At 42.1% G+C, this 203,506-nt stretch overlaps 9 protein-coding genes and 1 long non-coding RNA gene across 13 annotated transcripts; 5 read left to right on the forward strand and 5 right to left on the reverse strand.

The window, feature by feature from the left end:
- The first annotated feature begins 5,506 nt into the window (after window positions 1–5,506).
- ghrhr2 (growth hormone releasing hormone receptor 2) lies at window positions 5,507–10,973 on the forward strand. 2 transcript variants are annotated; one of them, XM_030401463.1, is made up of 14 exons: window positions 5,507–5,714; window positions 6,105–6,219; window positions 6,300–6,407; window positions 6,866–6,975; window positions 7,083–7,180; window positions 7,329–7,461; window positions 8,382–8,535; window positions 8,610–8,670; window positions 8,747–8,813; window positions 8,925–9,016; window positions 9,097–9,226; window positions 9,635–9,676; window positions 9,758–9,851; window positions 10,043–10,973. In XM_030401463.1, exons 1-13 carry the CDS (start codon window positions 5,658–5,660, stop codon window positions 9,848–9,850), a joined length of 1,260 nt encoding a protein of 419 aa, XP_030257323.1. In that variant the 5' UTR covers window positions 5,507–5,657; the 3' UTR covers window position 9,851; window positions 10,043–10,973. The 2 variants fall into 2 exon arrangements, with proteins under 2 accessions (XP_030257323.1, XP_030257322.1); XM_030401462.1 differs by having other exon boundaries at window positions 9,758–10,973.
- LOC115571827 (uncharacterized) lies at window positions 6,756–8,479 on the reverse strand. The gene is made up of 2 exons (XR_003981987.1): window positions 8,356–8,479; window positions 6,756–7,207 (listed from the first exon to the last, which is right to left on the reverse strand). It is a non-coding gene; the product is annotated as an uncharacterized LOC115571827 (long non-coding RNA).
- A 208-nt stretch (window positions 10,974–11,181) lies between the features above and the next one.
- Window positions 11,182–17,590, forward strand: LOC115571617 (S-adenosylmethionine synthase-like). The gene is made up of 9 exons (XM_030401096.1): window positions 11,182–11,449; window positions 12,746–12,823; window positions 13,092–13,214; window positions 13,600–13,712; window positions 13,987–14,130; window positions 14,898–15,113; window positions 15,284–15,466; window positions 16,081–16,214; window positions 16,315–17,590. Exons 1-9 carry the CDS (start codon window positions 11,371–11,373, stop codon window positions 16,415–16,417), a joined length of 1,173 nt encoding a protein of 390 aa, XP_030256956.1. The 5' UTR covers window positions 11,182–11,370; the 3' UTR covers window positions 16,418–17,590.
- Window positions 17,591–17,673: 83 nt separating this feature from the next.
- LOC115571618 (transmembrane protein 150A-like) lies at window positions 17,674–38,379 on the reverse strand. Its single transcript, XM_030401097.1, has 8 exons — window positions 38,052–38,379; window positions 35,492–35,565; window positions 31,959–32,006; window positions 29,481–29,567; window positions 27,676–27,743; window positions 24,401–24,528; window positions 19,890–20,067; window positions 17,674–18,631 (listed from the first exon to the last, which is right to left on the reverse strand). Exons 2-8 carry the CDS (start codon window positions 35,554–35,556, stop codon window positions 18,387–18,389), a joined length of 819 nt encoding a protein of 272 aa, XP_030256957.1. The 5' UTR covers window positions 35,557–35,565; window positions 38,052–38,379; the 3' UTR covers window positions 17,674–18,386.
- Window positions 38,380–41,870: 3,491 nt separating this feature from the next.
- On the reverse strand, window positions 41,871–57,060 carry LOC115571200 (elongation of very long chain fatty acids protein 6-like). Its single transcript, XM_030400386.1, has 4 exons — window positions 56,735–57,060; window positions 51,711–51,842; window positions 48,105–48,256; window positions 41,871–46,903 (listed from the first exon to the last, which is right to left on the reverse strand). Exons 1-4 carry the CDS (start codon window positions 56,818–56,820, stop codon window positions 46,473–46,475), a joined length of 801 nt encoding a protein of 266 aa, XP_030256246.1. The 5' UTR covers window positions 56,821–57,060; the 3' UTR covers window positions 41,871–46,472.
- Window positions 57,061–63,873: 6,813 nt separating this feature from the next.
- LOC115570944 (PH and SEC7 domain-containing protein 1-like) lies at window positions 63,874–143,946 on the forward strand. 3 transcript variants are annotated; one of them, XM_030399786.1, is made up of 17 exons: window positions 63,874–64,184; window positions 87,470–89,898; window positions 91,063–91,180; window positions 91,666–92,224; window positions 92,648–93,115; window positions 100,975–101,169; window positions 101,646–101,726; window positions 102,381–102,493; window positions 103,409–103,467; window positions 105,152–105,241; window positions 123,013–123,056; window positions 133,837–134,030; window positions 135,180–135,250; window positions 135,666–135,823; window positions 137,691–137,835; window positions 138,513–138,656; window positions 138,774–143,946. In XM_030399786.1, the coding sequence occupies exons 2-17, from the start codon at window positions 87,766–87,768 to the stop codon at window positions 139,047–139,049; spliced, it is 4,848 nt and encodes a 1,615-aa protein (XP_030255646.1). In that variant the 5' UTR covers window positions 63,874–64,184; window positions 87,470–87,765; the 3' UTR covers window positions 139,050–143,946. The 3 variants fall into 3 exon arrangements, with proteins under 3 accessions (XP_030255646.1, XP_030255645.1, XP_030255647.1); XM_030399785.1 differs by lacking the exon at window positions 63,874–64,184 and adding an exon at window positions 77,163–77,503; XM_030399787.1 differs by lacking the exons at window positions 63,874–64,184; window positions 87,470–89,898; window positions 91,063–91,180; window positions 91,666–92,224; window positions 92,648–93,115 and adding an exon at window positions 97,191–98,126.
- Window positions 143,947–145,405: 1,459 nt separating this feature from the next.
- On the forward strand, window positions 145,406–160,118 carry LOC115571385 (inhibitor of nuclear factor kappa-B kinase subunit alpha-like). The gene is made up of 22 exons (XM_030400774.1): window positions 145,406–145,542; window positions 146,033–146,151; window positions 146,419–146,513; window positions 147,093–147,210; window positions 148,304–148,373; window positions 148,478–148,566; window positions 148,656–148,745; window positions 148,894–149,018; window positions 150,630–150,737; window positions 150,858–150,993; window positions 151,592–151,786; window positions 152,260–152,362; window positions 152,531–152,654; window positions 153,099–153,250; window positions 153,393–153,454; window positions 153,555–153,664; window positions 154,152–154,201; window positions 154,310–154,415; window positions 154,532–154,679; window positions 155,623–155,759; window positions 157,162–157,261; window positions 158,000–160,118. The coding sequence occupies exons 2-22, from the start codon at window positions 146,047–146,049 to the stop codon at window positions 158,063–158,065; spliced, it is 2,289 nt and encodes a 762-aa protein (XP_030256634.1). The 5' UTR covers window positions 145,406–145,542; window positions 146,033–146,046; the 3' UTR covers window positions 158,066–160,118.
- A 4,307-nt stretch (window positions 160,119–164,425) lies between these two features.
- LOC115570758 (disintegrin and metalloproteinase domain-containing protein 8-like) lies at window positions 164,426–177,496 on the reverse strand. The gene is made up of 23 exons (XM_030399463.1): window positions 176,775–177,496; window positions 176,241–176,347; window positions 175,236–175,309; window positions 175,060–175,135; window positions 174,548–174,624; window positions 174,072–174,282; window positions 173,806–173,871; window positions 173,662–173,724; window positions 173,359–173,528; window positions 173,189–173,270; window positions 172,953–173,092; window positions 172,165–172,354; window positions 171,721–171,810; window positions 171,049–171,247; window positions 170,365–170,467; window positions 170,012–170,177; window positions 169,845–169,925; window positions 169,652–169,736; window positions 168,400–168,520; window positions 168,140–168,299; window positions 167,839–167,886; window positions 166,952–167,002; window positions 164,426–166,425 (listed from the first exon to the last, which is right to left on the reverse strand). The coding sequence occupies exons 1-23, from the start codon at window positions 176,809–176,811 to the stop codon at window positions 166,297–166,299; spliced, it is 2,526 nt and encodes an 841-aa protein (XP_030255323.1). The 5' UTR covers window positions 176,812–177,496; the 3' UTR covers window positions 164,426–166,296.
- Window positions 177,497–178,003: 507 nt separating this feature from the next.
- On the reverse strand, window positions 178,004–187,475 carry tubgcp2 (tubulin gamma complex component 2). The gene is made up of 18 exons (XM_030399462.1): window positions 187,332–187,475; window positions 186,788–186,948; window positions 186,125–186,253; window positions 185,743–185,919; window positions 185,027–185,186; window positions 184,677–184,884; window positions 184,383–184,582; window positions 183,026–183,215; window positions 182,792–182,937; window positions 182,525–182,705; window positions 182,123–182,303; window positions 180,697–180,869; window positions 180,227–180,355; window positions 180,023–180,143; window positions 179,479–179,622; window positions 179,232–179,348; window positions 178,904–179,067; window positions 178,004–178,449 (listed from the first exon to the last, which is right to left on the reverse strand). The coding sequence occupies exons 2-18, from the start codon at window positions 186,935–186,937 to the stop codon at window positions 178,374–178,376; spliced, it is 2,646 nt and encodes an 881-aa protein (XP_030255322.1). The 5' UTR covers window positions 186,938–186,948; window positions 187,332–187,475; the 3' UTR covers window positions 178,004–178,373.
- Window positions 187,476–188,550: 1,075 nt separating this feature from the next.
- kctd2 (potassium channel tetramerization domain containing 2) lies at window positions 188,551–202,262 on the forward strand. The gene is made up of 6 exons (XM_030399465.1): window positions 188,551–189,240; window positions 192,521–192,629; window positions 192,724–192,815; window positions 192,984–193,079; window positions 194,341–194,466; window positions 195,915–202,262. The coding sequence occupies exons 1-6, from the start codon at window positions 188,884–188,886 to the stop codon at window positions 195,942–195,944; spliced, it is 810 nt and encodes a 269-aa protein (XP_030255325.1). The 5' UTR covers window positions 188,551–188,883; the 3' UTR covers window positions 195,945–202,262.
- Window positions 202,263–203,506: the final 1,244 nt, after the last annotated feature.

Consider the following 203,506-nt stretch of genomic DNA (forward strand, 5'->3'; position numbering starts at 1 on the left):
AAACAATGACAATAAAAATCTATTCTATATAAATATATAATTTACTTTTACTAATAATTGTGTGCTACTTGCAGTTAAGTGTTGTCATTTTCATTTCTACTTTATAACTGTACTCCACTACATTTGGTAAATATTATGTAATACTTTTAACTCGACTACGTTTTTGATAACTTGAGTTACTTTGCTGCATCAGAGCAAGATTGGCAAAGTTTCTCAATTAATTTTACATCACCAGCAGTCAGATAAGAAAATATAGATACTAATTGTATCTGCACATATATAAGAATGTGTAATTTAGTTTGTAATAACAGATTACTTTAATACTTGTACTCAAATAAAAAAATAAGTGGACAATAGAGTATTTTTTTTCTGGGTGTTTCAGCAGTTTGGGCGATTTAATTTATTTAATTTATATTTAAAACACGTACAAGGACATTCTGTAGACCGAGTCCAGTTGTTTTAACACTCAATATATTTAAATTACATTCATTTGTGTTCAGCCACCAATATTTTACTCCTGGGCAACCAAAATAGTGAAAGATTTTTGACAACGGTGTCTGAAAGTCTTTGTGTCAACATCACAGTTCCTCACATGTTATAAATCTCTGCAGTCAAGACATCAAATGAGTTAATGTTCACCTGGGCTCAGTTTTTGCAAATATGCATTTTTTTTTTTCAAACAGCTTGCAAAATTAAATACAATTAGAATATTGGTCCATTTGCCATCGTGTGTGTTTGCGTCCTCGTGTGTGAAACAAAACAGATTTTGAGATCAGATGGCTGCAAATGTGTGTGTTTGGTGTTATTTATAGATTTCAGCAGCACATGTGAAGAAATATTCCTAAAATAGTCTGCGGCGAGAAACAGGACGCGGGCTTTCAGAGCGACAGAGGATTAATACGTACAGTGAGCACTGAAACAGGTCAGTCACACAATAAACTCAAAACACAGCGAACAAGAAGTGAGTGAGACGGTCTGATGGAGAACATATGGAGTAATGGGCCAAACCATTACAGACACAAGGGGTGGACAAAGATATAAATGAAGTACTATGGATTGCTTCTAATAAAATATCATCTGTGAAAGGAAACATTATTATTCTAAACTAAATGTGAAAAAAAATGTAACCCATAAAACACACAGACATGCTCTCTGTGAACCCCCCGCTGTGGCAGGTGTTTGGTACAGTCCGGGACTCAGGTGTTGGCATTTCACTGCAGATTGCATCAGTCAGCTTTTACATGGTGGAGGACGGATGTTCCCAATACCTGCAGCACAGTAACCCAGGAAAAAATAAATACATAAATGCAACTTAAAAATACAGGGAAACCGAGGCAATAACAAGACAACCAAAGATTTGAAATGAGCCAAAGTAGAAGTGAAAATGAGGGCCCTGAATGCTGATTGGCCAGCAACACATATGAGGGAACCAATGAGCAGCATTCTCACCCTCATGCTGATGGGAAGACAGGTGAAGTTTCTACTTAAACAGCTGAAATAGCTGGAGACTTGTTTCAAAATGTAAAAATAAAATACAAAAAAACCCCAAAATGGCTCCTTAAAGCTCATATGTGCACCCATTTCAGACCAGTTGCATGCTAAGTTTTTTAGCTTAGAAAAGGGTGTAAATAACGTCTTTTTAACCAGACGAGTCGTTTGGAGAGATTCAAATGCAGAAATTTTACATGATATATCTTTAAGTAGCCTTTAAATACAGTCAGTGTCTGAATATTTCTGAATAAGATGTTACAAACTGACACAACTTTGATTAAACACACAATATTTTAGTTCAAACTCTGATGGAGATCACAAATATTCTGAAGACACCAAATATTTGTGGGTGAGTTTTGGGGAAATGTGTTTATCCGGTCTATTCTAAAGCTTCAACAAAGAGCAAAATTCGATTTAAAAACCTTCAACAAAGAGCAAAATAAACATCTTTATTATATTCTAAATGTGCAGTGATTGTGTGTGCGAGGCGTCCAGGCTGAACAGAAGCTACAGTAACAGATCGGTGTGCTCGGAGCACAAAGGTCAAGTCTTGGCACATTAACCGGTGGAGGCCTGGGGGACTAAACAGTGCACCCTTGTGTCGCCGTCTTTCTCCGGCCTGCCCGCGGCCTCTCACCATCACACACACTGACTGCCAACTTTTACACCAAGTCGACAAACCATTCAGCTCCAGTGGAATTACTGACGGGCGGATCTGTTTGGGAAAGTTGAGGCTGTGACGTGTTGGCAAGACGGGACTCTTTGTGCCTCCTTGTTTCTCTCTTTTTCTTTTCTTTTTTCCGCCCTCCCTCTCCGTCCGTTTTGGAAAGCTGCCCGGTACAACAGCTGCCACTCGCTGTGAGGCTGAAGATGATTGGATTTATCCTGTGGCGGGAGTTCACTGTAGGCCAGGTGCTGCCGTGGGATCCTTCTCAAGATGGAAATCTCCTTTTACACACCCTTTAAGCCCTCATGAGGTCAGCAGACTGTTCACCTGGAGCCAGAGACACTTCACTGACCGCAGGACGTTTCAGCGTTTCCACAAACACTGACAGGAAGTGGAGTTTAAAATAAGATGAGGGTTTGATTATATGAAAGGAACAGTTTGACTTTCAGAGCAGTAGATGGGAAGATCCAAATCACTCGTCTGTGCAACAACTATGAAGCTAAAACCAGCAGCTAGTTAGCTTAGCACAAAGACTGGAAACAGATGGAAACAGCTAGCCAGGTTACATGTGACAAAATCTACCTGACAGCACCTCTGAAGCACACCGATCAACAAAAACATGTTTAACCAATGCTTTAACTAAACAAATCAATGTATTTACATATTGAATATAAAGCTTGAACTAGCAGCTGGTTAGCTTAGCATAAAGACAGGAAACAGATAGCTAGCGGCTAGCCTAGCTACATGTAAAAATCTACCTACCAGCACTTTTGAAGCTCATTAATTAACAAAATTGTGTTTAAACAATGACGTGACAAAGCAAAATGAACATGTTTACATCCTGAATATGAAGCGTGAACCAGCAGCTTGTTAGCTTAGCACAAAGAATGGAAAAAGATGGAGCAGCTAGCATGGCTCTGTCCAAAGCTGATTAGCAGCTGGTTAGCGCAGCCTAGCTCTTCTAAAAAGTAATTTAGAGTATTTTCAAAATATCAATCTGATACTTTATTGTACATATATCATTTTCTGTGTTCCACAGTATTTACAAATTAATGCCAGTCTATAAATGATGATGTTTTGTTGCATTAATGTGCACTCTGACCCTCAAACACACACACAAAAAACTTTAAATGAGCATTTTGATCCCGTAATATTTGTTGAAAAAGGAAAAGAACATACTCAGTTATTATATTTTGTGATATATAATATGCAAATCTATTTATACATGTGTACTTCTGTCTGTTTTTAAGATGTCGTACTACAGATTCATTGTATTTAATCCACATTTCTCACTACAGAATAAAGATTTTGACCTGATGATGATCGAACAGGAATCGGTCTTCTAAGCAATAACTGTTTCTCCAACAGTCCTACACTCACATGTGATGTGCTCCATCTAACAAATTAATATCAAACAGATTCCAACTGCGTTAGCCAAAAAAGTTAATAAAGGAAATGAAATTATACATGTTTTCAGACTTTTATGTCGACACCACACAGTATTATGAGTTTATTTCTAACTCCCCTGATGATCACTAGACGGACGCACGTCTTATTTCTGATTCATGTGTGAGTGGATTCATTAAGAAATGAAAGGAGTCCCGCTGAGACTGCGTACGAGCACAGAAACCCTCATTAATGAGGTTCGCTTTCAATTCTCTGAGCTCTCACAGCTCTCATCCTTCTTTCCTCCCCAATAACTTTGATACTCTCAACATTTCAACGTCTATAAACTTCAGTGATCTTCCGTATGAGGACGATGTCTTTTCTCCAGCCTCTGTCTTAAAGCTTAAAGGAACATACCAGAGTTTATAAGCTGCAGATGGACTTTCATTCTGTGACGCGCCGCTCTCTGCAGCAGCTTCACATTGAGTCTCGGTTGTGACTCAAGTATTTGTGAGCTGGCTGTGAGTGAAGATGCAGATCAGTGTTGACTGTACAAAGAACTTCACATCACAGTAATGAGTTCTCCGGATGCCAGTTTTAGTCTTCAGGCTTTCTGGAAAAAAAAAAACTCTTAAAAACAGAAGCGACCATCTGCCTCCCTCACTCTGTGAGAAGAAAACAGAAAGTTGTGTAACACGGGTTTATCCAAGTCAGACGGACAAGTTGTGGTAATTCCTCTGGATTACTGTCAAATAACTCACAGTCACCATCACTTACAGGAGGCTCTCACTGCAGTTTGTGGAGGATAAACTGGTGTTTATATTCACAAGAACCAGGGACAAAACTGACATCATCAGACTGAGAAAATAAGACTTCAATCTAAAGATCAAACTTGTACAAATCATTCCGAAAACTGACTTTTGTGTGTGTATAAAACACATCGTCTAGAGCCACACTGTTGTTCCTTCATCTCCACAAACACACACACACACACACTATAGTTTATTTTGACACACACACACACACACACACACACACACACACACACACACACACACACACACACACACACACACACATACACCGTCCTGCAGCCACAAATACTCACGGGAGCACCGAACGTGGATCAGTCCGCCACTAAAAGTAGTTCCCTCAAAGAATTTTTAATGTAAAGTAATCTGAAAACTAAAGCTGTCAGACAAAAGCAGTTGAGTAAAAATGCTTCATTTGCCTCTAAAGTGTAAAGATGGAAAGAATGTAAATATTCACATCATGTAGAAGTACCTCCAGTTTGTACACATGTGCAGTACTCGCTGGGTTTCAGTAAGTCTGACATGAAACACCAGAGGGAGACATTTCAGCCTCCTCGTCCTCAGACAGTCAACCTGCTGCAGGAAGTCATCTTTAAAACAACTATTTATAACCACATTTACTCAAGAACTGTATTTGATTAAGATTCTCAGGTATTTGTGTGAGTATTTCCATGTTCTGCTAACAGTTTGAGAGTTTCTGTTTATGAGATCGGCTTCATACAAAGATATGATGTTCACAATGTGAGAGAAACATGTAACTTTGAGGGTTCAAATGTTTTAACAGATTATATTTGCTTTGTTCATCATGACCTCACGGTGAAGCATCAGTTTAACACCACACATCCTTTGTGTTACTGCAGTTTTCTCCTCGTTTGATTCCGATGTTTCGTATCTGAATATTTCATGGTGACTCCTGCTGTTGAAGGATTGTTCGGTTGTACAAAACACGTTTACCACGAGATGAAATAAAACAGATCCACATGCAGCACATGTTGGACGTTCAGCCGGCCCAACAAGCATGTCAACAGTGTGCAGCATGAATTATACAGCGGATAAAAAGGATAAAAATGTCTGTTTTACCTCCTGCTGCTCAGGTGAGGTCATGCTTTTATGTTTTGTTCTCTCGTCTTCATCTCGTTCACATCCAGCTTCATGGAGGAGGAGGAGGAGGAGGCAGCTCACGACCCTGAAGAGGAAACTAACCAAACCTTTAGTAACAGATTTTTCTTAAATGTTCAGCAAAACTTCTGTTGAACGCAGAGCGACGCTTCACACGTTTCCTCTTTTTAAAGATTGAAACGATGAACTCAAGTCTGACCGCTGCAGCCATTTACATCCTGATCATCACCAGATACCTGGTAAGTTCATGAATGTCTACAGGGGAAGTTTATATTTTCATTTAAAGCGCTTAAAGTTCTCTCTGAGTTACAGTCTGAGGCTACAGCACAAATTTAACACATAACTTAACAAAAAGCAAAATAAATATGTGAAATCAAGATTTTTGATAACGTGTAGCCGCATGGCTTTACAGATTTTTATGTTTTTTCCTCAATCAGAAACAAATCTGTGGACGTTTTTCTTCAACATACGAATCACAGTCTTTAATGTAGTCAGTTGTCATTAATCCTCCACAAATGTATTCATGAATTCTTGCAGTTGTCTCTGTGTTTTAGTTTGTAAGTTTAGGAAAACTAAGGATTAAAACTATGATGTGACACGAATGAAATGAAGCTGCGTTTGTCTGTCAGGTGACGTCGACTCATCCAGAGTGTTCGATTGTTCTTCATCTGCGAGAGAAAGAAACTGAGTGCAAACTGAAGATCAGCGCTGCAGCGTCACGATCCAGCAGCAACACAACGACAGGTAGACTGCAACGTCAGATCAAATTATATATATATCTATAGGTACATCTTCGAATGAACTGATGAAGGGTTTATTCTCAGGTTGTGTGATGGAGTGGGACGGAGTGAGCTGCTGGCCGGCTGCCTCTGAAGGACAGATCGTCTCCGTCCTCTGTCCTCTGCTGCTGCTGAAGCCTCAAACTCCTCCAGGTAAATATCATCACATGTCAGACTCAGAGAAAAGAGAGAGAGATTAAAAGTATTTGAATATTAAGATCAACCTTAAAGGTGCATGTATTTTGTTTTGGGGGAAGAAATATTAATCAGAAGAGGAAAACACAGTAAACAAACTCTCTTTGTTTTCATGACTGAATAAACAAACTGATCTTAAAGGACGACACGATTTCCTACTGTTGTGCTTTGTTTATATGTGGCGGACCCTGCCACCCTTCTAGCTTCAAACAGTGGATCTTATTTTCCTCTGAGAGCAGCTTGTTTATTCACTCATAAAATAATGTTCAGCACACCAACTTTATAAGATAATGATGGACGCGTCTGTTTCTGCTGTTATTACAAGTTTAATGTCACAATTAAATACGTATATATGACTCAGGTCTCGGCTGCAGTTTGATCTCTTTCCTTCAGTGTTTTTGAATCATTGTCTCCAGCTCTCATCACACGGAGCTGCACAGTGCGAGGGTGGAGTAAACCCAGCGTGCCCTATTACGAAGCCTGTTACTCTGAAGCTTCTGATGGAGACGAGGAGATGAGGACGGAGGTACAGTGAGCTTTACTGCGAGGTTCAACCCACTTCGGCTAAGATTCCTACCGAGGATGTGGCTTCTTGATGCCTCGGACTGATAAATATTTCATGTTTTGCTCCAGAAAAATCACTTTGATACTCTGAAGCTGATCTACAGCGTCGGATACGGAGTCTCTCTGGCTGCTCTGCTCATCGCTGGTCTGGTTTTCTGCTGCTTCAGGTCGGATCACGTCGACATCGGGAAACTCTTCAGTAGAGAAAGAAAATGATGATATTTTATGATGAAATGTTTCTGTCAAACTGATGGATAAAAGACTGAACCTGTGAGATGTTTTCATCCATCTCCGTTTTCTCAATATTCCTCTCAGGAAGCTGCTCTGCACACGCAACTACATCCACCTCCACCTGTTCGCGACCTTAATCCTCAGGAGTCTGTGTGTGTTCATCAAAGATTCAGTGCTGTTTGCAGACCGAAGCACGGACCACTGCACCGTGTCCACGGTGAGGCTGCAGCACAGCGTGGACGCGACTGCTATACATTTATTAATAAATCAGGGCTGCAGCTAATGAACATTTTCTTTTGTTTTTAGATAAATCACCTAATTGTTTATTCTTTAAAATGTTTAATCTTCCCAGAGACTAGGTTGATGTCTACAAAAGTCTTGTTTTGTCTCGGAAAAGTCCCAAAAAGTTGTTTAGTTAAAGAGCGGGCCAGCTGCCACTCAGCAGCACGTCATCAGCGTAACCGCTAACTGATGCTAACTGATGCTGCTGAATCATCAACTGATGTTTCGTCACATTCTGTTGATATTTTTTGTTAATTAAAGTATTTTCAAACTACAATTCATATATATATTGCACCTTCATCAGTAGAAGTTTTAAATGTTCTTATTTTGTAAACTAGAATCTGAGAAATTGTAACTTTTTTCTCTATTTTTTCTTGATGAATGACTGAAAAGTTTGATCAATTATCAAAAGTTCCTCTTTGATAATTGACCATTCTTTTGTTCACTGTCATGCAAGAAGTCAACAATTAACAGTTTGTATCACCAAACACTAAATCACCACAGGAACCAGCAAATGTTGGCATTTTTTCTTGATTTGATCTTTTAAATGATCATCGTAATAGCTGTTGATTATTTTTCTGTTGATAGACCAACAATGAGGACTAATTCTTCCAGCTTTTAACAATATAAATCATCGTGTGTAATCATACAAGGCATTGACAAACGGACCCTCCAAAACATGATTTCGAACTTAGATTTTTGAAGCACGGTTACACGGTTAAATATGAATTTATTTAGGAACATAAGCACCAAATCTTCAGTATCCTGCTGTAAAAATGCAGATTTGTTTCTTCCATTAGAATGATCATTGTGTTGGACAAACACTCACTTTGTGTCGTTTGTTTCTGATCTCAGCTCGGGTGTAAGGCCGCGGTGTCGTTCTTCCACTGGTGCGTTCTGCTGAACTTCTCCTGGCTGCTGGTGGAGGCTCTGTACCTGCAGACGCTGCTGCTCTTCACCTTCACTCACGTCGGGAAGCTCCTCTGGATCTACGCCGCCGTCGGCTGGGGTGCGTCCTGTGTTTACACGTGTTCAGGTGTCATCACCTGTACTGGTCTTCATCTTACCTCTCTGATGTTGCAGGAGCTCCGTCGGTGATTGTTGTGATCTGGATCCTGCTGAAAAAACAGTTTGATGATGAGGGGTGAGTCTTCTGTCACTATATCAATCAATACTTAGATATTTCCATGTAGTGATAATACTTCTGCGTGTGTGTGCAGGTGTTGGGACGACCTGGAGAGCCGTCTGTGGTGGATAATCAAGACTCCCATCCTGCTCTCTATCTTTGTGAGCACACTTCATCTCTTCACCTGGATCGCCAAAACTAAACAGTGTGATCATCGTAAACATTCAGGAAACACCAGTTTTAGTGTCATCTGTGTGTGATTTGACCCGCAGACAAACTTTGCCATCTTCCTGAACATCAGCCGGATCATCGTCCAGAAGACAAAGTCCACACACGTGATGCAAACCGAGCCACAGCCGTACAGGTGAGCTCCGACTCACCTGTTTCTTTATCCATCTCTTCCTGTCAGTCTGTGACCTTCCTGTCCTCTGCCGCCCTCTGCAGGACGCTCGTCCGCTCCACTCTGCTGCTCGTCCCTCTGTTCGGTCTGCACTACGTGGTGTTCGCTCTGTTTCCAGAACACGTCGGCGTGAAGCCTCGACTCTACCTCGAGTTAGTTTTAGGATCCTTCCAGGTAACAGAAACTGTCACACCAGCCACCAGAAAGAGTCATGAGTCGGTCAGTTAGTGTCCTAATAAGTGTTGCTGGAACTTTAAGATCAACAAAAGATGATTTCTCTTATCGGTTAATCTGCTGAAATTCAAGAAAATAATGAAAATTGCTTGTTATAATTCAAGGAGATGTCTTCTAATACCTTAAAATCTCCTGTCAATGGTCTAAAATCCAAAGTTATTCAGTTTATAGCACAGAAAAAACAGTAAATCCTCACATTTGAGAGGCTGGAACTATGAAACAATCATCATAACAAGTGCAGATTCATTTTCCAACATTCGACTAGTTAATCAAATGCTGATTCACTGAAGCTCTGAGAGATATGATGTAACTACAGTCGCCTAACTTTGATTTGTCGTGTTGCTGCAGGGTTTTATCGTTGCTCTGCTGTACTGCTTTCTAAACGGAGAGGTGAGCTACGTTTGTAAACTAGTTCAGTCTCAGGTTTGTCATCATTAACAGCATTAAAAATATATATTATTTGTCTCCGAGGTGCAAAAAGAAATCCAGAGGACGGTGAGAAAATGGTGGCCTGAGGTGAAAACTAACGTCGTCAACCTTCCAACGCAAGAATTCATCCCCTGAGGTCAAAATAAGAGAAACTCCCTCAGATTTCTTCTAAATACCTGCAGGAAACAGTTCATTTATTGAGTCATTTTAGCTTATTGTCTTCTTTACTTACAGTGTTATTTGCTGAAATGTGTTACATTTGAAGTATGTGTCCAAACGTCCAATTATTTCTGCTGAATGTGTGTTTTTGTTTGACTATTCACGCAGGTTTGTCCAGTGAATAATGTCACATTACTAAAGACAGAAGAAGTACAAACAGTGTTTGTGCACCAGGCTGACATCTAGTGGTTGAAATGTCACATTCAAACATAAAATATCATCAAACGTTTTAATAAACTTTACAGAATGAAAAGAAAAAGATTTAATTTCCACAGTTCCTTTTTATTATTTTAGCATATTTGGACCAAAGATGGACTTTTATCATCCACTAGCAGATAATAAACATGTGATAAATTGTTTATAACATATCATAATGTAGTTTTGAGCATGTTTTTTTATTGGCTTTCTCATATTTGTTTTCCATTTCAACTTTCTTTTCCTAAATGTTTGCACCTTGTAAATAAAGTTTTACTCACTTTGACTTATTTATACTCAAGCACAGAGTTATGGATGCTGCACAGGAACTAGTTAAAGTTGTTTTTGAGTCCGATAAACACTTTAAAATACCTTTTTTTATCAACTTACAGCAACATTGTAGTGTGTAACAAGTCACAAGTCATGAATGTGAAACAAGGGGTTAAAATAAAGACTGTTTTTCAGTTTCTTACTTGGACCGTGATTAAAAAAACAATGTGTATCTAATTTTCTGTTTCATTTAACTCACATAACTGACACAGCTGATGCTGTTCGTCACTTCCAGCTGTTTCCAGATGCAGGTGTCTATAAATATACTTTAATTCAAACTAATTAAGAGAGCAGCTCTGACAGCAGACCTGAGCGCTCGTGTTCCCGGCGTCACTTCATATCTGAGCTGTGAAAACCGTCCAGTTGGCAGCAGCAGCTCTCTCTGTGTATACAGCCACAGACGGCCCCGTCACGGACCTCAGGGGCCCCCAGGTACAAAGAAACAAAGAGCAGGCATGAATGAGGCGCTTCAAAGAACCTCAGCGCTCTGCTGCATGATTCAAGACGAGCGGTGTGACCATCAGTGGGCCGCGAGTTTGAAGAGTCCACGTTCTGACAAACTGCGAGCTCTCAGCAGAGGAGCAGTAAAAACAAAGTGTCCCTAAGAAGAATAAAAAAAAAAAAAGGAATCCCACTCTCCCCTCTCTCCTCTCTGAATGGTCTGACCCACTGGTTCACATGGCACCCTCCCCCATGTGTGTGTGTGTGTGTGAGTGAGTGTGTGTGTGCAGGAGTGTATGTTGTCTTTGCCTTATATAGCACAGAGTTACCCGGCTGCACTGCCCGGGCACCGTGAGATCAGACCGCAGACACACACTCTGTCCATCCTTCTTACGCTGCAAACTGACAACAAACACAAGGACAAAATCACTCCTGACGTCTCCATCAGCTCACGGCTCTGAGAGGACAAAATGAACGGGACCTACGAGCACGCTCCGCAGGACGGGTCCTTCATGTTTACCTCTGAGTCCGTGGGAGAGGGACACCCCGGTGAGTAGAGGACTCACTTTCACGTGTTGGACATTTTTATGTTTCACTGATCATTGATGACTTTGAGGAATGTGCAGAATCCTGAGCGCTGCACGGAGGCAGCGTACCAGAAAAAGCAGTTTGAGGAGCCGCACAGCTCAGATTTTATGGTGTTATTTTGTATTTGCGGATGCAACTGTGAAATATTCAGAGCAAATCCTGAACTTTACAGACTTATATCGACACATTTTTCAACATTATACCGAAGAGAAAACTTTCACTGCAGCTGCATGTGATGCTTAGATTTCAGTGCAGGTTGAACTCTGCAGCTTTAAATCAGTCCAACTTAAAAACACAACTTTCTCCCAAAGCTTTTAAAAGTTTGAGTTAACTGAACTGTGTGAAAAATCCTGATTAATATGTGGATTTAATATATTTTCACTCGTCAACTAAAATGTGAATTATGTTTATCAGATGTGATCGGCCTCGTTTCTCACGAGGACGATAGAACTTCATACGCAACTGCTTCATTTTCGTTTCTTCACACGTCGAAAGAGAATCGACAAGCGTGGAAACAAAATGTTACACGTGCAATCTGCGTCTTCACGTGTGAATATTTAAGCATTTTCACATATGAATGACTATTGTGTTACAGATTTTTTTCACACGTGGAAACAAAACATGGCAACAAGAACATCACTGTCTCCTGCAGGCAAGAGGAAATATTTAGGTTGCAGTTGCAGATACGTCCCAAAACACCTGTGCAGTTCATAACAAACGGCAGCAACGGATCTTTAATGCATCTCTGCTGTAAATCCTTCAATCAGCGGCCAGTCTGTTGACAGGAAGCCAAAGATCTGAGAGCTGGACTGATGTGATCCTGACACCTAAATTAGCAGCGCTCAGTCACCACTCAGTCTTAAAACGTTCATTATGTGGATATAATCTGTCAGTAATGCTGAAACCACAAGTCTCACTGGACTCTGTTGCACTGTGCTCCAGAGGACAGTTCAAACACTGCCTTTGTGAAACATGGTGGACTGTCAGTGAAAGATATAAAACGTTAACGTGCTTCAGCGCAGCAGCTGATGAATGAGCGTGTCGCTCAGTTACAGTGTACCGTGTCATCAGCCGATGCCAGATCTATTCATAGGGCTGCAGCTCCGGACAGGAATGACGTGTACAGTAGTGGAGAAGAAGAAACCTGATCTGATATTTCAGGCTCTGCCCAGATGAGGAATGTGACCATCAACAGGAGGTCACATAAGGAAACACACACTGATCCACAGAGTGATGTGCGTGAATCTCGTTTTCCAGATAAAATCTGCGACCAGATCAGCGACGCTGTGCTGGACGCTCACCTGAGGCAGGATCCTGACGCTAAAGTGGCCTGTGGTGAGTGAGAACGTCATCCTGTCAGCCTGCGGAAAGAAAAGTTTAACAAAGCGACATGACAGCTTTATTGTTTCTTTACATTTCTGGAGCTGACATCTCACATTCCCAACAGAACATCCTAATTTCCCTTTTACTCCAAACAATGAATGAATAAAAGAAAAAAAGGAGGAAGATCAACTCGATGCCTTTAAATTAGATTGTTTCAGGAGTCTGTTAGTCAGGAATAAACGTGGTGAGCAGCTAGTCTGATTCTTGTGTGTTGAAACAGAGACGGTGTGTAAGACGGGCATGGTGCTGCTCTGTGGTGAGATCACGTCCCGAGCCAACGTGGACTACCAGAGGGTGGTGAGAGAAACCATCAGAGACATCGGCTACGACAGCTCGGACAAAGGTGAGAGGAACCCGACTCAATCACCAGAATAAATGTTAGCCAAGTACGTTTCTGCAAAAGCACCAGTCTGTTTCTGTGATTGTTAAAGTTTTCTCTCTTGTCGCAACGCTGTGCTTATGCTCTGGTTAGGTTAAGTCACAAAAAAACATTTGGTTAGGGTTCAGAAAACATCATGGTTTGTTTCTAAATACCTGTTTTGGTCGCCACGATCAAGGATGGAGTCTGACATCGGGTGAAAAATAGCCAAAATGTCCCAGAACATCCCGTGGCGTCAGTCGAGCTACCTTCACCTTCATCTCCTGCATAAACATGAACCAAACAATATGAATTAATGAGTTTAATCCTCATTACTGTCTCCTCCTCATCTCTTCCTGTGAGTGTTCAGGTTTTGATTATAAGACCTGTAACGTGCTGGTGGCCCTCGAGCAGCAGTCGCCTGATATCGCTCAGGGAGTTCACGTCGATCGTGTGGAGGATGACATCGGAGCCGGAGATCAGGTCAGCTGGAAAAAACAACAAATACTGTCCTTCAAATTCAGATTTGAAGAACTTTATGTTGTTAATCACAGAAATGCTCAAAAAGACTGAAAACCATCAAAGCAAGAGTCCAACTCTTTTCCTGAATACAGTTAAAAAAGACTTTCAACTAAAAGTCCTGCAACAATTTATACTTAACATGCTAAATAAAATAAAATGCATCAGTAAAGTACTTCAAACTATTGATGACATCATAGTGTATTAGTTTCTAATCCTGCTGGTTGTGTCCTGACAGGGTCTGATGTTTGGATACGCCACAGATGAGACTGAAGAGTTCATGCCGCTCACCGTCGTTCTCGCCCACAAACTCAACGCCAAGATGGCCGAACTGAGACGCAACAGGTCGGTCCCCTGGCTCCGACCGGACTCCAAGACGCAGGTGGGACTTTAACGTCAGACATGAAAATCACTTCTTACTTTTCAGTTCATAATTATCACACTGTCCCACCTTGGTTGAAACATGTTGCTGTCATCAAACTCAGAATAAACAAATAATTATCAAAAAAACATTTAATTTATTGTCTTTGTACGGTTTCCAAGTCAGTAAATGTGAAAAAATGATTAGTAAATTATAACATTCTGCTTTATTTATGTTTTACATGGCGTCCAAACTTTTTGGGAGCCATAAATATAAGATTTCTGTCAGACAACTCAAGTTTTAAATGTTTATTAGAGCAACAAAACATTGATAGATTTGACGTCTAGACTCCGAGTGGGGCGTGTCGAGTGTCCGTCAGTGAGGCTCAAGTTGCCTTCCTGACTTAGCTCGCTGGCGTCGCTCCATTAGTTTATAGAAATAAAAATGGATGAAAACACCTATAAATTCATAGATAAAGTGGTTTGCAGTGAGTTGATTAAAGTCAGTATTTCTTGATGTATTTACGGTTACTCACATGTAGGTGTGACGCTGATAGTGACCTCTGAAATGTGCTTACCAGCAGAGCACACAGCTGGTATATAACATCTGAGCTGGGAGACGCCTTTCCAGGAACCCACATAACAGTTTAAGCATATCGGTCCTTTGAGCTCACTCAACACATCAAGACTCGGGTTCACTCATCTGCAAAAGACCAAATGAAAAAAGTGTAATACTGCTGAAAATCTCTCACATATTTACAGTAAATACACTGAACTTCTCTCCTTCAGGTGACGGTTCATTACACCCAGGAGAACGGAGCTGTGATCCCAAAGCGGGTTCACTCCGTGGTGATCTCGGTGCAGCACGACGAGTACGTGAGCCTGGAGGAGCAGAAGACGGTCCTGCAGGAGGTCATCAAGGCCGTGGTCCCCTCGAGGTACCTGGACGAGAACACCATCTACCACCTGCAGCCCAGCGGACGCTTCGTCATCGGTGGACCACAGGTAAACGTCTCAAAGTGTCGGGGTAGACGTGAGCGTCCTTTAACGAAAGGATGAAGACGTCAAATATTCAGAAACACTTGATTCTTAATGTTCTTTCTTATGTGTTTTACGAGGACTGTCTACAAGTTTGCTGATTTAATTATTTGAATGTTTGTGTGATTCTCCGTCAGGGCGACGCCGGAGTGACGGGCAGGAAGATCATCGTCGACACATACGGAGGCTGGGGGGCTCACGGGGGCGGAGCTTTCTCCGGGAAGGACTACACCAAGGTGGACCGCTCGGCTGCCTACGCTGCCCGCTGGGTGGCGAAGTCTCTGGTGAAGGCCAAACTGTGCAGGAGGGTTCTGGTGCAGGTCAGATCAACGTTACAGATGAATCATTACAAAATAAAGAAATCATCAACAAACAAATCTAAAATGTCTAAGTGTCAGAGATACGCAAAATGGTAAACAATAATAAAAAAGAAAACACAAGCTTAAATACACAGGGGGGTGGTTAGCTAACGAGACACAGGTGTAGACAGAGAAAGGGCGGGACAACAGACAAAGACAGGAAGTGGAGGATATAACTTCAAAATAAAATAAAAATCAACAAACCAAAAAAATCTGTGCTGTGATGTTCAGTGTGCATCTTCCTCCTCCTTTTTTATATTAACTTTAATAACTCCCACTTTATATTAATTTACATTCATTATGTGAGGTCACTCAGAGGCTAAGTTGCATTGTGGGTAATGTAGGCGCCAGGTTTTGTGAAAGAAGAAGAATAAAAGGCATAAATCAGGTGATATCTCTGGTTCTCCTGTATTAATTTTTACCTTTTTTTTTAAACTGTCCACAACCTGGTACCTACATTTCCCACAATGCAACTCAGTGGCGTCACTGGAGGCAATGCAGCTTTATAACACCCTTTAACAGAATCTAAAATAAAGATCCTTAAGATGAAACCCTCTCTTCTGTATTTATATTAGGTGGCGTATGCGATCGGAGTTGCCCAGCCTCTGTCCGTCTCCCTGTTCACCTACGGCTCCTCTCAGAGGAGCGAGAAGGAGCTGCTGCAGATCGTCAAGAGAAACTTCGACCTGAGGCCCGGCGTCATCGTCAGGTCAGCGTTACGCTCATCATACTGCAGCTGCTGTCTTGTTGTAAGTAATACGATCACTGTGGGGCGTGTTGATGTATTCTCATGGTTGATTGTGCTGCAGAGACCTGGACCTGAAGAGACCGATCTACCAGAAGACGGCCTGCTACGGACACTTTGGCAGGAAGGATTTCCCCTGGGAGGTCCCGAAAAACCTCAACTTCTAGAGTGTGTGTGTGTGTGTGTGTGTGTGTGTGTGTGTGTGCGTGTGCGTGTGTGTGTGTGTGTGTGTGTGCTGTATAGATAGCTTCCCCTCGTGCTTCTGTAACCCAGTAAGCGACAGGCAGCTGGAGGGTGTGTTGATGGGTGCGGGTGGTGCAGATGGACGGTGTAAAGACATTTCATCTGTAATTTATGACTCAGAGCTTCTCGATACAACATCTTCTCTGGAACATGAGCTATTTTGGTATTTTGGTCTCGTAGATACAGTGTACGGTCATGTGACCTTTATATGTTTCATACTTAAACTGGCTGAGAATATTTTAATACCATTTTAATATCTTGAGAGACATTTTTGTTATGATTTTGTCAGTATTTTTATATGATTAATACCCTAGAGAGAGTGAGTGAGTGACGTTTAGGTTTAACTTTAGATGATGATGATGATCTTTTTTATTCTGCCTTGATGTTTTACCTTAAATCTACCAATTTGATGTTGTTTTTTTCACCAAGGTGTGTACAAGTTAAAACTTGTTTTATATTATTTGGTATTGAAACATTAATTTCATTTAACACCTGCAGAGACAAAATGACTCCAAAACAAAGATCACAAAAGACATACAGCAAATATCCCAAAGAAGTTTGAAGCGTTCAAAATTAGATTTTTTTTTTTTTTTTTTTTTTTTTGCTTTATGCAAACATTAACTTTAACATTAACATACTGTCAGTATTTTTATATAACAGATAGCAGCTGCTGGCAATGTCCCAAAGAAGTATCTTAGTATGTCAATAACTCGTGAATCCTAAATGCTTTCCTAACTTTTATATTTATAATATTTAGTTGTCTTCTTCTACTTGAAGCCTCTCTGATCTTATAATCATTACATCCAGCTTAAAGTTTGACTAGATTTTAGAGTGTCAGTAGGAAATCAATGCACAAACCTGGATCATAAACCTGCATTATCATGTTTTCATAAGGTTGTTGTTTGAAATGAAACTGCTGATCCGTAATATTTGACCTGGAACAGAGTGAATTTTAACAACACATGCAAACATCTGCAGAGCAAAGATGAGATTTATCTTGTCTTTATCATCTGTAAGTGATCACATCTTATTCTGTGTCATTAGTCCTGGAACAATCTGTAAATATGATTTTTGAACAATAAAACATTTTGACTAAAGTGATGGATTATTTTTCTTCGAAGCTGCATTCGACATTCAATCATCTCTCGAAATTAAAAAACACAAATTTGGCAAATCCTCCTTATTGTTTTGTTTTCTGCGTACTTTATTTTCTTATAAAGGTTTTTCTTAATATGATCAAATACAGCATGACAACATCCATCCTTACTGAATAACTTGGTCCCGTTAAAACTGTCTGAGAATGACAGAAAGTCTTTGGCAGAGAGCTGAATGATACAAAAGAAATATACAACAGAGCTTATCTGAGCGATATGAAACATCTACTGTTATAACTCCAATCACAAGAGAAACTTCGCAGTAAAAATGGTCCGACAGACATTTAAAGAAACACATTATTCTTGGCACGGAGCAACTTTCATCTACTGTCGGAATGTTTTTGGACACCTTCACCTGCACGGGAGGTGAAGAGCGCGAGCTGGTTATGCAACAAAACTTCCTGAGTAGAAAACAATAACGAGCTCGGTGTCCGAGCTCTCAGCCCAGCGAGGAGCGACTTCTGAGGATCTGATAAAACGACGGGAGTTCAGAGAGCGATTGTTTCATTGGGAGGATTCAAACAAACAGAGGCCTGCGTGCGTGAGTGTGCACATGTGTGACTCTCTGCTGCCTTTGTGTTCAGGAAAAAAAAGGCACTTCCAGCTACGTTACTGTGCAAACGTCTGTCAGTCTTTGGTCGCGGCTGCGTGCAACGGTGCGCGTGAGGATCTGCAGCGTCCGGGCGATACACAACAACATCAGTGTCTCCATGTGTCGCCCTTTGACCTCCAGCGGTGCTCACGCCCGGTTCAGCATCGAGAAGCTCTCCGGCTGGCGGTGGCTGGAGCCGACCTCCGTCTTGTGTTCGGAGAAGCTCGACACGCCTCCTCCTCTGGACAGGACCATCAGGGTGTCCCCCGACATGCCCCCGAACTCGAAGGCGAACGTCCCGTAGAAGATCATGATGAGCATGCAGTAGACCCACTCAAAGATGGCGGAGGCGTGCTGCAGGGCGAAGCTCTCCTGGCAGAAGAAAACTCCACCTGGTGATCAGAGTTAAGGAGAACAATGGCGGCACAGCGGGAGAGAGGAGGCGAGGCACGAAACACCAAGTCTCTCCCGAATCCAAAACATCTGTACGAGGGTGTAGAAACCATTACTTTACTTTTGATGTTGTCGGCGGTGGAATGTGACCAAGTTTTGATTTTTTGTTTTGTTTTAAGATTTGTGAACAGGAGCTCCGGTCTATTGTTTCGACAATCGATAACTTCACACCTTTGTATTTCAAAAAGAAGTTATAGGCTGCAGTTTATGCAGACCTGCGGGTACGAATGTTGAGCTGTGGCGAACAAAGATGGATGTTTTTCTTCATTTACCAATATCAGACTGATATATGTGTGTCCCTGCACAAATACATTAAGAGTTTATACATCATGATGTTTTTGTAAACAGTTTAAACGGTTGAGTAGTCGTTGATGTTGAATAAATTAGAGATAACAATAATCAGATGATTCCATATGAATCCATAACAGACGTAGTTATTTGCTGCAGTCCTGTACAAAAGTCCAAAAGTCTAAAAGTCCGGAGGGTGGAGGTTTGTTTTAAGTCCTGCTCGTCTCTCACAGAGGGATGTTAAACTGTATTTTCTCCAGCGGGGGGCGATGTAGCTCAGTTTACACTGATAACATCTCAACATGCTGGAAGGTCGACGGAGCATCACAGAGTTTGGACGGCCAACAAAGTCACAGCCGAGATCACACAAGCAAACAGAAACACACCGGTGCTCCTCCAAACCTTTTATAATACCAGATGTTAGATCACCTTAAAGTTCAGGGAGTTACTCTGTCTGTACCTACAGTTGGAAGCTGAATTTTTAGAAATGTCTTCTTCATAAAGTCATAAATTTGATGGATCTTACAGCCTAAAACTCACAAAACAAGAGAGACAAGTACCTAAAATATTTGGGGAGACTGTTTTCAGGGTTTGAACAGTTTTCAGGGAACATAAACCAAAACTTTTCAGACTATCGAGGCCTTTAAGATGAAATATAAAGTTTACATAATTACATTTTGCCCGCCGCAGTAAATGTATATTGTCATATTGTTCATTTCACCAGCTATTTATATTTAATTTGATTGTATGTTTGGATCAGATTTCTATTTTCTTTTCAGGTATATATTCAAATTTAAGCACACACCTAAGATGGAAAACATAACAGTAAAAATTAAGCTTTTTCTAAACATTCACGACTCTGAACGATTATAAAAGGACGACACCAGCAGCCTCACGTTGGTAGGATACTGAGCACCAGGGCGATCAGAGCCAGCAGCGTCATCCCCACTCGGACGTGACCGATCCGGTACTCGTCCTGGGTTTTGGCCAGTCTGTAGGTCAGAGCCGACTGCAGACACACAAACAGCATGCTGGAGGGGAACGCCACGCCGGCGCCAACGTAGTGCAGCACTTTAGCAAAATCCACCTGGGACAAAAAAAAAAAAAAACACAAGAAACACTTAAAATGTTGCTGTTAGTCGCCTGAGGCACCTTGTTTTATCCACAGCCTTTCACATGTCGGTCTGTTTTTCCTTTTTTAGTCCAGACTGAAATATCTCAACAACTACTGGACTGATCGCCATCGGTCGCAGCTCATTTGTGCTGACGTTCATGGTCCCCAGAGGCTTGTGCAACCAACATGCCAGAGTTTGATGGTTCCTGATCTTTGGAGACTCCCAACGCAGACTTTCCCACCGGCCTCAGCTGTCTTTTCGTCTGCTGCTAATGCTAACATGCTAAAGTGAGGCGAACATGGTGGAGATTATTCCTGCTAAACACCATCACGTTAGCATTAAGTTAAAAACGCTGCTTTGCCTCTAAAGGCTCTTTGAATCAGATCAGTGAGTCACAAATTCTGATTATTTATTCATCTTTATCATCTTTAACCGAGGTTTCTCACACGAGCTGTCTCTGGTCCAGGTGAGCTGACCTCTTTCTCAAAATACAAAAACACAGTGAGGTAACAGTGGCACTGCGGACGATTGTTGTTACAATATCATCCGACACAGACGTTCGCAGGACAGGACGATCTGCTCCGGCACAGCACGAGATGAGGAGCGAGGAAGAGGAGGGAACAAAAACTGTAATGACACCAATTTACAGCAAAATCATCTCTATTTTCACCTCCGACACGAAAGAGACGACGTGATGTCGGGTTGATAAAAGGTACTGTGACATCTCTACGACCCTCTCTCTATATAGAACAGTCACCAAATCCGTAATAAAGATAATAATTAGCTCCAGAAAGACAATTAATCCCTCAAACTACTTGTGTGGTCAAATAGTCAATATAACCACTGAAGAGACCAAAACATACTTGATGTGAAACAGTGCGTCTACTTGGCGAACTCATTCATGATTTCCTAAAACTCTGAGTCAACATCAACACTTCATCACCGACGTGTAAACAGCGGCGCTCGTGTCTGCGTGGATATTTATCGTTCGGCAGATGTGGCGTCACGTTCGTTCGCGGCTGCCATGTTTACTCTGAGGTTCATTACGTTAGGCTGAGCGCAAACAGGGAGGTAGGCCCTGCAGCCAATCAGAAAGAAGAGCAGGACCACCCTTAAACACTGGTGGGTGAGTTTGAAGATGGACCGCCGAGGATGAACTGTTCAGTGTGTGCACCGTGATGTAGTTAGAGGGGCCCGAACATGTGGAAACAGAGCTGGAGGAATCTGAGACAGCTGCTTCACACACACTCCGACACTGACCTCCGACAGCAACACACACGGGCCCGAGTGTTAGCACTTACATCCAAAACAGGTCTGATGGATGTAACGTTACACAGACACGTGTGTCCAGCGGTGGAAGACGTTTTCAACGGGTTTGGTTCGTTCTTTTCGCCCTCTTGGAGCGAGGAAGCTGTTTCCAGTGAGAAAAACTCTAAAAAGACACTGAACACTATCTGCTCATCACTCAGCCGAGCCGCCAGAATAAGTTAAAACATATCGTCTCATCTGTTAGTGTCATATTATGTTCAGGGATGCTTGTGGCGGCTGGAAACAACGCTTCACTTCCTGTCTGAACCCGACAAAACACGGTCATTTCAGCGACCGTTTGGACATTTTGCGACCATCTTTCAAGAAAAGCAAAGTTAAAATCGTCAGTACTTCCCAGTATTCCCAAATAACGATGCACTCATTGTCTTTGCACCGCTGCACATGTCGAAACACATGTCAGGTAAAGACGCTGAGTTACGTTCCTGTTAAAAACGCTCAGTTAACTCGTGTTCAGCACCTGAGGCCATGAAAACTCTCAGCAGCGGACTGGATGTGTGCAGGTGTCGGCCTGTATGAGCAGCCTGTGCCTCTGCGTACATGTGCGAACACGTCCCGCAGCTCTTCTTCTCTGCTGTAAATCTGTTTCTAACAGTTATTTCAAACCAGTGCGGCTACGGTTCAGCACAAAAGGTGACCCGATCACGGCAAGCTTCTTTTCAGAAGAACCCCTCCTTAAACTGAGCCGTGTTCTGACAGCGGGAACACGCAGACACGTAGACACGCGACACGCGGCCAAATCATCTTGTTCTTGGGATCGGACTACCGCGGAGAGGCCGTCAGACAGAACAAACACAGGATCAAACGAGATTTGCTTGGACGCTCTACAAAGTGCTGTGAGGCTGCAGGGGAGAACACATCAGAGACGCAGCCCGGCGTTATTCAACCAGCAGACCTGTGATCAGATCAGATTCTGCCTTCAAGACGAGCTGGTGACAAAATCCAGCTGGTTTCTCTAATTTAAGCCACAAAGATCAATAAACTGGTGATTTTGACATTTAAAGGGCAACTCCACCAATTCTTTGTGTGACTGCAGGTCTTTTGAGGAAGCTGCATGTCATCTGACAGTGATATCACTCACTGAGTTGCATTGTGGGTAATGTAGTCATCATGTTATGAACATGAAGAAGAAAGCATGGAATAAAGAACGTGTGATCTCTCTGGTTCTGCTCTGTCGATTCAGTCCATTGTTTTAAAAGTGACGATAGCGAGTCCAGAGCTTAAAACCTGCTGCCTACATTACCCACAATGCAACTGAGCCTGGCAGTAAATTACTTAGTGCGTTCATGTATCTGTGTGATCGTTGGTTAAAGAGAAGCAGGATGGTCGGATCGCTTCACCGTCTCCTCCACACTGTTTGTGTGTCAGTTGCCATGACACTGACCAGTAAACCATGTAAAGTCTCATCTAGCACAATAACTGGATTGATATTTTCCAAAGTTAAAATTGTTCTGATCAGAAGAACCCTGCTGGCTCGGCTTCACCTGCAGGATCAAACATCCACCTCGGTCTCAAACAAAAGCTCTTGTGATCCGCGACACAATGCAGCAGCGAGATAACAATCTGTCTCTGTGGGTGAACACTGTTTGGAAATTATGTAAGAAATTATGTAACTTTTTTCTATGTAATCAGTCATTTGATTGTTTTTACATAATTGATCCTTGATTTATTTATTTAAGGTTTCTTATTGTGTCCTTTAAACAGGACGTTGGATGTGAAGTAAGGTTGTTAAGTAACTCGTCCTTTGGGACGTTTTAGTTTCATAATTTCCATTTTCTCGTTCTCTCTCACTTTGATTTCATCATCCCAGAACGACTGTACTGACACCAAACTGATTACAAAGAAAAGACACTTTTCTATTGAAAATAAATCATCAGGGGCCAGATATAGCTCCGGGGCTGAACGACCTGAGAGTCTCTCTGTGTACAGTCTTCTACTCTGCCACCTTCTAGTGTTCATTATGTACGAACACTAGACGACACATAAGTGAGACCAGAAACCAGCACAGTGCTCCTCTTTTAGAGCAAAGCTTGCAAATGCAGTCGCCAGCAAAAAATGTTAACACACCACAGATACTTCCAAGGTCGGCATTTGCACCAAATGTGGCACATCAGGAGGTGGAGGGGAAGACGATGGCGCTATACCAGCCCAACAAAGCTGCCAAACGCCATTCGAGTCACATTGGATATTTTTAAGCGCGTCTGCGGAAATTCCCAACTTTAAATTTCTATTTTTCAGGGCGAATCGGCCTTCTCCATCTGAGATCGTCACGACCAAATCAGGTATTTTAAGCCAAACAATGATGTTTTCCTCACCCTAAGCAAGTGTTCTTAAACCTAAGCAGAACATATAAAGTTCAACCATAAGCGGAAAGTTGCAGCATAAAGAAAAATTTTTCAAAGTTCAAAGTTTTTGCAGAAGTGTAATGAACAAATTTAGACCTGACAGTAGGTGTAAAGTTAAGAGTTTTTACAATTCATCCTGAGGGAAACAAGAAGTCGTCCATAATTGAGAGATTTCACTAAAACCATGTCAACCTCAATCAGTTCACTGCAATCCGTCCTGTTGTTGTTGAGATATTTCAGTCCAGACCAAAGAGGTGGATCACAGAGTGATAGATGTCGCTGCTGAGGCTAAAACAAAAGTAACCTGCACTAATAGCCTTCTTCTATTACTAATTATTGGTGAACTTGGAGACGTAAAATGGCCGACGTAGTTCAAACTTTGTCATATCGTCAATATCCATCAAGACACAAACAATAAATCCAGTAAAGAAGTGACTTAAAGAATAAAGACTGCTGCTGTTCTCACTCCTGATTGATTAATCAGAGTAAAGGTCAACATGATGACACATCTGTGCTGTCTTTGTTGTTCTTGTGCCGCGTGTGTCAGCTGACGATCCACCTCTAAACCAAATACTATCAGGACAAAGTCCTGAAGCTCTCCAGCGATCAATGGCTCCGATCAGAGAGTGATTACCTGGAAGTTTCCCACCATGATGAGCCCGGCGGCGCAGATCCAGGCGGTGGAGAGTCCGGCCGTGTTGAGGACGCAGTTCTGGTGCTTCTCTATGACGTGAGCGTAGCGCAGCAGGCCGATCAGCATCACTGGAGGAGAGAGGACGACATGTTTCATCACACTGTGTCCACACCACAAACCGTATCTCCTGTTCGAAGTTCAACTCTTTTCCTACTTTCTGCTCTTGTTACAGATCTTTCTTTTCTAGACAGAATAAAAACAACTCCATGGTGACTCTCTGCATCCAGAAACAAACACAACAGAGTCTGAAGTTTCTTTCAGAGGCACACAACTCAGTTCTGCTTGTGGTGGAACTGGCACAAACCAGCCCTGACCCACATTAATATAAACAAAATAGATATATATATTTACAGTGACTGCCAAATACTGGGGTTGTAAAGCTTCTTCAGGCGGTAATGAAACTGAAATATGCTTTTACAACCTCTCAAGACCCCAATTAAATAAAACTAAAGGTGTATAGAGAGGCTTTTGGTTTCACCGGGTTCAGTTAAGATAAACAAAGCTAAACAAACGTCGGGATAATTGAAAGGCAAACGAGTCAAGCTGCAGTTTCCACTCAAGTCTGTCCTGTTAAGAAAATATGCAGTGAGGACTTCTAAGGATGCACCACCCTAGAATATAACGCTGCCAACCAAAATGCAGCAAATGCATCACGTCCACAGGAGAGACCTTTACTCTCCTTTTAGCGTTCAGCGACAACGCTGCAGATGTGAGCGTCTGTTTATTAATCCGCTCTCATCAAAGCAGCCTCACACTGCTCTCGTCCTCTCCTCCATCTGATTCTCACGCCGTTCAACATCTGGCGCTCATCACGCCGCAAAAACGACACGGAGCGACTGTTTTCGCGCCCGTGTTGTCGGTCCAGCCGCGAAACACAGTGGTCAGTTTGTTTGATGATCGGGCGGACGCTGAGATAAGACTCCTTGTTTCTTTGGGAGGGGTTCTGGTTGTGTGTAAGTGTTTCGCAGACTTTGTGATCTCAGCTCACACCACACCTAAGAGTGAAACAAACCGCCTCGCAAACACAAGCCGGGTATTGTTTATGTGAGCGGGATAAAATAACGGGAAAAGCTTTTGATGTTGGGGAGATTTCTTACTTTCAGATTAGAGCTGAAACTATCGCACACCTCATTAGTCGATCGACACACGACTGTTGTGAACGTTAATCGAAAGTTTACAACAGTTTCAAACGAAGACGATGAGTCTGCAGCCATGAAGTGGTTGTATGCTTGAGCTGAATGCTAATGCTAGCACGGTAGCATGCTCACAGTCGCTGTGTTTGCACGGACCCTTAATATTCTGATGCCTCAGCTAAACACTTCACGTTTACGGCATTTAGCAACGCTTTTGTCCAAAGCATTTTATAGTAAATGATACACACATTCATACACTGATGGCGTTGGCTGCACGACCAGCATATGTTGTGTTTTGGTGCTGGTCTTTCTGGTTTTTCCAGCAGGGATGCAAAGTGCCGACCAGCCCATCAGGAGAGGTTTGGGTTTCAGTATCTTACCCGAGGACACTTCCACATGCAGAACAGGGGAACTGAACCAGCGACCTTCCAATAACGAGGCACTGGTTCTACCTCTGAGCCACAGCCGCCCACAGATTGAGAGGGGTGGTGTAAACATTTTACAAAAAAAAAGTGTTTTTTGACACTATTTTCTGACTTTTTAGGCCAAATTCTCCTGAAAATAACTGTTAGCTGAAGCCCTGCTGTCATCTGAACCCCACATGACCTCCTCCGTTACTATCTGACCTGACTCTTGGCCCTTCAGAGTAACCAGCAGGTCTCAGAGGAGTTGACGACATCCCCGCCTGTCGACACGCTGTTCTCGCTGCTGTACGCCGTTCAAAAATGTGCACATTTTGACAGATTGCAGCACAGCGTGGCCAAACGACACAAGCCTGCCAAATCACCTCCCAACAGTAACTAATGAGGCTCGCTGACAGAAGTACAAAGTGTTTTTATACAAAAAGGAGATTATGCAACATTCCTTAGAGTTATGACTAAATGCTGAATCTTGCTTCGTGGTTATGTGAAGTCGTGAAGGGTGGCAGGACGCTCGTTGGGTTTGAGATATACAGCAGACGCAGAATAAACCCTGAGCTGCCACGGGTTTACGGGCTCGTTAAAACGTCCCTTGAATTCCAATGTTTTCCTCGGAAAGTCGTAAGAAGCAGGTGTGTCCTGGTGAGAGGTCAAACAAATTCACTCGGCGTTTGAAGAGAGGACAAAAAAAACAAAAACAGCGCAGCCTCCGTCAGGTCAGGACTCTCGCGTCAAGGTTTAACCATTCACCGCAGCGTGATGCGCAGAGTTGAGTGTGACGGAGACGCCGACATTAAACCGCTCTCTGACCTCACGAATTACCAACAGAGGCAGAGACAAGGACTGAACATTAACTCGGGGAGAGAAGCTGGAGCTCCACGCACATCACTGTTCTCTGCTCTCTGATGTAAACTGCCAGTCTGCTTCTTCAGACGTAGCTGTTGGATGGTTCTAACATCTGATTCAGATCATTTCCTCCCTCTCTTTGACGGCTGTCTCTTGACGTGGGTGTGGATGTCCTGAAGTATAAATTATAAATCACTCTTGATTGGACAACACGTCTTGAACAGGTTCTTTTCGAGCATTTCACGACTGTTAGCTGATGTTTGGCTGCAAAATCTGGGGAGAAAATCAGGGCAGAGTTCATCAGGATGACTCAGTCAACTGTCCAAGAGAGTCAGCCGCTCTCTACTTTGGAAATAAACATTCTGCAGTGAAAGTTAAAACATCCAAGTTGACCAACGCCTACTACGGTAAACACCTGGAGAGAAACTCCTCGGCTTCCTGTCAAACTTTTATAACGCAAACAGAGAAAGTAAATACATATTGACAACTATGCACACAGGGCAGGAGTCAAACACCCAAAATAAATGGTTTACACAAGGTTTTTTTTAGGGAGTCGTTGCCCTCTCGGTCAGAAGGTGAATGCTCCTGAGGTTTAAAAATGCACCATTCATGGCATCCCGTACATTTTCCCCTCAGAGGCGGGACCTGGCAGTGGATTCTGGGTAACAGGGACTTGGCTGGAGCCGCTTACAGCTGAGAAAACAAGCCTGACAGTCGTGAGTGCACAGAGCCTCGTTCAACCCGGGGCTGCATGTTGGCTGAATGTGTGCGCAGGTAGGCACGTTCTCCGTCTGAATGCTGCTGTGTTGACACTCACCCATGAAGGAGCCGGTGCTGCAGATCAGGCTGAAAAAGCAGCTTTCAGGCGGGAGAGTTCCACATTTACTGCAGAGAAAACAGAGAGGAGAGGGGAGGAGAGGAGGGGGTCGTTAGTGTCGGCCGGCGTCCAGGCTCAGTGGGCCAAAGTGCAAGTTCAGTCAGGTTCAGATCACATCCGCGACCTCCACGGAGGATCCAGAAATGGCAGCGCGGCCTTACATGTGTTCTTACTCTGTCGTATAAAAAGCACAGCAACATTTTTTCCCTGGAAAGCAGAGAAACAACCGTCTATAAATGGAAAGTCGTGCTGGGAGGCCGGGGACAGACTGACAGCGAGATGTTTTTCTGTCAGTCAGAAGAATCGCGAGAGATTCAAACTCAAGACGGGAAATTAAGTCGGCGCCACGGCAACATAAACCTCTTGATCACCAATTGTTGTTTACATTTCTCGACTCAGTGTGGCGACATTTCAAAGGGCGCCGAAGGATCCACTGCACACAACAAAAGCTCTTCTTCCTGTCGAGGCGAGGAGGTCGACCTCCCCCCTACGACTCAGAGCCTCAGCCGGGCAAGTGTGGACTCATCCGACAACAAACTCTGCAGAGCAGCTGCTCACCGACTGTCAGAGAGAACAACCAGAGAAGAAACACAACACATTCATCTGACTTATCGTGATCGTACAAACTGTTTGGCATTTGAGTGGTAATGATCAAAAAAAGTGGGTTATGTAGCAAGTAACATCACCAGAGTCAAATTCAAGCACTTTTAAGTACTTTCAAGGTACGTAAATCAAACATTTCCAGGAGACTCTGGAGGTTTTCATCATCACATCTGAATTGTTACTCTGAATGCATAATGTTCCACACAGGAGGTTGGATAATGTCCCTAAACCTGCAAATGTTGCAGCAGATGTTCTCGAACACACTCAGTTTCAACTCATCCAACCATTGAACTCGCAACCGCGATATCACCAGACTCCCTTTGAAAAATGTGCGTTTTTAAGAGTTGTTGCTGAGCAAGCAGACATTTTTTAAACTTCGCCACACAGCTTTGATAAAATCTAAATCACTTGTGCCTTCTTGCAAATTCGGCATTGAATTCAAATGTTAAATTGTTTCTTTCGTTGTTTGTGACAGCATACTGCACCAACGCTGCCTGTTTAAACACACAATAATATCCCAATCGTTCACAAATATTCCTCACAGGGGGTTGAATGAGATCTTTTTTGTACTGTATTCTGATGAACAAGGGATTTTTATGTAAAAAAAATGACCAGGGTGTTTTTCCAGACATATTAAATCACCGCTAGATTATTGTAAATTGGTGCATGCACAATATTCAACAGTCTAATATTTCACATTTTGTCCCTCAGTCTCTTGACCCAGGACAAAGTTTTTCACTGACCACAGGCTGCGCTGCCAAGTGAAACACAATGTCCACCGGCATGCTTTTGTGTTTTTCTCTTTGCTGTTTTGATTCAGTATTTCAACAAAGAGAATCTTAAAAAAGAGGCTGAAATGAAACCAGACCGAGCAGAGCAAATAAAAAACGACCGGGAGGAAACCGCAGACCGCAGCATTCGATCTCCGCGCCGTTCGTACATTATGTGATCTGTCGAGTTTCAGAGGGTTTGTAGGAACCGACACCGATGGCAGCGACTCATAGTCAACACTGTGCCATTGTTTAGTTTACTGAAGATCACGTTCAGGCAGCAGAACCGCCGCGATCGTTACATAACAGGTAAACACGCAGCAGCGGTTTGCAAAATGATTAAAACCACTGTGCAGAGGTGAGATCACTGACCTGATGAGCGGGATGTTGTCCAGCGTGCAGCACAGGACGGGACCCCTCTGCAGGGGAAGAGGCTCCTCACAGGACTCGTTATAAAGCCTGGAAACACACACATGAACATGAACACACTGAAGGATAATACAGGTTAAAAGTTGAAAAATCGAGCTGGAATCACTAAAATTAGCTCAAAGTCTCAGGCTGAACTTTCACATCAGCTGTGCATAATAAATCTAAAGTAAACATTCATTCTCTGTGAATGTTTGACACATTTGGAGCATCGTGTGCGGAGATTTACGCACACAGCGGTGGAAAATTAACCCACGATAATTTTGAGTTAAATCGCTGTTTAACAATAAAGTTAGACGTTTCACTGCGCGTGCTAATGTGAAGACCAAACTGTGATAAAGGTTTTCCATTTTAACCCGGATGAAACATCACAGTCCACACAAAGGAGGACATTTCTACATTACAGCGATCAAACCTGAGGATTACAGCAGAGTTTTTAATTATTGTGAAAATGGAAATGGGTTTAAATCAAATGAGCTGATCTTTAAAAAGCGATCGCAAGACACTTTTTTTCTGCTTTCACGAATCATAATGAAGTAAAAGATGTAAATGCACCTGATCTTTTTAATCAAGATCCTTCATTTATTCCCTGAGACGTGGATGAAAATGTTGAAAGACACTTGAAAGAGTGTATTGAAAAACCTCACAATGTTACAGAAAGTGAGGATTCATTCCTGGATCAGTCCCTTTATCAGGATCTGCACCAAATGTTAACGGTGTCTAATCTGGGCTGAGACTCGTCCTCCATCAGCGTCTGGAAATCTGTTGTGTAGTTTTTTTTTGTAGTCGTGCTGACAAGCCGGAAACTGGTGCAAACGTTTTAACTTGACCTTGAATTTCCTCCTTGATTGAAGGAAAAAATACGCTAAAAATGTTGATACTAGTGGCCTTTAATTGTGTTTTTTTCTAGAAATGTGTGACAGAAATGTATCAGATGACGTCTAGACTTAATGAACAACAATGTGTATTTTACATTTTTACATTTAATCTACACTGATCAGCATTTAAACATAAAGCTTGTTTCTGCCACTTCTCACGAGTCGAAGTCAAAGATCAAATAAACTTTTTCTGGTTTATTTCTCTCAAACTTTGTCCACGAATCTCTTAAAATCTTAAAACACTGATTGCATGATTATTGTACTCGGGGTGTTTTCCATTTTTCCAAAACTTGATGGACGATCACCGGCCAAAAACTGGCACTTTTGTATTGTTACGACACAAAATGGTACGAGAATCCCAAATTAAAATAATCTACTAACCTCCTGCACAACCTTTCAGTCTGTCAGCTCAGATCATAAAGAATAATATATCAGATCGTAGAGCCCTGATTTAAACGAACGGGTGAACAAAGATTTAATTTTGTGTTGCAGCCGTTTGTTCGGTGCACTTTGGCGTATTTATGTTTCCTGTACCAGCCGGGAAGGTAACAGCAACACTCAGGTGGTTTAAATCATGTTTCACATTCCACGCGAGTCAGTCGATATCAGACAGAAATCCAGCTGCAGCTCTGACACGACTTTAAATCCCGTCGTCTTCCACTTAAACCGATCTGTTTGCACCAAAATCCTCCTCTCACACACACACACACACACACACATACACACACACACACACACACTCTTTCTTAACACATTCCCGTCTTGTGTCAACATTTACAGCACTTTATTTTCTTTACGTCCCCTCCCTATCTCCATCCCTCCGCTCCTCCTCCGTCTAAAGCCTCGTTATGTTTGAATTAAGGCCGACAGACCTGTCAGGAGGTGCGGGGCTGAGAAAATAAGCTCAAAGCGAGCTCGCTGTGAATGAGCTTTTCCTCAAATCATACTACACAAACACAGCAGCTGAGAAAGTGTTTTCGCTCAGGCGGTTCTCACAGCTCTCCCCCCCCTGCGGGCATCTGCGAGTTATTCACAATCGGTGACTGAGTCTTTGGGAGTTTTGTGCACATTAACAGGAGCGCAGAGAGTAACTCCACACTGCTTTGGAAAAAAAGCTGGTTTCTTCTCTCTGTTTTGGCCGTCGGTCCACGCTAAGCTGCTGTTTCTCAGAACCAGAAATTGAGCTTTTCCGCAGCCTAAATCAATATAAAACGCCGGCTTCCTGTTCGAGTGCAGACAGCAGAAACAGGAACATTTCGGACATTGGAAAATGAGTTTGCTGTGTTAAAAACCAGGGATGCAGGATAAAACTGGCACGTCATCGGTACCAATCCATAAATGCTTTAAAATCAAGTATTGACACCCTGAAATGAACATTTCTGCTGACGTGATGGGCTGAGATGACGAAGCTTTTGCCTTTTGGGTCATCATGATGAGAGCAGATACAATAATATGTTAAAATAGAGACATGATGTTCTGTGCGGTTACGTGGTTGGTTGATAGATGTGTGTGTGTGTGAGTGTGTGTGTGTGTGTGTGTGCTGTACCAGTTGTGCACGGGGCAGACGTGCTGGTTGTACAGGGCCATCGCATATCTGTGAGATTAGAGAAGAAGAGAAGAATCTGTGGTGAGAGAACTGAACAAGACATGAAACACACAGGACACTCTGATACCATCAGGACGTAAATCTACGTTACACTCATTCAACGCGGCTGCTGGACGGAGAATAAACGAGCTTCGCAATGACAGACGCTCTGTTTGACTTAAAGAAATCAAGCACTTGAAAGCGCCGCCACGCGTCACAACATATTTGGTGTCGCATGAATTAAAAACAGTGTTTCTATCGCAGACCGACGCCGTTCGTCTTCGTCATACCGGCTCTGACGCTTTTAAATCTGTCAACTACACAATAACAGCCTCAACACACACACTCACACACTCACACACACACACACGGCTGGCTACAAGCCTGAGATCATTCATTACACTCAAACACACCATGAATTTAGATGTTAGCACTCTGGGAGCAGCAGACGTTCACGTTGTCGGCGTCTGCAACACTTTGGTCGAGACTGAAATATCTCTTCTGTTGAATGAAGTGGTTCATGATTCCCAGAGGAACAATCCCTTTGACTTTGATGATGAACTTATCTGGTGAAATATCTGAACAAAGACTTAAAAGGATTCCAAATCATTTTGATGATGGGAGAAGTTTGCCATCCTAACACGAGGTTAAAAAAAAGGGTCTCATTTAAAGTTTCCTCGAGTAGCTGTGTTGCCTAAACCAAACTAACAGTGACTGAGAACTGAATGTGCTTGTGTATCTAAAAGGAAAATAGGTCAATTCAGTCTGAAAATATGAGGTCAACATTGAGTTTTAGATTCAGCCTGCTGTCCTGGGTTAAAGTCCTGTGTTCGAACCAGTCATTCACCATCTACCTGCTTTCTGTGTGAAATCTGTCGCTTTTCATGTCACCTTATTTTCTGTCAGACGGCGATGACGGCTAAATTCTACCCTAACATGACTGACTTTACCTCCGTCCATCATCGAGGACGGGTCATTACGTTACTGAATCTCACCCTGGTGCCAGACTGACTCCTAACTCATCAACATCGTCTGACTTCTGATGAAGAAATGCCTCCAGAAAATGAAAGAACGCACTTCAGAGCAGCAGGTGAACCACTGATTGTTTCTGTCGACGCGTTGTTCGCCCCCCTTTGATTGTGTTTAGGAAAAGCTCCGACAGATAACTGCAGTCTCATCAGTGACATTTGCTCAGACCTGCCCTCGCTTGATCGCGATATCATCAGCGCTGTCAACCATTTGGAGCAAAATCGGTGGTTAACCTGCTCTCTGAAGTGTGTTTTTTTAATTTTCCGGAGGCATTTCTTCCTCAGAAATCAGACGATAAAGACAGTGCGTTGGGTTTTAGTGTGTTTCTTCATAGGCTTCAACACTGCACCACAGTCCGGCACCAAAGAGAGATTCAGCGACGTAACGACCCTCAGGATGAATAAAACCTTTGATAATCCTGACTTTACAGCTTCGTTTCAATTTGTCCAGTGCTTCAGTTTAAACGCATGACTTTGTTTTTGGATGCTAACAAATTAGCATGCTAGCACCAAAACCAGCACCAAAACACAACATATGCTGGTCTTGCTGGTCACCAGCAAGACCAGCATATGTTGTGTTTTGGTGCAGGTTTTGGTTCTGGTCTATGCAGTTTTTTTTCCAGTAGAGTAAACATTAAACCTGCTTAATATCAGCATGTTAGCGTCGTCATCGTGAGCATGTTAGCATCCGTGCTGCAGCACAAAAGGCACTGCAGACAAAAAAAGGCACGTCAACAAACTCTAATCTGAGACTTGAACACTTCAAGAGAAAGACTTGACGAGGACACAAAGACGCACTGTGCCGCAGATAAGATACGCAGGAATCAACATGAGAGGCCGCTGACGAATCTTACTGTGCAAAAACTGAAATTAGACACGTGACGGTCGTGTGAGTGTTCTGTGATCTCTGAGCAGATAACACCTCGAGTGTTTTTGAGGGTATCAAAGCATTTTAAGTTTCTATTATTATCTCCATTCTTTCCTGTGAAAACTCTACAAACATCAGTGCATGCTCCAGTTCCGTCTCTGGGTCACGTTCGACAGAGCGCTCAAAGGCACGAGCAGACAGGTGTCGACGTGTCGGAAGAAAACAACAGGTCTGCTGAAACGAGGGGGGGGGGGGATTACAGACTCGTCTCTGACAGGCACAGCTTTGGAGACCCGGTGTGAAACATTCTTTGCGACCACTTTGAGAAAGGTGTGAAAGGGCTTCTCACAAAAGGAGGCTGTGGCAATCCGAGTCACACCGAGGAGAGAAAGGAAGAAGAAGAAGAGACACTCAAGTGAAGAAGAAGTGAAGGTGAGGCGAGCAGGCGTCTCACTGTATTCAGACCACATCCAAGCACATGACAGCAAGTTTTGTGGTTTGTCGTTGTTGCTGTTGGAGATTCCCCGAAAACTGATGACATGAAATCTAATAGTGAGCCTGCAGGGGAAAGTTTCAGTCCACTATCTGATTCCTGATACAGAGCAACACAAAGATTCATTTGTTTATATGATTTAATCATGGCTGTGCTGACCTTTATACTTCCCTTGAGTGCAAACATAGTGGAGTTACATGAGAGTACAGTTTTATTTATCGAACGGTCTGCAAAAACATGGTTACATCCGATGCAGCAGAAGCCAAAAACATCCAAGCTTTTAGTCAGAAGACTCAGAGGTGGATCCCACACATCCTCTGCTCCAGTAGAACGACTGATTCATCCACTTCATTCAAGTAAAAGTTATAAAAGTTTCTAACTGAAGCTCATGTCATATAAATATAATTCAAAGACTATCAAACTTAAAGGTAGAATCAGCAGGATTTGTCCCAGGTGTTCCCCGAACGCACCACAACAACAGCTGATTGTTGAGTCTCATTCCCAGGACGTCAGACAGACACATGTTGGGTCGGTAAAGCGACAGAGCGAGAAAATAAGAAAACCCGGAGAGAGCCAGGCTAGCAGTTTGCCTCCGTTTACAGTCTTTATGCTAAGCTAAGCTAACTGGCTGCTTGCTCTAGCTACCAATTCAGCATGCAGGCAATACATAGGTATCTACAGTTCCCCAAAAATAATCTAATAATTACTTTAAGGATGTTTTCAAACACATCTTTTTACTTTCAGTGCTTGTTTCACTTCAGACTGTGACGATGAAGCCGACAGCTCTGATTCCTCTTTTCCGTCATGAATGCAGCTGTGTCAGGGGACGAGCTGAGAGGAATGTCAAGGATGACACTTTTCCCGACAACAATCGCGGAGCAAACAGCCAGCCGCCGCTCTCTCTTCCCAAATTAGGAAACTGTTTTACATTCATGAACTTTGCACAGTGAGAGGAGGTCGGCGTGATCGCCGCGGGGATAATAGACACCCTGTGTAACCAGACCGACGTACAGACGAGTGGACTCCTGAGTTACGACACGTCAAACCACCTAGTTTCTCCACAGCAAACGTTCAAGCAAATGTTTATTCACTGCGAGGTACTTACACGACCCATATTCCAGTGATGGTGAAGACCGGCAGGCTGACGGGGAGGATCATCCACAGCGACATGACGACCACCTGCAGAGGAAAACCCACAGAGACGTGAGGGACTCCGGTCAGGCCGCCAAAACAAGACGATTATCTTCCTGTAGGACTTTTCCACCACATCAGCTCTGAATATAACAGTTTGGAGGGGAAACACTGCAGCGAGACACACTGCTGGCCGTAATCATTCAGTAGAAACACTCAATTCTACACTATATTGTATCTTATAATCAATAGAGTCGTGTCATCGTCATGATCAAAGTAAGTAAAGGTGTCATTAGAGGGTCTCGGGCCTCAGGATGAGATAATGAAGGAGTGCTGACAGGCCTGATGATCATTTTCATCATCAAGTGATCCTCCTGATTATCCAGTCAGCTGTGTGAAACTGAAAAGTGTTTAATTAGTTTGAGTTTTGTTAATAAAAGCGAAGAAAAACTAACAAAAACATTTGACTGTACGCCCAAGTTGAGGTCCTTAAAAAGTTTGCTCTGTCCCAAAGTAAAGATATAAATCTGAGAAAATCATCCAGTCCTAAAAAATGATGAGCTGAAATGACTGTTTAGTATTTCAGTGACACTTGTTTCAGATCAAACTGACCATTATTTTCATCAGACGTTAACAAACTGATTATTTCTAAAGACAGAAAAGTCGCTGCCAACTTCTTGAAACACTCTCTACATTCTTTCTCCTCTCCTCCAGTTTAACTTCACTATTCTTTACTCTGATTTCACCTGCAGAAGCTGCTCCTTTTTACCTGCCCTACCATTAAATGCAAGTATTTCACATTTACTAACACTACTCCTCAAAAAACACAGTAAAGGGACTCAAATGTTGTCTCCTGCAATTTACGCTGTAAATTTAAATCAGTCACTAATCAGAACAGAAGAAAGAGGAAAGAATACGGACATTTTCCTGAGCATCCTGTGTGTTTATTCAGTATTAAAATGTCTATTTCTGTTGATAAAATGTATTTAAAATAAAACCTGATTAAAACAACAAGACACTGAGCCATCAGAATGAGTTTGAAGCTGTTATTTTGAGGTAAAAAGTTGCATAATGTTGATTTTAAACTAACCACAACAACAAATGCAACATAAAACCTGATGAAAACTGGTCAGATTAACTTTAAAGTCACTGTTTTATTCTCTCCTACAGTTTAACTTCACTATCCTTAACTTTAACTTTATCCACAGTATCTGCTCCGTTCTACCTGTCCTCCTTTAAATGGAAGTATTTCACATTTATAAACACAGTAAAGTGACTCAAATGGTCAAAAAACTCAAAACAGACACACATGGAAAGAATAAGGACTATTTCTGAGCATCCTGTGTTTTAATGTGTGTTTTTATATTAATCAAACATAGTTTGAATTACAAATACAAATGCAACAAAAGACTAAAGTGACTTTTCCTCTCCTCCAGTTTAACTTTCTTTACTCTTAATCCACCTACAGAAGCTGCTCCTTTTAATCTGCCCTCCTTTAAATGGAAGTATTTCACATTTACTAACACTACCCCAGTAAAAACACAGTAGAGTGACTCAAATGTTGTCTCCTTGAACTTAGTCTGTACTTTTAAACAAATCAACTTATCAGAACCGAAGAAAGAGGAAAGAATAAGGACATTTTCCTGAGCATCCTGTATTTTAATGTTATTAAAACGTACTTTAAATTGCGATTAACAAATGCAACATAAAACCTGGTTGAAGATAAAGACGCTCAGCCATCAAAATGAGTTTGAAGCTGTTATTTTGAGGTAAAAAGTGACATATTGTTGATTTTAAACTAACCACAACAACAAAAGCAACATAAAAACTGATGAAAATTGGTCGGATTAACTTTAAAGTCACTGTTTTATTCTCTCCTACAGTTTAACGCAACTTTACCTACGGAATCTTTGTACCTGTCCTCCCTTTAAATCCAAGTGTTTCACATTTATAAACACAGTAAAGTGACTCAAATGGTCAAAAAACTCAGAACAGACTAACATGGAAAGAATAAGGACATTTTCCTGAGCATCCTGTGTTTTTTAAATGTATTTCCATGTTACTCAAACTTATTTGAATTACAAAAACAAATGCAACACATGACTAAAGTGACTTTTTCTCTCCTCCAGTTTAACTTCACTATCCTTTATTCTAACTTTGCCTACAGAATCTTTGTACCTGTCCTCCCTTTAAATACAAGTGTTTCACATTTATAAACAAAGTAAAGTGACTCAAATGGTCTAAAAACTAAAAACAGAAGAACATGGAAAGAATAAGGACACTTTCCTGAGCATCCTGGGTTTTTTTTATATATATTTTTCCATGTTACTCAAACTTATTTGAATTACAAAAACAAATGCAACACATGACTAAAGTGACTTTTTCTCTCCTCCAGTTTAACTTTCTTTCCTTAACTTCACCAACAGAAGTTTCTCCTTTTTACCTGTCCTCCCTTTAAATGAAAGTGTCTCACATTAACATTAACACTTCTTCATGAAAGACCAAAGTAAACAGCCTGAGCAGTCTTCTCTCACCTCTTGTTTTGCAGGGGAACAGCCTCAGACTCAGCTCTTCATCTCAGCTCCTCCAGGCTCGATGGAAGGAGCTGCTCTGTCTGAGCTGCTGTTTCTGCTCTCATCGTTCACAAACGTGTCAGATGTGGTGCAGGTTTTTATCTCCTCGGGATCAGGATCAGCAGAGAGACACCATGTCTGTTTTCAGTTCATCACACAGTCAGTCAGGGTGTCCTGAGTGTGTCTGCAGCCCGGTGTGTAGTGATGTGATGTGGAGGCAGCAGCTGGACTCAGTGTCCTCTAACTCCTCCCAGACTTCACGCTCATGTTGTTCCTGCTTTAAAAACACACTTTTAACTGTTTGAGTCGCTCAAAGTTCATTTTCTTGTTGAAACATGTCATTTTTAATGTCTACGTGCTCACGTGGTGTTATAAACTTTCAGCTGAGTTGTACAAACTTCTCTTGGCTCTGGATTGAGATTAAAAAACCTCCGCAGGTGATTTTTTTTGTTGTTGTTGTTTTCCTGTTTTTCTCCATAAAGGAACAGTTCGGTCTCCGTCTATTTCCTGGAAACACGTTTCACAACCGTCTGGCAAAGCTATCACACATCACGTAGTCTGGACCCAAGGAAAGGATGACTCAGAGATTAAATATCGTGTTTTTCTTCTTTATTCTCAAAACTGATCACAAGTTTTTTTTCCAAGAAAGCGGGTGTGGTGCGTTCAAGTGCTCTCTGGAAGCGGTCGTGTCCCAGTCGGCAGCGGCGGATCGGGGCCCGTGTAATGTCTGACCGCAGGGCATGAAAACTACGTGGAGCTGGATTAAAACATTTATCTGACTGATTTTAAACAGTTTGAGCTTCTCCAGTGTTAACATTAGCATATTAAAGTGGAGGAAATTAATTTAATTTTAAAAGAAAAGTTCACCCGAAAATGAAAATTCAGTTGATCAAATGTCAGGTGAAGAAAAAAAAAAGACATAACATATCTCCATACCATACAGCTCATCCAGTACAATACAAGTTACCAGGAAGCCAGAGATTCTAAAACTGATTTGAAATGAGATTATATATGTGCTAAAACTTGGGCTAGCATGCTAACGCTTTTAGCTGAGCAGCTACAGTGAAGATTTTAGCTTAAGAAAGAAAATAATTTGGGCTCTCCAAGGACTTGCTCTATGTCAGATTGGCTGTATGAAGCCAGTTTAGACTTTAATTCTTTTTTTCTTTTTTTTACGGTTTAAAACAACTTCCCAGCTTCTTCAGCTTGTGCCCCCATTTGCTAACGTGCTACCACTCTTAGCTTAGCAGCTGCAGTGAAGATTTCTTAATTTCCCTAAAATTTTCCCTAAGATTTCCCTTAAGAATGTGTGTAAATACATTTTCTAGCCTAATTTGGGATTCAAAGACTCATATTACACCAGACGATCTTTGTGGAGCCATTTTAAGTGTTTTTTTTTGTTTGTTTTTTTTTGGTTGTCTACAAAACATTTCCGGGGCTTCACAGCAAAACAGAGCTGCAGCGTTCTCCGTAAAACAACTTAAGTAGTTAGGGACTTGATTTAAAATGTAAAAACAACCCGAAGAAAGTATAAAATGGATTCATGCAGCTTGTCTGATGTATTTCAAGTCCCTCAAAGATCCCAAATTAATTTGAAAGACCTTATTTACAGCTTTGACGAGGTAAAACTCATGTGAACATGTGATTTGTAAACAACCAGTGTGTTAAAGTTATTAATTATAAGTGTCAAGTCATTATAGAGGACTACAAAGTTGTTTGTTCGACTGAAGTATTAGTACTTGAGAAAATGTTGGGTTAAATTCATCCAACTGAACATTTTAACAGACAGATTTAAAATATTAACACCAAAGCTTGAAAATATATTTCAACAGAGCAAAAAAAAAATAAGTGCAGAGGTTTGAAAACATGGTGCAAACATACACGAGCAGGAAAAGATTGTTACAGGTTTATTACAGTGTCCAAAAAATAAATAAATAAATTGATAAACAAGAGAAATTTAAGCTGTTATTGCTCAACAATTGGTACACGGTCCCTTCAGAGCTCCTTCTCCCGACAGTACCTGAAGGCATCTTCACGTGCCTCCTCTCGTGCCTCAGTGTACAGATGTTGCCACAGCTGCTTTAGATTAGCATGTTTAAATCTGAAATAAACCTTTGTTCAACAGACAGCTCACAGAGTTGAACTCAACCTCAGCTGTAATAAACACAGTGAGAACAAACACTGAAACTACCTGCAGCCACGAGAGGGCGCTGAAGACTCTGACATCACAGCACCTTCCGTCTGACGTCATGATGAGCCAATCAGAGAGAAGACACGGTGTTAGTGGGACTCTGTTCTTTCAACATAATAAACTGGATTTAGAAAACATATTTTATAAAATCTCTATATGTTTTTTGCATGTGATAACCTGTAAAGTAACTAGAAATGTAGTGGAGTAGAAGTATTTAATATGTAAATACTCAAGCAAAATACAAGCTGCTCAAATTGTACTTAAAGTACTCGAGTAAATGTACTCTGTCACATTCCATCATCAAACATAACAGTTACAGGGGACATTTTTCGGAATATTTCCCTCTTATTACAAATAGTTAAAGCACATTTCCCTGATTAAACTTACATACTTTTACTTTGTTAACATTTCTCAATGCAGGAATTTAACTTTTAATAATATTTCCACTGTATAGTAGTACTTTTATTCTGAAAATACTTGAGCAAAGTTCAGTACTTGAGTAAATGTACTGGTATTTTTTCAAGCTCCGTATGTGTTTATATGCAGAAATCTGTAAAGTAACTAATAACTAAAGCTAGAAAGTGGCAAGAAAAAGTACAGTATAAGTACTTCAGATACAGTACTTAAATATAAAATACCTAAAGCACCTAAATATAGTAACATTCCATAACTTTTGTTTTTTTACCATTATACTTTAAACTTCGTGAGGTTTTGTTGCAGTAAAACTAAAGTCTGAAGTATAAACTCTTGTCTCAGAGCAGAGCTGCAGTTATGACCTTTAATCCTGTTGTAGTTTAGCGTAGTTTTGCACTGCATGAGTTCAAATCCTCCTCTCAGAGCGCGTCTGTCCTCGGTGTCCTCTGGTGTCACCACCCACAGCTGTGATATTAATGTGCTGAGCAGGCAGAGCTTTGTCCTCCATCAACCCACCGTCTCCTCCCAGAGGCCCGTCTCTCAGCCCGGACGTTTGCAGGAAGAGGAGCTGCTTGTTTTAACACGGCGGGAGGCTCCGAGGACTCCAACTGTGTCGACAAAGACACATTCCTGCACTTTCCCTGCACTCTGGGATTTAACTGGCTGTGGAAAATGGAGGACAGTGTTATCACAGAGATGGATTATCTCTCTGTGCCGTGTCCTTGATCAATCTGTCCTCAGCGGATAAGATCGTTTGGAGGGGGACAGTCTGTTTGTTACAGACTCAGGGTCCAGATAAAAAGACCCTGAAGTTATATACAAAAGCACAATAAAATACGTTTAGTGTCGTACAACGAGAAACACAAACTACACCTTCAGGTTTTGTTGAGTTTAGTTGGAAATCTGACAAATATTTTCACATTTCATAGAAATTCTGTCCATATTTTTGGATTCACGAGTTCCTAACCAATGTGACTGATGAGTATTACAAGAAGCACAGGCAGGATATAATAAATATGTATAATAATAAATCTCAACTGTTATTTCAAGAGCTGATGAATTGAAGCAGTCACACTCATTTTTAAGCTCTCTAAAGACACAAAAACAACGTACTGGATGGTCGTTATCATCCTTCTGTTCTCTGTAACGTAACACAGAAACAATAACCGGAGACATTTTAAAACCAGAATGGATTTATTAAACAACATTTCAACATCAAAAGCCCTTTAACTGTTTTTTGTTACTCTTCGTTTGCAGTCGACGGTTGGATCCACAGGTGTAGGAGGGAAATCAGCGTGTTTTCTGATGTTTTTTTTTTACAGGAGGAGACATGATGAGACACACATGATGCTCACATCGATCCAAGAAAGAAAAAAAAAAACAAACGTTTGGCACACAAAGTTCAAGTTTAAACGGTGTCACAACAAGTCCAGGAATCATTTGTGAGTCTTCTCTTGGTTCCTTCTCAGAATGAGCCGACGGTTCGAGCTGTTTTTACAGTGAAAGTAAAGGTTTAGTAACGAAACACGAGGGAACTTCAGGCTGCGTTGGCAACAAGATAAAACAGGGACGACTCCAGACGTAATGCCCTATTTCGGTCACACATCGTCCACATGCAAACCTCAGCATTGGTGTTATTTACTTGTTAACCAGCTGCATCTTCAGAGGTGTTTTTTTTTGTATTTGTACATTAACAGTCTAAGGAAACATTAGATTTAAACGTCAGCGGACACAGGACGTTTGTGGAATCATGAAAACACATCTGAAGACCCCGAACTCCGCTGAACAACAAGTAAAATACATCGTTTTAAAGATTTGCACAGAGAACGCCACGTAACCGAATCACACAGTCGTGTATAAAAACGCTGAAGCCACAAATGTTCAAACTGGAAAACTGAAAGTGAGTTTGTAATGTAAACCTCAGCTCCCTCACAACAAAAATACAGTTATAGTGGGTTTTTTTTAAAGCCGCTGCTAGGACACAGATTTAACCATAATGTGCGCTGGTTTTATCTAAAAGAAAGAAGAAAAAAGAAAAAACAATGGGACGGTCTGAAATCACATCAGGTGTAAATCACAAATGAAGCCTCCTTTCAACATGAAGTATCAACGGCTCTAAGAGTTGACGGTGATCCTCCATCTCTTCTCATTTTAAAAAGAGGCAAAAATGGCGTCATGGATGAAGAAACACACAAACGTGATGGATGGAGAGAGCGGAAACAGTGAAGCGCAGCTGACTGCACATCCTAACAAAAATAAGTCTCCCAGAAACACCTCAGATCTGCTAGAGAATGTTATATATTAAGAAAATAAATAGATTCTTATTATTTACAGTGGACACATCGGCTCGTTTCCTCCCTTCCTAGCAGCTCGAGTGCGGCCGATACAGATAATCAGCGACAGCAGCCCGTCGTTCTCTGTGTCAGGATCAGAATCAGCACTTCTGAATGTTTTGTTTTTTTACAGCCCATACGTTCGACCGTCGAGTACAATTTAAATCAAAGTATAGGTCCGTAATCACTCGCTGCCCTCCATGGATCTACAGTCTGCTGGATGTAGCCACACACAGGGAAACTTTTACAACACCGACAGGACAAAGAAGTGAAGGGTTAGTATTACGCACATTCAAATGTTTTTAAAAAAAGGGGAAACAAAACAGACATACGGCGATGTGTACGCAACACAACAGACACATTATCCACAGATTAACTACTTGTAAAAGAAGACACATAAACTAATGAGTTCTGACGCAGGGATCAGATTCTACATTGAGTTCTGCCGACATTATCAAAGTCCCCACTTTCAAAAAGCACAGGAACTTCTGCGGTGCTGAATATTTCTGATTGATCGACCACTCGCAGCATTTTATTTCAGCCACCATTTTTCATAAATCTGCAGCCGCAGACGCTTTTGTTTTGTTCATTGTGCTTCAACATGGAGCTACAGACAAGAAATGGTCCAACGACGAAGCACAACAAGGATGAAAAACAGCTTTATCGTACATCAGTGGACTAATGTGCCACGTCTTCACTGGTTTTAGATCGAGGTGGAGATGAAGACATATGAAAGGAGTCCCTGGGACTCTGGTTGGAGTTGCAGCCATTAGCTAATGGTTTCCAAACTGGAGGACAGGAACCGCGATGGTCCCAGGATGAGTATTTTAATACAAGAGGATTAAAAGGATTAGAGATCTTTGTTTTTTCTGACTTAAATCTAAATTAGTTTTTTCCCCAAATGACTTTTAATACTTTGAAGCCTTTAAAAATGACCGAAGTCAACAATCTGCTTCCTGTTTACGGCAACACGCAACAATTAGCATCAGATATGTGTCTCCAGGTGTGCTGGTGTGGACGGAGATAATCTCGGATTATAACGCTTATCTGGACGGAGTAATTCAGAAAATTCAGATCATATTTCATTCGCGCTTTTTTTGTTCTTTTCTGTTTGTTCTTATTTAATCTTTGATGCTTTTGTTGCATGTTTGTGACACCTCTGTTGTGTACCACTGTTTCTATTATGGTTTGTTATGTTTGTTGCTTTACGTGTCAAGTTGATTCATTTTCATTCTAATCTTCATGTTGGGCTGATAATTCTTATTTTCTTTTTGTTGTTGTTTTGTTGTAAGAAAAGCGACCAATCGGTGGAAGCGAATGGGATTTCAAATAAAGGTGCTTTGAGCTCGGAGGTGAACAAATTTGATTTTTAAATTTGCTAATTTAAGGTTTGATCAAGAGGGCGTCATCACCGACTTTGTGTTCACTTGCTATTTAACGTTATTCTCGTTTACATTGACGTCATCATTTCATCTGCCTTTCTATGATCTTTAACATACGTTTCAATTTAAGTGCTATAAACTAAATGACTGACTACCTATCTGTTGTTTGATAATGATTATGTGATTACTGACTGACTGATAATTAGTCCTGCGTCAGGAGGTTGGAGAACCTCGCTGACACGACACAATCAGTGAAACTTTGCCTCTTTTCTTTAACAGGAACAAAAGTGATTCAGGTTGTTTCTGTAACTCTACAGAAACATGACAAAAAACAGTGAAGTGCTCAACTCTCCTCAATCCTGACGCGACGCTGCAGATGAAGAAGGCAAAATGTGCACAGTGTGTAAACTTTTGTACAGAAGAACAGACAGGAGGACTCCGGCTACACATGTTACCCAACAGGTAAGCTGAAGAACGTGTTTGTCACTCAGATCTTATCGTCTCACAGCGTCTGTGTGGTGAGAGCACACATGAGGGAGAGGCCGTGTGAAAGCGCTCTACAGCGTACGAGTTATGTCTGTTAAAAAAAAAGCCATCTGTAGTTTCTGAGCTGTTCTGAGGGAGGGAGAGACGTGATGAAGCCTCAGAGCTAAATACAGTCATTTAAATGCAGTGCGTGTTTAATATTTGTGCGCGTGTTGTAAGTGCTAAAACCGAACATGAGAAAACACCCTGCTTTCATTCAGTGCGTGGTTTTCCTTCCCTTTTTATAATCCTGTACGCATCTGTAGGTCACAGTTATGGCTCGGGCTGAAACACACATTATTCTGAAGATATAGTTCAACATTTTGGGTCAAACACTCATCTGCTTTCTTTTTCTGAGAGTGAAATGAGAAGATGGGGTTGTCAGAGACATCACATTCTAGGTGCTATATCATAGGCAGCTGAACTTGTTTCAGTGGCTGATAACAGGAACAATCTGCACTTGAGATGCAGGCAGCGCAGGATCATTCCTAAGAGTTTCACCGTGAAAGAACACGGAGACACACGGGTCCTTCAGAGGGCTCAAAACCAGCTACTCAGTGAAAGAGAGCAACAGATTAAATGTACTCACTACCAGCAGTGCTAGTTATGATGCTGAGCTAAACACATGCAGCTCAATATTTAAATGTCATCTCTTTTACTAAAAAACATGATTGTGATTGCAAGTAAATAATCTTAAAACACTTCGCGGGTTTTGTTTATCTGTGTGTCAGAATTCTGACGGCTGGTTCCAGATAACAAGTTCTGAGAGCCAATAGTATAACGCTGTTGGTATCACACTGCATCTGGGTTTCGTCTCCATCAAGAGTCATGGTAGTTGCCAGTTTGTAAAAAACGAAAGGCTGAGTTGTACAGCGTACTGTACAGCGATGATTCAAACAACAGCAGCGTTGTGAGGTGAATGCAGTTATGGGTGGGGGGGTGAAATGCCACATTTATGGCTGAATGTTATCAATAACATTTTTAAAATCAATTCTCTCATCTCACTCTCAGTATGAAAACTGTTTTGTTGAACCATTTCTTTAACATTTTTAAATTCATAAGTACTTTTTTCTAGTTCAGAGCTGGAACATATAAATCAAGAAGTCACTTCTTCATGGTAACATACGAACACAAGCATTTGTTAACCACCTCTGATATAAGATTTGGCCCTCATATGGCTGTTTTTCAGGTACTGGTCGAGAGTCTAAATACCAAGGCAATCGTTTAAACAAAGTGAGTACTGTTAGTTAAACACAAACACGGTCTTCATCCATCCCCTTTTCCCTTTTATCCACTCTCCAGCTAATGATGGGGTCATATCAGACTGTGCTCAGTCCGGACCTCCTCATTCCTAACGCTCTAATCCCACAGACGAATCATTGTTTTGAGCTACAGATGCTATAAAAAGTCAAGTGAAAATGTAATAAAAAAAGAGTGGGACCAGTCATCAGGTAACTAGCTGTGACTCACACATTCATGGCCCCTTCACTGTTGGACGTATTCTACTTATGGCACATTCAACACAGCGCAGGGCAGACTACTCTGCCTTGGATCCTTTGCCACCAGAGGAGCCTCTGAGGTAGGTGTTGTAGAAGAACACGGCAAACAGGACCAGGTAGCTGAGGTACATGAGAGAGCCCCATGTGACGTTGTTTACTTTGGACGGACAGTGCACCTCGTGCATCCAGTGGTACACCAGGCCCAGGACGGCCAGGCCCATCGCCATCTGCATGATCTGGGTGGCCGTGATGATCATGGCGAAGGGACGAGGCACCCGCATGCCGGCCGCCCGCGCCGCGTAGTACGTGTACATGAGCGAGTGGACCACGTAGTTCATGGTCATGAACCAGCCGCCGCCCGCCACCTGGTCCTTGTAGGAGTACCAGGAGTAGAGCAGCACGGTGATGTGGTGGTACCAGTGCAGGAAGATGAGGCGCTGCTTCCGGAGGATGATGAACACCGTGTCACCTGAGAGAGACGGGGACAGGAAGTCATTCACAACGAGCTCAGAGCAACATCATCACTTTAGTTACAGCAGCTGAAATGTGTGTACATGTATTTTTACCTCATACCTTTTCATTTACCTCTGATTAAAGTACAGTAAAGTAATAAGTATGAAAGGACCTGAATGTTTTCTCCTCCGTCAGACTTTGCTTTGCTGATATTGCAGTTTTTTTCTGTACGTTCCCAGACTTCAGCAATCACTTAGTTCAGTGAGTACAGAGTCATTACTGATAGAAACGTTTGACAAACTCGTGGAAGCAAGATTAAAGTCGTCGTTGATAAGACTTATTTACACAGAACGTTGTGCTTCACTATATGCACATGTCAGTATCTGGAGATCAATAAAAGCTTATTTTATGGTATCATATCTACAGTACGACAGTATATATATACTGTAATAATCTAATGGCCTGACCAACAGGAGGATGAAGATATTCTTTCAGTCTGCAGATGAGGAAACTCTCTATCACTATCAATCATGCACTAATGGAGTTTTCTTGCCACCTCAGCATCAGCCTCCATTTCCTCCAGAGCGATCGGGTCTGTGTGTCCGGCAGAGAGCATAAAGAGACTCGATTAGCGCTCCGACAGCGGCAGAGGAAGCTCTTAAGGTAATTGTCTGCTGCTAAATTTACTGGAAAGTTTAAGTGCTTCAAGGTACATAATTCAAAAGTCACTCAAGGTTAAAGTCGATGTCTGTCGTTGCATGTGAACGCACAGTAAATCGTTCAGGTTGAGGAATTCAAGTGACATACCTCAACTGTTTCACAAGGAGGGGATTTCTTTTTAAACCGTTCACAATGAGCAGTGATTTGGTTGTTTACAGACCAAGAAGCTTCTGAACATTAAGGGCGAGTTTTGTTGAAACTTGGGGGTTTATTTCAGATCTCTTGTTGACATATAACCACTTCCTCAACAGCCATTAATCCCCTCCATTTCGACATGTAATTAGGACTTATTTGATATTTACGCAACATAATCTAAAGTCTATTAAAACAAGAGTCAAATGGAAGTTAAATAGCAACTTTTCAAACACATTTAGCCCAGTTTTAACAGAGACACCTTCATGTCTTTCGACATATAAAATGACACCTTCGTTGGTAACATATCAGTAGCTAAAGATGAACTGTGGACATGGGGGAGTAAACAGTATGAGAAGACTTACCCAGCTCGGGGGCCTTGCTAAGAACGAAGGCGTAGGCCCAGAACTTGGTGACGGGGGCGCTGTAGAAACTGGTGTCACACACCGACTGTCTGAAGCCGCTGGTTGTGAGGACGTGCATCATGTAGAGGCCAGTCCTCAGCGCTCCGATGATACTGCAGAGTGAACACACCACATGCAAACACGTTAACACACTGTTTAACTCAAACTCTGACGTGTTCAGTGGAAACCAAACAATTACTATTACTATGCAGCTTCTTCTGTAACATCTAAGCATCCCTCATGATGAACTAAATAGATCGTTCAGCTGTAGTTCCTTGTTGTAAAGACACAATTAACAGTATAAAGTCTTTCCACAAAGGACTCAAATGTTTGTCACACACTCACTATGAGGTGTGCTAGAAAAAGGCAAACTGAATAATAAGAATAAGGGAAAAATCTTATGAATAATTCATGATAGAATAATATATACCTTTTTCACAAGTGCAAATACGTAACGTGCACGTGAAGGAGTGGCTGCAGACAATGGACAGACAGGGCGAGGACGTTCAGAGTTCATCAAGAATAAAGACGCTTTTATCTGAGACTGCGTGGTCTTTATCTGTTTGCGCTTAGAGCAATTTCACGTTCGAGCTCCCAGCTTACATTCTGAGTTTCATAATGATGCAACACTGGAACTGGTTTCAGTCTGATGCTGTCAAATCTAAAAGAATTTAATCAAATTTAACAATCCACATCAAAATCAAACAGAGAGAACAGCACAGATATCCAGTCCCTCCAGTCCTACACTATACTATCCAAAATACAAAGTATGATCTTCCTATTCAGCAGCCATTACCGGGTCACCTTGTGGTGTTTTTTACAGAAAATACAGCCCAACTGCAGCGGCCAGCTTCATCATTCTGAAGGCAATCCAAAAACTCCCTTGGAAGAATGGAATAGTTTTTAGCCCTGATGTGTAACTGTGTAATCATTCAGACAGTGCAGAGAGTGTTAAAAAAAAAAAAACAATTTCAAGGGTCAAGATACTTAACTTTGGCCTGCAAACACCATTTTTACAACCCGTGTCATTGTTTCTCATAAACACATCACTGAACCAGAGAGTACAATCCACTTGTCCATTGTTTCTGCTACAGCCATAAACACTCCACATTACTCATCTCTGTAATGTCAATAAAAGCCTCTAAGAGCACTGCAATCATACTGTAGTGCAATCATACATTGATCCAGAGCAGGAAGCAATTCTTCTGCCCGACATTATCAACAAATAGACTGTTATCAACAATAACTGTACACCGCTGCTACTCTGATTTTCAAGCACAACCTGCACAACCAATCTAAAATATAAAACACTAATTCACAAGAGAAACTCCTTCACTGATCTGCAGAAAACAAGCTACACAAGTATGAATGAATTGACAAATAAAACTACTTCCTTCATTTCTATTGTCCTGACGTGTCTCTCAATGGTGCATCAAAGAAATATTCTAATGTTGACATCTCTGCAGGCAGACACGTGACCTGGTTCTTCTTTTTCTCATTATGCCTGTTTTGTTAAGGGTGTACTACGAGTGAGGGATCACTACAAGTTGAAAAGAAAACACAGTACAGTGTGTCTACTGTAAAACTGGAGCAGCTTACCACAATACGTTACTGCAGCACCTCAACAGAAAACATCTATTCTTGGCATCCAGTCCAAGAAGGTGATTTAACATTACCTACGCAACAACATTTAACGTAAATCAATGTGATTGCAGGTTGAGATTAATGACTAGTGAAGACTTTAAACCAATGAGGTAGCTACTTGGCTAGGTATTATGTGTCCATACGTTACTTAAGCTTCGCTCAAGAAAATAATAACCCACAGAAAAATAAAGCATGCAATATATCTTACCGGATAACTCAATTAATGGCGGGAATATCCGTATATTACATGCTTACTAAAATAATCAATAGCTGCAGCCACGCCTTGCTTCACACATAATACTTGTTGGTTTTGTTCTAAGCATGGGATTTACTGACAATAAGAGAAAATACACAACTACCACCGGCCATCTGAGAGCCTTGGAAACCCCGAAGTCATGTCGTCATGTCCTGTGTGCAGGCAGCGGTGGGGCAGGTTGTGCCCACTGCGGTGGGATTAAGGTTAGAGGGAGGGCTCAACACACCACACATCCACCGGAGATGGAGCTCTGTGCAGCCGCCCCGCCTGCTTCCACCTGCCAAGTGGGTCACCATGTCTACAAACTCTGCTGGCAGTGGCTACGGAGTCGGCTCCATGTTTGTTTGTTTTCAAGTGGAGGCAACAAACATTTAGTTGCGATGTTGCATTTAGTTGTAAAGTTTAGCATCAGATACATTACGTAACTCTCAAGGGTTTCACTATAATCCAGATCCTCTCATCTAATGGAATGTAAATAAAAGCAACACGGTAATCTTTACAACATTAACAATGACAGAACTCTGTAAATCAGCCCAGGAAGAAGCCGGTGCAGCAGAAGTTCGTGTTAACACAGTTCTCTGCAACACTCACGCAACATTGCTGCAACACACAGGATGACAATCTCATCTTCTGAGGTGTGAAATATCTTTCTGCGAATTGTTTGGCTTTTCCTTTGAGTCCACAGCTCGCACCTTTACAGCCAGTGAGGAATGTGTTGGCGACAGTCGTGTCATGTAACTGGTTTCGACCTTTTCAAGGCGTAACGCATTCACAGAGCACATTCCCAACCTGAACTCATCCGGCCTCGGATGAAATGATCTAATCTTCCTGATTAACCAGACAGCTTGAGATCTCACAGTCAAATTACTCATCTTTTTGAACAGTAATTCAAAAGTGAAAAACAACCAATAAAAGGACAGGGGGACGAGATTAGACAGGCAGCAAGCCATCCTGAGTTTATTCCATCTACATGCACAAACCTGTAAGACGTTCATGCCATAAATCATTTATCCCATTAAAAATCCACACGATGAATAATTATTCTTGTAACAGTTTAGTTTTCCTGAAAATGGAGTTAGATGACTGTTACATCCTGTCTTCTTCTATTAAACCTTTAAACCTGTTACAAACGGCAGATTAGAGCTGTAAACAACTTCATTTTTGTTCAATTCATTGTTCAGTCTACGGTGACAAATTGCTTGTTTTGTTCAGAAATGGAAGAAGTACTCAGACAGCACTACAGTACTGCATTATAAAGCAGTTCTGTCACATGTTACCTTTAACAGAAGAGTGAAAACCGAGTCGTGCCAATTTGCATTTCCTTTCCAAGTTTTACTGAGCCAATTGGAGCCAAGCCAATTCAGCATTTCCTGATTTTACTGCACAATAACAAAAGCTTGTACAGAACTAAGTAATGGAGGTATATTGTGGAGAAGTTATAGGCAGTTAAACGTGTTTGCTGTAAATGTATGGAGCTTTTTTAGAAGCTTTATTTCGATAGTGCTGTTGGGAGGATGAGTATTTATAGCAGCTCCTCCGACCCCTACACAGGCCATAAGTACGTCATCAGATAAAAAGACACACCTTCAGGCGGGTAGCCCTGTTGTAATGGAAATGCAAATCACAGCCGTGCCAAACGGATGGGGGAGAAACACCAGGTGACTCACCTGAAGATAGCCAGGCTGAGTGACCACAGCACTAAAGGCCGACGCAGGTTCAGCTTCGGCCTCTCTCTCATGAAGTGCTGACCGCCGAACACGAGCGCAGCATACAGGCCACAGAACATGAACGACTTGCTCCTGTGGACGACAAAACACAACGTTATAACGCACTGAATGGAGCCGGAACATTAGCTGGGTTATTTAGCCTAGCCTCATTCACAAAGGGTAAACAAAATTATGGATAAACGTGTCAGCGTGATAGAAAACAAACAGAGTTGAATCAACACATCCTTAAAAAAAACATCAGATCTAGGAAACGTAATTGAGTCAGTTTTGATGCTCTCCACAGGATACAAAAGAGGAAGAAGGTGACGTCCTCTGACAAACAGTCCTGTTAAACTCTACATCACCCCAGTCAAACCCTGACACACTCAGTGATGATCCAGATGTAACACTGTTACATAAGGACATTACTCAAACAGGATGAACGGACCAGACAGCTGAAATTCAAAGCAAATATGACGACATCTGACTGTCTGCCGCTGAGGTCATGTCTCAGGTAAATGCAGGACAAATGTATCATGTTTATGAAATTACAAATGAAAAGTGTCAGCTTTATAATCCTTCACTCCTGACGGCAGCCTGATACTTATCCTCATTTATAATCACAGCGGAGGATTAACAGAGATTAGTGGCTGACACACTGACCAGTCACACTGCCAGGTCTGGGTGATGAGGCAATTTGAACTGGGCAGTGCTCCGCCTGGCTCATCAGCAGCCAACGATACCAGTTTAATTAGAGCCGGTAGCAGAAAATGATGAGAGAACAGAAAAGGTCAGCTCCTGAGCTCAGACACAAAGAGCAGAGCGGAATATTACAGATGATTTGTCCACGGTGCTGAAATAAACCCGGCCTGATATTCTAAAATCATTCCGTAAATAAAGGCCGTCTGTGTGAGTTACATATGTGATGATGTGCGTGCGACTGAGGTGGTCTGGGAATACACCAGATGACTAATCCAGATTGGCACAATACATATCAGGATGAGTAGATGCTGCTGCTGCTGCTTGACCCAGTTAATGCGTCTGATAGCTGCTCCCAGTCCAACCAGGCTGGAGGCAGAAAAACCTGCATGAAGCCTTCAGGACTACTGACAAGGAACTGATAGAGTCAAATATATAAAAGGATGCTGCTATGGCTGTAACATATACCGTTTCTATTCTGTACTTATTTGTTGGACATAGTTTTTAATTTATTGATAATTTAGTCTATGGAATGTATAAATACAATTTCACAGGTTAAGACAGAGCTGCATGATACTGGAAATAAAATGGACATTGGCATATCTGCAAAATTCTGCAATATGAAAAACTATAAGAATTTTATTCCAGATAAATTGGATAGCTTTATTTGGAAAATAAATTTAAAATCAGAAAGATTGGGCTGATTTTATCCGGCAACTACAGCAGGCCCTGCTCTGTTTGGTAATGTGATCTACAATGATTGTGATTGGTGCTGATAAAGAAAAGGATTGTGGTTACAATATCAATAAACCAGTTAAACAGGAGAGAGGGATTAAGTATGTTCAATCCATTGCAAGAGACACAAGAGAACAAAAGAAACATAGATTTAATTATCGTTCTCCCTAATGTCAATACAAATAAATCAAGAAGAAATGATGGACGAAAGGATTAATCGTGAAAAAACATCAGATTAATTGACAATGACAATAATCTTTAGTTGCAGCCGTTTACTGCAAAAGGACGTTTTTAAACTTCATATTTTGTCTGACCTTTAGGCAATAAACACAAAAATATTCAGTTTTTAGCCGAAAATCCTCCCATGAGAGAAATAGGAGCCAAGATTTGTGCTTGATGAATGACTTAATGATTCATAAATTATCAGAATTAATGTTATCTAATTATCTCTCCATGGCCTAATCCGGCTTTCCACACAGTGTTTACAAAAGGCGGAGAGCAGCATTTTTCACTGCCTCTGCCAGTGTTTTTTGCAGGTGTTTACACGTATGACATTCTGAGCTGTTTACGTAGCTCTCAATAAACAGTTTAAAGAACACGTGCCCTCAGAGATATATAACATGTGTGTGTGTGTGTGTAACACAGATAGAGAAAGATGAAGAGCTACAGTGGTGGAGGCTAAAGGTGAGCAACTCATTAATACTGCCTGAGAACAGGAGCTGATTGGATAAAGAACATCTCCCTCTCTGCAAACTGCTGCGCCAATGTCCTCTTTAGTTACATTACTGATCTGTGTGTGTGTGTGTGTGTGTGTGTGTGTGTGTGTGTGTGTGTGTGTGTGTGTGTGTCCTGCAGAATGATTAACATTAATGTGGATGGTAGTGAGAAGGAGAGGTAATACTGAGGGCTCGGTAACCAACCACAGTACTTTATTGGTGCAGACGAGGGCTGCAATTTACGATTATTTTCACCGTCCATGAACCTGTCAATTATTTTCTGGATTAATTGATCAATTGTTTCATCTATAAAATGTCCAAAAATTGTGAAAAATGTTGATCCTCCTGACGTGTCTTGTTTTTCACCACTTCCCAAAGATTTTCAGGTTACAGTCACAGGGGAGGAAAGAAAGCAGAAAAGTGGCTCGTCACATTTAAGAAGCTGGAATCAGTACTTGAAACGGAATTAATCACACAACATGATTATCAATATAGTTGGTTACAGTTGGATTCATGACCTTGTTTAAATTTGCAATCAGACAGCTCCTGATTTAAAAGGGAAAAGAGGCAATTTTTGACCCCAAAGTTGTCGTCCAGCTGTTTGAGTTCACTATTAACATTTGAGGTCTTTTTGTTTACCGGTACTTGAATAAAATCAGGGTTATATAAAGTTGTAATGATCGCTCAATTAATCAATACACTGATCAACAGTATACATATATATACTTTTTTTACAGATTGATAATTTAAGCCATGTGCCAGAAGAAAAAGCGATACAGTCATCACTTACAACTTTCAAATATAAAGATTTGCTGCTTTCCTAAAGCTGCTAAAGCGTCAATGTTTGGACTGAAGGCAACATTTTTGGCCTGTGATGTGCTTTTTTATAGATTAAATGACATTTTGTTTTTGACAGTTAAGTCATATTGTGTCTGAAACATGAACCTGATGAGATAAATTGAAATTCGAAAACCAACAATCATAGTATTTCATGCAAAACGGCCGGATGACCCCGTCACCTGGATGCCACATTCCCTTGGTTACATAACACAAGTCAGAGATAGAGGATTAGTGTGTGTGTGAGTGACAGGTGATACGGTTCAGGTGATCAGAAGAAGTTTCAGCAAACAACCTGAGGTGTGGCTGTGATGTGTTGACAGAGTTGAAAAGTGCAATATGTCCGTTATAATTTACATGAGCCTTAGATACAGCAAACATGGAATGTTGTTTCGAAACCTGCAGTCGAAAACCAATTCATCATCAGTTTTCTGTCAAATGTGACAAAGAAAAGCATCAAACCGTCACATCTGAGAAGCCAAATCCATCGATTATTATATTTACTGATTTGTTTTCTGTTTTTTTTCTATATTGGCACCAAGATCTAGTTATTTTATCTGTTTTCTGGGGTATAATTAGCACTTGCTATAACTTAAGGGCATTTTACTGGAGCCACAACAATTAATCGATTAATTATCAACTATAGATTTAATAATCAACTATTTGGATGATCGATTATGTTTGATGTTGGTTTGAGAATTTTCTTGAGTGAAAATAAGTCAAATTTCTATAGCTTCTGGTTTCTTTCCTCCTGTATGACGTTTAACGATGGGGAAAAAAAACCAAGAAATTTTCAGGATGTCATCTCGGGCTTTGGAAAACAGCGATCAACATTTTTCTGACAGCTGATCAATTCATATTGAAGATAACCAACTGATTAACAGACGATGCAAATAAGAACGAACTACAGCACGGGGAGTTTGTTTCAAGGGGTGTCTTTGCCAATTCATATTCTAGAAAAACCTGTTTGTAATTGATCAAATTCATCTATGGTACTGGCACCTGTAACAGAACACAGTACACAATAATCGGCCTCAGAGCGTTAGCGTGTGCCGGGAAAACAACAACAGGCATAGTGAAGGGTGTTAACAGCAGATTACTACAGCCCGCAGGAAGTCTATGTGGCCTGAAGTGATCCCCGAAGGAATAATCTGCCGTCTGGAGGAACAATTTTGTGCCTTTACAGCAAAGTTAGAGGAGGATCCAGCAGGAGGAGCGCTGAAGCAGATCCAAACCTCAGAGCTCCTGCTATTAATCACTCCCCCCTCTTTAAGGTGTCTACATCCCTCCATGCTGTGTGGGGGCCCTGGTTGGGATGTCTTTTGGCTGGACGCTGCCCTGACAGCTCCCTCTCTTCTCTAACTGCTGTATTTAGTTTCACTCCTCTCTGCACAGGCCCACAAAAAAATGTGGTCTTACTAGGTTTCTCAGTGAAGGGTCACTCCCTCTTTACCAGCCGTTTAATTGGACAATGAAGAATGCGATTGTACAGGCAGTCAATCCAACGTGTGGCCTTTTGTTTTGGGTGCACGCACAATAGAACAATGCAATATGTGTCCATGCATTCAGGTGAGGTGTGATTTAAAGTTAACTAGGTGTTGATTGATTAATAATTTGATTTAGATGGAGCCCGGCCTATGGGAGCACTGATGAAGTCACACCGTGCATCCTCAAGGACGTTTGAATTAAAGCGGGTAAATCTAAACAGTTTCTTCAGCTAACTTCAGCTAATTATTCAGAGCTTTCAGCCTGACATGAGACACATTAAGACGACAGTTACGTGAGAAAACCACATTAATGGAGGGAGAAGTGACCGGTTTGATAGTGTAACGCCGGGTCCGCATGGCGAGCAGCAGCAGCGGACATGAGCTTCCACAGAGCCGACCACCCACCACAGTGTCCGCCGAGAGGAGGAGGACCACGCCGACATTTTTTTTTTTTTTTTTTAATCTCACTAACTAGCATTTCCCGTTAGCTGATATCCTCCCATGCACATACCAGTTCTCCTGCATCCATTCTAGAGCTCGTCTTTCGTCGAAACGCCGCTCGAAATCGTACTCCGCAAGCGGGGCACTGTCGTTCATCTTCACCCGGGGAACCTGGAAGTATCTTGGGGAGGGTTATGTGTGGTGTTCGGAGGGATGTGACCGCGCCGAGCCGGGCTACACGAACAGTCTGACAGCCGCTCGTTGATCCGGATGATATTAGCTGGAGTATGACCGGTTAAAGTCCGGGGTGACGGGAGGATGCGGTACCACCAGATGCACTTCCCCTCTGTCTGTCACTCACTTTCATCGAGGCTTTATAGTTAGCTGCAGTAACGGCTGGCCCGAACACTGCTGTTCCGGTGTGGACTTTCAAAATAAAACGTGTAGGAGCGATGACGCAACAAAATGTCTTGGCCTCAGTTTCTACTGCTTCAATTTGAGCCTGTGAAATTATGTTAAGAAAAACTTAAGTTCTTCCAAAGATTTATATATCACCTGATACCGTGATACCCTGATTAACAAGATCAAAAATAAAAATGTTGACAGTTAATGCATGTTTCTTATAAGTTAATAGACTAATTTTGTGTTGGTTGATTAATCAGCCTATTGGTAGAAACTTGGTTTAAAGCTACAGGGTTATTTTTTTTATGTCAAACACATCAGTTTGGACTCATTTGTCTTCATCTATATAATATACTCATTTATTGTTTCCTAGAGGGAAAATTCAAGTTGTTGCAGCTTTAGGACAGAAATAAGTACAGAACAAATAGAGGGATTTATATATAAAAAAAAAATAATCACCAGAAGTATGAAATAAAAGTATGGAAAATAGATCAATTCAAAAGCTATTAAACTCAGAATTACAAGGCAAACAGTGCAAATACACACAATACCCACATCATCATTGATCACTGTTCTTATTATGCAGCAGTATGGCCTCAAGTGTGATTAATAGCAGCAAAGTTGGCAAGGTTAATATTGTACTATCTACTAATACAGCATACACAACAATACTATGTTGAAAATATGATTAAGGAGATTGTACTTGGTGTTTTTTCTCTATTACTATAGAAATATGATGTAGTATGTAGTTTACAACATAATATATAATATTATACAGCAATATAGCATCAATTTAAAATATTATATAGCCTAGTATAGAGCAGTATAATGCGTAATAAAAAAAAATTAAAATATAGGATCAAATATAGCAAAATTGAGTAGATATTCTCAAGTTTATCATATTTAATTAAATAAAGTCCTATTTGCTGTTCCATAAAATATGTATTTGGTGATTAATGACATTTTATAGATTAAAGTGAGTAATAGATTACTTGTAACTTGTAATAATTAAATCATTCAGAAAACGATCATTATTTGCTGTCCTAACCTTTACTATGAAGGTAAAAGTAGGTGTTTCCGGTTCCTTGCGCTGTCACCTTGCGTTGACGCAGTCGGTGCACGTTCTCTTCTCTCTTCCTCGAGCACGCGGAGGCGGACGGGGCGGAGCTTAGCGGTGACGTATGATGATGCGGTGGGAGCGTTAACACTGAGAGTGCTGACCCTGCAGAAAACCAGCGAGTCCGTCTGGGTCCAGTCTGGCCACCACGGGGGCGCGGGGTGCTGGTTTCTGGGCTTGAGTTCAGTGAGGCGATCAGTCGAGTTCTGTAGATTCTGAGGTACTTGTACTTTACTCGAGTATTTCCAATTCACGCAACTTTTCCCTCCACTGCACTACATTTTGGAGGCAAATATTGTAGATTTAACTCCAATAACTACATTTATTTTGACAGGTGGTGTTGTAGCAAAACTTCATCCCACCATGAGGTTTTATTCATATTAATATTTGGCATTAGTACAGGAAACAGTACAATTTGTTGCTGCATTGATATTATGTCCCAGCCCTGCACATATTACAAATTATAATGCAGGAATATATATTATTCTGCTATCAGCTACTCTACTTTTACTTTTAGTGATACTATTGTACTTTTACCTGAGTGGAGTTTTGAATGCAGGGCCTTTACTTACATCTGAGTAGTCCTGCAGTTTGTCATTGCTATTATTTAATTAAGTGAAATATCTGAGTTCTTCTTCCACCACAGTTCATCAATTAGCCAGTCAAGATAAACATAATTGGCAACTATTTTGAAAATAGATTGGTTGAGATTCACTGGCTGCACTTTCTTGGCGACTTGCATATCCTCAGAGACTTTAATTAATGCTTGTACTGTTTCTGCACCACTTCACTTCTCACCTCTATTAATAGTTTAGATTTGTATCCTCTTTCATAGTTGTCCTGCATACTTCAGATGCGTACTGCACCTAGTTTTGTATCCTCTTTTCTATCTGAGCGTGTGTGTGAGACCAAGGAGAAACTAAATTGTACTGTACTGTACAAACATAATAAAACTCTGTCTTATCATTTGTTCTTGGTTCTGAATGTAAATAATTGCTGATTTTCTTAGACTCCAATAATAATTAACTGAAAATCTTTGGGTTTTGGACTCTTGATTGCACAAAACAAGAAATCTGAACACGTCACCGTGGACTCTGGAAGACTGTGAAGGACACTTTTTCAACTTTTTTCAGTTATTTTATAAAGAAGATACTTTCTTTATTCAGTTTTTAACCTTCAGATAAATCTTTTCTACCAATATACTTGATGAATTCAATTAATTCCTTATAACTAAAATCAACACCTTCACCTCCACATAATCTGCCCTCGTGTGCAGTCCTGTTATCTGTAGTCACTCGCTGAATGGGCTCATTGATAAACTCTGGAATATGTGCCTAAAGGGGAAAAGTCACTCACAATATATCTGAACTGTGAGGTGTGCATACACAAGACTGCTGATTGCACAGCTGTACTCGTTCGTTACCTCACCTGATGTGACGCGGCAGCGCTCGACGCGCAATGGAGGCTGGATCAAAGGTAAAGGCAAGCAGTCAGGTCCCAAGTTCACTGTGTTGCAACAAACCCAATCACCGGAATAAATGGTGGTGATGTTCATTTCTAGATTTCTTTATGTCTAGTTTTTAATTTTGTGTTTTCACAATGCTGTGCTTTTAGTCCGGTCCATGTTCAGCACAAAAACTACGTGGTTAGGGTTGGAAAAAAATCATGTTTTGGCTTAAAATATCTTTTTTAGTTCGGTCACAACATGTAAAATTTTGTTTTGTTAAGAACATTCAGTGGTTTCATGCTTACAAGGATCGTGTTTTGGCTTAATAAACAAGTTCTCTCACTACAAACATGGAATATAGAGAATTGTCCCAACACTGCATTAACATTCAGTGGTTAAAAGCATACACAAGTGGAAACCCATTGTAAAACAATGGTTTCTTCCTTAAAATACCTAGTTCCATCAACACAAACATTAAAAATGTCCCAAAATGTTATTAATATTCAGTGGTTTCATGCTTACAATTGTTGAAACACAGTGTTAAACAATGGACTTTTTCTTGACTAAAATCATGTTTTGGCTTAATACACCAAGTTCAGTCACAACAAACATAGACAATGGAAAAATGTCCCAACATAGCATTAAAATGTCTTCACGCTAACAAATGTGGGTACACAGTCTCAAACAGCGGTCTCTGGCTTAAAATACCTAGTTCCATCAACACAAACATTAAAAATGCCCCAACATTTTGCTAACATTCAGTGGTTTCACGCTGACAAATGTGGAAACAGTGTTACACAGTGGTCTCTTTCTAAACAAAGATAGTGTTTTGGCTTAAAATACCAAGTTCTGTCAGCAGAAACATGGACAATGGAAAAATGCCACAACATTGCATTAAGATTCAATGGTTTCATGCTAACAAATGTGGATACACAGTCTCAAACAGCGGTCTCTGGCTTAAAACACCTAATTCTTTCAATACAACTATTTAAAAATGTCCCCAAACTTTAATAACATTCAGTGGTTTCACGCTAACAAATGTGGAAACACAGCGTGGAACAGTGGTCACTCGCTTGGCAGCCATCAGAACAACTCTATCACCTCAGCTCATATACACATGATCTGATCACAATATGACGTCCCTGATTGATAATGGATGCTTTCCAACGCTGCTGATTGAGTTAAAGGGTTAAAAAAGCAAAGAATGAACTACGGGTCCATCTGCTGGATAAATCATGAAGGATTGTCTGAGCTTGTTAATGTCTCCAGTTTAAAGAGCTGATCATGAAAAAGAGCAGGAAGTAATTCTGTTTCACAAACAAGTCATTTGTTTCTAACTAGCTGCAGCAGCTTTCAGATTAAGTAACACACTTAAAGAGAAAAACACTTAATTACACTTCAGTGTTGAAGCGAGGCAGTCGGAGTGGGATAGACGGGTTATTGTGAGTCTGCAGAAGGGGACAGCAGTGAAAACAGCTCAGACACAGACCCCCTTTCAGCAGTCCGGACTCACTGAACTGCTGCTGCACTTTGATCCACTTCCACCAGCCTGCAGGGGGCAGCAGAGAGCCGGCTGCTGCTGCTGCCTCTGGTCCACAGAGGCACCACAGGGAGTCAACACACCTGAGAGTTTTATTATTTACAGAGGAGGGAAATGCTTCTTTGTGGTATTTATGAGTTTGATCAGTGGAAAAAAGATGAGTATCAATGTTATGTTGTGCTAATGTTATGTGGTAGAAGTCAGTACAATGAGAAGAATCAGCTGTATTAGAATCTGACTGACTACAGTTTTGAGTTGCTCTTAAAAAGAAGTTAAGGTCTCACTTAAAACAAGACAACAAAGCTGAATACTGAGATGTAAACATTAACATTTTAATGTAGATTATGTACAGTTGGTAAAATATACATATATTATATATGTTAAAGGCTACAGAGGACAACAACATACAATATCTACATTTCAATTATTTTTGTAATACAGTAGTTATAAATAGTAATAGTGGAAGGGTATGTAGTCCAAACGGTGCCAGAATAAATATTGAGTGGGTTATCTAAAATGTATATATAACTAGGTATATAGGTATTTAAACTATAAAATATATTATTTGTTTATATGTGTATATCATCTTTAGGTGAATCTCTCTTTACACAAAATCATATGCTACATAATTTAAATATCCTTGCCTGTAAATAATGAATCATAATCATTTAAGTGAAGATTTTGTTCAGATCTCTTTACATCATTACGCTGCTGATTATAAAATGTCCATAAATCTTAATGGATTGGCTCTAAACTGCTTTATGACAACTTTATACTTCTCAAAATATACTAAAAGAAAATAATCTGATTTGTCTGTGTGTTGGCTGTAGGGAATGACGGATTACTGCTAATCCAACACTTTTAGATCTGTTTATCAGAGTTTATATTTAAGGCTCTTCTGATATTACCACACTTTAATGTTAAGTCTAATCTAAAACAGCTCATGACCGGACCTGACCTTTAAAAGTGTTTTATTCTGTTCAACAGCAACAATAAAAAAGGAGCTTCTAGTTGCATTATTCACTCGAGGTTCTTTATATAAATGCATGAATTTTTATGTACACGCTTATAATGAAGCCTGACAAAATACCAAATGGTCAAACCTGAAATAACTGGTATTTTTTTGGCCACTTGAGGGCAACAACTTATGAACACTGACATCACATTATGAATCTAAATCCAGTATTCACGCTCTTTTAGCTCTGTTTTGGTCTCCACCAACTCCTGAGGGGAATATTTGTCTTTTGAGCTGTTAAATGCTGCACTATTGTTGGGTAACTGTTTGCAAGTATGCAGAAATCTTTACAAATCAACTGAAAGTAACTAGTAGCTGCAGTAGTAGAGTAAAAAGTACTTTATTTTACTTTGAAAGGTGGCATAAAAATAAAAGACTCAAGTCTACAAGTACCTCATATTTGTACCTCGTCACAGTCCATCCCCTGCCTGTCACTGCCGCCTCCATTTAGAGTTGAACACGGTCCAAAGGGATTATAGCAGGAATTATAACACACATAACTGCTGTAATCTAAATGCATTTCAGACCAGTGTACAGTAAATTGGTACTAATGCCGCTGGCAAGAAATGAGGGTGACAGTTTAGACAAGCATGAACATCAGCTCCAGTCACAGCTACTGTGGTCTAAAAGGAAACAAATTGCAGATGAAAAATACCCACTGCAGTAAATTTCTCATCAGTTCTGCCTTATAACAGCAGATAATTACAGGAACAATGCAGCCGAGAGAAAAGGTTTTAAAGGAGACGTATTATGTTCCATCTGAGGTTGATCATTTTAGTGTGGGTCGCTACAAGAACAGGATTACACGCTTTAATGTTCAAAACACACATCAGCTCCTGTCTCTTTAAGGCTCCACCCCTTGATAAACAGTCTCCTCTGATTGGTCAGCTCACACACGCCTGAGCCAGCACTGCAAAAACAACAGAGCAGCTGTGCTAAATTAATTCTAATGAGCGGAACAAGCCATGTGTGACATGGTGACGCAGTGTGATGTCACCAAGTCACAGGAATTAAAGGTGGGACTACTGATGATGCGTTTCAGGAGCGGGGTTTTCTGTGGGAGAGAGGAGCTTCTGCTGGTGCTGACTTGTACCTTTTTAACTCTCGAGATTTTTACATGCACAAACATATATAACACACAGAAGGAAAGGAAACAAAAACAAAGTGTCTCAGGAAAACCTTAATTTTATGCCCTTTAAGGCTGATAAAACATAACAATATAACAGCATAATCAATCAATAATGCCAGTAATCACAAAATAGACATACTGTAGGTATTTTAAGACAAACCCTGACATTATCATAACATTAATTCCAACAATTGGGTGAAAAATAACATCTCCTCAAAACAATTTTGGGATCTCTGTTGCTTCCGGGGACTTGGATCACACCAAGAAATGGTATGCAGCCATTTCACGTTTTATTTTGCTTCTTTCTTTACGTTTCAAAACAAGTCCCCATCTTCTTCAGTTGTGTAGTAGGATGACGCTGTGACACTGTGAAGCTCCAGAATTATTTCATGGACCAACGAAACCTCACTCGACTTTCCATTAACATGAGTGCATAAAGACTTGAATTATCATTTTTGGGTGAAGTTATCCTTTAAACTTAGACCCGCAAGCTGCAAAAAGTGATGCTCGTCGTGAGGAGGCAGACACTGGGCATGCCCAGCCCGGTGGGGAGGGAGGAGGGAGGGAGGGGAGGCAGAGCGAGGAGAGAGAGGCAGAGAGTTGAGATGTCTGTGAGCTGCTGAGGAGGAACGACGAGGAGCTGCTGTCCATTTTACAGCATCACGTCCGATTCCAGCTGACGTGAAGCAGACCGTCCACACGACACACACACACACACACACACACACGCACACACACACACACACACTGGAGGGCTGGAGGACGCGGGTAGATGTGGACCGCAGTGTCTCATTTGCAGCATCTCATCGTCTCTCCGGCTCCGAGGAGACAAACGCTGCAGCTGCTGCTCAGACAACATCACGCTGAGTGGTGAGTACACTGATCTCAGATCTGTTCCGCAGTCGTGTGAAGGAGTGAAGGAATGACTGGTGCGGTGTTTTTCTTTCTGCCGCTGCCTCACATGCACGCACACACACACACACACACACACACACACATATGCAGCAAAGTGCATAACTTGAGCTGCTGCTGCTGCTGCTGCTGCTGCATCACGCACACACTGATGCAGGCGGCCGGTCCGGACCTGTAGGATGCAGAAGAGAAAGGTCATACACACCTGCACACACACACACACACACACACACATACACACACCGCTGTCACTGACGCATCCGTGCGTGCCGTTTTCACGCAGCCTGCACAAGCCTGACAGTTTAAGTTTCGCCCTTGGCAGGAAAAAAGTTGGCAGCGGAGTGTTTTATCAGTAAGGTGAGCGTGTACGTGAGGAGGGTTCAGATCAGCTTGTTGCACCTGAAGCCCGGAGAGGCTCAGGTGAATGCAGACCGCCGTGTGTGCGATCACATCCGCCAGCTAATGAAGGATTCGGCTGGTTCTGAGTCTGTATTTAATGATAAACACGAGCGTGTGAACATGTCTGCTTGATTACTTTGCCAAAAAAAATTTTATTTCTCGCTGTAATTTTTTTTATTTATGTCATCGTTTATCAAGGTTTCAGTTTAATGCAAGCAAACTTATGGAGCCATTCACAGATTCTTCTAGATTTCGCATAAATTAAAGGTGCAGTGTGCAGTTTTGGTAAAGAGATTTTAATCAGATGACTTTTTTCATGCCTAGTCAAGCTAAAGAATCAAACTATCTTTGATTTCATGGCTAAATAAACTGAATAAACAAACTGACCTTAAAGGACAACGTAGTTTCATCCTGTTTTGCTTTGTTTATATGTGGCGGACCCTGCCACAGTTTTAGCTACAGTGTTGTGGGGACCTTATTTTCCTCTGAGAACGGCTTGTTCATTCAGTTCTGGAAAAAAAATGGTATTATTACTTAATTAATATTGTAGATATTTAAATTCTGGGTTTGAATTTCTTCTCCAAAACTACACAGTGCTCCTTTAAACCTAAAGCTGAAACGCACAGAAGAGGATAACAAAGAAGCAATTTCAGAATTGTGAGTCTAAAGTCAGAATTCTGAGATTAATTGTGCATGAATTAAACCTAATCTGAATTGTACGGTTGTACAAACTACAAAAAACAGTTTGTTTTTTTCACAATTCTGTGATGACAAAAAACATGCGCTGGATGCAGATCGCTTCCCGCAGCTGACATTAGCGTGTTCACCTGGTCTTACGTTTAGATCGAAGCCCAGGTGATAAAAACCTGTCTACTGCAGAATCTACTGACCCGGGTGTAAATGCTAAGTCTACACATTCCCATTGCACACAAAAGCCCGATCTTAGCAGATTTAAGTGGGATTTTCGACCAGTGGAAAAGAAGTATTAAGCCGTCACCGCTCTGATGAAATCTAATAACGTGAGTGAATATTTGTCAGGGTCCGATCGTCCGTATGCGTCCCCCTGCTGATAAATGACAATGCAGGTAGAGTCTCTGCAGCCCGGCGAGGACAGAGCTGCAGGACCGGCTGCAGACCCGGTCTGACATCCCTGATATTACCCCGACAGCAGATCCATTCCCAGCCGCCGAGGGCAGCTGGAAGCATTTTGTCTTCATTTGTTGCAGTTTATGAATCCCCCATCTGGGGCTCAGTCTAGACTCTGTCTCTGGGTCTCAGTGACTGGACGGTGGGGGCTGGAAAAAAAAAAGAGACACCATTCTTCTCACCTTTTTCCTGGAGAGACGTAAAACACACACAGAAACACACACGGAAACACACATCTACTTCATCACGTGTGAAGGGCTGTTTGTCAGAGCGCCTCTCAGAGGACTTCACTGCTCCAGAAGTCGACTGACCTCTTGTGTTTGTGTTTGTTGCCCTGCAGAACTTCACGTTACTTTCTTTATTGCTGTGTAACAATCAGGTTCATTAGCAGTTTCGTGGGTAGTTGATTGCAAATTGCTAAATGTGTTTAGAAGAGAAGATTGAGAAACCTCAGGGACAAGGTCTTTTCAAGGATAGCCAACACCACTGCACCAGTGGGTTTATTCATCTGTCAGTACTTCCCAGGTTTCTCATCAAATACAGAAGTTTGTTCGCCGGCCTTAAGCTTCAAACGACGATGCAGTTTTGTACATGAATGGATTCACGATGAAGTCAGCAAAGATACGTAATATGCAAAACAAAAATAGCTGGTTAGGTTCAGGGAAAGATCATACTTTGGGTTTAAATAACTATATTCAGTCTTGTAAAGTAATTTGCGTAAGTTGCATCATTTATGTGCGCAAACTTACGTTGCATAAATCGAAAAAAAATAGTAGTATCCTTGACTCTTGGTCACAAGCAGGCTCCGTTTCTGCGGTCATAATTACTAGGACCATTAGAGGTCAGTGCCAACAACAAACCTGGTTGTGTAAAAGGGTTCAAACTACCAATGTTTGTCAAATGTTTGTAGAAATTATGACTTCAGGAGCCAAGGAAGTCAGGTGACATGGTATAAAAAGCAAGAGGTCAAACACGGGGAACCATCGCCCAGGAAGTCACTGATTGTTTCCTGTCTGAAACCAAAAATCGACGTTGACCTATTTCAACTGAAATACAGACAACGTAATGTACAATGTGGCGTACAGCGTAACATACAACATAATGTACAATGTAACGACAGCATAATGTACAACGTCACGTACAATGTGATGTACAGCGCAATGTACAATGTGATGTACAGCACAACGTACAACGTCACGTACAATGTAACAACAGCGTAATGTACAATGTGGCGTACAGCGTAACATACAGCACAACGTACAACGTAACGTACAATGTAACGACAGTGTAACGTACAGCGTGATGTACAACATAATGTAAAAAATAACGTTAAACATAACATAAAGCCTAACGTACAACGTAACGTACAACGTAACAACAGCGTAATTCACAATGTGGCGTACAGCGTAACATACAGCACAACATACAACGTAACGTACAATGTAACAACAGCGTAATGTACAATGTGGCGTATAGCGTAACATACAACATAATGTACAATGTAACGACAGCATAACGTACAACGTCACGTACAATGTAACAACAGCGTAATGTACAATGTGGCGTACAGCGTAACATACAGCACAACGTACAACGTAACGTACAATGTAACGACAGTGTAACGTACAGCGTGATGTACAACATAATGTAAAAAATAACGTTAAACATAACATAAAGCCTAACGTACAATGTAACGTACAACGTGACGTCCTTTGCATGGGATTTGATAAAGATAACCGCGGCAGAGCTACTTACCAGATTTATTAATTTACCTGTCTTGCTGCCTTCAGGTTCCTGCAGTGATTCAATCCGCAATTAATACAATAGAGTTAATTATGTCACAGAGATTATGTTTTTTTTATCCGTTTGTTGGTTTGTTTGTCAGCAGGATTATAAAAAAAGAGAGAGACATTTCCACCACACTTGGATTGGACCCTGTTAAGTGTTTGGTGCAGATCCAGATAAAGGAACATATCCAGGATCTCACTTGTTTTTCATACATTTTGTGAATTTCCAACAAAATACCAACGACTCACTTTCACTTCAGATCTTTTAACTGAACATCAATTAGCAGAATATTGGTCATATTTGCTGAAACGATAAGAGACGTGGGCAGTGATGTTCATATAGAGAGAATATAACAGCGTGTGTGTTCATGGCAGTAAAGGAACATGTCAGCCGGTGCAACAGTGTGAATCACTGATGTGTTTTTAACAGCTTTTGGATGAAAAAGCAGGCTGATCCCTCAGTTAGAGGATGAAAGGTTGTATTGTAGGAGCAGGACACACACAGATGCCTCGATGGCCGGCCTGTGCAAGAGCTGTGATAACAAAGTGGTTAGCGCAAACAGTGTTTGGGTTCCCATCGGTTCTTATTGGAAGATTGAGATGCTCGGGCCCGTTGCTGTTCTCACGTTATTAATGGCACTGAGAAAACAGCATTAGTGACCAGAGCGGTCTTGAATTACGGCTTTTTTTCCTCCTTCCCACGTCCGTTTTTATTCCTTCCTACACTCTCTCACTCTGGGCTCTCTCTCACCAGCTCGTGTTCGCAGCCTCTCTCAGTTTTCTGTTGCCCTTTTTTCTGTTTCAAGCAACTTGTGTATTTTTGCATCTTTGAAGTCTGTAATGAGGGAGCTACACGGTCATAATATTCAGTCGCTGAAAGCCAAGAATACGTTTTCGGAGGTGTGGTAGTGGGAGTATTTAGGAGGTGAGAGCGCTGGCAATGAAAGGGCCTTTTAGCATTTGGATAGGAGGGAGCGCGTGTGATGATGGCGAGCATTAGCATTTTACAATCCTGCTGTGTTTCCCTATAATGAGCGGTCGTCTGCTGCCCGCCGCTCCAATCTGTGAGGCTTTTTCTGTATGTTGGCTGCGGTGCAGATGGAGCGCTTTGCAGTGTGGCCTGGATCCTGTGTGATTAATGAAACGCAAATCTGTCGTAGAGGCGCTCTCTCCTCGTTACATGCTGAAAAACGCTGTCTCGTTGTGTCACGCAGCTCACTCAGAAAACTGTGCAATATGAGTACGGGGCTACAGGCTTTCATTCTTGGCTGTTTGGTAACATCTCAGTGCCAGTAATTGATTTTTCTTTCTCGACGCTTGATAGCCCACAATGCCCTGCAAAGTGTCCAGCAGCAAGTGATATCACAGTTTATCTGATTCCAAAGGGTTTAATAGAGGAGTAGAGTTACGTAAATCACTTTGTAAGGCAACTCCTCAATATTTCGGCTGCTGTGATTTCTTTAAAGAGAAAATTCCAGTGTTTTTTGTCTGAAGGTGCATCCACGTGTCATCCAGGAGAGACTGTCTGATAATGTGCGCCGTTTAGGGCGCCAACAAACATTTATTTTCAGTGTTGAAAAGTTGTTTTATCCGTAAAATATCTGAAAATGTTGAGAGGTGTAGATCAGTGTTTCCAAAAAGCCCCAGATCACGTACTCAAGTGTGTTTTTTTGTAAAGATATTCAGTTTGATGTCGTAAAGGAAGAAGGAAACTAGAAAATATTCACATCAGAGTTGGCGATTAATTCAACAGTTGACAACTTATCAATGAATTGATTCATCTTTACATCTCTTGATCTTAAAAAACTATTCCGATTATGGTTCATGCTAACTTTGCACTCACCACCTCTTAGGTAATGACAAACAATAATAAACACGTATTACCTTTCATTTAGTTCTATATTTTACCAAACATAAGGAAGATATTACTACAGGACTAAAAGCCCATTACAGCCATGCCAGCTGAGGCTGAGCATGTTCACCTTGTTCAGCGTGTTAGCATGCTAATGTTTGCTAAATGTCAGCAAAGTGGCCGACAGATTTTATGTCAATTAATTAAAAAAAAATTGAGAATTTTCAATCCTATGTCCTAAAATCATGGATCTATTAAGTGAAATCCGGATACAACATTCGTTCCTATAAAAGTTGCACATTGGTGCATGAAACAGAGCGGCGAACTTCTGCTTTAGTCCTCCGCTAACTTGAGTGGGAATAAAATTATATAATGACGCAACTCATCCAGACTTTCCAAGTGTTATTGGATATTCTGATGTTTAAACAAGTCGGGTTGCGTCGCATAAAACAATTAAATTAATAATTTTGCAGCTGGTCCTTTCACAGTGTAGGCTAAAGGGAAAAACAGTCTCTTTGGGCCGCTGTGCATCACGTGCTTTCAAAGCTTTGGTTACTTTTTAAGGATCCGAGAAGCAGGAGCAAGCAAATGTTGGATTTTTTTTGTCTTGAAAACTGACTTAAACAAAAAAAACTGTTGCTGATCGATTTTCTGCCGCTCAACTTTCAACTTTTACTGAATCAAAATGTCGAATCCTGTATACATTCTTGACCTTTTGTAAGTGGAGAATGACAGTTGGGAGTGAAGGACAGATCGAGAGAAAGCAGGGATCCAATCATGATCCTCCACTTGTCACACTGAGGAGTTTATTTTTAAAACCTCTTCGATCAATGAGGGCCGTTGTTTGTCTTCGCAGGACTCTCAAGTTCACCCACAAGGGCCGCCTTTGGCCGGTAGAGGCGATCAACATGGTCGTTTAATTCGATTGTCCTTAATGTCATTTGTCTGAAATAGAGCAGCGGTCGAGATGTTGTTTTCCTCCCGGTGGCTGAGAGCCTCCCCGCTTTTAAAAACTCATCCACATCTGCCTCAGGAGTGCTGACGCTGCTGCACACGCTAAAAGCTGGCTCGACCCGCGCTGCTTGGTGCAGACTGCAGAGATGTGCTGCTGCTGATGGCTGCCTGTCATTTTCACCTGTTTCACCTCTCTCACACACACACACACACACACACTCAAAGGAAAGATGTATTATGGGCTGCTGCCAAACTGTTGACTTAAAGGCTTTGTTGAGACAGGCCGATTCCGAAAGCGTCGACGAATCCCCTGTCTGAGGTACGTCATTGTCAAACACCTCAGAACTCCTCAAGGTTTTAATATTTAAGTAAACATAAGCTGCTTTAGCCGTAAGTTTGCCTGATCTGGGTTCTGTCTTCTTAGAGGACCCGACTCAGCTCACATTGTTGCTCAGCGTCAGGCTTCATCCTGAGGATGCTGTAAGTCGAGTGCCAGACTGCTGACGCTCACAGCCGTGGCTTTATTTAGATAAATGAGCTGCTGCTTCGAGGGACGAGTAGAGGTCAAAGGATAAAAACGGCCAACTGTTATCTATCTGTGCTATCTACCGATGCTGGATTTTTGGGGCCGATGCCACTACCAGTATCGGGGAGCAAAAGAAATGTCTACGTCGATAAATCAGTTCATACACGCAGAATACATACTCGATTGTGGTCACTTGTGACAAAGATACGTACGTAACGGAGGCTGGATACTTTGAACAATAAACCTTATTGTACAAAGATCAACAGTAAACTTCTCTTGAAATTTAAGAAATGATAAATTAGGTTCTATAAAAACACAAAGAAAGTTATCATATCTGTTCATATCAGACAATGTATACGCAAGGCTCTACTTTCTCTCTATTTATTGGGAAATGACTTATTAGACGTCGGCTTTAAAGCTATAATCTTGATTCGCCATCAATTAACCACTCAGAGTTCATTCTCACTCTTTAGTCCAAAATGTCTGTTACAATATGAAAGCTGAAGATAATATCATTAATAGACGCGTAGCTGCATTAACAACGGCCAAACATTAAAAACATATGTATGTCAATGCGTTAAGGCTCAGGCGGTTTCTTGAAAATGTCTGACACTCACTTAAAATGCTGAATTTGAGAATCAGCCATGTTTAAATGGAGTCTCAGAAAGCCTTTTGGATGATAAGCAATAGTCATTAGTTATTTTTTTTAATAATAACCCAGGTCTAAGCTTCATCGCTGGTTGTACGTCTACTATCACAAAAAAAACCAAATGTCGCTGAGTTGATGTCCCAGACTTTCAAAACATCATATAAACGTAGAAATTGCTTGTAGTACATACGCAGAAGTAAAAAAACAAACAGTGTCCAAACACTGCCTCATAAAATATTTGGTTCTGAGAAGAATAAAGCCCTGGTAGGGTGAAATTTGGGGTCAAACAAACACAAGACTGTCACTGTGGAGATGGCGTTCGTGTCCAACGTGTCCGAAACTTTGACAAGTTTTGATGTACGTTTGTATGTTTGCAGAGGTGACGTGTTTAACTTCAGTCATCTTAAGTCTTTCCATTTGTTTCCTAAAACTAACCAACTAGTTTTGCCGCTACACAAAGATCTGGTCCCAAAATAAATTAAAACTGGTCTATGAAAGTGTAAATTTGACTAGCAGTCCTCTGTGGCTCCATGTCTATCCAGAGTTAATCACATCTGAAGGATTTGATCGAAGTTGCACTTGTTATTAGTGTAAATACGTCACATTGAGGAAGCTAAAGATGCTCTAACTTGAAGCAGCGTTTCCTTGTGTTGTGTAAGTTTAAACGCCCTAACCTTGCACTCCATACTTGAAGCCTGTGTCATGACAAGCGGTGTCATTCCCAAAAACCTATCAACTCAGTCAAACTTTGATTTGAGGGTCTGTTGCACTTACGAGGTGAGTCTCTTGAGTCTCCGAAGGCCGTTTTGGATGATCGAACGAGGAGAAAGTTATGGCTGTGAAGGCCAAAGTTTATCAGTGGTTGTAAATCTGAGAGGAAATCCTGTGTCTCACGGCCAGACACCCTGACATTAGACGTCGCTGAGATAAACAAGCGAAGCGACTTATCAGAGACAGAGCGCGCTCTCATTAAGTCGCAGGAGAGCTAAAGTGATTAACCATTTAAGGTTTATATTTTTAAAAGGTTAAAGGACTTCACCGGGAATGTATGACAGTAACATGGTATCCACAACATGCATCTCTTCAGACAGAGTTTTATGGAGCCAGAACGGTGACTTTAAAATTTGGCATCCAAAAAAAAGAATTGGCATTGAAAACAAAGCCAGTACTGAAAAAAGAAACATTGTCATTGAAACATTTGTATTGAAAACAGTTGTATTGGCATTGAAACAAGTATTGGCACTGAAAAAAGAAAGTAATTCAAATAATTCAAGTCCGAAAATCTTATCATTTTATTTTATTGGGATTTTTTTGTATTTTTCAATGACAATCTTCAGATTTTTTCTTCATGTCACTTTTTTTTCAGTGACAGATGTTTTTTACAATGTCAGTTTTTTTTCAGTGTCACTGATTTCAGTTTCAACTTTCTGTCACTGTTTTGGCATCGAGAGGGAGGGGTCTGAGGGGAGGGGCAAGTAGAGCGTGGTTTGCATATCATTTAAGAAGGTAATGGCAGCAGCCTGCGGGAAGGCGGGGCTGGACGGTCCAGCCATAATACACCATTTTAGGGCCCGTGTGCCAGACGTCTCTGGGCAGCACAGAGTCCAACTACCTCGCAGCCTTTTCTTCAAGCTCTCTCCTGATGTGCCCAAGTCTCTGTGTATCTGGTTCTGTCCTGGAGCTCCCGAGCTTCGGTCTCTATATGCGTATGGAGTGTGGTAGTAGTACCGGGGCGCCGAGCACGGAGCATTAGCCACAGTTAGCATAACAGTAGAGCAGCCCTTTGCTCCGAGCCGGGGCTGCAGCGCCGACAGCAGCCCTCCGTCTGCTCCCCGAGCTCTGTGCCACCGCACCGCTGCACACGCATACAGAGACCGGACAATAAAGGAGAGTGCTTGGAGAAAAGTCAGTCAGTTATGAAAATATGTGTCTGTAACTTGATTACAGCCGTCTGTTGTACTTTACTATGAACCACAGTAGCACAATCACAGCTGACTTTACCCGCATACTGACTTGAGTTTATTCGCTTCGACTCAAAAGAGTCATTGTAGGAATAGTGATATTATTCACATGAACTGAGTTTATAGGAGAGCTCTGGTCTGCAGTCTCCGGTAGCAGTGCGGTGTTACAGAGCTCGGGGAGCAGACGGAGCGCTGCAGTCGGCGCTGCAGCCCCGGCTCGGAGCTACACAGCTGGGGCTAATGCTCGTTAGCTCCGTGCTACTACCACACTCCATACGCATATAGAACCTCCCGAGCTCCGGTCTCTGGTAGCGGTGCGGTGGCACAGAGCTCGGAGATCAGACCAGAGCGCTGCTGTCGGCGCTGCAGCCCCAGTTCGGAGCAACAGGCTGTTCTACTGTTGTGCTAACTGTGGCTAATGCTCCGTGCTCGGCGCCCCGGTACTACTACTACACTCCATATGCATGTAGAGACCGAAGCTCGGCAGCTCCGGGACAGAACCAGCTACACAGAGACTTGGACACATCAGGAGAGAGCTTGAAGAAAAGTCCGCGAGGTAGTTGGACTCTGTGTTGCCCAGAGACAGCCGGCGGTATTATGGCTGGACCGTCCAGCCCCGCCTTCCCGCAGGCTGCTGCCATTACCTTCTCAAATGATATGCAAACCACGCTCTACTTGCCCCTCCCCTCAGGCCCCTCCCTCTCGACGCCAAAACAGTGACAGAAAGTTGAAACTGAAAATCAGTGACACTGAAAAAAAACTGACATTGTAAAAAAAATCTGTCACTGAAAAAAAAGCGACATGAAGAAAAAATCTGAAGATTGTCATTGAAAAATACAAAAAAAATCCCAATAAAATAAAATGATAAGATTTTCGGATTTGAATTATTTGAATTACTTTCTTTTTTCAGTGCCAATACTTGTTTCAATGCCAATACAACTGTTTTCAATACAAATGTTTCAATGACAATGTTTCCTTTTTCAGTACTGGTTTTGTTTTCAATGCCAATTTTTTTTTTGGATGCCAAATTTTAAAGTCACTGTTCTGACTCCATAGGGTTTTATCTTTTTCTTGAAATGGTGTCAAAAAACTGCAACACAGGGAAATATAATTGTTTTCCTCTCAGTCGATTCTCGCTTTGCAACTTTTTTGGAGCTCATCTTTCGCGATTTACGGCGATAACACAGGTGCAGTTCTATTACTGCGGCTTTAACCATAACTTTTGCTTGAAATTGGTCATAAACACAACATTGTGTGTGGAAACCTTCAATAAATCAGCGAGCGAGCAACGTTTTATCCTCTTTAAACAACCCCTGTAGCAGTTTTAGCACCTGAGTGTGGATGTTGAGTCAACGCGTTCTTTCATATGAAGATAAAACGGAGCGACGAAGTGTTTTGTTCACTCGAGGCCTCCGTGCTTCTCTTTAATATTTCAGTGGAGTGAGAGCGAGCATTCCCTGCTCCTTCCCTCTGATGTTTTCTATAAGAGGTTCTTGATAAGTCACAGCGGACACGTCACTCATCTCTCTCCGTCTCCCTTAATGAAACTTTTTAATGTATCATCCGTCATATAGCATCTCCTCCAGCCGCATTAAGGGAGAGCTATTATGTTAAGCTTTATGCTCTATTGAATCATTTAAAAACCTGCACAAAACACACAAAGAACAAACAGTGACTTCATGTGCTGAATATAGATGTTACACATCATGGCCAAAAATATGTGGATGCCCGGAAACACCTACCACCATAAAAAGCTTTGAGTGTAAAGTTGATTGTTAGAAATGTTATGTTCCTTATGGGATTTTGGCATTGAAAAAACAATTGATGAGAAATGACACTGAAACAATTTCCACAGTGTGAACAGTTAAGTCTACTCAGAGTGGTGAAGTCTGTCATCCTAAAACCAAGAAATCTGTTCGCACTGTTGCACATCCAGTTCCCTCATTTCAAAGTCCGTGAGTTTCTTTAATTGTTTGCTGGTTAAATACATAAAATAAGGTCTATAGTTACCTCATGCTGAATATATTTGCACGTTACACATCAGTAAATGTCACGCAATTTAACAATAAAGTGCATATGTGTCTTAAAGGGATAGATCATGTTTTTTGAAGTGGGGTCATAAAAAATACATATCTATAGTCGATCTGTTCCCTACCGTAATCACCGATCAGCGCAGCCTCAGTTTGGAGAAGTAGAGAGCCGCTCCAGCCCAGACGCTCAGCTTTGTACTGCAGTGAACGGGGTCCAGCAAAAAAGCTAAATTAACCACCGAAAACAAGGCTAACCTAAAAAAAATTTAAAAATTAAAAATTCACACCGCTTTACATTGCCGTCAGACCGCGCTTTCTTTTGGCACTACATAACGGCAGAACCTCCGTATCCCTATGCACTAGCGTAATTTGGCAACAGCTGATCTGCGAGCGGCGGAATACAGCGCGAGGCCCAGTTGCTGGACGAGAGGTTTACTTTCGATAAAAACTAAACTTAACTCTCCGTATCCTTCCACATTAGCGCTTATGCGTAGGGATACGGGGGTTCTGCGGTTGAGAAAATGTAGTGCCAAACGAAAGCGCGGTCTGACGGCGATGTAAAGCGGTGTGAATTTTACCTATACAACTTACACTTGAACTGATGTAAACATTTTTAGGTAGGGAACAGATCGACTATAGATATGTACTTTATATGACCCCACTTCAAAAAACCCGAACTATCCCTTTAAAAACAGCGGTTGCTAACAAGTGGCTAAATGAGACTGCAGAGGTTGTCGGGGAAATTAAACGTAATCACAGTGAACACGGAGACTCGTCGACTCACTGTCCTTCAAAGGCCGACTTTAGTTACAAACTATTCTAACTTTAACTTTACAACTTGTACATTGATCCAATTAAAGAAAACCTGTATAATAATCGTGAAGTTAGATGCTTAGTAGTGGTGCTCTTTAAGTCGTGTGGCCGCGATGTCGTCTGTTTATTGTCTAACATTAGCTTTTTATTGTTAGAGATTTAATTTACGCTTTCAAAATCACAAAAGTGGACTTCATCTGTGCAGATTATCCCACTGAACGAAACGTGTAAGTATCAAAAATGTGTGTTTGCCACAGAGATTATTTGCAGTGATAATCCAAAACCTAGTCAAAATAATCTTACAGGCTTTTTGTTGATGGAACCAGGATGATGCTAACTACAGGGTTAACCTACAGAAATACATCATCAGTACGCCACTCTATAATGATAATAATAATAGTAATTATAAATATAATATACCATATACCATGTTTCTGTTATGGTATTGTGAAAATGCAGCCATACAGCCACGATAATGCTGTTCCAGATGTGGTATTGCGTGTGAAATTGGTAATTTCACATTATATGTCTGAAAAAAAAACAATCGGTACAAATCAGATGAATCCCCAAAACACATTTTTACATCTAACTATATCACATGAAATGGTGCTTCATGGTATTTTAAGTACATCTCTACTGTAGTGACTAGCATGACTTCTTCATTTCCTAATCTTGTCATTCAGCTCTGAAGTGTTTTGGAGGAGGGGTTCACACTTGCTCGAGACGCTGCCGCCCTGCAGATCAGACCACATGTCCGCTTTTCATCCACTCACATCTGCCACTTTTTATTTTGAACCGCGTCCCACATGGAAGGGAGCTCCAATCTTGTATGCATGCCCGGTCGCCTTTAAACAGTCGATGCCTCCCGTCTTGCACGTTTCCCTCCTCGCTGCACCTCCCTCACCAGTGTAACTACTCCACACTGACTCAGCATGCATGTGAAAGGCAGAGGGAAGGGAAGGGGGCAGGGCTAAGAGAAGCTGCTGCCGGGGAGGGAGGCTGGTCGGACAGGTCTTCAGTGCTCTGCTGGAGAAGGAGAGGGAAGGAAGGAGGGAAGATGGGAAGGAAGGAAAGAAGCACTAGCAGAGAGGATGAGACGAGAAAAGCCATGTGGGAGGTGTAAATCCTGTTCGGATGAAGCGGCTGTGAGAGGAGGAGAGGTGAGTGTGAGTGTGAGATGAGAGGAGGAGATGAAAGATCCTGTGTGTGTGTGTGTTGGTGTGTGTTTGTGTGTGTGTCTGTAGTACAAGTGTATCTGCTGGTGTCTCTGGTTTGTGCTGACAGCTCGGGGTCGATCCAGATAAACAACCTCGCAGCTCTGCACGGCGAACCAGAGGATCCAGATGTGGGTGACACGTCGTAACTCTCATGCACCGATGAAGAAAGTGGGGCTCTTTGGTATATTGTGTGTGTTTGTGTGGGTGGGTGAGATTGTGAGTGTGAAGGCATGAATGAGAGAACATGTGCGAGGCTGAGTGAGATGAAGGACCACATATTTCAGTATAATCTAGTTTTGTGTGCGTGTCAGTACATGCACATGCCGTCACTTTTGATCAACAGTGAGCTGCTGTTTATTTGGGCTGGGTGATAATGATGATCGTAATTGGTTTTCAGCTACTTACCGCGTTAGCTTTCTACAAATGTGATTCTGTGCAAACTGTGATACAAAATTGGTTTACTGAGTTTGTTCTTGACTGACATGTGGCATCTGTATTTGACAATCCGAAAATGAGACCAAAAAAATCATCCCTCGCTCTTCAGAATGGATTTAAGATTTTGCTGATATAATGTAGCTTAGTGCAGCACACTGGCTCGCCTCTCCTTTCTGTGCCTCTACCAGCAACGTTATCTGCTTTCTTCGTCAGCGAAACATTTCATAAAGTCAGCCCAAAAAAATGCAACTCGTGTTTAGAATTCTTTCACCTGTCAAACTGTAACAGCAGGATAGCCGCATGTGGAGGAAGCCTGTTGTTAATTATGTAGCTGATCAAAACAAACATTCAACAAACTAGGTGCACTTATAGCCAGATTAACTTTGGTGGCTGTTAACATACCTCCCTGGGTGGACCGCCCAAAAAAAATATATGTGTGGGAAACACTGCGACTGAATAGGTTGATTGCCATCGACTCCAAAAACAACAAGAAAACTATGACGTGTGACCAGGTACAGGCGAACCGGACAGGGTCTTTGTTCACCGTTTGGTTGGGTTTAGGAAAGGCTCATGGTGTGAGATAAATTACGTTAACTATGTCAGTATCGTGAAAGAAACAGTACATACGTAGACTTGCTTAAAATAGCTCACGGATGACTTTTGGTTTTACGTAACTGTGCTTGTTTGTCTTAACGACCAGCCCCATTCTCCACCTTTTGTGAAATGTGTCTCATACAACGTCATTTGACTTCCTCCTTTGCTCCCATCACATTTCTACGGCCACTAGAGGTCGCTTCCTAACAATAAACGTAAACATGCGTCGTACAAAGCTGCTCGCACAGACAGGATATACAGCTGACTTTATATCGAGGACAGGATGGCCTTACTACAACTGTAAACATTGTTTTTACCATTTTACCATGTTGCTGCCTTACGTAACACTGGACGTCAATGCTGTTATGTAACAAACAGCATCACAACCGCCCTGCCATGTTTCAGTTGAATCTCGATGTCTTCTCGTGCGTAACCCATTATTAAGCTGTAGAGGTGAGGAGATAAAGTATGCACAGGTGGACAGACAGGATGACCTGCAACACAACACATCATTGATAACATGTTGAAAAAAACACCAACGTGCTAATCACCCTGCATGTTTAAGATTAAGAAGGTTTAAATATTCCCACACAAGTTTCAGATGTAACTACAGAGAACGAGGCTTCACATGTTCGTTGTTTATTGTAAACATTAACGCAGCCATCCCTCCTGAAGTGCAGCGAGTGGAGGAGTTTTACAGGCTGCAAGGTCATGGCCAACACGGTGCCGATTGAATGCCTCCTCCTCCTTCTCTCCTCCATTAAGCCTCTCTGCATCCTCCTTCTCACACACATACACACTTTTTTATTCCTGTGCATGAGTCAGAGGATTCGTCTCTTTTGTCTGAATGAGTGTTTGAAGCCAGCAGGGAAAGCTGGAGAGCGAGGCAGCCCTCGTGTCAAATGCAAACAAAGTCGTGTTTCTGAGTCAGCATCGACTCTTTAATTCCAGCTCTTCCTCTCTGGTTAATTCAGTGCGGTGGAAGTTCATTGAGGCTGAGCGGGGATATTTTGGGTGTGACAGTGAGCCCTCGGCTGTTTCTTGGAAATTAGTGCGTGCAGGAGGCTGTTCCAAGCAGTGATGTAATATTATATGTGGAGAAATCAATAGCTGCTCTGATTAGCGCGGTGATTTAGGGTTGGTCTCCCATTGACTTCACTCTGAATCTCCTCAGGCTTTAATGCCTTACTACACAACCTGCACAACCTGTCTTGTTGCTGAAATCATAGCTGCTAGTGCAGCAACAAGCCAACTGAGAGCTAATATTAGCATGAGCTCCACCCCCCACCCCCACTGCCGTTGTATCAAGGGAGCTAATTTTAGTGCTGCACAGGCTGCCTGGGGTTTAATTACCTGTCTGATTTGACTCATAAATGCCCAGCAAAACACCCCGACGGAGTTTATCTATACGTGCGCATGTGTGTGTCCTCCTGTTAGCAGTGTGGCCCAGGAGGATGAGTCATCAACCTTGTAGCTGCTGTGGCTTTATGTGTTGTTGTGGAGAGGTGCAGCTCAAGTTGAACATTTTGTCCTTCGGTTAAAGCTCTAATATCGGTTATTTAAACGGCAGCAGTTTGGCCAAAAAGTTACAAATTCTGTCTGAAATAAAGTAAGTGAAACGTAGCTTCTCTCAGAGGCCACACAGAATGTATATGAAATGTTCAAACTGCAGCTCCTGTTCACACTGGCTGCAAAAAGATCCCCACCTAAAGAGATATCAATAAGGATTTTAAGATAAAGGAAAGAAAATCGACAGTGTTTTCAAACTCGTTACCTGCTCACCCTCATGCTGATGGAAAGCCAGTTGAAGTTTCATAGTCCGCAAAACATTTCAGGAGCTTCACAGCAAAACAGTGTTGCAGAGCTCTCATGTGCCTGTCCGCTCTCTCCAGCCCAGAGACGCAGCTGTGAGTCGAACGTGTCGGTGTGTTTAAAGGGGAAAGTGCAGCTGGCAATCTGCTCGCCACCTCTAGCAACGCAGACACATGAGCGCACGTGTATAAATGCTCACTAAAATAAATAATAAAAGCCACCTTATTGCTTTAGCTTAACATCTACAAACTCTAGGGCCACTGAGCCATGAGCTAATTAGCTAATAGTAGCTAGCTACAGCCAAAGATAGCTAGCAAAGAGCCACTGTCTGTAACTCTGGTGATATGCTGCCCTTTCTATTTTTGGAGCTACCTTTAAATTCTTGCCATATTCTGCAAAAATTCCATCTTTATTGATGTACCTGCGTCTAATTAAAATAATTTTAACGACTTTACACATTCTGAGATAATTAGATTAATAACAAAATGTGATGTGAAGTGCTCAAATATTGACTTCATGTCATATACAGTGTGCAGTATGCTTTCAGAGTCCGGAGAAGGTTCCTGGTAGCTTACTGTAAAAGATTAGCAGCCTCATGTGATGGAAGTGTTATACTGTAAATCAAGCAGAGGATGGCAGGTGGTGAGTGGTAATGGTCTGTTTCTATTGTTACTCCTGGCACGGCAGCGACGGTCCACCAGAACTGCTGCCAAGCTGGACGGTGGTCAGAAAACTGGGCACTCAGTAACACTGCAGCACAATTAGTATCGATCAGTGTGGATTATAGGATGGATCCAGAGAGAAGGCAGAGTTTAGGTTTAATGTAAACATCTTCAGATCCATTCGCTCATATTTCTCCTCAAGATCTTAACAATCTAGCAAATGAAAACCAACGACTTCTGTGCTTTTGTGTCTTGCCTCGACTGACTTGGAAGGTTAAATGTAAATAAAAACACGACAGTAAAGCAAAGTTGGCAGAATATTTTACTTGGCCTTGAGCAGTCACTGCAGGTGTTTCTTTTCAGGCTGCATTCACCCCAAATAACCTTCAGCAATAAGGTAGAACAGCCTGTGTGTCGCCTGAGAGGCAAAACCCAGGGCATAGTAACAGAACCACACCTACTGCAGCGGTAATGACTGAAGGTGACTCAGGTGAGTTTATCAACATGTTTATCAACTCTGCAGAGGTGGAATGTCACCAAGTACATTAGCTCAAGTACAGGTGCTTGTACTTTAAGGGAGTATTACTGCAGTGCATTCTGGGTTTTGTAGGTTTTCTACATTTTGAGCAAAAGAGAATAAACAGACGTTTTCCTGTTTTCTCAGGTCATGTAGGCAACAATTCCACATACATGTTGCTGATAATACGTGCATACTTTTGCTTAAATGTATTTCATGGAACTGGCACAATCCATATAAAATTTAAAGGTCCTTGTAGCTGCTTAACGTAAGATTTAAAATGTAAATGCTGTTCCTGAACGCACCACAAAGACAGTTAATTGTTGAGTCTCATTCCCAGGATGTCAAATAGCCACATTTTGGGTCAGTGAAGCGTCCCGAGCGGCAACAAAGAGATAAACTAAGAAAATCCAGGCAGGGTCTCTGCTGATATGAGACATTCCAGTCTCCCACCCCGTCTCTCTCCGTCTTCTTATGTCTTTTACGTGGTATCGTCTCGCTGTGTTTGCAGTGTGTGATGCACACTGATAGGTTGAAATCAGTCTTTTGATGTCGAGGAATAAATGTAATCCATATTTCCCCTCAAAATTTAATTAACGAGCCTGTTTTGAAAATGTAAGGAAGAGAAAGTAAAGATATTTGTGTTCAAATGTAGGGAGAAAAAAGTCAGAAGTAAAGTACAGATACCTGAAAAAGTACAGTTATGAAGTATTTGTACACTCTTGACTACATCACTCATCAGATTGAAATATTCAACATGTCTTCTTCGTACATTTATGCACATTTTCGAAAAAGATCTGGCATCTTAGGGAACTTCGGCGTCATCACTAGAATTTAAACTAGGCTTTAAATCTGACCTTTTGTGATTTTAGTGGAACTGACCCTTTACGCCGCCTCTCTGCTGCAGGAGAAGAGGTGTTACGTTACATCTGCAGTCGTGTGTTTCTAACATGGACCTTCCTGTAACTCTACACTGCCTCTGCTGCCTGCTCAGCTCTCTCCCTCACACACATGACTCTCCCATCCTGCTTCTCTTCACCGTCTGTCTCTCTCTTTCTCTCTCTGCTGCTTCTCTTCCCTCACCCGTCTTTATCTCGCCCGCTCCCATCAACATCTGTCTCACATGATGAATCAGTGGATCAAAGGGAGCACCGACGCAGCTCAGGCTCATCAGCTCTCTCCAGAATCGATACAGAGTTCCTCTCTCGGTGGTGACAAAGATGCCAAATCATATCTAAGAATAATATCCCGTGGATCGCTCCCTCCATCAGCTCCGTCACGTTTACGAGCGCGTCCACGTGAGGACATTTTCTTATTGATTTCTTTCCAAACTTAAACTCCAAAGCAACAGAAACGGGTTAAAGTTCCTCTTTTCCGTCCTATTTCGGTCTGCAAACAACAAAACTGTGCATCACAGCCAACATTTCCCCCAGAATACAGAACAGACACTGTGGTTCCACTTCTACAGTCTCCTGCACTGTTTGAATACAGACTAACGCAGGATTGATCTTTTTTATCTACATATTTGTAGTTTTTTGTAGTCAGACAATGAATTAAGTAAGACAAAGTGATTTGACTGCAGTTTATAGATGTGACGGATGCACGTGCAGCTACATCGAGGCGTAGAACTTATCCAATTTTATGATTGCAGAACGTTTGTGACCTAGAAAAGGACGGACCACACCGGAAAATTATCAAAATAAATATGAGAAAGAATAAGGAGTTAGAGTCGTTACAAGTGGCAATATTAATGTGCATCAACATGCGTCTCCACGTGCATCTTGAGTGACCAATTATATTCAGATCTCACATCCCCCGCTCTATAAATATAAATGAGTAACATATGCCGAATTTACAAAAAGGCCCAAATACGTAAGAATTAATCTTAGACTGTGTTTCACAAAATGTATAAAGTTTCTCCTAACTGAATAACTCTCAAAACTGAGAGATTTTTAATGGAGTCTGGTGACAAAGACATAGCCTTTGTTAGTCATTAGTTAATATATTCGTAAAATGTGACATGTTCATCATCTATGCTAATTGTCTAAATTAGTAATTGCTAAATTTTGGCACTTAACACCCACCTCAAACATCGAGTTGAGTAAGAAGTGCAATATTAACCTCTGTGCAGCCATGTTGGGCAACCACTGTTGTTTTTGCATTTAATGCCAAATTTACCAGCTTTACCAGAGCAACTCTGAATATGGTCTCAGCAATCAGATCTCCTGTATCTACAGCCGTCTACTTGTGATTAAATCATCCAAGATGGAAGTTAGCTCCAGGTGTAAACAGGGCCAAAGAATCTAAACTTTAAACTGGAGCCAGATTAATGTAGAAATCCTCCTTCTTATTAGTGACAAAGATGACAAATTAAATCTCCTCAGCAGCTCAGTGGCTTCATCCTTTAATCACCTCTGTCACATTCAGGACGCAGCTGAGGAGCCTGGTCGTCTTCCTCACACCTTCAGGAAACAATGGGACTCCGTGGAGCCTCCAACAACTGGACAAAGGCCTGTTTTGTGAATGGTGTAACTGTGGGAACGGCGGCTCAGAGGTGTGAAAGTGAGGGAAAGACAGAGGGTGACAAACGGAGAGGCAGGAAGAGTGTTTTGGCTGATTAAAGACAGAGCAAGAGAAACTTTTTTTATTTTCAGGTTGAAGATCTTTTTTGCCCACAGTTGAAGAGAACAAAGTCTTGTTGCTGCGGCTGCACGTGGAGAGAGGCCTGGTGGGATAATTAAGAGCCAAGAGGAGAATTTGTAACGCTGACAAGGTGGCGAGCCGCTGAGATTGAGATTGGTCCGTCTGAAGCGAGGGCAGAAACATCAGCCGGGGGTCAAGGAGGGAAATCTGGCCTGCGTGCCAAGTCGCTCACAAGTTCTCTTTGTTCTGTCAACTTCAATATCCAACAGACACGTTCTCTCCCACTGCTACCATAAGGCAACTCCAATCTGTCGCTGCTGGCAGCCGCTCTGAGTTCACCGTCCCCGATTGAGTGACTTTTTATTCCACAACAGAGATCTGTTGTCTGCGGCGTTGTTGGCGGGGGAAAGTCGTTCTGCATGAGCGCTAAACAGAAGGGCGACAATTGGAAAGAATTCAGCTGGGCCGAGTTGAGTAACCGCCGTGGGAATCAGCTCGACAAAGAGAGAAAGCGGCTCGAGCGGTAAAAGTTTGGTTTTCGGCGGATGACGCGGTTTGACAGATGTGAGTTGGAACGAGGCGCACAGGAAGTCCTCGTTATCGCGCTGCATCAATGTGACAACTATTGCTAAAATAAAAGCAGATCAGATCAGGCTAATCTGATTCTCCGCGCTTCGTTTAAGCTTCTCTCACAATCACAAACTCAATGCCTCAAATAGATTCATTTGTGACTGAATCCTGAGCGGACAATTGTCTCATGCAGGGTTTGGATAAAGCTCCGTCACCGGGCCTTATCGATGGTGAGTCAGAGAGCAGCGGAGGACGGGAGGGATAATTTCCTGCTTCCTCTGCCGGCAGGATGAGCTCATGTTCTCTCTGACACCCAGAAACAGCCCCTCACCTCACTGCAGAACCACGGAGAGACAGCAAGGGACGACACCTGCAAGAGACTCAAAAACTGCCTGTTTAAAAAATAGAGAAAAAGCTCACGACTCACAGCGTTCATGAGCTTTGAGTCAAAATTAAAATGGATAAGCTTTCTAATAGGGGAGTAATGATACAGCGATCCAGATCAATATATATCGATTCAACGATCAACAAAGTGAAAACATTGTTTCATATTGCTGCCATCGTAAAGATACGCCTTTATTTTGAAATTCCCATAGCAGGTCTGCCTCACTGTTCTCTCTGCCTTTTTTAAAAAATAGATTTTTTCTCTTTCTATCTTTTTATTCCTTTTCCTGTTCTTAATCTCCTAAGTTTCTATTTCCTTCAATGTTTTTCTGACTTTCTTTTATCACTCTTATATGTTTATTTATTTTCTTTTATTCTTTTTTACTGTTATTAATCTGTTTATCTGTTTTTAATTCATCTGACATGATGTTGTCTTCTTATCATCCTTTATTGATTTTATTCTTTCGTGTATCTCTTTTACTTGTAGTGACTTTTTGCGTTTTACATTTGGCTTCCTTGTTTCAACTTTGTTTTCTTTGTTTGGTTTGACTGTTAAAGCACTCTGTAAACTTTAACTTTAAGTTTATTATTTTTAGTAGTAGTACTTCTGGCTCCAAAAAATCAAAGATGGTGTTGGATGTAATACTGAATTCAAGGCTTAAAACAGTCGTCTACTAGCCAGTAGGTGATATAAAGGTGGGTTTATAACACCAAAACTTCAATGTCTTTTGAAGACACATTTTCAGTTTATGATCATGTCAGGTTCCATGATGAACATCTTCTCGAGGCCTTTATGAAACCACTCAGCGGGTCAGTGAATAAAAGACGAAGCATCTGCAGACGTTCAGAACAGGGTTTAAATTTGAGATCATTCAGTTAAAATGAACAAAACAAAGCAGATTGTTGGTGTCTGAGCTGAACATGGAGTCAAAACATCATTAACTGAATGTCTGGATCTGACAAATTGATCAAGTCAAGCACACCGCCAACGCCGAGGTAAAGTATTAAGCGACTCCACCTTGTCGGTGTGCTTTCAACATTTACAGTTAAACCCATTTAAAACACCTGAGGGTTGAAAAGTCTGACGCTGTAGATGAAGTCTTGTGATTCTGTCAATAATCTGGACAAACCTGTTGTGTGTTCAACTGACGTGAACTGAACGATAATTAAGTTCAACATATTTTGCGGTAACAGCGGCCTAAAGAACGCAGAACAAAGTTTTGGCGCGTACTTTAGCATGATGTTAATTAAAAGTAATAAGGTTTAACGTGCTGTAATCGTCTGAAATGAGGCTGTTTACCTTCTGTCTCCCTCGAGGCACTCAAACCACTGCTGCTTGGCTAGCTGCGGCGTTTTGTTCTGGCAGAGACGCTGTTGTTACTCAGCTCAAAGATATGAGATTTAATTACTATTATTTATTTTCTTATGAATCAATTAACGCGTCACACAGCCTCCGTTTGTCTTATTTATGGGACATTAAGAAACAGGCTGGCAGCAGAGCGATATGTTCTCAGGTCCGCAGTTTGAGAACAGGCTGTAGACGTTAATGGAATCGGACCGGTGATGTGATTTATTTTAAATTCCGACAAATCACCGGTCAGTCTCACGTACGCCTTGTCACGGTGAAGCAAAGACGATGAACCCAAATGCTGAATATCTCCTCCTGTCTTATCAAACATTGTCTTTTGTCCCTCTTCTCTCCTTGTGTTCATGAATCAGCGCCTCCTTGTGCATTAAGGACTAAATATTTTGCCGCACACTACGTATTAGCGTGCTGGAAACTGTATTTGAGACAATAAAGACATTCTGTTCTATTCTAATTAGGTTACTTACAGTATGTATCTCAAGAACGTACGTATGATTCGTATGTACGAACACGACATAACTTAATCAAGTAATTAAGTTTGAAAGATCTCACGGTTGACAAGGTTGCAATGCATTTGTTCGACCCAACCATCCAACCCGACCTCCTCACAGTCCTGACTTTGTCGCTCTTTATACTGCTTCACTTGATTTCCTCCTCCTTCGCCATAATACATAACTATGGCCACTAGAGGACACAGCAGAGAGGGTTTTTTTTCCTTATTTTGTCAGGTCTTGGTCTTCTCCTACGCTCCTGTCGATCCTCAGATGTGCCAAAGCTGCACTATGTGACAAGAACAGTAATCTGATACAACATAACAGCAGTCGTCTGCTTGCATCACAGATACTGGAATGTCCTGTGCGTGTCTTGTGTCATTTGAGGATCCGACGGTAACACCTCCTCCTCCTCTTCCTCTCTGTCATTCACAGGTATGAAGAGTAGCGAGCGGTTGGAGGCGTCCCACGGGCATGTTTGTCCTCTGGCCGTGCAGCCCGTGTGTCTCTGCTCTGCACACAGACGCTCTGGGAGGCAGAAGAAAGACCGTCTAAAAATAAACTGACACCCACCACCAGCAGAAAAACAAAAAACCAAACCAACAAATAAAAGACGAGGACAAAGACGAGGGTGTTTTCGGTCTCTTTTCACCCTGTCTGTCTGTCTCTCTCTCTCTCTCCCCCTGTTCCATTTCTGTTTCTGTGTCCTCATTTTGGCCTGAGAGGAGGTCATGTCCCAGTCTGGAAAAGTCCTTCATTTGTATGTGGAAGTGAGGTCTGCCCCAGATCAGAAGGGAGGGAAAGAGGCATTCGGAGACGAAGGGATTGCTCAGGGGCATTCGGTTCAGGACAGTCCTGCGGAGCTCCTGTCTCAGCTAGCGAACCAGACCGCCACAAAGCCCTCTGCGGCTCACCGTCTGGTCCAGGACTGCACACACAGCCAGTCTCCTTCGAGAAACACAGTCAGCTTTCAGCTCCAGCAAGCCAGCAGCTCCCCATCAGTGTCTAAACGTTGGAGTTCACCCTGTAATGAAGCCAGCCACAGTCCGCCAATGAGCTCCTCTCGAAAGGTCGTTCTCCCTTACACACCTCCCAGCTGTCGAAGGTTTAAGGAGGAGCTCAGCGATGGTAAACGGTCTGTGGTCACCTTCAGTTACGTTGAGAAGTCCAATGTGAAGACTTTAGACAGTCCGCGCATCTCAGAGAGAGGGTCCAGAGAGGACAGATCGACCCCGTCACACATTCGTAAAAGACTCAGCGACCCGGTTTGGTTTGGAAGTCCCGATTCATCGTGCAGCTCCAGTCCAAAGCTGACTTTCCGATCTCCAGGAAGTCACCAGCAGACGTTCTCCCCCGGCCTTCGCCAAACACCCTTAGACCCCATCGGCAGGGCAGCTACCCAGCGGGCTGTAGAGGAGTTCGGCTCGCCTTTACTGAGGATTAAACTCGCCCACGCACTTGAGCACACCTCATCGGCACGCTACAGCCAACAGCCGCGCTGTCAGTCCTGGGCTGGGTCTCCCGTTCAGCGTCAGAACTTCTGCGTAAACCCCAAAGACCACTTCGCAGAGAGGAGCCAGGCTGTTTGTGGGCTGCCTCGGAGCCCAGCGTCAGACCAGCTATCCTCCCAGTCCAGACAGTCCCAGAGTCCTCTTCACTGGTCAGGAGAGGACAGAGCGATGGCAGGCAGTCCAGCCGTAAAAAGACACGTTTACAGGAGCTGCAACAGGAGCACTTCACCACAGGGAGCAATCCTACAACTTGGCAATAACATAATCGAGGGCTTGAACCAGTTAAGTGACAGTAAATCCTCCTCTCCGGCTCATAGCCCTGAGGTCGCCCGCAGGCTCGCAGAGGAGGCCACTAAAGTTTCTACTATTTTAACAGAGGCGAGAAGGTCCTCATTGCACAATGCTTTAGGTGAGTCCGAAGGGATCTCAAACTCCGGAGAATTTCACGATTCAACCAATGCACAACAGTCTAAGCAAACGCTCAAGATGAACATCCCTTTAAACGACCAACACACGCCAGCAACCGACAACACAGACTGTCACCAGCCCGAGAACTCTCTCCTGCAGTCGCACTCGCTTGAGACAAACTCTCATAATAATTGCGAATCGCACCAGGAAGATTGCGTTCAGCATCACAGCTCCATTTCATCAGCGGCTCAGAGTTCCCCCGCCATCCCTTCACGTGTCCTCCGTCCATCTCATCCTCCCACTGAGCTCAGCTCCCCCATGAGGGACCCCAGGCTATTCCAAGCAGAGCTCCGAGCACCGGATACCCCGACTCTGCATCGCCGGCAGCTCCCGCGGTACACCAGAGACTCGTGGCCCCCGGGCCCGGACAAGAGAGGAGACCTGAGCTGTTTTGAGAGAGGGGACTGCACAGAGCTTGCTCGCAGGCTCTTTATCAATCAGAGCGTTGAAGAGGCGCCAGTCAGCTGGACGTCCAGGCAGCAGTGGGGGAGTCAGGTGGAGAGCAGCCAGAGTCCAGAGCCGAAAACTTCCGATGGTCAGTCTGGTCAGCGTCGCAGGCCGCTCAGTCCCACAGCGCAGCAGAAACGGGCCGAGCAGCGGAGGAGAGAGATCCTGCTGCTGGGCCCAGTGGCTCTGGACTCTGCAGAGGAGGACGAGGGTTGTGATGACGAGGAGGAACAAGGCGATGAGATGGAGCAGCAGCCACACCTGCAGAGGGTGGAGGAGCCTCAAGAGGCGGAGCAGAATGGAGCGATGGGAGGGTCGTCCTCGCGGAGCTCCAGTGGGGTGACGGGCAGCTTGGGGGACAGAGACTGTGTGTCCCCGGAGTCCAGTCAGTCCAGCCACCAGAGCAACGAGACCGGGGCCGCCACCTCAGGAATACAGGTGAGCACTCGACTACAGATGACACTTAATACTTTAACACATTTTGATACTTATAACTGCACAGTTTGATGCAGAATTTGATGAAAAAAATCTCATGTCTTTGTGTTAAAGGGACAGTGTGTAACGATTTAAGTAATTTATTAACTCAAATCAAAGTCTTCGTTCATAAGTCGTAAGTCCTCATTGGTGTACAATTACCTCTGCCAACAATCTGACTTATCCTCCTGAGCGAAGAATTACCTATCTGAATAAACATAGCACGGGCAAGCTCTATGGAAGCCGCCATGTCTTTCCGGTTTTAAAAAAACTACGGACTGCCGAGAGGGACACAAAGCACCACGTGGTACTACGTAGTAAGGCTAAACGCGTTTTCGCTCAGAGCCAGCTTGACTGCGGAACTGAAGGGGAGCTCAGCGAAAGCGCTCGTCAATAACAATAACAATAACTAACTACATCTTTACCTCATTACTTGAATCAGTAGAAATACTTGACGCTGTTGGGAAAGAGTCCATATTTTGGAAAATGAGTTTCTTGTCCGTCAGGGCCACCGTAGCATCCGGAATGTCTCCAACGTCTTCAGAACGGGAGGGGTGAGCAAAGGAGTGTTGCAATGTAGAACCTCACAGCTAGATGGCGCTAAATACTTGATATATTACACACTGTCCCTTTAAGTATGGAGCTCAAAGCAGTTAGCCTAGCCTAGCATAAAGACTGGATATCGTTGGATACAGTTAGCTTAGCGCTCTCCAAACATCTAAAATCTATCCGGTAACACCGATATTCCCTATTTTTGGTTATAGACTGAGCCAAGTTAGCTGTTTTTTTTCACTGCCGCCAGTCTTTATGCTAAGCTAACTAACTGCCTCCTCACTCTAAATGTGGTGTCAATATTGATGAGAAGAATGAAGAATGAAAAAAGGAGGTGATGAAGGACCGAACTTACATTTTAGGGACAAATTGCGTAACGTATTTTTGGAGCTCTGTCTTTATGCTAATCAAAGCTTTCGTCCTCGTGGCTCTAGCTACATGTTTCGCACACGAACATGAGAGTGATGTCTATGTCATCTTTAACTGAACAATCTGTCTTACCCAAAATGTCCGCCTGTTCCTTTAATGCTGCACTGCAGATCTCCTCCAGCTTTTTTGTCTCTGTGTCTCTCTCAGACGGACAGTGGCTGTGCTGCGCCCGTGCCCTCGCTCCATTGTCAGAGGATCGCTCGCGCCAAGTGGGAGTTTTTGTTCGGGACCCCCGCTGAGGAGGCTGCTAGCAGGGGGGAGAAAAGTGAGAGCACGTCCCCCCTCAATTTCATCTAGTTACTGCACATATCTCATACCTCAGTGTCACAGAGCATCATAGTACACACAGTCAGAGGAGAGGAGTCAGAACATCACGCAGCTCATCTCCGATATATCATGTTTCATTCCCCAAAAGGCCTCCACTTCTCTTCCCTTCATCAGGGTGGTTTCTGAGATTGCTTCCACTTTATATCTATAGTCTATCAATTACTCATGAGTCATTTTAAAGGGGCGCTGTCTAGTTTTCATTTACAATATTAATGAGGTTATAATACAAACTCTTTTCCGTAAGTGAATAAACAGGCTGTTCTCAGAGATAAATAAGGTCCCAAGAACTCTGTTTGCAGCTAGAAAGGTGGCAGGGTCCGCCACATATAAACAAAGTATGTCAATGTAGATCAAAGGGCATCTTTAAACCATAACATTTTAAACACTACGTAAAGTTTGACCCATCCGTGTCTTCACCTGCAGACTCTCTGGAAGCCTCCACAGCGCCTCCCAGTGGAAACTCCAGCGAGTCTCCCACGCCAACTCCCCCGTCATCCCTCCCTCTGCTCTCTGCCAATCACGAGGTGCAGCAAGTCGAGGTCGAACTGGTGACCCCGCCCCCAACCATCATCGGGACTTCACCCAAAACCGGCATCATTCGCCGCACGCTGAAGTACTCAGAAACCGACCTGGACGCCGTCCCGCTACGCTGCTACCGCGAGACGGACATCGACGAGGTGCTGCTGGCGGAGCTGGACGACGGCGACTCCGCGTTTGGGAGCAACCGCAGCGTTCAGGGCACCTCGGGGACAGGAAGCAGCCCGATGGGGTGTCTGGCTTATGGGAGGACAGATGGGGAGGTGGTGGAGGACAGAGGAGGGGGGAGGGAGGATGGGGAAGAGGAAGACGAGGAGGAGGAGGAAGAGGAGGATGAAGAAGAAGAGATGGTGAGCTGGGCCAGTGTGAGGATGCAGGGAGACAACAGGAAGCAGCAGTATGCCGCTCAGGAGGAGCCGGAGGTGTTCGGTCACCTTCTGAAGAGGTGAGCATCAACACATCGCGGTCACACACACACACACACACACACACAGTGGTGAGCAGGATTTTCCCCTGACCCATATTTTGATCTGAATTTGGATCTCACTCCTAACCTAGTTTTCAAGTAGATCATAAACAGGTTCGGAGCCATTTTTCCATGAATTAGTCACAAACTGTACGGTACACACGTCCCTGGAATAGACAGACGTAATAAGAACACATAACAGTTGCTGTTTCACATTTAAAGGGAGAGTCCACCCCAAAATCAAAAACTCAGTGTTTCTCAGACTTTTTCAGACCAAGGATCACTTAACCAAATAAATAAAAAAGAAAACTCCTTACATCTTTCTGCTACACAGAAAAATATGCCTTCTTGCATTTTATTTATTGGTGTTGTTGTGTTTCTCAATCCTCCATCTCTGTCCAGACCGATGGAAACGTTCTTTGACAACCACCACCCCGCCTTAAAATCGCCCATCCTGGTCTCCGGTCCTCGCCTCGGAGCGGAGGACACCTTCAGCCGCCACTTTGAGAGCATCATGGAGTCTCACCGAGCCAAAGGGACGTCGTACAACAGCCTGGACAGCGAGGAGCTGCTCACCTCCAGCACCCAAGAAGTCCTGACCTTTGACCTGCCCACACTGACCCCTGCCATCCACGCTCCGGTTTGTCAGAGTGCCCGGCAGATCGTCCAGCTCAGCTTCGCCCCGCTGGCACACGACGAGCGGCCCAGTCTCTCGGATTCGATCTTCACCGTCACCGGGGACTCGGACGCCACCCGAGCGCCGTCCAGCGAGAGGCTGAGCAGCGGATCAGACGATACGCCGCCCAGAGGACGAAACTGTGACCAGCTGGGGAGCAGCTGGTACAGCAACATCACCTTCTCTTTACCCAGGTGAGTTAGCAGCACGACAGGAGCCATGATGAATGTTACTGTGACACATTATTTGTGTGTCACCTTGCTGTGCTGTGATTGGCTCCTGCTTCTTGCATCTAAGTGAGCATGGAAGCATCTAATTTAACCCAGAGCTCTTCTCTAGGGTTCTGTTCAACCAAACTAAAAACTGAAACTGAAAATTCAGTCAGTAAATGTGGCCAAAAATATTTAGACACGATGTTATGATACATTACGATACGATGTGTTATGATACGATACGATGCGTTACGATACGATGCATTACGATACGATGCATTGCGATACAATGCGTTACGATACGATGCGATACGATACGATGCGTTACGATACGATGCGCTACGATACGATGCGATACGATACGGTGTGTTATAATATGATGCGTTACGATACAATGCGTTACGATACGATGCGTTACGATACGATGCGTTACGATACGGTGTGTTATGATATGATGCGTTACGATACAATGCGTTACGATACGATGCGTTACTATACGGTGTGTTACGATACGATGCGTAACGATACAATGCGTAACGATACGATGCATTACGATACGGAGTACTTTATTAATCCCTCAGGGGGGAAACTGAGTGTCACCACTTGTTGTTGTTAATTGTTTAGTGTATTTATGGTCTGAAGCTGTTTCTGTGGTTTGGGCTGAAATGTTTTGTCTTCTGTAATTAAAGTGGCCTTATTTCCTTAATATATGATCGTGCTACGGCGATAATCTACGAAGCTTCAGTGTAAACATGTTCTGTTCAGTCGGACACGAAGCGAGCGGCTGACAGCTGATGACAGACGACCTCAGCATTGGTGACTCACCGAGAATCTGTGATGTGAATCTGGGCCGTGTTTGTTGTTGTTTATCGCTCTCTAATTTCTTCTGTTAATTTTTCATGCCATTGCTCAAGGCGTAATCTTTTTGGCTTGTCGAGCGTCCCTCTTGTGAACGTTATTTCTCAGGAGCGCCTTGAGGGAACATCTTTAAATCTGTCCTGTTAGAGTTGGTTAGTTACAACACTTACTGTATCTGTTTCAAGTTAGAAGCCTTCATTTCTGAGCAACGGCGAAACATTTGTAAGATTTTGTTGTGGGAAACTATTCGACTTGAGAGGTTCGGATTCCCCTCGTGACTTGTAGCTACTGCCATCTTCTCTCATTCTTGCAGTCGGCTGAAATCTTATTTATTTGTTATTTATTTTTTTGTGTTTAAGTCGGTGATGCGGCACCAAACAACAGACGTGACAGACAGAACGATACTATGTGAGAAAAAAAGAAAAAAGCACTTTTTTTTTTTATTTAATTATTTTGATCTTAAACTTTAGAAGTGGAAGTTGAATAATTATTGTGAGAGATAAAAACATGTCACAGTCGCTGCTTCACTCTCATTCATGGACTCTTGTTCTGCTCCACTCTGGAGCAACTGAGTCATGTGCGACACCTAGTGGTAAAATTGGATGTAACTGGTCTGGTATCAGTTTGGAAATTGTTTTGAAAATGTTTACACCAACCTTTACTTTTTAGTGCCACAAGCCAAGTGTCATCAAGTCGAGAACTGATCAGCTTCTGGTGGGTCAAAGGTGAAAGTCTAAGGTCAACGCGACGTCACAAAATAAGTTTTTGTTTTTGGTCACAAAGTCAAAAGATTGAAACCAGATTTCTCGCTGAATTGGTGGCAGAATTCCTCCGTGTCCACCTTCGAATTGTGGCCACTGTCGAGATATTCTACGCTTCCTGGTTGGACGTGTGTGAAACATCCATCCATATTTGAAGCATTGTTGTCGACCATAAGCTCGTTGGTTTTGCTGATAGTGAGCATATCATCATAAACACGTCTCTTTACACATTCTGTCTTATTCATAAAATGTTCAGCACGCAGCTACGTGTTGGTTTGAGCTCACAGAACGATACAAAATGAACGTTATCTCATGTCGACCTCTTAACCTTGAGTAAACTGCTGAAAGAGCATCATGAACAGTCACAAATGACAGAGTTTTCTTTGCCAAATCAGTATTCATGCAGTTTTTATCGCCTCCTCTCTGAGGTCAGAGCCTCGTTAATGGACTGTTGTCAGTCTCCAGGCGGCCGACTGTCTCCGTCGGTGTCGTTCTCCTTGTGCAGAGCGCTGCTGCAGTGCTATTCTGGAGTTAGACTGAAGGTCGCTCGATGGCTGCCTGTGGCCCCACCACTGTGTGTGTGTGTGTGTGTGTGTGTGTTTAATATGTACATCCATCTGTGCAGATTCCCAAATCTGTAGGTGTTTGAGTGTGTGCATGCATGTGTATCTGTCGGTTATATTAGATGGTTGTTTACTGGAAGTGCATCCTCCGTGTGTGTGTGTGTGTGTCTGTGTGTGTGTGTGTGTGTGTGTGTCTGTGTGTGTGTGTGTGTGTGTGTGTGTGTGTGTGTGTGTGTGTGAGTCTGTGGCAGATGGCTGCTGCAGCAGTGAGGGACTCACCTTGACTTGTCAGAGAACCACAGACCTCATGTTAACTCTCCACAGTCTCTCACCTGCAGTACACCAGACTTTACTCCACATCCAGAACAAAGCTTTGTCTCTGGTTTCTGCACACATTCCTTCATTTACAGCAGAACAGACGCTTCCTTCAACCGTCTGACATCCTCGTCCTTGTGACAGGATGTGATGGATTCAAACTGTGGCAGAAATCTGTGTCACCAGCGTCCCGGGTGTGTTGGAAATGCCTGCCGTGGTGTTTGTGTGTGTTTGTGTGTGTGTGTGTGTCTGAGAGGTAGTCTGGCTGTGTGAATGTCACCCTAACTAACTGTGACAGCACTGCAGAGGTAGAGCTGATAGAGATGCAGCAGGTCACTGTGTTGTTTTGACCACCAGGTGGCAGGAGAGGACAACAATCAAGCTGCGGAGCTCTTTGTCATAAGAACAGACTCATGCAGGTACAGAGGTGTGTTTGTGTCTCAGGGTTCAGCTGGTCGTCTCTCCGACAGACTTCAAGGTTTTATCAGTTTCTTACAGTAATAATGACGATGACTTTATTTATGTAGCGCCACAGCAGACAGTGTGCCACATAAAACAAGTTAAATCTTCAACCTCCTGTGGACAAAATGAGTAACACAAAAGCAAACACATTAAAAAATGATATTAAAGTTATACAATTATAAAAAAAAAAAAATATTTGCACCAGAAATTTTTTTTTAATTTGTTTTCACAGTGGAAAAAAATATAATCTCCAAAAACTGTTTCCACATGTTTCCACGGACAAACAGAAAGTCTTATTTGCTTTTTATATAATTATTCTTTATTTTATATAGATTTTTATTAATCTCTATTTAACTGTTAATGGTCGTTATTATATTCTATTTTATTTTATAAACATTTTAGATGCATCTTTGCGTGTAATATTTGATTTTATCTTTATTTTTATTGGTTGTTTTTATCTTTTATTCTCAATTTAAACTTTTTTTCTTAGTATCCAATGTTTTTTTTATTCATTTTAAAGCACTTTGCGTTGTTATGTGGTTAAAGGTGCTGGATGAATAATGTTTCATTGAAGTTTTATTGATAAACAGAATAAAAAAATGGAGATCGGACTTCGAAACTGTATCGCAAGATGGTTTTTGCCTCACAGGGCTTCCGTAGTTTTTCCGTAGACTTCAGTTTTGACCGCTGCATGTTAGCAATCAAAAAAACAACTGTGAAAAACAGCTCAGCGGCTTCGTGTCGCGAACACAAGCTCACATGTTTCTCTCTTAACTTCCTCTTCATACGAGAAATCAAATCACACTGGCCCGGCTCAGGTGAATGTTTGCTCAGCGCCGATCTTATCTCGGTTTTATAACTCCGGCTTGCCCCGGAGCGGTGGAATCCAGGAGGGGAGCTGATGAGAAAAATATTTCTGAGGGCCTCGTCCATACTTTGATAAAAGTTGGAATTCCACCCGCCCCTCCTGCTTCCCCTCACATCAACTCTTTCAGATGGTCTGCAGAGTGAGACAGTGGCTCATTGTGCCGAGCTGCCCGGTGGAGCGAGTGGGGAGGGGGGATACCGCCGAAGCAGAGGCTGACACCAGGAATTCTCTCAGGACCTCTCGGCATTGTGCTGCCACTTGATGAGACAATGCCAACAGGTGGCGGCCTAATCTTTTTTGATTATGAACACTCCTGCAGGCCCCGATGAAGCGTTTGCTGTAAACACGCTCCACAAAGGCTTCAGAACGCTGACAAAAGGCCACGTTTTTCTTTCAGGAAACACCCAGCAGATATCGCTGCGAGCTCAAACCCGACACCTCGTATCTTTGTTTTCTCTGTAGGTGTGCTAACAGCTCACACAAGAAACAAGGTAGACTATTTGTCCAACACCCAGAGGATGGATCTGCTGAGTGTGTGTAATTGGAGAAGCGAAGGAGACGAGGAGGGGGAAGAGAGAGAGAGAGAGAGGAATGAATGAAGGGTGAAGGGAAGGAGGATTTTTTTAAGCAACAGACAAGCCAAAGTTTCATGCCATGTTTCGAATCCAAGGTCAGCAGGGGACGGTGAGAGTTTACACAGTGGAACAGGGTGGGAGAGCGAGGGAGGAGTGAAGAGAGGGAGCAGAAACAACAGCAAACAGACTCAGAAGGGGAAACAGACAGAGCAGGACAAACAGCTCTTTTACTTTGGCGGGGGGGGGGGAAGGAATCTCACTGCGAAGATCAAATGACAGCAAACACAGAGGGAGAGTGAGAAAGTGGAGGACGGAGTAAAGGGGGACACGCGAAGGAGGCTCAGTCGGACTCAGAACCAGAGCTGAGGAATGTCAGAGTCTGCCGGCGGGTCGGGAGCGGCTACAGGTGTTCATCTGCGTGATGCGTTCAGGGTACGAGGCCAGGAGGAGAGGAGGGGGCGGGCGGGGGAGCAGCGCGAGGCGAGGTGGCGTTCAGGGGACGGCGGTGAGGACGCAGTCCGTCTTCTGCTGTCACGGCTCATCTGCAGCCGGAGAGGAGAGGTATTTGTCTATCAGGCGGTCCTGTCACAGGTACGTCCCCGCCCAGGAACCTGTCTCACCTGTCTACCGCTTGATTTCAGTTTCCCGTTTGGCCAGAGGCAAAACTGAAAGAGTCTGTTATGTTGTTTGGAAGCATGATCACCGGAGCAGATGTCATTTGGGAAAAACTATGTCGCCCTCCTGAAACCCAAAGTTCTCTGTTTTTATACAGTTTGATGATATCATGAAGTAGCGTGGCATCATGGGAGTTGTTGTCTTTATTATCAGACAACCACTATTGCCGACTGTGACTCAGGCAGAAATGTTCAAAGACAAAGTAAAGTTTTAGTCGCAGTCTGTTCAGTTGTGTTCGCTGACTTCCTTCCTCGCTCTCTGAAGTATCATCTGATGTTTTCCAGGAACTTGTAGCGACGGGCGACCAGATGAAAGACACTGTTACCTCGAGTTTACTTGTGGATTCCTCTGGCTTGAACACTGTTGTATAACAGAGCTCAGAGGAGTCGCTTTTAAGACGTTTTAATGAAGAAAAGTTACATATTATATCTGAAAAGTGTACTTGTTTACTTTGGCAGTGTAAGTTTGCTTGTTAGTTGCTTTTATACAGACGTTCATGGTCCCCAGAGGAGCCTCTTGACTTTGGTGATCCCCTCAGGTAACATCCAGCGCCTCCATGAGGTTGGAGTTTGTGTTTTTTTTCTAAACCAATTGCATTTACTCCCATGGAAACTGAAACCAACACTGATAGCTCCCAGAGGACGGATGAGTTTCCCTCTAGTGTCACCAGCAGGTCAAAGTTTACATTTATCGAGTCAAGATATCAACATGTACTTTGTTTCAGACATTCAAGGATGTCATTATGATACATGTTGGAGGGGACGACCCTGCTCAATATCAAAATATCCTAATATTCATGGTTCCAGATTATAAATGATAAATTGTGACACTCAATAGTGTAGCAGTGCTAAGAGGTTCACTTTTGTGTACAGTTGAATTAGAGTGATAAAAATAACACAGTTGCTTTGTCTCAATTCAGGGTCTGCATCCTTCAAAGGACCCGGCCTTTGCGGTCTTTGAAGGCGAGTCCTTCGGAGAGACCTTGTTAACCGCGTCAGCCGTTGTTAAATGGGACGGTCTAGCCTTCGGAGCATTTCCTGGTTGCGTCAGCAGATGTTTTACCCTCACGTCATGATGTCTGCTGCTCAGGGCCACGAAAGTGACGATCTAAGCCACGCAATGTCGCCATTTTCTCTCTTTCTTTCTTCTTTTGCGGTCATGCAAAGAATCTTGGGATATGTGAAGCCAAGAAGGATAGTAGTGGTGCATCCTCCAAAAGAGGGAAAAGAAGGAGCATTTGTGGGCTACATCTGGAGGAGCCTTGGAATTGGGACAACCTTCGCGTGGCGTTGTGACATAATTGGCCTTCAAATGCTCCTCCGAAGGATGCAGACCCTGAATTGAGACACAAAAAATGTACACTGCAGTAGTTAAAAACATACTAGATTGCGGTTAAAAAAAAAGCTTTTGCAACACAACTGAACAACGTTCAGCGGACACAATCTGATAGCAGGTGATACAGGTGCAGTGTGGGTGGAGCTACTTCAAGTCAAAGGTGCATAGATACAGAATCAGGTGACATAATAACAATTCTGTAAGTCTTCGCTGTATTTTGTGTGCATGCTAACAGGCTAAGGCTAAACTAAGATGTTGAACATTGTAGAAAATGGCATATTAGCATGCTGATGTTAGCATTCAGCCCTGACACCCCTGCTGTGTCTCAGCTCAGCCTCTCTGTTGTTCCTCCGTGTTCTCTAAATGTACTTTGTGAAACTCGTAGCTTTCTTAACCAGTCAGCTTGTGTTATTAATGACTGTTTGCTCTGGTGTGATCTCGTTGACAGTGTGAGGATGTGTCAGTGTGGGAAGCGAAGGCCCGGGACTGTGGGTTTTGTTGGCTTGTTCCTCACGCTGAGAGATCCAAATGAGAGCTCGGCTTGTTCAGGAAGTGTTTCTGGCCTTTATTGAATACAACTGGGGAGCTGCTGGACCGTCGTCATTGTTGTCCTCCGGGCCGGCCGGCGTGACTGGAATTGTCACACAGCTCTGTCGGCGGCCGCGACAAATGTCAGCGTCAGAAACTGAACTCGGAGACCTCGCTTCTCTCGTAGCAAAGCCAGAAAAGAGGATCCGTCTCCGCTCGGTGTGACATAACATGCTTAAATTATTATCGCAGAATGGCTGAGATGTAATAAGTTTTGCACTTCTGATCTGGCGAGCGCTTTGAAGGGGCTTAATTAGGAGGTGATAACAAGAAAGTGAGAAAGCTGGCAAAAGAGGAGACGTTCGAGTGCAGTTATTAAAGCGAGTGACGACGCCAAATGTGTTCGACTTTGAGCTTTATTTACTATTGTGTGTCTTTGACTCCCCTCATCCTTCTCACCAGCCCTCATGCATGTTTTATTATGTTTTATTTAACAGAAATCAATCTTTTTTTTTAAGCAAATATCTCTTGATCAGACTTTTTTCATCTTTCATCTTTTTTTTTTTTAGTATTCTGGTATTAAAACATCACACAGAGCTGGAAACTGATTTAAGATCAACGCGGCAGAGATCAGATATTAGTATTATTAAATTATTAATATCCTGGAGTTATTAGTTTTATTATTATAGCACCATCATTCTTTGTTCCTCCTTTTATCCCTTTTTCTTTCGCTCCTTTTCAATTATTTACCAACCTCTGCAATTTCCATTTTCCCCTCCTGGTTCTCTTCATTTCCCATCTGCTCCTTCCTCTCCACTCTGGTCACCTGTGTGTGTGTCTGGTTTTTAATCACTCACTGATTGATTAACCTCTGACCCACCTCCCCCCCCCCCTCTCCCAGCAGGGACAAGGCCCGTCTGGCGACCGACTCGGAGCTGGACCAGGACCTCAGTGACAGGCTGGGTCTGGGCAGCAGCGACACCCTCACCAACGGAAGCCACCGCGCCGACGTGGCAGCCGCCAAACGTCTGGCCAAGCGTCTTTTCAACTTGGACGGCTTCAGGAAGTCGGATGTGGCGCGACACCTCAGCAAGAAGTGAGCCAGTAGAGAGTTTTCATGGCAACTGAAAAGGTTTCTTTAGCCGATATAATAATACATTTAGTTAGACTTCCTGCGTGTCTGTCAAAAGATTACAGGGATGCTACAGTTTTAAAGAGCAGCTTTTTCTTTAAATCTCAGAATAAACAAAACAGCATAAACAGCAACCCATATTTTAACTTTAACTCGAGGCAGCCCCGGTTAAGATTCTGCCTACAAAGTGCTGTTTTAGCAGATCTCCAGCTCGATCAGCCCGTCAGTCTGTCAGCTGCTCGCTCGTGCTGATGAGAAAGAATTTAGGATTAAAGGGTTTCCTCACCCTGTGAATCTCAGCCCGGACTGAGCTGAGAAAGCTAGTTTGTGAACATTTGATTGACGTTTTGTGCTTTTGTTTTAATTTTTTTTGCCTCCTGTCGTCCGCACATCGCTGTTTCCCCTCTCTTATGTGTTATTTTACATGTGTGTGTCTGCAGTAATGACTTCAGCCGCATGGTCGCAGAGGAGTATCTGAGTTTCTTCAACTTCACGGGCCTCGGTATCGACCAGGCACTGCGGTGAGAACACAGCGTGTAACATGTTGGGCATCATGAGAACTATTATTCACAGTGTTTTTCTTAAGTGTAGTGAAGACGAGGCAGTGAAATATCCTTGCCAGCTTGTTTATCACATGAAGTAACGCTAAATATTTATGTTATGTTCATGTATTTTTATTAAAGAATGAATGTTGACATCGTAGAAACGCGACTGTGGTCTAAATGTGTGTTTTCTGCCCATCACATGGTTCTTTAATCCTTCCCTCTGTGGGACGCTGGCTTTGATTTGGCCTGAATTAGATAAATAAAAAAGCTGCTCATGTTTTAATTTAATCTTTTATTAATATGTGTTGGAGACTCTGCACTGTTAAACACTGCTCTCTAGAGGGCAGCTGCGGCCTTGCATTTGGAGGTAAATGACAGTTTGTACAGTATAAATACATACATGCTTTTATTTTGTTAATTCAGATATAAGTCATACTGAGGAAATATCATTAATGCATTCAGCTCAACTTTATATTTATAGAGTTAAACACATTAAAGTGGGGTTTAAGCAGCAATATGTTGAGAAACACAAACAAAAATGTGTTTTAGGATCAGATTTTCAAAGTAAAAGCCTCCTATGTGGCAGCAGTGCCTCTCTGACTGTCCCCTTGTCTGTGTTTGTGTCTGCAGGACTTTCCTCAGGCAGTTTGCTCTGATGGGAGAGACTCAGGAGAGGGAGCGGGTGCTGTCACACTTCTCTAAGCGTTACTTGGACTGCAACCCAAGAGTCATACCATCGGAGGGTGAGCCGGCTGCTGCAGAGGAGTTGTTTCAAGACACATAGAAAATATATATCTTATATCTGCTCCTGAATATTTGATGCATTCAGCCGTCCTTAAAGCGGCCGTAATCAATATTTTATACCAAATTGAATAAAGAAAAAACAATGTGTGAGAGCCACAGCTGTAGAGAATTATCACCTGAATCTGCAGCTCCGCTCGACTTTATCGAGCTGTATAAAAGATTGATAGAAAGTCACTGTTCCAGTTCTTTTTGTCACACTCCCTCGAGCAAAACAGATCCACAAGACGTCAATTCAAGCGACGATGTAGAGCCACAAGTAGAATTTCTGTGAGGTCATTTTCAGATGTCTTAAAAATGTGTCCTCTCTGAAATAGTTCATTTTGAACCGAAAGAAATCCTTCAGAAGTTTGTAACTGAACATGAAAAGATGTCTTAAATTACACGGTTCAGACTTTTATTTTGGACGTCATTTGGACATCAATACTGAACGTCTTAAAAGATTTCACAAAACACTTCCATCCCGGCTCTCCAGTGGGCGTCTCAAGGCCGTCAGAGGTGTCGAATTGACGTCTTGATGTTTCTGCTCGTCTTCCAGGGTAATTTGCAATCACAATAATCACCTGTGTTCAGAGAAAAACACACTGTTTTCTACCTGCTCAACACCAAACTGATGATAGCTGCGGTTAGCCGCTACATAGCTGGTGGACATGGTGGAACATTTAGAAGCTAAAATGCGCAGATATATTTCCAGTAGAGAGTAAATATTTGTGTCGATTCATCAGGTGGCCTGAAAAACAAATCCAAATGCATAATATTGTTTTTGTATAAGTATCTGTAAATTGACAGCAGTAGCAGTTTTATCTCTGAGCGAGGTCGTCTCGCGGTCGTGCTAACCTGCTGTTTCCGTCCTCCAGATGCAGTTCACACTCTCACCTGCGCCCTTATGCTGCTGAACACTGATCTGCACGGTCAGGTGAGTGATGAGCAGTGTGTGAACGTGTGTTTCTGGATGTGAGGTGAAGAAAGTCGACTGTGTCGTGAGTGTGCAGGTACAGCAGGCGCTGCAGACAGGCGTGCTCCGTCAGGCGAAGGATAAACAAATAGAAAAAGTTTGAACAGCTGCATTCTCCCCTTAACGGCCTTTTCTGATTAACTCTGGAGTTTTGGGACTATAAGACTGTGATCTGTGTCTGCAGGTCGGCCTGCTGAGCTCCTTTCACTGTCATTAATCTGATTCTTTTATAGTCAGAGCCTCACTTCGCAGATCTGGGCCATTGGCGGCTCTCCTCCGCGATAGTTCAGCTCTGCGGATGAATGATTAATTAAAGTGGCTACAGAGGTGACTGGTGGAGGATCAGCTGCTTTAGGGAGGACGAATCAGAAGTTCTTACAAAAGTTAACAGATATACTGTAAGTTTGATCTTTGTGGTCGCCGTCACTGCCGTCCTCAGCACGGTGGTCTGACTGATTCAGGCTGTGAGCTTTTTACATGCTTTAGTTCAGGTTGCTTGTTTTGCCGACCAACAGCAGAGCTACAACGATTAATCGGTTAGTTGTCGACTATTAAATTAATCGCCAACCAGTGTTTTGATATTCAGCTACTCACAGGACATTTTTAAGAGATAAAAGTCTAAATTCTCTGATTCCAGCTTCTTAAATGTGAATATTTTCTGGTTTCTGTCCTCCTCAATGACAAGAAAATATCTGAAAATATTTGAGTTGTGGACAAAACGAGACATCTGAGGACGTCATCTTGAGTTTTGGGCACGCTAACATTTCATTTTGTAGAACAAACAGCTAATCGGTAATAGATGGATTCATTGATAGTGGAAATAATCGTCAGTTGCAGCCCAAACCAACAGTGTGAAGTTTATTTGAAATGAGAAAAAGCAGCATGATTCGCAGAGTTTCTGCATTAAACTGGACAGGATATTATTTGAATATTTTTGAAGATATACCAATAAAACAGATTAAATTCAGAAGTCATATCACAGCAGACTTTCCTTGAAAACATGTTTTTAAATCCAACAAATGAAACCAGACGTCTCAAATGTTAAATTATGCTTAAAAGCAATCAGCCGTAAAAATATTGAGCCCAAATCAATTTAGATTCAAATCAGAAATCAAGTAGAATAAAGAAAACGTAAGAATCTGATGAGGTATTCAGTGTCAGCTGTCGCTTGTCTGCAGAGTCGGGTCAGTACCAAAAGAGTGCTGAGGCTGATTACCTTCCCCTAATCATCATCATCATGATTAACACTGTGACTATTATTGTTCCAGCTGTTCCGTCAAGCTAATACTAAAGATATCATCGGCGAATTATGGACGGATCGTTTTGTGTGAATCATCATCATCTTTGTTTTTAATGTGACCGAACATTTAATTTGATCACACTGTTCGATGACTGGAGCGCGTGTCAACGATCGTGGTTAACTGCTCTTTTAGATCATTAAAATTTAATCCAGGAAGTAAAAGAAGCTCCACTCTGTTTCTGTATCCGCCCGTCACTGACGGCAGAACTTCTATCAGGGAAAGGTGCTACAAATCCACAGAGCTAATTGAAATCGACGACATTAAGGAGGCAGCGAGTGTGAAATAAAGAGTCTGAGGAATGTGTGGCGCGAAATAAAAATAAATCATGTTTGTCCTCTTTTCAGAACATCGGCAAGAGGATGTCGTGCACTCAGTTCATTGGCAACTTGGAAGGACTGAACAACGGCCAAGATTTTCACAAGGATCTGCTTAAAGTAAGCTACTTTCAAGTCAAAAATAGCACACACACACACACGCTGTCATGCACAGACACACATCCCGAATGAGAGCGAGCAGACTGTGTGTGCCAGCATTGTATTGTCCCACAGATCTGTGCGACTGAGCCTGGCTGTCTGCTCGCCGCTCACTGCCAGCTGGCGTTCACCTCCTCTCCAGAGGCCTCCAATCACAGGCCTGCCCGGGCCCGCCACTTCCTGGTACGGTCCATCCTCGTCGCGGCCAGGAAGACTAATTGTTATGTGATCTGGAGACAAGGAGAACGAGACGCAGCCGCCCTCCGGGTATCTGTGCGTGCCTTCGACAGCATTAGATTAGGCTATTAGCGTAACCCAGTTGAGTTTGGTCACGATAGATGGCGAACCATCAGACAGGGGTCAGACGGAGGCCCGGGGCCGCGTGATGTGGCGAAATAACCCAATCAGAGAGGGCTGCCTGTCCATTGGTGCACCTAATGATGATGTCGCTGATTAGTTTTGTCTGCTGAGTGGTCCGTCAACATGCCACAGGCCTCCAGAGTGCCAGTCAACAAGTTGTAATGGGGTATTTATAATGCATGAGGGAGAGAGGCCGCGTCCGTCTGCCGAGATGACGGGAATGAATTCAGAAATGAAAAGCGGCGTGTTGTTCGGGGCAGATTGCGTCCACGCCGCGAGGCGGGCAGGACAAGAAACAGAGACGTGCATTAGCTGTTTTATTGAAGCTCGTACAGATCCAGGAACAGTGGTTTTAATCACGCCTTCTACCTTCCACCAGCTCCCGCTCTTTTATTCTCTTTCTCTCTCAATGAGACTCTTTTCCTCTCCCAGCCTGCAGCGACACTCTCTTTTCTTCCTCCTCTCTCGTTCCCTTGTTCTGCGATTCTCTAAATGTTCTGCCTGCCCACTCTCACTCTCGCTCGCTCCTTATCTTGGCTCTGTTAAGCTCCGCTGCAGTTTAATCTCTGTCTCTAGTCTGTGTCTCACCGCCACCTTTATCTGCACTCTTTCACCTCCGCCCAGCTCTGCTCGCTTTTATTTTTGCCTTCCCACTCCTGACCTCAGATCAGCTCTTTGCTAAAGCTCTCTGTCCTCTCCTTTACTTTCTCTTCTTTCTCTTCTGGATTGAGTTACACCAGCTCTCCATGAATCCATTTTATTGTTTCTCACAGGTGGTTTGCGAAATCGGGATGCACTATTAAAACTTTAAATCCACAAATCTGTCGCAAAACACGCCCTTATACGTACATTTAAAGGTGCTATGTGTAAGAAAAGCAGTTTTCTGATGGCGGCGGACCCGTCAGCCCGTCAAATATATCAACTTTTCTTACAAATTGCACCTTTAATGAGTTATTTATTTGCTGTGTTCATTTTCTCTGTCCTTCCTGCTCATGAAAAAGTCCCTTTTTCCAGAGTAAAATCATTATAAAAGTCTTGAGATTCCGTTGAATCGACACTTACATGTGTCTTAACGCTGTGATTTAAAGGCGAGTAAAAATAAGTAATAAGTAGTAACAACCTTTACTTTCTACAGCGTGAATCTTCTCTGAGTCAACAGCACATTTTCCTCATTCTTTCTTGTTTTCTTCCCTCTCCTCTTTCTCAGTTACTGTATCGCTCCATCATTTCCTGCTACAAAATGACCGCCATTCCTCCCTCCCCTCCTTCCTCGCATCCCTCATTTCCTCCGCTCATTTTCTTGCTTTCCCATTTCCCCTTTTGTATCTGGCATCTCGTGTTTGTGTGCGCTGTAAATACGTTAGGAACGAGCCGGAGAAATCCCTCATTTTCTCCCTGCCGCACAACAAACACACATGTACTGCATATCTCACACATTGTCTCAGATCAGCACTTTGTTTTCTCCGTCACCACAGCGGCGTCACGGCGACCATTGTGCCTCCATCGCATCTTTCCTTCGTTTCTCTGCCGTCCTTCTCTCCTTCTGTCCCTTCTTCCCGTTCTCTTATCTTCGGATTTAAAGTGGTTTATTTTGAACCAAGTACAGCAAATAACTGTCGGAGGTTTGCATGATTGCACAGCGGCAAGTGGTGTATGATTGTGTTTGTCTTTGTGCTAGCGGCCGCTTTGATCCACAATGAAATATCTCAACATTGACAGGATGGACCGCCTTGTAATGCTGTAGAGATGTTCATCTTCCCCAGAGGATGAACCCTAATGACTTTGATGGTCCCCTGACTTTCCCTCGGGGGCCACAAACAGTTTGATATTTGTGCTTTTCGAGAGAAATATCTCCACGACCACTCGTTGGATTTTACCTTGGGAGGCAGCTGTGATCTCACAACCAATCGGCGTCCTTTGAGGATCGACTGGGCAGCTACAGGCGTGATTTAGATGTGACGACCAGCAAGGGAAGCAAATGTTCACCTGAACAACAACTAATGGCATTCCCTGCAAACTCAGCTTGCGTTTATTTTAGCTTGCTTACATGCAAAAGTGAAATGGTGAACATAGTGATTATACCAGCTAAACATCAGCATGTTAGTATTATTTTTGAGGGCATGTTAGCATGCTAACACTTAGCATTTAGCTCAAAGCGCAAATGTTCTTAAGTACTGCTAGGACAGCTGGAGAGTCTTGTTTGAGGACTGTTGATCCTCAAACGTTTCATTCTGTGAAGTTTGATTAAAAAAAGGACCCAAACCTGAGACAAAGAGGCAGGCAGGTGAAAAATTAAAAGGTAACAAAGCAAAACAGTCAGTAACAGGGAAGAAGAGAGTCCAAGAAAAAGTAATGAGTAATACAAAAAACCAAGAACAAACCTGAGAGCCACAGGGAAGACAGAAGAGACGACAGGAGCAAACACAGCAACGTAGACAAACCAACAAAGAACAGGAGCTGATTAACTAACGAGACACAGGTGTTCACAGATTACAGCTGGGAAAAAGACAAAGACAGGAAGTGGAAAATAATGACACATGAGGATATAACCTACAAAATAAAACAGGAAATGAAGAAGCTGAAACCCAAAACCAAAATTGCGTGTCACCTTCGATTAGATGTCACGACACAAGTGAATGTAAACAGCTGTGTTTTCCAGTTATTACACAGAACAGACATTAAATGAAGTCTGCATTCATTCAGAGTTGGATTAGATCAGAGCTCTGCGTTTATGTTGGCCTCATCCATCATAACTCGCAGTGCGATGTGATTATTACAGACGGCGCCGTGTGTCGAAGCTTCACTCTGAGGGACAGAAACACTGTGGTGGATCTGAACCGCTGAGGCCCGTAGCTAAAACAGAAATCAGCTGCCTGGTGGACTGGAAAATAATGAGAGGGGCTCTGCATCCCCATGACACCCGCTGATCGTCCTCTCTCTCCGGGGAACACTCCCCTCCCTCTTATATCATCAATTAGCTTCCTCTCTTCCTGTATTTCTTCTTCTCTTGGTCTTGTTTTCAAGCTTTTTTGCTTCATTTATTTTGCCTCAGTAACTCCTCAGTCATTTGTCACGTATTCATCCTTCTTTTCTCTTTTCTCTCAGTGGTTCCCTCTCATCTCTCGTCCTCGTTCTCACCAGTTCAGCTTATTTTGATCAAACCTAGCGATATGTTTCCCATTAACGCCACAATGGAGCAGCGGAATTGAGCAATCAACTGAAGCGAGTGTGTGAAGCTTCGGCCTCTCAGTCCTCCCTGACACACTTACCAGCAGAGACTTCTGTTTGTGCGTCGATATTATTTATTCCATCTCACCTTTATAATAGCAGGGAGGGTAAATAAGGCGATTATGTGGGATGAAGGAGTTTGTGTCTTGTTCAGTTTGTCTTTCTTTGATTTCCTGTTTTATTTTGAAGTTTTGCCCTCATATGCTGCTTTTTTAATTTCCTGTTTTTGTGTGATTTCCTGCCCTTTTTTATGTGTTCACCTGTGTGTTATTAGTCAATCAACCCTTGTGTTTATATAGTCTGTGTGCTCCTTGATGTCTTTGTCAGTTCCTCCTGTTTTGTCCCATGTCTTCCCGTGGTGTGTTTCTGGTTTTTGTTTCTGGCTTTATTCTTCACATTTTTCGTGATTTCTTCTTCGCTCTTCTTGGTTTTGTGTTGCTCCTTTGTATTTGTTGAATTTGCACCTTTTGGTTTTTTGGATGCTATCATCTGTTGGGATTTCAGCTCATTATTAAAAGCTAGTTTAGTGTTGTTTTGCTTTCGGGTCCTCGTCGTTTGACAGTTTGACTAGATATAAAATCAGGGGATGAACGTTACATGGCTCACTTTATGGTCGTTTGGTTTCCATCCAGTTTTATCTTAAATCTGAAGAAAAATGAGAGCATTTACAGTGACATTGGTCTGTAGGTGTGTAGGTGGTGCAGAGATTACATACATCTCAATCGGTACTCATTCATAATGAGGTTATAAATGATCTTAATGTACTCCAGAGCATATTTTCCACCTCCAGTCGCCCACAGCAGACATGTGACAGACTGACAGGCGTCATTAACTCAAAACAGCAGAACATTTCATTCTCCATCAGGTCCCTGTGATATACAGAGTGGATAGTCGTGTCTTTGGGATGATCGGAGGCCGAGGATGATTTATGAAAACATTGTATGAATGAAATGAATTTATGAGATTTCAGGAACATGTTGATATTTGTAGACAGGGTGAAGAAAGTCTGCTCAAACTTATTTGGAAGACAAACAAAGACAAGCTATAAAATCTTTAACGTTTACAGACAAAGTTTGACTGACTGTCTGAAGTTGGTGTGTGACTTCTCATGTTTCTTTCCCCGTTAGACTTTCCTGTAGTTCTTCCTAGATCTGAGCAATTACTTCAAGTGAGGGAAATGTTATTATTAACAATATTATGGACATAATAAGCCTCAAATGGAATTAGCCTTTCACTGAACTCTGCATTAGCTTTGTCTTATCAAGATATTGAAGCTTGACATTTGGGGAAATGCGCTTATTGGCTTTGTGGCAGAAAAAAGACTTGGAACAGAGTGAAACAGCTTCTGTCTGAAGGCAGCAGCATCCTCCTAGAGCCCTTTAACTCTTTAACTCTGGAGCTAAACTGATTAGTTAACACGAGCAGTCACGGTCGAAGGTTTGCATGCTGTATACGTATAAAGAATGTATATTACGTTGGTCCTGAGGTCCAGTTATATCTACAGCTGCTTTGTCACAAAAAACATTCATGAACTCTGATAAAAAAGTGACTTTTTGTCAAATAAAACTGGATTAAAACATTTTGGTTGTCTTAAACTAAAACCAGGCTGAAACTCTGAGGGATAAAAATGACTTAAATGTGACTAAAACTAACAAACGCGTTCGTCTAAAGACTGAGACTAAATGTCAAAAAGTAAAGTACGGCAGAATAAAAATGGTTCAGCTGCAAACGTGTGAAGTGGAACCAAAGTGTGAAGCAGAGACGTACTATAATTTGTACACTTGTGTAATTAATCCGCTTGTGTATTTATTGACTTGTTTTGCTCGTCCGGTTTAAAGACTTTGTGGATCCTGTCAGCTGGTTCTGCTGCACTGCAGTGTTTGGACCGAACGGGCCTGTAACAGCACTGTTTGTGCAATTAACACAGAAAGAGATGATTAAAAACTCGTGGTCCCAGTGCAACAGTAACCTTTTCATCCTTCATCAACACTTCATGTTCCTTTCGCCTGTTTTACCAACTCGCATGTTTAAAGAGAAAAAACACCCCACATAGCTGCTGACTGTGTTTCCACCACAGCTCCCTGCAGAATGCGACGCTCTGGCGGCGGCCCAAGCCGGTGCTTTGGAGGAAACTTTCTTCCTTTATCGAGAGGCTCAGAGATGCATAGGTTTGCACTCATTCACACTCCCTCTCTCTCTCTCTCTCTCCTCGGCGCTGCTCGGGGCTTAAAGCTTGAAGTGGGAGCTAATGATGCTCTGAAGTAGGTTACCAGCCCGCATTAGAGCAGGAAATTCTGCTGAAATGAAAATGTTGTGTAGCTCAATCAGACGCCCGAGCCGCGCTCTCCAAACTGTAATTGGGTGCGCTGATGTTATCGATTGCGTTAGCGGCATCGACGCCGAGGGGGGGGAAGAAAAAAAAAACAGACGGATGACTTATTTGTTTTTGTAAATGAGGGAGAAGAAATCATTCTGGAGCGCGTCGCCGCAGTCGAGTTATGCGTGTCTGAAATCTGCACAGGAGCTGCGGTGCCAGAGCTCGACGGCCTCGCCAGCTCGGGCAAAGACAAGGAGGTCAAATCTGAGGAGGGGAGAAACCAGAAGACAGATGGTCCTTTTTTTAAACACATCATTACTGACTACATATTCAGAGAGGAAACCGTTAAAAAGGCAAAACACGTGACTCTTTTCTTTTGGTGTAAAGGGTCTAAAACTCACTTTGCTGTAGGGCCACAGGACAGTTTGTCCTTTCCAAGGCGGCGTGCTTCGACTCTCCTCTTCCTCGTTCTTCTATTTGTATTTAAACCCTGATATAATAATAAGAGTAATTATATCTTCTTTATCTGTGCCATAGAGCACATCAATGACCACGGGGTCGCATGTCTCTGTGAAGCGCTGTAGCAACTTAGTCGTCTGAAAGGAAATTAATTGCCAATCATTTTGATTGTCAATGAATCGTTTCAGTCATTTATTGAGCAAGAAATGTCAAACATTTGCTCGTTCCGGCTTCTAAAATGTGAGATTTTGCCGCTGTTCTTTGTCACGTTTGACAGTCAATGAAGAGTCTTTAGGTTTTTAGACTGTCGGTTGGACAAAAGGAGAAATTTGAAAACGTCCCTTCGCATTTTTCACAGTTTTTTGACACGTTCTACACCAAACCATTAATATATTCTTAATCAGCAGATTCATCGATAATGAAAATAATCGCTAGCAGCCGTGTTACCATGAACACACACACACACACACACACACACACACACACCGTTCTACAGCCTCAAATACTCACCAGAGCTTCAAATGTGGATTCATCCTCTTCTGAAAATAGTCCCAAACAAATGCACCAAATCACTCCTCTGTGAGTTTGTTACAAGCTGAAGTGAGCAGATTTTTATAGTCGTATTCAAAACTGAATTTATATCTTCATGATGTGTTTTCACAGTTAAACTTAATGTTTAAAAATATCGAGAGATTAATTTTCATTTTATTGGCTACATGATTGTTTCATGGAATTTATGACAATAATAAATAGATCCAGCATCGCTCTTAAATGTGAAATATAAAACACATTTTTATGTCTTGATTTAAAAAAGAAATTATAGAGTTACCCTTGTTTCAAAAAAAATAATTCGAAACATGACGGGAGCTTTATAAGATTATCTTGCTGACTCGAAATGCCCCCTTGTAGTTTGAGACTGATGTATTTTAACATTTCCGCTGCATCAAGATCAGCTGTAAGTAAAAACAGTTTAGCTGTCTTCAGTAAACGAACATCTGAGGATGCTGCAGTGAAGCAGGAGCAGTAGAAAGAGCATACATTAACTCCTGTAATATCTCAGTCTTACAGGTGTTCTTTAATTTATAAAATGTTTAATAATAAGACACATAAAGGTCATTTTTCTGTAACAGTATTCCTCTTTTGAAACACATCCTTAACTGCTGCTGTCCAAAGCAGCTGAAACACTGACCGAATTACAAATCTCACACATTTTTGTACTCTGGAAATCAGAACAGAAATCGCGGCGCTGTTGAAGGTGAGGGGTCACGGGGAGCCGTAGTGAAGAAAGAAAGACGGCGTGTGAAGAGGAGACAGCTGCTGTGGTCAGCAGAGATGTGAGGCTGTGGATTCGCTCCCCCTCTCCCCGAGCTGTCTGGACTCTCCGACAGGGACGGACGGAGAGATTTAGACAGGATGTGAAATATTGAGTGGGATGAGGAGCGGAAGGGGGAGAGGTAACAAAAAACAACAGATTTATTTTGATTGCCGTTTGCTTTTATGGTGAGCAGGTGTTCCCCTTATGGCTGCCAGCCTCATTTTGACTAATCGGAGGTTGAGTGATTTGCTCAGAGGCACGTCGATGTTTTTTTTTTCTTCTTTGGGATTCGAACCACAAGCTGCTGCCGCTGTTGCCGCCCACGTAAGACAACTGTCAGAGGACTCTTGCTGTAGCAGGTCGTCGTCCTCATGCAGGTTGTTCGGGCGGCGCAGTCAGAGGTTAGCTCCGCTCCCTCGACTCGCCGATGTTCCTTTTTCTTTTCCCTCCTGATGGAGTCACAGATGTCGGAGAGGAGGAGAGGAGGAGAGGAGGAGAGGAGAGGAGGGGGAGGGCACCACTCACATGTCAGCTCACCCACATGTCCACCCTGATGGTGCATGTCAAAGGACCGACAGCTGAGCCACGAGGGGTTTCCTGTTCTTTTTACTCACAGTCACAGCACCCGTAAAACTTTTATTACACATTTTTTAATGTAGCAAGAGCGTAACACACAGAACAACAGCAGCAGGAGGTACAACTGAACACAAACTTACAAACACGTACTGTTTATTAACACGAACGTTCAGGAATATTAAGTATTAAAGATAAAATATGGGAGAATTTTGCTTTGAAATGTCTAAAAACAACTAGACTTTAAGTTGTTTATTTACATTATCCCAGATATTTCCAAAAGACTAATAGAAATCAGTAATTTTGTTAAATAAAACAGACCGTCGCTCGGTAGCAATCTTTGGTAGCAAATGAGGCTAAAGGTTAAAAAAAACTTTAAAACATGAACTGGCCCGTGCCTTTGTCACTTCACATTTGATTGTGTGTTTACCACCAGCGAAGCAAGTTACTTTACTGCTTTTACTTTAGTGTACGTTACATTAAGCTAGCGAGCCACGGCATGCCCCGAGGATGTGTTTGAATTCAGGTCAACCTCTGACTGAACTCAGCACTCAGCAGAGACTCTGGTTCTCTCTCTCCTCTCTGTAACCTTACGTTCATGAAGTAAAGCACATTTCCCCCTTCAGGCGGATAAACAGGAGTGAAGATAAATCCACTTTTTACACACTTTAACGCCCTCCCCCCGCGACGCTTGGCTCTCGTCTTTTTTTTTCATTTTGAGAGACCAGTAGCTGTAGACGTTAGCCTAATTACATACTGTGCGTTTAAAAACACACACAAATTAAAAAGGACTAGAAAAAAGGTAGAGCGTGACTAAGGTCAGATTGAGGAGGACGAATCTCAAAGCCACAGTCGGTTAGTTCTCTCAATCAGAAGAAGACACGGCACAGAAATAGAGTGAGATCACGGGAGTCGTCGTCTTTATTGTCGATCAGCCGATCGAAATCTATCTGGCGTGACTCGGGCAGAAATGTTCACAGATGAAGTCGTGTTTTTATCCACGTTCTGTTTTGTTCAGTCACGTTTGCAGACTTCCTGCCTTCCTTCACTCGCTGCGACTAAACTCAGCACAACTCTGCTTTGATAGAATTACAGATTTCAAACTTTAGACATTTAAATGGAGTTCAACATGTTATATCTTCAAGATCTCTTAAAACGGCGGACACAATCATTTGCAACTCCTCTCAGACTGACCACTAAATCCTTCAGTTCATTTTTATTACAGATCCCATAAAAGTCTGATCGATGCCCGTCGTCTGTGACTGACACGGTCATTAAATCTGCAGTCACAGCCAGTAGCTCCAGATTTTTAGTTTTCACTTCAACCCTGTTGCTCCCCCGCCGGTCAATAATTCTATTTGACCAGTACGTCTCTCGGGGGAAACAACTCGTTCATCCGTCTTGCGAGCAAAGATTTCCGTGAGACGCTCAATTTTTCTCTGTCGCCTCCTTTTTCATTCCTGCTTCATTATGGTGCAGTTTTCTGTTTTTTCAGTCGTGACATCTGGCTCTGGGTCAGTTTTGTGGCACCTGAAGTGGGTTTTTCTTCGTGGACTCACTGCACATTTGTATATATCGTATTCGCCCGTGAGAACAGAACAGTGTGGGGTTCAACATTCATGTAATCACTTAGAGATGCCTTTAATCTGTGTGCTGTGATGAGGTAGTTTGCGACGCTACATTGAGGCTTTTTAGGACACATTAAATCACAAACACACTCATCATCGGAGGCATTTGAGCGCGCTAAAAGGAAAATGCAAATATGGTAAAGATAATTATGCTTATTTGCAGATGATGATGAGAAGATTTATATTTTTAAATAGAGCTCATGTCTGTGCATTAAAGTGGCTGTAATCAATACTTTTACATTGACAATAGATCACTTAAATGCCAGATTCTGACAGATGTTTCTGTCTGTTCTGCGTCGATTTTGGTGATTTTGACGTCATCAGGAAGGAGGTTTTAGTGACCGACGTCCAGGAACAAGAACGCAACGGACATGAGTTCCAATTTTGGCCCAAAAAAAGAAATAAAAAACATTAATATCTCACTCCTCAGATACTTCCATCATCAACAGTGTCTTCTGTATGCAGTCTGATGAGGTTTATAACCCGTCTGGTGTGTTTGTGACATTCAAACCATGCTAAGCTAGGCTAACCACACCCTCTGTCCAGCTAGCGCTTGACACACAAACACAACATGAAACTGACGTTCATTTTCTCATCTCACTCTCGCAAAAGAAAGCTAGCATGCCCCCCCCCCCCCCCCCCCCCCCAAAAAAAATGTTGAACTAGTCCTTTAATTCAGTAGCGGCGCTGCTGAACACACACTCGGTCTCACACACCTTTACACACCGCCGCTTCTTCACGTGTTTCTTCCTCCTCTCACCTCACCAGTCGCTCCCAAAAGACCGCCGCTGAATACTAATCGCCGTTGCAAGTATATTTATAAAAGAAAAGTGTGTGCATGTTCTTGTTGTGTGTGTAACCTCGCCTGTGTGTGTGTGTGTGTGTGTGTGTGTGTGTGTATGGAAGAGCCAGTTGGGAGACTGTGATTTGCTGGTGATGACTGAGAGAAGGAGGGAGGGTGAGAGGAGGGAGGGAAGGAGGGAGGGAGGGAGGGAGGTACGCATTGACGAAGCGAAGGCAGAGGGAGGCAGAGAGAGAGGCAGAGCACCGTCCCTGTCGGCGTCTTTTTCACTCTGCGATCCAGCCAGCTCTCATCTCCTCCTCCTCTCCTCCTCCTCCTCCGCATCAGCAGCAGGAGAAGAGGGACACCGCAAAAGCGCCGGTTTTGAGGAAAAGATCGCAACAGATTGAGGAGCCACAGACGGGAAAAAATAAATAATGCGAGGAAAGGTATGAAAGCCGTTGGCGGCAGGAGGAGAGCGGCGTTTTTCACCCCTCAAACACCCACACCCGCCGAGTGTGCGACGGGGAGAGACTGAAGAGAGAAAATACTGACTGAGGGAAGAAGTGGATCACAGATGGGGCTGAGCGGTGACAGCGGACCGCCACGCATGGACAGAGAGCAGAAGAAGAAGAAGAAGTAGAGAGTAAACGAGACAATCGGCGCTGTGACTGTACAAACTGATGGTATCCATTTTACCGAGGGAGCAACAGGAACACCGAGTCGTCTTCGCGCCACGTCTTCTCAACACTCGTCCCATTTTTTTTCTCTTTTCTTCTCTTTGATTTTTTTTATTGTGTTTTGTATCCGTGGGCTTGTGACGAAATCGAGGGCGCTCTTTGGAATCCCTCGCTCTGAAAGTCCGAGGGCGGACGTCCTTCCACCCACCCCTCCGTATCTCCCCCCCTTTTTTTGTGTGTGTGTGTTTGTGTTCTCATACGCATTAAGACCTCACTGCGTGTGTGTGTGTGTGTGTGTGTGTGTGTCTTCTTCTTTCTTTTTTTTGTACCTCCCAGTTTCCGCATTTTGCACCCATCTGCTTCATGCTGGCTGTCCGTTCACACCTCTGCCAGTGTTTCATACCATCTGTGAGAGTGTCAGCTTGGGTCTGAGTGTGTGTTCATGTTGAAGGATTCATCTCTGTAGTCACTGGCTTTCACTAAAAGGTGGCAGCTGGAAAGGTGTCACCTTTTGGTAACTTGGCAGAGGCGCGCATCCTGTCGAGACCACGTAGAGACGGTGTTTACTCACTTCTACGCAGTCACCTGGAGAAATTAAAGCTTTTGACCGCCCCGAGCTGCAGTTTATCTCTCGTTTAAACTTCAGCCCGAGGACTCACGTTGGGGGGAAAGCGCTGGATTTATTGCGCCGAGCCGCAGAAGAAAGTCTCACCTCCTCACAGCGGCAGAGGGGTCGTTCTTGTATGTATAATACATGGCTGTCTTATCAATAATTCATCATCAGGTGGGCATGCTGGTGCTGCCTGGTGGGCGTTGATCAAGACATTCAGAGGCGAGGCTGTCGGGTTTTGATGCCTGCTGATTGCCCGTCCTGCCTCGACAGCAGCCCGATGCTGTGTCGCCTCTCTCTGCGGTCTCTTCCTCTAAAAGCCGAACCCACTTCCAGCCGGCTGTCGGCACGTCAGCCTCTCCGGACGAACCTTCGTCTCACACTCTTCGGATCAACTACTTTGCAGCTCGATCTCTGCAGGACTTAAAGACTGAATCGTTTCGGGCAGGTTTCGATCGCCCTGAACTGTGTGATCGTCCTCCGACCATGATCGGTGTTAACAGCCTGCACTCGGCAGGACGCCTACGCTCACGCTCCCTCTGCACCGTGCGCTACGGAAGGGACTTCCGGATGATGGACCCGTTCCGCTATCCCAGAACCCCTCGCTCGCGTTCGCTCAAGCCCCTGGTGTTTCCAGACCTGCTGGGGAAGGCTCAGGACGGACAGAATCACCCGCAGGCCAGGAAGAGGAGGAAGGTAGTGAAAACTAGTTCCTGTTACTTTGACACGTCAGTGAGACTCGTTATGTGTCAGTTGATCTTCAGAAACTTCAGACATGAGTCATTCTTTTTTACAACTTTATTTCACATTGTGTAACAAGCGACATCTAACCCCACGTAACATTAGTAAGAGCTCATTGTCATTCAAGGCCAGTTGGGCCAAATCTGTCAGATGGTCTGAGGGGGTTTGACCGTGGATGATCGGTTTGACTTATAATCTTCCACACGCAGCAAACTGTAGCTGCAGGATAAGTCAGGCAATCATATTACGATTATCTTGACAGATACTAGAATTTAGTGAGAATCATGATTAGTGGGAAGAGTTTTAATTACATGTTTCTTTTAATCTGATTACACAGGTTCAATGTAAAGAGTCCCATTTAATGCAAATTTCTCTATTATGTTTGGTCTCGTTAAGTACATTTGACTTTTACCTGTAATACCTGAAGAATAACGCACTTTAAAAACACATCATCTTGGAGAAGTTGCCCTTAAAGGAACAGTTCACCCAGAATGAGGACACAGTCATCATCTCCTCACCTCCGTGCTGATGGAAAGTCATGATCCACAAAACATTTCTGAAGCTTCACGGCAAAACAGAGTGGCAGCGCACTCCTAAACAACTGAAGTAGATGGAGACTTGTTTCAAAACGCTGAAAAATGGCCGCATACTGCTCGTCCGGTCTAATCCAAGGATCCAAATTTGGGATCTGTGGGCTTCAAAGCCTACAGATCCTAAATTTGAAGGCCTTTTTGGGTTGTTTTTTTTATGTTTCGCTGTGAAATTCCAGAAACATTTTGTAGACTACGAATCCTCACCTGACTTTCCATCAACACAGAGGTGAGGAGATGACGACAGAACACACAACACATGAGGTTTACGTAAAAGGTCCAGTTTGTAAGACTCCAGTCCCAACTTGTCGAAAAAGATGACGACCGACCCGACCTACATCCCCAAAGTGTCAGCTGGGACTGAGACTCAAAATTTCAGTATTGTCTCACAAAGTCGGTATTTCTGATGTCTTCAAGAACCGTCATCAACAAGTGTTTGAGGCAGATCATTATTCAAAGTGTATAAAAAGAAGATTTACAGACCAGGGCGTCTACATCCACACATTTAGAGGGTGATTTAGATCATATTTTGAGTAACTGTGCTGCCCTACAGCAACCCAATATCATTATACAGTCTTAAACTACTATTGTATCATGATTTAAACACTCGTCCGAGCTTCACGTTCAGCCCGTGACGGAGCTGATTGGCCGACTGCCAGGCCTGATTGGCCGAACACCACCGCTCAGAGCAGCACACTGTGTAAAGCCACCACTCAAAGCTAATGGCTCTCATTTGCCGGCACTTGGTGACGCTGATGAAGCAAGTAGGTGAAGGTGACGAACATCCATCCTCGTCTCAATGAGCCTCCAGACTGAATGAGTCCGACTGATTTACGCTCCTCCTCCGTCCACCTTATTTACCTCCTCTGTGGTCGTCAATCTGACGCTGAGTCTGTGTGTGTCTAAGATTTTCTGTAAGGGAGGAGAAATGAAATATTCTTCAGGAGTGAGATTAACTCCACGCACACAAATCCGATCAAAGTTTATTCATAAAGCACGTTTAAGAACAGAGTGCAGTGCTTTATCACATGACATGATTTGGCAAGAATAAAGAGACAAAACAATCCCATTCACAGGTGAATAAATAAGGAAACAGACGTAGAATGTAAACACAGAGTAAGAAGTGAGACGTAAAATCTTAAAGATACTCAGAAACGTGAATCTGTTCCACGTTGACTCTCTCGACATTAAAACATCGTCACTGTTTAATTAGTCAACAAAAAAATACATTTTTGACCATTTAACTGCAAAACTTTCCAGAAACTGCAGATATCTTTGTTTGGGACTGCTCATGATTTACATATTTTTGAGTATTTTATAGACTAAACTTTATTTTCATTGTGAATGAATCGATTTCCAGTTGATTTTCTCTTAAAAGGTCAGAAAATGGTGCAAAATGTCGATCGATGTTTCCAGCAGCTCAAGGGGACGTTTTCTTAATCAAAATACTCAATAAACCAATGAAGTGATTATCACACTAGTCTGTGATTAATTTAGTAGTTGACTATTCATTGATTTATCGTTGCAGCTCTGTTGTAAACCGATACAAATGATCATTTTGGAAAGTATCCTGCAGATGCACTTCCTTCATTGCCACTGCAGGGTAAACAGCTTCTAGCCAAAGCTCCAAGTTTTGTTTTATTGCCCAACCTTTTGAAAATTAGAAGATAAGTTTATCAAAACATTAAAATTCACTCATCGTCTCCACGTCCCTCATGCTGGTGGAAAGTCAGGAGATGTTTCGCAGTCCACAAAACATTTTTGGAGCTTCACAGCAAAAAAACATCCTCCTAAACAACTGAAGGAGCTGGAGGATGTGTAGAAAAAACCCTTAATATCCAAATCTGTTAAAGCTCTGAGACCCCAAAATGATTTGAAAAGACGTTACTTACACCCTCGATGCTAGGTCGAGCTCGGTTTTGCGCTACTGAAACACTTTCAGTTTCGCAGCTACAGTGAAGATTTTGGCTTAAAGACGGATGAAAATGACGTCTTCTCAAATCAATTTGGGACCTCAGGGCTTCCGTAGACAAGCAGCAAGCAGCCATTTTATGTTTGATTAAATTTTTGGCTGAACTGTTCCTTTAACCCGTTCCCTCCATGGACAGAACATGTTTCTGTTGTTGTGGCGGATCACTCAACTTTTCACATCTTACAAATTCCCTTTTAATATTTGATGCTGGCCAGATTTGTGCAACAGAAGCATTTTTTTCGAAGTCTTCCACTTTGTAATTGGCCGACTCCGGCGCGAGAAGCTCAGCTGTTTTCCCGTCCGCGATGATTAAAATGTATGAGCACGGTTAGTGTTGAAACACAGTTTGAATTTTGAGATTTTTATTTATTTTTTACAGGAGAGCGTATGGAAACCAGAACTAAATCTGTACGGGGGTCCATCAATATTCATGAGTCTCTGGAAGTATTTCTGATGAGGCGCCGTCTCAGGGAAAACTCTGGAAATGAACATGATTAGACACGCGGAATCAAACCCCCATTATAGATGCAGTCTTTTTTTACTGAAGTCACAATGCAACAGAGACCGTTAGCAGCGGTCCTTTAATCAGAGGAATGTAATAGGAATTGATCGGTTTTAGCTGAGTGTGAGGTTTCAACCCCCACATGGCAATTATGAGCGCGCCTGTAAGAGGACGTGTGGCGTCGGCCTGCGAGGGACTCAGAGGTGAACGAGGTGGTGATGAACTGCCGGCAAGTGTCCTCTCCATCACCTCAGCCGTCACAGCTGTCCGTCAGCCACGTCCTCCGCCTCCATACGTCTTAACCGCGACAGTCTGACGGCTTCATGCTGCAGCGGGGAAAAGGCCGCTCCTCCCTGAAGCCGCCGATCTTTATCACGTTCAGCTGTGTCGGGTCGGGCTACAGAACCTGAGCGAGCGTGAGCCTGCAGAGACGCAGCGCCGACTCCCTTTTTTTATTCTCCCCTGCTGCGTTTTCCTCCAGTTTTTCTGTTGATTATGACGATAATGGGAGCAAAAGAGTGTTTTCCCCGAGGGAGGAAACAATGACCCATAAAATGATAAAAAAAAAAACTGGCACAGAGAAGAGAGTCCAATCACAAACAAGTTGAAATGGATCTGGAGTTAAAAAAACATAACCCAGATAAAGTTTGTAGATATCAGCCAGAACAATCAGAGGAAACTGTGCTTTTAAAGCAACACAGCTGGATGTTTATGTCATTTCTGTTTGTCTCTTTTAATCCAATTATTTATCAAATGTACAATATCGACATACATCAACATCAGCGGTGCAAAATTGAGGTACTTGTACTTTACTTCAATGTTTTCAGTTTTCCAGGTTAGTTGATGTTTCTACTTCTACGTTTGATTCACAAATATGTATTTATCTGACTACTAATCAGAAAGTATCACAGTTACACTAGAATGGCACTCAGTAGAGCGTATACCTCCGCCAAGGCCAAACACTCTCCTTTGATACTCACCCATAGATACCAGCCAACTGATTATACCACGGTGATGCTAAAGAAAGCAAGAAACAGAATCCAGAATCTGTATATTTAAAAGTTAACGGGGTTTATTCTGGACTGAGGCTCGTCCTCCGCCCAGGTTTTGTGGAAATCTGTTCATGTTTCCTGTTTTTCCTCTTACAGTCAAACCAACGACGGGATTAATAGCTGTAATAGTTTTAGTGTCCGTTAAAGGAAACAGAAAAGGTGATTTTGGTTGAACAGATGCTTTATTATAAATTTGTACTGACAGACATTCAAATTAAGACATAATACTGTAAGACATGAACTCAGTAAACCGCTTCATCAAAAATGGCGATCGATGTCAGTTTTCTTATTCTTGCGTCTCACCAAGAAATTTAAAACCAGATGTGATGATACAAAACTGAAAAAAGCAGCTGTGAAACTAGGATTACAGAATGTTTGGCATGATCAGGATGTTTTCTGTTGATTGACAGGTCAATTAATCAGCCAGTTGATTGGGCGGTGAACGTGCAGCACCAGCTCAGCTGTGTCTTTGTCATGTTTGAGTTTTTATCGTTTTTTTTGTCCATGTTCCGAAGCTGTAACTTAATTTTCTCGGCGGCGGTCGATTGCGTTTTGCGTCTAAATTATTTATCGGCTGATTGATTCGCTTGTCCATCCATTGACAGGCCGGCTGCTGGGCGGATAATGTCTTCGTAACTGATGCCGCGGTGGTCGGCTGATTGGATGATTGATGGATTGTTTGGGCGAAGAAAATGAGTTACGCTCGGGCAAAGGGCAGTTAGAGCGGCGCGGACGGGGATGACATTTCTCCGAGTGCGTTTTATTGAATGAGGCCAATCTTGCTTACTGTGCAGCTTTTATAGAAAACAATATACCTGCCGCCGCTCGCCCTGGCGATGTTTGATCCAATCGTCAGGTGAGCGCAGCTGAGCGTTTTTTCGCCGCATTTGTCTGAAAATGTGATTTTCTTGTTTCCCTCCGCAGGCGCTCTACAACTCAATCAAGAACCAGAAGCTGCAGTGGACACTGTAAGTCATCCTACATTGACTTTTATGGCATCACTCATCTTAGATCTGTTTTCATTTTCCCCTCCTGTGTCTCTGTCACACACACACACACACACACACACACACACACACGCACACACACACACACATTGTCCGGGAGACAATAAGGGATATTGATTATCTTGTTAGCGTCCACATTAATGACGTGAGTGTTGTCTGGCATGTGAGGGAAACATTAGTGTGTCAAGGGTTGCTATTCTGGATCACAGCTCCAGAGATGCCAATTAAGTCACTGGCTTTCCGAGCTTTGTTGCCATGGTTACGGCACCATGGATACGACTCCATAGCTACCGCATTGCTCTTTCCTCCCTGTGTTCTCTCAGCAGCAAGCGCGCACACACACACACTCACACACACACTCTCTCTCGCTCTCACAGATGGATTTACTGTACATACAAATGTACAGAGGGAGGACATTTGCATGCATGTGCACGTGTACAGTAGGTGTGAACATGTAGAAGAGGAAAAAGAGAATGTGACTAAGAGAGAGGGAGCGATAGAGAGAGAGATGGAGAGAGAGAGAGAGAGAACTCCATTTAAATGTCTCTTTACCTGCATCCTGTACAAAGGTGTGACCACAGCCTCCCACCACCTCTCCAAAAATAGCTGCAGCAGCGCTCCCGAAGCAGCCGAATAAAAAGTGGTCAGAGGAGCAGATCGAGGAGGAGATCCGCAGAGAGGCAGGCAATCCAGTTCAAACATCTCCGCTGACATATAGACAGCTATTTAAACACGGAGAGGCCACGCGGGGATAAGAGGAGATGTCATTTTTAGCCACGTAAACACCATCAAGCAAAGAGAGAATCCACCTCCAAACAAAAATGAATTACAGATTAAGAGATTCAGCCCACAGCCAGTCGGTCTGGCTTTTGTTTTTTGTGTGCTTTTCCTTTTTTTTTTCTCTTCTCCTTTGGCAGCAGCGAGTCGCACATGTTGGTTTTTTAAAATATTTTAGCTGGCCGAGATCAGTGAAATAGAGTAAAATTCCGTCTGTGATGGAGCTCCGCTTTAAAAAAACAAAAAAACAACCCTGTTTGGAGGCAGAGCACAGTGTCGCTTTTGCCACCACTTTCACACCGCGCCCGCCCGCCCGCTCGCTCGCTTGATGCATATTTCATCACACAGAGGACATTTCTTCACTTGCACAGTCATTGACGGCGATCTCAACACGAGGACGAAAGCCCTGAGACGGATACGCCGCGGTTCTGTGTTGATTCTGAGGCTGTTAACGCAGCTTGTGTTTGTCCTCGTGCTTGTCTTGTCGGAAAATGTTTGAGGATTGTAATCACAGCGCGATGATGCCCCCCCTCTAACACCGGACAAGAGCCGCACTAACACCCGCTAACATCTGACTTTTGTTTTTAATGTCGCTCTGTACTATCTGCATTCGGCCCCTCGTAAGTTTAAGCTCCGGTCGGCAGGATAGGCTTATTTTGCATTTTACGATGCACATTGAAGTTTAAGACGCTGCCATCCGTCTCTTTTTAAACAGCGCTCCAACATCCGTCAGTCGTCAGCAGCGAGTTTGAAAGAGCAGGAAGTTAAAGATATTAAACAGGTTGCCACTGTTGCATCATCAGTGGCCGCCATCTTGCACATGTGCAACTCTCAACAGAGATGCAAGATGTCTCACTTCCGCCGTCAGCTCCAGAAGTTAAAACGATGTCTCCGAGTCAGAGTTTTATTGATTAAGACGTCAGATATCAGATGTGGTCTGATGAAGTCTGCGATCTGCTGCTTTCTACCTGTCGCCTGTTTTTTTCGGCGTGTTCGTGATGATAAATGTGAAGCAAGGAATAAATTGATCGATAGCCTATTTTAAGCAGGCTTACCAGATTTTAAATAATGCGCACATACACGCTAATTCTGGTATAAGATGGTATGAAATGCTGAAGTCCATTCTAATATACTGTAACTAAAGTCTTTTTGAAGTGCGGTATTGCTCATTTCATTGAAGAGATTGTCCCACACTGCTCCTCTGGGAAGCTAAAATGGTTTCCATTGATCAGTCTTGATGGAGATGCACCGATCGACCAGCGACGCCGTCCCTCCAGGATAGATACCTTCACGCTTTCTAATGCCGCTCTCTTCTCCTCTGCTGCCTCCGAGTGTGAGAGCTCTTGTGTGTTTTGATCTGTTGCAGCTTTTTTCTTTTGGGAAAGTTAAACGTAGCAGTCGAGGGTTACGAATGCAAAATAACAAAAGTGGAACCAGAGAAGTGAACTTTCAGCTGCAGCGCATCAGACAGATTCGTTTTTTACCTTTCACAATAAGAGTCCTGGATACTGGTGGTCGACCAAAATGTTTTTTTTTCAGGGCCAATAACGATTATTAGATAGTCCTTGGCAGTAAAAATAAAAAAGCTTTGAGGTATTTTTCCATTTTCTGCTGCTTTATACTTCCTCTCTACTACATTTATTCGATAACTTTAGTTACTTTGCAGATTCTGATTATTCAGTGTTTGTCGGCTTTTCAATGTGACGTGTTACCAGTCAGATGTTGTTGTGGACGGGACGTTGTGTGAGAGGACGCTGCATCAGAGGCAAAGCTGTGCATTTTTAAAATCGTTTATTTTATCTGCAATCCGACAGTAAAATCACCGACACAGATATTTAGAAAATGATGAATATCTGCCCGATAATCATCCAGGTCTTCCTCTTCTAGACACCAGTAAAGGTCACTCAATAACTAATAGCTTACACAACGCCAGATAAAGTGGGTTTACTGTAAATCACGTTCAGCCGGATGTTCCAGGTACGGAGCACTTTATTTGCTGATTACTTTTAAAGCTCTTTTAAGTTTCACAGTAGAAATGTGATCACATGTGAGCTTTTTCCCAGCCTCATATCCTCGAGTCCCTTCTGGACGTTTCAAAGTCGAAACTTAAATCTAAGAGTGACCGCGCTTTTACTGTCAGCGTCACTTTGGAGCGACCCACCGGAGGAGATGAGGCTCCAAGAAACAGTGACTTCTTCTTAAAATCCCACTTTTAGACAGACGTAGACTCGCTTTTGTGTGAATCTTCCATCATCTTTCCATCTTTTATTCCTGTTTTTAATTCCTCTCGTGTGATGTCTTTTATCTTACCTTTTATTGATTATCTTTATTGTCTGTTATTATTTTTCATCTATTCTTACTTCCTTTGTGATGATGTCGTCTACTTATCATCCTTTATCGATTCTATTCTTTTATTTGTTTTTATTTCTGCTTTTTTTGGCTCAAGTTTGTCTCCCTGAGTTTCCTGCTTTTGCTTGATCCTGAAAGCACTTTGTCCACTCTGTTTTTAAAAGGTGCTGTATAAATAAAGTTTATAATTATCTCTTCTTTTATGGATTAGTTTAAGTGAGTGAGAGAGATAGAAAAATGTGAGCGTTTTAAAAACTGAAAATCAGGATCGCTCGAGAAAATCGCAACTGATGCATCTCTATTTTCCTATAAACTCGCACAGTGTCACTTTCACGCCGCGCTCTTCTGGTTGATGCGTATTTCATCACACAGAGGACATCTTGTCACTTTGCGCACTCATTGACAAGCGATCACAACACGAGGATCCTGAGAGAGTTTATTCCGAGGCTCCCGATGCAGCTTTTGTGAACAGCGGAGCAAAGCGTATATTCCGTTCCGTCCTATTAATAGATATCATCGCATCGATTTACTTATTTACTCGCAGATTGAGGCTCTAAAAAAGAATGATAAATACTCTCCGCCACCACACTGTATAGTCAAAGGCCTGTGAGAGAGGTGTGATGTTCAGACGCTAAAACAAAACTGCTCCCCGCGATTATATGAATACGGAGTGTGTATGTGCATCTCATTACAGGTGTGTGTGTGTCCGTGTGTGTGTCCGTGTGTGTGTGGGCGCTCAGTACAGTACGTGTATTTTTGCGCCCCGATGAGGAACACAACGCAAAACACAGCGATGGATGTTGTTTCACACCCCCACAGAGAGAGAGACACGCACATGGCCACGCTCCTCTCAACGGTGCCGTTGGATGCACCTACATGTTCTTCACACACACACACACACACACACACATGCAGCGCAGACATATACGGCACACACATGCTTCCTCATTCAGCAGCGGGGGTGGAGAGCAGAGGGAGAGGTGGTGGTGGTGGTGGGCATTGTGCAGTGAAAGAGAGACGCAACAAGTCGGAGACGCAGCAGAGACGGGGTGAAAACGGCGGAGGAATAATTTCAGCTGTTCAGGATATGATGATGATGATGATGATGATGAGAGAGCGAGGCATGCTGAACAGACACGAGCCATCTGCTCTATTATTGCTTTCACTCTGCTAATCCCCTCTCTCCTCCTCCCTCAACGGTCCTAATCATCCCGTCGTTTGCTATTGTCTGCCGCCCGCCACCTCTCACCTACAGCAGCAGAGCAGACTGCGTGCCATCAACTCGCATCATATGACATTAAACAGCGGCAACGTGTCTGTAACACTGAGTACTGAAGCCTGGCAACCAAACACACACACACACACACACACAGTCCAGTAATATTGTCTGCTCGTACGTCAGTCAGATCGTTCCAGACTTCATTTAGAATCTGGACGATTTAAGAAGTTTTATTCTCAGCAAACTTCTTCTTTTTTTTTTTTACGGCAGCTTGGGTTTAGGAAAAACAACGGAGGGATGAAGAAAAGAATTGTTAAAAATCTGGTGTGCTGTTGGCACCTCCGTCCGTATTAAACACCGGAGAGGCTTCTAGACACCAGTATAAAGTGTTAGCATTACAATGTGGTGGCACGTTTAAATCTCTACGTATCATATCCGTAATTTCATGTTGGTATAACGTGTATATGAGCTGGCTTTCATGTCAGGAAATGTCTGAGACCTATGTTCAAGACGGCGTTTAAACATTTAAGTAAGCGTGAAGCTACTGGAGACGATGGGACGTTTATTAGCTTGTTTGCGGCGACAGAATCAGCTATTTTAAGCCAAAACAAGATATTTTTTCCGAGCCAATCCCCAGAGTAAATGTCAGCTAAGTGCTTTTTTTGGATAAGTTGTTTCTTTGTGTTGCAACGTTTCATTTGTTGAGGTTGAATTTTCTATTTCTCTCCGGTCATGACGCTGTGTTGAGGCTCTGGTTAGGTTTATGCACAGAAACCAGTTAGTTAGCGGTCAGGAAGGTCTCATGTTTCGATCGCCGCGCTCAAAATGGAGATGGTCAAACTTCCTGTCAAAAAAATAGCCGGTCAGGTCTACAAACACAGGTGGAAATACCTCCAGGTCTCCTTAAAAAAACACCCAATTCATGCAAAACACATTACATCACCTGTTTGGCAGCTCCGACTGCGACAGGTGGCTAATAAGAATGCTAATATCTCGATGTGCTACGTTTGCGTGTCAACAGTATATCCCGGCGCATGTGCTGATTTTTTCCTAAACCTAACCAAGTGGATTTTAGTGCATAAACCCTGACGAGACCATGAGCACAGCATTGTCACAACACAACATTTCAATTGTAACCTAGAAAAATGTGAAGTTTTAACAGATCTGTGGTCTGCAGAACAACATACATCGACAACTTTTATCCAGGCGATAGGTTGGAAGTCTCTACATGTCAGTCTGGATGATGTGCAGGTCGGTCTTCAGTGGAAGTGTTTTGCCACGTCCTCGTTCTCTCACCTGTGTTTGGAGTGAGTCGGCGTCACTGGTGAAACACAGAGAATCTGTTTCTATCGGCTGCAGATGCCGAACAACGAGCCCAGCATGCACCTCTTTCAGCTGGACGACTGGATGTGTTTCCTTCATGTTGCATCAACAACACATCCTGTATTTTCTCAGCCATTCCCTTTTCTATTCTCTCAGTTCTTCTCTTTAATTTTCTTTCCAAGCCCTCATTAAATTCTTTTCTTTTTGTTTTTCTGCTCTTCTCCTCTCTTTTCTTTCCCTTTCTTATGTGTATTGTTCTTTCTTTTCCTCTCAGTTGCTTTATTTTCCTTCCTTTTCCTGTCTGTTTTTGTACTTTTCCTTTCCATTCCCCCGCCCCTTTTCCTTTTTCTTTAATTTGCCGTCAATCTCTTCTGTCTTTTCTTCCTCTTCTGTCATTATTTTCCTTTTGTTTCATCTCTCTTCTTCTCTCCTCTCTTCCATTCTTCAGCATTTTTTTCTTGCATTGTGTTTTATTTCTTTTTGTTTTCCTCTTTATTCACTGTAATCTCTTGTTGTCCTTTTTTCACTTCCTTCTTCCTCCTCTATGTTTCCTTTCTTTATCCCTCCTCCCCATTCGTTTCAATTTCCCTTTTATATCTTTTCATTTCATATCCATTACTTTCTTTCTGTATTTTCTTATGTTTTCTGTGGTTTCCTCCCTTCTCCCTTTCTTTCTTCTTTTTCCTTTCCTTTCTCTACTTTTTTCCAACCTCTCCTCTCCTCCCCTCATCTCTCCTTTCCATTCATTTTCTTTCCTCGCCGCTCCTCTCCTTTCCTTCCATTTACTCTCCTTTCCTTACCTTTTCTCTCCTTTCCTCCTGTCTCCTCTTCTTTTCCTTTCCTTACCTTTTCCTTCCTTTCCTTTCTTTACCTTTTCCTTCCTTTCCTTTCCTTTCCTTTTCTCCCCTCTCCTCCCATCTCCTTTCCTTTCCTTTCTTTACCTTTTCCTTCCTTTCCTTTCCTTTCCTTTTCTCCCCTCTCCTTCCGTCTCCTGTCCTTTCCTTTCCTTTCCTTTCCTTTCCTTTCCTTTCCTTTTCTCTCCTCTCCTCTCCTTTCCTTTCCTTTCCTTTTCTCTCCTCTCCTCTCCTTTCCTTTCCTTTCCTTTCTTTTCCTTCTCTCCTCTTACTCTTCCTGCCTCCTTTCTTACCATTTAATGCTCCTCTTCCTTTCCTCTCCTCTCCTCTCCTTCCTCTCCTCTCCTCTCCTCTCCTCTCCTCCCCTCTCACTCACATCACTGAGGATAATGTTCTGCCTTATGAGAAGGATCATCTTTGTCTTTCTTCTTCTTCTTCTGCTCCCCCTCCTCTGTCTCTGTCTCATCACTTGTTTCTCTCTCTCTCCTCCATCCATCCATCCATCTATCCATCCCCCCACTCTCCAGCTCCTCTACACTTTGTCTTTGTGTAGAATGGGATTCAGGCAGGCCAGCAGTTACCAGGCAACAGGCTCCGTGCTCATTGGCTCCGTCTCTGCCTCCCGTTCTCTCTCTGGCTCCGGCGCGGGGTTAACTGCTGTTATGTACTGTTGGTTACTCATAGCGCGGTCTCGGGGGGGTTCGGCATCCAGCCATTATTCTATTTTCGGGCTGAACTTTTGCATGGGTGCCGCCTGGTGAGGTAACAAGTGGAATTGCCATGTTACCTCGCCAGGCAGCTGCAGAGACGCTCGGCGTTGTTGCCTAAAGCATCTATCATCTCCTAATGTGACAAATCCCTTTAAAAAACACTGACAGAATCCATACAGTGCATTGTGAGGGATTATTTACAAGAGAATGGGATTAGCACCGCTGTGGCAATGTGTATACTGAGTATTGTCGATCATTCAAATGCAGCACAAATACATATTCTCTCTCACTTACGTTATTTATAACATACTGTAATATATAGTCTTAATAATGAAGGTTCTCATGATACCAGAAATGTAAAGTTTGCTGTGTTCAGTACCTGCTTTGGTACCGCTGCAAATAAGAAAAGACAAGAAAGGATACTTATTTGTCTTTTTTTTTTTAAAGAATTTGATTGTAGATTTGTTTTTTCTATAGCTTTTGTACTTTGGATACTATCAAATGTACAACTTTTTAAACATTTGGTATCGAAAAAAGATCAAGTTATCAAGACTTCTGACGTTATAATACTCAAAAACAAAGGTTTGCAAGGATTTTAACAAACAGTTGAAAAGATTTCCTGATAGATAATAAAGATAAAGATAAACAAAGAAAGAACATTTGAATGAGTCGTATGTAAAACATAAAAAAGAGCTGGTAGACAAATTAAATTAGATGAATGATAAAATGTTTGAAAATGGTAATAAAACAGTAATAAAAAAGGGAAAACACATTCAAATGAAACAAAAAGAAGTACTTAGTAGACAAGAATATGACAAAACATAAAAGAAACTGTTAAATAAATATGAAATGGAAAATGGACTACCAGACAAACATATATAGTAAAATAAATACCATTATGGGTGATAAAACTTTAGAAAATGTATTGAAATCTAAATAAAACAAATAAAGCACTTTTAACAGCAGGAAAAGTGGTTGTTAGACGTGAATATACAACAAGAGCAAAAATCAATGACAAAACATAAAAAAAGTAATAAAACAGTTGTAAACTAAATAAAAAAATTGTAGCAGACAAGAATATTTAGTAAAATAAAATTCATATTGGATGATAAAATGCTTAAAAATGGTAAAAATATAGTAATCAAACATATAAAACACATTTAGCAGAGACAAAAGTGGTAAGTAGGCAAAAATGGATGACAAAACATAAAAACAGGTGATAAAACAGTCGGAAAAATCGATCAAAAAACATAAAATAGGCTACAAAGTAAAATGAAAACAAAAACAGATGACAAAACTCCTTCAGAAATGGTCGTACGGCAGAAGTGAAGGAAATCAAACACATCGAGAACACAAGAAAACACAACACATGAGAACCGGAAGGGAGAATAAATACAGACTTCAACAAAAAACATTGCCTTGTCTCAATAAAACAGATGTACTGTTCTCTTTTTGAATAAAGGGTCATAAAGGACATTCAGAGACTTGGTTTACTGGAAATACTCTCACACACACACACACACACACACACACACACACACACACACACACACACACTGTGCACATGAGGGTAGTTAAGAAGAAATGAAGCCGCGGTCGAACACAGTCGCAGCGCTGCAGCTCGTCTGAAACCTCATTTACAAAGATGGCTCCTCCAGGCCTGTTTTTAACGAGCGATGTGCAGCAAAAAAACTTCAAATCCACCAGCAACAACTCTTAGCCTGAAAACTCACTTTAATAAAGAACAGAGTCTGGTAGATTATATGTCTGTGCTCCAGTTTTAACTCTTCAGATGAGATGGTTTTTATTAGGATTCAAGATATAATATGTCGGCATTCACCACTAAGATGTCTTAAAACGAGAAAAAACAGGACTTTTGGTGTGTATTTTGTTGGATTGTGTTCTTACATCATCCCAAATGTTTCCAATAATGTTCAAACCAGAGAAATCCACGAGGTCACTCAAGGTAACGGTAGGTTTTATTTGCTTCCAGGATAGGGAAGTTTGCGAACAAAACTGAACTTGAGCTGAATAAAAGTGACATCGTCTGGGAACATTCGTGCCTGAATCACATCATCTGCCAGATTACTTTACCGTGAACTAGTCCAAAGCTAACGTTAGCGAGCAACAGCACGTACCGAGGTCGTGTGTGTGTGTCTGTGTTTGAATTCAAGTCAACTCTGACTGAGCTCAGCACTCAGCTAGAGACTCTGGTTCTCTCTCTCCTCTCCGTAACGTAACGTTCAGGAAGTAAAGCACGTTTCCCCTCCAGCTCCAGTCAGCAGTCGACGTTACAGAACAGAAACACCCGACAGTGGAAGTCGCCTCTGTAGATCCCTGCTGCAGTCAGGTTGATAAACAGGAGTGAAGATAAATCCACTTTTTGATCACAAAACGACTCCTGGTGTTTATCCCACTTATCCTTTGTTTTGTTTCGACTGCAGAAGTTAGATATTGTATTGTATTTTGTCTTATTTCCTTAGTTTCCTGTCAGTTATGATGATATTTCCTACTTTTATGATTCACTTTATGAATTGAATGAGTGCTTTTAAAAAGGCTAACGTAAAAACAATATAGATATAAGTTGAAATTGACAAGTAAAAGATTGGAAATGAATAAAATATGACAAAAAAAAATAGTTGATATTAATGTCATGGGTGTCGAATCTCACCACAAAGTCCTTGTTGGACCTGAGAGACTTTGACACGAGGCATGAGTAGAAAAATTACGTTTTTTATTAGTGTGAATTGATCCCAGCTGTGTTCATCAGTCTCCATTCTTCTCCAGCATTTAAAGGCGTTTCTCATTTACTTCATCTTATAATTCAAGACTGCGAGTGTTGTGTTACTGCCCGTCTTTGAGATTTAGATCTACACAAAAAGCCTGATACACTTGACTTGTGTAAGGAAGCAGAATCAGGGAGCTTCCTCTCTCTCTCCTCTTTGTACTGTGAGTCTTTAAAGTCTCACGGAACAAAAAGTCTTCCTCACCTCTGCGAGGCTTCAAGTAGCAGTGATGCGTCTGCGTTTCTGAGGGGCCCCCCTGGGTAACGCTGCCCCTGTTTTTCACCTCAAAGCTGGAACAAGATAGATGGTGTCACTCTTTTCACTGTAGTACTTTTTGATCAAGGGGAACGGACCGCTTCTCAGGAGAACGGCAGCCGAGCACAGAGAGAGGAGGAAAACACACAATTACAGCTTTGAAGACACACAGCTTCATTCAGTCAGGCCCGCCCCCCCAAAGATCCACTTCTTTTTCTAAATGTCTGCAGCAGACGCTCTGCCAAGACGCCATCAGTGGACGGAGATATTACTCATGTGTGCCGCATGAGATGAAAGTTTCCCGGCGAGTGTGTGAAATCTCTGGACCTCTTGTCCTCGTGTAACAGAGTGAGAGGCAAATGGACAGGATGAATGATGATGTGTTTATTCGCCTTGCTAATGAGACGTGACACATAAGTGTTGATCACCATGGAATCTTGTTTTTTTTTTATCCGTTCGTCTCCATAGCGACGAGGAAGAGCTGCGGAAGTCGTTTTCGGAGCTCGGGGACAGCCTGTGTGACTCCAACGCCTCCAGATCGATGAAGCGGGTGGGCAGCAGCGGGAAGCCCCTGTCGGACGAGACGGAGCCGTCCGGAATGCTGCTCTACAAGAACGGATTCCTGGTCCGCAAAGTCCACGCCGACTGTGACGGCAAGAGAAGTACGTCACAACCCCTCTTATTTATACCTCGAGGTTCAAGATCTATTTAAATTGGCAGCAACAACGACGTAATAGTTCGTTTTTATTTCTGTTCCGTGCCAAAATCTGACCGGACCCACATGAGATTACAAGACACCATCACAAGACTGTAATACGACATCTACCGGTTTTACGTATAGCAGCAAATATAAATAAATACGTTAAATGAATCAAATTAAAGAACAATGTGTTACCAGTGCTCCCATGTTTTCTCCAGGTTACCAGCTTGTGAACATCTTTCACATAAAGCACGCTTGATCAACTTAATTTGTGCATTTTTCATACAACGGTTTCATGACAAAGAAATCACAAGCACCAAATGATTCTTATAAACAAAAAGACATGAATAAACAGGTGTAGAGAGCCACCTGAGAATAAAACCTACCCGATGAGAATAAGAATGAGAATAGAAAACATAACAAAAGATGGAAAATCGCCCAGAATCACACCAACTGTTCTGTGTGACTGAAGTTCAGCTCTGAGAAAGACAACATCTGTCCATTTGTGTCCATTAAATCCTCATTGTTCCAGTCTGACCGGCAGAGTGACCGAGGAGCTCTTATCTGAAGTCTGTGCCGTGCCCAATTTCACACCAGCGTTTATCAGCGATCAAACAAAATGTCTCTGCTTTTCGCTGTCAGAGTGAAAACGTTCAGTCCGACTCAATAAAAACACACAAATCAGCTGACGAATTACTCGTGTATATATAAAACATAGACGTTATAACATGTTGGGATATTATTAAAGTTTGCTTTCAGTATATTTTGAATGTTTTTTAAAGCTGTGTGTGGATTATGATAATGTAATATTTATCTTTGCTGTTATTCTCTCTTTAAATGCGAAAATATAGTTATTTAGGATATATTTTCTATTTCTAACGACAGGTAGGGTGCTGAAAGCTAGTTTGGGAACTACGTTTACATGCCCTTATTTTGAAAAAGACATTATTCCTACCAGGCAGTTTACTTAAAAAATAAAAATAAATATTCCCAGGATGCATTCTCAGATTAACGCGCCCTAAAGTGTCGTTTATCACGTCAAAACACGACACGAGAACGACAGAATAATAGTGGAAAACTTGATCTGTGTCCATGTTTCTCCTCCATGCAGCGCCGAGAGGGAAGCGAGGCTGGAAAACCTTCTACGCCATCCTCAAAGGGCTCATTCTCTATCTGCAAAAAGTAAGTTTCTTTTTTTTTTTTTACACTTTAAGTTTAAAAAGAAAAAAACGGCAGCGAGGAGCAATTTGTAACAGCTTCTACTTGATATTCATTATTCAACCTTTAAGATAACAGATGACTGCATCTCCATAAACATCCTGTTTTACTTTCATCGCAGCGACACGTTTGTAACAGAAGGTGAATCTTGATCTTCCGCGGCGGTTATCTCCCGAGAAACCAAACAAAATGTTCTTTGTGCGCCGCTGCTTTTACACGTAATCCACAAAAAATGCTGTACATCAAGCAGCTCGCATCCTGTTCACGTGTCTAAAAAGTGTCAGTGAGTTTGGTGTGAGGCTGAAACAGTCCCTGCATCAAAGTAAGTTATTAGACGACTTGGTGTTGATCAGTTTCTTCTCTCTACCTGTCGTGTCAGGGGGAATACCGGCCCGATAAACAGCTCTCTGAGGAGGACCTGAAGAACGCCGTGTCCATCCACCACTCTCTGGCCATGAAGGCGTCAGACTACAGCAAGAGGCCCAACGTCTTCTACCTGCGGACGGCCGACTGGAGGGTCTATCTCTTCCAGGCACCGTGAGTCCTTTTCAGTGTCCCTCAGTGAGATTTAAACCCGTCCGGTGCGCGGAGACCGTCAAATTCAAACCCGATCCAGTGTTAAAAAACAAAACTGTAATCACACCCAGCAGAGGTGGAACCTTATCTTGACTTTGCACGCTCACTGCTCGAGGCGAGTTTCTTTTTCTGACGCAAAGTCTCTGTTCGAACGACGGCATGTGGTCAGAAGTATGTGGACACCCCTGTCCTCGACCATATTTGTGTGCTTTTTGGCTACAGCGTACAGTCAGTGTGTTAACGTGCGCCGAAGTAAGCGTGTAAATGTTGATCTGTGCACATGCAACACATCAGTTGACCTTATTCTGGAGACAGACGAAGCCGCACTGTTCCTCGCAGAAAAAAAGAAGTAGTCAAACGCTCGCTGGTAAAAAAAAAAAAAAAGAAAAAAAAGAAACTCTTATTAGTTCTCTTTCGGGCTGAACGATGAAGGATGCATCGCAGCGTGTCACCACATCTCTGCCGTCTTCTAAAGGGCAGATCAGAAACCAGGTTACCTGAATACATGGCCAAGAAATCTGTTTTCTTTAGTTCTGAAAGCAGGCTTCTCTAATCCACTACCCCAATTTGCACGTAGTTTGAGAAATGAGCTCGCTGGAGAAAAGCGATGTTAACCCAGCATGTTAACACACTTTAACACACTCCCTACTTCCGGACACTTCGCTCGGACCGCGCCAGTCTTCAAACTCTGCCTTCATTTTAATCTCAACTACGCACATGTAAAGTTTTTGACTGTATCTAGAGTGTTTCGAGGCTATCATTCTGACAAAAACAGATAGATAAACACCTGGTAAAATGCTAAAAACTGTAATTCTGTGGTAGTTACCGTTGCTCACACAGACTCACAGTGAAAACACAATGATGTCATGGCTGGTATTTACCCTAAAACTTGACATAAATAAAGAAAAAAGTACAACTAAACATCTCTGAGAACCAGAAACTAAACACACTGAAAGCTAACTAAAACTGAGCTAAAATTAAATCTCAAAGTAAGTAAACTGCACTGATCCCTGACATCAACACCATCCAACGCCTCCCAGAGCCGGACCGGACCACCCAACATCTGTGTTGACCTCACAAACTGGAAGCAAACCTCTGCAGCTGGTTCAACATCTGTTTGCCGATCGCACATGTGGGTGTGATTCTCTGCTGTCCACACACTTATGGCCATGTACTGTAGCTGTGCCTGGCTTATCAAACAGCTGAGCGTCCGTCCTGTGCTGACAACATGCAGCTGTGCACATGTGTCGCGGTGTGCAGGACACACGCTGGCAGCGCACGGATCAATGCTGCAGACACACACACACACGCACACACATGTTGAACAGGGTGTAGAGTGAGGGTGGAGGTGGAGGTGGAGGTGTGTGCGTGTGTGTGTGTGTTATCAGGGAAGTGGCACATGAGTGGCCACATGTTTCAGGCCCCCGGAGGACCGGCTCTGTGCTCCAGTTGCAGCTTGCATTTGTCCCAGATACTGTACCCCTCTCCTCGCTCCGTCTCTCTCCTCGTTGTCTCTCTGCCTCGCTTCCTCTCTCTCTCGCTGGCTCCTCGGGGATTAAAGCGAGGCTGTCTGATTCAATCTGATATTTCTCATGGGCCCCTAATGGGTCTGTTAGTGTAAAACAGGCCCTTTTCTCTCCCGCGTTAATTGGCTCCAAAATAATTTCTTTGTCAACAGCGAGGCTGCGTTTTCTGATAATTACTCCTTTGATGTTTAGCCATGTGCTGATGCACAGAGGAGCTGATGGTGTGCGTGCGTGTGCCTACTGTACGTGTAATCACTCATGTGTGTTTGTTTCCATGTGTGGGCGTGCATTATCCAACGCAGGAACGCCGAGCAGATGCAGTCCTGGATCACACGGATCAACACGGTGTCCGCCATGTTCTCGGCTCCTCCCTTCCCGGCAGCCATCGGCTCCCAGAAGAAGTTCAGCCGGCCGCTGCTGCCGGGGACGATGTCAAAACTCTCTGAGGTACGGTTCGTCCTAGAGGGGGGTGGAGTTGGTCTGAATCAAGTCCTGCATCCTGTGAAGTTCATCACGGCACGGCGCTAGAAATCTGTCAACGTTAAAATAGCGATCCGTTCTCAAGAGCCATTTTCAAAACGGGCAGACACGTCATTTTTCATCACATAAGGGCTGACTAATTAGAATACAATCTTCATGAATCAACACTCCATGTAACACAAATGTAATATATGACTAGTGGACACGAGCGGCTCTGATTGCAGTCGTTTCATTCCTCGTGTCGATCGGCTGTGAGATGAAAGCAGAAACATATTTACGGTGTTGCAGCCCGGGGCTCAAATTTAATAAGTAACATTAGCAAAAAAATTTGTTGATACCAAGGTCTTTCATAATATATAAAAGCGTGTTCATCCTTACAAACAGAAATGTAATACAAATATTGTTGTGCATGTAAACGTAGTCACGAAGGCAGGAAGCACATTAGACAATCTGTTTGGGAACAGAGAGAAAGTGGAGGATGGATGTGTTGGGAGCTGATGGGGAGCAGGTGCACAGGTGGGAGTCAATAATCCAGTCAGAGGAAAACGTTTTAAAAACTGTAAACGAAAGAAGGCAGGTGCTTATTTATTTATTTATTTCCTTCCTCTCCCTCATGATGTCTGTGTTGACCTTGTGCTTCACAGGAGGAGCAGGTCAGATCCCACGAAGCTCGATTCAGAGCTCTCTCCACCGAGCTGGCCGAGCTGCGCTCCTACCCTCCTGACCGCAAGGTCAAAGGGCGAGAGCTGGAGGAGTACCGCCAGCGAGACGAGTACCTGGAGTTTGAGGTGAGCTGGACCCAGAGGAGGAAATAAATGGGAAAGTCAGTCAAGCATGAAATCATTATTACAGGGCTGCAGCTCTCTCAACTGTCTCCCGTCTGTCTCTCTTACACACCTTCACAGAAAACGCGGTACGGGACCTACGTCATGCTGCTGCGAGCTAAAATCCGTAGCGGCGAGGAAGACCTGTCTGTGTTTGAGTCTCAGCTCCTGGAGGACAACGGGCTGCAGAGGGCTCACTCCAGCCCCACGCTGCAGGACAGCAGCCAGGCCAGCCAGATCAGCCAGGCCAGCAGCGCCAGGGACGGAGGCAACAGCAGCAAAGCCAGCGCCTGCAGCAGCAGCAAGCCTCGACAGGAAGGCCAGAGACACAGCTACCGGCAGGCCGTCAAGAAGTGAGACGGGGCGGGGGCGCCGGGAGCGGCACAGCGTTGCACTGCCAGCGGCAGGCTGTCTCCCTGCAGAGGTTTTTATTTGAGATCCAGGAGGGTTAGGAGCTCCGCTTGACGGGGGAGCAGGGGTGAGGGTCTCCCCCCACGCCCTCCCCCAAACCATGACGCCCTACCCGGCACCCCAATCTTCTCGTCTACCAGAGGAGGGCTGGGAAACACCAGCAAGGATGTTGGTGCAGGAGGTGGGAGGATCGGCTGGGAGGTCACAGGTCTGCAGAGACGAGGTGTCTTTGAGAACGTGCGCTGGGTGCAGCAGCAGACTGAACTGTGCACGGAGATAAAGAGGGTGCTCACATTGACCCGGGCACCGGACAGGGACGTACATCCAGCATCCTTTCCTTTACTCCCCTTTTGTTCTTTCAAGGCACCTCTCCGGCCTCGTTCTCCCACCTTTTTTCTTGACCTTTCACTCAGTTTTGGGACCAAACGCATTTTAAAGACATCACATTTTAGACGACTGATGAGTTGATTTCAGTTGACTCGCTGCCATCTCTCTGATTTGAAGCGCTGTAACAGCCGCTGGACTCGTCAAACATCGCAGGGTGTTTTCGGAGCCGTTGCATTCCAGCTCCTTTTTTTGCCACGTCGCCGCGGCGTGTTCACGTTCCACACCGGGGCCGGACATCACAGCTTTTAGCTCCTGTTCGTATTTCACTGAAGTTGAGTCTTAGGGACTGTGCACAAGGGCGTGGCTGCGGCGTACGACGGCGATGAGGTGGTGCAGCTCGGAGCAGCTCGTCTCTCCTCTTTACACGAAGTCGCTGATGGCGACACCGTCAGTAGAAGTTCCTCATCAAGAGTATTTTCTGTTGCTCTACTTGAACAGGCGATCTTTCTCCCGGTTGCTTTGCTTCTGTCCGTGGTGTGCTTCTGTTCTCTTTCTATTTCTTGGCCGAACGTTGTTTTTCTCCAGTGATCCGCATGCCTGCATCCAGCACAGCTTCTTTTAGGCCTTTTACTACACTGAGGGCTCATTTAGTCCTTCTCCTCATGCCGGTGCCATGTTAGCCAACATGTGTAATCTGTCTGTACTTATAGCCTCTTCATTTATAAGCCCTATTTTAACACTCACCAGGCAGACCCTGAATGTTCTTGTTTTTTCAATATTTTTACAGTATTTTACAGTCGTTTGTTGATGTATCCCACCTGTGTATGTCAAGTGTACGATGAACTATGATATTGAAAAATGTAAAAGGAAAATATGTTACCCATGCTCTTTGTAAACATCCAGGATATGTTGTATATAACGCACCGTCAGCTTATATTGTAGGATACATGACAGTATATTTACAATATATCCAACACGCTATTGTGAAGATGCATTAAGGTACACTCAAAGTTCTCTTCTTGTGAGTCCCAAAAAGCGCTACGCGATAATCATGTGTTGTTTTCTTTTTCTTTCTTTTTTTTCTTACATGGTGGTAATAATTCAGCACAATATGAGTATTATAGTAAAAGCCTATGTACCTATCAGAGATTAGTAAGTGATCGTAAAGGGTTGTTCTTGGCGAAAAAACGAAAAAAAAAAAGCGTGTGAGGATTTTGAAGCGGGACGTATCCAAAGACAGCGCATGGTTCGCTACTAGCATGATTTTAAAAGGGGGTCAGGGTTGATTCTGTTGCATGAAAAAGGTGAGGAATGTAAAAAACAAAAAAGAAAGAAAGAAGGAAAGTAAGAAGGAAAAGGTGTGGCCGGACTGGTTTGGATCCACGTGGCGTTTGGGTTTGATTTCAGTAGCCATATACACCTCACAGCGTTCTCGATGTATAGCCATTTTCTACTCAGGCTTTTTAAAAACGACACCTTGAGCAGCTGCAGTGCCAGCGTCCGACCAGCAGGGAGAGCTGTCAGTTTTTTTTTTCAGCCATAATCACACCTGCGGTGAATATGCATGGCGTCGCCCACTCGCCTGACGGAGGTCGGGGGGGGTTGATGGGTGTTGCAGGGCTAAAAATGAGACGACAGGTGTTTGTATTAACTGTGGACGTCGAGTCTGTTCGAGTGTTTTTACGCGTCCGTCCGTCGTACTTGCCGTACGTGAATGTTGGCGTGTGCATGCTGTTGACTGTTCGGAGGAGCCTCGTCCGCCATCCAGCATCACTTCACTTAATGTTGTTAACGGATGATTTCATATTCAGGCTGAAGCATATCACAGTGACCGCCTCTGGATCACATTCTGCCTGCAGTTTAAAACTGATTAATCGTTTAGTCATCTGACAGCGACAAAGACAAACAACTTTTTACTTCCAGCTCTTTAATTATGAGAATTTCTTTGTCCTCTTTGAGAGTCGGACGCATCAGTGCAAAGTTTATAATCGCCGTTTTCACAACTTTCTGAAGTTCTCTTGACAAAATGATTGATAGATAATGGAAATCATTGGTTGTCTGCCTCTCAATCACGTTCTGCCTGCAGATAAGAGTCGATTAATCAATTAATTGATCAATCGTCCGACAGGAAGTTAATCTGCAGCTAAAATCTTTCAAGTTTACTAGAATTTCAAGCAAAAATGCCAAATAGTTTCAGTTCCAGCCCCTTAATTATGAGAATTCCCCTGTTTTATTTGTCTTTGTCGTAAGTGAAAGTAAAACTGAAACTATCTTTCTGTTTTGAGTCAAACAACTCTCTGACATTGTCTTGACCAAACGATTAATCGTTAACAGAAATCATCTGTGTCTGCTTCTCTTGTCAACATTTCTGTCCTTTCACTGATATCACATTCCAGTCTGGAGGTTTTAAAAAAACAGAAAAAAGCAAAGTTAACGTGGACATTGTTGCCATATTTGACATCTTATACCGGTTATATAACGTGACCTTACTCTGTATTTATTTATAGTGTTTTTACTCTGCTGGTAGTAATGTGGCCAAAGTGTCCAAGAGCAGCCAGAGTGACATTTTTTCAGTTTTCAATCATTCTTAAATATTCAGCTACATCAGATAAATCCAAACACTGCATAAATATGAAAGCACTTCTTAGATTTTAATTTAAATTCTTACATTTCTTAGTATTCCGCACTTAGGGGAGACACAGACCCCAAAACAGCTACTGATGATGATACTTTACATCACTGAAGGATATCTTACTGTGGACGTTATAACCATTTGATTTCCACAATGTCGACTTTTTACACCTCCCTGCTACGGATATCATCTATCACAAATGCTGACATCAAACAAAAACAGTCTCATTACAAAGTTCAACGTTCTGGAGCTTTTGATCGTATCAAATGATCTTCCTCAGCACATTGAGTTCATCCAGTTTCTCAAGGTCATTATTTGCAGCTGTTGCCATAATCAATCCATCTTTGCTGCTTTTGGCTTCTCAAATTGAAGATTTGCTGCATTTCTTTTCCATATATGACAGCCTGTGCTTTGTATTTGTATCTTGGAGTGTTGGTCAGACTAAAACGCCAATTTAAAGACGTCACTTTTGGCTGTTGGTGGCTGCATTTATCTGTAAAAAAACAAAAAAAAAATCAGTATTTTCAGAGTACAGAGGAAACCAATAATCAAGAAATAATCACAAAATTGCTGTAATTTTTAGAGATTTCTAGAGAATGTGTGTCTGACATAGTGACCTATATGGAAGAGTGTTAGTATAATTACCACATTGAAATTCTTAAAATGGCTCCTACTCCCCCTCCTCATGAGAAATTCCAGAATATGAACATGCAAAAATTCTTCATTTCATAAATTCAGCATCTGGACTTCTGTAAAGTCAGTTCTCAGTGTGTGTGTTTGTGACCTGGAGGCTGCAAATTTCCACGACACACGCTTGCTTCAGCTGAATATTGGCTTCCAAAATATGCGTGATGTCACAAATCATGCTCATAGGCCCCGCCTCTTAAAACAATGGGCATGTTACACTTGTGAAAACCGTCTTAAACTCTGCGTAAAAATCTTTCTACAAAGTGAAGATCAAAGATTTAACTTCAGGAACAAGAAGAAAAATATTACAGAAAATTTATATTTTATCTCTTCATTTAATCATTTTATAGTAACTGTAGACGGCACTGATATAAGATCAGAGTTCAGTAACTTAAGCAGACGTGTGTTCTCAGCGCAGGCTCCACACACGCCGTACAGGGTGGATGGATGTAGCGTGAAAGGAGCTGTTCGGAGCCTCCACCTTGACAAAGTCTCCAAGGTCTCCCCTCTCCTCCACCTCGTCCCCGTCTCCATGTGTTGTCACCACTCACTTGCATCAAAGAGCAGCTGCAGGATCTCCATGGCACTGGTTAGCATGGAAATGGCTGGTTCCCCTGGTGACGGCTCTGTGATGCTCAAGTCAAAGTCACCCCGTTGCGCTGCATCCACCTCTGTTAGAGCAGCAGTGCATGCCTGCAGCGGTGTGGACAGACTGTCCTTTTAAACGTGCACTGTCTCCACTCACAGCCTCATCTTTGAATGTAAATAAAGCATGAGATATTACGGCCTGCGTTCATTTATATTATGGTTAGAGTATTAAACGAAGGGTTAATATATAAGGTAGGTCACATTTTCTTTCCTGTCCTTGAGCTCACGGTCATTATTTTTTATTTTTCAATTTTATTTCTCTCTGTGAATGAAGGAAATGGCTGTATTTAACGCTGTCGTACGCTGTCGTGTTTTAGAGAATCGAGCCAGCTCATGAATCTTTTTACATGTAGAGGTCTGATCTGATCCATCTCAGTGTTTTTTAGACTGGTGCAGGTAAAGGCAATGTTCATCTGATGCTATACACATACAGTGAGCTACAGTACGTGTGTCACTGCCTTGTTTAAACTCACCAAGGAAATGTTGTTTGTGAGCTTCTCATTTTGGGAGGCATAGAAGATGAAAAATAAAAGTGTTTTGGAAGCTTAACTGTGTCCCAACGTCATTGTGTAGAATGTAAGAACGTATATTTACTCTGGTACTTTAGTTAAGTACGATTGTGAAGGATTGCAGATTAAGATTTTTTACATAACGAGCATTAACAGAGTGTTTTGTTATATATTCTATTTAAATTCAATCTTTATAGGTTTTATTTGGCTCACCAGATGTTACTGGTGAATGGGAAAAATTGAAAATGAGAATATAAATCCTGTTTCATATTGTTTTTATGAGGTAAAATTCCTTTAAATGAGTAGGGTCCCTAATTATGAATTAAATGTTCTAATCAGAGCACAGCAGGCAACATGAGCAGGAGGTAGCAGGACAGAGAAAAAGTGTGGACACCTCTGATGAAGATCAATACCGTGTGCACATGTTGTCTTGCGTATTTCGGCTGGGTTAACCTGTGAAGGAGGCATTAAAGGCAAAAAAATAAATAAATAAAAAATGCTGTTTTGCCTGTTTCTGGCCTGTTTCTGCCAAAAAGATAAAGATAAAGAGAAGGTCATCTTTTAGGACATCGAGGCCAGACTTGAATAAATGATCCACTACTAGTGGAATTTAACTTCAACTGTATGTTGTGGATCCAGACACTGAATGGTGATGAGTCGAGGAAGTCTGAGGTTATTACTAGAAACAGTTTAAGAAGGAAGTTATCTGTTTCCTTGTAGAGTCTTAAAATCTGTACAGCTATAACAAAACTTAAATTACATGCAATGATCTCAGATTCCAGCTAACCCGACAGGGTTTTAAACAGTTTATATAGTTTAAGAAGAGAACTTTCACTGGATAGGAAGTGTATAAAAGATGGTCTGTTCCAATGAGATGTAGTGAAGTGGAAGCATAAAGTTGCACAAAATGAAAAACATTCAAGTCAAGTACAAGCACCTTGAACTTGTAGGCTACTGGATTGACTAACTCTACAAAAATTATATTTGTATAATTATATATGTATATATATGTATAAAATACATATTTGAAGTGTGTTGTGAAGAGTAACCTGATGAACTGCCTCCAGTGATGTCACTCGGTGGCTTAATTGCATTGTGGGTAATTTAGACGCCAGGTTAGGAAAACGAAGAAGAATACGAGGCATAAAGCAGGTGATGTTTCTGGTTCTGCTGTATCGATTTTGATCATTTGTTTCAATAATGTGTCCAAGTTTGATATAAGAGTGCATGTTAGAGCAAAGCTGCCGCCTACATTACCCACAATGCAACTGAGCCGCTAAATTAGGAGTTACCCTTTAAATACATTCGGCTGAAATGTTAATGTAGACTACATTGACTGCTGCTATGTACATAAGTGTCATAAGGTTAAATTATATTCTATACTGTGCTATCTATTGTTTAATTTGGTCGTTTGGCGGCTGGTGAACAGTTTTAGCAGCGGCTGAACGCAGCAGCGGGTGTGGTGTTGTTGAACGCGCCCCGGTTTCGTTATCGAGAAACACAGCCGGGGTTTCTGGTGACGTCACGTAGGAAAGTACACATTCTCACGGTGCTGCATTCTGCATCGAACCGAAAACAACAAGATTGCGCTCAAATCCAGCGACAGCGGCTCATGACACTTTCATAGAAACCCGAAGTAAGTCTCAAAACTGTGTTTACCAGCAGCGCACCGCGGAAACACTCACTGAAACGTCACTGAAGAGGCGTCGAAGCCTTCATTTCTAAACGTCAGAGAGCTAGCGACGGGCTCCGTCTACTTCCTGGAATGTGTAAGCTAGGGCTACTGTTGGTTGGTTAAACTGTTTTTATGTGGCGTCAGCGCGCTGTCCGCTGATGTAGCTGAGATTTGAACAGTTTCCTGTGCAGTTTAGTTTTTGTTATCTTTCGTTCAATATGTCTCTTGACATGTATTGTCAGTTTCACATCGCTACTCGATGTAATCTGACATTAGCTTGGCAGCTGATCCAGGATGTAGTCATGTCCCAGTGCTTGATAGTTTTATTATGCTGGGTAGAAAAACAAACATCGCAATCGGTTAATGCCTTGAAAATAAATCCTACGCGGCTCTACAGCTCTGATTGTGTTCCTTGCTGTCATGTAAACGTGATTTGTACACTTCGGTCCAGATTGTGTCACAACAATGGAGAAACCTCCCTTCAGGCAGAACCAGAACTGCGGAGAATGGGAGCTGAAAGAGAGGCTGGGTATGGGCGGATTTGCCCATGTTTACCTCTACCAACATCATGTGAGTTTAGAAACATACAACACTGACACTGCGGGGATGTGACACTGAAGCTCATATTGATACTAAATAGAGGACACCTTGCTAAATAACCAGTATAATTACTGCACCACTACTTCCTGTCGGGATTAATAAAGAACTGTATTTATCGTGATGTTTTTTGAACAAATCTGAGGAGCAGCTCCTCCAGAACTGCACACAAACTGGCACTTTTTAGTATGCTTGCATGCAGCTGGTACAATAATCGAGTTGCTGTTGTCTGTTTTGAAGGAAACAAATGAAAAACTAGCTGTGAAAATGTGCCGTCTGGAGCTCACACCAAGGAACAAGGACAGATGGAGCAGAGAGATCCAGATCATGAAAAAGTTGGTCCTGTTTTTATACGTTTCCTTCCTTTTCACACGTTTCATTTACACGGCACATTGATCTAAACATCATACAGTGACGCTCTGTCCTGGTATCATGATAAAGACACAAATTCACAGTTGAATAGTCTTAAATTTGAGTTTGTAACGTTGAATCCAATTTCGTTTATTTTAGATAAGATGAGTCAAGCTCTTCTCCACATTTCTGATGTTACTTTATACTTAAACTCTCTGTTCACTCACTCTAGTAGCCATAATTTTATGTAAAACTCCCTCTGCACAGAACCAAATATATATGCTACTTCCCTTAATACTTTCCTAACGATGACGATGATTTGTCCAAAAAGCGGTCTTAAAATAATCTTGGAAAAAGGTCTTCAAAAGCATCAACTCTAAGCGTCTGATACGTGTACACACACCTATTAATTGTAATTAATTTATCACCTAAAGGGAACTACGGACATTCAGTCGGATAAATACGACATCTGAAGTATTTTGCAGGCATTGTAGCAGTGGATGACTGTGCAAAGTCTGTGTGCGCCTCATTAAATAGTAATGATTCCTCCTTCTCTCGCTCAGATTAAATCACATCAATGTTGTGACAGCCCGAGATGTCCCCGAGGAAATGGAGCCCATAGCCTTAAACGATCTTCCACTGCTGGCCATGGAGTACTGCTCCAGGGGAGACCTGAGGAAGGTGAGCAGCTGTGGAGGGAAGAGCAGAATATGTCCACGTTAAACGAGATGAATTTAAAAATGCAACCTTTTTTTTACATCCATTTTAAGAAACAATGTTTTTCACACCAAAAAATTGCCCTTTGTTTGTAATTTTTATGTGAAAACACAGGCCTGAGTGGTTAAACCTACACGCCTTGAAAGTGTTGGAAAATGCTGACATCAGGGTTCATACGGGTGCTTGAAATCCTTGAAAGTGAATTTGAATTTCAATTTTGTGTTTTCAAGGTCTGAAAAGTGCTTGGATTTTAGTTTAAGTGCTTGACAATATAACTATGTCTTTCACAAAATTTGGATCAGACTGGATAATTAATTTCTGTTTTTGCTATTATGAAATATAATTTTAGATGTTTAGCATAATACAATGTAGATAATTGTGATAAAAAGCGAAGAAAAAAATCAGAAGTATATATATTCCTTTAGATGCGTATTTTACCCCAGCAATAAGGTGCTGGAAAATCTTAAAAATGACCCTTAAAAGTGCTTGAAAGGTGCTTAAATTTGACCTTGAAAAATGTGTACGAACCCTGTCACATACTCCCTAAGAAAGGGTTGATTTTCAAAATAATCTGACGTTTCATCGACACATTCATTCATGTAAACATAAAATCTTATATTTAAAATGAACCAATCCTGCTGCCTTATTTGATCGTTGACTCCTGGCGTTGAACTGAATAATCACGTGCAAAACATACAAGAGAAGCAAATCTATGAACAGCTGGAAAAATAAACAAAGTGAAGTGTTGTGCTTAAGTTTTACTCTTCAAAAGCTGAATGAGCCTTAAATCAGGACTTTCACAGTCGGCACTTCACATCAGATTTCCACATTCAGTCGTGTGTCGTGGTTATACAATCACTCTAGCTGGGCTGCATTGTTGGCTGAGAAGCAGACTTTTGTGTTTTTTTATTAGCCAAAAGAAAGAAGAAGAGATGTACCTGATTTGATTTCAGTTTTTCATCTTGTATACGGCCGATTTCCAATTCCAATAAAGGCAGTGCATCAAATCAAGTTAGGTTTCCATTCTGTGACAGAATTACATTTGTGTGGCTTCCAGATGCTGAGCAAACCTGAAAACTGCTGCGGTTTGAAAGAGAGTGAAGTGCTCTCATTACTCAACGATGTTGGTACGTCCAGTGTTTGATTCTCTTTTTCTCTGTGAACCCTCTTCATTCAGACGCGTCTTCTAGATGCTTATCATTCAGTTTAACCACTGTGTTTTCTGCTCCAGGATCTGGTATCCAGTATCTGCACGAGAACAAGATCATACACAGAGATCTCAAACCTGAGAACATCGTGCTGCAAGATATCAACGGAAAGGTGACCCGACATGCTGTGGTTTTGAGCCTGTTTCTGTTTGACTGTGAATTCCAAGAAAACTGTCTAACATGTGTTGACTTCTTCTGCAGCTCGTTCACAAGATCATTGACTTGGGTTATGCTAAAGACCTGGACCAGGGCAGTCTGTGTACCTCCTTCGTTGGCACGCTTCAGTACCTGGTGAGAGAACAGGGAATGACTTCTTCATCTTATCTCAGGCGTCTAGTTATGTGTTACCCTTTAATCTTCCTCTTGAATTGACAGAAAATGAAAATGACGACATAGTTTTCAGTGTATCCCGTTGACATGCAACACCTTTCTCTGGCAGGCGCCTGAGCTGTTTGAGAACAAGCCATACACCGTCACTGTGGACTACTGGAGCTTTGGCACGATGGTGTTTGAATGCAGTTGTGGTTTCCGTCCATTTCTGCACAACCTCCAACCTGTGCAGTGGTAAGTTGACCTGATATTCAAAACATTTTGGCACGTTAATCTTGTGCAGGAGTGATTTACTTCCACAGACAGTCATTGCTCGTTTGATAAAAGCATATTTGAGACTTTAAATCGCTCATAAATCAAAGAAAAGTTGACAGTCTAAAGATCTCATTTAGAGTGACATGAGGCAAAGATACTGACTGAGGTGAAAGGAACAGGTGCATGCAGGCGCTCTGAACAAGTTGTACTTCATTTTGCTGATTTGGCCGCCAGTGCAGTCTGCAGCAGAGGGTGTGACACATCTCAGGTATTTAAGGTGCTTTAAAAGCCTTACAGCCTATCACATTAAAGCTTCATCTCCTTCTCATAACTCAATAACTCAAGACTGAACACACAGACAAAATTCACAGATTTTTAGATCAGTGAGGCTTAACATATGATTTCTGATGTGCATCACATCCATAAATCTGCTTTAGAAATCCTAGAAGACGCCCCTTTTAACTCCAGAACTTTCCTGAGAATAGTCACATTTTCTTTATAATCAAAGTGATCCAGTCATAGTTGTCTGTACGTCCATGGGTGCAATGTAAACACTAACTGCTGACGGCTAATGCGGCATGACTTTTGTGAACAAATCCTGCCCATAAAAATGTTTTTCACTGTCACACAAACCTTATCCTCCTTTATTATATGCAAATTCCTTGAACTGTAGATGTGTCTGATGTCTCAAACATTAGAGCGAGTCAGTTTTGGTGTCGTGTCTTAAGTGTGTATTTCACTTATGACAGGTGGGTCCATTATGCAGCAATATCTGTTCGTGTTGCCGCTATAATTAGAATATTTTCACGGCTTTACCTTGCTGTGAGACGGCGCTTTCAGACAGGAAGCTGAGGCTGTTAATCCATCTATGCTCTCTTCAAAGCCAGACTCCTTTGACGAAAACAGTAATTTTACCTTGCAGAACAAAAGAGTTGCTGGTCTGCTGCTTCTTCAGCCGGTTAGTTAGTTTGTGTTATTGCGTGACTTTTATAGGGTTCCATGAAAGCAACACAAAGAGTGTATTTGTCTCTAACACGCGTAGGATTTCTTCCATAAAGTCAAATAACTGCTTAAAAAATGTCACCAAGTTCATCAGAACTTAAGAAACCTTTCTTCAATGACATGAGATTCACTGAGTTTACTTTGCTTTTGTTAAAATATTTGCTCACATTGCTTAAATATGTCGACTGTAATAGTTGACTGAAGAACTGGCCTGCTTTTAAGTTGCATTAATTGTAACAGTTTTGAAACTGAATTTGGCTGGCGGGTTCTCAGATGTGGGTAAAATGGAAAGAAAGGCAGCACAGCTAAGAAAGCTGAAGTGAGCGACAAAATAAAGACGACCAGCAGGTGGAGCCAAATCAAAAGTGCCGGAACAGAGAATGAAAGCAGGTTTGGATAACTAGAGATTGGAGCTGTGTTTACACAGGCTTTTATTGTTGATGCAGGAATTCTTATCTACAACTTCCACCATTAACATGTCAAGTGGGAAGTATAAGGATTAATTAAAGGTTTATTTTTCCATCAGACTACTCTCTGCTTTTGTGACCTGTATAGAAAATCTTGTAACTCTGGTCTTCTCGTCCACAGGGCCAGCAAAGTGAGGAATAAAGGTCCTAAAGACATCATGGCTGTGGAGGACGTGAACGGAGAAGTCAAGTTCTCCACACACCTCCCGTACCCCAACAACCTCAGCAGGTTCGGACAAAAACACGTCACCACAATCACTTTTCACACAGGGTGGTGCATTTATTTCTCCTTCAATGGGAGAAAAGTCTGAGCGGTTAAAAAAAAAGTGTTTTAATCTGCTTTTTTTAGGACGCTGTTGGAGCCAATGGAGGCTCTGCTCCAGCTGATGCTGAAGTGGGATCCTGTCCAGAGAGGAGGCCAAGTCAACTGCGACGACAAGAAGCCTCTGTGCTTCGAAATGCTGGAGCAGATCCTGAGTATGAGGGTGAGTTTACTGGCAGACCTCCTTTTTCTTCAGGTTTTATCTTAAGTCGCAGCCTTTCGTCAGAGCTTTTGAGCCAGTTTTATTTGTGTCAGCCCGCATTTACATATTTCTCTTTAAGCTGATGGGCTTTATTTTTATAAATAACAAGAATCATTTATATCTCAACAACGCCTTGAGGGCATTTCTTCAAATTTGGAACAAAAGTCTACTTGAACACAAAGATGAACTCATGAGATTCGAGTGCTCCAAGGTCACCGTGACCTCACAAAACATTTTTAGCCATTACTCAACAATTTATATAAGTGTGACATCAGTTCTCACACAGATGTCTGTGGGAAGTTAAGACATTTTATATCTGAAAGCTCAAAGTCGTCACCGCTAAACACCGCTAATATTCTGCAGAGACTGTTTTGGACATTATTCAGCGCCACAGCTCAGGAACAGAAACTTGACTGGTGTGTTTGAGGCTTATAACCACCATGTGGTGATTCTTTTTATACCAGCGCCCAGACGATACAAGTTTCTGTTCTGGGACCAAAACAACATTTCTCTTTGTTTGTGCTTTTTGTGCTAACAGCTTTTTCTCTCGTCTCTCCAGGTCGTCCACATCCTGAACATGACCACAGCTCAGGTCCACTCGTTCCAGTTGACGCCGGACGAAAGTCTCCACAGTCTGCAGAAACGCATCGAGGCCGAGACCAGGATCGAGGTGGTGAACCAGGAGCTGCTGCAGGAGACCGGAGTGTCACTGGATCCCAGGAAGCCGGCTGCACAGTGCGTCCTGGACGGAGTGGTAAGTCTCAGCAGCTTAGATTTCACAAACGAACCATTTTTAGCTGCTCTAACTTCCTCCTTAACACATGTGTCACGTTTTCTTTCACCTGGTAAATCTCAAAACCATAAATACTTTGATGAAAGAGTTCAAACCTTCATCAGTGTCGGGGTTGTAGGGTTTAAGATGTCTGCTGTGTATTGTCCCCAGTTGGAGTCCAGCTGCAAACCTTGTTTGTACTTTGTCATCCTTCCGGTCTCTACAGTTTCCTGCTGCCAATAAACAGAAGAATAACACTTTGATGTCCGTATCTTCCCAAAGACAGGTTTAGGCGAGCAAAGGAGTTAATCTAAACCGTCTCTGCAGTGTATGATTCACGCTCTCACTGTATGTGTGCTGAGGGACTTTGAATCGCCCCGTAGTAATTCTCTCTGGAGCAGCAGGAACTGTATTTTCAGCCTGTGTAACTGATGATTTTCTTCCCTCCTGTGTAGAGAGGCTGGGACAGCTACATCGTCTACCTGTTCGACAGGAGCATCACCACCTACTCCGGTCCCTTCAGCGCCAGACAACTGCCAGATAAAGTCAACACTATCGGTGAGTTTATTTTACGCTACACCTGCTGATTATCAGACAGATCTTTATCACGCTTCCTCCTCTGCCAGTTAGGTTGTCAGGTGAAAATACTTCTTTATAATAGATGGTATGTTTGGAAGTGTTCTCCGCTCTGTTTTAGCGGCGACGACTCTTGTTTTAACTCTACAGTGCAGGAAGCCAAGACACAGCTGCCCCTGGTTTTGTTGAAGAAGGTTTGGGGTGAAGCAGTGAGCTACATCTGCGGCCTGAAGGAGGACTACAGCAGGCTTTTCCAAGGACAGAGGGCGGCTATGTGAGTTACTTGACAGACTTAAATCCTTTACATCACCGCTTTTGCAGATTCGCGGGAAGTCTTGAGGGCTTTCCAAACCCACAATTCATCCGGTCTACAAGTGCCTTCAAGCGGTCTTTCAAAGAATCCGCTTCGAGTGCAGGTTTCTCCGAACTTCACTGATTTAATTCTCCACAATTAATTTCAACACAGCCACAATGTTGTGTTTTTCCAATTGCAAACTGTGCTGATTATGAGGGTAGCAAACAATGACTTTATTACAGAGACATAACCCACACTCAGTCAATTTACATGGGATGAGTGGGAACATGTTTTTTATCTGTAGGGCTTAAAAATATAAAAAAAAACTGTGCATGTTTTTCAAAAGAGGGTTGTGTAGGTGATTCAAAAGTCAAAGTCAACTAACACTTGATTGTCTCCGTCCTCCTCCTCCTCCTCCTTCAGGTTGAGTCTCCTACGCTACAACACCAACCTGACCCGGTGTAAGAACAGCATGTTTGGCTTCTCTCAGCAGCTGAAGGCCAAACTGGACTTCTTCAAGAGCAGCATCCAGTACGACCTGGAAAAATACAGCGATCAGATGCACTACGGCATATGTGAGTTTTGACTGGCAGCTGTTTGTTTCCACACTTGACCCTCTGAAGGAGAACATGTTCACGTGGGAACATTTCACATGTGTGTATATATATCTCACTGAGCACAATGTTTAATTTGATGAGCTGTCTGTTTTGTCCAAAGCCTCTGAGAAGATGCTGAAAGCCTGGCAGGAGAACGAGGAAAGAGCTGCTGCCTTTGCACAGGTAAGGCGTGATTTATAAAACGACTAAAACATTAAAAATGGCTCATATTGTTTCTCAGATTTGATCCTTATGGTTGCACGTTTCCCGTTTCGTCCTGCAGGTGGCAGAGGTGAGCCATCTGGACGATGAGATCATGGCTCTGCACTCCGAGATAGTTGAACTTCAGAGGAGTCCGTACGCTCGACGCCAAGGAGACAAGATGGAGCAGCTGTGAGTGACAGGACGCTTTAAAATCTGATGCGCAAAACTGTCAAAGCGACCGCATTTAGCTGCGAGAGTTATGAATCTGAAGCAGCGTTACAGCAACTCATCATGAAGAGTCATTCTGTGTCCTCATACTTTGTCTTTGGTAAATTCTGGGATTTTTTTTGGGATGTCATCCACTGGAGTGAGGTGTCTTTGTCATCATCAGCTGTCCAGTCACCACTGCTAGATTAGATTTGGTGTTTAATAACAAATAAACAGACCTTCCTCTGTGCTGCTTTACAAAGCGGTGACTGGTGTCACTTCCCTGAGACAAACAAGACAAGAGAGGACGGTTGTCTGACCGCATTCTAAACATCGGACAATAATCTTCTTTTTAAAGACAACGAAGATAAACGGCTGTTAGTTCTCATTTGCTAATCGTTTTACTGACATGTATTATGTTGGCGGGAGGTTAGAACTCTTAAAATGTGACTTATTGATTTCATTGCAGTGAAGAAAAGGCGATTGAGCTCTACAAGCAACTGAAGATGAAATGTAAAAGTAAGAAACGTTCAAGATATTCAGTCATGACATCACTTTAACAAATGTATTTGATTTTTTGGAGGAAAATTGTGAAGTGTGTGATCAGCAGTTTATCTTCTCTTTCAGCACCTGAACCAGATGTGAGCAGCGACAGCTCAGAGATGGTGAAGGCCATCATTCAGACAGTCCAGAACCAAGACAAGGTCCTCAAAGACCTGTACACACACCTCAGGTAAGAGTCCAACACCCTCGGAGAAATTCGTTTCAGTCTTTCTCTACTCATCTGATACTTTAAAGAACCACAGTGCTGTATGTTCACGTCTGCCCCGTGTTGGCTCTTCCCAACAGTAAGATCCTGATCAGCAAACAGAAGATCATTGACTTGTTTCCACGAATTGAGAAAACCCTGGAGAGTATAAAGGACGCCGACAACACTGTGATGCAGATGCAGATAAAGAGACAGAGAGAGTTCTGGCATTTACTGAAGATCGCCTGTGTGAGTGACCCAGCTGTGTTTATTTATAACGACTGTATGAAAAGAATTAATACATTTTTGGTATTTTAGTGTAGTTCAGTTTAACTCAGAGCAATCTGCTAGAATTGTATAAAACCATGGTGCATTGCCCTCTGATTTCATTAAATGTTTCTTTTAATTCTTGTTAATTTGCCAATATTTTTATTTTTTTTTTTTTTAAACAAATAATCAATTATTCATTTAGTCTATAAAATGTCAAGAAATTGGGGAAAGTGCTCATTCTAACTTTTTTAGAAGTCTTCAATTTGATTCTTTTGTCCAAACCGCAGAGATGAGAAAGAAAAGCAGCAGATCTTCACATTAATGAAGCTGGAAGCTGCAAATGTTTAACATTTACACTCGACAGAAGACTGAAACGATTAATCGATCATCAAAGTAGTTAGCAGCTAAATGTTCTTACGACTGAGGAAGCGATTAACCGTTCCACCTCTGGTAATGATCGTTTTCATTATCGGCTTCTGTGTGGATTATTTCATGATGAGCTCATTAAGCGTTTGGTTGACAGAAGAACGATATTTTAATTGAAGGTGACGTCTCTTCACTTTGTTTTTGTCTGACTAGCCGTTTAAAATCCAAGAATTGTGTGTGTGGAGAGGATGAAGGTCAAAATCTAGCAGCTAGAACGTGACGATATTTGTCATGTTGGCTTGAAAACTGACAGAAAATCAGTTGGACACGACTTTGATGAATTATCAGTCAGTCAGCCGATTACTTCAGCTCCACGCTGTCCATCGCGTGTCTCTGTAGCGAATTATTCAGCACTGCGGGTCAGTCTTCCCCTCGCCAAGTCGTACTTTATGTCCTCTGTTACCTCTTCAGACATAGACATCCTTTTGTAAGAGGGAGACAATATGTGTATTATTGCTGCTGTGTACCAATATGATGACCTCCGTCTTGCCTTCAGGCCCAGAACTCGTCGAGGAGCTCGATAGCGGCGAGTCCCGAGTCCGCCAACCTGCTGCAGGTTTCTCAGTGGTCACAGTCGGCACAACCTGTCAGCTCGCCACATCCTCTAACATCCCTGCCAGGGCCAAACGACAGGTAACTCATCAGTCATGTGACTAACGATTGCTCTGTTAATGCCTTTTTATTGAAGTATTCACCCGTTTGACCTTTTTCATGTGGAACTGTTTGACATCACATCCCCTCAAATTGATCTAATCTCAGTGTAAACTGTGGGAAAACAAGAACTGACTGTATGAATGTTCAGCCACTCGATGCCAACATTTAGTGGAGGCACCTTCAGGCAGTGGTAACAGGGATCGGTCTGTATCAGGCAGATTTGTGCATCCAGTTACTGCAGGGCTTTCTCAAGCCCAAAGTTTTTTCTTTCTAAATGTGCATAAGCTCGTGTTTTGGCCACTTGAGGAAGAACAATGAGTTAAACGAAGCCTGTTTTGCTCCGGGATCCGCATCTGTGTAATTTTCCTTGATAGACGTGGCCTGAAGAAATCATGCTACTTACGAAAAAGCTGTTATCGACCCACAGGACAGGAGGAATTTATTTGCCTGGCGACTGTGTGTAACGTTCAGGGTTTGCTGGAAATCCTTATCGCTTGAATTTTAGAGTCTTTGATTTTGGATTAAGTGCTTGAAACTTCTCAATATTTGTTAAACAGGATTGCAGGTCTACTAGCAGACACGTGACACATTTTCAAACATGAAACTTTTGTGTTTTTCTTAAAATGTCTCTTCTATGCGCGCAGGTGGTCAAGTGGTTAGAGCGCTTGCCATATACGCAGCCGACCCCGTGTCGATTCCGGCCGGAGGTCCTTTGCTGCATGTCACATCCCCCTCTCTCTCCCATATTTCCTATCTGTCTACTGCTTAATAAAGGTGTCTATGCTGAAAAAATCTTTAAGAAAAAAGAAAAAAAAAAAATGTCTCTTCTATTGAATTACATCATGAAATATAATTTAACATAAAAATATGCTTGAAAATTGTTTTGATTTGCATTGTAAAAGGTGTAGAAACCTTTCACTTTGATTAGCATCCAGCTGTAAGCGCGCTAACACCGCACACAGACTGCTACAAAGCCGATACGTTCGCACCCTGCTGGGCAGTGAGGCCGAGGTGGATAAGGATCACGCTCCTTCTCTAACGCGTGATCGTGAAGTTTTGGGTTTGAATGCGCTTCTTGTGCTGATATTCACCGTAGAAGTGAAGCTAACGAGAAGCTAGTGTGTGTTAAGTAGTAACCATAAATAAAGGTATGAGTCTGAAAAAAGAGCTTTAAAATCTCCTTTCTGAAAAGTAAAATAGTCACAAGATGGAATTACCTCATGTATCATACATGTCACCACTAGGTTTTATAAGCCAAACAAAAAAGAACTTATTTGATGTTTTATATTTAGATGAGGGCAGTTTGTGAGTGTGAGTGTACTTTACATCTGCCGGAGGTTTCATGTGACTAAACAGTCGTTTTTATGTGTTTTCCTCTCAGTGATGCTGCACCGCGGCTGCTGCAGGAGAACCAGCGGTACCTCAGTCAGCTGACCAGCCTGATGCAGGAGGCTGCAGACGAACAAACCAAAAGTATAGTGGTGAGTTCACCTGTTTTTAAATTGTCGGGGCTCCTTTTGATGCCAGGTCGGTCGTCATAGCAAAGTACAAACAGGTCTAGCTGAGTGATTTCTGGTTGTTGTAGGTTTTCTAACTTTTCTACAAAACTGAATACCACATTCCTTTTTTCTGTTTTCTGTCAAGCAACACTTTCAGAGATAGCTTCATGTAAAGACCATCTTCCCTGCTGAGAAATAGTTGTTGACCACAAGTAGAGATACGAGCCACAGTATTTAGGAATGAGTCCCCCATTGTGACTCGACTGTGCACAAATATGAAGGCAGGTGACTCCACATACTGATGGTTTCACAGTTTCACTCATTGACAGTTTGTGACCATAAGAAATATTGAAATGATCGAACGAAGGCAGTGAAGAAGACTGCAAGAAAGTGAACATGCATTAAAACAATGCATCTGCACAAATGAACACTAATCTCACAATACAGTGGAACAATTAATCAAAATATCAAAATTGCTACAGCTGCAATTTTTTGATAAAGCTGTACAACGTACCATGAAATGAGCGTTGTGGTGCTGCAGAGTAGCACAATGTACGCAAACATACTTGTATGGTACAGATCCAGTTATCAGCATTTTGATAAATTTATTTGTGGTAATGAAATGCAGAAAAAAAACATTCCCAGAGAGGAAAGTGCATCGAAGAGTTGTTTTTTAAAGGATGTTTAGTTCTCTTAACACCGTGGTTTCTCTCCTTCAAGGACCAAGACTGGAGCTGGACGAAGTACGAAACTTTAACCACAAAATTAAAAAAGAGAAACGCGTGAGCGCCGTCGCGTCCTCCATCCCGGCCTGTTCTCTCCGAGTAACACTAAAGACTGAGAGCTGTTCACGCAGCAGAGCGACGTCACACGTTGTACAGTTGTACATGGACCCGGGAAATTCTCTCCTGGGGGGGGGAAAAAAAAGAAAAAAAAGACGGAGTTAACACATGCTCAGTGGTGTCTGTCCACTCCCATCGTCTCACATGGTGGAAAGGTTTGGTCGGTGATTATTCATGTTTTTATATGAGAAAACAACAAAGCTGTGTCACTCATAATCCATAAAAACTCATTTCTACTGTTATCGCCGAACTGTAGCACCAGATTTTTTGGGGGGGGGTTCGAGGTGGATTTGTCACGCAGGAGAGTGTCGGACAGAAAGATGGGAACTAGTTCAGACTTGTGACATACAAGGGAAACACAGGAAGTGGTCGGGGGTGGGGGCGCGGAGGGTCGCGGAGGAAATTACAATCAAGCAAACAGCACTTTGATACTCCCATGTATCCTCTCTCTCTCTCTCTCTGTGAAGAGTCGTGTCGTTCCAGGCTGCCAAAACTGTCGCAGAATTTACACAAACTTCTTCTCACTCATAATCGATTTGATATATTTTACTATACACAGTCTGGGGTTTAGATTCTATGTAAATGTTACCATGATTTTTTTTCTTTTTTTTTTTTTCTTTTTAAGAATAAAGTGTTATGTATCATAGGCAGAAGTCTTTGGTCATGATATGTGAAAGACGTGGCTGGCCATTGTGTTTATACGATGTCTATACTGTACATCTGTCTTTTTATTTGTCTCCAAGATTTGACTGTTGTTTTGTTTATGTGCACATAATGTTTCACTGGACGGGTTCTGCTGCGTTCGTGCCATACAGAGATGAAGCGAAGAGTCGATATTCAAGCTCGGAGCCAAACTTGGTGCAGATTTAAACTAATTTACAGAAAAATCGGCTTGAGTGAATGTGAGATGAGAGTTGTGTGGAGCCACTTCTTCAGTCAGGTGATGAAGTGTTGCAGAAGAAAGGTGACGTAATCAAAAGAGCTGAAATTAAAAGTCAAATGAATGAAAAACCATTTATGTTACTGCTCAGTTGCATTCATTAAAGTGAGGAAGTGTACACCGAATAATCAGGAAAAACATATTTCCCACTGGGAAAATTCTCGTGAGCAACAACTCAAGTTGACGTCATCTGACGCAGAAATGTGGCGGATCAAAGTAAACTTTGGGTTGGCGGTTACAGACATATTTGATCCGTTTCCTTTACTCTTAAAAGCTCTGAGCGATAAAATGCAAAACATCATCTGTGTCGCTCCCAAACTCCAACTCGAACACACCAAAGCCGGAAATCAGCTTCGACTGTTTAAAAGTTGCCTGCAGTGTCTTTTTTTCATTGTCAGTTAAGTTCTGATGATTATTTTCTTCATTATTTGGTTCATTATTTTACAGAATTTCAGAAAAAAGAGAATAAAAACCTATAAAATGTTCCTGAACGTGACACATTCAGGTAACTCTGATAAAACAAAGAAAAGCAGTAACCAGAGAATAGTTTTCTTCTTTTTGCTTAAGAAGTTAATAACACGGCTGCAGAACTAGTGGTCTCAGCTCTGGGACTCTTGTCTCTTCATCCGTCCTGTATGACATGAACGTGGCGTGTAAACATGGAGGGGTGGCACCGCCTGGTTTCCATTGAACATCGCAGCACGGTCTCCAGCCGTCGATCCTCGGTGAGACGGCGGTTGATCTGAGCGCGGAGACGCAGCGGACAGTAACCGGTTGAATGTACTGCAGTCAGGTGGAAACTGAACTGTCACACGGTTTCTTTGGGCCAGAGAGAAATTAATCTTCTGAGTTGTATTTATGAAGTTAAAGTGCAATGGAAAAGATTTTCTTCTGTTTTTTTTGTTTTTTTTTAATTTAAATAATTTTCCATTTAAGTATTTGTTTCCATCTGCTGGTTGAAACTTTGTCTCTGAATGTTTGATTTTTTTTGGAAACGTCATTGTATAAAGATCAAATGTTTTGCCTGGTAATGAAATAAAAATGACTTTGGCATGATTCTGACATGGACGCTTCTGCTTTCAATTCCCAGTTTATGCCTAAAACCACCAGTGGACTTTTTATTTTACAGACTTTTGGGGTAGTTTTCTGTCCCAGTTCCCTCTTTGTCAGCAATCAAGACAAAAGAAATAGTTTGCTGAGAAGGAGAGATGTATTATGGGAGTCATCTTCCTGGTAAAACAAACACTGTTGCTGATGAAAATCTACCTGAAGTGACTCAGGGAGAGATTTTCACAGATGAGGTAAAGTTTTATTTAAGTTTAGTCACACATGCGTCGACTTCCTTCCCTCCCTTCCCTCTGACGTGTGCTCTGATGTTTCATCGGACGCTATAGCGACAGGTGACCGCATGAAACAACAGTCGCAGTGACTAAATACGCGGATTCTACTAGATTTTAACACATTTTAAACCTGTGTCTCATCCTGTCCTTTACACTAAACACCCTCATATCAAAGATCATTAAAAGTCGATATGATTTAGCTTTTAGACTCTCAAACCCACAGGGAGCAGCGCGTGGGGTCACGGTCTGCTCGTAAATCTTTATAAGGTCATTTTCTCATGATACATTTTCTCGCTTTCCCAAGAAATCAGCTGTTTGTTTTATCAGTTCAGTGAGATAAATGAGCCAGGACTGTCACAACATCAGATTCTCACCACATGATCACAGAGGCCAAACAAATTCCCTGAAATGAACTCCGTCTAGACGTTTCAAAAAGAAAAATCGCAGGGAAGCAATCGAATCCGTCTTTAGCCTTCTTTACTGTGTGTTTGTGTCTTTTTTTGTCAAAATACAAGCGTAGAAGAACAATTACCATCTTTATGCTCGAGGCTAAACTTGGATTATTCAGACGATATTATTATATGCAGGGTTCGTACGGGTGCTTGAAATCCTTGAAAGTGCTTGAATTTCAATGTTGTGTTTTCAAGGTCTGAAAAGTGCTTGGATTTTAGTTTAAGTGCTTGAAAGTGCTTGACATTATAACTCTGTGTCTTTCACAAAATTGGGATCAGACTGGATAATTAATTTCTGAAGTTTTTGCTATTATAAAATATAATTTGAGATGTTTACAGCATGATAGAATGTACATAACTGTGATAAAAAGTGAAGAAAAAAAATCACAAGTATATATATTCCCTTAGATACGTATTTCACCCCAGCAATAAGGTGCTGGAAAATCTTAAAAATGACCCTTAAAAGTGCTTGAATTTGACCTTGAAAAAAGTGTACGAACCCTGTATATTATGTGTACTATAAACACAAAATCAGTATTAGATGTTTTAATAGCACAGTTATCATGAATATGGTGATATTGTGACGCCACTTGTATCAGTGTCACCACGTTAAAACCAAGCTTTGTACCTAAAACAAAATAAAAACAGCAAAAAAATGTAGTAAGTGAAGACGCTCTCGGCCTAAACTAAGGCAAGGATCATGTGATTCAGTCAAATTTAATGCTTTTCTACATCGACTCCAGCAGTCACTAATCTATCTGTACATCTGATAGGTCAAAAAGTCATGTTTCCGTTTCAAAAAGATTGAGATAACACTTAAAAAAAAAGTGTGAAACTGAATCATTTTCAGATAAAATCCTGACTTCCTGTTCCTCATCAGCGTTTCAGTCTTCACAACAGGACGTGAGTTGATGTCATAGCTGCGATCACACACCTGCTGTCACCTCTTGAGTCATTTCTCCGTGTCACAATGGAGGACGCTTTTTTTTTTTAAGGAAAAAGTACAGTCGGATCCCGTCCGTGTGTGAAACGGGACAGGCTGGAAACAATCGAGATAATTTGACTCAAACTGTTGAACCGGGAGTCAGTCAGCCTTCACGGCGAGTGATTAACCCCTGAGTCACTCCTTCACTTCTTCTTTCTTTCTCATGATTGTTGCCGAAGCGTTTTTTTTGGGTCAGCCGAGGACTCACTTTCAGCCAGAAAACGTCTGCTCCACATGTGTCAGGAAATGAATTGTCAGGGGAGGGTTACGAGCGTGAAAGAAGTCAGCCGGGTCCCTTCAGTCGGCCTCCGGAGAGTTTCAGATTCTGATCTCGCTCTCCTACATCAGAAGTGTTCAGAAAGAATGAGCTCTGATCGGTTACATTCTGCTGTTTCGACTTTAAGAAATGTTTATCTCTGCGGCCGAGGCGGTCGCAGCCAGCAACCTTGAAACATGCCTCGTAAACCAGCAAGAGAAGCCGAAGTTAAACAGTCACAGGCCACATGGAGACCATCATGCTTCCCTGAAAGACGTGTGGATCGTTGTGAAAGTGGAATTTTAAGTCAGAACACAAACACAGATGGCTGCACGTCCCATCAGACACCCTGATCCCTTTGACCAGAGATGTCGTCATCACGTTTCATCTCCCGCAGATCGAGCTCAGTAAACCGCTGATCTGAGCCGGAGACAAGCCGAGACAATAAGAAACTGCAGAACGAGCCACAGTCCGTGTAAACTGTGTTGTTTTATGAGCTCCTCGGCTTGTGAATCAGAGTGAATCAGACGAGATCTCGGTGAGAAACCGGCCCCTTGGCTCGGCTTCACATTCCTCAACGCTCAGCTCCTCCGAGCGCTGATTAACAGCCATTTCTCCTCGTTTTACATGAAATATCTGCAGGGAAAAAACGAGCAGTTCTTCTTCCTCAACAATGCTGAAAGGGAAAAGACAGTCGAAGCTTTTAGTGACGGTTTCAGACAATAGATTTCTTCCAGCAGTTTATGTTTGTCTGTTTCCTGTTCCAACAAAACAAGGCCACCCTGCACAAAGCTGGCTGTGGAGAACTGGTTTTCACAGTTTGGGAGCCAGATTTTATCAACAACAAGCTGTTAACAAAGCTCTGATATTACACAAGCTGATGTGGCTGGATGTTACTGAGCAACATTTGGAGTCGTGTTTCAGCTTCACAGAATCCAGAATTAAAGCTCTTTTAGCTGTTTTTGGTCTCAACCAACTCCAGTTTGATTATCGGTATCCGTACTCTGATTGGGCGAGGCGTAAAACCGTAACCATGGGACTACCTGGAAGTTCATTTAAGGAAAACTATTTACAGAACAGAATTGAGGGTCAGGTCTTGAGATCATAAGTGTAAGATAACTATTTGAAGAACAAGTTATTTAGAATTGATTGATTCAGTCGGCTACCCAGTGAGGATTTTTCCTCCATCACAAGTAGGGATATTGATGTTTTGTACTCGGATACTCCACACGCTTTAGCTGAGTATTCGCTCAATGCAATCAACAGTTGTTACAGTAATTAGTAGGTGTGTCACAACTGAAATCAAATGCAGTATTGACGATTCTGTAAGACTCTCTGCACTGACAGTTTGGACCGAAAGTCATTTTATAAAAGAATCTGCAGAGCGTCACACTCTCTCAGAGGGACGTCATGGTGCATTCAAGTGCACGTCTTAAACTCTACATTGTTTTGTACGCAGACTGGGATGTCACGGTGCGTTCAGGTGCACCTCATTAAATGTAAATGGCAATTGTTGGCGCATAAAACCCAAAGTCAACAGTAGCATCAGTGCTGAAAACATTTTTAAGTCGAAACTTGAATCGCATCGTGACCTTAAACTGGAAAAGTCAAATCAAATTGCGGCTTTGGAGTATTTCATAAACAAAAGTGTTTAAAAAAAACCCAAAGACGAATATTAATGTATGAACCAAATTTCATGCCAATCCATTCAGTAGTTATCAAGATATTTTACACAAAAACACAAACGTCAACCTTGCAATGACGCTAGAGCGAAGTAGGAGGGTCACCAAGGTCGTGGAATTTATCCTCTGGTGACGATGAATGTCTGCGCAAAATGTCAATGCTAATAGATAATGAGATCTTTCCGTCTGGGTTAAACGCTGCTAGCATGGCTAAAAAAAAATAGATTTGTCTGCGTTCCAGTACAATTCAGTAAAGTTGACACCACCTCAATTTTCCATCATGTGTATCTGCGATAAGCAAATATTAAACGCCCTGTTTAGTCGTTAGTTCTTGGTTTGTTTCCAACAATAACTGGGTCTCTGTGTCAAACTGTAAATGAAGAAAACTCATCAAACTGTGCGTGATTGTTTAAGGAGCCTGAGCAGGAAACTCGGGATAATCGGAGCTCACACTGAGAGTCTGAGCGCGGCTGCAGAGCTCTGACTCACTGCTGCTCCTCGGCCTGTTTCCTCATGACTCTCACTGCTGAGCGATAAACCCGCATTAACTGATGAAGACGCAGTTTGCTGGGAAGAACAATAGGAGACTTCTCGGGAAGTTCATAAAAATGTTTTTCAAGAGTGAGACAAAAAACAGAGACACGTCAGCGAGAAGAAGAAAAAAAAACGTTTAATTATTATGCAAACTTGTGAGGAAACCAGATAAGAAGTCTGGTGTCATGTTTTCTTTCTCACTGATTGTGTAATCAGCTGAAGCAACACGATCATCTGGACAGAAAGCCGCGCTGGAATCGATCAGGTTTTTACATCCAACACAGGAATGTGATCATGCCAACATTTACAATTTAACTTAAGACGTATAAAACCCTGTTACTATTGCCACTGAAACATATCGGTGCAGTATAAAACGAACAAGTACAACTAACTGAAAACAAATAAAGGAGCCTGTAAGAGTTTCAGGTCATCTGAACAGTGCAGAGCCTCCCATACTGAGCGTACCTTTCAGAGGTTTTCAAGTACAGTGCATAGAGAAACAACATCACCCTGGAAGAAGGCACAGACTGGCTTCAGGCAGTGTAGGGACCGTAGGAAAATTATCGGGGTGGGGTTGGGTGGAGTCCTTCCCCTCGGCGCACTAATGTTCAATTGGTGCAGTTAATCTGAGCTCATTGTTTAGCTGTCCACCGTTGTTGTGCTGACTTTTAAAAGGAAAAGGAAAGAGAAAAAGCTCTAAAAGCTCTGTGAACTACCTGTTGAACACCACACAACAGGCCGACGCAGTGCGAGACTAGCTGGTGAATGTTGTGGAGCATTTAGCAGCTTAAGAACCAGAGAACTCCCTTCAGAGCTGGTGGAGACCAAAAACAGAGAGAAAAGAGAGCGAATGTTCATCTTGAATTTATCAACTCCAGTAAAAGAAAAACTCTTGCTCTCTTAGTTAGGTTGCTATCAAGATCGAGGTATTTATTTATTAGGCGTGTAATTGTTTTTGTGGTGGAAATATCATTTATTGGAGTTCGGGCCATCAAAATATCCGATTTTCTCTACACAATCGTTGTGGTCGAAGAATTCATGATAAAATATCATTGCAATTTCTTAAGAGAATTTGCAGAATCTAAAAAAAACACCACACAGTCGAGCTAACAAGCTAACTTCTCAGGCGCGGGTGGATTGCCTCACTCTTGTCTCTCGTCTCCTCGCTAGCAGCTACCTAATTACTGCATCTTAATTACTCCATTTTGTTGCTGTTTCATGGCAGATGTAATCTGAAGTTACTTTCACAGCACCAACCGAAACGCCTCGCTAGCATCAAGTATCAAAACATGTTTTGGTTTTTGTTTTTGTTAACTAAGAAGTTGATCTCATCAGCATCAGTAAGCCGAGAAGCATGTAACATGCTCGTTGTTCCAAATGACAATGACATATTTAAATGACACCCAGTCCTACCAACTTAAAGGTGCACTGCCACCTACTATGACAAATCGAGAACATTGAGAAGAAGTTATTTAAAAGGCAGGTTTAAGGTGCATATAGAATTTAAAATGACTCTCCCTTCATGAAAAAGGAAAAACACAAAACCCTCTTTTTTGATTTTCTTTCCTCCCTCTTATAATTTCCATACAGTCCCTCACACAAACATTAAATAAATATTTAAAAAAGTACATTTTCATGTAAGCACCATTTTGCTCACAGATGTAAAAGTGCAATAAAATAACTTACAGTAACATTTAGATTTTGTTATCAGAAAGACAAAGGATGAACTGCAGCAGCAGTTAATGGCAAGTTTTCTCCCAAAAACTCACTTTTCCACAGCAGCTGTGAGGCTGCTGGTCATTAAAGACATTCTCGGTCGGTGAAGCTGCGGTCACACACGACGTCTTTAAAGGCTTTTAAGGCAAAGAGTTTCCAAACTCTCTGGCCTCTGACTCACGTCTGCCTCCTGTCTATATGTATGACCACACGGTGAATGGCTTCTGCTTTGGTCTAACTCGATACTTTAATGATACTTTGATGAGAGTTTCATGTGAGTCTGTGAGGTTTTGGCTTCGCTGGGGGCACAGGAGGAGAGCACGGTTTGATTCTGGCAGCCGCGGGAGGGCTGGGCTTGACTGGAGGTACAGGAGGGGGACTTGGTTTGGCCGCCGGGTACTGAAACACAAAACAAGATGAATTTTAGGCACATTCAGCTGAAACTGTGGAGGTTTGAGGAGAGTTTTTAATCTTTTGGTCCCAAAAAGACAACCAGTCTAACCGCAAATTTCAGTCTTCTGTGGAGCAGTCTAACTTTAAGTTTCATTTTTTTTTTCCCTCCAAGAGAATATGTTCGGGCAAACCCTGCCTTAGAGGCTCGTTTAAGACCTGCAGTCTGTCAAAGCGTCTGAACTCGACTGAGACGTGTACAGTATTTACTGGCAATGTGTCACACAAGTAGTTACCTGACTACTGTGGGTAACTGGGATGGAGTGAGTTAGTCATTCAGACGTCTGGATATTTATAGTGCTTGTAGATAAATCTAGTGATTCAGCAATTTGTCTTGTTATTGCAGTTGTTTTTCATTAAGTCCATCCAACAGTCCTAAACCCAAAATATTCAGTTAACAGTTATGAAAACACTGTAACTGTTGGTAGAACTGTGTTAATCATCTGAACAGAGAGCAGCTGTCGGTGTGACTCACCTGTGGTTTGTTCAGAGAAGGTAAAGGTTTGGACGGAGGTTGAGGTTTTGTCTGTGGTGAAGAAGAAGAAGAAGACTTTTGTTCTTAATTTGTCACTTTAAACACTCTCGCAGACACAGGATGGATTCAGAGTTGAATAAGGACTGAACTGTGAGCAGCACAGAGATGGAGTCTGGTGATTTCATATTTTTTTTTATTTAATATATTTTCAGCAAATCCTACAAAAAGATCCCCAAAAAAAAAAGATTCCAACAAACAAGTTTTATGTGTACTGGAAGTCAGATTTATCCTCTTCCTCTGTGCCACAGAGCTCCATTGTTCTCAAAAACTATTTAAAACACATCAGTGAGCCACACTGTTGCACTGGCTGACATGTTCATGAACACACACACTGTAGTTTATTTACACTTAATTAGAACTACACAGTCCTGCTGTCACAAATACTCAGAGCAGTAAATATGGATTAATCTGCCGCTGAAAATAGTCCCCAACAAATGAACTATGGTATTTCCTCCTGATTCAATCAAACGTTTTCTGAAAACTATGATCAGAATCAGTTTTTTTTAGAGGAAACTAGATATCTGTGGTGTGTTTTTAGAAGAAATGTTCAGTGAGGAAACAGCAGGTTTGACAGTTCATGTTAGAGACGGACTAACGCGTTATCTGTTGGTCCTTTCATGGGATTTGTTGACAGTAAGACGAACAGAATTACAGCGGCATCGTAGCTGCACTCCACATGTCTGAATACAGAGAACTTTCATACATTATTCAATTTGACTTTTGAACTCTGGCAGCCAACTTAAGTTGCCAGTTCTAAATGCGATCCTCAGTTTTACATTATGCATGAGATCACAGTGCACGTTTTTATCTTAATTTTTAAAGCTTACCTGCTCAGCTTGTGAGGTAGGCGACGCTGAGGGCTGTTTCTTTGGTGGCTGGAAGGGAAAAACAGACAATAACTGTCACAGGACTTCATATGCTCAGATGTAAATGCTGCTCTGCAAACTCTTCAAGATGTTCAACCCACTCAGACCGATTTTATTAGAGATAACTAAACTAAAAACTAACGTTGGTGTGAAAACAAACATCAAAACTCCCCTAAAATAACCAGAAATTCAACTAAAACAAAGATAAAAAGAAAAAAAGCATCTCTATGACTAACTCCTCTTGTATCAGTGCTCTGTTTACCTGAGGAGCCGGTCTGCTGGGAGTCACAGAAACAATCAGAGGAGCGCAGGCATGCGACGCTGTTGAAGCCATGAGAGTGGGCTGACTGATCTGAGGTCTGTCTTTAACACTCGACTCCTGGAACATCGGGTTCAACCTGTCTGGCGCTGAATGCACTTTCCTGCGAACGATACATTTAATCAGCAGGGACGTGGACGGCTAAGACGCAGGAACAGACCGAGAGGCACATGAGACACAAAGTGATGAATTTGAACATCTACCTTTTTGAGGTGTAGTTGTCCATGTTGTCCTTCTTACAGCACATCAGCCCCGCGATCACCACAGTGATCACCAGGAGGATGGAGAGAACTGCACACACAGCAGCTATTATCCCAGTCTGACCTGCAGGCATAGACGGGGACATTACACTGTTTAAGTTGCACTCTGTGAAATATACACACAATTTCTCTTGTACTGTATACTAAATATACTTAATGTAAACACCATATGTTAGTTTTTCCAGCCACACTCTGGAGATCAGTGTGTTTTCTCATGTTAGGATTAAGCTCAAAGTACAGTTGTTAGCCTGGCTGCAGACTCTTGTCTTAGACTCTGAAACATTCATTCATGACTTTTTAGATCTCACAGAAAAGGAAGAAAAGGAAGAAAAGGCACTTAACCACTGCAGAATACTGTTGCCACTATGACATAAATATTTACTCAGAGTTCCTGTAACTCTTTAACAACTGACCAGATCTTTTCATTGTTTCTTGTTTTACTGAAATTTGCTGATGTTACGTTTAGAGATGACAGACGATGGGGATGAGTTTTGAGATTGTTTCTTTTAAAAACAGATTAATTTGGTCAAAATGAAACCAAAGTCAACAAATGATGACATTTGCACAGAAAAGGGAAGAAAGACGTCTTGTTCTTTAGAACAAGGGTGTGTCGTTTCTTACTCCATGACAGTTAAATTGTTGTTCAACTCTTTTCATCATAATTCAGGGGAAGATGCACAATCACTCAGCTTATGGAAGTTTTTCAACTTGTTCTGGTGAGAAAGGAGTTCTGTACCCTGCTGAGGCGTTTTCACAATATCAGCCTGCTCTGTGTTAAAATGTCTCTTCCTTCTCCTTTATCTGTGTTGTTATCTGTTTAATGTGAGGACTGAAAAGTTGCACAATCACCCGGCAAATTCTTTACAGCTTTCTATTGTAACAGTTAGCTCCTTGTGCAAAAATGTGAAATGCAACAACCTTTAACCAACCAGTGTGGTTTATCTGAAAAGGGATTTAAGAAAAGGAACCTTCGATATGTCAATGTGGGAAATAGATCACTCATACCGAATGAATCATGTTTCTTTCTTACTGGAAAAATGATTCACCATCAGGTTTGACCTACTTTTTCTTTAGTGCTCACTGAGAGCCGACCTGCAGATTAAACTTATTTGGTATTTAGCAAACAAACCTGCTCAAAAAGTTACACTTTGCAAACATTAACTCTCATAAAATCGAAGTGTGAAGTGTCCTGTACCTTGAGGTAAATCTGCATACTGGATGTCGCAATTGGGTGGAGCCCAGCCAGGATTACAGTGGCACTCTTTCTTGTGATTACACACCTAAAGATCAAAATCAGTGTAGACATGAGTCAAACATTTGAACTCGGACTCTGGTCCAGAGGACTTTAATTGAAAGCAGCTACAAATGATCTCAAACCCCTCACTCACCCCATTGTTGTTGCATTTCTTTGCACATTCCTCTTTTGCTCCATAAACAGATAAATCCACACATCTGTTGTCAAGACAAATCTGCGCACACATATTTGATCATTAGCAAAACATCCAACACGATAAACAAAACTCTGCGTAATGTGCCTTCTCGCTGAAAGTTTTACCTTATTTGGTCCACATTTGGTTCCCTTTGGCACCATGTCGATGTTTCTGGTCTTATCGTCGTCCACGGCTACTTTACACTCTAAGCCACGCACAGTGTAGGCTGCCCTTTTACCTGTGATGGACTCACCCCCTCCGCCACAAAATATAGATCCACACCTAAGATTCCTACAAAGAAAGACAGATCAGCAGATTAATCAACACTGGTGTTGGCGCTTCCAACAGGCGATGGTTCAGTAATAGCTAAATTCTTAATTTGGGATAGTTTAGGATATTTTCCTAAATGCAGTTAGGAATCACATCTCTGTAATACCAGCAATCCTAAATGTTCAGTGTAAATGTTGATGATACATACGGAGGTGTACAGCGGTTGTAGCCGTATTTGCTCCTCCCACAGTTAGCACCTTCTTCGCCCCGTCTGTTCAGGTCGAAACACATGTCTAACCCAACTATGGTCCCTGAGGGAAGAAGACATTCAGCGTTAACCTCTACGACATATGGAAGCCCGTTTATACCAGGAGGAGAGAGAGACTGATGAAACAGCGAGCAGTTTGTACTGGGAGCCTGGGGAAACACGCGAGCATTTACACCACTAGCACTGGAGCTTTGGACCATAACGGGCCGGGGCTAGTCTGTTAGCATGCTAACTTCAGTGGATATCTCTCCAACACACGACCGTGCACACGTCCGACCAGGGAGCTTTGTTGCATGTAATTTCCCAACTCTCTCCCCTCGTTTTTATGCACATTTTACACACTTATTTTATAGCTGCGGACTTTCTTTGTTTCCGTGAGAGTGCTGTTTTTTTTTTTTAATTCCAAATGCACATCATCAAATGTAGAAATTATTCTTACAGAGCGTCATTTTCCACCATGTGATACTGCAATTTAAGGAAACGACTAAAAATAGACAAAAAGCTGGAGCTCCTTGAGGCTCAGCTTGTATGTTTTACAGAGTGGGAAAGCACTGGCGTGAACAGTGACCCCGTTTGTTTTATTTTTCTTGAATAACTGTTCCGAGTGCAGCGTGTCGAGTGTACCTGGTCCAAACAGCCTCCAGCAGTGCTGCTCATATGTGGGGCACTGGCCGTCGTGGCAGTAGCCCTGTGCCTGGTTGTAGCAGGGTTTGCCGTTCATCTCGAAGCTGTCTTCAGGACATTCCTCCGCCGCTCCGGTGCAGTATTCAGGCAGGTCACAGTCACCGGCTGACTTTCTGCATACGCTTCCAGCCTGTTTGAACTGTGGGTTAAAGTTCAAATCAGGTGAATTAGTGACAGTGTATATAATTAGCTTGTGCATTTATGTGGTGTTTCGTGACACCATCTCTTTCAGTCAGTGGCGATGACATTTGAGGAAGTATGTGGTGAGTTACATGGAAACAGCAGGATATCACCCTCTGTTTCCTGTTATTATTGCACTGCTGCAGTTCCAGTGTGGTTGTAAGAGTGACCATCTCCTGTCATTATTTCAATGTCCACAGTTTATAGCATGCAGCAGGGTGTGTTTGTATCATGAGCCTTTTTCTGTAGCCTGCACCCTGACCTGGGTCCTTTGACATGGCTCCAAAGATAGCAATGTTGGTGTGTCACATCACCGCCTCGGTTCAGGTGTGACACGGGCACGTTTTGTTTTGGATGTTTAACTGACAAAAGTATAAGAAACCAACTTTGAAGGCCACATTAAAGGCGGCTGGGTAATGGCAGATACAGTACCTGGCAGTTGTAACAGCACCGTCCATGAGCACACTGAGATCCTTCAGTCAGGCGACAAGTTGAGGCATCGCAGCAAGGGCTCTTGCATTCCTAGAAAGAAAAACATGTTCAGTTGTGTCATGATTGTTTATCTAGCTACACCTCGAACAAGATGAACTGCAGTGATGAAAGTTTAGGGAAGACGTTGCCAAGATTTTTCTCTCTGATAAGATGTGATCGCACGGGAAAACTCTTCATTTTTTCAGGCTATGGCTGCGCTGAATCACCACTACCTTCCCTTTTATTAGCTCTAACCTCAAGCAGGGGAAACCACAGTCAGTCAGCTCAAACAGAAAACCAAAACTGTGTCTTCATCCACCAGAGGATATATTTAAACTTTCCAAGGTCCCAAAAAAAAATCACCAGTTTCAACCGCTGCCATTAACCTCCGTTTAAAAGCGTTACCTCCACAGTGCCGCAGTCGCACTCCTCCCCGGGGTCAAGCAGGCCGTTGCCGCAACGAGGGACCACGGCGATCGTCACGACTGAGCTCGAGGGTTTGGAGAGGCAGCTGGGCTGAGCGCGCTCCATGAATTCAGCGAGCTGCTGCACGCTGCAGTCGCTGAAAAACTCTGGGAACGATTGACTTCCTGTCCTGAAGGAGAGCAAAGAGATATCAGATTTGGAAAACATCCAAGGTTCACCTGTTCTTCTTCATCTGATCAAAACAGTATGTATATGGGCAAAAGTATGTGGACACCCTACAATCCTTCTATTTTTATCCTTTCCACCTGACTGATCATCTTACAAGGCAGCTGGATTTGCATGCTCGTGTGCGGCATGATCATCAGTTATTATGAGAACTGGAGAATATATTTCATTGAAAGAAGAGCAAAGATCGGCACTTTTCTCTACGGAAAAGATGTTTTTTTGCTCTTCTCTCGACTGGTTTCAGCAAGAGTGTGATTTTTGCAAACAGTTTCCGGTCGCACCTTTCAACCTTGCCGCACACATGAGAGCATTGCACGGGCGTCGTCAGGAAGCCACACGACAGCCACAAAGTCGGAAGTATTCTGTGGATTTCTTTTAGTTTTAATTGGCGAGGCCTAGCCCAAACCAAATAAAGAATGTCCACATACTTTTGGCAACATGCGCAAGCTGAACATTAATGATGTTCCGATTGAGATGTAGGACGATAAACAGTAAAAACTTCCAAAGACACAACACAAAATCCCAGTATTTGCAGTCCTAACCTGAGTTTATCTGCCATCACACAGTTCCCACTGTACGATGGACCACACACACAACCTGCATCATCATGAGACAAGCCAAAATTGTGTCCCATCTCATGAGCGATGGTGGAGGCGAGGCCTATCGGATTCTCGTGGTGATCCTGGAAGAGAAATGCAGCAGAATGTGTCATAAATGACCAACACAGTCATTCTAACTCCGGTTGTTAAAGGATTAGTTTACAGGTCGTTACTCGTACCTGATTGACTCCACCTGAGTTTCCGGTGCACATGGCAAACTTATTAGCCAGTCCGACTGTGTCTCCTTCAAAATCTTTGCCGCTGTCGAGAGAAAACGTCAAACGTCAGGTTAAACTGGCAGCATTACTGCGCTTGACATCTGCAACCGTATCTCGGACCGATTCCTCACGTCACAAACTGAGCGGTGTCGTGCTTCGTCCTCTTCAGAAGATCGGCCTGCCGCCACGCGAGGAAACTGTCCAGAGTTTTCTCAGAGTTAAGATCAACGTAGATGTAGTCCTTGTGCGTCCAAATCTCCAAGCCCACCAGCATGACTCGGATGTTTATAGATCGATACAGCTGCAGCCAGAGGAGGAGAAAGTTTTCAGTGAGTGAGTGAGTGCACCGGGGGAGCTGTCGGCTAAAAGCCCTGATGGCCCGACGCCAGGCAGACTGCATCCAAAACATGAGCTTTAACAGGAAAACATTTTACCTTGTCAATGTGATTTATAACTCCAAGAATACGGTTTTTAGTATCCATTCCATATCGCTGATACTGGGGGAAGAGAAGAGACAAATGTGATCAGATTGTTTTTCGACCTTAGCTGTAGTAAAGGGATTAAAAGTAGATATTTACCTCCGTGTTGTCCACCACCACAAACAGCTCCACAAACTGCTGTGGGCCATCAGTGGGTTTAGATTTCTGAAAAGGAGAAGGAAACAGAAATAATGTGACCTTCAACATGTTTGTTTGATACATCTGTGATCTCTTTGTTAATTACTTATCCTTATTATTCACTCAGACATTCGCTTAATCATGTTACTGTGTCATCTTTAGACACCCGACACCATCATCTCCTGGCTAAATTAAAAAAAAAAAAAACACAGGTCCATGATACCTACCCATGCTCTGGACCTGAAGAGCCCAGCGAGCTTAGGGCCCTGGTCCTGGTCTTGGTCCTGGTCATACGGTGTGGTGGTGTTGGGCGAGGAGCCACATCTGGCCCTGCCGCTGAGCTTCAGGTGCTCCCGTCTGTAAACTGCATGGTCACCATCCTCAGACCGGCCCAGAGGCTCGATCAGGTAGACCTGCTGCCGGGCTCTCACAAAGCCACTGCAAGCGCAGGCAACAAGAGGACAAACATTCAAAGACGTTCTGAAGTAAACTCAGGAGAACAGATTCAGCTCTTATACATTTTCTTGGTTTAAAAAAATAAAAACTTTAAAAAAAAAACACTGAATAATGACCTAGTGACTTAATGTCATGAAGCAACACATTTCACAAGTATCTGACAAACTTTTACTGGAGATCATGCAAGTGCCAGCGGCAAATCACAATCAGGAAGTTAGAAGCTGTAAAAACATCCTGATTTTCTTACCTAATGCCGAAACAAATCCCAACACTGACCGAAGAGTCGTTCATGCCTTCAACATGGCCGTGATAGTAGCAGTGCTCCTGGATGGAAATGCCTTCATGAGATTAGTTTGTACTTTACATTCTTTGTACAGGAATCACTCACAAAGAGCTTCTTTGTACTTAAAGACCGTGTAATTATGAATCACAGGTGAGGAATGTCTGATCTTTATCATATTTGGGTCAGTTAATCGCCACAGAGGTACGGTGAAATGAGAAGTTTCACATCATATAAATGTACAAATATAAATGTAGTATTTATTTCTGTGTAATGTATTCGATTGAAAAGATCAGAGATCAGTGTATCAAATAGACATTCATTTTCACAACAAATGCTGCAACGCTAAATCAAGCACATTTTGTGGATAAACTATCAGAACATTTGGTAAAACACCTCATTTCACAACGCTCACAGGTCACTTTTAACATCTTTAAAAACGTTCTATACCAAAACAGAATGACCACAATGAATCTCACCTCGTTAGGCGATGTTGTCACCCGTTTTCCATCTTCTGAATAGTGTGTTTCAGTGTAGCCTTTCCCAATAAGATCCCTATAAAACACGGGACAAACAGCTATAACAGAAAGTTCTCTTTTTTGTATATTTTAACATCAAAAACGCAGATAAATTGTGAATCTGAGAGCCTTTTTACCAGTTTTTCTCCAGATGAATGGTGTGGTTCCTCCCCTCAACGGTCAACTCGTACCGAAGCGTATCAGGATAAAGCTGTTGAAAATTGTTTAGTCAGTCACGTGAAAACTATTGTTTACTGTTACAATTAGACCAATTTGCAGTGTGAGAAGAAGAAAAAAATAGCAACACACATATAAGGTAAAAATCCTGCAAGTTTTTATTTAACTAACTACTAATGTGCATGAGGATTGTCAAAAGTGCTTATGAGGAAGAACATTCCTTAATCAGGAATGTTTTACGTGTTTAGTAGGTTGAGAGGAAACTAATTTTAGAAACATTCCATTTAGAAACCATTTCCACAATGGTGGAAAGTACTAAAGAAAAGCACTTTATTTTCAGTACGGCATCCAGCGCAAAAAGCCTTTTTGCCAAATCAAACATGCAGATCACAGAAATCAGACCTCCATGGCAGGTTTGGGCGAGGCCACGTTTGTGAGTGAGATGACACAGATAATCTAATGTGACGATCGTAACAGGAAGAAGATGAAAGAAGACGACGAATCATCACATTTCAGAGGGAATTACTGCACTTTTTTACTGCGCTAGATTTACTTGACAGCTGTAATTAATACGATAATAAAGATTTCACAGCATGTAAAACAGTACGACTTGACTTGAGTTCCACTCCTTCAACAAATACTGCAATAAAATCCTGCCTGCACAGTAATTAATGAGTAATAATAATCCAACACAGACAGAGGAGGGCTTTGAGACATGTTCTGAAAAAGCCCTCCTCTGTCTGTGTTGGATTATTATTACTCATTAATTACTGTGCAGGCAGGATTTTATTGCAGTATTTGTTGAAGGAGTGGAACTAAAGTCAAGTCGTACTGTTTTACACACTTCTGTGCTTGAAATTTAAATACTTCCTCCACAATTGATCATATTCTACTGATTCTACTGACTTAATGCAAAAATCAGTACATGATTGTCACGTGTCATGATGTGGGTGAGGTGTAGTCACCTGGTTGTCCCCCAGGCTCCTCTTGTGTCTCCCTGGAAGTCTCTGAGGTCTGATCACCTCGTATTTTTCCACGTGTGACAGCATGGCAGAGCTGCGCATGATACAAACTACACACAACAAAAAAACACTATTATTATTATTAATATTCGCATATACACGAATTTTTTTGTAAACTGTGGAGACAATCTGACTAACAGGGCTTTAAACTGCATTTTAATCGGTTCAAAAGGTTGCAAGGAAGTCATGGACACTCCCAGATTAACTATATCTTTTTGTATTAATAAATAACAAAAAAAAAAAAAAAAGGCATATACATAACAACAACAAGAGCTCTTTAAGACACATTTAAAGGCATTATAATTAGCAGGGAGAATATTATTAGCTCCTTATCTGAGCTTTCCTGTCAAAAACATCATTCGGCTTGTTATGAACTGTTTGTTGCATGCAAACAGGAACATGTAGGAAAACCGTTGTCGCACAATAAAAGTATTTCAATAGTTTAATATTTCGAAGTAAGTTGCGGTATAAACCTACCCCAGGCCAGCCACAGAGAGAACATGCTCGCTCCCATGATGATGCGCTCTGCTCGGGAACTGGCGCTCAGCTCCCGTTAACGGTACTCCACCGTGAATCATCGGCTCCAGCTGTTCCGTTAAGACTCCGCCTCCGGTTCGACTCTTATCACCGCCTCACATATTTACTGGTACAGTCAAGCGAGATACGATTAAAAATAACCTTCAGACTTCCGGTGAAATAAAAACACGTCTCACTGATTATTAATCGCCCAGTGTGTGACCTCAGCGCAGGGGTGTGTACATCTGCGCTGAGGTCTCATAACGGTTCCTGCGCGAAATCTTACAGAAAATATAAACATTTTGATTTTACTTGTACTCCATGAGAAAGTGGTATTTTTAAAGGTATCCCACCAAAAGAGGTGTTACACCAATAAACCCACATTTCATTAAAAAAAAAGAACGATTAAATGTTTTTCACCGGGGCGAAACTAACGTTGGCTTGGTAACGTAACTACTAGCTACCAAGACTCGTATCAACGAAGAAGAGCAAAGAACATTCTATGATGTGCTGAGACATAAACGTTAACTCTACGAAATACATTTGAAAATGTTACCAGCCGCAGGATTAAAAAATAAACATTAACTTTTGTTATCCGGGTGTAAGATATATCGTCAGAATGTTTAACAGGTGTTCAGCTAATAAGTTCTCACGAAAACTCACGAAAAAGAATGTTTTACGTTAAAAGTTAGCTAGCTAGCTACTACCGCCACTATCATCGTACCAACGAAGAAGGGCTGAGAAAATTGTACGATGCGTTCAGTTCAGCGGATGCCGTCACGCTAATACTTATTTTATACATTATTTTATCAAATAAAATTTGTAACACAAACACAAGTAGGGGACTTGCATTTATAACTACTAAATCAGGATAAACAAAATATACATTTATCAATATTACATTGTGCATACAGCCCTTACACGTGCTTTTATTTTGAAGTCAGTCTAACATTTCCTCCTATGACTGCATTGTTTTAGCTTACTTGACCTTTCAGGTGTTATCAGCACACAAACCAACGAAAATAACAGTTGAATGACTTTAACTGACCGATACAAATTAAAAAATTTTTTTAAATAATACATTTATTAGTATTTATAAGTATTGAAATTGTATCATTTTAGCTTTTTCTTGACATTGTGATGTTTTTTTCTGCAAGGTTTCTAAGAATAAAATTACATTTCAGCCACTCTAAATTAATTCAGTAACGTCTCGTTTTAATGAATACAAACATACAGTACATTTTCATCATACAGGTACAATAAGTTACCCATAAGGAGTGCCATGACGTTCTTTTTCAGAGCAGAATAAACATATTAGTTCCACATTTCTTACAATTTACAATTTGAAGCATTGAAATGAGCCATTAAACATAAGACTATAACTCGTTTCATAAGGTTCATAATATATAATATACACACTGAAGTATCAGCTCTTTGAAATAACAGCCATAATGTCTGTGACGTAATTCTCTGTGAGGTTGGTGTTGGAGTGATGGACAGATATAATGAGGATTGTTTTTATTGCTGGGTGTAAGGTAATACACACAAAGACATAACATGCTACGCTGCTGCTTTCTGACTCCGCTCTATGGCCATCCTCTCCAGCCGCTCGGTGTAGAATCCATTGAAATCCAACCTATGAAGTTGTAAAAACATGATTTTTAAAAAATCAAAGTTAGATCAATGTATTCTGAATACAGTGTAACTACCTCTGTTGATAAACATTTATTACATCAGCCAGAATAATCTTTCTACCACTTTTGCAGTCTGTATGGTCGCCTTAAAAGCTGCATTAAACAAATCTTTTGGCCACCGGGGGGCAACAGAGCAACCTTAATGTCTGTCATATAATAACCTGAAAGTGTTGTTAGGATAAATATATAGGAAAAAAGTTGCATATGTGCACATCCAGCTGACAGGAAGCAAAAATTTAAGTCCAATATTGTCTGTCTTTTCAGCTTCTGAGAAAGCTGCTAAATGTTCAACTGTATTCTCCAGCTAGACTTTGTGTCCGTCAGATGTTTGGTGCTAAAAAAATAGTGTGCCGGTAGTTTTTATGACTTAAGACACTCTAGCCCAAGTGTGTTTACCTGTAGATGATGCTGATCATGCTGTGCTCACAGTCGTTGGTGCTGTAAATGCTCAGCTTGTCCAGCAGGTCGAGCAGCAGCATGCTGAAGTTACTGTCAAACTTGCTGATGGTAGCTTCAAAGCCAGCGTCTGACTGGAGGGCGTCCACGTACTCTGATAAAAACTGAAGCAAAGAAAGATACAAACATTAAAAAAACAAAAGTATTTTTGTTGCCCCACTTGGTTAATATTTGGAATATTTTCTGGTTTTGATGCACAACATGTTCACATTCCTGAAACTCAAAGTATGAGTCTGAACATTTCCTACAGTACATGATGTGATCGTACCTTTGTGGTCAGTCTCTTCCTCTCTGCCTCGTCAGCATGTTCGCTCTGAGAGGGAGCACCATCCATAGTCCCTTGTTCCAGAGAGAGACGCTCCAACCTCATGCTCTGAGTGAAGCGCTACAACAGTCAACACACAAAACAAAACACCTGAGTACAAACATTTTATAGTTTTATTTTCAGGATTTAGGTTTGCATTTTTGTAAAAATCTAGTTTTCAATCAAAACAGAACATTTATCATGAACAAACCTGCATGCAGTTTGTGAACATGACGCAGACAGCCATGAGTTTGGAGAAGATTCTGAGAAGCTCTGGATTGGTTAGCATGCAGTCCTTCAGGCAGTTGTCGAGGAAGCTGGTGTGGTGGCAAAGCACATCATCGATGTTTGACGCCTGAAGAAAAGGACAGACAGTCAGCACAAAAAACACAAGATCACACTTTCTGTAAGTGTCCTCTAGTAGTGCAACTAACAATTATTTTATTGTTGATTAATCTGCTTGTTTTTCGGTCTTTAAAGTGTCAGAAAATTTTGAAATTGTATTGTCCACAACCCAAACATATTTAGTTTTCTGTCATAGAGGAGGAAATAAACCAAAAAATATTCACATTTAACAAGCTGGAATCAGAGAGTTTATATATATATATATACATATACACATACATACATATATACATATATAGTTGGCGATTAATTTAAAAGCTGACAACTCATCCATTAATCATTGCTGCTCGAGTGAAGCTGATTCTGCTGTCAGCTATCTATTAGACAAACAGGAGCTCTCATCCACTCACTGTTTTCAGGTTGTTCTCCATGATGTGCCAGGTGGGCTCCATCACCTCAAACATCATGTAGTACTGGATGTTCTGCACAAAGTTGAGCATGCGCTGTCGGAGGGCGAACGCGGCAGCAAACCTGCAGACAGTTAGTTAGAACAGTGTGTGCATGAGGACATTCTGCCTGTTGAGATTTTTGCATGAATTCGCCAAATTACTCACCATTTAGGGGAGCGTAAGGAGTACTGCTTGAAGTCTTTGTTGCTGATCCAAACGTTGCACAGCAGCCTCTCAACATGTTTGCAGTAAAACATGTGTCTGAACAACATCTGGTACCTCGTCAGGGCTTTCCTGGGGAAAAGGAATTCATGAGAAATAAAAAAAAAATATTCGTAGAACACTTTTTAGAATTTACAAAGCGTTTAGAAATGATCCAACAGGGAGGATAGTAAAAGACAAAATACAATAAAAACAGAAATTACTAAACAAAAGAGAAAAATATCAGTTAAGATTCAAAGATCAATAAGCTGTGCAGCAGAATCAATCATCACTTTTATTCACTAAAATTAATTGTTAAAAACTTTGCGTTTGCATGTGCATATGCACGCTAAAGTATCTTGTACGTTGAGAAAGCGTAAAACCATGAAACACATAAATAAGAAAAAAATCAACCAGCAGCAGCAGATACGAACCTGTTGATGATGAGCGAGAGCGGCCATTTGACGATGTAGTCGAAGGAGAAGGCCTCCAGCCCACTGAGGGCCACGTCTGTTGGCTCTGCATTGATGATGGCCTTCTCCTGTTTGGTCTCGATGGCCAGCACCCGCAGCAGCTGAGTGATGACATCATGAGGCATCAAGTCAATCTGCGGGAAGAAGAGAAGGAGGTCAAACATTATACGGCGTGAAACAGCATGACTCATACATCATGAGATCAGCCTGTGAGTGAAGAAGGAATGCACGCCGCACTGATCAGTAATGGTTTCATGAAGGAACGGATGGATTACTCATTTCCATCTCTTCATTTTTACGCATGAGATTTGTTTTCTTTTTTCAAGTTTTCTAAGAATTATCTTCTTAAAGAGCTTGTACTGGGCGACATACTGCTGATCCACTGAGACTTGACAATTATTCTTGACTGGCTCTTCAGCTGCTAAATGCTTCACTGTGTTCACCAGCTAGTTGCTAACTGTGTCTGACTGCTGTTTGCTGCAGTTAGCAGTGTTTCCCACACATATATTTCACTTTGGCGGTCCACCCAGGTATATTAACTATATCATATGTGGTGACCCATTTTAGCATTTTTTTTTTTTATTGAAAGCGATGAGAGTGAACCAAAACAGAAAAGTTGCAACTGGAAAACCAAAACAATGGGCCTCATTCACCAATATCTTCTTAAGAATCTTCTTAGATTCTTTCTTAAGTTGTTCTTAAGAGGTTCCTTAAGAACTACTACTTGATGGCATATTTCCAATTTACTTGATTTATCTTAAATCATTGGCACATTTGATTTATTTTAGAATTTAAATTCTTTGTAAATTACCAAAAATATGAAATAAATAAATGAATGAATAAATATGACAGAATTATCACTGTAATATTGCATTTTATTGAACTACACAAGAGAAGAAAACACAACCATGCCAACATTTCGGCACTGAAATGTGCGTAAGAGTACTCCTGAGTGTTCGTAGGATTTGTTCTTACCTAAGAAAAAATCCTAGATAAGAAAAAATTCATGAATGCCACAATCTTCGTAAAATCTTCGTAAGTGGGACTTAAGAACAAATTTGTTCGTAAGAACGGTTCATGAATGAGGCCCACTGAGCTCAAAGATGCTCAAATGCTCAGTACACCTGAGATTAATGATAGAGTTGGTGATAATTCTCTTTAGGTTCATCACAACACTGACTGTTTTCACATACAACTATACATACCATCAATTGTCAGCATAAAAATATTGATTAAAGCAGCTTTAATGCATCTACTGAACCTGCTATAACAAACTGTCAGCACCAGAGATTCACATTCATGCACTAGTCCATCTAAATCTGTCTGTTTTAGTGCACTGTACATTACTGATGACACCACAATGAACTACAATCTTATTTCCACTCACCTTGAGGTCGTCTTTGAAGGGGTCAGTGTTGGCTGTGCTCATCCTCAGAGCCAGCTCCAGGAGGGCTTCTAGTCTGGGAGGCACAATATCGTCCACTGGCTTTTTCAGCTCCTCCTCCGTCAGGTCCATGAAGTGCACAAAGAAATCACCTTTGTCCATCAGGAAGTAGTGCTTGATGGATCTATGAAGACAACATAAACAGATTCAGGTTTAGAATTCACATGCATGTAAAGACTGAATAATCTCTTCACTTCAGTTTTTAAATCTAGATTCAAGACTATTTTCTTCATCAAAGCTCCGTCTTTCTTTTTTTCTCCTATATATCTTGTTGTAAAATAGTCTAAACTTCTGGTTATATTCACAAACAAAAACTCAATAGATATTAAAGTTGAAAAAAGAAACCTCAGGCGGGAAACCAGCTCCTTCTCTTCCATGAGGAAGTCCAACAGGACCTTGCTGGCGTAGTTGTAAGCCTTCTCGATCTGCTCCACATACGCCCTCTCCTTCAGGGTGTACAGGACCTCTTTAGCATCAGGACACGTCACGTCGCGGCCACACTCTCGCACCACATTGAGGTATTTCCCTGCACAATAACAAAGATGGGAATCAAATCTTTAGTGTCGGAAAGGCTCTTCTAATTTTTCTTGATGATTTGTTTTTGATCTTTACCTGTGCTTAATATTTTGTCAGCCATTTTCTGTAGAAAGGAGGGAATCCGATGTTGTACGATGGTGTACCTCTGATCCCAGTACTTATCGTTGTAGTCCTCCTGAATCTTCTCTTTCTGCAGCTCGTGCTCCTCCACCATGAACTCACTGTGAGGACACAACACGCATGAAATCAGATTGAACACAAATCAGACACTGATGTGACGACTGTGTTTTTGTCATTCTGAGTCTGTACCTGTATGGATCCTTGATAATACCCCTGTAGATCCACTTCTCCAGGATTTCAAAATAAGGGACACTGGCGGCTTTAGTGAGGTAGAGACACAGCTCCTGAGCCTGGCTGTCACCGGTGTAGTTGAAGGTTCGATCGTGAAGGAGACTCAGTGTCGAGCCGCCCATACACTCTCCTTTGTCCACCGAGGATGCTGTTGAAATATCATGTTTGTAGGATCACTTTTATAGAAACTTCCTGTTGATTAAAGTAAGGGATCAGCCAACTCTACAACACTTCTTTTTGGTTTTATCTTGTGTATTTTTGTTGTTTTTTATTGTTTCTTTGGTCTTTGGTTCTTTTCCATGAGTCTATATTCAATTAAATTAACCAGTATTTTTATTTTGATTAATTAAAGTACATTTTGCTGATCAATTGTTACAAAGGATGTGAATATTTCTTCCACCACTGTTTAGATATGAAATACAGCAGCTACTGAAGTTCTCTCTGTAAACCTGGTTCAGATCGCCCTCAAGTGGTTAAAATGAGCAGCACATGTTAGAGGAGACTCCTTAATATGAAGACGTGCGCCTCGTTACATAAGTGTGCTGAAACTGTACATGTTGTTCTCATGTTTATGTATGACCTCATTCACTTGTACATTAAGGGAGTGAAGTCAATATTACTTGTTCAGACCACGTAGAATTTACATAAACACACAATTAGAAACAAAAAGCAGCACATAGTTGAATTTTGTGAACTTTGTCACTAATTTATCATCTCAAAACATTAATTTGAATAACCAAAGCACACTGTGAAGCAGAGTTTAAATTTTTGTCTCATGTCATTTCTCGTGCGTATACCTGATAACTAACTCAATTCAACAGCAAAATCCAAAAAATAGAAAATACTTCATGATATCATTAGTTTCCAACTAACTGATGTTCCCCAGTCGTCCAATCTATCAAGCCCTGACTGATCCACCCTCTCTTGCCTCTTCCTTCCCACTTTTTTTTTTTTTTGTTATATTTTTTTTGGCCTTTTATCAGCTTTATTCATAGATCAGCTGAAGATAGGACAGGAAACAGGATGAGCGAGAGGGGGAGTGACACACGGCAAAGGGCACCCAGGCCGGGACTCGAACCCGGGGCTGCCGCAGCAAGGACAAAGCCTCTGTGCACAACGCTCTACCCACTGAGCTAAACGGCGCCCCTTCCTTCCCACTTTTAATCTAAATGACCCAGAAGGAGGGGGAAGATATGCAAAGTAATATTAAAAGTTGAAATAAAATGTGCAGGAATTGAAATGGTGGGATAATGAACACCAAAGGTGATAAGTCACCTTCACAAAAAAGTAAATGACACAAAAGTCAGACTCTCACCAATGGAGGCCAGGATCTCCATGGTCCTCATGGTGGGCTGGATGTAGAACCACAGCTTCTGCAGGGACAGCAGGCCCTGCCGCTGGAGGTGCTCCAGCTGAGTGACAAGAATCAGGTACTCCTTCATCAGGGTCCTCATGGCTGCCGTCAGAGCATGGTTCACCTGGCCGTACTCAAAGGACGACTTCTCCTCAATGAAGCTGCAGGACAAATACATTACCACCATATAATAATGTTTCTTTCTGTGGTAGTCAAAAATCTGAGGGCTGATTCGGCTAATTTTTACATTCTCACCGTGTTATAGTGGAGTAATACGACGCCACTGGCAATATTCTGTTCACCAGCTCTTTGACAGACATGTCCAGTGTTGAATCAACGATGAAGGAGCGGTTCTGCCTCCCCAGGACAGGCTGAGCTGTGATGTCACGCCCATCAACTCCGACCAGGACAAACAGCAGATCTTCGACCAGAGCTTGTTCCTGAGCAGCCAGGGGCATCGTACCTGAGCACAGGTACAATAACAAACACTGTCATTTGGTGGAGCACACAATTAATGCATCAGCACAATAAGTTTCATCAGGTTACTCAACTAGCTGATGACAGTATTACTGCACATAGCAGAGATGAATATGAGATTAGCTCACCGATGGCCACAGCTGGATCTCCTGGAGGGGTGGGGCTGGTGATGAAGTCTCCAAGGAGAGCAGGACGGTCGTATACCCAGTTAGGAAACACGGGGTTGGGCTGTGTTGGGTTCTTCTTGTTGTGTTTGTCTCTCAGCATCTTCCGTGTGACTTCAGCAGGCTGCAAGTGAAAATCACAAAGGGTGACAAATGAATAACAAGCAGCTTTAGAGCCCGAATGGAATGGAATTACTTAAAACACCAAACAATCCATATGGATAAATAGCACTACTGGTATTAACATTTTGTGGTGACCTGCCCCTTTAAGATACAGAATTTATAAATTTCTACATATCGCCAAACAAAAGTGATTTGAACTTGCAAATTGATACATACAGTTTTGGTTTAGAATTTCTCAATCGTTGTTTGGATTCACTCTCATTATTGTTGTAAATCATGAGGCAGTCTTTCCCCTACATACAAACAGCAGCGGCGGTGCAATTTACAAAAAACTGCGCACGTGTGACACTTCCGCTGCTACAACTTCATCCTAGGGGAAACACTGTGAGTGGACTTAAATCATAAGCCAACCATCGTGAGTGTGTTATTAAAACCACCCAACTTCCCAAGAGACATAAATCCCATCCAAATTCTTTCAAGTCTTATGACTTGACCCATCCTACAGATTCAACCTAACTTGCAGTAAGTAAGTAAGTAAGTAAGTGAGAAATGCTCACCAGAGGAGCGTTGGAGCTGGCTGTCACGTTGCCGAGCTTCTTTCTCAGCTCATCCAGCTCCTGCATGGACATCTTAGAGCTGGTCTGAGGCAGAGAGTAACTCGTGGTTGTGGTTGATGTCGTGTTCGCTGAGGACTCCGACCTCTCTTTGGCATTCTGCTGCAGAAACTGGAGCGTCTACGAAAACATCACGACAAAGCTGTGAGAGAGTCTGATAAGAAGAACTTCAAACTTCTACAATAAGACATTTTATCCATCAACTAGTGACATAAGCTGTTACTAAGAGATGAAAGACATTCATGAAAACATAGGAATCATTCTATAAGTCATGACTGAGTAATAACAAAAAGCTGTAATTAGCTGCTTTAACACCATTTATTACCTCTTTATCCTCACAGAGTTTGGAGAGCAGATAGACCAGAGGGTCGAGGTTTCGAACATTCTTAGACTTGAGCTCCTCATATTTCCTCAAGAAGTCCTCTGGGGTTTTGGAGAACTCGGCTAATTTGACCTGAAAAGGATAAAACAGACATAATCAACAGAACATACACTTTTATATACAGACTAATTTCCACACTTCAAGTATTTACTGCAGGGCTACAGGTGTTGATGACAGTGAGAGAAAAACATAATCATTTTTTCAACTCCTTTTAAATACTTTTGTTTTGTTTTAATTTGGTTATTTGCCTAAATGTACCTTTTGTCTAGTGTTATTGTCTGAAGCACTGATGTAACTTTCTTTCTCTCAGACACTTTTAAAAAGACACAAGGTAAGATTTTTAGCAGAACTTCAGCTGAAAAAGATTTCACAAATTAGATATTCAGAGACAAAGTATGCGTACACACTTTCAACTTTAGCTCAGCTGTGAGCCCTAATTTCAGCTGACAGCTGAAGCAGCACATCTTGAAAAAAAAAACATTTGTTGGCCATGATGCTGGCAAAGGTTCATAATACCATCCATCCATCCAGGACCCCTCAATAATTTCAGGACACTGTGTTCAACTGTATGTTGCATTCAAGCATCCCTGAGCGTGTCTCACCCACCTTGGCACTGTGAGCAGAGACTGTAGTTGTGACATAAGGCGTCCTGTGTTTCTGCAGTAAGTCTATGTATCCCTCTGCTCCATCTCCTCCTCTTACATGAAGCAGGCTGAGCAGCTCGTTCACATCATGGTGGATCCTGAACTCACTCATAGCTCAGGCAGCTGGAATGACAACACACTTCATTCAAGAGAGAGAAGGATAGCTACAGATGATTTTAACATCTACTTACCAGCTACCGACTAATGCCGACAAACCTGAACACATGCAATAATCCAGGCTTAGACTAAACCAGTGATTTTAAAGGCTAAAAACTCCATCTTCTGAGTGTGATGCTGAGCTAACACTTAACGTTTATGTGATGCTAGCTTGCTTGCTAACTAGCTAGACAGCCAGAACGGGGTAAAACTAACTAGCTTGTAGGATAAAGATGCTACCTGCGTAGCTAGCTCATCCGTAATTAAATGTATCATTCTTCAAGCTGCTATAAAAACGTAGAATATTAATCATAAACCGTATTATATGTCAAACGCAGGGCTCACTGTACCTGTCAGTCCTGTGTGTGTGTTTGGTACAATACAACAGCCAACAGCAGTGGAGGCACCAAACGCGCCCAGAGCGAGTCAAACTCTTCTTCTTCTGTTTCTGTAACATGCACAGTGATTGCGCCACACTGCCCCCACAGGCTGAATGACGCTACTACTGGCCACTAATATATAGCTCATCATTCCACAACTACAATCCCTGTTTATTCAACATTATTAAAATATTTAGTCAGTCATTTCTGAACAAAATCAGCACATTTAAACCTTTTTTTTTTTTTTTTTACTGATTTTATTATTGTTCTGATGTTCTTTTTACAGCTCACACCTCATAATTTCAAAATCAAATCAAATATATTTTTAATTATATGGCCAAAAGATGTCACAATCACATTGCCTAAGTGGGCTTTGTGCTGTGAATGACATCACATGTCCTTAGACCCCCAATTCAAGTGAGGAAAAACTTGCCAGGTTGAGAAAAATAAATATATACATTTGAGGAGCCACAGAGGAGGGATCCCTCTCCCAGGACATAGATATTGCACGTATCCATCCACACCAACATAGCAATAAAGGCTCTGCGTCTGTTTAATATAGATGAGCCTAAGCCTTTAGATAAGTTCTTTATTCGGTCTCCATGTGTCTGAAATGAGCATAATGATGAAGCCTAATCCTCCCAATGCCATTTAAATTACATTCTTGAATCACATCCTTGCATGCATTCCTTTTTCTGTGGACTAAAAGGCATAAAAAAAGAAGAGATTTTTGTCCTCTCATGTCATTATAGGCTACATTATAGAAGGTATATGTCATATGCGTTTCATATTAATAAACCTACAATTACATTTTTTTATTCCCATCTCATAATATATAAGATTTTGATCCTTTGTCTGCCTGCTCATCGCTGAGTCCAAAGCCATTCGTTTATTTAAAAACATCGTGGCTGTTTAATTGTTCTATATATGTTATTTGGGCATTTTGTTAAAAGTAACTAAAAAGTAGTGTAATAAGTAATATATTACTCTATGCAGACAGTAATTAATTCAATATGAAGGTAACTAGTAATATGTAATACATTGCATCTTTAAAGTAACTTGCCCAACACTGTTTATCCATGATTTGGCTTTGAAATGCTTCAGACAAAAAACAAGCTTAAAAGATAAAATTCCTCCAAGCACATATCACTGCGTCGGCTTTTATTTTGAAAAGAGATGACATAGCGGAAGTAAACAGTAATCACGTTACAACCCGGAAGAATTGCCTTTCTCTGATTAACGTTTGAATAGCCAAGAATGACCAATTTATCTGGCGAAGAAACGATTAAAGGCGATGCTGCCGACACCGTGCAGCCTCTGATATTCATATTAGCGTGTTAATCCTCGGCTCCGGAGCGAGAGGCGGTCGAGTGTGAGCAGCAACGCCCTGATGCCAGCCAGCCTCCCCGTCGGAGAAAAATATCTTCGCTCTGTTTACAAATCGGCTGAGAGAAATCGCCTCCCCGCAGTGTATCGTTAGCTAATCGTGCGGTTGTGTGTGTTTTACAGACGGAAGAAAAACATGGCTGAACTGCATGTTGTGGAACCGAGCGGTACTGGCACCATAGAGCAGCCCGAGCACCGCGACGTCCGGGGCTCCGTGCGCCTGGCTTCGCCCACTCTCATGGTTCCGCCGCGGAGCAGCCAGCTCAGTCCCGGCGGGGTGTCGAGCGGCAGCGGCGGACGCTCGGTGTTCGGGTTCCCGGTGAAGAGCAACCCGAGCTCCCCGTCCGAACCGGTGGACAAGCCGGGCTCGCGCTGGGTTCGACTCAACGTCGGTGGGACCTACTTCATCACGACCAAACAGACGCTGTGTAGGGACCCAAAATCGTTCCTGTTCCGCCTGTGTCAAGAGGACCCGGACCTGGACTCTGACAAAGTGAGTGCACAAAGTCTCAACACGGGCCCGGCTCGAATCACCTGTTTTAAACATCAAATAGACCCCCAAAAAATCAAGAAAAATGTGTGTTTAGACCTGGTTTCCATCATGAGAATTTGTGGGAAATTAATTGTCCATTTGTCTCAATAATAATATGATTTTTAATCATTACTTCCACTTATTCACCATCATAGTATAAGTAGGGATGCACGATATATATGGAACAGATCAATTATTGGCCTGATAATGGAAAATTGACATTATCGGTTATCGGCAGGTCATTTAAGCCGATAATAAAAAGCCAAATTGCTTGTGTCGACTTAACAAGTGCAGCATCTGCACACAGCATGTGGTGGAATGCACCTTTAATATTGTGTTGTGAGCAGCCAGTAAACACAGAGATGAAGATAAACAACAACAAACAAACAAACACGCTGTGTTCATGCTCATAACATCAAACTGCTGCACCTGTGTAGAGCCTCGCGATGTAGACAAGAGTCACACCTGAGAACACAACACGAGGTAAAAGTCATGAAGTTAAAACATGAAATCTCATCACAGCTCTGGAATATTTTTACTCACTACGTCTGAGCCTTTCTTACATCAGGTGTGCGTGAAAAAGCATAAAAATGTTCGTTTTTATTATCGGTGGTTTATCCGTATCGGCCAAGAGAGTCAGGTGATTATCGGTTATTGTATCGGTATCGTGCATCCCTAAATATCAATATATCGTGATGTTATCGTAAATGTAGAGCTGCAACGATTAATGGATTTGTTGTCAGCTATCAGATCAATCACCAGCTATTTTGACAGTCGATAAACGGGTTTAAGTATATTTTTAAGAAAGAAAGTCAACATTTTCTGATTCCAGCTTCTTAAATGTGAATATTTTCTGGTTTATTTTCTCTACGACAGTAAACTGAATATATTTGTGTAGCGGAAATGGAAATATTCAAGTAAAAACAAAGTCACAGTTCAACGCGCGTTTAGATCAATGTCAGTGTTTCTTTGACATAATTCTTTACCTCTTGTGTTTTGTCCATTTTGCTAAATTGAAAACACATTTTGAGGCATTGCTTCAGTTACAGGTGGACGATATGGTTGAAATCATTAACCTGATATTAATTGGCTCTTCCCGATACCAACACCAGAATAAGAAGATATATATATAAATATATATATAACTTAACAGATTGTCTTGAAATGACAATAATATCATTATCACAAGTATTTCTGTGCAGGCCAAGGACAATTATGGCTGTTTCACTTAATTTGCAAGCGATTTTCTTTATTTTAATAGATTTTTTGTCCGACCAGCAGTCAAAAACTCAAAGATATTTAATATGCAACAATATAAAACAGAGAAAAGCAGCAAGTCGTCACATTAGAGAAGAAAAGTTTCGGTATTTTTGCTTTGAAACGATCAGTCGATTATGAGAATAATTTCCAGTGAAGTTTCTGTGCATCCAGGAATCAGTCGTTGATAAATACTGCAGCTCTCAGCTGTCTCCTGCAGTGTTTTACAGCCTGACACAAAGTCAAACCTCTGCTAACGCCATGAAAAATTAAACCTGTTCCATGACATAAAACATTAACTCTCTTATTGTTTCTAAATGTAGCACTTGAAGCAGCGCAGCATATTCGACGATGCTGATGCACTTGCACGTGATTCGTGCGAGTCCTGGGACGGTATCCACACAGCTGAGTGCACGTTTTTGTGAGTCGCTTTGGTTAAAAGCTTCGGCTAAATAGATGTAATGTACTTCACCTTCAGGGGGAAAGAGCACAGCCTTTATTTCCAAGTATTTTATTCTGTTTGCTGCAAGTGTTCATGGTGCGACAGTGAGGACAAACCAAAACCAGAGAGCTTGAAAAAAATCATATCCCTTTTGATGAAGTAATTTAAAATTGAGCTGCAATGATTTCTTGCTTAGTTGTCCAGTATTAAATTCATCACCAACAAAATGTCAAAATATCTCTGATTCCAGCTTCTTACATGTGAATATGTTCTGGTTACTTCCTCCTCTGTGACAGTGAACTGAATATCTCTGGGTTGTAGACAAAACAAGACAATTCAGGACGACAACTTGGGCTTTAGGAAACATTTAATCGACCAAACGACTCGATTATTTGAGAAAGTTATTGAAAATGATCGTTAGTTGCAGCCTTAATCAAAGAAATGACACGACTCAACTGTAACTTTTAAAAGTGTCTGTCAGGCTGGTAACGAGGCATTGGCTTTTGAAAATATGGTTGCTATATTTTGTAATTTCTGCAGTTGTACATCAGTTTAATAATAAAGAATGTTACATAAAATCATTTTTAAAAGCTTTATTACAGTAACTGAACAAAATTCTTTGTATCTCGTGTTTAATCGGACAATTTACATAATTTTAATCTTAAGTGTTCTCGACTTATCGACTGCAACAGCAACATGAAAGCAGTATTTCGATATCACTTGGGTAGTAAAATTTAAAAAATGGCACTGAAATCAACAAAAGGCAGAGAATTTCTTTTGCCAGTTTTAAGTTCACTGTCGTGTCGTGATTAATATGTTCTGAGCAGGATGTTTAAAAAGTTGCAGCGAAACACAATTTTGTCCACCAACTCAACTCAAACTTCTCTCTGGACATTATCCAACTTAACGTTTAGCGAACCTGATCCAAGAGTGAGAACAAACTGAATCCTCCTCACTTTTATTTTGGCACAAGGTACATTATTTTTTCAGTGTGGGTTAAATGCATCGTTAAAGTCTCCCTGGAAAAATCTCACCTGGTCGCCCATGAACGCTCAATGTAGATGGAATCAACGACAACAAACACTTTTCAAAGTCTTACATGAGATACTTCGGCTATCTTGTGCAAAGATGAACAAACTCACTTATTTACAAATCTGTCAGTGTTCGGAGATTTCTTTTTGGACGTTGCTGGAATTTGTGCCGATTATTTCTTTCCAACAGTCTTGTGTGTATTTATACTTCCAAGTGCATTGAAATTGAGTTCCTTTCTTTGTTCTGCATTTAATTCATCCATCTGGGTTAGTAGGATTGAATTTATTGAGTCTAGTTCTACTGTTAATAGACAATGTTTACCTTTAATAACTTGGCTTTTCCCATTTCTGCTTGATCTCTCTGAAGATCCTCCATCCACACCAGCCTTTTACTATTTGAGGATTCTCTTCCCACTTTCCATAAACTTTCCACTAGTATGGGGGTTTGATTGCAAGTTGCAAGTTCCTCAGTTATCCTGATCTAATATGAACCCTTAATGTGTTCCTCCAGGACGAGACAGGAGCCTACCTGATCGACAGGGACCCCACATACTTCGGCCCCATCCTGAATTACCTGCGGCACGGAAAGCTGATCATGGATAAAAATCTGGCTGAGGAAGGTAAAACGTTTTGTTACATTCTTCTCCTAATCTGTCTGTAAATTTAGGGACCAAACAATGAAGTCTGACGATCCGTTCCTTGTCTGTGTGTCAGGTGTTCTCGAGGAAGCCGAGTTCTACAACATCGCGTCTCTGGTGCGGCTGGTTAAAGAAAGGATACGGGACAACGAGAACCGGACATCTCAGGTACAGAATACAGACCAGAACGATGGGAGCAGGTCAGACGACCGAGAATAGAATACATTTGTTCACCAGACTGGTACTAATACAACCAAAAATAGCTTTTTTTTTTTGTTTGTGTGTTCGGATCATTGATGTTGTTTTGTGTGTGTGTGCTCCTGTCGTGTCTCTCAGGGCCCCGTGAAGCATGTGTACCGGGTACTACAGTGCCAAGAGGAGGAACTCACACAGATGGTCTCAACCATGTCGGACGGTTGGAAGTTTGAGCAGGTGCTGAAAATACAGCTTTTTTTTTCTCTCTTGTCAGGTTTTAGTTTATGCTTTAGTGGTTTCAAAGCTCCAGTTTTGAGAAAAAAACAACATCTAAAGTCACAGAATTCTGAGATATTTATAAGTAAAAGCCAGCAAATTGTTTTATAAAGATGTTTAGATTTAGAGTTTAAAGCATCGATATAATTTTATTTTCGACTGAGATGTCAGTATTGGAAAAAGCACTGATAGCTGGCATGGTGCGTCTGCTCATATTTAAGGCTGCTACTTATTAAATCCCTTGTGTCTTGATTAATCTGCAGATTATTTTGTGTAAATCACAAAAACAATCCAATATGTTACCTCTTGGGTCTGGAGGTGACGCCTTCAAATTGCTCATTTTGTGCAACCAACAGTCCAAAACCCGAAGAGATTCAATTTATTATCGCACTCAGGAGACTTCATTATCACAGACTATTAACAGTTGGAACCACCGCAGAAGCAAGAGCCAAGAAAATGTTGGCATTTTGGTCAAAAAAAATTAAATAAATACTTGGCTGTTCTAATGTAGCTGGATCAAATATGTTATTTATTAAAAAAGTGATGTATCTGCACGATGGGCTACAAAATGTTTCAGTTCTTCACCTGATTAGTGAAAATGCAGCTCAAAGTTTGCTTAAAGCTGCTCATAAAACAGGTCTGTATTTAAACCATGAACAATTTTATATTTTCATCAGTTAAAGGGACAGTTCATCCTAAAATAATGATCCATCTAGATTGATTAGGTGTGATTTGCCGAGTTTTAGGGACCTGAGAGACCATAGAGATTTCTGCATTTTCTCCAGTGTAATCTAACCAGATGGCACTCGGCACTAAAAAAAAAAACATTTAAAGCCGACAAGGACGACATTAATGTTTACATCCCACACTGTCACGAGTATGAGCCTCTCATCCAAAAAGAATCAACATCATTACCAGTTAGTCTGTTGATGATGATCTTGGTCAAATGATTCATTTCTTTTTGCCTATAAAATGTCTGTTACATATGACAGGAGTTGATGGAGATATCCTGAGAGTTCTTATTATATCCAATCAAAAGCCTCAGAAATATTGAATATATAAAGATATTTCTAACCTAGAAAAGCAAAATAAGAAAGAAAGACAAATCTGTAAAAATAAAATGTGTACCCAGAATATAGAATATATGTAATTCAGAGAACTGTAGATATTTCTCCGGCTGACACAACCTTACAAGTTCTCGTCTTTCGCCTTCTTTCCGCAGCTCATTAGTATCGGCTCCTCTTATAACTACGGCAACGAGGACCAGGCGGAGTTTCTATGTGTAGTTTCCCGGGAACTCAACAACTCCACCAACGGCATCGTCATCGAGCCCACTGAGAAGGCCAAGGTGAGAAATCTGCTGAACATGAGTCACGTCAAACCACGAGGCTGCCGATATTCTATATTTATTCTATATTTTTGTTATAATGATCAAATCCGGTGAAAAGACCCGAACCAACTCCGAATTGATGACTGAACGCCTGACAGCCCTGAACTTGGGAACCAAACGTGTATCAATCCACAGCAGGAAATAGTCCCCAACAAACGCACTGCTTCATCCTGTTTGAGTAACATTTGCTAAAAAACAGCATCCGGTTGATTCAGGAAATTACCAACGCCTTTGTTGATGAAACTATTTAATTGTGAGGTGTTAACAGATTTACACGGTCAGTAGGAATTTGAGAGCCACAGACAGGAAGTCAGGACGTTTTGAGAGAAAGACTAAATCATCGCTGGTTCTGGTCTTTTCATGGGGTTTGTTGAAAATGGGAAAAATATAAAATATCACCAGTAGAAGCTGAAAATAACGATTGTTTTCTTTAGTCTATAAAAAGGTTATCATTACTTTTCACCAACATATCAATAGCCAAAGACACTTACAATTTTCTGAACCAGAAAACATGAGGAATGTTTGTTTAATTAATGACTTCAGTGGTCACAGCAGCTTTATACTTTGATAGCATGAAGAAAATGATAATAATGGTAATTATAATAAAAGCTGGATAATCAGACGAACATAATCAGGAATTATAGCAACAGAAACAAGCAAAACTAAAACCAAGTCGGGGTAAGTTAAGCTTGGAAATTACAGTATTTCTTTCTTTGAATATGCTGTTTTTCCACCTCAGCATTAGTTTTAGACAATTTTGTATGAACACAATTATTAGTAATAAGAAAATAAAGAACTATGATTCATGTATGGTTCTGTTACTCTCAGGAACAGGTATTTTCAGGTCACAAAGGGTTTTATTTTTGCGAGGCACATGGATATTTCCTGGGAAACATTGTCAATACATTTGAACTTGGAGCATGTAACACTATATGATGTGGACCCATTGTGTTTCTAACTACTCTGCAGGATTATTTTGGCATTATGAATAAATAATTCAGTGTGTTCAAACTCCTACAGATCAGTGACAGAAGCATTTGCTGAGCTTTTCGACTGTTTGGGGGGGAAATTCACCGTTACCTTCCAAAAGAGACGAACACATTGCTTTTAGTCCGAATGGATCGACAACAGTTTAGGATTGACTTTCACTGTGATGGCGTTTGAGGATAACTTAACATGAATTTTCAGGAGTGGTAACAGGTCAGAAGTCACTGATTGTTCAAGCTTTATCTCTTCAGGTAGATTGATTCAAAGCACCTGATGGAAAAAGCACAGTCACCTTAAGATTTAAACCTCGACTTTGGAACGGGAAGATTCAAAAGAAATAAGTCTGCATCAGTTGAAGACTTACAGGTGTTTCTGTGGTTTTTACTGACATATTTGTATTTTTCCTTCTGCCCTCACAGATCCTTCAAGAGCGAGGCTCGCGGATGTGAAGAGACCCTGAGCTAAATAACACTTAATCAACAAAAAAACAAAACAATAACATGAACATTTTCTCCAGTTTATCATCGAGATCCGTGAGTTTACCCTCCACCCCACCTCCCTGCCATCATCGCCATCGCCCTCCTTCCCTCCTCCTCTGGTGTGCCTTTCCACAGCGGGGGCTCCCCAACGCCCCCCTCTCCTCCAGTGCTGCAACACGACCCCGACTCGTCTCCGCATTTCGTCTCCTCCACCATCGCAGGCTGTGGAACACTTCAGGGGGAGTTTAAAAGGGAATACAAGAGAGTGCTTTTTTTCCTCATAGCAGCTTTCTGATGGTCAGTGTCACTGCGGTGCAGGCTACAGTGCTGATTGTAGCCCCTTATTGTTGTCAGTGCATGGACGCCCAGCACAGAGCTACTATAAGTCATTATCATCTGCGTTGTCATCATCAGGACAGGATATTTCCTCTCTCTTATGCGTTTGGCTCTGTCAACTTAGCAGAAATCTCCTCAGGACTCACAAAGGACATAAAGGAATGAACACAACTCCACTGACTGAGCCTCTCTCTCTCTTTACCCCCCAATTTGTTCGCGGAGCGAGGGGTTGCCGCCCGCCGCCTCCCTCTCTGCGCTCCTCGCTGATGTTTGCGGTAGGTCGAGGAACAACAAACCGAAACCAGGACCTGGAGGGTGAGACGGACGCATGAGCCAGCCTGGCGCAGCATCTTTCCTCCACTCTGCTGAGTCTTGAGAAACATCCTTAAATAAGTGAGAAGCGTTCATCATACAGACGCCATTTCTTGGTTCGGCACAACGGCGTCCGACTCCTGCCGCTTCCTGTCTTCGGGCTCGATCTGGTCTGTCCTCCCAGGGAGAAAATGTGGGATATTTCCGCGCAAAAAAGAAAAAAGACTCAAAGAGACAACACCTGTGTACAATTTGTCAAGGCATGTGAGGAATCTATATAAATCTATATAGGCTACATGATGAAAATTATATGAAAAATTGAATGCAAATGGTGTAATTATTGATTTCTGTATCATAGTTGTCATATATTTACATATTCATATTTAAAACGATGGAGAGAAAAAAAAAACTATATCATTTTTCACGACCAGTTTTCCTGAAGGTTTTCCCGCCCGGTGACATGGATGCGAGTACACCTGTATGCAGTGCCTCTCTGCTTTCTGTCCATGACTGAAATATCACACGTTTTTTCAGCTGCACGTTTTTCTGTAGTGTTCCTCAAAAAAACAACAAACTCTTAGGGTATCCTACTTTCTCTTGCATATCTTAAAATTGTAATTAGGGATAAAGGAAAACTACTGTCGTTGCCGTTTGTCCAGACAAAGTGTGGCGTGGCGGGATTGGACTGTGGCCAGTTTGTATGCTGCCTCAAAGACACCCTCCCCCCTTTCTCTCTCTCTCTCTTTCACCCCGGCCTTGTGCGACTCTCATGCCAACGTTCACCCCCTTCGCAGCTGCCTCTTTCACACCCAGATGACTTGTCTTGTCTTACATTCTGCAGCACTTGTAGCAACTGTGGCGCAAGCTGAATTGTACTCCTCACGCTTCAAGGCCTGAGATACCTGAGCCTACGTTATATCACAGAAATTCACATACCTGTAAGTGAACCTGGCAGATGGCAAGTGTCTTCAGAGAAAAAGCCTTTTATTTCAGATGTTGATGTGTGACTTTTTGTTTTTATGTGCCAGCAGATGCGTACCAACTTGGCTGAAGTGTATTTCTCTCGAGATATACTTGACGTCAAGTTTCTCTATGATGGAGATGTTTTTAAGACTTGTAACAACATTGGAGCAAACATGTCATGTAGGAGGCGTGTCACATCTTCAACTCTGAAACATTGAATCATTTTCAAATATCCAAAGTGAGTGAAATTTAAAAAGCAGTAAAACTCAATTGGCCTCTACTTCAAATGTGCGTTAACCGAAAGTAACAAGAGCTGAAATGGTCGGTCAATTAACTGATCAGTCGATTGACAGAAAACTAATCTGCAAGTGTAGCAACCTTAACTTACTTTTCTTTGTTTATATTATTGTAAATTTAGTATTTTGGGGGTTTGGATCTGATAAAACACGGCATTTGAAAATGTGGAAACATTTATTGAGCCCCTAAAGTCCTGTAAAATTATATTTTTCATCTTGTGTACTCAAGATTTGATGTATTCCTAAAAGATCCATGATTTTTTTCCCCCCCATGTTCCAGAACTGGTTCTCACAAGTTATGAATAACACGTGGGCATCTGTTATTGTCTTGATCCCACAAGATTCCCAACTTTTCCCCCAAAACCAAAGCATGAGGACACCAATTATCATTTTGTACCCGGAAGAAACCTAACTTGTTCCCAGAACCCACCATGATGCCTTCAGATTTCTTGTTTCCTTCCACCAACAGTCGAAAACCCCAAAATATTCAAGATCTAATTATCTGAAACAGAGTCAGAAGAGCCAATCTTTCAGTTTGAAATTCTTAAACCAGTGTTTTTGTTTTGTTTTTTTGGTAAAAAGCTTAAAACAGTTAAAAAGAAAACTCTCTGTTGATCAACTAATCAGTTAGCTGACTAACCGTTTCACTACTTCGCCCTACAAAATTGACAGTGTCAACACTTGTGACTTCAATGTTGTTACCGGTGTAAATGCAGCCTTGTCATACGATCGACTTAAGACAAAGTTTGAGCCATACTTACACATATCGGACGGAGAATTGAAACATCTCCTTGTCGCCCATCGTGCAGACTGAACTCACATTTTAATCACTGTCCCTAAAAGCCGAGGGGCGTCGGATCTTTATCATGGATCACTTTGATCACCCGTCTTTGTATAAAGAACATATTTGATGCAGTTATGTTATATCAAGCATGAACTAAAAAGAATGCGTTTAACCAGAAAAAAAAAGAAACTGTACCTTTGCTGTTGTCATGCTCCCTGACCGTCGTTCAAGTCAGGCCTCCGAGCTCAAACTTTGATGTGACTTCTTCTTTGTTTTGTTTTCTTTTTCCTCTCAGCTGCGTGTTGTGCAGTTTTATTCTGCTAATCTGAGTCGTGAGCAGACCGTGCGCTGCTTAAAATGCCCAAACGTCTCATTGAGGAGCACTTTTTTTCTCCCTTGTTGTTCTCTGGGCCTTTGCAAAGCACCTTGGGTGTTGTTTCCCCTTCGTCTGTGTCCAGTGTTGTGCCTTTGACCTGTGTTGTGCACAGTTGTTTCCCCTCTTATCATGAGGTGCCTCTCATACCTTAAAAAAGCCACGAGGCACCTAACCTGAGGTACAATGTATAATGCGGTCTCTAGCTTGTTTTCTATTGTTAGTGTTTCAGTGAGAGGCAAGCCAAACAAATCCATCGTCCCCTGTGTTATTTTATGTTTTACGATACCGACAAACTGAAAACGATTAACAGCTGCTTTCTTTGTGCCATTGCTTTTTTGAGCTAAATCCACCCACAATCCCTTACACAAAATTAATGTCCGAATCTGCTGTGAACACTTGTGCGGGTTGGCATTGTGTTTACTGTACTACCAAATGGGAGGGAAGCAGGGAGCAATCGACAGCAGGAAGACCAGACAAAGCAGGTTTCCCTCCTCTGCTTGGATCTTCTTTTAGTAAAACTCCAGCAGTGCACTTGTTAGCGGAGAGCGATTTGACTATAACCTTGCCGTCACTTGGCTTCTTTTTTTTTCTTGAGTTGCATGCTGAAGCCATAACTAACGATTCCATTTTTAGATGTGTTTAATCAACCTTTAAAGCACTTATACTGTACCTGTCACCTTTGTGAACCCACTTTTATCTTGCCTTGGTTGCACAGTTCAGTGGTTCCCAATCTAAGGGTCCTTAAGATGGTTAACAAGATATATATGCCAAGAAAAAATAAAATATATATATATTTCTGTGCTTTTCCCCCCATCCTCTAGTGATTGCATTAGCTGTGCTAGATCGGAAAATCTCAACAACTATGAAATTTTAGACGGACATTATCCCCAGAGGATGAACCCTTCTGAACTTGGTCATGTCAATGTTAGCATGTTAATATGCTAAACTAAGATGGTGAACATTGTTAACATTGTATCTGCTAAACATCAATTACATTAGCATTGTCAATGTGAGCATGTTAGCGTGTTGATGTTAATGTTTAGCCCAACGCATCGCTGTTCTACATAATGTAATTCTCCTGTCACCTTGTTTTGTGCTGATGGATAAAATGTTAACATGCTAAATGTTTTATCTGCTGAACATAAACATGTCGGCATGTTAATGTTAGCTTCTAGCACGCAACACTGCCCCCAAGTAAATGCTGAAAGTCATTAGCATAACTGTACACTCTTGTAATCTTGTTATGTGTTAATAGATAAAATGTTAGCATGCTAACACACAAGAGTTTGTTTATTAACAAGGTTAAAGTTATACCATGTTAGCATTCTTACACTCAAAGGAAAGTTGGTCAGTGATGTAAAGATTATGTTTGCTAAACAGAAACTTGTTAGCATGCTGATGTTTGCCTTTAGCAAGCAACACTGCCCCTGAGTACACTCATCACAGTGCCAGCATAATTGTACACTTGTTGTCTTGTTATGTGCTAATAGATTCAATTTTTACCATTATTTTTCTTCTTTGTCAACATACTAACACTCACAAGAAAGTTGGTTTGTAAGTTTTTTTAAAAAAATGTATCCTGCTAAACATGAGCATATTAGCAATTAGCAAGCAATACTGTCCCCAACTACAGCCTCAAAGAGCCACTAGCATAAATGTACACCTTTGTTATCCTGTTATGTGCTAATAGATAAAAATGTTAACACTCAAAAAGAACGTTGGTAAACAAGTTAAAGATTTTATCTGCGAAACATCAGCTTGTTAGCATGCTAATGTTAGTGTTTGGCAAGCAACACTGTTCTGCAGAGCCGCTAGCTTAACTGACCCTTGTCATCTGGTTATTAGCCTCGCTAGCAACATGGCTTTAGGTTTGGCTGGTCCTCTGACAGCAGAGACATGTCCTCCAGACTGTTGACTTTTTATGTAGCGCCGTCATCGCGTCTAATCTAGTTTGGTTTATGACCACCAGCAAAAGTAACGGCATTCCCATCAGCCTTAGCTGTGCTTTGTGCTTACTACTAATAGGTAACATATTAGCATGCTAACACGCAAAAGTAAATGGATTGATATGGTAGAAATGATATCATGTTAGCATGGTGATGTTAGCTTTTGGTACAGCCTGACATAAACACTAAAATGGCTGTAAATGCTTATTTCTTGTGAATTAGTAGAAAGTTTTACTTCCTGAGGAAATGAATAATTTAAAAAAGACGAGGAAACTTGGTTGAACTGGCCTCAGGGCTCACCAGAGTTTAGGAACCACTGATCTGGCTTAACTTTGCAAAGTGATTACCTGAACATTTGAATCAAGCACCCATTTTTCAAGACTTAAAAAAAAAAAAATGATATGACCATTATGGTTTTTACTTTCACCTGCACTAGTTAGTCTAAAGACAATAATGCAATTTTAACAAATCTGCAAAAAAAAAAAAAAAAAAAATGAAGAAAAAGAAATATATATCTCTGTTGTTTGGGCACGTGAAATCACGAGAGCATGCATTGTTTTAGAGATTATGATGTCGTGTACTGGATTTTGTCTGACCTCTGTGTTAGTGCAAAGTGTATGTGATGCATGGTGGGGGGGAGCAGAGGGAAGGCATGGCTCTGTGGTGTGTAGGTGTAGGTTTCTTGTGTGGAACAGTTGGTCTACAACTAGACATATTCTCTACTCACATGTTCTGTTTCTTTGTTGGTTTTTTTTGTATCTTTGTCATGTCAATTTTAACTTCAGAATTGCGAACTCTGAACGCAAATTAACCAACCAATCAAATTACAGACCACTCCCCCCCCCCCCACCCACCACCACCACCACCACCACCCTCCTCCTAACCTTGGTTTCTTTAGCATTTACGCAAAACCCCCCGCAGGTCGACACACGCAATGGATCATTTTGCCAGTTAATCTGTAAACACCTGCATGCGTTCGTGAACATGCACACCTGTACACTCATTTAGACGTATTGAAAAGTGTCACCTATTAACAGTTACTTTGTGTTCATTTATCAACAGTATTGATGTCAAATGTGAATATTGTTATTGGCGACCGTGGAGAAAATGTTTGGAAGCTGACGAAACATTTTGTCTGATTGTTTGTTTGTTTTCACTTTTATTTATTTTATATTTTTTGAATTTTGTCTACCAAATGTTGTTTCTTTACATGTAACAATTTTAACAAAACCCTGTCTGGTTTTTAATCATAAAAATGTGTCTGTGTTTTAAAAACTGCGGCTCGCTGACTGCTTGTTTGTTCGAAGCTGTGGCGTCAGAGGTTTCACCTAAATCCTCCTTTTGAAACGTGTTTAACCAGCATTTTTAGAGCTTACTGCGTAGTGAAGGTGAAAGGTCGACCACGTCACAGTGAATCACAAGACGAGATGTTCAGATAACACAAAGAGGGTGAGTGACATTTTGTTTATGCCGGTAAAATCATTAAATTATTCTTTATAAAAAGAAACAACTTAAAAACCATTTTCCCAGTGACACACCTCCAAACCTGGAAAAACAAACCTCAACTATACAGCAAGACACCTCTCAAGGTAACTGACTGATCAGTAAAATATTCAACCATTTTCTGATGATGATGATCAGAAAAAGGTGGTTTTGTTAATGGCAATTAATTAAATACACGTAAAGATGTACGACTTTGTCTTTAGTGCAGCATGTAATCTGCAAAGTAACTAGTACCTAAAGTGACCAAATAAAGGGATACAATATTTGCTTCCAGAAAGTAGTGAAGTTAAAGTATAAAGTAGCAGAAAATGGAAAAACTAATAACTAATAACTCCAAATTGTACTTGCAGGAGCCACTAGAGTAAAAGTACTCAGTTACATTCCATCACTGCAGGGAAAGAAGGCAAAAATTGTAATATGTGGAGTAAAAAAGCACAATATTTACTTCTGAAATGTAGTAGAGTAGAAGTATAAAGTAATAGAAAATGGAAATGAGCAAGTGATGTATATCAAGTACAGTACTTGAGTAAATGTACTCAGGTACATTCCATCACTGCAGGGAATTAGTGCAGAATTGTAAAATGCAGAATAAAAAGCACAATATTTACTTCTGAAATTTAGTGGAGCAGTATTAAGTAACAGAAAATGTAAATATTCAAGTATTGTATATTATGTACAATACTTGAGTAAATGTACTCAGTTACATTCCATCACTGCAGGGAAAGAAGGCAAAAATTGTAATATGAGGAAAGTGAGTATATCAGTACAATATTAAGTAATGTACGTAGTAATTCTTCACTGCAGGGAAAGAATGCAAAATTGTAAAATGCAGAATAAAAGCATAATATTTATTCTGAAATTTAGTGGAGCAGTATAAAGTAACAGAAAATGTTAAATATTCAATAATGGATATCACATACAAGGACTTGAGTAAATGTACTCAAGTTACATTCCAATCACTGCAGGGAAAAGAAGGCAAAACTGTAATGTTCAATAAAAAAGCACAATATTTACTT

The sequence above is a fragment of the Sparus aurata genome, chromosome 20 (assembly GCF_900880675.1).
Source record: "Sparus aurata chromosome 20, fSpaAur1.1, whole genome shotgun sequence".
In the NCBI taxonomy this organism is placed as follows: Eukaryota; Metazoa; Chordata; class Actinopteri; order Spariformes; family Sparidae; genus Sparus; species Sparus aurata.

What these genes read in the sequence shown, in the direction of transcription:
- kctd2 (XM_030399465.1), top strand. Translation starts at nt 188,884, where the DNA reads ATGGCTGAACTGCATGTTGTGGAACCGAGCGGTACTGGCACCATAGAG. An exon ending in CGGACCTGGACTCTGACAAA is followed by an intron (nt 189,241 to 192,520) that starts GTGAGTGCACAA and finishes GTGTTCCTCCAG; the next exon opens with GACGAGACAGGAGCCTACCT. An exon ending in ACGAGAACCGGACATCTCAG is followed by an intron (nt 192,816 to 192,983) that starts GTACAGAATACA and finishes CGTGTCTCTCAG; the next exon opens with GGCCCCGTGAAGCATGTGTA.
- tubgcp2 (XM_030399462.1), bottom strand. Translation starts at nt 186,937, where the DNA reads ATGAGTGAGTTCAGGATCCACCATGATGTGAACGAGCTGCTCAGCCTG. An exon ending in AGATCCAGCTGTGGCCATCG is followed by an intron (nt 184,885 to 185,026) that starts GTGAGCTAATCT and finishes ACCTGTGCTCAG; the next exon opens with GTACGATGCCCCTGGCTGCT. An exon ending in TGTTCACAAACTGCATGCAG is followed by an intron (nt 179,349 to 179,478) that starts GTTTGTTCATGA and finishes TGACTGTTGTAG; the next exon opens with CGCTTCACTCAGAGCATGAG.
- LOC115571200 (XM_030400386.1), bottom strand. Translation starts at nt 56,820, where the DNA reads ATGAACGACAGTGCCCCGCTTGCGGAGTACGATTTCGAGCGGCGTTTC. An exon ending in GAATGGATGCAGGAGAACTG is followed by an intron (nt 51,843 to 56,734) that starts GTATGTGCATGG and finishes TGTCGTCCACAG; the next exon opens with GAGCAAGTCGTTCATGTTCT. An exon ending in TAGCAAGGCCCCCGAGCTGG is followed by an intron (nt 46,904 to 48,104) that starts GTAAGTCTTCTC and finishes CGTCTCTCTCAG; the next exon opens with GTGACACGGTGTTCATCATC.
- LOC115570944 (XM_030399786.1), top strand. Translation starts at nt 87,766, where the DNA reads ATGTCCCAGTCTGGAAAAGTCCTTCATTTGTATGTGGAAGTGAGGTCT. An exon ending in GGTATCGACCAGGCACTGCG is followed by an intron (nt 101,727 to 102,380) that starts GTGAGAACACAG and finishes TTGTGTCTGCAG; the next exon opens with GACTTTCCTCAGGCAGTTTG. An exon ending in AAGAGTCATACCATCGGAGG is followed by an intron (nt 102,494 to 103,408) that starts GTGAGCCGGCTG and finishes TCCGTCCTCCAG; the next exon opens with ATGCAGTTCACACTCTCACC.
- LOC115571385 (XM_030400774.1), top strand. Translation starts at nt 146,047, where the DNA reads ATGGAGAAACCTCCCTTCAGGCAGAACCAGAACTGCGGAGAATGGGAG. An exon ending in TTTACCTCTACCAACATCAT is followed by an intron (nt 146,152 to 146,418) that starts GTGAGTTTAGAA and finishes TCTGTTTTGAAG; the next exon opens with GAAACAAATGAAAAACTAGC. An exon ending in AGTGCGTCCTGGACGGAGTG is followed by an intron (nt 151,787 to 152,259) that starts GTAAGTCTCAGC and finishes CCTCCTGTGTAG; the next exon opens with AGAGGCTGGGACAGCTACAT.
- LOC115571617 (XM_030401096.1), top strand. Translation starts at nt 11,371, where the DNA reads ATGAACGGGACCTACGAGCACGCTCCGCAGGACGGGTCCTTCATGTTT. An exon ending in TGACGCTAAAGTGGCCTGTG is followed by an intron (nt 12,824 to 13,091) that starts GTGAGTGAGAAC and finishes GTGTTGAAACAG; the next exon opens with AGACGGTGTGTAAGACGGGC. An exon ending in GCAGGAGGGTTCTGGTGCAG is followed by an intron (nt 15,467 to 16,080) that starts GTCAGATCAACG and finishes TATTTATATTAG; the next exon opens with GTGGCGTATGCGATCGGAGT.
- LOC115570758 (XM_030399463.1), bottom strand. Translation starts at nt 176,811, where the DNA reads ATGGGAGCGAGCATGTTCTCTCTGTGGCTGGCCTGGG. An exon ending in GACAACTACACCTCAAAAAG is followed by an intron (nt 168,300 to 168,399) that starts GTAGATGTTCAA and finishes TATCGTTCGCAG; the next exon opens with GAAAGTGCATTCAGCGCCAG. An exon ending in CTACCTCACAAGCTGAGCAG is followed by an intron (nt 167,003 to 167,838) that starts GTAAGCTTTAAA and finishes TCTTCACCACAG; the next exon opens with ACAAAACCTCAACCTCCGTC.
- ghrhr2 (XM_030401462.1), top strand. Translation starts at nt 5,658, where the DNA reads ATGAACTCAAGTCTGACCGCTGCAGCCATTTACATCCTGATCATCACC. An exon ending in CAGCAGCAACACAACGACAG is followed by an intron (nt 6,220 to 6,299) that starts GTAGACTGCAAC and finishes GTTTATTCTCAG; the next exon opens with GTTGTGTGATGGAGTGGGAC. An exon ending in ACGAGGAGATGAGGACGGAG is followed by an intron (nt 6,976 to 7,082) that starts GTACAGTGAGCT and finishes GTTTTGCTCCAG; the next exon opens with AAAAATCACTTTGATACTCT.
- LOC115571618 (XM_030401097.1), bottom strand. Translation starts at nt 35,556, where the DNA reads ATGTCGCTGTGGATGATCCTCCCCGTCAGCCTGCCGGTCTTCACCATC. An exon ending in ATCACTGGAATATGGGTCGT is followed by an intron (nt 32,007 to 35,491) that starts GTAAGTACCTCG and finishes CTAATCTCACAG; the next exon opens with ATATGCGATGGCCCTGTACA. An exon ending in GACAACATCCCGCTCATCAG is followed by an intron (nt 27,744 to 29,480) that starts GTCAGTGATCTC and finishes TTTTCTCTGCAG; the next exon opens with TAAATGTGGAACTCTCCCGC.